This window comes from Marmota flaviventris, chromosome 7 (assembly GCF_047511675.1).
Source record: "Marmota flaviventris isolate mMarFla1 chromosome 7, mMarFla1.hap1, whole genome shotgun sequence".
NCBI classification, from domain to species: Eukaryota; Metazoa; Chordata; class Mammalia; order Rodentia; family Sciuridae; genus Marmota; species Marmota flaviventris.
Window position 1 is genome coordinate 127344607 of NC_092504.1, and position 243793 is coordinate 127588399.

General features: G+C 40.1%; 1 protein-coding gene across 1 annotated transcript; it reads left to right on the forward strand.

Annotated features, from left to right (window-relative positions):
* The first annotated feature begins 28340 nt into the window (after positions 1–28340).
* On the forward strand, positions 28341–243393 carry Rnf150 (ring finger protein 150). Its single transcript, XM_027926708.2, has 7 exons — positions 28341–28851; positions 159406–159656; positions 169412–169483; positions 170943–171025; positions 189652–189748; positions 195566–195776; positions 235002–243393. The coding sequence occupies exons 1-7, from the start codon at positions 28365–28367 to the stop codon at positions 235118–235120; spliced, it is 1320 nt and encodes a 439-aa protein (XP_027782509.1). The 5' UTR covers positions 28341–28364; the 3' UTR covers positions 235121–243393.
* Positions 243394–243793: the final 400 nt, after the last annotated feature.

Here is a 243793-nt window from a genome sequence, read left to right on the forward strand (position 1 = left end):
CAGCTGGGAGCAGAGAAGCAGCTGCTGATCAGCTGACTCTAGAGGGAAGAATAAAAGCCTATTGTTGTATGCCACTGAGATGTTTTGTGATTCTTTTCTAGAGAGTGTTATTGTTACAAAATCTAATTCTGCTGTTAATCTTATATGCAGTTATTAATATACAGTGGATATAGCGTTATACAGTCTGTATTAAAGAGCATATGATAAAAGTACAATTTAAATATTTTAACTTACCCTAAGTGGAGTTAGATGCTCACAGAAAAGAGGCACAGTTCCCCCTGGAGATTAGCTCTATAAGGAGTGTCGGGATATGTCTAAAACCTGAAGAAAATCCTTGGCTCCAAAATGAGTTAAATATTTAAATAGCATGGAATTTAATACCTACAAAATGAAACTTTATCAAGTATTCAACAGAAATTCTGTTCAGTTCTTTTCATAATTATATGCAAACTTTCTAATGTGGGACACAGATACCCTAATACTACATTTTCCTGAAGAAGACTCAAAAATCAGTTGTGCTCAGAGTTCTTACAGTAGCCTGCAAGGAAACCAAGACTAATTAAGGGAATAGATTTAACCCATTTTGTGCTCTTGTGAACAAGTGGTGAGAATCCTCAATTTCTCTCTCTAAATCACGGTCTCTCTCTCTCTCTCTCTCTCTCACACACACACACACACGTACATATACACATACCAAACAGGCTTTACTGAATCACAGATGAAGAGAATCCACTATAAATTTCAATCCTTAACACAAGAAGGACAGTCTGACAATCTTTACCAAGAAACTTCACCCCGCCCCCGCCCACTAGTGGAAAGTCCAGCGTCAAGTCTTGTTAGGCTACTTGCTGGATGGACCTCTTCTCTGACCATGCCAATGGGCTGGAGGGAAGAAGTCTTCCACTGCTAATCCATCTTCCCAAGAGCTGGGCCATGCCGCCTGATATTGGATGCCAGTTCTTCTTGCTTCCTGAACAGACTCTGATATGACCACATTTGTTATGTTTTAGATATGAGGTGTCCCCCGAAAGCTCATGCAATTCAGAGGTGACATCATTATACTATGAGAGTTATAACCTAACCAGTGGATTAATCCATTGATATGGATTAACTGGATGATAGCTGTAGGCAGGTAGGGTATGGCTGGTGGGGGTAGGCCTCTGCGGGCATGGCTTATATTTTGTCTTCCCTGGTAAACAGATCTCTCGATCTCTCTCTCTCTCATTCCTGGTGCCATGTCCTGAGCTGCTTTCCTCCACCACCACACCCTTCTTTCTTAACTTTCTGCCTCACCTCAGACCCAGAGCTTTGGAATCAGCCAAGCATGAACTGAACCTATGAAACTCTGAGCCATAATAAACTTTTCTTCCTCTAAATTGTTTTTGTTGGGTCTTTTGGTTGCAAACGATGAAAAGACTGACTAAAACAGTCTTGAAATTCCATTTTTGCATTTTTGTCTCTTCCAGAAGACTGTGGCTTCTCTGAAGGATTCTCCTTTATTCATTCATCGCTGTGTCCTCAGCTTCTAGCACATGCTTGACACATAAGTGTTCTGGACTGAACCTTGGCCTTGGTGCCTCACCTTAGATACAACTATATTCATCCAGTTGGAGGTAAAGTGGAAACTGTCCTTGTGACACCCCACTCATAGCAATTTGGTTCTTCTGAGAGTGTTTGATTGTTCTCTGGAACACTCTGAAGCCAAGTGACACATGAAGTGGTTTTCCATTGGCTTTCTCTGGCCATTTTCAAAATGAGATTGTTCACTGACTGCTTCAGTATTCCTGAATGCGAGCCCACCCAAGACTACTACTGTAACGAACGTGCAATTTTGGAAATCAAAACATGGCCCTTCTTTGGAAAAATCATCCATCAGTCATTTTGATGGCTTTAATGACAGACTTTCCATTGCAGAGACAAGGAAACATTCTGATAGATTTTACTTTCCTAAGCAGAAAAGGAACTATCTCACACTAGAAATAACAAGAGTAAATTAAGAGAGTTATTTTTATTATTTTTTCAAACTGCTTTATAAAAATCTATTTTGACAGCTCTGATAATCTAAAGGCAACCTTCAGCTATTCAAGCATTACGTGGTGATTCATGTCACTAAAAAACCATCTTCAAGGGCCTCAAGATGTGGAATCAATGTCATCAGTATGATAAAGTTTCTCAAAATAATGGAGAAATTACAGGCTACTTGGTCCAAATCATATTCATTAATATGTTGCTTGTCATCTGACTTATAACTGTTACAAATATTTATAATAGGATATATTGTTTAACACAATGACGCCTGAAAGGGCTCATTAACTTTAAATTTGATTCAGTATCTCCATTTCTTTTCACTTGCAGACTCATGATTCTATGCTTCGGTAATATTAGCTTAATTATATGAGCAGTGAACCATCCCTAAATCTAAAGTCATGTTTAGTTTAGTGCAAGATAAATATTAATGTTGGGATTCTTATTTCTGAAATGCTTTTCTGGACGAATTCATCCATTTCCTTTATTATTCTTCATGGTATTTCTAGGCTATTGCACACATTAGAAATTGTAGAGTCATAATTGAGGGAGGTGAAGACCTTTGAAGTCACAGAGATTAGAAAAATGCTTTAAATGACTCATGACTATCACAGGCTAAATCATTTTTGTAAAGGTACCAGAACTATAATTACCTTTATAAATGTCAAAAAATGAGTGGCAAATAGCACAAAGAAATAAGAAAAGAACTAAAATGTAAAAATGAGTAGAATAATCAACAGAAAGTTAAATTTAACAGCTTACACTCAAACCTGATAGATCACTTAAAGGAAAATGAATCCATCCCAGATATTCTCCTTTAAAATCAAACATTTTTATTGTTTTTTCCTGCCTCTTAGAGTATGAATATTTGTTTTTCCTTCCTAAATGAGTTAGTCTGATTCCTTACTAAATTATGTCCATTAAAAATATTTATGAAGTGGTTACTTATTGATAAATTAACACATTTATGGTTGTATAATTTTTACAAGTTGACACCCACTTTTAGTTTACTTGGAAAGCTTCATCATTATTCTTCTTTGTGAAGATGTTTTATACAAAGTTACATAATTTTTGGATTTATTCAAATCTACAGGTGTGTCACCAGGGATAAGGTTCATCGGGATTCCAAACAGCATGCCCCATGCAATACAGATTCACAATTCAGTCAGTCATTTCCTTCCAACTTAAGGAAAATTTCTTTCCATTCTCAGTCTTATAGTCATTGATGTGTTTGGGCCAGAAAATCCACAATAGCTTTCAGAATTGTTTTTCCTTTTCTTAGTATATTAAAGTTGTAACTAGGCTATAGAAGAATAAGTTTTCAAATTTCGGCAAGTATCTGCATACCATGGAGGACAGGTGGAACCAGACTGCTGGCAAGCCCAGTAAGTCTGGTGTGGGATCTGATCATTTACATTTCTAACAGGGTGCCAGGTGACCCTGAAGCTGGTCTCTGGGGCTGCGCCTCTAGATCACAGGTGTAGCACATTTGTAAATAAGGGTATGCTATACAACCAAGGACTCTTGCAAAATTGTCACAATGTCACAGTCATTGCAGATTGTGACAGATGGAAGTAGTTAAAGAATTAAAAAACCAAACCAACAAACCGGTGTTTGACTGTGGCTGCAATGTTAATTGAACAAATCAGAAATAAAGAATTGAAGGAATGTTAAAACTTGGAATGGAACCAATGTTCAACCCAGTTATTCCACTCCTCAGCATATACCCAAAGGACTTAAAATCAGCATACTATAGTGACATAGACACGTCAATGTTTATAGCAGCTCACTTCACAATAGCTAGGCTATGGAACCAACCTAGATGCCCTTAAACATCTGAATGGATAAAGAAAATGTGGTACATATACAAGATAGAATATTACTCAGCCATAAAAAAATAATGCAATTATGGCATTTGCTGGTAAATGGGTAGAACTGGAGACTATTATTCTAAGTGAAATAAGCCAATCCCCAAAAGCCAAAATCTCAGTGTTCTTTCTGATATGTAGATGCTAACACACAATAAGGGGTGGGGAAGAGATTAGAAGTTCATTGGATTAAACAAAGGAGAGTCGAGGGAAGGGAAAGGGGTTGGAAATAGCAAAGAGAGTAGAATGAATTGGACATCACTTTCCTATGTTCACACGTGAATACACAACCAGTGTGACTCCACATAGTGTACAACCACAAAAATGGGAAATTATACTCCATGTATGTATAATATGTCAAAATACATTCTACTGTCATGTATAACGAAAAAGAACAAATTTTTTAAATATTCAAAAATTTTTGAAAGACTCCACAACATCAAGGGGTTTTAGGATTTCTTAAAGTTCCATGAGAGCCCCCCTTGGTGTCTGCCATGTTGTCACTTCCACATAGTCACCTTATTCTCCAGAACGCTTTCAAAGTTATTTTGATCTACTTTGACTTGTTATTTCTAGAGAGTCATTCTAGAAGGTTACATGTTTTGACTAGTCCTGCTCATCTTTTTATTTTCAAGGGATCCTCTGTTCTCCCCAATAGAGTACAACTTTGCTGAAGTGATCTGTAGTCAGGTCCCTATGAGTCATTCTGCCCTCATATTTTTTGGTCTCTTCTTAAAACCTTTGGAATAGAAAGTTTGAAAGTAAATTTTTAAATAAAAGGTAAAGAAAAGAAAAAGAAACATGGAATTTGAATAATTTTGCCTTTCTGCTCTCTTCCAGTACCAGTACCCAAAACACTGTTAATTACTATCTTAGAAAATAGAGAGTAGAAGATTATTTGTCCAGAGATAGAGACAAGAGCATAGAGCCAATGGATTAAATGCAACATGGGTCACAACATTAAAAACTAAAAATGAGCAAAATGTCCACTGAGCTGGTTTCCACCCACAGGCTCTGCTTCTTAAGGCAGCCCTCGACGGCCAGATAAAGTGGAGTGAGCACCCAGCCTTGCCCCAGAAGGGACATGTGCCATGCCAAGTTCATGGGCAGTACTAGTCACATGGCCTTAAATAAACTGCAAAGTGTAGGAGACCTGAGCAGATGGTGGAGATAGTCCACCAATACCTTCTCCTTTGGGTATGGTGAGTTAGCTCAAGGTGGATTTGTACCTTTGGGGAAGGAAGCACTGTGGTAAGGATAATAAAGCAGCTTTGTGACAATGATCCACTTTATGCTTTGAATGTAGCCCCTGCTGCTCTGCCACTGCAACCTATTTTTAAAATGGACATGTTTCTTTCTCTTCCTCTTCCCTGCTCCTTCCTAATCCTCCCACCTCCCTATTCTCAGGGGGAACAGGATTACCTTTCTTCCCCATCCTAGGCAGGGTTATCTGTCCTTGAGCACACACCCACCACAGGAATGAAGTAATCTAGACTTGGGGTTGGTACCAGAAGATCTCAGCAATGACTATCTCCCAAGTTAACGAGTGAATTACAACTCTGGACTGTACATGTGAAACGTAGCCTCCCTTTGAATCACCTCTTTAAACCCCCTTGTCCCCCTTGATGGGCAGTCTCTGGGACAGGAGTCCCCTGTGTTTCTCCTTTGCTAGCAAAGCAATAAAACGTCTTTCTTTTTCTCCAAACTGTGTACTTGTTATTGGTTGGACATCAGGGACAATGACCAAGCTTAAGGTAACAAGTATACATATCAATATCTATCTATGTGTCTATATCTGTATACACATACTCACATACACATATGCACATTCATTTTTACTTTACAAAAAAAATCTTTTATATTTGTAATGACCCTTTTTCCCAATTGCCAAAATATAGATGATGTGGAAAGAAAAAAAATGATCAGGAATTCATGGTGAAATAATTGGTGTCTCTCAATTCATTTTATTTTTGTCTCAATATTCTGTATATCTTTTGTTTGGCAAGGAAGAGAATGAGAATTACTTAACTATAAAAAAGAGCTCAGAGATGGAGTTTTAGTTAGTGTTTTGGTCACTGTGACCAAAAGAACTGATAAGAACAACTAGAGGAGGAAGTTTCAGAAGCCTCAGTCCATAGACAGCCCACTCCATAGCTCTGGGCCCAGGTGAAGTAGAATCAGAGCAGAAGGGCATGACAGGGGAAAGCAGCTCAGGACTTGGCACCAGGAAACAGAGCACCAAGAGCTCCACTACCAGGGACAAAGTCACACCCCCAGGGACGCACCTCCTCCAGCCACACCCTACCTGCCTACTGTTACAGTCCAGGTAATCCATATCCAAGGATTAAGCCATTGATTAGGTTTCACCTCTTATAACCTAATCATTTTACCCCTGAAAGTTCCTACATTGTCTCATACATGAGTTTTGGGGGATACTACTTTTCCAAACCACAACACATGGTTTTAAAGAAAATGAGGCTGAATTATATTTTAATGATAAGAGGGTACCACGTACAGACTTGGCATGTAAGCACTGATTTAGTTTTCACACCAATCCCTTAAAGGTGGGTTTATTGTCATACAGATATGAAAACTGAGGTTCAGTAATATGCAATATGATATGCAGTATCTTAAAGTCACAATGTGAAGGCAATAAGGCCACAGAGAAGATGCATTTGCAGTCCTAAATCCAATACTCTACATTAGTGCAGGGGTGGGAGTCTCACTTCTCTGTTAGTAGCCTGTGAAGAAGTCACTGTCTAGATGCAAAACAGAGTATCAGTATTTTAAATATTTTCAAAGACTTAAGCTCCACTGTGTACCATTGCACTAAGACAACACTAAGCAAAACAGTAGCATGGACAGTCAGAGGAAGGATTGTCTGCTGCCTGGACTTCTTATGTCTCTGCACCCAAAGAGCCCTGGATGACTCAGGATTCTTTTTCTCCTATTAGTATCTAAAGTCACCAAGTCATCTTCTAGGTTGGAAAGTCAACTCACAAAAGTTAGATACTATTTTCCAAATTGTATCCTTATATCTCAGTCCATTTTAATAGGTGCTACATGAAAATAAAAGTGGGTAATGAGAGGGGGTTATGGACTAAACTAAAGTAGGAGTCCGCACATTCTTAGTCCAAGGACCAAATCTGGACCAAAGCTGTTTTGATGGATTTTATGAGCTGCATACAAAACGCCTGTGGCTGCAAGTTTTTATATTTTTAAAAGGTTTGGAAGAAAATCAAAAGGAGAATATTATTCATGACATGAAAATTGTGAACTCCAAATTTTCGATGTCCATACATAAAATGTAGTTGGAACACAACCACCCCCATTGCTTACATGTTGTTCATAGTGGATTTTGGGGGCTTCAATGGAAAATTTGAATAGTTTCAACAGAGATCAGTAGTTTCAAAAGAGCCTAAAATATTTCCTTATCTGGCCCTCTACAGAAATGTATGGACCTCTGGTCAAAAAGGTTTGGAAACATCTGGTTCAACAAAGTAACACCAACTCTTCCCTCCCTGTTGAACTTCTGCCTCTCCATCTAAAATGCTCATGGGGCTTTGAAGCACCAAATGGGAGCTGAGGTTTGCAGCATTTTCCCAAAATAACCTGACAAAGGAACCCTTCTTTTTGCGGAATATTTTATGCTATATATATTTTGAAAAATACCAAGTCAGGAAATGCCATTTTGAAGCACAGGTCCTGAAAGAAGTGATGAAAACTAAACAAAAAGCAATGAAGAGATAATAGTGAAATTTCAGATGATCTGTGGATGAACTGGATAGATTGTCCAGGGTAACAAAAACAAACAAAAAATGGCTTGAGTTCTCAATATTTCTCATAATATACCCACAGGAAATATGGACAGTTCTTTCTTGGGAATATAACAAGAGAGAAAGATAGCTTTGAGGAAAGAATGCTATGTATAATAATAATAATAGGTAATTAAATAATCCCACATCTTGAGTATAAAAAAGAAGTAGTAATGATAAATAAGTGAAATGTCACAGAAAGATAAAAGGGCTATGTCAGTTCCAACAGAATGCAAATGTTAATGCTCAAACACTGAAGAGGAGCTTTCTGTGGCTATACTCCTGAAGCAGAGGGAAATAACTAAATATTACATAACAACGACAAACACCCATTTCTCTTGGAATTTTAAAATGGGATCAGCATGGTCTTTCTGGAAAAAGTAATAAATTCTCCTTTTGTGATATAATAGTGACCTCTAGTGGCCACCTTGTCTTAGTGCTTCATTTTTCCCAGCCTCTCCTGAAAGGAGAACATAGAAATGATATTCACATGTTTCCCAGATTTTATTTTATTTATTTCTTACATACATGACAATAGTGGAATGCATTACATTCATAATTATCCATTCACAGCACAATTTTTCGTAACTCTGTGTGTAAAGTATGTTCACACCAAATTATGCCATTATACATGAGCTCTCTCTTTTTTTTTTGCATTACAATTCTTAATATACCTTTATACAACAATTTATCATATCTCTGTTTGTATGTAAGGTATGTTGACACCAAATTCACATCTTCATACATGTATTTTGCATAATGATGACCATCTCCTTCCACCATCCTTGCTATCCCCCTTCCCCCTCCCTTTCCCTCCCACCCCTATTCCCTATCTAGAGGTAATTTTAGATGTCAGTCAAGCATTTATTATGATGTCAGCACAGTTCTGGGCATTATAAGGGGAGACAGAAAAGAACAAGTGAAGAGTCAGAAGCCCTGAGCCTTAAGGAAATATAATCTTCTAAGAGCTACTTGAGTGTGGGCAAGACCTTTTTTACCTACATGAGCCCTGGCCACTCCATAGCACCTCTGGGAGTAACAGTGACAGTGACGCTGTAGATAGAAGCCCTCTTTGTACCATAATGCACATTGCAAATAGGAGATGGTAATAGGTTATCATGTAGAGTTCCTGCCTTAACGTTTTTAAAACATACCCCCCCAAAGTCAAGACACATGGGATTGATATAGAAACAGACAATAGAGCAGATCAGCCCAATAAGAGAAATTTTAGCTTCCAAAAGCTAAAACACCAAGTGAATTCCAAGTGGACTGGGAAATAGAAGCGTAAAGTTCCCCTTCACTGTGGTGACTTTACCAAGGCAGGCATGGCGGGCTGCGACGGTCTTCCCAGGTCACTCTCCCGTGTTCTGTGAATCCCTAGTCACTAGGTCATCATGATTCTCCTCCCCTTCTCTGTGACTGAATTTGGTCAGGTTTATATGACCCAACCCAAGTCAGTGGGATCTGAATCTGTCTTGGGGGCAGCAGTGTGGATGGCCACAAATAGGAATGGTTATTCTTACTATTTAAAAAAACATAAAGGAAGCAACATACACCCAATTTTTTAACGTGTGTTCTTGCCTTTTCATGAAACACCTGAAACTTCTGCTGCTGACTGCTGACACTCTGAAGGGGGCAGAGTAAAGAGATGGAAAGCACCTGGATCTTGATAACAGGTTTGCCCTGTGGACGGAACCAGCCATAGAACTGCCTGCCTCTGGACTTTGTGCTATATAAGATACTCAGTCCACTGATTTTCAAGCTATTTTTAATTGGGGATTCTATTACTCGCAGCTGCAAGCATCCTCATATTTTCAACAAAACATGTTGCCATTCTCTAAGGCCTCTTTACTTTGGAATGCCTGGATCTTGATGGATTTCTTTTTCTTTTCTTTTTTTTTTTTTGGATTGCAATTCTTATTACACATATATACCACAATTTTTCATATCTCTGTTTGTATATAAAGTATGTTGACACCCAATTCGTGTTTTCATACATATACTTTGGATAATGATGTCCATCACATTCCACCATCCTTGCTATTCCCCTGCCCCCTCCCTTTCCCTCCCACCCCTCTGCCCTATCTAGAATCGATCTAATCCTCCCATGCTCTCCCTCCCTACCCCACTATGAGTCAACCTCCTTATATCAGAGAAAACATTCGGCATTTTTTGGGGGGGATTGGCTAACTTCACTTAGCATTATATTCTCCAATGCCATCGCCATCCATTTACCTGCAAATACCATGATTTTATCCTCTTTTGTTGCTGAGTAAAAGGATTTCTTTCTTTTAATCATCTACAAAAAAATATATGGATACTGCATACCAACATAGAGCAGCAGAAACTTAGGCAATAGAGGAATGTTTATGAAGGAGGATGTATTGGTCATTTATCTGAGTTTGATGAAGGGTAACATCACTCTGCATTTTTTTTTTTTTGGATAACTGACAGGTTCTATCTCCTGACCCTGCATGTCATGCAAGGAGATAGTCACCTCTACCCACCTTTACAATCACTATAGAATTAAATGTGATGCTGTTCTTAAATCTCAAATTGTTGTTGGATAATGGTGGCCCTCTTTTCATCATCTCTACACGTTACATACTTTCAACCTTCAAATCTTTCTGAGACTCACCTTGTCATGACAAGCTTTCTCCAAATTAGATTCAGCTGTTAATTTATGGCCCCTTTACCCTCAGATCTATGGTCTGCATTTTAAGTACAGCTGCTTGTTTTCAGATATGGTACACGGTGACACAGTCTCTCTCTCTCCAAATATGTACTGGGATTGAAAGGAGGTCAACTGAAGTAGAGACTTTGTGAGTATGTGTGTTCTCTGACTCTTCTCAACCCTTCTCAGCTACCCAATATTTAGCCTACTGATCTAAACACAGTCATTATCCAATATACAAGACAGGCAGAACAGCTTGCTGAACAACCCTACTGACATCATGTCATGATTTGCAGGCAAACTAAGGAAGGACAGGATGACCTCCCTTTTTATTATGCAGGCTTTTCAAGTTCCTCTTTAGCTTTATAAAAGCCAGTTCCTCTCCCCAGAGGGGGAGTATTTGGCTACTTATGTGGGAAGGACGTAAGTTGAAATTTGGCCAAAGAACTGATAGCACTATCAACCGGACACAGAGTCTTTCTGCTTTATGTCAACTATCAAGAAGAGATCCCCTGTCACATACTCTCTGGACATTGTTGAAATGACTCACTGAAGAAGAGACTTGCTGAGTGCCTTTTACCTTCCTGGAACCATTCTAAGTGCTTTCATATGTAGTACTAATTAAATACAGCAAACTGACGAGGTAGGGATAGCGATCCTCTGTTTTACACATGAGGAAAGTGCCACGTTTGACCCTGGCAGTCTGACTCCAAAGCCTGCTGCCCTAACCGTGTACTGCTGCTGGTGCCTGCTCATGGCTGCACGCCTTCCCTAATTCACTACTGCAGATGGCCTTTCCTTTTCACCTGTCTGTCCAAATTTCCTCTTCCAAGGCTCAGGGCTTCAATATATGAATTTAGTGGAAGGGACACAATTCAATACTGTATTAATCCCCTTTCCCACCAGTTTCTCCAAAAAGTACTTGGACATCTTCAATGACTGTATATGTAAGGCTTGAAAACCTTTCTCAGTTTGAGGAAGGAACAGAAGAACACAATTATGTATATTGTAAGCAAAGTGTACAATTATGATGTTGTAAATGTTTCTTAGGGATATGCTTTCCAAAAACACTGCCTACAATTGTTTTCGTAGGCTAATTTAATATTCTAATCACAAAATGTTACATATATATGACACATGACATTTATCTAACAAAAAATATAGGTTGAACTTCCTGATTTTTATTCCCTAGAAGTGATTAGCATGTGTCAAATATCTGGGGCAGGAAATAATTAAGAATGAGTCCAAAGAAGTAAATAAAAGGGTTGGAAAAATCTAATTGTGTAATTCGTATTGAGAGCCATTACTCACTTCAATGAAATTATAAACAATGACTCCATGGAAATTTTCATATTTTTAATAAAAACAAATGATAATAAAATAATAGAAACAAGTAAATATATGAATGTGTTTTATGATTTGTAATACATTACATTATAGCAACAAAATCATGTCATAGGCCAAAAAGAAATTCAAACATTCTAGATTCACTTTTTCAAGAGGATAGAATATTCCCTTCCAGCACTAATTACTTAGCTATACTCATCTCAAAACTCAAAATTTTTGAAAGGAATGCTGATGTTCTCTTTTTATGTAACTAGACAAAATTCTTGCATGAGTGTTAAGTCCACCATCAGATAGATATACAAGCAATATATCTGTGATCTTAAGTGGATTCCATCCTGGCAATGTCTCACCCACTGAAGAATCCCTGGGGCAGAACATCATTTCCTAATAAAATTTCACAGCTCAAACCTTCATATATTTCTAATGATTCATTGTAGAATTTTCAAAATCAATTGAGAGGAATTAACAGATTGCTTAGACACATAACAAACAAACAAAAAGTGGCAGACCTACATCATGAATTTCTCTAAGAATTAAATATGCCCCAACAATAGATATCTGTTAAATCAATTAAAATAGCTTTTCCATCTGAATGAAATTTGAAACTGGCATAGAAAACAAATTGTCTGAAGAATTATATCATGGGAACACATTTGCCTTCCTTGGGGAATTTTAAATTTGTAAGTACAAATGTTATAAAGATTAAGAACATCATTTCCTTGCCCATAAAATCCCCAAACCCTGGTAAACAAGAAGCCAAACAATGAAAATAATAAACTTCCATAATGTCAGGAATTATTCTACTCTAAGGTAAAATGTTAAACTAGATAATATTTGTTTCTTCTGAATTCCAATATTTTTTTCTATTTTATGATTCTTCCAGTTTACTATTGACCTTCCTAGAACAGCATATTTTAAAGAACAGCATGTAATAATTGTTTAATCGTCTTTTTAAAAAAAGAATTCCTATAGCTCTCAGTGTTGACTTAAATTACTTTTATATTATTACTTAAATATATTGAATCATGCGTTTATTCTTATAATGCTTATACAACCAAGAAAACCAAACTTATTTGCAGATCAAATGATGCCAAAAGTTAATTTAATATACCTAATTTATTATCTCACTCCAGAGTTCTTTATTGGGTATATACTGCATTCCAGGAGCTAATGCAGATTCTAGCTTCACCGTTGAAAAGAATGTGTAGGAAAGTCCCTGCTCTCTTGGAATTCACATTCTATGGAGAGGGAGCAAGAGAGATTCAGAGACAGAGAGGGAGGGAAAGGGGTGGAAGTGGGAAGGAAGGAGAATGCACATAACATCCAGATCTTAGAACAACAGCACAGTATGCTGAATGGAAACGAGCAGGAGGAAAAGAGTCGGGAATGTAAGAAGGGAGAGAGTGCATCATTTTCAGCTGAGTGATGGGGGGAAGCAAGCATTTGACAAAAAATTTGAAGGAGATGAGGGGTGAGCCATGAAGATAACTTGGAGAATCACATTCAGCTGGAACAGCCGGAAAGGAGATCTAGGGTCAGAACAAATATGGCCTCTCCAAGGAACAGCAGGGAGACCCTTGTGGCTGGGGTGGAGAGACCAAGATGATGTTACAGGGAGAACAGGAGGGAGATGTAGGGATGTTAAGTGCAGAACCAGCTCATGGAGGTCAGCCACTTTTTAAACATTGGCTCTAGGCTGAGAGACATGGAGGAGACTGAACAAACGAGTGGCTTCATCTCATTTGTGTTTCATCAGGATAATTTGGACGGCCATGTAATAGATGCCAGGGTAGAACCAAGGACCAGGAAGGAATCTGTTACAATAATCCAGGTGGCCCATGGTGGTGGGTCAGGCCACAGTGGAAGCAGTGAAGCTGGTAAGAAGTGGTCAGAATGTGGTGCATTTGCTGAGATCGTGGACACAAGGAGAAGCAAAGTGAGGAGTCAGAGATGACACCAGGGTTTTCACTCTGAACCCCTGAAAGGAAGACGGGGCTATTAACTGATGATGCTTTGCTGAAACTGAAAGGTTACTTACATGGTAAGGAGCACTGGGACGCAGTCCTTTTGAGTTCTGTAATATAAAGATTCACCATTTTGTCTATGGGAACTGCTGCAAAACTTTATTGATAAAAGGTGCTGTGAATTAATTTGACCTCCTCTCTAGTGTGAATCTGAAATGTTCTCCAAAGGCTCATGTGTTAAAGGATTGATCCCCTGAACAACTACATAGGATTAAATAGCATGAAGGCAATTGGAAATATGGATCCAAAGTAAGGGTCCTGAAACTGTCTCGGGGTGCTGTTGCATGAAGACCCATCACCCTCAGTCAGTACCAAACATGCTTATATGTAATTTTAAGACAATCTTGGAGACAAAAAGAAAATTTAAATTTCAGGAATAGTTTAATATCCTAGGGAACATTTTCTTGATTAAATGAATGTCTGTTTCCTGCAGACATTTTTCCTCATCAGGAAAGTAGGGTCAAACCCTCTATTATTTAGTTTCAAAACATGATGTAAATTAGCAAATGGCTTAGTCAACAGGACCAGCTTTTTTCTGATTCCTGAAACATTTATCCCTGCCTAAGTAATACAAAGTAGCCTAAGTAATACAAAGTAGTAGATCCAATTATTGATTAGAACATATTTTCTATTCCTGTGTCTTAGAAATTTCTGATTCAACTGGTAGAGTTATCTTCTCCCTTCTGGTATAACAGGGACAGAGACCAGTGAGAAGTCAGTTATGTCCCAGTGAAAAGTAGGCAGAGGCAAGTGGGCTGCTGAACAGTTGTGAACCCCAGTCCCCACCGGAGGCAGCTGTGTTTGACACTATATCTGTCCTGACATAATGATACCCTGAGACATAACTTGACTCCATGTATTCTTGACAAGATATAATAGTCGGGAACCTGAACCATCGTAGAACTTGAGCATTGGATCTTCCAGGAGATACAGTCACCCAAGTAGGTCCTGACAGGCCTCTATCCTGAGCTAATAAATGAGCCGTGCAATTGATCCCATGTCTGTCTTCTTTTCTTGTCTCCACACCCAAAAATGAGATTTTCCTTTTTCTTTTTGTAATACCCAATTTTAAAGATTACTCAGTGTAGTATAGCCATGCCAAATAAGGCAAGAATTAAAGTAGGCTATAAATCATTGTCTAATCCACAGAAGTTATTCTGTGATAAAATAGATAACCACATTGTTCTTATGAACGCACACCCTCACTCCCTTATAGCTGGAAATGATCTATGTGTATTTTAGTCTCATAGCCTGTTGGGCTTCTTTTTAAAAAATCTGTCTTTGTAATAGTGTTATACTTCTTTATTTCTGGTTTCATATTTAACTTGGCTTCACAATAGTCTATAATTTGCTGGTGTTTTAGTTTTAATCTTACTCATGTTAAATGAGAATATTTCCTAGTCAATTTGTATGCATTTTTTTCATGGGTCAGTATTTATTTTCTTTCTGTTGCCTTAGTGTTTATTTATTTATTTAATTTCTATAGTTGTATTTGCCACTAAAAAGCTTATAGAATATAGAACTTAGACAATTTAGAAAGTTAGCCAATTCTAAGCACTGACTATTGAAACTGAGGTAATATAATCATGATCTACTAGTATTTTTTAAATGTTCATGTTTCATTTTTTCCCGGGTTATCCAAATGATTCTCATCTGACCTCACATTTGAGACTCCTGAATTGCTTTTAAGACTGCCATTATCAGAGCCCCACTCAGGCCTGTTGAATTTAAAACTCTGCAAGTATTATACAAGGAAAAACAATAGCAACAACAAAAATAAATAAAAAGCTTTCCCCAGTGATTCTAACATGTACCCTGGTTAGGAAGTTTTTTTAATTTGACTCTGAAGCTGGAGATCTGGGCCTAAATGAAGTACTTCAGGGCTCCTGCTTCCTGCTACCATCAACAAATCTGAGGATGTGAAATGAGAATTGAGAATTAAGGGTGCCATGACTAGAAACCTGAAAACTACCTAGATGTTCTCACTTAGTCTAGTCATATACCTATATCTAAATTAATGTTTTGCAAAACTCTCAAGGTGACTCCTATAGTAAGCAAGAGAGAAAGATACAATTTTTCACAAACATATACCTGTGTGCACATCTGATTATATATTTGTTTTCTTATGGTGAGGATCTAATAGTATAGCCTGGCCAGTGAGTCACTTTAACAACACAGGAATCATTCCCATTATAACTCTTTACACACTTAAGTTTCTCATTTAATGTCTGAGAATTTGGTGTGATTACAGAAGTGGTACTAAGTGGTAGCAGAACAGCAAATATTTACTGCTACTTGGCAGGAGGAAGTCACCACCCTATGAACTTTGAAATGGTGAATTTAAGCCTATTTTATAGATATTCTTATCATTTCCATTTTATATATTCAATAGAAATGCCTCTGTTGCATTATTAGTCAGTGCTCTCCTTTGAATTTTATAAGGGGCTAGTGTCAAAATAACCATTTAAATATGACGGTACTTTTTGCAAAAAAATGTTGAGACCTTGATTATTATACTATGATATCACAATGACTGTTGGTAAATATATTGAAATAAGTTATAAGTAAGAAAACATACACCTGAAGGCAAATTTGTTTTTATTCCTTTATGAAATAAATAAATAAAATCCCTCTTATGTTTCATTTTATGCCTAATTAGGACATGCTGATCAAATTCAGCACTCAAGAACAATAATTAATACATTCTTGTACTATTTAATCATATTTTTTTCTATTCCTTTTACTTGATTTCATGTTTTTTTCTTTTTTACTTGGCATTGGACTACTTTATATTATGATTGACTTTGTAATATGTATTACAAATAATATATACTAATTGTGTTTCCGGAATAGGTAGAATACAAATGTGAAGTAAATGTCTTAAATGACCAGATTGTATTTCAGTCTAGACCTTGAAATTGGACTTTGTCACTGATGAGCCCAGTTTGGAATTAAATGTTTATTAATGCTTTCAGGAGCAGGAATGCTCTTATACACCAGAAAATTTAAGGCCTGCACAGACTCATTTAATGAGGTTGAAGATTTACCTTTTAAGAAGTTCACTTTAATTGCTGTGTGAAGACTCCTGGATGGGCAAGCCCACAATCCATTTGGAAGACTATGGTATTTATCTAGATGGGAAGGTTGGTGGACTGGCATAAGGAGGTAGTGAAACCACGGAGAAGAAGATCAATTTGAGATTTATTAAGAAGGCTGATAGATCTGCTATTTGGGAGTGTGACTGGGACCTGTGAGGGAAAGAGGAATTGAGAACTCCTAGTTTGAGAATCTGAGGGGCAGTGGTACCATATACTATATTAGGAAGGCTGGGATGAGAAGTTCCATGTTTGACATATTAATTTTGTGATACTCACAAATCATCAATATCAATGTACAAAATAGGCAGTTAGATAAGTGAGTCTGAGGCTCAAAGAAAATAAATTCAGGAGTCATCAGTTGAAAGATGATACGTAAAACTGGGAGAGATCACCTAAACAGAATATAAAAGGAAGTTAAGAGATTACAGCAATTCTTAGGTGCACATCTGTAAGGAGCCCCAACATTGCATGTTAACCTGAGGCGTCAAAAGAATAGTGATAAGGAAAACAAGGGAAAATGGTGTTTCAAACAGAAGGCCACAGTCAACAGAAGGCCAGTCAACCTAGTCCAGTGCTGGTGAGAGGTAAGACAGGTGAGAAAAGAGTTGTTTCCATTGGATTTGACAAAACTGTTCATTGGCTACCAGAGAAGTTTCCATAAAAGGTCTGGGTATGTCATTAGTTCATTTTCTGTTGTTCTAACAAAATACCTGAAATGGGGTAATTTATAAAGAATAATAGTTTGTTTGACTCATGATTCTGGAGCCTGGAAAGTCTAAGACATGATGCCAGCATCTGCTCTGCATCCACTTGGGAGTCTGCTCTGCATCTGGAGAGGACCTTCTTGCTGCATCATAACATGGTGGAGGGCATTACTTAGCAAGACGAAGCAAACATTCCAGTTCAGTTCTCTCTTCCTCCTCTCATAAAGTCACTAATGTCATTGCAGGGGTTCCCACCCTCATGACCTCATCTAATCCTAAATTACCTCCAAAGGCATTATTTCCAATTACATACAAATTTAGGGATTGAGTTTCCTACATATTCAAATCACAGTGGGGCAGAATACAGAATATGGTGGGAGAGAGGATGGAAGAGAAGGACAACTACTCTGCCAAACACTGTTGAAGAGTTTTGCTGTCATCATGGAGAGGAATGGAGGGTGTAGCTGAGAAGCAGGACTGGGTTTCTGGCACTGCTAGAACTGGTTGGTGTGTTGCTGGGATTACTTCAATTAACAAGGGGTGATTAATGATGTGGGAGAGGGACGGAGTAACTATAGGAGAAAAGTTCCTAAGAAGGCAAGAAGGGACGAGGGTCCAAGCAAGAGCTGGAGAGTTGGTCTTGATAGGCTAGCAGGTACTTTCCCCATTTGAACAGTGAGGAAGAATAAATTGGGGTGAAAGTAGACTAGATTTTAGGTCAAATGGTGGGAAAATGGGAAATTCAATTTGAAAGGCTTTCCTTTTTTTAAAATTAATTTATTTATTCTAATTTGTTATACATGACAGCAGAATGCATTTCAATTCATGGTACACACATAGAACACAAATTTTCATTTATCTGTGACTCTACACAAAGTAGAGTCACACCATTCATGTCCTCATACATGTACTTATGGTAATGATGTCCGTCTCATTCCACTGTCTTTCCTACCCCCAAGTCCCCTCCTTTTCACTCCCTCCCCTTTGCCCCACCTAAAGTTCCTCCATTCCTCCATGCTCCCCACCACCCTCATTGTGGGTCAGCACCAACATATCAGAGAAAACATTTGGCCTGGAAGGCTTTCTTTTATAAATAAAATTTGATGCGATATGTAAGTTTAGGGAAGGAAAACAGTTTACATGCACGCTATGGGGAAGTGGTAGCAACAAGTGTGAAATATGCAAAGGGGTGTGGGAGAGAGAACCTACCAGAGAAACACAGTAGGGTTTCCTGGAGATGCCAACGTGACACTTATGTCATGATCTGCTCAGTAGTGCCATCCTCGATAACATAACTTTTTATTTCTATTATTACAAACACTGGATAAAGGGGAGCCTCTTTCACTTTTGCCACCCCGATGCTCTCCACCTGACTGGTATGCTAGTGTCTGTAAGGTCCTTGCTTAGCATCTGGACAGCCATCTTAAGTGACAGCCATCATTTTTAAAAAAATTTCACTTTCCTGTCCAAGGGAGTTTCTGAGAAAGACTCCCCACACCCTCATACCAACCCCACCTTTAACCGCCTGCGTTAGGACCCACCCGGCTCTAATACCTGAGCCTGCTCCATGAAAGTCCCAAACCCCAAGCCTGTTTTGCCTCTCTCTGTCTCTGGAGAGTGGCCTTTATTTGTCATCTCTGACAAATACACTCTTGTGTGTATCTCTGCCTGGTCTCTGTCTTCATTCCTCACTCGCCCGTCTCCAGGTTCCTCACTTTCCTTTCAGTGTCATCTTTCTCACAGTTTATTCTTAACCCATCCAAAGTCAAATGCTTTTCCAGAGAGAGAGGAGACCTGTTCCTGTGTCAGTGGTGTTGGTGGCAAGTGTCCTCAATCAGAAATTCCAGGTGAGTTCTCCATATCCACTTGGAATCACCAAGAGGGCCAAGCCTAATCATAATCACGGATGAAAGGACCTGTCCTTACCTTTGTCGCCACAATGCAATAACAAGAAACCAAACAGAGAAGTGTATTTGACATGATCAAGAGAATCACTAAATGCACAGATTGTCAGAGTTGGAGAGAGCTGAGGACATCATCAATGCCAATACCTCCGTTTTACAGGACAGAAACTGGAGCAGAAAGGGACTGTCTGGGCTTTCACATTAGTTATCTGTAGCACCCAGGCAAGCATTCCATCTAGATAACCTCTGTGAAAACCAGCACAGGGCGGGGCTGAAGGGAAATAATAAATGTTATTTTCTATCCCCTGTTCCTCCCCAGTGACCTTACCATGTGGCCAGTCAATGGAAATGTATTAACGCTGTCGTCTTGTGACCAGCTCTGTGTGATTACAGCTCAGTGGATGTTTAGGAATTAGTACCAAGAGTAAAGTATGCCAAAATGAGTGATTAGTCATGCTGCAGCCTTGACCTAAATAGCAAATGAGGCACAGAGCTGGGATTAAAACTCAGGACACCTGTGCTTTTCAGTCCTAAGGCCATCTCGTCTCCCTGGATGTGCTCCATGGCTGTTCACCTGCTCTGTGGGAATGGGCTTCCTTGTAAAAAGGGAAGCCATGTGGAAGGGCATCTTTCTGAAGAGCCAAACTGAAAGGGCAGGAAGCGGACCCAGTTTCTCTCTCTCCTTTGGTAATTTTGACAAAGTGTAGTTTGAAGACCCTTGCTCTACCAGCTGCCATGGAGGGTCCGTGTGCAATGCTCTGAATGTCCTGGCTTGAAGACACCGCCCTCCCCTACCCCAGCTTTCCGGTGAGAAAGGACAAGATGATCTTAAAAACAGTAGTAGAAGAAAAACAGCTCCTTGTGCCCAACAAGGAGCAATGGTTTAGAACAACAACAAAAAATGAATAACCATGTGAAAAAAATAATAATAAAAAAGAAAAAGGAAACAGATGTATCTTGGTGAAGAGTGTTTTGTTGGTTTTGGCTCAAGTCCCAAATGAGTGTTTCTAAGCTGACTTTCCCTATCTGGCCTCTCAGACAGGAGATTGCTTGGATGGGTTGTGGTTAAGGATAAGAGTGAAAAAAGTCCAAATTAAATGTCAAAATTGTATTGAAGACTGAAATTTTTAAAAAAATCATTTGATCATTCCAAGGAGCACAAGAAGAAAAAAAAAAGGTTATTTTTAGCATCAAATTCTATTGTTCTGAAAATTGAGAAGTTAGTCAAGGAACAAAGAGCAAAGAAATGAGTATCCTTAGTTTCAAGCGCACTCTCCCAAAATACTTTTCCAAAACCTCCCATTTCCATCTACGATACTTGCAACAGAAGTTGAAAAGGGCTTTTGGACCCGGATGTTCTTATGCTCTGCCTGTATGGCTAGTGCGTGGCCTCCTAGGAGCAATGCAGCCCACCCTCAAGAGCAAGAAGAGCGGACTGTGAAAGAAAACTGGAGGCAAAAATAACAGTCCTGAACTGAGCAAATGAGTATTAGCCAGAGGCAAAATAAATAAATTAATAAAGAAAGAAAGTGAAGTTACAAATAAGAGTCAAGTTAACACAAGAGTGAATAATATCTAAGACAAAGAGAACACCAATACAAGGGTAGAGCCCTTAAAACTGTAGCCCGGAGCCAGACTTCAGTAACAAAATCCCCACTTTAGGACTTACCAGCTGTTCAACCTCAGGCAAGTTACTCCACTTCTTTGAGTTTCTGTTTCCTCATTTGTGTAATGGGAATAATGATACCAGTCATCCTGAGAAATAATAAGAGAGGCTCTGCCAAGTGCTGGGAACAAATAGTGCCTATATATATATATATATATATATATATATATATATATATATATATATATATATATATATATCTCAAGTGCTCAACAATGTAGCTTGTTGTTACAATTTGTTATTCAACCCATTTATGGATGCCTACTATGGGCCAGACCCTGCAGCAAATGCTCGGACTACAAGTGCAAGTAGGAAATCCTCCCTGCACCAGCTTTGTAGACCTCAATCCGGTTATTTATGCTAAATGTGATGCACAATCAACCTGGCTCAATCATTACTATATTTTTTTCCATTTCTATACAGAATTAATGTTCTCCCTGAATTATTCTCATGGGTGTGTTTTTAAATTACCACACCTTACCTTCCCAACTCACTTGGATGATCTCATCTGCCTCTAACACTAGATTCAAAATCCTTGATGGGAGAGATTCTATGCTATTCTTTTGCACCTCCAGCTCAGAGCTTATTACCGAGGAGACAACCATCTACAGATGGTCCAACCTACACTGGTTTGAGTTTTGCATCACATTACAGTGATGCAAAAGCAATGTGCATTGAGTAGAAATTGCACTTTGAATTATGAATTCTGACCTTTTCCTTGGCTGGTGATATGCAGTTTGATAATCTCTCATGATGCTGGGCAGTGGCAGTGAGCCGATGACCACGAAGAGAACAAGGCATACTCCATGGTGGGCTGCATCGCTGAGCTACCAGTTTCACTGGATTAGGTATATTAAATGTGTTTCAATTTCTGATATTGTCACTTTATAATGGAGTTATTGGGACTGATCCCATTGTAAGTCAAGAACATAAATTTAAAAATTGACTTTCTTTACTGTTTGGAGGCACAGCAGTTTTAGACTCTGGTTTCCTCCTGCATTTCTGGTCTTGACCCCTCCAGAGTCCTAGAGGTCTCTCTCATTCTTCTTTGTGCCCAAAAAACATACATTGCCTTTCGTGTCTCTCAATATTCTTGGGAAGGGTGTAATCCTACCAGTTTTAAAGAAAAAATTGTAGCTCAGTATAGTTAAATTTTGCCTGTGTGGCAGAGCTGAGATTCTAATCCTGGACTGTCTTGTGCCAAAGTTGCCATGCTACCACCGCCACACAAACTTCTCTTCAAACAAATGTGGAAGACTGAGGAGAGGAAAAATTTTCCTAGGTCAGGACACATGAAACAAAGTATCACAGCATATGATCCCATAGGAAATAGCTTTTAAAAATAATAATGCCAGCCTTTACACATAAGGGTCCATGAATGCCATATAATATTTTGAAGTCCCCCTCCTTCACAGTTATGCTTCCTCCCTTTTCATCATGGAGTTAGATATTTAGGCGCATACAGTGACAAAAGGACATATGCAGAAGAATTATTGAACAGGTATCAACTTTTTTTTTAATTTTTTATTGTTGGTTGTTCAAAAAACATTACATAGTTCTTGATATATCATATTTCACACTTTGATTCAAGTGGGTTATGAGCTCCCATTTTTACCCCATATACAGATTGCAGAATCACATCAGTTACACATCCATTGATTTACATATTGCCATACTAGTGTCTGTTGTGTTCTGCTGCCTTTCCTATCCTCTACTATCCCCCCTCCCCTCCCCTCCCCTCTTCTCTCTCTGCCCCCTCTACTAACATTCATTTGTCCCCCTTGTATTATTTTTCCCTTTCCCCTCACTTCCTCTTGTATGTACTTTTGTATAACTCTGAGGGTCTCCTTCCATTTCCATGCAATTTCCCTTCTCTCTCCCTTTCCCTCCCACCTCTCATCCCTGTTTAATGTTAATCTTCTTCTCATGCTCTTCGACCCTACTCTGTTCTTAGTTACTCTCCTTATATCAAAGAAGACATTTGGCATTTGTTTTTTAGGGATTGGCTAGCTTCACTTAGCATAATCTGCTCTAATGCCATCCATTTCCCTGTAAATTCTATGATTTTGCCATTTTTTAATGCAGAGTAATACTCCATTGTGTATAAATGCCACATTTTTTTAATCCATTCATCTATTGAAGGGCATCTAGGTTGGTTCCACAGTCTTGCTATTGTGAATTGTGCTGCTATGAGGTATCAACTTTTTAAAAATGCAGTCAATCAATCAGTGTAAATGATAATTACGGTATGCATTAAACCCTGTATGTTAAATCATCTGTGCATAAGAATTCTACTAAAGCATAAAAATTTGTATGTAAGCGTAGGAGGAATGGTGTTGTCGAATGCTACTATACACTTCTTAGAAGTCAAAGGTCAGATTCCCTTTGAATAAGCTCTGCACATTAATGGTGAGATAAAAAAGCAGTGTCAAGGTTGAGAGCCTCTTAGGGAAAGCCCAATCAGCTAGCACCCAGAGAACCGGGGCACTACCACTCTCTGCACTGGCTGCTCTGTTTCTGACTCAGACACAAACATGTTGCATGTGTTTAAGTCAAATCTGCTCCTACCCTGTCTAAAACAAGATCATCTCCCTACATCAAAGAACCCTGTGGAAACTACTAATTCTATTTGGCCTAGGCCGCTTGACTGGTGGAGAAAATCCTCCCACAGGCCAGGATTCGTTGCTGAGCTGTCCTCTGAGAATATTTCAAAAGCTGTTTGTGGGAGCTCACTTTACCCTGGTGCCTGGTGATGCCAACTTTTGAAAAAGTGATTTGGTAATCCTATATGGTAAAACACATAACTTGAAAAGTCTTCAAGTGCTTTGATCTAGTAATCTCCCTTCTCACACACAATGCTGAGGCAAATTGCATCTAATTGCCATTTTGGATACCTCTGGGCACCTTGAACTCTACCTCTCCAAAACTCTTGATTCTTATCCCAACCAGTTCTGCTTGCAATCTTCCTCATCTTGGAAAATGACAACCCCATCTTGCCAGTTGCTTTTCTTTCATACTCCACATCAAAGGTACCAGGGAAAAATACCGTTTGTTCCACCTTCAAAATGCACTGAGGAGATAATCACATCTCAACAGGTTCATTGCCACCTCCCTGTCATAGTCACTAGTTTCCATTTCCAAAATTGTTATAGTTCATTAACTGTCTTCCTTGCTTCCATACTTGCTCCAACAACTGTCAGAATAAACCGTTTAAAACACATCATATACTTGCAAAAGTAGGAACTCAAACATCTTCAAGGGATTCTCCTATCACCCAAAATACAATCCAAAGCATTCTCACTTTGACTGCCACATATGATCTGCCCTCCCATCTCTTCCGATCTCATCTCCTTTACTCTCTGTTTCTTTCACTGTTCTCGAGCCTCAGTGGCTGGGGTTCTAGCTCAGTGGTAGAGTGCTTGCCTGGCATGTGTGAGGCTCTGGGTTTGATTCTCAGCACCATGTATAAATAAATAAAAATAAAGTTCCATTGACAACTAAAAGAAATTTTATTTGTATATAAACAATCTTGCCCTCAGGGACCTTGTTCTTCTGATTTCCTCTTCCTGGTACAGCTGGTCTCCCAAACATTGTTATGAATTCCACTTCTTTCAGGATTCTATTAAAACATCATCTCATCAGAGCAACTGACCCTGATATAAAGTAGCACCTTATGCAAAATAAACTACCTATCTTACAGGTGCTCTACTGCCTTTTCCTCATAGCACCTGTTATTGCTTGTCATTATAGAAACTCTCAAACATTTCTGTTTTCTCTGGCTCCAGAATGTCAATTCCACAGAGCAAGAACTTTATCTTTTTCCATTCCCAATTGTAAATTTAGTGCCTGGACCACTAACTAATGTATCAAAATGCTCAGTAAAAATTATGATATGAAGCTGGGGCTGTGGCTCAGTGGTAGAGCGCTCTCCTGGCATCTGTGAGGCACTGGGTTCAATCCTCAGCACCACACCAAAATAAAGTATTGTGTCCACCTATAACTAAAAAATAAAAAAAAAAATTGTGATATGAAGAAATACAGAGGTGTTTTCTCTATAAGAATGTCATATATATGGCAGCAGATGTGATAAGGGATCTATGTTTTCCCCAAACACCAGCTCAGTAGGTGAAATATGCCACTGAAAATGTGCATAATTGTGCTGGAGAAGAATCATTAGCACAAAGTTGGAAGCATATTAATGTCCCTCCTCCAGAAAAAATGAACTTTGACTTTTTAACATCATGAACTGAGTTCCCAAGTTTTCTGAAGTGTGGCCAGAGAAAACAAAGATTTTATAGTAGACTTTCTTTCTCATTTTTTTTCCTGAACCATGTAAGAGCAAGTTGCAGATAGAACACCTTGTAACAACTAAATACTTCAGTGGGCATATCCCTACAAGGACCTTCTCCACAAAACTTCATGGTAAATATTCAAATCAGGAAATCACCCCAGGTGAAATATACTACCCAATCTACAGCCTTTATTCATTTTTTGCCAAGTGTTTAGTTTTCATTTCCAGTGCAGAAGAGGATCCAGGAACATTTGTTGCATTTAATCGTCAAGTCTTGTGTCTTCATCTTGGATCAGTTAGTTCTTCTTTCTTCTTTCTCTTTCATAAGAGTTTTAGAGAGGATAGACCTTTCATTTTGAAGGTGAGTATTTAGAAAGCAAGATTTCTGATCATTGCTTCGAGAGTCTGAATGGAGAGAGATTTGTTATATGTGTTCGTGTGTGTGTGTGTGTGTGTATGTGTATATATATATATATATATATATATATATATATTTAAAATTTTTTTAGTTGTCAATGGACTCTATTTTATTTATTTATATGTGGTCCTGAGAATCAAACCTAGTGCCTCACACATGCCAGGCAAGTGCTGTACCACTGAGCCACAACACAACCTGACACATATATTTTTTTAAAAAGTAATTCCATGCTCATTTTTAATCCAATCCCATACCTCACAGTTTCTTATAGTTTTTTTTTTCAATATTTACAAATTCCTTCTCCAACAGTAAGAAGCTGGCTCCCATTTTCCTTATGAGAGTACTTATGCTTCTGCCTTCCTGACTGCCTATCTTCAGTCCCTAACTTCTCTAAGGGAAAGGGCACAGAAGGAGAGTCATACATTCTTCATGACACAGATTCTCCAAGTTTTGTGGCTAGAGGAAAACTGCTAAAAGATAGGTCTGGGGAATCACCGTGGTTTGCATTTTTTGCAGAATCTACCTGGGGGTTTGGAGCCAATGTACTCCTCCCTCAGATCTCTGGTGGTTCAGAAACCAGCAGCCAGGCATCTCCACTTTGCCTCCTTGGGCATTAGGCACTATAAAAAGCACTGTCCCAATTGCCTAGAAGCCTATTTTCTAAAACGAATAAGCTAGGAACACATACAAATCCAGCACATCAAATACCATAGAGACAGATTCTTCTAAGTAGTTCTTGTGCCTGCTTCTAATTTGGGTATAGCTGGGGCTCTCTGCTCTCCCCTAACAGCCACCAGCTGTTTGTACTGCTGCCCAAAAAAGAAGTTTTGCTGGTGGACATTCATTAACAGAGAGCTGTACAGGTATTCAGGTCCTGGGGAAATGGTGGACTTTTTGCTTTTTGATATGAATTGGGTCCTGGTTCTGTGAGTGATAGGGGGGAAATACCTGTGATTGAGAACCACCACACAAATATTTTTCAACACTTTATATTTTCGGTTTCTTAAACCAAGGAAACCATAGGTGAGAAAGGATAACAACCAAGCACTTAATTGGTAAGTAATTATTCTGTGCCACAGTTTTAAGATTACTCTAGGGAAACCGTATTCTCTGCTGAGTAGTTGTGATCTACATGCTCAACTGGAGAGCACTTGCTAAACAGTAACCCAAACAAATCTCCCTTGCCTATTGATGTTGTGAGTGCTCTGATGCCAGTCATGACAACCAAAATAAATACAGAGAGAAATGGCTCATCCAGTCTCTTTTCCTCCAGAGTTAGACAATGTCCATTTTATAAGGGGGGAAAATGTCACGTGTTTGTTTCCAGATGGGAGAAAAGAAGCCTGCCTATTCCTATACCCACCCTAACAGAGTGGTCCCTAGACCAGCAGCATTAGATCATCTGGGAACTCCTTAGAAATGTGTGTTCTGGGGCCCAACCAAGGCCTACTACACCAGAAACTTCACAAGGCCCATTAGTCTGTTTTAAAACTAAAGTTTAATAGACAATGTTCTAGATATTTCAGGAGCAGTGTTAAAAGACCTTGAGACTAACAAGATTTAGACTTTGGTCCCGGGTCCGGTACTTAGGAAGCTCACCGTAGTTCTTCCAGCAAATGAAAAGGTTGTTTACAAGAGGCACATTTTGCTATATTTAAGGCACAGGAAGTTGTTTCTGTACTTATAGGTCAAGGGGTCGCTTCCCCTTTTGCCCCCACCTGGATTATGTCGCAAACTGACGGTGAATTTGAGACCCGGCAGGGGTCGCTGCTGTCCATGGAGAGAGACTGAGGGAGCGTGTCAAGTGAAGCCCAGAAGCTTTGACATCACACTAAGCTCCTCCTTGCACGCACACATTATACACACACACAAACATATACAGACACTCATACACACACACACACGGACCGCGTAACTCCTCTCTTCCCACTCTCTCCCATTCTCCCTGAGCCGACCCCTCCCGCTGCAAGCGTGTGTCCCGGCACAGCCATCAGCCAGGCCAGGAGCGCACGCAGCTGCCCCAGCGAACCGGCGCGCAGTGGGGGCGGCCGCCAGGGCTGCGGCCGGACCCGCTCACCCCGGCGCTCGGCTGCGGCTGCTGGGACACCCCGCCTGCGAACGGCCGCGCCCGCCCCCGCCGGAGCCGGAGCGGGCAGAGCTGCCACCCGGCACGCTCCTGGGCCCCCTGCCACCCCATGAGAGAAGAAGCCGGCCGAAGGAGCAGGACGCTTGGCAGCTGGACTCCTCCGCAAGCCGGAGCGCCCCCTCCTTTCTCACCCCCAGCGCGCCGGAGAAGCAAGATGCAACCGCCGCTCTTCGGCTAAGAGGCGAAGGGGCCGGCGCCACCCGCTCGCCCGGAATCTGGTCCCCGAGGCGGCTGCGCGTCCCAGCCGCGGCCCCACGGGCCCGGGAGTGAGCAGTAGCAGCAGCAGCTGGAGAAGCGGCCGGCCCGGGGTTGGCCCGGGCTGGGGAGGAGGGACGGGGCGGGAGGAGGGCGCGGGGGGCGGGGAGGGGGCCCCGGCGGATAAAGATGGCAATGTCTCTCATCCAAGCGTGCCGCAGTCTGGCTCTCTCAACATGGCTGCTTTCCTTTTGTTTCGTGCATCTGCTCTGCCTGGACTTCACCGTGGCCGAGAAGGAGGAATGGTATACCGCCTTCGTGAACATCACCTACGCCGAGCCCGCGCCGGACCCCGGGGCCGGGGCTGCGGGCGGCGGCGGCGGCGCCGAGCTGCACACGGAGAAGACAGAGTGCGGGCGCTACGGGGAGCACTCGCCCAAGCAGGACGCCCGCGGGGAGGTGGTCATGGCCAGCTCGGCCCACGATCGCCTGGCTTGCGACCCCAACACCAAGTTCGCCGCGCCGACCCACGGCAAGAACTGGATAGCCCTCATCCCCAAGGGCAACTGCACGTACAGGGATAAGATCCGGAACGCGTTCCTGCAGAACGCCTCCGCTGTGGTTATCTTCAACGCGGGCTCCAACACCAACGAGACCATCACCATGCCCCACGCAGGTGAGTTGCCCCGGCGGGTGCTGGGCGGGTGCGGGGGAGGGGAGACAGAGGACCGAGGCGCCGAGAAAGATCCAGCTTCTGCAGCCCAGCTCCTTTCTGGAAAGTCCGTGCTGCGCGGAAGACGCATCTCGGTTCCCCGGACCTATTAAGTTTTGCCCCGCGTCACTTTGGGGGCGGGGGATTACAAAGAGTAGAGGATGCACTATATTAGGCAAATATCAAAGAGCTTGACATAGCGCCGCTCGGACGCGGCTTTGTTGAGGTGGGCTAACTTTTCTGAGAAGACTTTGGAAGGCGGGCTTTGGAAGACAGGGTTCGGATATTGGTCTTGGTTAGTGGCCGGTTCTGCACCTGTTGGGAGCCGGTGTATCTGATAACTCGCTCTGCACTCGGGTGTGTGCATCAGGTGCTCCCCTGATGCATGTGTCTGTGTATCAGGAGGTGGGTAGAGTTACCTGCTAGCAGCTTGCCACTGCAAACTTGCTTCTTCTGCAAGTTAGGTTTCCGCTCTTCGTGGGAGATTAACAGTCCCCCCTCCCTCACTGGTTTTACGCACGTCATAAATAATATTGAAAGTAACTGAGCTCTGCCAGGCTGTCATCCTGAGAAACTGACAGGCACGCACATTGGTGAATAAAAACAATCCTCAGCAAGCCAAGAAGAGCATCGTGGCCATGAAGTTATAACTGCTTTTCCAGTGTTCCATTACCCGTTGCCTGATTGGAAATTTAAATATGTTCAAAATTTTCTTTCTGGCAAGAATAAGGCGATTTCAGGGTGGGGAAAAAAGTAAGCTTTTCTGGTGATCTTAAGTACCAGAACTAGAAATATACCCCAAAGTTCAACTTGATGACACTTGTTTCTGACATGTGCAATGCTTCCCTGATAGGAAAAAAAAAAAATTAAAAGCTCTATTTTTCAGGATTGTTAGCATAAGCCACTAGGTTTAGCAGAGGAGCCTCCTTGAGTGAAGGGTACTGCTTGTATCTGTGTGCCTGAGAAGTAGACCTCCTTCCTTAGAGGGGCTCCTGGCCTGAGGCTGTGGCATACAGTGGAAGGCAAGAGGGACAGAAGTGGCAGATGTGTTTTCTGACCAGAGTAGCCTAATCAAAAATATTTTCTTTTGGAGCCAGATTAAAAAAAGCAAAAAACACTGAAATGGAACACCAAACTTTGGCTACATTCATGGAGGTGTTCTCTTTGGGGACAAGTTTCCATTCCAAGAGCTCATGTCTCCTATTAGTGAAATATATCATGGATTTGCCTCTGGTAATCAACACCAGCTGTTGTAGTCAAGGAAATTTGTCAACCTTAACACAAGTAGGTGGGGAGGGGAAATGTTAGAGACTTAGGAAACACAGGCCAGAAAAAGCGCAGTGCTGTGTTAGTTACCAACAGGAGGGAGGCCAGTTACCTTAGAAAAGTTAGGATACAGTACTTTAGAAATATTCTTTATATTTCCTTGAGTTAAACAGTTTTCTAGGAGAAAAAAGATTATTCTCTGACCCTAATCAGAGGAGTGCTGCTTAAATTTGATGTCCAAAGATGTTAGGACTCTGGAAGAACACTTTAAGTCATGTAAAGTATCTTTAAATAAACATTTAGTTTAATGTAGAAGATCCAGAGGGTGGGAAGAAAGGTATGAAGGAAAGGTTTTCTTGGTTTCTTAAACTCCAAGAGAATTGTTAACTGACTTTACAGGATTCTTTAAATATGTCCTTGTGCATAAGCATGAAATTTTAAACTCAGCTTCTTTGAGCACAAAGTAAGGCATCATTTGTTCCTTTCTAAAAAGGTTTTCCAGGACTGGCAACACACTGGATCAATTAATGGATGGCCTGTTCTTAAAGAAAGCACTAAGCTGATTTTCCATACAAGTGAGACTTGATTAAGGCAAGGTGGGAGTAAAAGGTATACTAATAGTAAAGTTGTAGACCAAAAAAAAAAAAAAAAAAAAAGATAAAGGAGATTCTTTACTATCTAATAGTTTCCTGTTTCCAAAAATGTGTTAATGCTTTGAGAATAGCCACAAAGCTCCATCTTATCTTTTGACATTTTGCCACATTAGCCAGAGGTTGCACTGATTTCTACTAAAGTCTTAGTATAAGGAAATACGTGACAGGGTAGCATGGTAAACCCGTTGTTCACACTCATATTCCTCTGTCTGAATCTCAAAACAGCCAGCACTGGTCTGGCGGTCAATGCCTTATACTTGGTTCCAGAACTTAAAAGTCGTTACTTTTTCTAGTAACATTGGAGTCAGAGTTCTAAATTCATGTTAGGAAATTATACATTTTAGATGCCAATCAAATATTCTTATTTTGTGAATTTGGAATGCTATGTATCAGAGATCCTTATAGGGGTAGACTTTTTAATTCAGTCCTCAAAAAGTTAAAAAAAATTCAAAATCTGATGTTATATCTCCTCTTCTTTAGGTCCTTTATTTAATTTTATTTTTTTATTAGTTACACATGACAGTACAATGATCTTGACAATTCATACATTTGAATCAAATGGGGTATAAGTTCTCATTTTTTCTGATTGTACAGGTTGCAGAAACACATTGGTCATACAGTTTTATATATATATATATATATATATATATATACACACATACATATATATATATATATATATGTATATATGTATGTATATACATACATACATACATACATGGGCTGGGGATCTAGCTTAGTTGGTAGAGTGCTTGACTAGCATGCACAAGGCCCTGGGTTCAATTCCTGGCACCACCAAAAAAAAAAAAAAAAAGTGAAAGGAAGGAAGAAGTAAGTTAGTTCTAAAAAAGAAATAGGTCTTTTATTTTTTTTAACTTAGTAGCTTTTGGTGAAAAAAGGATTTGGAGTTATGCAGACCATCTTTGAATATCTAGGCATTCTGTGTGATAGGACACTAACACAACCAGTATCTTGAAATTCAATTAAAAAGACTTTTTTTTTCCTTTTTTCTTTTATAAGCCCTTCCTTTTTGATTTTTTTTCTTTTCCCAAATAAATGATTTTGAGTTTCTGCCACTTCTGCAATTGTGCTTTCTCATTCACAAAAATGCAGAGTCTCCTAGGATAGACTAGTCTGTTTTACTTTATAAGAAGTTACTTTGCCCAGTATAACAGCTTTATTGAGATGTGATTTACATACTAAACAGGTCACTTACTTAAAACATACAACTCAATGTATTTTAGTATAGTGATGGAGTTACACAATATCATGTTAATTCCGTAAAGAAACCCTTAATAGCTGTGGGCTGTTACTCCCATTCTTCCCCAACTCCAGCGCTAGGAAAACACTGATCTGCTTTCCATCTTTCTATTTACCTCGTCTGTTCATTTTATGTGAATGGAATCAGGTCTGTGGACTGCTGTGCCTGACTTCTTTCTTACAGCAGTGTTTCCAGTGTCCAACAAGGCTGTAGCATGTGTCCTGTCATGACTTCATTCCTTTGTGCTGACAAATAGTACTCTATACTATGGATGCTCCGTACTTACCTGTTCATCAATTGATGGATATTTAGGTGGTTTCTTTTGTTGTTGTTGGTTTGTTTAACTAATGCTACTGTGAATATTTATGCATAAATTTTCGTGTGCCTCTTCTCTGGGGTATATTCTGAGTAAACTTTTTGGGTCATATGGTAGTTTATGGTTTAGCCTTTTAAGGAAACACCAGACTCTTTTCTGAAGAGACCGAGCCTTTTTTCCATTCCTACTAGCAGTGCATGAGGGTTCCAGTTTCTCCACATCCTCATAGGATTTGTTATTACCCATCTTTTTCATTTTGTCCATTTAAGTGGATGTGAAATTGTACCTTCATTGTGGTTTTAATTTGAATTTCCCTGATGACTAATAGGTACTTTAAAAATATACTCTCTCTCTCTCTCTCTCTCTTTTTTTCTTTATACTGGGGATTGAGTCCAGGGGTGCTTAACCACTGAACCACATCCCCAGCCCTTTTATTTAGAGACAAATTCTTGCTCAGTTGCTGAGGCTGGCTTTGAACTTGCAATCCTCCTTCCTCAGCTTCCCAAGTCGCTGGAAGAATGTACTCAATTCATGTTCTCCTTCTCATTTTGCTTCCTTTCCTCTTTTTATCAGCCAGTCTTTGTTCATTTCTGGATTTTCAAGTCATATACTTTTTGTCCTTCCGAAGAGAGAGTGATGAATAGAGAAAACTGCCTCTCCCTGATGTGGGAGCAGTGGCCCAAAAACTTATATGCCCCCTATCAAGAATTGTGAGGGGCCACATCTGTAGTAGAAGAGTAACCTGGGGGCTAGAGCAAAAAGGGGCTCTGGAATGCAGCCCTCCCCCCATGGTGAGAGCCCTGGAAGTGAACATGGAGGTGCTGGTGAAGAGTGGGAGCTGGTCTGATGCCTGCCTGCAAACCTTTTTTCCATATGCTCTGAGGGAAGTGATAGCAGAAATTTCTAGAAACCATTTACAGGAGCCATTAACCAGGAGAGCAGCCTCTGAGCGACCCACTTGGGTTTGTGTCCTGACTCTGCTACTCTCTTTGTATATCTTTGAGTAAGTTTTCCACTTCTTAGGGCTTGAGTTTCCTCATTTGTGACACAAAGATAGTAGCATCTACCTCAGTTGCTTGTTCTGTGAATTAAATGGGTTAACACACACTGGGCTCATACCTTAGCTGACACATAGCAGCCAACATTAACCCTCCTGAGCCCTGAACTCAGTGACACACAGTGACATTCAGGTACCCTAGGCTGGACCATAATACCCCTAGGACGCACTGAGACCCTGGAAGCCTTGGGAACATTCTCTTTATTTACGTTTTCATGCTTTAGAGGTCCAGACAGTCAGGCCCATTTTGGTTTGTGGCCTCAGTGACTTGAGAGATGCATTCCAGCTCTCTCTAAAGATTGGTGGGCATCTTCTAACCTCCTTTGCATGCGTGCTAACTCTTGGCCTGAACTGCAGTGTTGTCACAGCATAGACATGCGTGATCCACAAGGTAAATGTGTGTGGCATTGCTCTCGAGTTGCCAGGTCCTGTAAGTGGTGATTTTTCTCTTTTTCATTTTTTAAAAGAGTGTGCTTGCTAGCTTTCTTTCTGCTATTTACAAGTACATATTTAAGAGGGAGTTAAGCCTCTAGCTGTCTGGGAAGAACTTTTGAGAGGCTGAGTTTCTAATATCAACTTGGGGATGAGCAGAGAGAGCAGGTGGCTACAGAAATGATTTAGAGACAAGCTTGTCCTTGGAAAGCGGGAGCTCAGGATGGAGTTGATCCATGTGTTCTAGATTTCTCCAAGGGTGGAAGGGAACTAATTGACTGACAAAGGCTCTTTTCCTGTGCTGGTGGGTACCAATGGTTTAATTCCCATCCTGCCCAGGGGCCAGGGGTTTGGGACCCCAGCTTTATGGAGTCATACTGGGATCAGTGAGGAGAAGATGTCATTAAAAACAGGCCTGCTTCTGCAAAGTGTTTAAAAGTGAAAGAGATTACTTTGGCTAAGCATTCTTTAGCATTCAGATTGAAACTGACCCAGAACATTGTAGAGTTGCTGATCCCAGGATTCCCAGACAGGGTTCCAGTGGATGATGTCTGAAGGGCCTCCCCAAGCCTGAAAATATAGTATTCTCTATCATTTTGGGTATTTAAGAAAAATATTTCAAACCTGCAATCCCAGCTACTCAGGAGGCTGAGAAAGGAGGATTGCAAGTGTGAGATTAACTTGGACAATTTTGTAAGACCCAGACTCAAAATAAATTTGTAGCCAGGCATGGTGGCACATACTTGTATTCCCAGCGGCCCAGGAACCTGAGGCAGGAGGATTGCTAATTCAAAGTAAGCCTCAGCAAATTAGTGAGGTCCTAAGCAAATTAACGAGCCCCCGATCTCAAAATAAAAAATAAAAAATGGGCCGGGGATGTGGCTCATTGGTTAAGTGCCTTGGGTTCAATCCCTGGGACCAAATAAATAAATAAATAAATTTGTAAAAAGGGGCTGCAGATGTAGCTCCACAGTAGAGCACTTGCCTAGTATGCTCAAGGCCCTGGGTTCAATCCCCAGTATTGAAAATGAACACACACACACACACACACACACACACACACACACGTATATTTATTTATTTATATACCAGGAGTCTTAGTTCCCACTTCATTTTTCTCCTCTGATGCAATACAGAAACTATATCATTAATGCTTTAGTCTCAATCATCCCAACCCAATCTCTCTCTCTCCACTTATTATATATCTATATGTGTATTTATTTATTTTTCACTAAACCATGACTCTTCACCTCGCTCTCTACTTATGGGCAGCTATCCAGTAGCCAGGAATTCCAGCCTCTGTTATTAAAAGCCACAATTCATTGTGTTAAATAACACTCTTGGCAGTGTAATTAATATGGCCTAGGCATTTCACGACACCGAATGGCTTGTTTACATATTTTTGGTCATAGAAATAAGTATCTGGGGGGATTTGGAAAGAATTCTACCTTCTCTTTCCTAATCTTTAGCATAGTAAGAACTTGATCTTTATCTCTCCTTGTGTTTTTTCTTCTTAAAAATCCCCTGGATTCTCAAAAAAAAGGAAGTGATTTTATGATCATGAAATCTGGGAAGTTCTAGAAAGAACCTGGAGCTTTTTATTTATAGCCCCTTCTTATAGTTTTCAGAAAGGAGTGATTATGCTTTGGATGTAAAGTTCATTTGTTTAGAAACCTATGTCTGCTTTTTGAAATGAAGGAACTTGATCATCACTGTTGTCTTTCTGAACATGAAACTTGGTTTTCCAAAGAATTTCGTATTTTGACAGCTCTTAAGTTGAGTTTATCCCTAGAAGAGACACTTTATCTGGTGTATACTCTAAATAGGATCTCATGTATTGCCGAGTGACTGAAGTGATGCTGGCAATCTGTGCATTTGATCATGTAAATTGAGAGATGCTAAATTTGAATTAGAATGAAGTTCACATTCAATTCAGAGTATCTCTGCTCTTGAGGGTTTTGTTGGTAATATAATACCCCCCCACCCCGAAACGAGATGGTGTTGTGCTGGGCAGTGTTGCTCTAAGTCACAGCTATGATAGGTATAATATAACATTTACTCTTAAACTTTGAGTGATTAATCACTTGGTGGTTTAATTTGTGGCAGGATAAATGTGCTTTGTCTTTGAAAGCCTAAATGTTAATGATCATGATTATATCTAGCTCTTACTTTTTCTGTAATAAAGCAGGAAAATTACATTTATCTCACTGTTTCAAATTTGTGGTTATAAACTGATTCCTATAAGTAACCTTTGCCTTTTTGCTTTGCCTGTTCCATCACACATGGTGGTATTTAAAGACACTTTTCCACTGGAAGCAAGCATCATTTGTCAGAAAATTAAAACTTACATGTTGGATATTTTCATATTCAATGTGTGAATGTATATTTCATAGTAAAAGATTTTTATAAAAAAATTTTTTTTAGATGTTAATGAACCTTTATTTTATTCATTTATTTATATGTGGTGCTGAGAATCAAATGCAATGCCTCATACATGCTAGGCAAGTGCTCTACCACTGAGCCACAACCCCAGCCCCATAGTAACAGATTTTTTAAAAAAGATCTTAGAAATAACTTGGTACTAAATGTATGGCTCATTCACATCTTATCCAGGCAGAAATAGTAGGTGAGAAGGCTGTAAGAAAATGCTTTGTATCCTAACCAGTAGAGCCTGACATCTCTCCACCATGAACTACTTTTGTCTTCACAGTCCACGTATGCACTAGTGGCGAGGTGAAGACTCTAGGAGTTTTTGTAGGTATTGTCAGTGGGCACGTGCAAATGCCTTTTCTCCCCTGTTATGGTTTGGACACAAGTTGTCCCTTAATGGCTTAATGCTGGAATATTCAGAGGTGAGATAATTGGATTGTGAGAGCCCTCCCCTACTTAGTCCATTTCAGTCTGAAGGCACTCACTGGGTGGTTCAGTGCATGCAGGTGGGGCATGGCTGGAGGAGGTGGGTTCACCATCCCTGGGGCCCCTTTCCCTGGCTGCCACAGCTGAGCAGCTTTCCTCTGACCCACCCTTCTCCCCTGAGTGCTGCTTCACCTTGGGCCCAGAGTAATGGATTCAGCCCACCTTCAACTGAGCCTCTGGAACCATGAGCCAAAATAAACTTTCCCTCTTCTATGTTGTTCTTGTTGGGTATTTTGGTCACAGTAATGAACAGCTGACTCACACATTCCCCTTAACTTTTTCTTTTTTCTGGACCTCACGTTCTTCAGAAGCTATTCATCTGGCTATTCTGTAGCTGTGAGCTGACTAAATCTACATCAGAAATGTAACTCCAGATGGCCCAAAGAATAGTGGAAGAGAAAAGATGTTTTCCCTTCATTTATCAGGAAAATGCCTGGAATGTTCTTCCTCCTGGACATTCACAGGGCTGGCTGCCCCTTCAACTCTCTCCCTCATGTGACCCCATCACTGGGGCTTGGCCACTCTGTTGAAATCAGCAGCAACATCCCCTTCCCCTCATCCACGCACACTCTACCCCTCTCCCTGCTCAGTTTTACTTACCATTAACATGGTGATTTTATCTCGTCCTGCCAGAACATAAGCTCCACAAGATCAGGGTTTTTAGGCATTTTTGTTCATGGTTAACTTCCCCATTCCTAGAAGAGTTCAGTAAATATCGTTAAATTATCTGGAGACCCAGAAAGATGAACTGTGTTAATATTTGTTCCTCTCTATTTCATTACAAGTATAGTTCCATGATGTCAAGCATTTTTTCCTTAGTTTTTGGCTCATATAAATGAAGTCAGAAAGATTTTTTATTTGAGTTCTCTTTCCAAATATGCATCTATTTTGTAGAATGAGGCATAAAGCAGGTGCCTGATTTAGTCCTTGGTCTAAAGAAAAGACATTCTGTAACCAGTTGAAGAACATTGGGTTTTAAAACATTGGTAATCAGATAGCATTCTGTGTGTGCGTCTGTTGTCCCAAAGCTTTTAAAAATACATAAACATATACATTGATTTTTATTTTGAATGAAAGACGTGTCAAATAGAAAATTTTAAAAATGTAGACCACTTAAAAGGTAGTAGAAAATAATAAAAACTCGGCATAACCAGGAATAGGAGTATAGTAGAGTGCGTGATGCAGCCCTGGGTTCAATCTCTAGCACACACACACACATACAAAAAATAGCATAACTACTCCCTTATTCTATTTACTTATATACTTCATTATATTGTATTGACTTTTACCAGATTGGGAATGTATTGCATACAAGTTTTGTAGCATTTTAAAATGTAATGGTCCATTTTGAAATTTCCTTATTGCTTCCATGAAATTTCAGTGCTGTTTCCTCTTTTCTCTTATACAAACAGTGCTTCAGTAAACATCCTGATGGAGCTAAACATGGGTGGGTACCCATGATTACCTTCTTAGGTCAAGTTCCAGAACATGGGATTAGTCAAAGGCTATTTGTGTGCAGCTATAGAGAAGGGTGTTTGTTTGTTTCGCTTTTTTTTTTTTTTAATAGCCTGTTAGTGAAGTCTTTGGATGAACGTTCACAGACTGACCTGGTGCTCCTTTGGAGAAGAGTATCTTGTCAGTTACTAGTGGTAGCAACTGTCCTGCTGCCGCTTGGTCCTGTCTCAGCTTCCCAGCATCATTTTGCCACAAGCTAGACCAGTTTGGCAGCTAAGCCAAGACATACAAGGTGAGGACTTAGAGGTGAAGAGGCCCCAGTGATAGAACCGTCAGCACCTTGACTGGTGAAAGCCTGTTCTTCCCTTACACACTTGTGCCTGGGGTATGTTGAATGCAGATTGAAGCAGCAGTTGGGAAACTCATTTCAGCTGTTGTTTTAGGCAGCTTTTTCTCTACTGTGACTAAAAGACCAGACGAGAACAATTTTAGGAGAGGAAAGGTTTATTTGAGAGTTCACAGTTTCAGAAGTCTCAGTTCATAGACAGCTGGCTCCATTCCTTGGGGCTCAAGCTGAGGCAGAACTTCATGGTGAAAGAGTGTGGCAGAGGGAAGTGGCTCACATGGTGATCAGAAGCAGAGAGAGACAAAGAGAGAGGGGGAGAGAGAGAGAGAGAGAGAGAGAGAGAGAGAGAGAGAGAGAGAGAGACACCACACACACACACACACTCACTCCACTGACTGGATACAAACTATATACCCCAAAGGCATGCACCCAATGACCCACTTCCTCCTTTGTTAATTATTTAGGGAATTGGAGTTTTTTTTTTTTCCTTTGAAAGAATCAAAGTCCTCCAGGGAGGAAATAAAAAAGAAATAATACTTCAAAAAACATTTCCTAAGGATTGTAATGCTAAAAGATCTCACGCACTATGGCATCGCTTTAACCATGGATGAGAGATCACTAATACCCGGATCCAGGGAACCAGCAAGAAGAAAACAAGTGGAAACAGCTAGGTATGGGAAAGGATGCGTATCGCCACAACATAGTCAAAAGGTACAAAAATGAATGCAAGATGACTTGACATCTTATTTAAATCAGGGGATATTTTATTTATATGATAAACTTCTTTTTTTGATTGTAGTCTTTCAGTCTTAAGTGGTCACCCTGAGTTATTTGTAACAAGTAGGAAGACCTTCTGTTTCACTCATTGTGGTTGTCATTACCCAGTTTGGGAGGCAGAATAGGTTATTGGTGAAGGATGGGCTCTGGGACATGACCATTCCGGATGTGGACAGGGTATGGCCTCTTTCCTAGGGACATGTTAGCTACACAGGGCTGGAAGTAGAAGTTTGAAGTCTTTTAGCTGGTGAAGATGAGTTTCCACTATTCTAGGAAGTGAAGAGCCACCAGGAACTATAAGTCTTGCTTGTAGTGAGGGTCCGGAAGCTCAGGAAGCAAGTGTTTAACTGAAGCCTTGAAGTCCTCACCTGTGAACTGAGCCTGGTGTTTTCCATCGGAGCTGTTGGAATTGTTACACTGTCTAATGCAGTAAAGGGGCAACTCTGAGCGTTTAATTAATATGGACCATGATCACTGTCCAAAGAAACATATTCCGAATCTGATCACATCCTACCATGGATATCACCATCAATGAGTCTGGGCTATCAAGATCTCTTGCCAGGACTGCTGCGGTGACCCTCCACTAATGTCAGTTCCATTCCTGCCTTTACCATGCCAGCAGACAGTGGACTTTTGAAAATAGACACCAAAGGCAGTCACTCCTTTGCTCAAATCTTCTAGAGACTTCTCATCCTATGTGGAACCAAGTCAGAGATCTTCCCTTGCACCCAGGGCCCTGCCTGATTTGGCTCCTGCCACCTGTCCAGCTTCTTTTCCTCTATCACTTCTTTACCGGTTCCTCCCCAGCTCCTCTTATCTTCTCGTTGGTCCTCAAACACTCCGAGCATGGTCCTACCTCAGGATCTTTGCAAAACCTTTTCCCCAGATTTTTAAAGGAAATTATTTAAAGATCTCTTCATGCTGCTGAAATATTTGAGAATGACTCCCAAACAAGAATGTCTAGCAGCCTCGTATCTGTTTCCCTCATATTTAAACAATTCATGAACTTTTAAATTTAGCTTGTTATTTTCTCACAGTATATCTGCTAGCAAAGTATAGTTTGGCAGCATTAGAGAATCCTGGGAGTTTATTGCTCAGGTGAGCAGGGACTGTACCCGTCACCAACCTCCGTTTTTGCAGGTTCTTCCCAGATCACTTCTTCATGTCCCCAACTTTGCCCAGTTTCAGTCTGCTCCTCATTCTCAATTTGCTCTTATTTTTCTTTTCATACCTTGGAATTAGATTTCATCCATTATATACTCCATTATGCTCTGTCTCTCCTATGAAAATATAAACTCCATGCAGGTAAAGGTAAAATTATCTTGTCAGCATCTGTTTTCCTAGGGCCTGGCAAGGAAAGGCATGCAGTAAGTAGCTACTGAAAATATGAACGACTGACAAACTGTGTGCTGTCCATAATTCTCAGGGCACTGCTCACTTACGGGATGAAATGACGACTTATGACTTTATATTATATGTGTTTTATTTGCCTCATAGGGAGGCAAAATTTAATTTGCATTATTGGAAACTTGGTTTCATGACCTGTGCATAGCAGAGCTGTTCTTACTGGGACTATGCTAAGGAACTTGTGTACTCTCTAATTTGGATTTAACTTCTGATATCTCTTGTTCCACCCTTTCCATCTGCTGACAGTAGACAACTAGGGAAGGATGGTGCCTTAGACCCTTTATCTTTTGGCTTCCTTTTGGGTGGTGGGAGGCCTGGGCCAGGAAGCTGGTCCTTATTTCCAAGGGTGTCCTATTTCATGTGGTATTTTTGAAAAGACCCGGAAGCCTGCTTCTTAGTGCCTGCAAGCAATGCTTCTCTGTTCCAAGGAGCTTTGCTCTGGAGGTCTTCAAGGGGATTATTTTATAGATAATGGAATACAAATGTCTTTCAGCCGTTATCAAACACAGAAGGAAATGTGAAAAAAGTAGTTGGGCAGTACCTTGTGGTTGAGCTTCCTGCCATTTGGGCATCTGGTAAACCTGATGCTTCAAGAGGCCATGATTGCCCCCAGAAGAAGCTCTGGGGTGGATGGTAAACACTGCCTGTATGTGGTGTGTATGCTAATCTGTCATTGTATATAAACACTGCTTCATTCCAGAAGAATTTAAAGGCAATGGGACAGGAAGAAGGATGTCAGGATTCTTTCAGATGAAGGAAACAGCAAATGACAAATGACCAGCAAGATATGTCAGTTGTGACCTTTTGGACAATGAGAGAACTATGAGAGAAAGCTCAAGTTTTCTGCTTAAATCAGAGTAAGAAAAGTGGCAATAGTGAAAGCAATTTTTTGGGGGAGGGGGTGTTAAAGTTATTGAAGTTCTAGAATGACTTTAATCTGTGTATTTGCATTTCTCTGTGTTTAGCTCAATAAAACTATATACACAGATGGCTGGAAGCATTTAAGGAATATCCTTGTCATTTAATAGTTCATTTCTGTAGATGATACCATATATGGTATCCTTACTTCGATCTTCCCTTTTATAAATACACGTATTATGTGAAACTCTTCTGTCTTACTGGATTTGATTCTCCTCCTGTCACTCCTGCTAGACTGCCAGCTTCCTGGATGGAGATGTTTTGTGCACCCAGCCCCTGTACACAAATAACTAGCATGGGTTTCTTGAATGAGTCCCCATCTGTGGTGATATTAGTTAATTGTTCTAATTAATTGCAACCTGTATTGATGTCCTTCACCTGGTGGGAGTCACCTGGCTTTCACACCAAGTGCTGAGAGGAAGTCATCAACATCTGTGAGGCTCCGCTGGCAACAGGAGGCCCACGGAGGAGAGGCAGATGTCTCCCAGGGCTCTGCTCAGAGAAGGCACCACGTGAGGCTGATCCCAATCCAGGTTTTACAGATTAAAAAGCCACCAGTCTTTTTCATCTTCTTGACCTTGGTGATTCCCTTGCAGACCTCTCTACCCAATTAAAACTCTGTCCTTTTAAATCAGAAAGCCATCCTTTTAGTAGAACTAAATGACTTTTATAATTTGGCTTCCTACCTTCTGAGTCAGCTAATCAACTTTCTTCTATTGAGACGCTATATTAAGTAGTAGTTTATTACTCATAAAAAGCCTTTTGTGTTTAAGTTTATTAACTTAGTCATAGTGTGAAAAATGCGTTATATTATAAGTAAGAGAAAAAAGGCCGTTTTCTTTAGTGAAGCTAGTTAGGATTCATTTTGACCACAGCACAACCGTGAGCCGGCTCCACATTTTTATATTTAGTCTTAAGGAAGTTGGCACATAATTACTACAAGTACAGTTTGTGAATTCCAGAATGAGTGGTATTTTGGTATTAAAATGAAATTTGTGAGTGGGTTAAGGTATTGGAACAGTGCATACCGTCATTGTTAGGTTAAAGCAAGCCCAGTTCATTGACTCATGCAAATATATTTGGCTGATTTCCCTGTTTAAAATTTATCACACTTATCTACTAGAACAACTTAAGAAAACAGAAAAAACACACAGCTCACACTTTGAACCTTGATGGATGGTAACTGAAATGGGGCATCACTTTGCAAAAGGAATGATAGCCCAGAAATAAGCTATCACCTTGCCTGGGTGGTTTGGTGACCACCAGAAATGTGTTGTCAGGCAGAAAAGTGATTGGGGGGCTCAGTATCACTGAGCATTCATTGTATTGACTTGTGCTTCTGGGTAAGTATCAGTCCCAAATTTCATCCATCTTTTCCAAAACATAGGGATTTTGGTGCAGAGGACATGTATCCTTCTGAAGATAGAACCATCTATGTAGAATTTGATGTTGCTTAAAATGAGAAGAACCCATGATACTGGGAACCTAGGATCATCTAAAAGTTGTGTTCAGTTGCCAAGGTTACAGAGCAGCAGGGATCAAATGCAGGTGGGTGTGGACATAGTCCTCTGCATGTCCCAAAGACTGTTATCTAAGAAACCCTCTGAGTTTTAAATTCATGCCATGCCTTGGCACTGATGAACTGAGGGCCATGTAGCAGCCCTGGCACTAGGGACCGGAACCTGGGTAGCTCTGACAAAGGCTTGATGTGAGATGGCCAGATGCTTCTGCAGGAGCCTCTCTGTCAGCAGCCTCTCCTTGGGGGACAGATGGGCCATTCTAACAGCCATGGAGCTCTGCTTCTCACACACTCTACCTTGCCTTCCCTTGGGAGACCTCACCGCTGAAGAAAGCTCTCTCAATTTTTTTTTTTTTAATAAGCCAAGGTATCCTTTCTACAAATCACAGCTTCTGGTTCTGGGCTTGTGTATTAATTTCACACCTTACTCAGAGGAACTGGGCGAATCTTGTTGGACTGAATGCACATTAGCAAGAGGTGATGCTTATTTTGGATGCATGGCTGGGCACTGCACCAGGTATTTCCATAATGCTCATCTCACAAACTTGCCCAAAGTCGCATGGATAAAAGCAAAACTGGGATTGGAATCCAGAGCCATGTAAATTTCAACTGTATTATTAGGTGTGTAGAGGTTTTAAAAGTTTAATTACTACTAATTTGTATGTTTCAGTATATTTTTTAAGGGCAAAAACCTCCTTAAATTTAATAAGCTAAGTGGAAATATTGTTTCCCATAAAAATTAGGTAACTTAATAATTTGCAGATATTAGATTTATTGTATATTTGCATGCGTTTTTTTTTTTTTTTTTTTTTTTTTGTTGTTGTTTTGTTTTGTTTTGTTTTGTATAGGGGATTGAACTTGGGGTGTTTAACACTGAGCAACATCCCCGGCCCTTTTATATTTTTTTATTTTGAGACAGGGTCTTGCTGAGTTGCTTAGGGCCTTGCTAAGTTGTGGAGGCTGGCTTTGAACGTGATATCCTCCTGCCTCAGCCTACCTAGCTGCTAGGATTTTACAGGTGTGCACCACCACACTTGGATTTGTGGTTCTTTATGTTGCACAAGAAACTTTTTATTGAATTATAAGGTATGAACTCTTATGGATTTAATTATTCTGTAAGTCAAATCCTTCCCTCTGGGTGTATGATAATACATTTGGTATATTATAATCTTTGTCTGTACACTTTGATTTAAAGAATTGTTACAGTTTTCATAGAGTTATTTATTCCCGTCAGTCAAAAATGATGATGTTCTTAGAGAACTGAGTCAGGCTCCTGCTTGCTTATGCTGTTAAAATAAAAGGGTCTGTGCAAATTTATACCACTGTTAATTTTAGTTTTATAAATAAATTCTTCTCTTTACATAACTTCTACTGTGATTTTCTTTGTAGATTACTATTAACACATGCAAACCAATATTTAATTTCATCTTTCAAGGTCGAAATAAAAACAGTGACACTATTACTGTCATTCAAAGAAGTGTCTATACAGCATATAAAGTTAAAATTCTGAATTTTAATTCAGCTTGGATAACGGCTGATTCATGTAACCCCAGAACAGTTTTACATGCTCATTAAATTGCTGCAGACTTGATTTTAAATAAGATTCTGTTTAATTGCATTTGTGATTCCTCATGCTCAGTAATTCATTTGTCTATTTTTAGTGTTCCCTTTCGTTGCTTATTTTAATATAAATTCTAGCACTTGTACTTATAAAAATTTTTGTTAGAAAGCACTGGTATTTCATAAATTTTTCCCCCTCTGAAGCCATCTATGCCTTATCCACAGATCTTCTCAGCGGCAGTGGTCAGAAAGCCCCTTGCAATGTGAAGGTCAAAGGACTCATGATTTCTTTTTCTGTCAGTAGCATCAAAATTCCCCATGTATTAGTTCTAGTATTTTAAAATTAATCACAAAATAGATTTACTAATGGGAAAAGATTTTAAACATCATCATGTTTAACCATTTTATTTTCTTAATTAACAAGTATAAACTAATCCTTTTTTTCTGTCAAGGAAAAGCACAAGGCCCCCAAATTTATTGCCTTACTCCAGACCACACAAGAGAGGTGAAGAGGTACCGTTGGAGGAGAACTCACTAGGAGTTGACTGTTGACTATGCAAAGTTTCAAGGCCACTCCTATGGCTCAGTGTTTTTACCTTCTGCACCATTGACATTTTCTGCCTAATGATCCCTTTCCCCATATATATAGATTTTGTGAGGGCTGGTGGTGTCCAGTACTTTCTGATTGTAAAAATTAATGTTTAGCTTCTCAGCCTTTTTTTTTTTTTTGTACCAGTGATTAAATACCCTAGAGGTGCTTAACCACTGAGCTACATCCTCAGCCCTTTTTATTTTCTGTTGAGACAGGGTCTCATTAGGTTGCTAAGGGTCTTGCTAAGTTTCTGAGGCTGTTCTTGAACTTGCAATCCTCCTGCTTCAGCCTCCCAAGTCATTGGGATTACAGGCATGGGCCACCATGCCAGGGTAGCTGTTCAGTTTATTGGGCTCAAGGCATCTCACTGATCATGAGTAGTATGAGTGATCAAATGCCTCAAGACCAATTGCATGCAGAGTGTTCTTTCTACTCTTTGGTTTTCTTCTATCCTAGTCCTTGGTCTTAGGTCCTTTGGTAAACTTACCTCCAATATTTTACTCTCTAGCTCAGTAAGATTGTAGCAAGCCTCTTGCTGCTGCTGTTTGGTTACTGTGTTTGGAGACCTGAATTAGCAAAGTGTCTGAGCCAAAAAACAGCAGCAGGTGATGAGCATGGCTTGTATTTTTTCCAGGATCTTGGCCCACTATATGTTCTCTTATTGTCTTAAATACTGTTTGATTTTTTAAAAATTCATCTTCTATTGCTATTAGTGGGAAGGCTATTCTGATAATAGGATGCTGCATCAAAGGTGGATGAAGAAGTCTGCCTATTTATTTTTTCTTTTCCAGTTCTGTTCCTAGAATTGTCCTATTATCTGCCACAAGTAGTTGTGCCTTCAAGATGCATCTTAAATGTCATCTTTCTAAAGAATTCCCTTATGATCCATCAAAATATGAACTCTTCCATAGTCGTTCTCTGATAACTTTTTTTGTCTGTGTTTTAAAGCATTGATCATATTTTACCATGAATCTTATGTTCACAAACAATGTTCTTTGCCCATTAAATTAAAAGTGACTCAGTGGAGGATAATTCCTTATTCCTTGATTCCTTTACACCTCCTGGTACAAAGAACAGGACACTATAAAGAGCAAATGCTCAGAAAATGCTCATAGAATTCAAGTGATGAAGAATCTTAGCTGTGTGTGTAGAACAGGTAGTGGGTTCCAAGTTTGGAACTTAAATTTACACCATACAAAATATTGGTGCCATGGCAACAAAGAGATCATGGTAATGTTACCATACTATCTGGAAGTAAATTGGGTTGGGGGTAAAGAGCAAAACAACCTAATCAGTTACTTATTTCTTCCTAATTTTATTTCATGAAAGTATCATCATCACGGTCATTCAGTCACTATGAGGTATCTCTCATTGTGCCATGAGCTCTTACATAGATTATCTCAATCATCTCAGAAACCTGGAGTTAGGATTGTTATTCTAACTTTAAGCAATATGCTCAAATCTTCAGACTTAGTTTATTGGGGGAATTGGGACTCAAGCCTCAGTGGAGCTTGAGAGCTGGAGTTACAATGCTTAAGGGTGCAAATTATGAGACGGAACCCTGTCTTCATGCTGCAATTAACTATTAAAAAGAAGACAAGTCAGTAAAGTCCTTTCCAATGTTTATTTAGTTTGTATGTCAGTCCACGGAATCTTGGGGACATCTCAATATACAGGGCCTCTCGTTTAGCTTTTCAATGGAATTAAATATGGTACTTAATAAATTTCATTGAAGTACCACTGGCTTTAAGATGTAACAGTGTTGTATGTGTGTAGAAAAATGGTGTCACCACTTTGACATGCCTTTTATTGATGGTGAGAAGCATCCTGATTTCAGAGATTTGTTAAAAATGTTTTATTTGTTCTTTTTAGTTATACATGACATTAGAATGTATTTTGACATATGATACATACATGGAGTATAACTTCCCATTCTTGTGGTTGTACATGATGTGGAGTTACACTGGTCATGTATTCATAATGAACACAGGAAAGTAATTTCTGATTCATTCTACGTCTTGCTAGAATGATTATTTAAAAATCTTCTTAGAATTGATAAAATATAATTTGTCCTTCATTTTGGGATTGTTTTGAGATAGAGTATGTAAAGCACTTACTATACAATCTGGCACATAGAAAATGTTAAATAAATTATTATTAAATATAGAACTATAAGATATTGATAAAGCACTGATATGTAATCCAAGAAGTTCTGTAGCTGACAGAGTAGAGAAATGGAACACACCAAAATAGGATACAACACTGAACTGGAAAATTTTTCAACAAAACAATGAAAAGAATGTTGGTACCAAGTAGATTATGTGAGAATTAACCCTTCCAGTCGGAAGAGCTGTGAAGAGGGTGGTGCCCCCTCTAGTTGTGTTCAAGTGTGCACCTCTGGGTGGGAAGCAGTCAGGGGTGCTGCAGAAATGTGAGCTATGTTTGGAGACAGTGTGTGCACACAATTCCTCCCTGAATAATACACAGAGGATTTGGGAACTGCAGAGTCTCACTGTGAGATGATCAGTAGGAAGCAGGAACTGGAGCCAGTTGATACAGAGGGAACCTTTGGGTCATAATAAGAAATGTAATGCAGGTGCTGGGATTTGTCAGACAACCAGAATATCTGAAAGAACAGAACTGGAAAATTCTCTACCTTTGCTTCACTAAAACATTTTAATGATTTAAGAAGATAAATATGTATCATGTATCCCATTTGGATGGTTGAAATATTAGCTCATTAAAAGGGTAAGATCCATATGGAAAGGAAGCTAATGTACTGTATAGATAAAATCCACTCTCCAGAGCCTTATAGCAGGGAAAAATTCTTAGCAGTTGATGGAGCAGACCTCATATCTGAATGTATCACTACTGTCACCTGAGCACCTTTATGTATAAAAGGAAAGGAAATTTATCATTTATCAAGAATTAAGTGGGTCAGATCATTATTTAGATAGGCTGTGCGGTTAGAGCCAGACTAGACCCAGACTATAAGCCACAGATCCTGACCCTGCTTCATAATACATGGAACAAGCCACCCATCCTTCCTGCTTTTCAGTTTCCTGGTGTGTAAAATGCAAATAATAAATATAGTAGGACTTGTTTCATGGAGTTATTGTGAGAGGTAATTGTAAGATCAATAGAATATCTATTCTTTTTGTTGTTGTTGTTCTTTTCAGAGATATGGCAGTAGTGTATTTTGACATATTAAAGATATATGGAGTATGACTTCCCATTCTTGTCTCTGAAACTGCACAGCACATTCACTCTGGTCTTGATGTGGAGTTCCACTGGTTGTATATTCATATATGAATATAGGATAGTTGTGTCCGATTCATTCTACTGTGTTTCCTATTCCTACCCCTCCATTCTCTCCATTCCCCTTTGTCTAATCCAATGAACTTCTCTTCTTCCCTCCCTCCCTTATTGTGTGTTAGCATCTGCATATCAGAGAGTATTATTGTGTTTTTTACGCTCAGTTTGGCCATTGGCCTTATAATCTCTTAACCTTTAATATATTTTAGGTAAAATAATAGATGGCAAATCTCATGCCCTGGGGTTTCATTTAACGTAACGGTCTGTATTTGACAGAGTGGCTTCCTCTAACTGGCATCCTTTGGTTCTTGTGGTAGCATTTCACATTTGGAAAAGATACTGTTATCTCATCTTACAGATGAAGTGGAAACTCACAGAGTGTGTCTTAGCTTTGCTAAATTGACAAGGACTCAAACTCAGTGTCTTCTCACTTTTAATTCAGAAGGGTGATTTATTATGGGCACATCTTTACGTAGTGGCTGTTAATTGAATCCTAACTCTACAAAGAGAGCCTGACACCACATTTTTCCTAAAGCAAGTTGCCCTCTAACAGGGAAGAAGAGTATAGTAGGTGTGTGACATTATTATTGAGAACAACCCTGGGCGTTTCAGTGGCCTCGAGATTTGTGAGAGCCTCTATAGACATGGTGACATTTGAAAATAAATCAAGTTGTGAGAGAAGTAGAAGATGGGCACACTCTGGGAAAAGTGTGATTGTTGAAGGACATTGAGTGGGCCGAAGTGAAGTGACAAGTGAGTGGGTTACATGGCGAGGTGGGACTGAAAAACAGGTGGAGCTGGGAAGGTGTGAGGAGGCTGGGCATTTTCTTCTAGGTGACAGGAACCAGTGCAGGTGTTCATGCAAGCACATTCAGAGGTCTGTTTTGGACAACAGTTGTACTAGGTATACTGAAGAGGGTGCTTAGAGGACACTGGAATTAGTGTGTACTCATCAGGAGTCTGATCGCAATAGTCCACAGACTTCAGAAATAATTTCTAGGAATCTGTACTTGAATATGAGAATGGACAGGAGAAATAGTTGGCATTTTTGAAATGGGTGAATGATAGAAGATGACTTTGTAATAATGGGATACAAGCACATAGAAGTTTGGAAGGTAGATGTGGGTTTATTGTTGGGCATTTGAATTTGCAGTTCTGGGGCTGCACGTGCAGATGTTGGTCTTGACACTGAAACTGTGAGAATGAAGGCGGCCAATCCAGGAGGAGGTGCAAGTTGAGGAAGGAGATCTGGGGGAAGAAATGGCATTTTGGGAATGGCAGCAGAAATGAACTTTTCAGAGGAGAGCTGAAATTACGGAAACCAAGGAATGAGAGAATTCTGGGGAAAAGGTGTCTTATGGGTGCCCAGGGCTGCCAAGAGGTTGAGGCTCTCAGACGTGACATGTAATGAGGTGTAGTCCAGAGTTGCTTAATGACAGGGATACACTCTGAGAAATGTGTCACTGGGTGATTCCACCATGGTGTGAACATCACTGAGTGTATTAATCCCATCTGGATGGGAGGGTGTGCTCTACACCTGGGCTATGTAGCATGTTGTTCTTGGTCTCTAAGACTGCACAGCACGTTACTATTCTGAATACTGGAGGCAGTTGTAACACAGTAGTATGTATTTCTGTATCTAAATATATATATAAAAATCAAAAAGGTACTAAAATTAAGATGTAAAAGATAAAAAACATGGTACCCTTCCATGAGGCATTTACCATGAATGGAGTGCAGAATTAGAAGTTGCTTTGGGTGAATCGGGAGTGAGTGGCACATGAATGTGAGGGCCTGGGGTATGACAGCACACTGCTGGGGACTTCCTATACACTGTTGACTGAGGCTACACAAAATTTATAAAATTATTTCTTTCTTCCATAATAAAGTAACCATTGCTTACTGTGCCTTTTTTACTTTTAAGCTTTCAAACTTTTTTGACTCTTGTAACAAATGTGGCTTAAAATTTAAACACATTGTACAGCCACCAAAATGTATTTTAGTTCTTTGTATTTTTTCTCTGTAGGCCCTCTTCTGTTTATTTTTTTATTTTAACTTTTAAAACCTTTTTTGTTAAAAACTAAAACACAGACACATTAGCTTATGCCTACACAGGGTCAGGATCACCAACATCATTGTCTTCTACCTCTCTGACTTGTCCCACTGGAGGGTCTTTGGGGGCATTAACACTATGGAGGTGTTATTTCCTGTGATAACAGTACCCTCTTCTGGAACCACCTCCTGAAGGACCTGCCTGTGGCTATATTAACAGTACATATGTACATATGTGTGCATGTATGTATACATATGTGTGCATGTATGTATACATGTGTGTGCATGTATGTATACATGTGTGTGATGCATGTATGTTTATGTTGTACTCTGATGATTAAAAGGATAGTGTAGTAAAAATATAAACCAGCGATATAGTCATTTATCATTGTTGAGAGTTAGGTGCTGTAAATAACCATATGTGCCGTGGCTCTGTACCACTGGCAGTACAGTATTTTGTTTATGAGAGCATCACCACAAGCAAGCGGGGAATGTGTTACATTGCAACTGCTGTGACTTCACTAAGCAACAGGGATACTTTTGGCTCCATGATAATCTTATGGAAACACTGTCTTATATGGGGGTCCGCCACTGACCAAAATGTTGATATTGAGTATATGAATGTATGTGGATTAAATAATGGCAAAAGACCCCTCCATTTATCATGCTGGCCTTTCATTTGGAAGTGCTCAGTAGCTTTGTCTAAAGGTGAATAATAAAGTAAGTTAAATAGACCAATCTGGAGAAATCCTTTAATTCACAAAACTTTCACCACAGGCTTATTGCTGCTTATCTGTGGGTATGGATTTGGTACGATCATTGCTAAATCTGACAGTTAGCTCTTTAGAATGGCTGGTTGTACAGAATATATAGAACTCAAACCTTCTAAATATAACTTAAATTAACAGGCATATAGGATTGAGATGATGAAGATGAGGGCAAAGCCTCATATTAATATTTGGGTGCTACATCAAATCATAGTGAGGATAAACAATGTCTGGAGGCTACAAGTAAGAGGTAGGGGTGTGTGAGAGAAGGAGACAGAGAGACATATCACTGAGATAGTACTTGATATCTCTTTAGGCCTTACTACAATGATTTCAACTTAGACATCCTTTCCAAACTTGCAAAGATATAAACCAATGCTTTAGAATCTCCATTTTTTTTTGAATGATCATCTTTGTTTATATCATTGCAAATACTGGCCTGGCAGTTAACATTATTTTGGGGAAAAGGAAAGTTGACAATTTGGGCTCTTTTTCTGACTGCAACCAATTTGGACTTGGAACATTGAGTGGAATTGTCAGTTGCTGTTGCCACACAGGATGTCATTTGTTAAAGGCTTCAGAGAGGGGGAAGCAATATCTTGCACATCTTTCGGTAGAAAGATATTTAAAAGTGAAATCTAGGCATTAGAGCCTTACACTCTTTCACTTAACCCTTTTCTCTCCTTGACCCTCCAGTGAGACAAGACAGGGAGGTGGAAGACAGTGACTTTGGTGATCCTGACCCTGTGTAGGCCTAGGCTAATGTGTGTCTATGTTTTAGTTTTTAACAAAAAAGTTTTAAATTTTGAAAAATAAATAAACAGAAAAGGGCCTATAGAGAAATGACAAAGAACTAAAATATATTTAGAAAGCAAATATATCACAGCTATTGGTTGCCAGTTGCTACTCAGCTCTGACTGCCATTGGCATTAGTGGACGTGATTCAAAATGGACAAAAGACACAGGTTTCTGCATAAGAATTTTGCCAGAGCAGGTGGGAAGGTGCTCTGGTGGTTCTTCTTGGTACCCGTGTCATAGGGAGGAGCAGAAGCCTTGGATCTTTGCAGCTGACCTCTGACCTGCACTGAAGACCTCAGTCATCTCTTGTTGCTTTCACACCGTGGTAGAATGTTCTCTACTGGGCCTGGGGCGGAGCCGATTAGGTGATGTGCACAGACTGAGGAAACATGACCTTTACTCCCTCCCTGTGGGCCCCCAAACCTTGTCACCTCTTTCTTGTCCTTGCATTAGAACACACCATCTCCAGGAAGCATTTCCTACCACAGTGCAGCCTGGTCTAATATGGGTATACTCAGAACGGAACTAAAACTGACACTCCCCTGCCCCCTGCCCCCACCCAGCTTCATTGCCTTTTCCTTTAATAAAAATTCAGTGGCTGTTCCCAGACCTTTGTGCTTGAAATTTTCTGTAAATAGAATAATCCTAAGACCCAAAGGGCCAGAATTGACATCTCCAACTTACACATTAGAGTTCCTGAGATTACCTACAAATAGATCAGCTCAATTACATTTCCACCCGGGTCATTAGCCTTTTATAGTATTGTTTTTCTAACCGCAGTTCAAGAAATAAATTCAAGGAATTATATAACACTTTAAAAAAATGAAGTAGAGAAAATATTACAGTTCATTGGGTGTGATACAGGTAGCTATTGTTTTGTAAAACTTTGGTTTTACTACATACCCACATGCATGTGTATGAAGTCACGATGGATTTCAAAGCCATGGTCTTAGATGATAATATCCCAGCGATTCACTGTAGTATATTCCCTATTCTGTAAAAATGCCCACAGGGACAAGCACTATGACCAAGAGTAACCTCCCTAGCTACCCAGCGGGTAGGGAGCAGGCTGATACCTGTTGCTGCCAGAATGTTGGCTAACAGAAGCTATTTTTAGCTTTTATTTTTATTTCTTATTCATTATTTCTATTTCTAGCACATAGGAGCTATCCTTGTAGGACAGGGCTTGTCGGTTAAGACGGAGGCTCTTCATAGCTCAGAAGATAAGTCTTGGCTGTCCTAAGTCAGGAAGAGGGATCACACTTTGACCTCAGTTGTGCAGGGCGAGCCTCTTATAGTTTTTATTGGATGCAGGGGTAGTGGGTTCACCTAGGAGGAGGTTCCTCTGTGTGAGTTAGCATATGGGATACACACTCTCTGGAACAATAGGAGGACAATGGATGGAGCCTGCCCAGTCCAGGGCCAGGCTGTGCCTTCATGTCCAGACTCCAGTGGACGGTGAGACATAGGTGTTGTTATCTGTGTCTTCATTTTGACTGTGTCTGAGAAATGGAAGTAGATGAGGATAGCACATAGTCTGGACATGAGAAAGAAAGGCTTGTGGAACCCATGACCACCCAGGGCACCCCAGGTTCCGTGTGACTCATTGGTGAAGAACCAACATGGTTGCATTGGTACCATCTACAGTTGTTTTCTTTTTTCTTTTACTTATTTGGTTATTTATGTGGCTCAAGACAACTGCTTAGTAGACCACACATGGTTCATTCCATGGTATGAGTTTAAATCTTGGCCATAGCTACCCACATTCCTAAGTTAAGAGGCTCTTCCTTGTGAAGTACCAGCAGGCCTCTGAGGCACACCCACTGACTCACCTATCATTGCAGTCACTGTGCTGATGCCCAGGAAAGCAGGGCCACCTGTACTGTGATTTCTGGATGGGTTATTCTTGTCTGTGAACACTTATTAGGAATTTTGCAACTACAGGGTGAACAGGAGATGATTTGCTTCTGTTTTAATATGAGAACAGCAAACCTGTGGCTGCTCAGAAGCATCTCCAGGGAGGTGAGAGGAGGCTGTTGGAGTATTTATGCTAAAAGGTGAAATGTTAATGACCTTTCAGAAAGGAAAGCAATATCAGGGAGGGAGCGTTTATCTAATATATGGGATGTTGTTTTTCTCTCTTATTCCTTGATTTCCTTATTCTAGTTTTTTTAGAAGGACGATCTAAGCAGTGAAAGTCTAATCATTATTTTTTTTCTTCTTGCTACCGACATTGGTATAGTGTGGAGAAATGATTTGAAGAGAAGACTAAAACATGTTTGTTTTTTTTTTAATATGCCTTATGAGGATGCACTTGAAAGTTGATCAAAAACATGTCTACTTCTCTAACATGTATTTTTGTGCAGTATCTTCCACACCTGATGTTGAGTAAATGTCAAAAAGAGAAAGGACACCATGAGCTTGTGTCCCTGTATTGACTTTGTGTTACAAGGAATCGGTCTACAGAATGAAGGCCTGAACGTTCCTGATGCCATTATTTATTTAATAGCAGATACACAGCGTTACAATCTGATATATTGGGTATTATTGTCGCATTGGATTTGGTGGGGAAAAAGGTATATTGTTCCCTTCCACTAGTGAAAGGATTTCAGAATTCTACCTCCGAGTAGAGATGCAAATCTCTCACCTTGTTCTTCCAAGAAAAAATTATAGATTTTATTCTTTCTGGAAATTACTTTCTGCTAAGAAAATCTGGAAAGAACTTGAAAATGTGAATAAAGACTAGAACATAACTAACACACTATAGAGTTACGTAAATAACATTTGGGTAAAGAAGTAAAATTCAGGTATCAGGTAGGTTTTAGTAGTCCCAAGAGGTCTAGATTATATTGATTTTGATCTTTATTCTGTAAAAGCTTAAAATACTTCTCTAAGATCTTATTTTGGCACTGAGGATTGAACCCAGGGGTGCTTTACCACTGATCTACATCCCCAGCCCTTTTTATGTCTTATCTGGGGACAGGGTCTTAGCTGAATCTGAGTTTGGACTCGAATTTATGATCTTCCTGCCACAGCCTCCCATGTCACTGGGGATTTACAGGTGTGCATATTGACTCTTCTCTGAGAATTTTCGGAGCTTCCCGAGGGTCTTGTATTTTTGTGTTTACCATGAGACCTTGTTGATGCCTCTTGCATTCTGTATTGATCCAAACCTGGTTAGGTTCCAGATGAAGGCATGTATGCACTCCAGTACAAATGCCCTGCTTACACACATGTACACAAGATCTCTCTCTCTCTCTCTCTCTCTCTCTCTCTCTCTCTCTCTCTCACACACACACACACACACACTCACACACACACACACACACAAGCAGTCAGGTTCTAGTGAACAGAACTTTGCTGAAAACCTGAGGGGGGTCCCATCATATAATGTTGAGCTCAATATTGCATCTAAGATAACATCTTGTTCTTAAAAGATTTTTTTAATTAAACTTTAGGGATGTGGGTGGCACATCCTGCTCCTTGTCATCGTGTCAGATCACTCCCTAGTATAACCCTCTGTTCAAACCGCCATCTCTTTTGATTTTTTCCATCTGCTTCCATGAAATAGATACTGCCCCTGAACTTAAAAAAAATCTCTACTAGCCTTTCTGCTTTCTCCTGTGGTTTCTCAACACACTTCCCAGGAGTCCCATTTCCTTCATTTGGATGAGACATGTGGTTGGAGGACAGTTCCCATGGTGACATGAATAAGAATTTGACCACTGGTCACCAGAGCTCCTCTTGGTCCTTATTGTGTGCAGAGTCAGCCTCCCATTTCCCTGAGCTCCTCTCTCCTCTGTCTTCCACCGCCACCAGCTGCAGAACCACACATCTGTCCTGCTCTGTTGCAGAGAAGTGTCCCCCTGCTTCTCGGAGGCTTTGGAAGCAGGGGGTGCTGTATTCTGGAGTTCTTTCCTTTCCTGCCCTAACCAAAGGCATTAACCTCTTTTAGAATAATTCCAATGCCAGCTCTTGGGAAAGTAATTTATTTACCTTTTTGTTATCAGCAGTAACATAAAATGTGATCATACAAAATCACATTGAAATTATAAATAATAAATTTTCACGTTAATTTTAATAGACCTGTAGAAGAAGGTAAGGAGATGGGACAGGAAACACTCAGTAAAAGTTTTCCACTAGAGTTACGTCATTCAGAATGGATTTTCAAGGGAAGCTGAAAGAGCTCCGTGCTTGTGATTGTTTCAGACAACTGGTAAAATAATTAGATGTGCTGTTAAGACATTCTGTATTGATGGAGGTGAGTAGGTCAGAAGTCCAATAAAACTTTTTGATGTTTCTAACCTTGATTTTCAAGTCCACCCAGTCCTTATGCAATGAGGAAGGAAATCACAAATCAAACTGCTCCCTGGTGCTGTGAGAGTGGTGGTGCAGCAAAATGTTTAGTAACTAGAGCTTCAGAGAAAGACACACCTGAGTTGATTATTGTTGCTTTTATTACTAGGGCAGCAGTGAGGAATGGAGACTGGGCATGCACCCTGGCACCAGGGTGTGGGTGTGGGAAAAGGCCTTAGAGGTTATGTGTGCCTGCTGCTCCCATCGGAAAGATAAGGGAACTAAGACTCTGGAAGGTAAATGTATTTGTTGAAGGTCACTTCTCTAGATGGTGGCACAGCCACTGTGAGGACCTGTCTTCTGACTCTTACTGTGCACAGTGCCTCCATGCTGGACATTGCAGTGTCCTGGTGGGGCTTGTGTGCACACACTGTCCTAGGACTGTCTGGCTGCAAGGACAGCTGCAGAGTGTAGGCCTGGCCTGCAGGATAGCTGGTGCTGCCTCTGCTGAGCACTTGATTAGCACAAGCAGCCTGCGGCCTGACACAAAGTCAATGCTCCTCTGGAAAGACCTAGAACATTATTCTTTGGGGGGGGGGGACTGTGATCCCAGACAGGAAATTGACTGCAGTATTCTGGTGACTTAGTATTTAGAATATATGCTAATGCTAATCGGAGTTATTTCTAGTGGCAAAACGTTTATATATACATGATTTTTCTCCCTATCTATGAAGGATTTTTGTGAGGGATGAAGGTGTCTGACAAGACTGGTACAATTAGAGAAAATATGAAGTTTACCGGCAACTCTTCTCTAAATGGGGATATATATATATATATATATATATATATATATATATATATATATATATAATCAAAGTTAAAATGATGGAAAAACTGACAAAGATGTTTTTGTGGCATATATTAGAAAATATTTGGCATTTTAAACTTACAAATAGAAACAAAAATCAGCAAGAAATTACAAATATCTTAATAAAAAAATCACATAAAATTATCAAAACAAGTAGTTCATAAAAGGACAATAAATGGTTCAAAAATAAAAGGGAAAAAATTTCTCCTCATTATTAATCAAAGTTGTATTAACTAAACCATTGTATCATTTTTATATAAAATTGGCAAAGATTAAGAAAAAAAGTACCAACCCAGTAGTGGGTGGAGCTAGGGACACTGGATTCTCTTTCATGAGATCTAAACTGCTATCAAATTTAAGGCCTATCACTACTTAACATTTTTATTTATTTATAGACATCAGGGATTAAAACCAGAGTGCTTAACCACTAAGCCACATCCCCAGCCCTTTTTTAAAATTTAGTTTTCTTTTGAGACAAGGTCTCACTAGGTTGCTTAAAGTCTCACTAAATTGCTGAAGCTGGCTTTGAACCTGTGATCCTCCGGTCTCAGTCTCCCAAGCTGGTGGGATTATAGGCATGTGTCCACCACACCCAGCTTTATGTATTATTAAGAAAGAAAAAAGCCACCAATTAAACAGATATGATGCTGTCCTATTATTTAAAACTTATGTTATAGTTGTGAGCTGTTCTTTATACTCATTTAGATATAGTCTTTAGTCTGTGACCACTCCTGAATGTTTATACACAGAAAATATCAGCAAAGTAAATTGGTTAAAGTAGCATTTTTCTAAGACCTTTTCAGGAAATCTAGCATTCCTGAATCACTTTTCAACATGTCATCAACATCCACGTATTTGGATGCCACTTGTTCCCTCGCCAGCTTTGAGGATGCAAGTCACATGGAGAGATCTGCTTAGGTGTCCAGAAATTTTTTCCCAAGTCACTGACACCCATTCTGTGAGATGCTGACACTTCCTTGATCTTAAAGAAGATCTCAAATGTTTCTAGATGAAAGTCAGCAGTAAAAAGAAGAAGAAGAAAGTAAGCAGTTACAACCCTTTCTGAAAATGGCTGCTGAATAGTATTCTGGCTGGAGCATTGCAGGGTGGCAGAGACAACCATGTCACAACTGTCACCTGGCCAATCATGATTATCAAATGCTATAGATTAGGAGGATTCTGATTTCAGAGATGTTAGCTGCAAAAATAACGCAGCAGTGCAATGTGGAATTTGCTGTTATGGAAACATACAATACCATGGTCTTCTTCCCACTGGACAGTGGGTACCCTAAAATCCTTTGCCATGTGCACACTTTGGGTCCAAAAAGTAAGACTCTGGGACTTATTCTCATGTGGTTCTAGAGAATGAGAATCTTACCAAGATGTCTTTTTGCTTTTAAAAGTCAGAACTTTGAAGAAGCTCGAGACGCCCATAGATGGAGAGTCAGCTAAACATTCTTTTAGCATGCAGCTGCTGTTGGTCATCCCTCTGTCCCAGAATGCGATGAACTTGAGGAGAACAATGTGTCCACACATAAAGAGTAAAGAGTGTTAAGAGTAAAGAGTGAGTGGTGAAACAGTCTTTACCGGTACTTAAGTTCTTAGTATTTTGAGTGTTTTATATTACATATAAAATTAGAATAAAAGAACAATACTATTTTCTTTTCAGTGTGTCCAAGCATTCAGCAGAAAGTGTGTCAGGTGTCTTGCCATCACATTTAGAGAAGACCGTCACAGGTTTTGCATGCTGTCTTCCGCTGAATGGAAGGACAGGTTTAAGAGCTCTCAGAAGCACAGGAAGTGCCCTTGTGCAGCAGATCAGGGAGCAGAACATGAAGTGTCTATTTGCTTAACAACTTTTGAAAATCTGATATATCCTAAGCACTGTGATATGTGGCATGAACCTTTAGGGCATTTAAAGAAGGTGAGGGAGATGCATCAGCGAATGCCACAGTAGTTCTAAAGGACAGAATTCGTTTAAGTTTGGGACTCCAGGGAGACTTTCTGGAGGAGGTAGCATTTGAGTTAGAACAAGACTAGGAAAGCATTGGGAATGCTGTTGAACTGCCTGAACAGTAAGAGGAATCTACTTACACAAGCCCTGTGTTCCTTAAGTATTGTTTTTTTTTTAAAAAGTTGAACTTATGAAAGTATAGCACACACGTGTATAAAAGGGCACAAATCATTAATGAACAGCCTCTTGGATTTTGAAATTAGTAAAAACACCTAAATTTAAGAAACAATGCACCAGCTAAACTTATTAGCACCCCACCAGCCAACTTTCAGTTATAATCCCCCCAAGGATAACTAACCACTGTCTCGGCTTCAAATTCCATAGATTGGATTTGCCTGGTTTTTGCACTATATATAAACCGAATCCTACAGAATGCCCTTCATCGCCTGACATCTTTCACTCAACATTGGGCTTCTGAGCTTCCTTCATGTGGTTGATGCAGTTTCGAACTTCACTTTGTTACAGAATTACCTTTCAAGGGCATAACAATGAATTAATTGTATTTGTTACCAAAACATCTACTTCAGATTGTTTCAGCTTTGGCATATATAAAGTTTGCAAAATAGATGGAAGGACAGCTAAAAGGAATTAATTTTTCTGAGCTGCAAAGCAAGTAGAGGCACTCAGCAAACAGTTGATCCGTTCCCAGGGAGTTCCTGGCACTGAACTCGGCTCTGGCAGTACTGAGATGCACACAAGAAGGTCCGTTGTTGGATGGAACTCATTCTATTTGGAGAGATGGTTCTGCAGGTTATGGTCTGCTTTGGTAAATAATGTGTCAGTATTCCAGCTGCCGTCTCTGATAATGCACATGAAGAGTCTAATTGTACCATCGTTTTCCAGTTCTTGAGAGCTTGACTGTATTTAAATGGAGCCCCAAAGATTTTAAGGCCCGGAAAGAGCTTTAGAGAACATTAAGTCCCACATAAAGATCTTTTAACTCTGGTTATCAAGTCATTGTTATCAAACAAAGGAATTTTGTAGTCATTTAGGGATACGAGAAATCCAACACCCACGATCCTTGAAGTTTCTTGGAATTTCAGCCAAGTATTCTGAGTACTTTCTCTAGTTGGCTGATCAGGACTTGGAGGGCCCTTGTCTGTGTAAGGGAATATGCAGTCTTGTAAGTCACTCGGTTGCCTTGCCCAGAATAAAAATAAAAGGAGTATTTGATCCCAGCAAATCTGAATGCCATCTTTTCTAAAGTGAGCAACTGTGGCAAGACTTTAAAGTATTGGTGATGGTATCTTTATTGTTCCATTTGTTGCATGGCTGCTGGCAGCTTAGCAAAATGAAATCTGTAGACCCCTGATGCTCATCCTAGGTACATTTAACATGTAGCTGAAAAACGTCTTGTTAAAATGGGTATAATTCATTGTTTTAGAAATTAAAAATTATCCCTAGCATTCAAAAAATGCACACAGATATGAAGGCACACCACTCCTTTTATTAACAAACCAAACAGGAAGGGAAGCACATTGACTTAAGAAGTCAACGTGGCCACTAAGTTTCTCCTCCACCCACTAACGGGCATATTATCTATGTGCAATATGAATGCCTGTACTCTTCTCTAAAAGCGTGCATCTCCTATATGTATATCTACAGGGACCTTTTTTAAAATTACAAAATATATCATGTTTGCATAAAAGTTCATATAACATATATATGAAGTTTAAAGAATAAAGATAAACAGCTACCAATAAAAAATATTTCCAATACTCAGTATACTAATTAGGTTATAAATAAAGAGCATCTATTAGCAGCCCTGGGTATCTGTTCATATTTGTAGCCCTCTCTCATAAAAGCAGCCACTATCTTCACATTTTTGTATCTTTCTTTGCTGTTTGGATCTTATGTATGCAACTCTCAGTAAAAAAGAAAAAAAAATGTCATTCATTTGGGCGCAGTGGCACACTCCTATAATCCCAGCAGCTCACAAGTTCAAAGCAACTTAGCGAGACCTTAAGCAAGTTGAGATCCTGTCTCTAAATAAAATATAAAAAAAGGGCTGGAGATGTGGCTCAGTGGTTCAATCCTGAGTTCAATCCTTGGTATATAAAAAAAAAAATGCATTCATATGGACACTTATTTCTATTTTAATTGTTTGGTACACTTCATAAAAAATGTGTATACATACCAACTCTCTATAATCTTGGTGTACAGATTTTATGCAACTAAACTGGTTAGCTTGACATAGGTGGAATCATTTTGTATGTGACTTTCCTCTTAGCATTGAGCTTTTTGTGATTTTACTATTTTCAAGTGTGTCAGATATCCCATTCTTTGAATATGCCACATTGTTCTCATCCATTTTATCAGTTCTTTGGTTGGAAGACATTTGGCTTGTTTCCATAGTCTTTTCTTTAGTTGAGGCTTGTGCTCCATGTGGGGGATGGTCTGGGTAAGGAGTGAGTTTCCTACCCTTACTGAGAAGCAGCTGGTCCCTTCCTCCAAGCAGGACATCTCCTGTCTCTGCCTTGCCCTGGTTCTCCTGGGCAGTCAGTGCAGGCTCGTGGAAGAGAGCTTACTGCTGAGTGCACAAGTTCAGCATTGGCGGCTCCACATGTTCCAGACTGAAATGCCAGCCCACGTTTTGTTCCAACTGTTTCTTAGAATGGTAGCTGATCTATTCTTCTCTCCTTGTGTGGTGGCTGTGTGCTCCAGGTGGGCCCATCCAAACTTCCCCTCTCTGCCTCCCTGGAATTCATTCTCTTTGCTTACTCTTTGCTCTCAGCTCTCGGCTCTGTGAAAGGGTCTAGAAAATTTACATATTGTGGTTCTTCCTCAATGTTAAAGGAGAGCAGCAATCTTTCCATCTTTCTAAATCATAGGCAGAAGAGAAGCTCCATTTTCTAGTGTTTCAGTTCTATTTCTTTTTTCATATATAAGGTACATATTTTAGTCTATCTGGATTTTCACATCTATTTACCAACCTTTGACTTATTATTTCTTCTTACATCTCAGACTTTCTGGTGTTATTTTGCATCTTTTTGAAGTTTCCTTTGATGTTTCTTTAAGGAGAGTCTGTGGGCAAATGTCTTTTCCCATCTGGTACAGGAATGGGTGATCAAAACATTTTTCTATTTATCTATGTACAATATGAATACCTGTACTCTTCTCAAAACAAAAACAAAAACAAAACCCCAGTTATTTGGCCCTTTAAAAATGCAGTGTGACCTGATGGGAAGAAAAGTGGGATTTGGGATTAGAAGGCCAGTGTTGCCACTGATTCCCTTCAGCTCCATTAGGGCCCAGAATTTTGGTCTATAGAATGAAAATATATTCTCTGCTCTGCCTGCTCCTTGAGGTGCTGTAAGAAAAAATAATAAGATAATCTATCTCTCTGAATATAGTCATAAATCAACAAATACTCCATTAATGTATGCTTTTGTTTTTAACCAATGATGTGGAGATAAACATTTTAGGTGCCCAGTGCCAGCTATTCCAGACAGAAATGGAATAAAATTGTGACAGGAACAGCAATAAAAAAAAAAAAAAACTTGATAAATACAGATTTCACCAAGATGTTGCGTTTATTTCCCTTTTGCTTAATTCCCACAAAATAAAATATCAGATCTGAGAGTTTTTGTGATCATACTAGTCTTGGTGTAAGTCAGTGTAACAGGGGCTGGGAGGTAGCTCAATGGTAAAGCACTTGCCTAGCATGATCAAGGCCTGTGTTCAGGCTCCAGCCTTGCAAAAAAAAGGAAGGAAGAGAAGTAGGAAGGAAGGAAAGGAAGTAAGAAAAGTCAGCATAGTGAATAACAACTCAGTATTGGAAGGAAGAAAGGAAGGGAGGGAGGGAGGAAGGAAAAGTTCAGTATAGTGAGTAACAGCTCAGTATGCCTGAGATTGTAGTCAGATGTGTTGACCTTGAATACCGTGTGTGTTTGTGCATGTGTGCACGTGTATGTATGTGTATGTGTTCGGCACCTTCAGTCTGGGTAGGGATTCCTTCTCAGCATATTCTTTCATTTCCTTTGTATGTTGGTAGCTTGCTTCATACAGGACTGTGGGTCAGTCCTACAGGACATCTGAGAAATTGAATGTATTTACCTCCATGTCACATCATCACTAAGTCTCAGGCTGGAAAGGAATGTGGAGCATCCTAGTTACTAATTTGCACACCTACCCTGACTCCATACTTGGCCTTCCTCCTGTGTGCCTGCCCAGTGGCTATCTAATTTGGGTTTAATGTCTACCAGTGCAAAGAAAGCTGCAGTATCGTTTTTGGAGACAGAGAAATCTATTTAATTTTGTGATTGTTTCTTTTCTAAATATCTCCCTTTAATTGTCACCCACAGTTTCTTTTTAGTCCTGCCATGGGACCCCATCAACAAGGCTCATCCATCCCCATGGAGATGATAAAGAAATATATTGTGAAGATATGAATATATGAAGATAAATATTGTATTGTCGTTTAATCCTTTTTTAATCTGAGAGGAAAAAAATCTCAAGCTCCTGCAGATCCTTACAAAACCCGTTTTAAGGGTTTATCACTTTCTGTGTAAATCAAATGCATGCAGCAGAGGCTTTAACACATTAGCTCATTTAATGCTCACATCAATCTTAGTGGGGTATTATGGTCGCCCCCCACTTAACAGATGAGGAAACTGGACCCCGCTGTGTTTTCCTGAGGAAACTGCTTCAGGCCACATTACTAGTAAGGAATGCAGCTGGGATTTGATCCATGTTCTCTCTGACTTGGAAAATCAGACCTAACAGACCATCACTGGCCACTGGTTTTGCTTCCTTTGCATTTCAGAGGGCCTCCAGACTGCAGGATACCTCACTGGACATTGTCTCCCTGAAGACCAATCTTCCAAGAGGCTCACTCAGCAAGAGAACTCAACTGAGTGTTTTGGAGATTTTCTTAGCAGTCATTGGATATATTTACAGCTGACACCTCGGTTTCCCCCCTTTTATCTCAGTGGATTATGGAGCATTATTGTGGGGGGAGTTTCTTCCCTAGGAAAACATTGCATTAGCCTAGAAGGTGACAGCTGTGGACATGTAGGCATGTTTTCCTGGGGACCAGTGTGGATGCCTAGGAAAGCTGTATATATTCACACTGCCCCTCGCCCTTTCTCTCCTCCCTACCTCTACTTGTCCTGTTTCATGTTGGGAGTGTGTGTGTGTGCGTGTGTGTGTGTGTGTGTGTGTTAAGGGAAAAGGAAAGTGTTTCTCCACCTTTTATTTCTGAGGTGATATTTCAGCAATTCTTGGCAACCTCAGAGCTGCCAGAATTCACAGGTAACTAACATAAAGCAACATCAACAGGAAAGGTGTAGTTGAATTTCCCATTTAATGGCTTGCTTTTTTTCTGTTTCACTTTCTTTTTTATGCAGATCCTCCCAAGCAAATTTCTCCTAAGGTTTCACCAGCAATGAAAAGGAAAGAAAAAATACTAGTTGAAGTTGTCAGACAAAAGTTCTAACATTAACCATACAAACAGATACTTTCAAACCCAGTTTCTCCTCTGAGTTGCCAACCACCTGCCTTAAATGCCAATCATGATGAGAACCTAGTAGTTTCATCTTTTTTCTCTTTTCCTTTCACGAGATGAGAAGAAGAAATCAGGGGGTTGGCTTGCTCCTGAGTTTGGGGACCAGTGTAAGCCAGTGGAGCAGAGGTTAGGAACAGGTTCTGTGCAGTGAATGCCAATGTGCAGCAGGCCCCTTGTGAACATTAGGTAACATATTTGATGCTAACAGCCCACGGGTTGTAGTCTTTGATAAGCCAGTTTACCCAGCAAATGGAAGTTCAGAAAGTTGAAGTCATTTGTGCACACTTACACAGCTGGTAAGGGACAGAGCTTAAGTGCAGAGCTGCTCTGGTGGATGTGGGGGCCTGCCCTTCCATGAAGGCACACTGCTCCCTGCAGGGCAGGCATATGTCACCAAGTGCAGGGACACTGCCCACCACCACAGGGACTCACTAGAGTAGCCCTGAATCACCCGCCTGAGGAATTCAGAAAATCCTGTAGGCATCTCATTTTTCCTGTTGATAAACCATATCTGTGGAGCAGTGGTCATAAAAGGTGTCACTCCCATTGTTATGCAAAGCAGACAAACTTGGTGTGTTCTGCTTTGCACATTGTTCTAGCCCAGCTCGTTTTCTGTGGCATGGAGAACTTTTTCCCTAATAAGGGTCACTGAGCCACATTAAAAATTAATCAGGAGCATTTTGAAAGAAAAATAGTGCATTGTGTGTGTTTTAAAGAGATATAAAAGTGTGGCTAGTTTTTAAAATAAGAACAGGAGTATAAAACACGACTAATTAGCTACAGTGCAACCAGTATGTCAAGGCAGCTGTGATTTCAGAGTGTTGAAAGTTGAAGGAGAGGGAAAAAGAGAGAGGGGGAGAAAAGAGGAGGGAAGGAGAAGTTAAATTTTTAAGGTGAAAATACATAATTAGCTTCTTAGAGTAGGATGAAGGAGAGAGTGGGTGAGGAGGGAGAGGGAAGGAGGGCAGAGCACCACTGGGTGTGATCCTGTGACCCCAGCCATGCAGGAGGCTGAGGCAGGAGGACCACAGTGCTGGGCCAGCCTGGGCAACTTAGCGAGACCCTCCCACCACATAAAAAATATTAAAAACAAAACAAACAAACAAACAAAACTGTGCCCATATTGAGAAATGAGAGAAGGGGGGGGGAGAGAGAGTGTAATGGAAAGGCTTTCTAAAGTGCACACTCCTTGGCCATGAGCCATGTCCTGTTCTGCTGGGCTGTTGCAAAAAGTAAAAGATATCTATTTTATGTCAAATAAATCGTGGTCATTTATTTTGCCTCACCAGGATGGAGAACATAATTTCAACTTCTCTTCAGTATCTGAAGGATTTGTTCTGTGTTTTACTGAGACATCTGAAGGGGTGCATTGATAGATGAAGTATAGCAGTTTAAGTGTATATATATATATATATATATATATATATATATATATATATATATAATCAGTTTATATGTATTTACTTACAAAAAAGTGATATTATTTGTGTATAGTTCATCAATAGTACCGATTAAGTTAATAGCAATACATCACTTTTATATATAAACACCCCTACTGGCTAAAAAAAATTAATGAAAAAAAAAAACTAAAGACTATAATAGAAATTAAGTCGAATATCATTTATTACTTAACAGGAATGGCCCAGTAAGGAGATGTTGTGATGAGGGATTTGAGCTATATGTACACTATTTAAGTAAAGAAGGGAAGCTACTGGAAACTTTTAGAAATCAACACTTACAGTATGAGATGTTAGCACACCTTCATCCAAAATGAGCAGGTCAAACAAAATACATTTGAAGGAGGTAGACAATGTGGAGGACATCTTGGCTCCAAATCTATATAGAAAGAGGCTGGTGTGGATAAGGGAGGCTTCATTCAGAGGCCACTTGCGGTGGTCATAGCAGGGGGAACCTTTCCTGCTGCTTGTAAGGGTTCCAGCCCTGTATGATTAAGGCCCACCCATTTGACCTTTGTTACCTCCTCACAGGCTCTGTCTCCAAATACTGTCACATCAGAAGTCACAGCTTCACATGTGAATTAGAGGGTGGGGGTGGGTGCAGTTCGGTTCACAGGGAATAAATACAGAAGTGAGGATTGACAGGCAAGATGAGGGAAGGACTGCATAGCAGAGGGAGGAGGGTGCAGAACAGAGGCCTGGGAGGGAGGCGTGGGAGGGGGCGCTGTGCTAACATTTTCTGCCTCATGACTGTAGATGCCCTGCAAGGCGTCAGTGGTTGGCCCACCTATTTCTAGTTTCCCTTTCTTTTCTTGGTACGTTCTGCTTTGCACTTAAAACCATCCCCCGATGCAGACCATACATAGGTCTTTGTCCATCTTTTCACCTGAGTTTTAACCTTGGTTTCCAGCTGCCTGGAGGAAATGTCCTCAACCACTGCATTAAATTTCTGGAGTCTAGAACTTGAAGTTATCACCTCCAGACAACTGGCTGCCACATGTGTTGTCTTGCTTGCCACTGGCACCTAAAATATTAGAGCGTGTGTGTGTGTTCTCCTGTCTTTTTAAAATAAACATATATATGTATGTGTGTGTGTATAATTAGAATTATACATAATAGTGCAATTCTTATGCACACTATATATCCATATTATTTGGTCACTCCTGTCTTTCAAACCTTGTTAGCATCAAGATGTACTGATTCTTCCCATTAAATATATCTTCTTTCCTTCTCTTTCTTCTTCTTCTACTGAAATGGCATTAGGCCAGTGCAATGTCATTGTTTTTTAAAGTGGTTTGTTCTTATTGTTAACTTATCACCTCTGATGTCTTGAACCCCAATTACAAAATCACTCTGCTTGAGAATCTAGCACAATTTCCCATCACACCTCTTAGCTTGGTCTTATGGGAATTCTAACACTTGTCTCACCAAGGTGTCTGTTCCCTCTTACTTTTGCCACATAACCAGCTGCCCCAGAACTTAAGGGACATAGAACGACCATTTGTCTGCTCGTAGATTCTGTGAATCAGGAATCTGGATTGAGCATCTGTGCTAACCATTGCTTTGTATGTCCATTTCCTGGGATCTCAAAGGAGAGGACTCTAAAGCTAGGGATGTGTGACTGGGGCCATCTGATGACATCTTTGTATATACATGTCTAACAACTGATTCTGGCACTATCTGCACACCTCCTTATGGCCTCTCCATGTGGTAACCACTGGACTGGTTTGAAATTCCTCACAGCATGGGAGCTAGGCTCCAGAGGGAGAATCATGAGAAAGCAGGGCATTTAGGATCAGAAGTTACAGAGTGTCACATCTACCATATTGTGTTGGCAGAGGAAGTGGCAAAGGTCTGCCCGGTCAGAGTCAAGGAGAAGGGCTATAAACCCAACTTCTTCAAGTTAAGAGTGTCCAGGCTACAGTTGAAAAAACAACATGGGTGATGGAGACACTGTGATAACAGATTAGTCCAACAATCTACCATGTTGTCCTGCCCAAATTCTGCCAAAGCAAATCTTTATTTCAACCAGTTGTTTCACATCTCTGCTCTCCAGGCTCATTCCCAGGCCCACGCTCTGACTCATGCTACCCCTGTTCTAGAATTGTCTGTGAGCCTCTTCTCTGTTGATCAGAAGCCTTGGAGTCCTTCAGGACTAACTCACTCCACAGATTGCCAACAACAGACTTGGTGGGAAAAGCAAAACTGTATCTCTGTTAATTTTGAGGTCTTCTTTGTCTCCATAGTTGGCATAATTTCAGAGGAGGCTATTTAAGTCAAAATAGACACTGACTTTATTTTCAAAATGTTGTATCTCTGGATTTTAGCTTTGTGGGAAGTCAATCTGCTTGCTCTTTGTTTGCAAGCGTAAAACTCTTCATTTTGTTTCCTGGGGAAAAGTGGTATCGTGGAATTTTTTTTTTTTTAATTTTTCACAATATACAGCTTGAGCAGATATTTCAGAATATATAATATTGCCATAAACACAGATGAAGGATAATAATCTTCCCAATTATTTAGGAGAGAGCAATAGTACTTCAGGTCACGGATATATCCACTAAGCTGAAATTGTCATTTAAATGGTGAACACTTAGGAGTGATAAGCTGGCATTTTATTTGGGATTCATGCCCAGGAATGAAATGGGTGTATTGTATTTGAATTTGCATCTGCTTAAATTTCATCATCATGATTCAAATTAGAGGCAGTCTTAACTATGCTACTTTAAACTACTTAGTAAGAAATAGAAATTAGATCCATATGTGCATAGGTAGGAATGGGAGTGTTATAAAATCTGTCAACTTGATTTTTCTCCATTTCCAAAGGCATAATTTTAGTCTTTGCTTAGTCTTATTTATGCATATTTTAGTAAATCTTCATTCAGTTGTCTTTATAGCTTTCTTGGATGCCCAGGAAAGAATCTAAGGTATGTGAGGGATCTGAACTGTGGAACTCCGTGCCCATGTGTGTGAAGTGAGTTACCTCTCGTTCTGTCACCCCAGGAGAACAGACTTCACAAACAGCTCTGTGCCCATTCTTGAGGTCTCTGTGTCTTTGTGGAAGAAAGAAGGGGACAATGTAGACATATACTAGGACTTTCCTCCTGTGACTCTGGTTTCCCAGGATCAGGTCCTCACCTTCTCCTCACACCCTCGCATGTCTTTTTATGATGCTGGGTCTCAGTTTGGTTCAACATCTCTTGTGACTCAGCTTTATAACTTCCAAAAAAGGTAGAGCCAGAATTTCTCCTTAAAACTTACACCACCAACGTGTAAATCAAACCTATTTATAGTTATGAGCTAGCATAGAAAAGAAAGAAGAGAAGAACAAGAGGGGAAAAAAGAGTTTAATTTAAGATCAAGATTGTTGTGTTGAGCTCAAAGAAGTTTCAGTGTGAGTCATTTGATTCATTTTTTGAATATGGGCATTGATGATGTTTTTCATGCTCATGGAAAAAAGGCGCTATCTAAGGATCTCAGTTCCTAGTTATACAAACTCAAAAGAAATGGCCATTTTGAGAAGTCACTCTATGGTTTGAGTGGGGACATTTTGTAGCCTGTCATTTGACTTACCATCTTTTACCAACTATTTGGATAGCAATTAGGCGTATACCTTATTTGTGAACAATCTAATACGTGTGTATAGAGGGTCTAAAGGGGTTTGGAAAAATGAAGAAAGGTTCGTATTATTATTTCTTTTCCAATTAATTGTCATACCATTGCTTTAAATGTGGCAGCCCTTTGCCTAAAGGTTAAAAAAAAATACAGAGCATGAAATTTGTAAATACAGCCAACATTCTACTTAAAACTAAGTTTATTGTATATTTTTTGACTTTCCAATCTCTTGCTTTATCAAGACACATTTTTAAAATTTCTTGCATAAAATTTGACAAAAAGAGCTAAAAAGTGAGGATCTGAAGAGTGTGCTAAGGGCTCACAGGATCATTCAGCTCAGGAAACGAGGAGCAGCACAATTAGGAAAGCCAGGCATGGTGTACATGACCCTTGGACAGGAACTGAGTGGAATCCCTTGGTGACCCTGCACGTTGAGCCTGGCCGTCATTGTTTCCAGGAAACGTGGCCCATGTTGTGTACTGGGCCGGAATTACGGAATGATCCCTCAGTTATGATGCACGTTGCCTGTAGGCGTATTTTTTTTAATCCTTGAGGGAATTTGGTCAATAATATGTAAACTACATTGGATTATTTTAGTTCCTTTTCTCTAAAGAGTTCAGAAGAGTGGAGGAACTGGGAGCTCCAGTTGACACCACCGTGGTGTCCCTAACCTGTGTGTTGTAACTAGGAATGAACCCAGATGGCAAAACCAAAGCATGCTTTCGGGAAGCAAACTGCATGTGCTTTCTTGGTCCAGAACATAATTATAGCTTGAGAGTGAAACAGTATTGAGTGCACAGTGACCTTAGAGTTCCAGGAACCTGAGGGCACAAGTGAACAATTTACAGTTTTAAATATTCTCTTTTCTTTCTTTCTTTCTTTTTTTTTTTTTTAAAGAAAGACTCTCCACAGGGAGTAGAAAACTATAAGTTTTGCTGTTGCTTTGATCTGGAGTTGTGCTGTATGCAAACACTACTGAAGGAATTAGTTTGAATGGTTCTTTGAACACACATGAATATTGTCTATCTTAAAAAGATTCATTGTTTTTATACCTATCTTACTGTTTAAGTCTAGGTAGATAGATGCACACACGTTGAAGAAGAGCTCAGTATTACTCTGTTCTGAACGACCTTGGGCTGGGGTGTGGCTTAGTGGTACAGCAAGTGTTTAGCAGGATCAAGGCCCTGGGTACCATCCTTGGCACCAAAAATAAGAACTAAAAATAATAATAAAAAAAATCTTGAACCTTGCAGACTTCTGTTTTGTCTTTTCTTGTATATTTACATTCTTTTCAGTGTTAGGGCTTCTTTTTATTTATTTTTTTTTCCAATAGATTTTGGAAGATAACAGTGTAACTCATTCAATAGGGAAATTTCACGAATCTAGAGTTTCCAAATATGAAACACAGAAGATCTGTCCCATGGTGAGATTGTGCAGTGCTGTCCTCTTATGTGCCCCGTCAAAGCCATGATCTTCAGCTGTTTCCATTGTGGACACGGAAGGTCCTGCCGCCTCATTTCTTTCCTTCTCTCTCTCAACTAAGCATAAGAAGTCCCCTCTTGAGCTCTCTTCCCTCCGAGTGCTTGCCGGGGAAGTTAAGCTCTGAGATGACATGGGGAGAGAGAGAAAAAATTACCTCGCTTAGAAAAGCAGCTCAAGTAACACCTAAAGGTCATTATTTCAATAACTGATTGGGCCGTGTGCAAAACATGAGGCTGTCTTGTCTCAGGATGTGCCTCGTCCTTTTCTAGAACTGAAGATGGTATCGCAGTCATGGCTGCCAGCATCTGATGGTGTCTGGGTCTGTACTCGTGGGGCCAACAGCGTGAAAGACTCTAGACAGAGCCACAGATGGACCCCTGGGGAAGGGAGTGCTTGCCTTAGAGTGGCCATTTGTTCAAGGGTCACATTTTAGAAATAAACTGCTGATCCTCTATAGGGACAATGGCATTGGGCCTGTGTCCAACAAACAGGCCACTCTATCCCTAGCCTGCTGCTCTTGTGGTAGCTCCTGCTGCCTTCACAGAGCTTCCTGAAGCCCATCTCCTCTCTTGTCCCTGTGCGTCTGGGCTGCTTCCCCTGTAGGATACATGGACTCCGCCATCTTAGTTACCTCCAATTACTGTCAGCCTGTCCTAAGGATTAACGCTAAAGCCCTCCATACAGTGAAGCGTAAGTTATAACTGCTGACACGATTTCCCCCTGCCCTTTCTCTCACAACTCTAATTAATATCCTCAGAGATTCATGTACAGACAGAAAAGGTGTGTGTGGGGGGGTTCAATTTTAGTCAAGCAGTTGAGTATTTCACAAGCTAGAACTTTTCCTAGATGTTCTTAAAAGAGGACAGATCTGAGATAAGTAGGGAATAAAAAATGAAGCTAATTAAGAAATTAGAAGACATGCTTCCAGCAGTCACAGTGCTGCATTTTGACAATGAAAAAGGAAGATCTAAATTGATTCCAGTGCCTGGTACTGGATCGGGGGTGGGGGTGGCAGGATGCAACTTCAGACTTGATGATGAACCCGGGGTTTTGCCTTATACTTGTCTTTCATAGCAAGAACGAAAAGTAAACAAAGCAGTCATCAATTAAATGAGCAGTCGGTGGTACAGGGAGTAGGGGAAGACAGATTTCAGAGATTACACAGAGAAGCAGTGGGATTTCAGGACATTATGGTGGGATTTGCAGCTAAGTCTTCCTGTCACAGTGGACTAACCTGACTTCTGTGGAAGAAGCTTTCCCATCCCCACACTGGGGAGAAGTGGATTGTTTAAAATATTATCTAAGTGTGACTGTTTGAATTAAGTTTTTTTTTGTCCCCTAGTTTTCAGCACAATGACCACTTGAGAGGGGCATCTGTTGGTTTTAAGCAATGGTTGTGGAGTCCTGACTGGCTTTTCTGTGTAACTCATACTCATGGAACAGGGCTGCCAATCATTGCCCTTTTCATTGCCATTTACTTGGAAGAGAACTGGAGGTCAGGGAGACTGGCAGTTTGTCCAACCTCTCACAGCTCTCTGACTCCAGGGCCTGAAGTTCTGATACACTGTTCTGATACTTGCACCAGGTAAGTGCCTCTGTGTGACAGCGTTGTCAGGAGGTGTTATTGGCCCCATTTTACAAACTGAGTAGACTGAGGCTCAGAGCAGATGCAGGGCCAGCAAGTAATAGTGTTTTAAAGTCAGATCTCTCTGACCCCCTTGCATAGCTCTCCCTCAGCCACTGTGGTGCTCAACAGATGTTGACCTAGTAACAGCAGAGGCAGCTGCAGCTGCATGGACTTCCATGGTACTGTGTGTGGAGCACTAATCTGAACACTTCACATACATTAACTCCCATGTGGTAAGGACTGTCTGCCTTTCATATCCGGTTCCATATCCCTGGATTTAACCAACCATGGATCCAAAATATTTGAAGTAAAATTGCATCTGTAATGAATGAGTACAGAATTTGTCTTATAATTATTCCCTAAGCAATACAGTTTTACAACTATCCACACAGCATTTACATCATATTAGGTATTATATGTAATCTAGAGACCTTTTAAAGGGTATGGGAGGATGTGGACTGGTTATATGCAAGCGCTACCCATTTTATCTAAGGGACTTGAGCACACGTGGATTGGGGTGCTCTCGGGGGTTCTGAAACAAACATCTGAGGACACCAACGGATGATTATATGCCTGTCATTCCCATTACTTTTCAGAATAGAAAATAGAAGCTCAGAGTTTAAATAACTTTGCATAAGGTCACATGACTCTTCCAGGCAAAACTGGAATTTTAGGCCCAGGCAGTCCTAGTCTGTCCATGGATCACTATGTATTATCCTCAGAAAAATGAAAATGAAAACAAAAATATAAAAGAAGCCTAGGACTTTCTTAGATGTTTTCGTGGGCTAATATTGTTCAGAATAAAACAGCACTTAATTTGATCTTTGCAAATCTGGTAGGATTTGTTGAATGCAAGTAGCTGGGTTTGGGAAAGCAGAAAGCCAACTTTCTTAGCCAAGACTGGACCTCTCCAAGCAATCTTCACACTAAGGATGCAGCTGAGTACTCCTTATCACATTTTCCAGCGAATGGGGCACATCCATTAACAAACTGCCTCCATTAGAACTGGACAGAACTGAGACAAGGAAACCACATTAAATACCATTATCTCACCCAAAGCCAGTACTGAGTTTTACTGAGCTCTTTTGCATGTGAAATGGAAAAAAGACTTTTTATGAACCTATCTTTAAGCCTAATATTTCTTCTTAAAACAGCTAGAATCTCCTGCGATTCTGAAAGCAAGCCTAGTACTTGAGTAATATGGGCTACAGTGAAATCTCAGTTCCTTTTGCAGGAAAGATGCATTTAAAATGCAGCCTCTCCCCTCCCCCAGTACAGCTTTTCAAAACCCCACAATGTCTTCTGAGATCTTAACAGTGAGGAGGATACAGAAAGGACTCCGGTTTGGGTTTGTTCTATGCATTGAAGTCCCTGTTGGTCTAGGACTAACCTGTCACTCTTCACAGTGCACCATCCGCCCAGGGAACAGTCAGGCACAAGCACCTTGTGGTTGCACTGGGTCTCACTGTGGAAAAGGATAAATTCCCAGAGCATCAGTTTATGCCACTTGTACTGCCTCTTCTGTTTCAGAGTATGATGAAATTTTATTAAAAAAAAAGAGAGAGAGAAGACTGTTGATTCCCTTGAGAATCCGATTTCAAGAAAAAAAATGATTCATTTCTTTTCCTGATCAAAATCTCAGACACTGATGCAGACAACAGCTGCTGGGTTTTTGTTTGTTTTGTTTTAGAGCTGCTGTTAGAAAACATCCAGGACTTTATAATTAGGAAACAACTTCACGGTTAGGGAAACAACTTAGATTCTGATCAAAGAAGCAGGACAAAGCTCCAAGCAAAGGGCATCGGTGGCCAGTCCTCTCGGGCCTCGGAGGTGGCCTGCAGTCTGCCCTCTGCATGGCGCCAGGCCAGTGCAAGCAGAATCTCTACAAGTGCAGAATTCTGGTATGTGGAGGGATGACAGCCTGGCTGCTCACTTACCCCAGGACAGGAAACATAAGGAAAAGAGCCTGGAATCGTCCTCACTAAACAGTGGAGACTCTTGTTTTCTTGGGTCTCGTTCTTACTTCCACTGCCAGGAGGGGTCCCTTTCAGCTCCCCATTCTTTTATTATATTTGCAAAAGAATTGTTTAGCATGTTTTTTAATTCGCATACAGTCATCTTCACTTCTTTCTCTGCATCAGCCTGTGGGTTTTGATAAGAGCCACCGTGCCATCATCAAGATCCAGAATCCTTTCGTCACCCCCAAATTCTCTTGTGAGGCCCCTTTGTAGTCTCATCCTCCAGCTAACTCCATCCTACCCTGGATGTGCTCTCGGTCCCTGTTGTTTTGCCTTCTCCTGGGATGTCATAGAGAGGGGATCATATGGTGTGTAACCTTTTCCTTCTGGCTCCTTAGCAGAAGGCATTTGCGGTTCTTCTGCGTTGTGCGTATCCAGAGTTCACCACAGATGGTATTCCTCTGCATGTGCCCTTGATTATGCGTTCACTCAGCTGAAGACATTTGGGTCCATTCCATTTTGGGGTGATTGCAAATAAATCTACTGTAATCATTTATGTATAGGGTTTTGCATGGACATGTTTTCATGTATTTGGGGTCCCCTCTTGGTTTGGATATGATTCCTTGATTTCTGTCACCCTTTTTTGCCTTTTGTCCCTTAGATTAATGAAAAGGAAGTGCAGTGAGTACAGCCAGGATGACACAGGCTCAGACCAGGTGACTTTTCTTAGGGTCAACACCTGCTGACTCTCAAGCTAAACCCTTAGACTTAAATTTGGGGGTTTGAGAAGCAAGCATTACATTTCCTTTACCATCAGGTGATGGAATCAGAGATTTCCATCCTTCAGGAGCATCTTGACCTTGGGAGGACTGAAAATTACTAGCATATGAATGTACGAAATATTTTAAAATAAGGAAATAAAATTATTTCATATTTACAATCTGAAATCTTCTTATAAATGATATCTGTGTATATGGGCAATTCGTTTTTATTGAGAGACTACAATTTAAGTTCTCAAAAAGGCCAGCACATCAATCTGATAGAGGTTTCAAAGCTTATGGTATAGGGATCCTCAGGAAGGAAACATCCTAATCTATCCATAAGCAGGTGCTGGGATTTAACAGATGAACACCTGCAGGTGGAAGAATAGACAAAGAAAAGCAAAAACCCAGTTTGAAGCCAGGACAGAAAAATGCACACAGAGAAGGTGGGGAGCCAGGCCCCCACTGACTGGTCAAATCAAATCCGATTTGTGCTTATTTCAGTCTGTGGCCTAATCGTATTCTCCAGGTCAAGGAAGAGATAACAGGCCACTGTTTTAAGAGAAAATGAAAAGGAAAGCTGAACATGACTGATTTAGTTGCTTGCTATTTTTAAAAAAGCAATTTTAATGCAAAAATGAGAAGTTGGCCTGACTAAAGGGTTGTACAGAGGAGAAATGTGTTTGGAGCAGATGACAAATGGCACAGGTCATTAGAGCAAAGCATGCAAAGTCTGAAAGGATCTGGAAATTATTCAGCTTGGGCATTTCAACTTTTCATTTAGAAAATATTTTTATACACTTTTAGAAAACTTTAGGGAAGTCTTTAAAGAGTAATTCCTACTTGCAGTGGTATTAGAGCTATATCGTCTTCTAGTGGATGTCATGTCCTGATTATTTTATTTTAATTGATACATAATAATTGTACATGTTTATGGGACCTATTCTTTGTATTTCAGTACCCATATACCATGTGTAATGATAAAATCAGGGTAATTAGGTGATCCATCACTTCAAATATTTACCAGTCCTCTGATTACAAGGAGCATTAAAGTCCTTTTTCTAGCTGTTTTGAAATATATGATAAATTATTAACAGTGTCACCCTACTGTGCTTTCAAGTGCTAGATCTTATTCCTCCTGTCCATCCGTGATCCTGTACCCCTTAATCACCCTCTCTGCACTTCTCCCACCCTGCTTCTCTCCAACCTCTGGTAACTACCCTTCTGTTCTCTGCTTCTATGAAATCCCCATGTGCCGCTTCTGCATCTGAGTGAACATTTGTCTTTCTGGGCCTGGTGTTTTTCACTTCATATAATGTTCTCCAGGCTCTTCCATGATAGCACGACAAGAATTCATTGTATTTTAGGAATGGAGAATTTTCCATTGTGTTTACAGATCACATTTTCCTTTTATCCATTCATCCTCATACATTTTTATCAAAACACTCAGCCGAATAATTTCATCATTTCTCTGTCAGAGCTAAAAATTGTTTTAAAAGAAAATATTCTTATGCTAGAGATTTTTCCATCAAGCCTCACTTAGTAAAAATTAAGAAGGAATGACAAAGCAAACTTTTTCAAGTATAAGGAATGGAATAACTTGAAACACCCATCAGAAAAAATTTAAAGTCCTTTATTATTATTATTATTATTATTATTATTATTATTATTTTGTGGTGCTGGGGATTGAACCCAAGGCCTTGTGCATGCAAGGCAAGCATTCTACCAACTGAGCTATATTCCCAGCTCCCTTAAAGTCCTATTTTAATTTTAATTAGATGCATTTCAAAATCATATAGAAAAGCCATAAATTATGACAAATATAAAAACTGTAGTAGAGGAAAAGTAAAACTAAAGAGATTTTTCTATTTAATTTACCATAAAGGAGCAAAATAGAGGAAAATAGAGTCATATTTTTTTGTTTTTTGTTTTTTTGCATTACAGTTCTTTGAATCTTTAATCAATAAATTGGGATTAGAGGATATAATTCCAATTAGTAAACATAACAGTGGATATTAGCCATACCCTCAAATTTTTAGCTTCCTAGTGCTTAATTTTGAGAGTGACCTCAAGGTGGACTTCCCAGGTTGGCCGACTTTGGGATAGCTCAGAAGTCAGCAGAGTCTGGCTCGCTCTGAGGGCCACATCTGGCCCACTGTTTGTTCTCATTAATAAAGTTTTATTGGTATATGGCCACACCCATTGCTTCGTCTGCTTTCACGTGTAGTGCCTGGTTGGATAGTGGTGACAGATAATATGCCCTAGTGTCTGCCCTCTGACTCTCAAGACAGAGCCTGCCCATTTGCTGTGAAATCCACACGTTCCCATTTTGGTGGCCTTGGTCTAGATTAAGTTCCAGGAGCCAAGGCCCTGATTCCATCCAAAAAGACTGAATCACACTAACAAAACTCTTAGGACCCTATATTTAAAACAAAAGAGCTACACTTTGATATTTTACAGCCAGAAATTTCGCTGCCAAGGGAAACAGAATAGGTATTACTCTAGTTAGTGGTTTCCATTCACTAAACAAATGGTGTTTCGGAGGTTGTTTGGATAGGAGAACGCAAGGGGTTAACTGGAGAAGGCCAGTCTTGGTCTCCTTGCCTTGCCAGTTCGCTCTCAGCATGGGGAGCATTCCCTTGGCAGCTGGTGTCTGGGAAGGTCTGGTGGTGGGAGGCACTGATGCCAGGTAGGAGACTGGGTGTGTTTCTCCCTTTCTGCTTTGGGTGGCATCTCTGGGGCAGCTGTCCTTATCTTCTTTAGTCTAGATCCCATGGCATAGCCTGTACCTACTCTCTCCTTTAATTCCTCTGGTCCTCCAGTGGGGGAAGTACCTCAAACTGGTACTAATCTCTAGGTTGCCTCAAACTCTTCTCTTTGGATTTTCCACCCAGTGAATCAATTTTTTTGTTGTTGAGAAATAATTGGAGTGGTTTTTCCCATGTGACCTAGACTGATAAGTGGCATCAAGCCCTCTTGATGTCCAAAGTAATTCTGGAGTGCCCTTCCATCTTCTTGCTCTCAGAATTCCCCTTTCCCCAGCTGCATGGCATGTCTGTCCTCTCACTGTCACTAGCTTCAGTGATGTTACACAACTGGCAAAGCCAGGCTTGTGTGCCAGTCATTGTGAATGTGGTGCCAAAGCTCAATTCTCTCGTCATGGGCTATTGCTTAATATCAGTCACTTCTAAGGTTAATATATTTTCTTCACCATGTATTCTTGTTTAAAGAGTTCTCAATATGCAAGATCAGTAGTTATCTTACACTGTGTTCGGGCCCCCATGTCATTAGCTACACCTTCCTCCATTGCCTTCAAACTACTACTACTGTATTCTTCTATTTGTCCTAAAGTCCAGGAAGAGGAGAGTCTCAGGAATGATCCTCCATTTCAGGAATCTTCTCGTTGCCTGGCTGCTGGCCGAGTGCTGCAGCCACCAGATCTGTAAGTCCCCCCCCCCATCCATTTCTAGAACCCTGACCCTACTCTCCCTTAGCCTGAGCAATCCTGTTTCCCTGGATATCTTAGCTAAGACTTTTTCCCCCATTATCGTCACTCTCCTTTATAGCCAGGATTACAGAGCTGGCCAGGCACAAGAACAAGAGTCACATGGAATTTCAATGTAAAACTTTACACTTCCCTGCCATTTCCTCCTTGGTTTACTCACTGAACATAATATTTTAGTTGGTCTCTTTGATCAATTTAGCACTCTAGGGGATAAATTTGAAAAACAGTAATGAGAAGTATTGTGAGTAATTGGTAATAATGAATTACACTGTCCTTTTTCTTTCTAGAGTCCCTTCTGCCCACATTATCTCATTTTGTTTTGATCCTCCATGAAGTGGGTGGGGAACACTATTGCTGTTATAAAGGTTAAGAAGTGGAAGCACAAGAATCTCAAATGGGAAGGGTTGGTCTTCAGGCATTTGGCCCCAGGGACAAGGTCTGTATCTAGACCTTTATTGCAGGTTGGATTCCGAGTATGGGCAGCCCTTTTACCAGACCTGGTGAACATTGCACATGAACATCAGTACCGTGAACCACACGATGCCCGGATTCTGTTTCTGGGGAGTAGAGATGTGGAACCCCTGTGTTATGTTTCCTCTAGGGATGGCTTACCTACAAAGTGTAGTGATTTAGAAGGATAAAGAACAATTGTTTTAAATAGGGAAGCCCTTTTGCTTTGGGTTTGACTCTTACAGGTGATCCGATCAATGCAAGGAGGAGCCAGACGAAATATAGTGCACTTCTATTTGTAGATTTTAGCAGTGCATCAAGTAAAAGGGAGACTGAGAACTGAAATTACTTTGAACAAGGATGGGAAATTAAATAGGTACTTTACACCTGTCTGTCTATATTATAATTCATGATTTAAAAATGTTTAAATAGGATATGGGGGTGTAGTCAGCCGTGTAAAATTCTTACTTAGCATGCATGAGGCCCTGGGTTTGAACCCCAGTGCTGCAAAAATAAATAAACAAATAAATAAATAAAATGTATGATCCAAAACGATTTTAAAATGCAATTATATATGTAATTACCTCATTATATGCTTCTTGATGGTGTGAGGATGTTTATACTGTCACATCACTTGATATTATAGTTAGAATGTTCCACAAAAACAAAGTGGGGGAGATAAGATAAATTTTAAATTCACACGTCAGTCTTCCTTTCCTTTTAGTTCCACTGAAAGCACACATGCCCACACCGCAGAATACCACAGAAATGGAAATTAGGAGATACTCAGTGTGCCATTCTTATCATGTGGCCACCTGTAATAACTCTGTAGAGACCTTCAGCCACAATTGAGGTTCATGAAGATTCAGTTTCTGTTTTTCAGAAGTGGCCAGTGAGTAGCACAAAATATCATCCTTTCATAATACCTGTCCCTTCATAAGGTCAAGCAAACCATCCCATCGGTTTCTGAGATACTTCGTGTGGATGTGGCTGGGAAAGGCGCTCAGTTCTAGTGCCCCGAGACCACCTAGCCCCTTGTGGGCTCTCTCAGCAATGGCAGCTGCATCACCTCTCAGCTTGTTAACAGCATAAAGTCTCAGGCCTAGAACCTACTGAATCTGCCTTTGAGCCAAGCATGGTGGTGCACACCTGGAATCCCAGTGGCTCAGAAGAATGAGGCAGGAGGATCGTAAGTTCAAAGCCAGTCTCAGCAACCTAGTGAGACCCTGTCTCTAAATTTATATATATTATGTAAAGGGAGGAGGGCTGGGGATGTCACTGATTAAGTTCCTCTGGGTTCAATCACTGGTACCAAAGACAAACAAACAAACAAACAACAACAAAAAACCCAGAACCTTCTTTTGAGAAAATCCCCCGGCAGGAAACAATATTGACCAAATTATATTGTTATATCATGTGTATGCACAGATATATAATGGCAAATCCCACTGTTGTGTACAATACATTATTAAAAAATAAAATGACAAAAAAAGAAACAAAAAATCACTAAGGAAATAAAGGAATAGGGAAAGAATCTAGAGTTAAGTGAAACAGGTCCACAGTTCAGGAAACCCCTCTGAGGTGCAATCTGAACCCATCTTATTTGTTCAATTCACAGCAGAGCCCTGACCCTTCCCACATTGTAACAAGTGCTGCCTAGAAAGGACATAAAGGGGAACAGGAAGGGACATAGAGGAGCAGTTGGACATGACAGTCTATCTCTTAACAATCCCAACAAATTGGAAATACAACAGAAGGTTATGTAGGAGGAAGACTCAAACTTTTCCTCCTGTTCATCAAAGGGAGGCAAAGACTGTGGAAAGAGTTCAACACAGCTGGGCACAGTGACACATGCCTGTAACCCAGCAGCTTAGAAGGCTGAGGCAGGAGGATTGCAAATTCAAGGCCAGCCTCAGTGACTTAGCAAGAGCCTCAGAAACTTGAGACCCTGTCTCAAAATCAGAAATAAAAAGGGCTGGGAGTATGACTCAGTGGTAAAGTGCCCCTGGTTAAATCCCTTGTAACACACACACACACACACACACACACACACACACAAGAATTAAGTTGGGCATTACGTGATACCCCATAAATACATACCACTTTTATGCTTTTACTTATCAATTAAAAAAAAAATTTAAAGTCCTCAAGGGTAAATAAATGAAACTGGGAACACTGACTAATTTTCTTATTCTCTTTTAAAAAGACCACAAAATTTACTAGACATAACTGGGGACGGACACACACACACACACACACACACACACACTGTATAATTGTTTGCCCAATCTCACTGTTGAAACTTGCTATATAATTTGAGTGATAGATGCCAATTTAGTACTAAGAAGAGTGTATCTTGTCCCTTCCCAAATTACATAAAAAGATATTTAATATATGAATTTTTCTACAGAGACACTTAAGTTTTACCTGTATTCTTAGGTTATATCAGCACTCTAATATTATGCTTCATCTCTGGGCTTTTTAAGAGACGTTGCCAATCTTAGCATAAAAGACTTTAATAAGAAAAAATCACCTCTGTGAACTTAAAAATGGAAACCTAAGCAAGGAGTTCTGAGACTACCTTTTAGTAATTCAATCAAGTCCTTTAGCAAATAAATGTATAATTACGTGGTAAATTGATTGATTAAAAAGCACAGTCTAGATAGAACATTAGCAACAAAGAATTTTTTTCTTTAACAGTGGGCCATTGTATGCTCTGAATGAATCAACCAAGGTATCTTTGAATGTGAGCAAGACAAGTTGCTCAGTGCTTAGCTTGGGTCTTTCTTGCTCTTGCACATTGGTCTGGCTTTTCTGCTCTGTTGGCATACACAGCCACAGCCTGGACTCAGTAGATCCAAGAAACAGCCCAGCGACTCATTCATTGCAAGAGCTAATAAAGCCAATCTATTTGGAGTCCACTAACCCAGCAGTGGAGATGCTTTGGCTCATCTGATCTGCAGCTTCTCTGTTATTCTTGAAGAAAATGTTGACTTAAGAGTGCTAATAACCTAAGGATGATTTACATATTTTTAGAAAGGGTAATTTTTAGATAATATTAATTACTCCATACGCATTATTTTTAGATAGGATAAACAAGTTGGTATTCAAGCAACAGGTTGTTTTATCTTTTATTAAAGCAATAAAAATATTAAAGCAATTCCACATACAGATTCCACATATATATACATGAAGCAATCCTTGATGTATATGCAAGTAATTAACCTGAAGTTCTTTAAAAATGTAGGCATACTGTGGGTATGCATTATTAATAATTCAGACTTTACACTAATTTACATGGAGGTCAATAAATATTCTACATTTTTTATATTTTGTGGTTTATATATTTTGTGTTTGGAAGAAAAATCTGCTTTGAAAAACTTGTAAAACTACTGTTGGGCAGAGTTGATATCACAGGTTGTTTTTTTTTTTTAGTTTCACAAATCTCCATAGAACAACACTTACCAAGGTGCTATAGTTCTGTGCTTAGAAAAATTCAGAATGTATATGCTTGATGTAAATTTTTTGGTATGAATTCTCGACATAGATAACTGGTTCAGTATCAAGACATATTTGGAGCTGTGTTCAAAATATTTTAGAAGTGTGAACAAACTGAAGAATTACATGACAGAGGCATTGGCATCTCTTTTTCCGATTAGGCCTCAGGGTCTGAATTTCTATTTCCTTTTTTACTGAAAGTCGGTGACACTTTTGACACCGTCTCCACAGAAAGAAAACTCTGGCACTGCTCAAAAAATAAACTGACTTTTTAGACCATGGAGATATGGGTTTCTGAAGATAAAGCATAACTGTCCAAAGTTAAAATTACTGAGGAATGGGTTAATTTCTTTGCACATCCACTGAACAAATAATGGATTTTAGCAATTGCACCCTGTGTCACTGTTCTTGCATCCAGAGGCGAAGGGTCAGAAGGAGGAAGACATTAACAGTAGGAGGAAGAAGTTCATGCCGATTCATCCCTCTGCAAATTGAACACCCTTGGATCCGATGAATAAAATCACAGTGAGAGGGAAGGGTTAGAAGGCATTGAGAATGAAAGGTCTGGGGAGATGAAACCACCCACGCAGAGAGAATGCCTGCAGTTTGGCATCTCATCGTGAACAGCTTCAGCAGAGAGGCCTTTTCTGAGATGGCTGTATGAGGATCTGAGATTCCAGCCTGTTTCAACATCAGAGGAGCTGGGTATGCTAATTCCACATCCCCTGTATGTGAGGCATCATATGCATGCTGGATGATTTCAAGTGGTAAGAAGGAGGTCAACTAATTTGAGGGCCTGGATGTTTGATAGACCTGGAGAGGTCAGTATCGACATAGGAGCCCAGTGGTCTGGAGGACATTGAGGTCAGTTTTTACAATTTTTGACCACACAGGCAAAGATATTATCATTATTAAATTGTTGAGTCCAGTGTATCTGCAAAGAGTGAATTATAATGAATTTCTTAACTTGTATATCACCAATTTATTGTCTTTTTAAATCCCTTTTAACATTTTTAATGTTTTTAAATTTTAGCCTCTTAATATTTACAAAAACTGTATGTATATATCATGTACAATATGATGGTTTGAAATACATATATGTACACACACATATATAAACATGTGTATACATACATAGTGTGAATTGACTAATATAGCTAGTTAACATATTCAGTACATTACCACTCCTTAGATGGTAGTAAACCAGGACAGAAAGGTTCATTGCTGAGACTAGAGAACCAAGTTGACCTGGAGACACTGAGCCTTCTGATGTGCACGGAACTGAATTGTCAGCCTATTGACCTTGCAGCTTATAAAGCCACATCACATGCCAGACCCTTAGCCTTGCCTTTAATTCAACCAACAATGCTTCAGGACACTAACCACCCCACCTTTATTGATCTACTTCTTTATGGCTTCTACTCATGGTCATTGTTACTGTTTGGTCTTTTTGTGTTATTGGGTTTTTAATATGAGCATATTATATAATTATATATTATATAATGTCAGTATTTTTTTTTAGTTTTTAATGAAAGAAAGCCAAGCCATGTACCAGGCATTCTATCCATAACCCTTGGCCTCAGAGCATTCACAGCTGTAAGCCAAAGGGGAAACATACTTATAGGCCATACTGGTGAAGCTTTTCCTAGTGCCTACCATATATCAGACATAGTAGTATGAAAATTGTTATTTAGTCCACAAGGTTCAAATCCAGCCCCTGCCACTTCTTAGCTATGTGGCCTTGGTGTTAGGGGTTATAAAATGAGGAGATTAATAGAATTTTACTCATAGGGATGTTGCAGTTCATAGGACTAGTTAAGGTAGGCTAAGTGCTTAGAATAGTGGTGAATACACAGCAAGTGTTCAATATATATTTCATGATTATTGAGTAGAGCTTTAAAAGTAAGATGAAAAAATAAGGAAATGTCAAACTTTTTTGATTCAATCAGGGAGTCTGGGATTGTTTATTTTTTCTTTGATCGAATCTGTTTATTAGTTGTTTACGACGTTTTGCAATTGATTCATTATGAAATGGTTCTTAGAGTTCAATAAGTAGAAGAGCCTAAGGCCAAGGCTTTGGACTAGACAAAGGGTCTGACTTTTGGATACTTAACTATTGTGTTTATAAGCCCCTAACCATCATCAATACCTGTGAGCACATATACACACATGCTGAACTGTGAGTGTGGGAATTCCTGCAGAGGGGTCTTTTATCCAGAGTTTAGCATGACAGTTTATCCAGAGTTATGTTTTGAGGGATCTGTTTATTATACACATAATACCAGGTTTTTTCAGATCCTTTTGAAGAGCTAAAATAAAACAATGTCCACCCTAAACAAACACCTTCCCATGTGGCTAGTCTGTATCACAATCTTTCCAAAAAGCAATTTGCTTGTATTTTTATTAAGAACCTTAAAAGGGACTTATACACCTTGTCCTACAAGTTTAACTTTTGAGACACTAGTATAAGGAAGTAGTAACTTTAGCACAAAGACATGTATGTCTGTACTTGTTTATTAAAAAAGTATATATTTTCACAAAGCTAAATAAATAGCTGTAAGAACATAGGGGAAGATGAGTAAATAAAACTTAGATGCTTCAGTATGATAGTTCGACTTGAAATCCATATCCTTTGGGGAAGCAATTTCCAAATTTTGAAATTTGGTTTAATTATCCCAATTAAGGTAGATAGCATCTATTTAATTCAGATCTTTTTTGTGAGTAGGTGGAATATGCTATAAATAAATTACTTTCCTAATGACTCATTTAATATAATGTTTGTATATGAAAGCTTATGAATACTTATGAGTCATTAAAATTGTTTTTAAAAGATTTTCAAACAATAAACATAACGTTATAGGAAATGTTGTATGAAATAAACAGAATACAAAATTGTCTTTAAGGTAGAATCTCAAGGATCTAAAGACGCCCAGGAACTGGAGGGGCTGGCCGGCTGCCACCCTGTTAGAGGTGCCCCTGAATAGTGATGTCTGAGGGAGGTTTCTCTCGAGACACATCCTTCACACGCACTGTGCACACTTGTTTTCTTGTGCATGCACACATATATTTGTGTATAAGTGTGTGTATTTTCCACATTGTAAAGAAACTTGAAATAATTCTATACAAAGACTTGAAAAACTTATCATTTGATAACATTTGAGAAGTGGATTTGAATATAGTTTTTTTAACTTGCATATTATTTATTACCCTTGGCACAGTAGATAGCATTTTCTCGTTTCATTTTAATAAGTTTGCTTTTCTGCTCTAGCATAAAAGTGAGCCTTCCATTCTTCGAACCTTAAGAAACCAAAAGTTAACAGCTACAGATTGTTTCAGGAGGATAGTGTACTTTTAATAACTCTGCTTTAAATTCCACCTTTCATTAACTTATCAGATTTATTTCCTTCCTTTAAATATTTTAATAGGTTTCAAAGTCTATGTAGTTTGGGGAGGCAGTTGTGAATTTTGACTTACTTATATCCATTGAGGTAGATTCTGCTTAATTCATATCTTTTTGTAGGTAGGTAGAATATGCTATAATTAATTTGCTCATGGCTCATGAATAAAATATTTCCAATGTTGTATTTTTATGGGCATATTATTTCTTAGGTGTTATATGTAGTTGCCACCATGATCTCTAGGCAGAGTGAGCCTAAATTTTCCAGGCTTCCTTTGAAGCATCTGTAAGAATTTATTGACATTATTCTTTGACAGGCTATAATTGAGTTTCTCTAAGACAAGTCAGATTTTTATAGTGAATTTGATGGTACTTTATCACTTTGTGGATTGTGTTCATTTCTTCCGTCTTTTTAGAGATACAGTGTTACATTTTGTGTGTGTGTGTGTGTGTGTGTGTGTGTGTACCATGCTGGAATTAAATAATGCATATTGCTTGTCTCATTATTTTTAAGATTTTTTTTCTGTTGTTCCCGTATAAAATTTTCAGGTGAATTGCCTGAACCTTCTATTTTATAGTGAAAGCTAAAATTCTTACTAGTTAATTCAAGAGTAACTTTTAAGAGTGTTAGAAAAATTTACTGCCCCAAATAGGGAGCTGCCATTGGGGTTAACTATAAAGAGAAATGTTGGGAATTGGGCCGGAGGATAAAACCATTGAACTTCTGATGAAAGCCACGTCCTAATAGATGTTATGTGTGAAACAAAAGCAGATCAGCAAGAGGATGCCCCACTGAAAAACTGATTAGAGAGGGTAAACACTTTCTTTAAACCTAGTATGTGTAGACTTTGTGGAAAATAGATACATATGGGACAAGAAATCAAAGGATGATAGAATCAAAGGCAGGCGGACAAAGGAGACTTGCCACATTGACTGTGTTGTTGGTGACCAACCAGATCCCATCAGAAAAGGGACCTCTGAGAAGAAACAGGAACTGCAGGAAACACTGTCGGGCAGATGTCTGGAGAAGGGTGATGCGTTTAAAGCAGAGAGTAGAAGAAGAAATCATAGGATGCAGGTAGGGCAAAATGTTCCCCGTTTCCCTGAAAACACTGTAAAGAGACTTAGAGTGAGATGACTGTCCTCTCCGGGTCATTAAACATGACATTGTTTGGTTGTCTAAAACCTATCAGTTAACTCAGAGGAGGCCGTTAACACACTCATCGGGCCAGCCACTCATTCAACACACGTCTACCATGTTTCAGCTGGACCCTCAAAGCCCAGCAGGGGCCTTCAGGACACTGGCAGTCTAGCTGTGTTGGGTCAAGGGACAACCAGGGCAGGTGGGAGGAAGTCACTGTGAACATGCATCCAGTCCAAGCACCCTGTTGAAGCTCTCAGCTGCACCATCTTGTTTAATACTCATAGTCACCCTATAAAGTAGTTTTTAGTGTTTCCCTCTTTGAGGAAATTGAGGCACAGGACAGTTCACTATGTCACTGGAAGTGGCATTGCTAGTAATGAGTGGCAGCCAGATTGCAACAGGGGACAGTCAGACTTCAGACCTGCACCCTTCACACCACTACATGAAACAATCCTGATGTAACAAGAAATAATCCTGACGTAATGGGCTTCTGTGCAGCTCTTCAACATCATGCTACTGATTGTGTGTTAACCAAAATGTTCAGTGTGTTTTGTAGATAAAGCAAATTAAAAGTCAAAGATATGCCTATTCTCTATTTTAAAAAGCTACTAAGATACTCACAGCATTTGTCCCTGGGTGCTGAGATTAAGGGTGAGGGTTTCTTTCTCTCTTCCTTTCTCCTTTCCTCTCTCCTCCTCAGATTTTTTCCCTCTTTCCACCCCTTTGCCTTCTTCCTTTGTGTGTTTTCCAAATATTTACAATGAATGTGCTAATTTAAAAATAAGACCCATGTTATTAAAGGTTTCCTTTAAAGAACAGATTTTCTGTATATGGGAAAATGAAGCCAATATCGAGTCATCTTTATAGGAATGTATTCATTTAGTGTATCAAGATCAGAACACAGCTTGTTTACACACATTTTCTTGGTACTATGTACTTTTAATTTGGTGAATAGATTTGCCTCTTTAGGTAGCTCACAGCATCCCAGCCACCGGAGCTCCCATTTGTTAGCTCCAAAACTAATTTCAATTAGTTTAATTGAATAGTTAATCGTTTAATAAAGTTTCAGTTTTATTAAGGGGTAATGGTGGTATGTTTGATTAGGAGAAAATCACTTCGAGATATTATGTCCCAAATAGCGAAGCTCAGTCTTTACACCAACTTTCAGAGCAGAAGGACTTCGCTGGTGTGGTGTGGCTTTTGTCCTGTTAGTGGGGCAGGACATCAGGGCATTGATCTCTCGCTTAGGCTTCCTGTGTGTGAAGCAGCAGATGCCAGAACACAGAGGCCCAGCAAAGGGATTGCCACTGTGTGTGAAAGGGACAAGGGGACATTGGGAAATCAAGGAAGTCAGCTGGGAGGCTAGTGGGCAGGTCAGCAGGAACCGGTCCTTCAGAAGAGTGAGGGTGAAGGGCTGCTGCGGCTAGCGGGGACCCTGCTGCAGGACTTGAGGGCCCTTTCTGTGCTTCAAAGGACGACAGAGACATTAACCAAGTAGACTGGTTTTGCAGGTCCTTTTAAATATTAAAGCCCAGCTTAGAACACAAATAAAGCATGATGCTCTTAATTACTTTAATGAGAGTTATTTGCTTTATGGATTTTCAAAAAACAAATTGAATACTGACCAACTTCTTTTGATTTCCCAGCATGTTACTGGACTGCTTACCCTCCAGAATTATCATGATGAATCTGAAAAATGAGTCATCGCCGCATTCTAAATACAAATAGAATGCTTTTCCAAATAGAGTCTCCTTTTTCATCATCTGTCCCATTATTATCTCTGACCAGTGACTGTAATTAATTAGTCTGCCTAACCCTAACCCTAAGCTGAATGATTAGAAACACCCCATCTGGGGACTCTGAAACCTTGAGAGCCAACTCTGTAGCATTTTAAAATTAACTTTGGTTAGTCAACTTTGGATCTCAGAGCATCTCACTGGACATTCTTGACAGTTGTCTATGGTCATTGTCAAAGAAAAAAATATTATAAAGAGGCCAAGAGGCCTTAGTGGGCCATGATACTCCAACCTAGTCCTGAGAACTGGGATGCTTATGGGAAAGTGAGGGAGATAAAACGAGTGATTTTTTTTCCTTCTTCATATCTTCTACTATTAAGGGAAGAATTAGGGATTAGCTGTAGGGGAGGAAAAGAATACAAATATTATATTTCTTATTTTCAAATGTGCTACAAAAGCTTCAGAAAGAGGAAAAAGGAGAGGAGGAACAACGTAAGACACACTTTAAAGTGTAAAAAGACCTTGATGATCCAGCGAAGATTGTCAGTGCTGAATATTTAGCCCTCTCTCTCTCAGCAGCCCACACCCCATCCACCCACTTCCTTCTATTTTAAGGGCTGGGGCAGGTGTTTAGGCATTTTGAAATTTATGTTAACAATAAGTAGCTGCTTTCACAGGTATATGTTTACATCTTGTTTTTCAAAAATGCAAATATATGAAAATCACAATTTCTTTACTTGCTTTATAGAAAGATTACCGTCTTTATCAAGGGCTTCATAATAGGATATTTTGAAATACAAATATACTATACTGCCTTTAAAATATGATTCAGTAAAAATAGTTATACAAAATTTAGGATCAATGATTGTCCCCTTGATTTAAAAGAGGAATCCCTACATTTTTATGAACTGCCTTGGCCTAGTTGAGGTCCCCGGTTCCTGGCCCATAGGCCTTTAGTAAATGGTAACATGAGATGGATCGTGTTTTCTCAAAATCCACATCTGTGCTTGGGGTATATGGGCAAAATAGTTTCTGAAGTCTGAATTCTTGAGTTATTTGAATAATAGGTGTGTTTTCCTGTCTATCTGGATTTTTAAAAATCACTTGTGGAAAACCATCAGATATCATATCTTCAAATATGGTCTTCCTTTTGTTCTATCAGTTTTCACTTTTGAGACTAGCATTAGATATTTATTAGACCTCATTCTCTATCCTCCATATCTTAACTCTTTTGCATCTTTTCTGTCTCCGTGGCTCCGTGTTACATCTGGGTAGTTTCTTCTGGGCCGTCATGTTGTTTATTAACTCTGTCTAAAACTGTATTTCAATGCTTGCTTAATCCTTTGGGTTTATGTGCTCAACTTTACCCTTCGGATTTCTTACATGAGCAGTTCTAACTATGTTTAAGAATTGATATCTTATGATCCTTTAATATTTCTTAAGGGCCATCAAAAAGAAGACAAAAAAATTATTCATTTATTATTAGGATAAAATTTATTCTGTCTTAAAGCTATCACATCATTTCTTTGGATCCTTTCATCCACTTTGCTTTTCTATGATTCATTTCTTTCTTTCTTTTGGGCGGTGCTAGGGATTGAACTCAGGGCTTTGTGCATATGAGGCAAGCACTCTACTAACTGAGCTATACCCCCAGCTCTCTATGATTTATTTCTAAAAATTATTTTAGAAATTCCATCATTATGGAAGCACACCATTACACTTTCCAAACCACTTTTTCTTTTTTATTAGAGCTTTATGGTCACACATCGTTGCTGGGTTCATCCTGGCAAACTCCAAACCACTTTTTATTACCAACTGCTGAACTAAATACTGTAGCCAAAGTTGTTTCTCTTTTATTGTACTCTTCAGAAACAATGACATTGAGATTTCTTTTTTTTTGCTGTGAATTTTAAAGTAATGACATATTACAAAATGCTGCAGATTTTGTAAACTCAGTTTTGTTCTTTATTATCAGGTTTGCTTTAGCAGTTTGCTCTGTGTGATTCATGGTTCCAATTGACTACATGCACTCACCTTATCCTCTTATTACATTAGTGCCTAATACAGTTCAGAGCTATGCCTTGTTCACATTTCTCAGTATTGGATAATTCTTGTTTATTAGATTTACAGTACCGCACATTCACTATCATGTCTCTCCTGGGCAGTCTGTCCAGAGAGAGAGCGTTGCTACTTCTATCTTTACCATAAGCATATTAACTCTGTACAGGGAAGAAGATACCTCAATCTTCAGTTTTATTCCATTTAAAAAGCCAATTTCTGGGTGTATTCAGACCCTATGAGGTTATAGAGCCATTTTAGAACCAAAGTGTGACTTGGTATAAATCACTCCAGGCTGAGTGTCTTTGCTTGTGCATCCAAAATTTCCCCAGTTCCCTTATAATTGTGTTATAATCTGTTTGTGTTCATTTTAATAGGTAAGGTAAAGGGAGATAAAAATGTGTATGATTTTGGCCCATTCTTCTTACTCTTTTGAATTTATTCTGAGGAACTAGTTCAACAGCATTAAAAATACAGGTGTGGATAGCCATAGTGGCACATGCCTGTAATCCCAGTGACTTGGGAGGCTGAGACAAGAGTATCAGGAATTCAAAGCCAGCCTCGGCAATTTATTGGGGGCCCTAAGCAACTCAGTGAGACGCTGTCTCAAAATTTTAAAAAATTTTAAAAAATGGGGCTGGGTTGTGGCTCAATGGTAGAGCACTTGCCTAAGATGTGAGAGGCACTGGGTTCAATCCCCAGCACCACATATAAATAGATTAAAATATAAAGGCCTATCAACAACTAAAAAAAAAAATATTTAAAACAAACAAATAAAATGGCTGAGATGTGACTCAGTGGTTAAAGGCCTTTGGGCATAATCCCTGGTGCCAAATAAATAAATAAATAAAAATTAAAATATTGAAAATAGGATCCAAAAAATAGACATTGTTTAATGTCATATTTTTATTAAATTATGAGGCACTGATCTGAAAGACTGTTATTCAGACAGGTCATAATGGTGACGGTAGAAACCTAGGGGCAGTGTTTGATATGTGAATGAACACAGTAGATAATGGCATTTCATATACACAGTGATGATAACTTGACAGAGCAATAGACGTATGGACATAGATCAGACGGGAAAGTACAGAAACAAAAAGAGTTGTGTTTGCTTTGGGAATTAAAGGTAATTTTATTCATTTGAAATATTTCCCTTAAATGTTGTTAGGTGTTTTTTGTTGTTGTTGTTTTTTACAGCAAAGGTGAGACTTGAAGGAGCCAGGGGATGAAGGAGTGGATGAATGTAGGACCTCTCGATCGCCTCCCAGCCAGGTCGTTGTAGAGTTCCTATCCTTCCTGGTGAGAGGGAGGTTTGGGGCACATTTTAAACCTAGCCTTGGGAGACAGAGAGCATGCATTTTGAAGGGGCAGCTCCAGTAGAGGAAAGGAAGCTGGGCCATTTCTCATTTGGGTTTTGTGGTTGCTGCAGGTTTCTTCTCTTCCCATGCCCACCCACTGGGCCTCCTCTCGCCTTGACCACCTCAGTGAGGTCTTCCCTCACCTCCCAATGAGCCTTCTTTCCCCGTTACCTCCAATTCAAATATGATCTCCTGTCCTCTTTTAAACCTCTCTGAACACTCACTTATCTGAGGAAACCCTGCAGTGTGGTGTCCCCCTGCCCTGTCTCCTAATCCCCCATCTCACCCTGCTCCCTTGTTTAGGGACCCGTCTGGGTGTGTCGGAGTTTTGGTGCACATCCTGGGTTGGCTGAGTACAGACTGATCCTGAGTCCTCGTCCTCATTTTATTGACAAAGGTGAATGTCACCTCCGGGGCCACGTGTTAAAGGTTTAGTTCCCAGGGTGGTACTATTGGGAGATGCTGTGGACCTGTAGAAAGTAAGGGCTGTGGGAGACCCTTCCAACACTGGGGGCATGCCCTCACAAGGGATCGTGAGACCCTGGTCCTCTCTTTTTATTCTCTTGGCTTCCTGGCCATGAAGTAAACAGTTTCTCCTGCCATGTGCTTCCTGCTATTGCTACTTGGTACACTTACCAGAACCCCCAAACCACGGGTCCACCTGATCTTGGACTGGAACCTCTAGAATTGCAAGTTAAATAAAGCTTTTATCTTTATAAGTTAAATATCTCAGGTATTTTGTTACAGTAATACAGATCTGTATCACTTAGGTATCTTGTTTCCATCTCCTTGCCTATTTGCACAGCCCTCAGAGTACTTCCATTGTGTTTCAGGAAATACAGTCAATTGACTCAGAAACATTGATAATTTAAAGTTGGCAGATGCCAACTGCTTATTTTCTATGGAAAACTGACCATGAAAATGGCAACTTTTTTGGAGCACATCCTGTGTGGTCATAAATAAGTTAAATACTTTTTGTTAATTCTTCATTCCTAATTATAGCCTTATTAGGTAGCTGTGCCTATTATCATCCCATTTTTACAGTTAGACACCTAGGAATAATGAGGTTAAGCAAGGAAAGGAAGTCTTTGAGAGGGAATCCCAGACTCCAAAATGAGCCATCAGATGGTAAAACTCACCACAGCTAGAGGGGAAGGGATAGTTGAAAGACATTATATTTCATTTCAGTATTTCATAACTTAGGAGATTGCATATAAGCATCTGAATTTTCTTAAAAAAACAGACATGTCTGGCTACAATATGCTAGAGCCAAGCAGAATCTGTTCCTTTAGAGTGGGTGAACTCACTCCTGGCATGGCACAGTTGGCTCATGCCCCCTCATAATTTTTGTACTATTTAATACTTAAAGGTTTTCCTGCAAATGTGAAATCTTGCTTATCTGAGAGGTTTTGATTGTTCACATAAAATTTACAATATGGAGCATGATAGGGAAAATTTAGTATAAAATCCTCAAGTGGTTCAAGTACTTGAAGTTAATTGGTTTCTGTGAAAGGATTGGTTGAACATGAAAACTCTAGTTTGTGTGAAACAGAGAAACAAATGCAGATTTCTTCAACAAAGGAAGATTTTTTAGGTGTGCTTAAAATACCCAAGAAAACTCACTAGGAGAGACCTCCTCCTTCCACAGAGTTGTGTTGGCTATTTCCTCCCCACTCACAGGCAGTTCTTATGGCCCATCCCTAGAGCTGCGTGCCCTTGGTCTTCTGGTGGTCTTTGTTCCTCAGGGGTCCTCCATGCATAAGACTATATTTGTACTTTCTCTCTAGAACCTCTCTGAATGGAGACCTTTTGCTTTCCTGTGCTCATTGCAGCAGCAGTTAGCTTACTGGGCAGCTGCTGCTGTCAGTCATCCTGCCTCACATACTCTCACATACTCTCAGCCAGGATATGGTGTGTTATATTATAGCAAGCAGTGTTTTTACCAGTTCCATTCAAAACTTTGTTTTCCCTGAAACTTAAAATGGGGCTTTATATGATGTGAATGGAAGTGTATATAAAAGCCAAGGTAGGGTGCAGAGTAGATGTCTAAGGACTTCATAGCAAGTGCACACACCCCTGTGTGCCCACTCTGCCGTGATCCTGATCCAGGACACTGCAGTAGCTTGCAATTCTAGAGCTTCCAGTCCCCACCTGTCTTTCTCTAGAAGCATACTATCATTTTCTTACTTTTCTTCTAGATAATTGTTTTATCATCAATAGGGTCTGCCTGGGTAATTCTTCATTTTGGGTGACAGCTATGACCACTTTTCAGTGGTGAGAGAAAAAAAAAAACACTATATTCTAAAAACATCTATATTCTGTAGAAATATATGATGCATTAAATATATTGATGAAAAAACAATATGTAATTTTAAAAGAAGGAGTAATGGAAAAAGAGCACCTATACAAGGATGGATGAGCCTCTTTTCAGAGCTGGCCTGCACATAGTTCTTCTGCTTTGTGATCCATGAAAAATTGTATGTGTGTGATTCAAGAACATAGTATATAAAGAAGTGGCTGGAATCCATTTTACCCTGACTTAATTGGATTTCTGTGGAGGGAGAGCCTTTAGAAATATGTATTTGCCCTCTATTTTCTTGTTTTTAAGGTAAAATGATTTATAACCAATATTTCCTGATATATTGCTTGAATTTATTTATTTATGATGAATAGTTTGTCCTGTGACTCACCATCTGTGCATGCGTCTGTCTTTGATCAGTTCTGGGAACATTTGCAGTCACACATGACCAGATTCTTCATCTGAACCAGCCTCTGCCTTCCTTGGCTACAGATGGAAATCTTGCTCACCATGGAGGACTGTGCGGGTGCAGGAAGGGGTCTGAATTCCTTCAGTAGGAGAGGGTGAAGGCAATGATGGGTTCCTTCTGAATACCGTCACATCTTAACGTCTGTAAAAACTAGCATTTAAAGCCAATTCCTTGCACGTGTTTTTCTAACTTTTTTCAGATGTAGGCAAGCTGTGAAATGTTAAGGCAGAAAATACACACACACACACACACACACACACACACTGTACTCCCATGAGCCTGAGATGATCTGGACTGGATTCAAAACAGACTTTTTTTTTTCTTTTGGTAGGTGGGAGAATGATTTTTCTTTCTTTCTTCTTCTTCTTCTTCTTTTTTTTTTTAAATTGGTGTGTAAAGTAAATGTTAAGCCTAAAAAGTGATGTCATCCCCAAGTGTACTCCAAATAAAACTGGAACATGCAAGATATCTCCTTTTATCCTAATATCTACTTCTAAGTAATGACAAAAATACTTCCTCTTACCTGGGCCGGCATTGGGAAGCCACAAGAGGCTCTCTGGCAGTAATTCCTTAAATATTGGGATAAATATGAGAAAACTGAGCATGATGCATTGCCTTTTGATTTGAATTACTGTTCAACTGACAAAAAACCAAAATAAAATAAGTGGTCATGGGAACCCAACAGCACAGATGTTTTGAAGCTGGGAAAGCCGTCAGCAGTTTGGGAATTCTTCATGCGCCATGTTTCCAAGGACGGGCAGCCACTGACTCATAAGCGGGAGCTTCAATTTTGGCCCTGGTGGGTGTCAGTAAATAACAGTTGTATGAAAGCAAAGTCTACTCTGCAACTTCCTCCCAGACTTGTGGTCGTGTGTTTCCTAGAATGCTCCAAGAACAAGTTTACATAACTGGTCCCAAGCTTTGGCAACTGAAAGGTGAACTCCAGTCCAGTCGTGGAGGTGACTAACAGAGAAGAATGCATTCTATTTAAAGAGGAGTGTCAGTGTCTGTTTAGATAGGAGAAGGAAAGGGCCAACGGTTGGTAGAAATGTAGCTCCCCCAGGCCCCATCCACAGAGAGGCGAACTTCATCAGCTGTCCATCAGGCCAAGCTTGTATTTGACAACACTTTGCCTGTTGCGCAGAGTCCCAACTTTGAACCACAGTTTCAACATTCCTGCCTTTATAAAAGGTTCTAATTTCTGTTCATCTTCTCTATTTTCCCCCTTTCTGTGGCTTTCTTATTAAGTCATTTTTTTCCTTTACATTTATTATTCATTTCAATTCTGGCTCATTTGTAGACACCTTGACTGAAAAGTGTGTCATATGTGGATTTCAATTTCTTATAGATTGTATTGTAAATATATTAATGCTTAAAAATGAAAGGAACCCTTTACTGAGAATGTTTTGGTCCAAAAGTGATTAGAGTCACTGATTAGAATGTGTTTGCAAATGAAAAATGCTTTGAACCTGCATAGGTGGCTATAGCAGCATAATTTCTTAAAATCTGGGACCTGACCATAAATGTTCACATCCCAGGATCCAAAGCAGGGAGCTCAGAATGGAACGGGAACCTGGTAAGTGTTCACTGTTCAGCCTAATCCAGGTTTGGGGGAATCCATGGAAATGATTTTGGCAGTGCTGATCACACTTTTCTGAAATACCTGTCCACACTGGAGAGCAAAAGGGCTGTGTGGCCCCTCTTTAGCAGGTTGTCTCTGTAAAGTTACATATTTTGATTTCAAATTGTGGCATACTACTCCAGTTCATAAATTTTAGAAGTTTCAATATAATTTAATGTTTCTGAGTGTGGCTTTACAGTCCTGGAACCAATACTTTGTACCCAAAGTACAAGTTCCTTCCTCTCAGAAGTTTTCTTATCTATAAAATGGAAATACCTCAGAGAATCATTATGAGAATTAAAGGAGATAATACATGTAAAATACTGAGCTCAGATCTGGAACATGTTGATTTCTCCATAAAAAATAACTAAAACTAAATACATTCCTATATCAAATTTTCAAATATTTTTCACTTCCCAAATTAAACAAATATGAAGGTAAACTGATGTTCCAGTAAGGTGTGCCATGTTTTTCACAGTTTTGAATTCTAAACCTTCCCAGGTGTTCACTCTAGCTGTGTGTGTGTGTGTGTGTGTATGGGGTGTTTTCTTTTCTACACAATATTTCACAACTTGTCTTTATATGAAAAAATGACCCACAAACCTGAGTAAGGGATACTCTTTAAATGTGAGGTTTTAGGTATGTTAAATTTGAACTAATTGAGGGAGTACCTGGCTTCTTATCTAAGTCTTGATGGCTTTAGCTTTCTTTGATCTTCTGCAACTGCAAGAAAAAAGGATATTTTATGCAGCTACAACAAAGTATTATTTGCATGTTTTCTAGTCCAAGATACTTTTTCCACCATTTTCTTTTTCAACTACCAACTAATCGTGTTATGTAAATATTTAGCATAGAAGATTAAGAGAATAAGAATGCTTAGAGAACTTTTATGCATTCATTTTTATATATGTTTACTTTAAATTGATAATTTCTTCACCATCACCAGGATTTTGATGTAGACTCAAGACCACCAATTTGAACCTTTGATTACTGCTCATCTAGACAATTTTCTGCCAAGAAATGGCACTAAACTGCTCCTGGGCTACTAAGGGTCAAGATCATGATAGTTGCTTGAGGGTTGTCATTTAACTAAAAGATTCACATTTGAAGATCAATGAGATGTTCTGACAATATTCTATGTATGTGCACTCCCTTTTTTCAAAAGGTGGCCTCTCTGATGTATTTGACATGCAATACTCAACACACATGCGTCCTTTAAAAACATCTGCATTGCCTTCCTGTTTGTGTTTAATTGACATAAAGAAAAAAGAAAATCTTGAGATATATTAAGAGAACATCTTCACTTCAACAGAACTACAAACCCTATAAGGATTTTGCTATGGTTTGAGTCTTCCAAAGTTCATGTGCTAGAAACTTAATCCCTAATGCAACAGTGTTGGGACCTTTAAGAGGTGATTATGTTATAGAGACAAACCCTCAAGAAGAGATTAATGCTGTTATGGCCTCCTTATATAGAATGTGATCAGTGTCCTTACTTCTGTCATGCCCCTTTTCTCTTGTCTTTCCACCTTCCGCCATGGGATGACACAGAAAGAAGGCCCTCAGCAGAAGTGGGCCCCTTGGCTTTGGCCTTCTCAACCTCCAGAACCTTAAGAAATAAATCTTTATCCTTTATCAATTACCTAGTTTCAGGTACTTGTTATAGTTGCATAAAACAGAATAAGACCCAATGTTAGGAGTGTTAAATGAGACTATATATATATATACACACACACACACACACACACACACACACTTCATAAATATTAGTTGTTCTGAATTCTCTCTGATACTTCCAGATAACCATAACATTGTTTGGCATGCATTAGAAGTGGGGAGATGATTTATCTGGGGTCCAAAATCTGGGTTGTGATCCTTTAATCCCTAGTATTGTTTTTACCTCTGTATATACCTGATATGGCAAACTCTTTGGCTCTCTTCCATAATGTGGAGGGATTGATAACAAGTCAAGCCATTGAATTACTTGAATTCAAATATTGTCTGCTCATTGATTCAATCACTAGCCATCCCTGCCAAACTGACTTTCCTTAATTTCACATCTGTACCCATGGTTATCTAACAATACAAGAGGATAGAAATCCAAAGCTGGTCTTAAATGCCACATGTATAAGAAGAAAACATTTATGTATTTTTAGTCTCCCTATGTAGAGCTTCTCTGGACAAGACGTTAAGACTCGCTCATCATGTGAATTTGGGCATGTGGAAATTTGGGCTTTCTCTTAACTACCATTACTCAGCCTTTTGGAACAAGTGTTTTGCCCAGTCATTGTGCAGGAATGAATGTTTTATGAACTCTTACTCAAAGAAATAGTGGCCCACTCCCATATTAATAGTTACACTCCTTCCAGAAACCCTTCTTTGCCATCACCTATGTATAGACTGGCATCTTGCCTTCATCAGAAGAATCCAGAGGTCGGTCATGGCTGACCCCTCTCCTTCACAAGCACACCACATTTTTTATGAGTTAATAACTGCTCTCTCCTCTTAACTAATTACCTGCCTATCTCTTGGGAAGAGTTCCAGGTTTCCTTTGCCAGTATGTCTGTGTTAATTATTTGTAGGCTCACTACCCACAGAGAAATTATATTTGAATTTTTTTCTGCATACTAACATTCAGATTATGTTTTCCAATAAAAATAAGTCAAAGAATTTCCAATGATGACTTGGTCATGGAAACAAATTTTAAATCCACAGAATAGTTGTAAATGGCTCTACCAAGTTTTCCCTGAAATATTTAATGCTTCTTTCAGCTTATGGGAAAAAGTATGTTGAAGGCAGGGCTCAAGGACTTCAGAAACTTCCCTGAGGGTGAGATATATATATATATATGCATGCACTTTTGTGGATATAAGGAAGATGGTCACTGCCAGTCCTAGCACCGCCCCCCCCCCCCCCCCCCCCCGCAATGCCCCAAGTGCTTACACAGATGGAAGAGGAGAGAGTGGAATGAATATATGAATATCAGAAAATGAAGTAGAATAACTATAAGGGAGACAAGAATCACTACCTTCAATACAAATTGATTTTTTAATGTTCAATTTATAAATTATGGTATGTATTTTTCTGTTTGGTATTGGGGCAATTGCTAGTATCTTTTGTTTCCTAAGCTTTTAGAATTTGGCTTTCTTAGGACATAGTATAAAATAATTATGCATTACAGTAATGTAGCTAAATTGCATTTTTTTAAAGACTAATCTCATTTTGTATAGGAAAACGCTTCAAGGAAGGAAAACCAACTTGAATTAAACTAATTGAAATTTTAGAATGGAGCCAGTTTTTGAGAGAACTTTGGGAATTGTTTGTTCCTTCATAATTAGGTCACAGGCATTGATGGTGAGATAGATCTGGAGGTGTTGATTTGCCCTTTACTTAATGAGTTTGTTGAAGTTAAATTTTGTTTGTCTTGAGCAATTGCATTCTTTAGATAAAAGTGTCTGGCTTTTTATGCAAGATTGACAATCTCCAAATGCAAAATGTTGCATGAACACTCTAAGTAAACCGAATCTGATTTCGTGATGGGATTTACTGATTTATTTCTCAGCTGCCAGAAAATGCCCAACAAATTCATATTTAATTTTTACTAGTGTCTTCATATTCTTGAATTATTAATTTTCATTGAGAAAGTAGCTTTAATTCTAGTTTTAGTCCTACGGAGACCTGAGATTATGAAGCATTTTCTGAAAACAAGAAAGATCTTATATTTTCATCAGGATCTTTCATTTCCTAAAATAAGATGTATTCACCCAATAATTGATACTTTTTAATTTATTTTTCTGGTACCAGGTATTTAACCCAGGAGCACTTACCCACTGAGCCATATCCCCAGACCTTTTCTATATTTTATTTAGAGTTAGGATCTCCCTGAGTTGCTTAGGGTCTCATCAAGTTCCTGAGGCTGGCTTTAAACTCATGATCCTCCAGTCTCAGTCTCCCAAGCCTCTGGGATTATAGGCGGGTACCATATGCTTGGCAGCAACTGGTTTTTTAGGTATAGTTCATGTGGCTCTACAGATGGTCCAAGGTTTAATCTCATTCATATATTACTTATGCCATTCATTTTTTAAATATAAAAATGTGGGGCTGGGGTTGTGGCTAAGTGGGAGAGCGCTTGCTTAGCATGTGTGAAGCACTGGGTTCAATTCTAAGCACCACATATAAATAAATAAAATAAAGGTCATGGACAACTAGAAAGTATTTAAAAAAATAAAAATATAGAAATGTGCTTGAAAACATTAATCAATTCTTATATATTTTCTTATATTACATTTGGTTCTAAGTAAGTATCTATTGACATCTCATCATGTATGATAATATGCTTTTCATTAATTCTTCCCAGTAGCAAAGAAAAATAACGTAATATGTAGGGTTTTTGTTTGTTTGTTTGTTTTTTCTAAATCTAATTTTTATTCCAGTATAAATTTCCATGATACCATATGGTTCCCACTATTTCTATAGAAAAATGCAGAGTTCTGCAGTGATTTACAAGAAAAGCAATATTTAATATGGCAGACCTCTGTATTAAAAGAGAAGACAACTGTGCTATAATATAAAGTTTTACAATTTTTTTGCAATTCATCTATATAGAGCATAGTTAAATTGTTTGTTTTGTTTTTGTTTTTAATGACAGCCCACAGAAGGAAAGTTCTGCTCCTGGTCTGAGATTTTCAAATTCTACTTTATCGAGTCTTAGATTTGGCCAGATGTAACTCTGTGTGAGAAGTACATATTTTTTTTTTCCCCTGTAATTTGGGTGTAAGTGTGGATGCTGTTTCAGGGTGATTTGGCTTCTCCTCTCTCTTCTTTTGTTTGTGGAGTACTGATTTTTCCCCACAAGGAGTCCTCCTCAGCCTCTTGCCTTTTCTTCCTGCTCTTGGGGTGTTCATTCCACCCTCTGTGATCTCCAAATCCTGCATTTATATTTCATTGTTGCTTTTGCCATGGTGTATTATGATTTGTCTGTTTAAATAAGGCATTGATAGCACTTGCTTGTATTTATATTATAGCATTTAACACAGGAGGTTGTAACAGTTTGAATATCTTTCCTCTCACTAGGCTTTGAGCTTCTCAAGGATAGAAAACACGTTTAGTTTGTGTGTGTGTGTGTGTGTGTGTGTGTGTGTGTGTTGCTGAGATGGAGCCTAACGACTTATGCATCCTAGACCACTGCTCTACCACAGAGCTACATCCACAGCCAACACATTCAAATTTTTAGCTGTAGGCTTAGGTGCTCAATTAATTGGCATGGTATTTTTTTTTAAATGAATGACTATTCATAGTAACAGCCAACATTTACTACACAGGTTAGTAGATACTTTGGATAACAGTGACCAAAAAATGAGTGTGAACACTTAAACGTTTTCTCAGCCAGGCTGATGCTGATACTGATACTGATGCTGTTTTGAGGAGCACATTATTAAGTCAATAAAGAGTGAACAAAATCTACCATGAATGCCATAATATTGAAGTAGGCTTGAGTTCTGTAAAACAGTGTTTTCTATAGACATTTCTAAATTAATGCTACATATGTAAATGTATATGTTATGTCTCCATCTACGGGCTCTTCTTGTTGCACATGGGGTTTCTGTATTTGTTATAGTAAATTCTGTGTCTTATAGAGGCCACCAATGTGCTATTTAACACTATGTGTAGAGGATCAGACTCCTCAGTTTGCCCAGGAGTACCCCAGTGTTGGTCCATTGTTAACGGCTTCCCTTTAACTCTCAGAATTGCTGTGATTTGGACAAGATGGTCTCCCTAACTATAGGCAGATATGTGTATTACATTTGTTTTATCTTGACCCATAGAAACTATGCAAAAAAAGTGTTAGAAGCACATTTATTTCCATCTATAAATTCTTCATCTTCATGAATATTGTTATAAACTTGATTTCAGTTCTCTTTCTGGTTGTGTGCAAAGTGGTACACATTTTACTTGATCATTTCTAACCATTAAAAAATGACTCCTTGATCAAATGTGTATGTGTTGTGTTCCTGTGTGTACTCCATAGTTATAGTTAAGTTAAAAAATAACCCATTCTGGGATTGCTCACATTTAGTTAGTCCTTACTTTCCTTCTTCATTTTTCTCTGGAGTAGCTTGAAAGTCATCAGGTCTCATTATTGCCTGATTTTGCTCTACAAAATTCTGTGTGTGTGTGTGTGTGTGTGTGTGCACAGATTTTAGGAATTATTACGGCCAGACAGGGTGGTGCACGCCTGTAATCTATCAGCTCTTCCTCCTCTGGTGTCAAGGGGGCTCTCACTTGAGGTCCTCTGCCTGTTGTGAGGAAAGGGGTCCTCCACTGTTCACAGTTCTGCTTCCAAGACCATCATCTCTGCCTCTTCTGGTGTCTCTTCCATCTCTCCTTGATGCCCTGGATGAAGTTCTTTGGCCAGGGTTGGAAGCTATTTAAGTGTTACCACCCACAGTCATGTTCTGAAGAGGGTCCCAGGGTGCAGTGTTCCCCCAGCTGTCCCTAGCACTCTCCAGAGATTGAGGGCACTCCTTGTCACCCCTGTGTTTACAAGTCTTATTCTGGGACCTCAAAACCAGTCAAGCGTTCTCTTCACCTGGAGCCCTATGAGGCCTCACTCACAGACAGGCCCAGGTGTGATGCACCTGATGTCCTAAATTTCTCAGAAAATGTAGGGAAGCAGACCAGGGTCTTTCTTCTCAGCATGTATTATGATTGCTTTCTGTATAGTTTAAATTTCATGAACTGTAAGTACTACAGCTTAATGAATAAAAACTCACTTATATTTTAACATGTTCGCATATTGACTACATGTCAACTGTTTGTATTTTGACATAGATTTACTAGATGTGTTGTTAACGGCTTCCCTTTAACTCTCAGAATTGCTGTGATTTGGACAAGATGATCTCCCTACCTATAGGCAGATATGTGTATTACATTTGTTTTATCTTGACCCATAGAAACTATGCAAAAAAAGTGTTAGAAGCACATTTATTTCCATCTCTAAATTCTTCATATTCATGAATATTGTTATAAACTTGATTTCAGTTCTCTTTCTGGTTGTGCGCAAAGTGGTACACATTTTACTTGATCAGTAGATGGGAATTTAAGTGTTTCCCCAAGCATGTTAAGTCTGCCCATACATGTGTGTAGATGGTTCTTCATTAACTGACCTGCATTGCTAATCCTCCATTGATTGTCTTTTTTTTTTTTGTAGTATTGTACAAATGGCATGAATTTGGCCACTGCCAACTTTCCCAGGAAAAATGAAATCTTTTACAGCTGGAAATAATTTAGTCCTTGGCATGGAGTTCTTTAGCCCTCTATCTTGGGAAAAATGCTTTTTTAATCCAATGGTTTATTGCAAAAATTATTCAGGCTTCTGTTTACATGATGAAAAGGCAAAATAAATGATATTATTTTATTGGGAAACTGGGACTAAAATGCCTTCAAAGCAACTTGGAAATTCCAAATCTTCTTGAGCTATTTGTTTTCTCTCTGAAGAAAATGCAGATTTAATGTTCCCATCAGATTATGTTTGTGTTTTCTGTCTTCCTCCAATTTTTCTTGATGAGATTTATTTCTTTTCTTGTTACTAGTGTATCCTCACACTATAAGAACGTTTCCCCAGCAAACGTCACACATTGGCTTCTTAACCACTTTATGAATTATGATGTATTGACTTAAAGCAAGGTAATTTAATCACACTGGCTGTTTGATACACAGTGAGTTTATGGGTGCTACATTTTATGCTTTCTAAAAAGCAAAAGAAAACTTAGTGGGGGAGATGCAGAGCAAAAGCAATTTCACTTGCTTAAAAAAAGAAAGGAAAAAAAATACATACCTTTAGTGGAAATTCACATTTTTTAGAAGAAATAAATTATTATGTCCATTAGAGTCAATAAAGGCAGTCTGCCAGTCTGCAATTTCTTCTGTAATCAACCATGATATGTTTCTCTTCTTATGCCATGAGAAGGGATAACATGAAAGAAATAAATGCTAGTGAGTTTGTGGTAAATACTGGGTCAAGGCCAGGAGAATGGGAGGGTAAAGCTTGAACGTCAGATTGTTGAAAAATAGGATCCTGTTGGAAAACTCAAACCAACAGTCAAAAACTTGTAGCAACTTTGAATAAAGGACCTTTTAGAGTAAGATAAGTAAATTACAGTTAAACTGTGTTTCTTTTGAACTGTACCCTGCCGTTTGATATGAGGGTATTATTTTGAATAATTTTTCAATTAAATTGAATCCAGTATAAGCAAGCATTATCAATAATTTTCAGATAAATCTATATACCAACATTTCTCACAAATGCATTACAGTGGAGTTTTTCCTTAACAAAGCAGGAATATCAAGTTGTAGTTAATTCACTATAGAGATTCACTAACCAACTAATGGTTTTACCTGCCCAAACCTATGGAAGCCCTGACATAACCTTAGCATCACTTACCAATTATTTCCCAAAGTGCAGGCAAGTCTTTCTCAAAAAGTTTCAGAAACATTGCCTACAGAACAAAATTCAACTTCTAAATGGGAAGTTGCATTCTGAAATTGTTCTCGAGATCTGCTGAAGAGCAATGTGTACATTCAGTTGACACGACTGAATTGCATGCTTAAAAATGGTCTTGATGGTAAATTTCATGTGACATGTTTTTTACCATAATGAAAAAAAAAAAAAAACAACCCAAAATCCAAATTCTAATAGTAGCATTAGAGGGCAGTGGTGACTGTCTTTCCAGCCTCATCTTTTGCTTATTCATTCAACACATCTTTTCAAGTACCTCTTACATGCCAGAAGCTCAGCAATGATCGAGATAAACACAGCCCCGTGTGCAAAATTTAAAACAAAATATCGCTAGAGTGGAAAGGGCTGCTATATTTGTTCTTGTTCCTTATGCTTGTGCTGTAGATATTCTTAGCAATCTCAACACATACCTCACATTTATGTACTTTTAAAGCTCTGTTTATGATACTCTCTCAGTCCTAAATGCCTGCCTGGCTTCTGATTCTGCCTCCTCCTCATTTTTTTCTAAACCCATCACCAGTCCTTTGGTCTCTTTAAGACTCCATTCCAACCTAGCCTGAGAGATGAAGCTCCTGTTGTCTTGCGTCATTCTTTATCTCCCCACCCACCAGCCTGACCTGGTGTTGGAGAGAGCATTTTTCAGGTACTAAAAACCATTTGTTAAATTGAAGTGACACCATTAAAGTAGCTTGAATGTCTTTTCCTAGTATATACCAGATACATTGTTTTAATCTTAAGATGTACTATCTTACATTTTTTGGCTGTAACGTTTCAGTTACACACTACCAAATGTCACATATAGGTTGTCATGAGTATTGTGTGGCCTCAGGCTCACATGCTTCTGAAGGAGTTGAGTGAGCACAGGGACATACTCCTAAGTAGAGGAATTAATGAGAATCACCACCTCATTCTGCCGTATCCTGGTCACCAAAAGTCTCTTGAAGCAATAGTAACATTTGCTGCACATTAGATTTTTTTTTCACTTGGGACATTAGAGCACAGAAAATTTCCCCATTGATATTAAACACATTATGCACATCATTGATCGTCTTCTCATAAACATTGTATGCATTCTTGGGCTGTAATGAGGAGTCCTGTGTCCATGACATGGACGTCTGGTAAGGGGACCAGCTAGCAGTGGCAGAGGGGAGCTTGGGTTTGAAGCCCTTGGCCATCTGTCTCACACCTCATGGACTTGTAACCTTCTGATGAGTGTCACTTCCTCCTTTCTCAGAGCCAGAACAAACAGCTCATTGTGAGTAAATTTTTTTTCAGTATGATCCTTGGTTCTTCACCCAGCTTTGGAAGGAAGAGGACTTTAGAACTTCCAAGTCATTACACATGTGGAGGCTTTGGCTTTCCAAGTTAAATTGTAGTGGGTCTGTGAAAGAGAGATACTTTGAAGCAGGGTGTGTCTAGTCCTAGCAACTTGGGAGGCAGAAACAGGAGGCTGGAAACCAGCCTCAATGACAGAATGCGAGCCAGTCTCAAAATGAGGGAAAATGATACTTTCATGATACCTGAAGAGTTGTTTGGGTCAGATGAAAAGCAAGTAGCCCTGCCTTTGGGAGCTACAGGATCATCCCCACCTGTAGTGCTTTACAATTAACAAATAAAAGTTGTATATATTATGTTGCACTACTCGATGTTATGATGTACCACGATACATGAGGTGAACACATCCCTCACCTCACTCAGTTACCTTTGTGTGTGGTCAGAACATTTACCACCCGCAGCCACTGCAAAATCCAGGTACATGAATTTCAGGTGAACTGTAATCTGGAACTATATACATTAGATATCTGGAACTTGATCCTCCTGCCTAAAACTTTGTACCCTTTGACCAACATCTCCCCATTTCCCTCTCCCCTGGCAGCCACCATTCTACTCTCTTCTATGAGTTTACTTTTTTAAGTTCTGCATACAAGTGGAATCATGTCATTCCATATCTGGGGCAGTTAGCATAATGCCCACCAGCTTCACCCATGTTGTTGCCAGTGACAGAATTTCTTTTAAGACCGAATAATATTCCTCTGTATTAGCGCGTGCGCGCACACACACACACATATCAATTTTCACGTTATCTTTTTCCATTCATATGGCAATGGATATTCAGGTTGATTCCCTATTTTGGCTACTGTGAATGATGCTTGCACTGTAAAACAGGACCATCAATTTCCCTTGGACGTACTGATTTCCTTTCTGTTGGATACATCATGTGGTAGCTTTTTAAAAAAATTTTTGAAGAACGTCACCAAGTTCTCAGCAATGGCTGTACTAGTTCCCTCTCGCAAAGAGTTTGCAAGGATGCCCTTCCTCATGTCTGCCAGGACTTCAGTGTGAGGTGATATCTCATTGTAGTTTAATTTGAATTTCTCTGACGATTAGTGATGATGAGTTTTCATATACCTGTTGACCATATGTATGTCTTATTTTGAGAGATCTCTGTAGTTTCTTTGCCCATTATTCAATCAGGTTGTTTTGTTTTCTTGCTATTGAGGTATTTGAATCTTTATATATGTAGACATTGGCTATTGTGAATAATGCTTTCACTGAAATATTGTGCAAGCATTATTCCCAATATGCTTTATCAGATGTATGGTTTGCAATATAGTTCCCCATCCTGTAGATTGTCTTGTCACTCTGTGATTGTTTCTTTAGCTGTGCTTTTTAGTTTGATGTAACACCATTTTTCTGTCTTCTCTTTGTTGTTTGGGCCTTTATGCTCATATCCAAAAATTCTTTGCTGAGACCAATGTCCTAGAGATTCTTCCTGTTTTCTTCTAGTAGTTGAGCAGTTTTAGTTCCTGTGTTTAAGTCTTTAATTCATATGAGTTGATTTTTGTGTATGGTATGACATAAAAGCATAGTTTCATTCTTCTGTGTGTAGATATCCAGTTTACCCAGAACCATTCATTGAAGGGACTGTCTTTTCACCCTTGTGTGATGCTGACACCTTTGTCCAAGATCAATTGACTGTAAATGTGTGGATTGATTCCTGGGCAGGAGCCACAGGATTTGAATGGGGTTTTGATAACTATGATGGCTTCTTAGACTGGCTAATAGGACTGTTTTTGAAAAAAGCAAATTTATTTTTAACTGTGTTAATACACATAACATGAAATTTACCATCTTTACAATTTTTAAGTGGACAGTTCAAGAGTATATAACATTCACATTGCTGTGCACCAGACTCTAGAACTGTTTGCTCTTGTAAAACTGAAATGCTGTGCTCATTAAACAACAGCTCCCCATCCTCTATCCCCCACCACCGGCAACCACCATATGACATTTTATGTCTGTGAATTTGACAGATATCCCAAAGAAGAAGAATCATACCATACTTATCTCTTTGTGTCTGGCTTTCTTCATTTAGTTTAATATCCTCCGGGTTCATCCATTTTATAACAACATGTGACAAGATTTCCTTCCTTTTTAAGAATGGATAATGTTCCTTTGCGTGCATATGCCACCTTTTTTAAATTTATTCACTTATTGATGGATACTTTGTGATTAATTTCATATCTCAGCTATTGTGAATAATGCCACACTGTACAGTGTGTTCACTTCTTTTTAGTGTGTATACAGATGTCAGATGACTAGACCATGTGAAAATTCTTTTTTGAATGTTTTGAGGAACTGGGGTACCGTTTTTCATAATGGCTAGCCTGATTTGCCTTCCCACCAACCGTCACAAGGATTCAAATTTCTTCACATCCTTGTTATTTTCTGATTTTTTTAAATAGTAGCCATCCTAGCATGTTAGGGATGATACCATGTGGATTGGGTTTGCTTTTCCCTAATAACTAGTGAAATTGACCAGTAGGACTGGCTTTGACATTTGATGCCACAATTTGTAAAGAGTTTTCTTCGATTGACCTGTTGGGCACAACCAGTCTTTTCTCCTGCTCAAATAGATACTGAATGTGAGATCTCATTCTGTGACAAAGTTATCCACATTCCACAAAATCAATAACAGGAGGGTGGGCTTCAACTTTCCTGCAATCTAAAGCTTTGATAAGAACCTTAGCATATCCCTCCTGTTTACTATGTACGTATACAAAATGTTAAAGGGCACTTGATTTCAGTGTCTGTCCCATGAATGGAACAGGGAGTTGGAGTGCAGGAAGGCTGTTTAGCCATTAGCCTGGCACACCTGGTCCTGAGTTTGTGACGGAGGATGTCTGGCTTGTATTGTGCCATCCTTCCCATGGCTTTTGATAAAATATAAGCAATCCCAGTAAGGAGGATGTGAAAGTTACTTGGAATTGCATGGTGGTAGAGTCTGTTCCTATAAATTATCAAGGAATGACGTACTAAGTAAGCAGGGTGGAACCCAGGAGAAATGTTTCCTTTTTTTTTCCTTCTTCTAGGAAATGTGCACATTCTGTGGTTTCTACAGAACCTTTCATTGCAGGGAATATCAGTGTGTTCACAAGTTATATTTAGCCAGCTTCTGCATTAAAATGCAGTCAGATCTTGGGTGACTGCAAGAATAGCTATGAAAAATATCTGGGGCATCCATTATGAGAAATAAATATTTCCTGAGCACTGAGAAACTAATAATTGTCAGTAATTATAGCTTATTTTAATGGTGTTTGTTTGGGTAAATATACATGCTGTTTTTTATTGGTCATTTCTGAATCTTTTCTAAATTAGTACTGTCGTATCAAAGAAAGCCCAATAGAGTTGGTTGCCATTTAGCACATGAATTTTACTGGCGAGGTTCATTTTTAAACTTGAAATAATATTTTTTACTATTGGAAAACTTATGAAATAAAGTGAAATGTCAAGATTACCTTTGGGGGTTGTATAGTGTTCTAAATTTAAGAAGCACTTCATTTTTTTTTTAACCATAATTCCAACACCACTCAGAACTTCAAATAATCTACAGTTGTTACTTGAAAATCAACTGTAAAGTTACAATCAATATTTAATTTTAAAGAAGGATACTAAAGAGCACGATAGTGCATTAATGCTTCCTTTTTATTTTGTTTACTTTGTTTTTTGAGTATTCTCCACTGACAGTAAAATTCATACTCCATTTGTCTAACGAGCCATGAAGCTGGAATTTCCTAAGAGCCTGTCTGTAATGATTATGGCAAAATTCCAGAATTTTCCAGTGGGGAACAGGCTTTTATTTTTTTTTTAAACTGTCAGGCTGTTGGCAAAAGAAAGCACTCTAGTTAAATGACTAAGCAAATGGTTTATGAGACAAGCTCCAGTCCTTCAAGGAGGAACCATAAGCCATGGCTGGCTAAGTGACCCAACGCCATTTGTGGCCAAGCATATCAAACATTAATCACCAAGGATTCTGACTAATTCCAGCCACTCTGCTCTTAATGAATGTCAAATGTGAGCCCATCCCCCTTTTTTTCACATGACATGACTGACATCTGAATGGAGCGGTTGTCTAGGGCTCTCCACAGTAATATGATTAATTCTACAGAGGGGGATTTTGGAACCAGATTGTTCCAGCACCGTGTATGCAAAGTGAGATTGCAACAGTGTCTCTGTCGGTAGCAGAGCCGTCTCAGCCCTGAGATCCATCATCAGTCACATTCCAGCTTCAAGTTCCTGTCTGATTTATTCTGCACTAGATATACATCTTAATCAAGCAGGATTGGAAATAAACATATTCCAAGCTTATTTAACTATCTCATGGTCTCGAAGAACACTAGAGTAGTGAAGATGGGAAATCAATGTGTAGCCCAAATGTCCATGAAGAGACTGGTTAAATACAGTGGAATATATCCACATTGTCTGCACAAAGCAGAGAAGCAATGTGAGGAGCACGCTTTTCTGCTCCTCCTCCCTTCAGGGATCAAGGCTGATGGAGGCCTTGCCAACCTTATTGTACAGCTTCTGAGGTTGCTGTACACGTCAGTGTTCATTCAGCAGGTAGGAAAAGAGGGAGGCTAATGACGTGAGAGGGATTTGGAGGCCATGCCGGGATATGGCATGTGTTCCCCTGACAAGAACTTAATCAAATGACCATATTTAATTGCAAGAGAGGCTGGGAAACAAAGTCTGACTGTCTGCCAAGAGGAGTAGGAAGCATGTTTAGACCCCAGCTCTCCAGTCCGGCTACAGAGGTGATGGGAACTGGGTATAGGAGGAACATGAGCCAGGAGTGAGACTTTTCATCAAATAGTGTGTGTGTGTGTATGTGCGTGTGTATGTGTGTGTGTGTGTCTGTGTGTGTGTGTAATCTGAACAATATGACTATACCACAGATTCAAAAAAATCACCTTTTTTAGAAAAAATGAAACCAATATCCTAATTCTTAGTCATGTATTCCAGAAAATTTTGTCATTTATCATCACTTATAACCATGCCCTATTCCTTTTGAAACAAACTGGCTCCAGATCAAGGAAAGCTTCTCCAGGACCCACATGCACTATGCTTGGGGGATTCCTTTCCTTTTCGGTTGCCTCTGACTCCTACTGATGAGACCCACTGAAGAGGAATGCCTGCACAATCAGCCAACAAGAAGAAGCCTGGCTTTGCCTGTCTTTAGCTGGAGGAAAGCTTCTGCCCAGGCCCCTGGAGGAATCCTTGCAAGGAAACACCCCAGATCTGATGTAGGGAGCCACAGGCACAGCACCTCAGAGCCTCAGAGGGCCACACCTGAAACCTAGATGCATGACTCCTCACTCCCCCTGCTCAGGCTTCTTCAGAGCGTTGTATTACTTATTACTGAAAGAGCTGAACTTCTTAGCCTACAGACAAGACTCTTCTCTGACCTTGGCCTGTATTTCCATCTTGCCAGTACCTTTCATCTTGCCAATTCCTTTGATGTTTCCCTGTGATGGAAACCAAAGTTCCTTGAACTGATGTCCCCTTTGCATAGTTTTCAGAGTGGCACTAGAAGATATACTATAGACAAAAAGTACTATGTATATTAGTCGGTTTTTTTCACTGTGACCAAAATAACCTGACAATAATTTACAGGATGAGGTTTGTTTGGGGCTCACAGTTTCAAAGCTCAGTCCATGGTTGGCCAGCTCCATTGCTCTGGGCCTAGATAAAGCAGAACCTCATGGGAGAAGGGCATGGTGGAGGAAAGCCACTGAACTCATGGTGCAAGGAAGCAGAAAGAGCAAGTTAGGCACCAGGGACAAAACATAAACCCACAGTCATGCCCCCAGTGACCTGTTTGCTCCAGCCACACCCTACCTGCCTGCAGTTACCACCCAATGGACAATAGTTCTTTCAAATGATTAATTCAGTCAATGGATTTATTCACCGATTAGGTTACAGTTCTCATAAACAAATCATTTCAGTTCTGAAAATTCTTGCATGAACACAAGAGCTTTTCTGTTTGCAGAGGGTAACAGGTTTGACACCTCATATCCAAAGCATATCTCTATATGAGCAACTATATTTGTGAAATATTATACAGCATCCAAATTACTCCTTGATAATATATATGTAGTGAAGGCTGTGAGGAGCTCTGTAGCTCAGGATTTTGTCTAATTTCATTCTTTCTTGTATTTACCAAACTCAACTGAATGCAGAAAAATGTATTTCATGCCCCACTGAAATGCTCTGGGATGCACTGATGTGCAGAAGCCAAGTTGTTGTGAGCTCCCAAGTGGTCCAGTATAAGTGACACTAGACACAAGGAGCCATAGAGCCCTTGACTTGTGCCTCACACTGTATTCTACAATATTGCTGGAGGATTTCTTGAGGTCCTTTTCTGAATGTTTTATACAGGATAAATCATCCCCTCCCCTGTACATTCACAATGTATCTTTTTTTGTAATGTATCATGACTATTTCCCCTTGAAAACTGCTATGTTCATTCTGGGGTTCCAGTTTCTAGAATGGTGCCTGATGTGTAATGATGATATTGTCTTTTATTTGTCCCCTTCTCTGATAGGTTTGGGCTGCTATTATAAAAATATATATATAAATGAGGGAGCTTGAACAACAAGTTGTTTCTTACAGTTTTCTTGGGAAGTTTCTTGGGAAGTCCAAGATCAAGATGCCAGCTAATTTGGTCATTGACCAGGGCCCTCTTTCTTGTTCTTAGACACAGACTTCTTGCTGGGTACTCACAGTGCAGACAAAGAGAAAGGAAGCAAGCTCTTCCCTTTCTCTTCTTATAGGAGCACCCACCCCATTTATGAGGACTCCACCCCCATGACTTAATTATCTCTTAAAGACCCTACGTCCAGATATCACATTGGAGATTAGGGTTTCAACATATGAGTTTTGTAAGGACACATTAAATTCACAGCAGCCTTTTACCCCCTTTTTGTGTGTTTTAAAAATAGAAAAAAATTACACTTTTTAATTTTACCCTTAAAATTTTAGCATGCACATCAGAATTAAAGTATAAAGCTTATAAGCTATTCTTAGAAGAAACTCAGAGCACTTTAATTCAGATCATCCCCATTCATAGTGTTATTTTGTAGGTATACATTTTTGTATCTTCCAAATCAGTGGTGACATTGTTATTATTATACCTATTTTTAAAATTTTTTAAATATTTTGTCAGTGGTGAGGATTGGATCCAGAACCTGCATGCTGAGCACCTGCTCTGCCACTGAGCCACACCTCCAGCCAGTTAGACTTATTTTAAATAATTGGTGTTTGTTTAAACTGTAAACCCAGACTCACCAGTTCCTTTATTTACTGTTCTTCCTCACATGTCATTTCTTTCTTCAGCTTTGAGTTTGTTTCTTCCTAAACAGTATCATTCAGTACTCTCTTTTTTTATTTTTTTTGTTTTATCAAGGATCTGTAAATCTTTGCACCAAAATGCTCTTATTTCAACACAATTCTCAAATGATGGTTGTTTAGTTCTGTAATTATAGACTATCCCCTTCTAGTTTAATAATCCTCTCTTTAAATTAGGTCTAAGTCACTATTTAACACATTTATGGAGGTTTAGGGTTTTTTTCTTAAATTGAATGACAATATTCACTATTTCAGATACAGTTTGGTTGGTTGGTTTCATCTGCCTGGTCTTCTTTCCCTGGTCTTTTTTCCTTTTCTCATATTTTTGCTGACTCCTTTTAGAACTTCAGTAATGTAGGTATACTTATTTTTATAGGCTATGATATTTTTATATCAGAATTTCTTGAGGAGGTCTTATGGTGCTGTTTGCCAGTTACTTTGTGCCCAGGATGCACGGTTTTCTCATTTGGTTTCTAATTTTGACTCATGAACTTGTATTTGGAGGTATGTAACCAAGGAGAGTCTTGTGTGCTCCAGGATGAAGGGCTATCTCCCGAGAAGTTTTGTGTTTGCACCTGCTTTCCAGAAGTTACTGGAACATATCTGCATTTATACCATTATTTAAATTAAAAAAAACACACATTGAATCTCTAATCAGTACATTATAATTATACAAAATAGTGAGGTTTATTGTGATATATCCATAAGGGCACATAACGTCAATTTCTAACATATTAGTTTAAACTTGACCCCAAGGGTAAGTGGGAAGAGACCCAGAGGTATGAATTTTAAGAGGAGATATGTTTTTCCTATTCAGAGGCCATACTGAGATCATTAAGCTTCTCCTTCTGTCTGCTCTTGTGACAGAGGAAAGTATTTTTCCTGATTTGTGTTTTACTAAGGGAATACCATTTGGGGGTCTTATTGCTGGAGATGGCCATGAACTCCAGCTCATCTTGAGCATCTGTTGGTCTCATTTCTAATGTGGAAGCCAAGCCCCTCCATTGCCAGGACCAAGCCCTTGGCAACAGGAGTACCACCATTTCTGTCCCCTGTCCAGGTTTAATTTTCTCTTTAGCTCTTCCTCTAGAATTTTCCTTACCTTTCTATAATCTTAGCCTTGTGTTTCAAAGACTACTTGTTATATTTTAACAAGCATTCGTTAGGGTTTTGTAGGAGGAGGATTTCAAGCTACTTATTCTTCTATAGTCTGAGTTTTAATTTGTGCTAAATGAGTAGACAAATGTATAGATAAGATGGAGGAACATTCCAGAAGGCAAAGAGTAAACAAATTGCAAAAAGCAGGAAAGCACAGTGGTAGTTTGCTATAGTTTGGTACTTCCAGAGACGTGCTGTCTGGCCTGGCATCCGATATATACACTTATACAGCTGTTGAGCAGATGTGGATGATGAATCAAGACATCATGAAGTTGTAAAATACACACTGGATTTTGAAGACTTAGTCTAAAAAGAATGTAAAATATCTCAGTAATTTTTACAATTGATTATATATCAAGGTGATATTTTGGGTATGTGGGGTAAAATAAAATATATTAAAATTAACTTAAATATCTTTTTTATGTTAGAAAATTTTAAATTTTTGTTTGTGGATCATCTGTTTCTATTGCCCAGCAATGGAGTACATTACAGTTGCACAGGTCAAATACAGGTCAGATATATGAATGAAGGAAGGTAGATGGTGTCCTCAAGTTGTCTCTCTTTGTCCCCAGACTTGGCATATGATGTATTCCGCAATACCTATAGGCACTTCCCATTCATAATCTCACATCTATGGGAGTGTGATTAAGCAAAGAGAATAGAACTTACTTTGCTGCAGTGTGGCAAATTTAGATGGAAAGGGGTTCCACTAAGGGTTTTGACCGTCCTTTGAGTAGAATAGCATACATACTTACTGTAATACTATTCCAGAAAATTTTGTCAGACTTTTCATGATGTAGAAAAGTTTTTGACATGATATATGACGAAAAGCACTCCAGGAAAGGAATCTCAAAAATGCAGTAAAAACGTTCTCAACTTGATGTTGGCTTTTATCTAGGATTTTAGCCCAGTCTGCTGTCCTATGTCATCCTTCATTCATTCATCACTTGGATATAAAGAATGAAAAAGAGGGAGATAGAATGAGGAAAGTGTCATTTATGTGAAGGATCTGTTTCTTCCTTGGACTTTTAAACTTGCTGGGTAACCAGGTGGAATTTGTTCTTTGGATTGAGAGATGAGTTATATCTGGCCAAGTCAGCCAACCAGGCAAACCATCTCTGAAGGCATCGCCCTACTCCTATCTGTATGTAGCCAGGAGCAGGACATCTCTGAGGGTGCTTTGCCTTTGTCACTCTATACCTTCCTCAATAGCTCTCTAACAAAGTCCACATATTCTTTTTCTAAATGGGAGGTGGATGAGGGAAACAGCACATTCACTGAAAGATCTCGGGCTTCCCGGGAGCATTTCTCTGACCAGCAAAGCAAACCCCAGTGCAAAGGGATCATAGGCCTTTCATCTAAACTGTGGACCTACTGACTGTCCCGGGGACCATTTCTGCTTATGTGAAGAAGCACCCCTTATTTCTTCATATGGGCACAGTGTCTTGCACATTTACTGGGCCTGTGATCCTTGTTGCCTCTGAAGCCACGGTCCCAGCGTTCTGCTCAGAATGGAGCCTGAGCTATGGTACAAACTCTCTGTGTTCACTGGCTGCAGGTGCCTGTGGGCAAGCAGCTCAGCTAGGATCTCATGTTTTCCCTTTTGAGTCTTGCACACCGCAAGTTTATCTCATTGAGAATTTTGAAGTGGGGCACTAGCGACAGAGGGACTTTGGCATGGGGCATTACCCATCGCTTGACATCCACATGTTGAGCTTCTACCTGTAACAGTGGGACACATCTGTTCCCCCACGGGCCTATGTTGGGGAGATGGGCATGTGGACCACATGATTAAAACATGTGGAAATGGAAAACACAACTGCTTTGAAGTGGAATTATCTCTAACTTTTATCAGATGTCCTCCTGATCCAATCCATGTGTGTCATGTTCCAGTTCACAGGCAAGAAATTGTTTGAATACCTCTATTGTGAGCCCGGAGAACAAAAGGTCCCAACAGCTGAATGCAGGGGCCTTTGGATGCACTAAGATTAAGGCCTTCAGCCTCTGTTACCTCTGACCACTCAGATTTCTGATGCCACTCAGAAGTGTTTGAGGCCGACCAACAGTGCTTTGCTGGAGCATGCAGCCCAGAGAGGACAAGGAAGTGTCATTGTTTGTGTGACACAGCCGACAGAGTAGCTTTCCTTGACCAAATTACTCAGGCTCCCCTGAGCTCTTTTTCAACGAGGCCTCGATTTTTGGATTTCCATGCCCATCTGCATAGTTGGTTTTGCCAAGGACCCTGCTCAATTGATTTAGCCAGAATCCCACCTTACGTCCTGTTCTCTGAGCAATTTCCCATCCCATCGGTCCCCTTTCTGCTCCTTGGCTATAAATTCCCACTGTTTTCAGCCCAGTTCTCTGCTGAGGTCTCTTTCCCTTTCTTGTGGTGGTGCTAAGTACAATCTGTCTTTACCACTTTACTATCAAGCTCTGGATTCCTTGGATGCAGATTCACCACAGTGTTTATTTTTGCATCCAATGTAAAAGGTCAAGTCCAGCCGGGAGCTCATCCTCAGCCTTCTTGGATCTTACTCAGTAATGTAACCAAATAAGCTTCTATTCCAAACACACTTGCTCCAGCTTTAGTCTGAATCTGTCAGACTGAGCTGAGGAGGTAGGACTGTTTAGAAGGATGGGGGTAAAAATGCCTATCACTGTAAGTCCCCTGGGCAGTAGGAAGAGACCTTACAAATAGGTCAAACAAAGGAATGGTATTTTCTAAAGCCAAACCACTTTGGAAGGTGCCTCTGGGAGAATTTGAAAAATTCCTTGAGCAGACCCAGCTCCATGGATACAGCTACTAGCAGAGATTCATCTGGATTCTAGTGTCCATTTGCCCCTGTAGCCTAGTTTCCTTACAAAAGTTAATAGCACCTGTACCTTTCTTAGGGGGAATGGGATCACATCTGCATGTAAATTACCCACATGTACCTCTCACTTTATAGGGAGGGGCTAAGGGGAAGAAGAGGAAAATATCTTTAAATATTTCCAGTAACCAGAAATTCCATGAAAGTATACTAGATAATGGTATACCAGGCAAAACCATCTCTGAAGGCATCGCCCTACTCCCATCTGTATGTAGCCAGGAGCAGGACATCTCTAAGCCAAACACAATTAGAAATACTTACAAAATGCATGTATGAGAGATCTGAAGGAGGTTTTCTTGTTTGTTTGTTTGTTTGTTTTGTCATTGGCCAATAAAGCCTAATAAAATGAAAACAAACCTACAAACCAAAAAAATCTCCAGTGGCCAAGGAACTGAGAAAAGGGTGCTCTGTAGATTAACTGAGTAATTGGGATGCCGGAGAAACACCAACTACCAAAGAATTAAGGAGGGTGATGCCAGGCAGGTTGTAGAGTGTACAAACTAGCAGTTTCTATTGTACTTCATGGGAGACTCAGGAGTTTGCCAGGCTAATTTTGACTTTCAAGCTGCATCTAGAGTCTAGCCATAAAATGCTATTGTGCTCTGTTTTCAAGCTGTCTTCTCTGCAAGTTTGAGAGGGTTTATCAGAGGACCAAAGAAATCACCTTACTGCTGGAACTGTCTACAATTAAATACCTGTTGTTCAGAAAACCACTCGAATCGATTAGCTTTAAAGACACATGAAACAGACATTTCCTCTCAGCAGACTTGGAAATGGGGAAAGGTTTTCGTATGCATTTCCAGACGGTAGATATTTAAATCTCAGTTTAGTTCTCAAACATATGCTGGGGGGTTGGCAGTGGAGGACAGGGAGTGTGATGGTATGATAATGAAAATTTAGCACATATTTCTAATCCTTTAGACAGCTCAATTAAGCAGTCACTTTAACACTTTGAGAAACACTGATCCAAGCTAAGATACATTGCGTTTAATAAATGGGCAAGTTCATGAAATCCAGGAAAGGGTGGCTGGATGCTGCTCCAGATGCAAAACCATGCTCTCATGACAGAAGTGACCACTGTCCCAGCACAGTGACTACTGCCATGGGCAAAAAAGAAAATCACTAAGAGGTCAAAGGTCAAATCTTTTGGGAAAGCTCATAACACAATCACCTGTGCCCACAAGGTTCTCTAGGGATATGTCCTTGGACAAAACTGTTGTCCACAAGAATGTCTTCAGAGACCCTGCTCTAGTAAACTCATGGTCAAGGTCATGTTCAAGGAGAGTTGTAAAGCAGGCAAGAACAAGTGGTTCTTCTGAAGCCTCAGTTTTACATGTTTTAGTTTCAGTCATTTAAAAAAATCTCTGACCCAGGAGTGGGTCACTATATTTTGCTCTGGGATTTTTTTTTAAACCATAAAATTTTTATTAAAATAAATATTTGATTGTGGAATTGTTTATATTCTCCATCTAATAAAAACTAAATATAGACTTTAACTCTGAGAGACTACCAAGAAGCACGACAGTATTACTCTAAAAAATATATATATATTTTTTCATACCTATATAAAATAGTTTCAGATCAATTCCATAGAATTAGAAAGGTTTCAACCACACATATCTGAAATTGTTTTCTTGGTGAGCATAAGGCATTTGACATTTGATGTGGATCTTTTCATTCCAGATCTCGATTTTAATTACATTCTGAGGTTCAAGAATGTTTGTCTTTTTGTAAACAAGATTACAATGCTAATGTGGTTTTATGGATAAAATAATTACATTTCAGGAAATCCTGAACTTGTTTTATTCATTGCAGTGCACTTGGAAAGTTCTTGGGGTAAAGTTCATTTTTATACATTTCATTGCTATAATGTTGCCTTCAAAGACTTTTTCTGTAACTCCATAGATAATTAGGAGGACAACCCAGCTGTGCTGTGTAACTGGGACAACTCCCAGGAAAAGAGCCAGGCTGAGGTTTTTGTGAATTTATTACCCTTTCCTCTTTACTTCCTCAGATCAAAAAGTTAGAGGTCAATTTTCAGTCCATTCCCCTCCCCCCTTTTTGAAATTATATAAAAATATACCTGCAGAAATCTGGGAAAGTGACTGGTGACATTTTTTCCCCAAATCCTTTTGTGACCACACTTTTGAGCAGAGGGCTCATTCTGAGCCCGCTTGTCTCTGCTGCCTGTGTCTGGAAGCCACCTGTTGGAATCAGTCAGAGAAGGTGACAGGGGAGGGCCTGCAGGCAGAAGGCTTGGGGTAGCAAGACCTCAGAGCAAGGCAGGTAGGGCTTGGTGTCACCTACACTTCATGATACAGAGAATGTGCAGGGGCTGGAGGGAGGCGAAGGCACAGCTTAGAGGGCTCCAAGTGCCTCGCTAGGCACTCAAGCTCCGTTCAGCAGGCATCAGAAACACTGATGGCTCAAAAAGCAGGGAGGGTAGTCTCTTTAGACCCTGCATGATGCAGTCAGAGGGTAAAATGAGAGGGGTTCTATCCAAGTAGGAGCATCTTGCATATCCAGGCACAAGAGGAAGGATCCTTTCCAAGCCACACGGTTGGCAGTGGACATGGGAAGAAAAGGTTTGGATTCAAGATTCAGAAGGTAGAACATGTTAGGCAACTTAGACCAGTCACATGCTTGGAGGACTTAAGTCCTTGCTCTCCATCTCTGTGCTGTGTAGCTTTGGATGCTCTCTTCCTATATTTGATCTGGCTTTCTATAAATAGTCAGGAAGCTGTAATACCCATGTCAAATGAGATAGCCCATGCATATTGCTCAGTGACAAAAGGCAGTCTGAAAAGGCTACATAGTGTATGATTCCAATTATGTGACCATTCTGAAAAAGGCAAACTCTGGAGAAAGTGAGAAGATGAGAGGTTTCTCAGGATTTAGGGGGAGGAAGGGATGAGGAGGCAGAGCACAGAGGATTTTTAGGGCAGTGACACTGTTCTGTGTAATACTGCAACAGTGGCCACATGTCATTATGCATGTGTCAAACGCTATGGAATATACAACACCAAGAGTGAATCGAAACGTGAATGACAGATTCACTGACAGTGATGTGCCAGTGCAGGTTCACTGACTAGCACATATACCACACTGGCATGGGATGTGGCAAGGTTTATGTGTTTGGCGGGGGGAGGAGGGGGTTGCAGAGGGGAGAGTACCTAGGGCTCTCTGTTAGTGTTCAAGGAGGGTGAAGTGAAGAATTCAGGGAGTTTCTCTCTTGGCTGAGGATCAGAGAGAGGTTAACTAGCAAAAAGGAAAACTTCATCAGAGGCTGGAGTGAAGATATAAAACAAAATTGTTATGTAAGCATAAGGAGAGCAGAGAGAAGCCTCTCTTGAGAATGCAGTTTGTGTTAACTCAAGAGACTTTGAATATGAGCTCCATGACCTTAGACAAGTTACTTAATCTATAAGGACCTCAGTTTCCTTGTTTGGATATGAAACACCTTTTTCTGAAAATCTGTTTTATTAAGAGGGTATTCAGACATACAATAGAGGAAGAATAATAATACCCCATATTCCCATCATGCTCCATCAACAAATATCAAAATAGTACAAATCCTGTCATCTATGTGCCACATACTTTTGTGATATAGAAAAGCAATGAAATTTCTTATTATCCATTCCAGTCATCATGTAATCTCACATGTAAATATTTTGATATTGGTCTCTGGCAAAAATGGGTAGTTTTTAAACCATATAACCACCATGACTTTATCATAGGTACTAAAACTTAGCATCCTCTGACAAGTAGTATCCTCTGAGTGATTCATACTCATTTGTCCATTTTCCCAGTGGAGTTTGATAGGTGGATTGTTTTCCTTTGGGATTCAGAGAGGGCCTGTGTTTGCACTTGGCTTCCTAGGTCTCTTAGGAAGACTCCATGAGGTAAGGAATATGAGTGTACCTTGCCCAGGTTCTGGCACATCACAGCGACTCCAGAGGACTTCCCTTTCTTACCCTTCCCCCTCTGGGTGGTGTGTTGGCCACACAAGGTGGGGTAGAGCATCTGAGGTCTGCTGGTGCATGGCTCCTTGATCTTGCCCTTGGTGGGTAGAGTTGTCTGGATGCAGGAGTCTGCTGGCCAGCATTGATGGAACACAAAGCCTCCCATATTCAGAGCTGCGGCTGATGCCAAGACACTAGGTAATAATTGTCCTGTGGATCTGGGTAACAGGCATCTTTAATGGCATTAACTCACTTGTTCCTCACAATAACCCTAGGAGTATGTCGTTCCACTCCCCTTATTTCAGAGATAAGGAAACCAAAGTACAGATAAATTAAGGAACTTCCCCGAAGTTATACAGCTTGTGGGGATGTTGGAGCTGGGTCTCAAAGCAAAACAAAACAAAAAGTCATTAGAGGCCATTTATATGCCTGAGCACTGCTCTATACTGTCTACTCTAAATCAAATTAAAAATGTAACTCAGAACACAAATAAAAGGGCCCTACAGGGCCTAGAGGCAAGGGAGGTCAAATGGCCTGAATTGTCAAAGGAGGGGGTTTGACCAAGTCACTCAAGAAAACAGGAGCTGCCAAAGCAGGTTCTCCAAGAGTTATGAAGATGAATTTTCCAGAACTGGGAGAGGAAAAGTGGGAGCAAGATGCCTGCTTGGGGTGGATGGCAGTTCTGGGACCTGCAACAGTGTTGCAAGGGACATACTAAGAGCTGGAATGTGGTAGGGACAGACAGCCAGATGGACAGAGCTGGACTGAGAGGACAGCAGGTAAGAAGGGGCTGCAAAGGACCACAGGAAGGAGCAAGAGCAGGCAAGGTGCAGACTCCCCTCTCCCCACCCTTACTCCTAAGAACATTGGCATCAGGTTTTGACTGAGAGACAAGCGTTCTACTTCTGGAATTATCATTTAAAAACAAATATGCAGGGGTTTTTGTTTTTTCTTGTTTGTCCCTGGGAGTTGGTTGGTTGGTTCAGCTCACCAAAGCATTTGTGCTATCAAAACCTCTTGTTTCCGAAAGCCTCACTTCCTTCGGGAGAAACTCAGTGATTCTCTCAAGTCCAGTGTGACACCTGGATTCTGAATTCATTGGCATGTCTGTGTCCTCTGTGTTGCTAATCAACAACTCCAGGATTCACCACGGTTGTTCAGAGTAGCTCAGAGTCTGAAGCTTTCACTGTGAATTAAGAAGATTCCAGCTGGCGGAGGTGGTACACGCCTATAATCCCAGCGGCTTGGGAGGCTGAGATAGAGTTCAAAGCCAGCCTCAGCAATGGTGAGGCACTAAGCAACTCAGCGAGACCGTGTCTCTAAATAAAATACAAAATTGGACTGGGGACGTGACTCAGTGGTCAGGTACCCCTGAGTTCAATCCCTGGTACCAAAAAAAAAAAAAATGATTCCAAATCTCGGATTTCATCATGACATCTTTCATATGTTGTTAGAAACCTTTGTTCTTGTAAATATAACCTTAATGTGCTCCTAATGACCAGGACTTTTATTATTTTTAAAATTTTTCTTGGAGCTTCTATAATAGTGCTTATTCATGAGGAATTCCTCAGTTAGAAGATGCAGTGAGTTATTTGTGAACATAAACACTAGCAGTTTACATGTCCCCACACGGCCGGCTTTAAACATCACTGGTGTGCCTGTGACAATCAGCTTTGAGAGGTTTTCCTTTCTTTAATAAAGAAGCAATAACATCTTTAGCCTATAAAAAGAAAAAAAAACAATTAACAGTATTTTTGTAAATGTGTGTATATGGAGTCTCTGATTTTCAGGTGAGTCTATATTTCACCAAGTTGATGTATACCCCCACACACACACATGCACACACACGCACACACAACACACATGAACATACAAACTCAAAATACCTTAATAGTGCAAAGTGGGATTTGCCGATCTGTTTATCTCCTCTTAACCAGCTGTTACATTTAGGGTCAGGGAAACTGAGTTCTTGCAACTTCACAGCCAACTCCGTCTGACTGTGGCCCAGCAAGGTCAGTCGCCTCCCGCTGCACCTGCCCAGGACCTGGAATCCGCCTTGGCTTGCAGGCTGCCTGCGGCACCTCTCCAAGACAGCAGCTGCCTGAGGAGCTGTCAGAAGCTCTTTGTAGGGCCCATGTTATGATTTGAATTGTGGCTCTCTGAAAGAAAAGATTCTTTATTTCACAATAATTTCGATATGATTGGCTGCGATTAGTGAAAAAGTGATTTCTAAAGGGTGGCTGTATTCAAAAAAAGAACTAGGAGGAACCAGAACGCAGCTAAAGCCTCAGCTCAGTGTAATATCAAAAGGCTTCTTTGTTCTTCAGGTACATCCCTTGATAAGCTTCCAAAATTCCTTTCACTCTTAAGGAGATTTTTGCACACATGAATCTGAATCTTGTTCTAATATGTCCTAATACAGAATTTTGTAATCATTGAGTGAATGAAAGTCACCTGTAGTCTCATTTATGATGGCTGGTCTGCTTCTTGTGACTTAGAAATTTGCGTTGAATGCAGTGGGGAATGAATTGGGAAAGGAAAGGTAAGGAATGTTTATTAAATATCTTGGCACTGTTCCAGTTCTTTTTACATAATGATTCCATTTCATCCTTACAGCCATATGGACAATGTGCTGTTACCCAAGTCCATGTCACATGTGATAAAAAACGACAGAGCTAAAATGAGAATCAAATCTTCTTGATTTCAATGTCTATTTTTAGTTACACTGGAGACTTGTCCAGATAGGAGGTACATCTGAGAGAGGATATAATAGAATTTGGTCTTCCCAAGATAAGTAAATAGCACTGCTGTTCTGACAGCTGTGTTTTCATGGTAAGGGGGGACCACCAAGAGGCAGGGTCTGGAATGGGCAGACCTTTCATCCATCACCAGGGAAGAAAGTTTCTGATGAACTTCATCAGTGGCTACCCACACAATGGACCATGGTGACATGGTTTTAATAAAAATCCACATCGTTTTCTCCTTTTCTTTTGAATTTGTCAGGATGAGATAGAAATGACATCAAGTTCATGACTTTCAGAATTATGGTAGAAAGAAAAAGTACAATTGCTTGCTTTCCAGCAACTATTTATATTTCAGTATTACAACAAATTCTTTGAAGTTTAAGGCTTTTGTTGCTGGGGAGAAGAGAATAATTCCAGAATTTTGTTTAATGTTATAATAACAGTGACTAGGGATGCCAGTGGCTCGTATAAACAATGTTTTTTAAGTGTGCTGAGATAAAAAATATTGCATTGTTAGGCATATTGTAATAGATGTCTTTTATGTAATCAGTGCTGCTCTTTAGAGAACCTCGCTTTGGTCTTCCTTAAGCCACACCCCTCCACTGAAGGCAAGGGAGGGGCCCACACAGAGCCCACTCACTTTCTTCCCATCAGGCCCATGCTCTAGTGCTCAGGATCCCATAATCAGCCATGCCAGGCTTAGGCAGCCCTCTTCCCTGGGGCCATCTTCTGGAGGGTACCGTGCTGTCTCTGTGTACTCCTCTAGGCCCAAAGGGCAGCTCTGCATGGCAGGAGCAGGAGCTTCCGGTAACCTTCAGTGCTCCCAGGAGCGGGTCATCCCTACATGCTCATGAGGCCCCTCCAAAGATCTGGGGTGAAAGAGAAGGGAAGCCCCGTGACACCACAGTCTGAAACTCCAGGAAGGCTGAGAGTTCTAAATGGGAGCCTGTCTTCTAAATCTTTTTGAGGGTAGGAGGATAGAACTTACTTTGTTACCTTAATGTATAATCTGTAAATATTCACACATGTGAATGGAGTCCCCAGTCTCGCTTGCAGACCTGAAAATGTGTGACCTGAGCCATGTAAGACTCAATGCAAGATAAATGCAAACCTTTGGCACAAGTTGGTCTTTAGATTCAACCTAAGTAGACCAAAACCCTGCTATTAATAGCACAAGGCTTGCCAACCACAAACTCAACCTGTAAAATGCCAGTTCCCCTGTGTTAAAAATGTAAATATCTTTCTATCCCCTGAGGCAGTTACTACTTTAAAAATGATGTTTGGAAAACCTCTGGCAGCTTCACAATTTCATAATAAAAGCAGATTATACCTCATTCATTCGCTGCAGTCAGACCAAATATTTTCATGCCAGTCTTTAAGCCACTTTTTGAATCTTAGCCTAATGGCTCATGGCCTTGCTGTTGGAGCACTACAAAACTGTCAACAACCAGGGCGTGGTGGCAAGATTCTGTGGTCCCAGTCACTCGGGAGACGGAGGCAGGAGGATCGCTTGAGACCAGGAGTTCCAGGGCAGCGTGAGCAATGTAGTGAGTCTCTGTCTCAAGAAAGAGAAGGTGGGAGGTAGGAAGGGAAAGAAAGAGAAATGAAAAGAAACTCTCCACAGTAGTCCCATAGTCCCCTTGTCAGTGAGGATATGTTCCTTTGAGACCTGGGTAGATGCCTGGAACATGGTCAGTATTGAATACCGCATATGTTGTGTTTTCACCTACACATACATACTTATGAAAAGTTGAATTTATAAAATAGGTGCACTATGAGATTTATCAGTAATAATCAATAAAATGATTATAATGATATCTAATAGTAAATGTGAGATTTGTGAATTGCTTATTTCTTAAATTATCCATTTAATATTGTTGAACCTCAGTTGACTGCAGTGAGTTGAAATGGCAGAAAACAATAAGCATGGATAAGGGGTATTCTACTGTGTTGAATTGAAGCATTTCAGAGCGGTTCAGAGGACAACCTTCTGGAACATAAACACATCAAGTGACACAAATCAGAGGCACCCTATGATATCCCTCCTTGCTTCTGTTCAGTACAAGGTCACCAATATCCATGGACCCTGGAAGGGCTGAGCACCACTCAAAGGTATAGAGGGGCAGGGATGCCCACCTTTGAACGCTTGCAATCTGGAATGGGGTGGACGGACCCCAACAACATAGCCATGATCCAATCAGATACCGTGGGTATGAGTTGGGGATAGGGAGAGAGGGAGAGGCAACGGGTGTCTGTCAGGATTAATATTTCCTTCTCCTTCATCTGGAGAAAAAATTAATGGAAGGTATGAACTAGTAAAACTTTGAAAGACAAATAAGATTATCATGGGTAGAAAAATCATAACTAATATTGCGTGAGTCCATTCTAATTGCCTCTCACTGTTGTGTGGACTGTCTCATTGAGCTTCCCAGCACAGCACCCCCATGGGTAGATAAGTATCATCCACCCCCTCTCCCAGGGTACCTATGAACAGGATAAGCCATAGGAGGCCTGCTAACTAATTTGTCCACCTGAAACATGGGGAGGGTTGCACAATTCACTCAGAGTCATGCAAATAAGAGGGTGGAGCTGGGGTGAACACAGGAGTCTTGACTCCAGAGCTGTGCTTTAAATCACAACACTCCAGAAGGAAAGGTATTCCTCACAGAGGAGGAGGGGTATGCTGGACATGGAAGAGCATGAAAGATCCTAGTGAAGTCACTTAGGTTTAACTGTGGTAGTAGGTATTAGGTAACATTTCCCCCAAGTGAGTAGATACACAGTATCACACCAGTCACAAGAGAGACACATCCTAGACAACCTGCTTAGTATCAGTCTTATTTTATAAATTCCAGCCATTCTTGGTGGATATGGTGTGGTAACTTAGGTAATTTTAATTTCTCTCTTAATTAATTATGGCAGTTCTCTCAAATTGATACCTAGATATAAAATCCCAATTAAAACCCAAGCAGTTCACACATATTTACATAGTGCAATGGTCTGGATCTGAAATGTTTCCCGGAAAACTCATGTGTTGAAGGCTTGGTTTGCCATGCAGCAGTGTTTGGAGATGGTGTTTTAGGAAATGATTGGATCTTTTTTTTTTCTTCTTCTTCTTTTTTTTTTTGTTATAGTACCAGAGATTGAACTCAGGGGCACACAACAACTGAGTCATATCTCCAGCCCTTCTTTGTATTTTATTTAGAGACAGGATTTCCCTGAGTTGCTTAGCGCCTTGCCATTACTGAGGCTGGCTTTGAACTCATGATCCTTCTGCCTCAGCCTCCTGAGCTGCTGAGATTACAGGCGTGCACTCCCACACCGGCAAATGATTGGATCTTGAGGACTGTGACCTCATCGGTGGATCAACACCGATGCATCAATAGTTTGATGGGATTATTGGAGGGTGGTGGGGATCTATAAGAGGCAGGCCTAGTTGGAGGAAGTAGATCAGGAGGAGCATGCTCTAGAAGGGTATATCTTGTCACAATTTTTATTCACAGTTTTTATTGGGTAGGGTTTTCACTTAGAACCTTCATTTGAACAAATGAAAATGTGTTCGTGCTCACAAATATATGGAGACCTCTTCATGAACAGACCTGAATTGCAGACCTGAATGGAGATGATGATACTGTCTCTTGATGGGATCAGTAAGATGCAAACATGGGAAGGTTGGGAAGTGTGAAATGGGCATATTGTAATGAATGGCAATTCTCAATACTGTTACACACAACTCACACCCCTAGTTCTGTAGCTGACACACCAAGAACTGGAACATCAAACATTCTAAGTACCAAGATAGAGTCATTTTAGTCCACCTCTACAAAGACTTGTAAGAGAGAAAAGATTTGTAACTGATTCAGTATGCAAGTATGCAAATTATGTGACCTAAGTCTGTAACATTAGCAGCTGTCAGTCATTTACCCATCTACCTTTTCAAACTTAAGGAGCTTCCCAAGTTCTTAGGACTTTGTGTCTTAAAAAAAAAAAAAAATGGAACACATAGTAATAGGAAGCCACTTTTCCCTTTAAGTTCAAGAAATCCCTAATTTTATAACTTAATCTCTTGGAGGCAAACTGGTATATTGGAAAGATGGGATTTAGAGTTAGCCAGCCATGAGTTGAATACCGACTCTTCTAAAACCTCCAGTTGTAACCCTCTGGCAGCTTAATGAGAAAAGTCTTCTCACATTCCCAGCTAAGTCTTTCCTTGTATTATGTTTTCTAAGTCCTAGAAAGAAAGAGAGGTATATGAATAAAGTTATCTTTGCAGCTCAATTTAAACTCGTGTGGAACACTTACTCCGTGGAAAGATAGGGAAGAGTGAGGTGGGGGGTTGCAGTGAGGAGCAACTCATTTGCTGATCCTATTATACCTACAAATGGGAAACACACCAATTTCTGGATCTGTCTTTGGTCAAATAAAATCTTTGGTCTTTATTTTGGTGAAATATTTGGAAAATCATTTCAATATCTCATTTTGGTTTTGAAAGTAACAAATTTAAATACATGAGGAACAAATCAGACTGCCTCTCAAGTGCCCAAGATGATTGGGACCGCTAAGGTTGTCAAAAATCAGCCCAAACATGAAACAATCTGATTATGGACTCAGCAAAAAATTTAAAGGTTACCACTCACCTTATGTTAGAAAAAAAGGTAAGTTTCAGAGATATTTAATAACTAGACTAAAGATACACACCTGTTATTACAGAACCAAAACATGACTCCAGGTCTCCAAAACCCCAACAAGACCTTTTACTTTCCAAGGAGGAAGATTTTAACAGATTCTTTACAGAAGATTGTCTCCAGAACAACTTGAATGTTCAATAAATTGCTTTTATACTGAAATAAGGATAAGAGCAAAGTGATTTCCATCTCTTTCTGTATTTCAGATGTGAGAATATGAATCATGGGAGCTAGACTACAAAAAGAAGGGATGAGGATTTATTAGTACCTCAATGCCTTTCTAACCTTTGGAATTCAATATTTTATGTGGAAAGCCAAAAGATAATAACATGAAAAACAAGCAAAGACTAGAAACTTTGAAATGTCTATTAGGAGTCAGAACTGTTTTTCTCCATTAGAGAATAACTTTCTCAGACATCTATAGTTTTCTTAGAAATATCTATGTCAGACCAATAAATACTGTAATACTGTATTTACCAACACATTGCATTATTTAATATGCAATGTTTAAATATTGGAAAATACAGTAAACTCAAGTTATAAACATTTTGAATGAAAGAAAAGAAATATCTTAAATTTGATTTGTTTGGCATGTTTTTTTATTGGTTATTCAAAACATTACAAAATTCTTGACATATCATATTTCATACATTCGATTCAAGTGGATTATGAACTCCCATTTTTACCCCAAATACAGATTGCAGAATCATATCGATTACACATCCACATTTTTACATAATGCCATATTAGTAACTGTTTGGCATGTTTTAAACTCTTAAGTACAATTTAGAAACTTAAATATATAGATTTAGGAGAACTGAAATTTGGAAAGAGGGATCTATTGAACTCCCCAGATCTTCTTAATATTTAGGGAAAATGTGTTATTTTAATAATCTGTTGGGTGTGGATGATCATGACAGCTGGGAATCCAGCGCCCCTTCTTTATCAGGGCACCTCCTTGTCCCTGTAAAAAAGATACAGATATGGACAGAGCCACATGCTCAGATTTCCAAATGTCAAATAAAACAAGCATCTATTACTTAATCAGCCATTTCAATGTCATCCTGTATCACTGAGAGTATCAAATTAAAAGGGAGTGTGCGTTTGCTGGGGTTTCACCTGTATTCCCTTCCATTGCTCCTTGTCACTAGATGTTTCTTTCCCAGAGAATGTGTGGGTCAATTTTTACCCTGTTACACATAAGGGAGGGTTGATTAGTTTCTAGAAGCCTACATAATGGACAGCAGAACTGCTCAATCTGAGACAGAGGAAAAAACAAACAAATAGTGGATACGTGTGTGTGTGTGTGTGTGTGTGTGTGTAATTTACTTCTTAATTTTTATTCTAGTCTTTAAAGACATAAATTAAAATTATAACAAATTCCAAGAGTAAAGTGCTATTATAAAAAAATTAGTTCTGGCCACTCAAAAAATTTGAGCTCTAATTAAAGTAAAATGTGTTCCCTGTCATGGTACATGGTGAATTCAATATTTAAGATGTGTTGACTCACACCTATTTTGGTGTGGTCCCATTTCTCATAGATTTTGTCTGCAGTTCATGAAAAATGTTCCAAGTCTTTGCACAGTACTTAGATTCTTAAACCATCTTTAGAAAGTCTACTTATTCTAGAAATTTAGCACCTGAGAAAGTATTTCCTCTCTCAGCAGGCCTAATTGCAGCATCAGTCATTTCTGGTTTTTCTCCAGTCTCTTGGCGTCTTTCCTGACTCTTCTACAGACTCCTTGTCCTCTACTTAGTGCTACATGTGGAATTCCTCAGCACTTGGTCTGAAGCCACTTTCTCTTTATGCTGCCTGCCTGTTTCTTCTCATCTGTAGCCATGCGTCAGGAAGTACCATACACGTTATGACAGCATTCAAATGTACTTCCCCCCTCTCAAACTTCTCCCGAGGCCCATCCATTCTACTTGGATTTCTCAACCTCACCATAGACATAGCACATCTCTAACCTTCACCTCTGAATTTAGATTTCATCCATGTCCTCCAACTCAAAGAATGGCTCCACCATCTTTCCAGGGCAGAAATGGTGGAGCATTCTCAACACCTACCCCTTCCTCCTCCATCCCTTAGGTCCCAATTATTGACCACTGTTTTTGCCTCCTAATCTACCCACTTTTGCCCAATACTCTCCCAACAAATTATGTTCTTTCTTGGTACAGATCTTTTGATCATTCTCTTTGTTAAAACAAAAATTTCTCACTTGAAATTTCTTTTTTGTAAATGTCTGTTGTAGTCATTGACTTATCAGTCCATTCAGGCCTGGATGGAGACAAGTAGAGAGTAGGAATTTGAAACTCTACTATCAGCTATCAGGTTGAGAGCAATTTCTTGTGGCAATGAGAATTAATGGATGTATTACAAAGGCAATAACTTCTGAAGTCCACCTGTCTTAAAGAGAACTCAGAAAAATAATCTAACAGGGGCAATTTTATAGTTACAAAATACAGGAAAGGTCATGATCATGTATAGAATTGATGCCCCAAGCACCATTGATCAGAAACCTGTCTCTACTCACTCAGGTGTCCTCTGTCCTAATAGTGTTCTCACCAGTGACTCCATTTTTAGAACATTTTCAGACACAATTCTATCAGTGACATCTGAATAAGATAATGTAGAGAAATTATTGACTTGACTTTCAAGTTCAAGGGATTATAATTGTCTGCCCCCTCATTTTCCTTGTACTTTCCACCCCCTCCTCTGCTGAGAAATCTCCTACCCATTCTCCAGAACTCAGCTTTGGTGTCAATTCCCCTAGAAAGTCTTTCCTGACCCCTGGCCCTACAGCAGCCTCCAATTTTGAAAATTCCTGGGGAATTTCAATTCTTTCCTTTTTATTAATTACCTCAGTTAATAACCCCACATTTTTTGGTGGAGAATTTTTTGAATTAGTCTCCGTCTCTCCCCCAGACTTTAAGCCCCATGAAAGCAGGATCCATGCCTTTTTTAAATTTGTTTGTTCATCCTGGTAGCCCCCAAACCCAACTAGGCACATGGTAAATGCTCAGTACTTCTTGTTTGGTGCATGAACTGCACCCGCATAGAGCCACTGCAGCAGGTACGATGAGAAGCTGAATTTAGAATTCTGATTGGCTTCCCAGCCCGACTCCTGCCACTCAGGAGAAAAGCTCTCGAGTCCTGTCTTGATGCCAGGGTCTTCCTCTACCTCCAGGCCATTCTGAAATCTGAGCAGCTGATAGTATCCCAATGCCAAGAGCCTGTCCCTAGAAAGATGGGGGTGAGGAAGAACTCGAAATGGGGAACAGGATGGAGACAGTGCTGGACCAAAGTGGGGATAGACCCCTTAGCTCCACCCCTGCCGTCCTCCTCAGGCTTCTCCTCTCTGTGGTCCAGGGCACAGTTCCATCTTACATCCATCTCTGCCCAGCAGATGGGCACAGGAGTCTGTGGCCTTCCTCCCTCTCCCTTAGACTTCCAGGGTTATGAGAAGAACTGACAGGGTGTGTGTCAGTGTTAGCGGGTGGAATGGGAAACATGTTACCAAGGTAGAAAAGGGCAGTGGGGAAAGTGGGAGAATGAGAGAATAGAATCCATTCACCTTCTTTCTCTCACTTTCTCTCCTCTGAGCCATGCACTCACTCCAAGGACTTTAGCAGGCGGTTTGTCCTGGTGGTTTCCAAAGGTTGTAGTTCAGTGTATGTGGCCTGAAGGGACTCTGCTAGGTCCCTCTTCTGCATCTCCTCAGGGAGGTGCAGTGTGCTTTCCTGGGGTGGAAATGGAGCCTGAAGCCTAGAACCTGTTGTAGGATGACTGTGCATGAGGTATTTACTCCCTGCAGATGGTAAACCTGCCTCTGTTCATTCTTTCAGCAGGTAGGTATCTTTTAAGCAAGCGTCTACTGTGTGTCAAATAATGCTGCAGATGCTGTACAGCAAATACTAGAGTAAATTTTTCCTCTTTTGGAGTGTAGAGAGAGTTCCTTGAATACCTTAAATGCAAGAGAACACCTAGAGGACACCTTTGAGATCACTGAACCTGAATTTACTGTTGAAAAAAAGTAGCTCTGGATAGAAGGTTAGGTGCTGGGGCGGCACCCCTGGAGCTAGAACAAGGCGCGGTCTCTTGCTCAGCCTTGCCTCTGAGTTGGTCCCCACTGGTCCACATCTGGCTTGCTGATAAGCTACAGGTCCCGTTCAAATCATGGTCTTCTTCCATGGTGCACACAGCAGCCCTGAGTAAAAGGTTTAGCAGTTTGTCAGTGGGATTAAACCAAACAGTATTTTTCCAGTGCAAGCCCAGGAAGGAAATGCTTTCTTTGACCCTAGCAGCATATTGAGTAACTCACAGGGGGAGCGTTTTCATAAGACAGAAATAGTGAGTGTTTATGTAACCACATCACTTTGACCCGAGCTCTTAATCATTCCTTGTGGCATAGCTTAAGATACTGAGGAGAGGAAGGAGCTGGGGGAGGCAGTGGATTAAGGGCTGACGTCATAGCTCTGTTCTTAGAATGAGAGACTGTTGATAGAGCTGTGATAGGAGTCAAATAACATGTCCTGGTGTGGGCTTAACCAAGTACAATCAAGATTGTGCTACATGCGACTGGTTCAAAGAAAACCCCAGTTTAAAAACATTTTTTGTTACTCAGAATTACAGCTCTTTAATGCAGATTATATAATAATCTGTAATGAAATTGTTTGCTTTCTCTAATCAGAACTGAGATGCTGTGTTTCCCCAACCTAACACGGGAACTCATACCATGAGAGAATTTCAGGTCCAATTTCAGAGAACAATATAAGAGTTGGAGATAGATGCACTGTAGATATATATACATACACATCAATCATATCAAACACTTTGTTTCACATATTATTCACTAGTGTGAACATAAAAGTTTGAAAGTAAGAATTTTTGTTTTGAAGAAAATCAATATCTATTTATTTGCAGAGAAAGATTCAAATATAATTGTACTATTTAATCAAGCAACTATTTTTTTAAACATATTTTGTTGTAGATGGATACAATATCTTTATTTATTCATTTTTTTAAATGTGGTGCTGAGGATCAAACCCAGTGCCTTGAACATGTGAGGCAAATAATCTACCACTGAGCTATAGCCCCAGCCCTCAATCAATCATTTTTTAAATTACTGACATTTTTCTCTCAAAGATGTCTGATTGTTTCTTTCTATTTTGTGGATTTATTTATTTTTTATTTGTTCTTTTTAGATATACATGACAGGAGAGTGTATTTTGAAATATTATACATACATGGAGTATTACTTCCCATTCTTGTGGTTGTATATTTTGTGGATTTAAATGCCACAGAAAAACTTTAAAATATTGCTTTTGGAAAATATATTTGATAATATTAAAAATATTAATGGGATAAGGAGGGAAAATGAGAAGAAATATGGAATGCATTTAGCAAAATCATGTTATAATCATATGAAAAGGTACAAAAGGGAATTTCAAAAAATATGTAAATTTTACCTTGAAATATGAAAATATGTATGAATAAGGTTTTTTTTCTACAAAAAATGAAAAATATTAGTGGGATTTTGAAAACTTTATTTTAGATAATTTTCATGATAGTAAAGATTCCATGACTGTCATAGCTGTTGCCTTTAGGTTGCCTTTAATAGCCTGCAAGTTATTGGAAAATACTACTTTCTACTTCTATGCTTCATCAACTAGCAAATAATAATTTATGATGATATCCCACTGTTCAGTTTCCAAAATATCATATAAAAGAGTCCAGTGCAAATAAGGACATTGAGATAAAACTTTCTTTTACCTAGAAATAAAATAGATGAATACACATTTAGAAGCAGGTTGACTTCAAGTCAATAGCAAAATCCTGGGATAGACCTATTAGAAAGATATATAGGTGGTTTTATTTAGTTGTGAATGAATTAGGGGGGACAAGAAGCACAGAGACTGAGATGAATATTCTCAGAAGATGTTATGAGCACATCCTAACAGAATCTCTTCTGTTACATAGTCATTTGCAAGAAATTAAAAGTATTAAAGTGAGAGAATTAAAAAAATTAAGTATATAATATTTTATTGCAAACCCCTTCAAATATTAAATTGAAAAGAGAAGCAACAGCCCTTCCACATACTGCTGCTTTGTTAGGATAAGGTGTCAGGTGTCAATAGCCCAAGTAAACCTGGTCTTTCTTTTAGGTGTTGGATCAGCTTATCAGAACAGTCCCATCCAGATGCCCCATCCTGGATCATTACAAAGAATGATTCCAGTGCAATGTGTGTTGTAGCTGTTGACCACCCCTCTTCCTTTTACTGGCAACAGGAACTGGCATAGTTTTGTCTGTTTGTGAGATCCAATACCTCTTCAGTTTCCTTTCCAAGAATGCCAAGGTTACTGAAAGGTGGAGTTTCAAGAAGTGACTTCTCAGAGTAGCGCCTGTGTCCCCTTCCCCACCCTGAGCCTGCTGGTAAACAGGTTCTGAGCAGCAGTGGGGTGGCAGCAGTCTGTGCTATGAGGCTCTGAGATCTAAAGTAGATCTCCTCTCAGGGACTGAGGACTCCTAGGTTACAGGCTGCTATTTATCTCTCACAAATATGAAGCTGCACTATTTTTGGAAGCTCACTTGGCTACTGGCAGTGGCACATTTTGTTGGCTACGTGTCATGGATCCTGGAACCCTTGAGCTGGAAGGAACTAAGAGATTCTTGAGACAAATCCTGCTGATCATCTGTGCTCACACAGGCAGGGGCAGCAGCTCAGGAACTGGGACCCTGGACGACTCCTGCTCGTTCTTTCACTCTTACTTAGGGGTGCACCGAGTGCTATTGTGTTGCAGGTGCTCCTATGCAAGCCAGGCATCCTAAATCCCAATGGAGCTCAGCTCACGCCTGGCTGGAGGACCACCCTCCTCCACAAGAGGCCATGGTGCACCAGAATTCGTCCAGAATTAGTCTGGTAGCTGGACATTCAAGATCTAACTACCAGCAGGGTTGGTTCTGGTTCCTAGTTCCTGGCCCAGAGGCTCACTGTGTCCACACAGAGTGTGTCCTCTATGCAGGGGCTTTGCTGCTGTGTCTGTTCTTCTTCTTATTAGGTCACTAGTCCTATCGGATTAGACCCCCATTGGTATGACCTCAGTTAATCTAATTACTACTTTAACCATTCATCTCCAAATAGTCTACCTGAAGCAATTTTAGTTAAAGGCTCTCAGAGAACTTTGTTAATTTGTGTTCCTAAATAGAAGTTAAGGCATGCAAATTTATCAGGAGTCCCTGAAAGTACTGAGTCACCACACAACACATGAGAGTCATTTTTTAATAGGTTATATATAAATATGATGTGGGATTTAAAGAAAATACAGTGAAAAGGATGTCTCCCTCTTGTTCCTTCCTTCTAACTGTATTTTTATACCAACAATCCATGCATTAACAAGCAATCTGCATGGAAACTTTCTTTTTATGTGAATATAATAGCATATTATATGCTAGACATTTCGTTTTGTTCACTTAATAATAAATTATGACAGTTATTCAATATCAGTGCATATATATATATGACAATAATATTTTGTTAGTTTGTTTTACAAATCTCTGAAATACTTTATTGTGGGTATGCTATAATTTTCTAAACAATCTGCTATTGATGGCCTCTTAGATTGTATTTCTAAATTTAAAGTTATGTTTCTATTAAATATACAAAGGATTGTAGATTGATTGAACATAAACTCCCAGGCTGGGAGTATAGCTCAGTGGTGGAGTGCTTGCTTAGCAAGCCTGAGGCTCTGGGTTCTGCCCTAGCCCCACCCCCACATAAATCTTTTAACATAAGCTCCCATCCAGATGGTTCCTGTGAAAACCGAGGGCCAAGGGATGACAACTCTGAGCAGATCACGCGCCCTGCCCTTTACTCTAGTGAACCTCACTGGTGAAACACATCACCCCTTCGTGTGCCAGTCTTCAGGGAATGCATAAATCCTTCCTTCATTTTTTTTCATTGCCTAGATTTTCTTCCTTTCAGACTTCACTTTTGGTCTGGATGCCTTTTAAATGTGGTTTTTGTTGTGTGGCCAACCACCACAATAAGGTCACTGTTCAATATTAGCCTCTGGCTTGGTTTGTTAGTGCTGGTTAATATGCAGTGGTTATAAATAACCACCTGATCAGTTTTCCTCTTGCCTTCAGCCCGTGCCCACTGTCCAGTAGGTGTGCAAGTGGCCTGGTGCTCCAGCAGCCTGTCCTGTCCTGTCCTGTCATATCCTTTGTGCCCTTGCTTTCCAAACAACCAAGTCACTCCTAGTTTGGGGGGATCTGGCTGCACCTTTAACACTCTACACTCTTAAAAATCTTGCAGGCGGCTGGGGGTGTGGCCCATGATAGATGACTTGCCTAGCACAAGGGAAGTCCTGGGCTTAGTCCCCAGCACCATTAAAAAACAGAAAAGAAGAAAAACTTGCAGGATCGGGCTGGGCTGTTTTGCAGCAATAATACCCTGGATTTCCATTCCAGACATGGTTAATCTGCTGGCTCTTGTTTCTGTGCTGCCTGAGAGCACTTCTATTGGAGGGACCAGAAGCACGCATGTCTCCGTGTGGCTGGTGAAGGTCTGCAGAGAGCAGGATGGGAGTAAGAATTATTTGGAAAGCTTACACACTTGTCAGATGCTGGCAGCTATTTTTAGGCCCTGCAAAGTATCCCTGTCATGCCAACTACTCCCATACATGCAGCTTTGTATCAAAATGGACTGGGCCGCCATCTTCCTGGGGCAGTGTCTACCATGAGTGTTACTGCCTTACTTAGAATTCTTGTCCCAAGATCACAGACACCTGTAATCCCAGTGGCTCAGGAAGCAGAGGCAGGAGGATCTCAAGTTCAAAGCCAGCCTCAGCAAAAACAAGTCTCTAAGCAACCCAATGAGACCCTGTCTCTAAATAAAATACAAAATAAGGCTGGGGGTGTGGCTCAGTGGTCAAGTGCCCCTGAGTTCAATCCCCAGGACCCCCCCACCAAAAAAAAAAATCTCTCCCATGGCTGAACACCCACCAAGACACTGGGAGTTTCTTTTCTTTTTTTTTTTATGGGGAGGGAGGGGAGAAAGAAGATAATTCTCAACATTGATGAGAAATGGCTTAAACATTTATTGAAATCAGTTCTTAACTGAAGTTGATCTATTCAAGCACCATGCAAACTTTGAAGGACATCACAAACCATCTTCAATCTGCAGGCCACATAAACAAAGTCCCTAAAGAACTGGGAAAATTAGGGGCCTACACTATACTAGGGACCCATGCATGAGCCTGGGAGGCCTCCTTCAGGAACAAATCTACTACTGCCTTCACCATGGTAAGCACAATAATAGTTGCCAAAGATGTCCCGTGAATGTCATCTTACATGGCAAAAGACATATCCCATGATTCAGGATATGAGATGGGGAAACTGTTCCATTATTCAGGGTAATTAGAAGGATCCTTCTAAATAGAAGGCAGGAGGGTCAGAGAGAGAGAGAAAGTGATATGAGGAAGGCCGGGGTGTCGCAGCTGCAAGCCAAGGAATGTGGACTGTCTGTAGAAGCCAGAAAGCCAAAGAAGCCATCTCTCCTAGCCCTGCCAACACGTGGATTTCATCCAGCAACACCTGTTGTATACTTCTGGTCTTTAAAACTGTAAGATAATAAATTATTGTTGTTGAAAGCCACTGCATTTGTGATAATTTGTTGCAGCAATGTTAGGAAATGAGTAGTTTCACCAAGACTGATTTTGATACCTTGAAGGAGGATGTGTCTCTCCCCATCCTCTCCACCCTCCATGGATCCCAGCGAGAAGAACTGATGCCATTGCTTTTGGCCACCTGTTGCTCTGTACCAAGGTCCCTCAGTGGATCCCTGTGCTGGAGGGAGATGCTGCCCTGTCTTGGCAGATCTCAGTTGGCTTCTTCTGCACCAGTCCCAACAGCCTCAGGGCCCTTGCTATGCTAACAAACCCAACCCTTTCCCCTGACAAGAAGTAGACTGTCTCTTCTTGTAGGACTGTCATCTTCTTAGTTGTCTCTGGGGTAGAAGGGGAGGAGAATTTCTCATTACCATGCTCAGACCAACCTTCCAAATATTTCTAGAGGTGCCTTCCTTTCAGGGAGGACTAGGGTCAGACACAGGAGTGCCCTGTCGCTCCCAGAGTTAAAGGTGAGTTAACTTAAAGCGTTTGAACCAGGACTCTTCCTTCAGGTTCTTTGATCTTGTCTGTGGCTCCTCTTCAGCTCACAGCAGGAGGAGCAACAAAGCCCAGCTGACCACATTAGAGCCTCCTGTGGATGTCCAGCCGCTCTCCTACCCCAGGTTCTGCTTTGACTTCCTTTTCCTTCTCCATCCCTGCTAAATTCTTCATCTATTAAAGTTCCAGTGTTCTCAGATGGAAATGTTCAAGGTTGAGGACACAGTACAGAAAAATAGACCAACTATGCTGAAGTTTTAAGTAAAGAGAATTCAAGCTGGAACAGAGCTGCACATGCTTTGGTGATAGGGAATCCAAGAAATTGAAGACTTTTCCAGATATTATCAATAAAGTCTTTTCCTCTTGGGAGAAAGTCGGGTTTACTGTATAGTATGTATTTTCAGAAGACATTTTGTATTATTTTAAGAACTTCAGTTCTTAAACGACACCACTAGGATTTAGGCTATTTAAAGATAAGATTATTAATGTGATTTCATGCTTTCTGTATTTTTGTATAATTATTCTATCACTACACTGGGGGAAATCAATCTTGCTTTTCTCTACTCTCTAAATTTATCCTTTAGTTAATATTATTTCCATATAAATTATTGTTCTAGAATTTCAGTTAGAATACACTTATTTGGTTCAGATTTGGAAAGATGCCGTATCAGTTGCTCGGCAACCCAATGTGTAACTATCTTTGCCTTAATTAGAATCTTATTTAAGGTTGAAATCTTGACATTCAGAGTTGCGTATTTCTAGTAAGGAAATGAAGTTTTGTGTTTATAATTTATTGGCATACTTTTGAGCCTCCAGAAATTAATATTTGCCCATGACTCTAAGTGAAAGTTATTAGTTTGGTTAGGAAAGCTGTCATTTTATCTCATTTCAGGGTAGCTTGCAAAAGAGAAAACAAGTGGTAATTTCTAGAATAAGTAAAGGGAAATGATAAGCACCAGACAGTGACTACTGTGCTTTGACTGGAACGCGATGTTTGGCAAGGCTGCAGTGGGTGTCACAAGACGCTTAGCTCCAAGGTCTATAGAATGCTGTCTGTGGACCCATATAAGAAAGTGGATACAGATGATAAAATTACAATGCATTTGGAAGGGTCATCTGAGCATGGGGTGCAGCTCAGTATACAACATGAGGCCCTGGGTGTGGTCCCCAGCTTCACAGGGGGTAAAAAAACAGGGATGACTGAAATAGGCTACCTATAGTTTGGAACATTCAAGTAGATCCCCAAAACCAGCAAGAACATTTTCCCCGGCTCTTTGGTTTCAGGCCTCACTCAAATTATAACACGTATAGGTTTGTAATTTCAGCAGCGTATCTAGGGCAGGTCTCTCACTGAACAAGAACTGGAAATGCTCATCATTTCTGTGTTCAGTAACCTGTGACTGAGTGCATCTTTATAGAACCAGTTTCAATTTAAGCATGTACCTATAATTTGCTTCAAGTACTATCATCTTCAAAGCCAGACTGTGAATAAATAATAAGTCCTAAAGATTTGTGTTTCATGTGGTTAAAAACAAAACAAAACAAAATAAGGACTGGGATTTGGCACTTCATTTTACACATTTAGTTGTTATAATATTGCACAATAAACACTTAAGGGCTAGAACTATTGATGTGAATATTTAAATGATCTCTGCCAGGAAGCTTAGTTAGTGCAAATGACAACACCCATCTGTAAGATCATAATTTACCTGTTAGCAATAATTTTTTTCTATCATTGTGAACGTTTTAAAAAAACTACTTAATAGGCTGCCTCCCACCCTTTTTTTGTCTTGAATAATTTTCCAGGCCTTCATTTTCTCTTTTTGCCAAATATGGAAGTTGAACTTGACAGATGCTCCCTGACTGGTTCCCAGAAGTAGTACTCTCCATTCTGCAGCAGTCTTTCAAATGGCTCTGTGCACATCTGAAATCTCTTCCATCATCAGCTTAATATTGCTACTTTCTTTGGATGAATAGGAGCTAAAAAAAAAAATCCATCTCCATGGCAACAGTAATAAGGTCCTGCCTTTAGATTCCACTAGATCCACATTACCTTGATATAAAGGCCTCAACCCTATTTTCCTACATTGATGATATATCCAATTAGGGTTTAAGCACAGAATAACTCTGAAAACATCACTGATAGTAGCACACGTGCCCTTTAGAGCCTACAGGCCCCCTTAGAAGCAAGCAGGTCTTAGCTATGATGAGGCTAAACCACCACAGTTCAACAAATCGTTTTCTGGAGGGGCAACCAGAATGCTTCAAATAAGGACACTCTTGATAGTTTTTCCTGAATATCTGCAGTAGAAAGAGTGTCCTCAATCAATATTTGAAGTACATGAGAATCTGAAGGATGATGGTATTGGCAGTACTCTTTCACTGTTATTTAAGATGTATTTGCAAACTATTAATGGAAGTCAGTTTAAAGTTGATTCAGAGGGTGAAATTTCCCCACCACTTGATTACCAGCTAAAATAAGCCCCCAGACGATAGCTGCATTTCAGGCTTCAAGGCAATCAGTCCATATGAAAGCTGAAGAATAGTGGGTTTCAGAAAGGAAATGCTCCAGTCAAAAAGACAAATGAAATTAATTTGTTGAGGAATACAGAAAAAGTGTTTGATGAATATGTGGCAGAGATATAATTGCAGGGGTGGGGAATAGCTGTGGAAATATTGAAATCCAGGCAAATGAAAAATGAGGCAATTGTGGTGAGCCGTTCCTATAGACCGTGGCCGCCATTAGAAGATGGCGCCGGCTTCCACTGTGGCCTGTGATAAACAACTCCTTTTTTGGAGAGTTGGCACGTAATCCCTTATCACCCTATGAGAAAGCTCCACGTGGCAGCTTTGCATTGGGGCTTGGGATGCTTTATTAAGGCTGGGAGGGCATCCGGGAGAGAGAAGAAGAGGAGAAGAAGAAAGAAGAAGAAATATCAAGGGCCTGAATAAACTGCTGAAAGAAGATTCCTGAGTTGCGTCTTCCTTGCGGGCAAGGGGTCGCGACAAGTGGTGCTGAGACCCGGGAACCAGAACTTTCAGCAGTCAGGGGTGGTGCACCAGTTAGTCCCAGATTTAATGATTCCAGGAATGCCTCCCGCATCATTGGCGAATATTTGGCCGGAAATTGGTCCATGGCAGCGGAAGACATGATCCAGTCTCAACTAACCCAGATAGCTGTCTTGAACAGTACCCGTGTCGAACCAGTGACTTTGGGTCGATTCACCGATTGGATATCTTCTGCCTTTTCCTTCTTCAAAGAGTGGGTGGGGGTAGACATTTTTGGGGCAATGTGTTGCTTCGGTGTTGTACTTTGTTTGTGGCTTCTCTGTCGCCTTAAAGCTCGCCATGCGCAAGAGAAAGCTATGATTGTACAGGCTCTTGCGGCCTTAGAAAATGGCATTTCTCCACAAATCTGGCTTGCACATCTTAAACAGTGATTTTCTGGGCATGGCCATTGCACCCCAAGTTAATTTCACATTGCACTGGGATTGGCGTGCCCTCTTTCCTATGCTCTCCCAGTGCTGAATAGCCCTTGCACTCTGCAGGTCTTGTTACCATTGCACGCAGATGGGTTTCAGGACTGGTCTTTCTTCTCGGCTACAGACTCTTTACCTTCCTCTGGGGCTTAGGGATTGTGTTGCCAACTTAAATTTTGTCATCATTACCAGGCTACCTGTGTTATCCTACTTCTCATCGTCGTCACGATGCAGGATGCGAGGCAAGGCACTGCACTTGAGTGATCCCTCAACGGACCTCAAGGAAAGCATGTCCTATTGCATGCGGGTTTGACGTCCACGCCCCACCCTACGAAAAAAGGCGTCGGCTGATATGGGATCAGGTCTGGGGAAGGCGCCTCCTTAGGACTGAACCATACATTGCAGCCACTTCTGCACAGTGGGATAGGACCTCTACTTTCGCCTGCATTGTTTTATAAAACAGAAGGGGGAACTGTGGTGAGCCGTTCCTATAGACCGTGGCCGCCATTAGAAGATGGCGCCGGCTTCCACTGTGGCCTGTGATAAACAACTCCTTTTTTGGAGAGTTGGCACGTAATCCCTTATCACCCTATGAGAAAGCTCCACGTGGCAGCTTTGCATTGGGGCTTGGGATGCTTTATTAAGGCTGGGAGGGCATCCGGGAGAGAGAAGAAGAGGAGAAGAAGAAAGAAGAAGAAATATCAAGGGCCTGAATAAACTGCTGAAAGAAGATTCCTGAGTTGCGTCTTCCTTGTGGGCAAGGGGTCGCGACAGGCAATTATTAACTCCAGGAAAAACAAACAACAGGTATATAATTTTAATGTACCACCTGACCCTACAATGAACAATATTTACATCAAATGACTATTCATCCATCCAGGGAGGGATTAAAAGGGAAGTAGGGATGATAGGCATGTGTATGAGTTAAGTCCTCCTCTACCATGGTGGGGGTCTCAATACAAAATGTCTAAAGTTAAGAAACCAAGAAATGTTAGTTTAACATATTATTTAGAAATATGGAAGGAAATGTGTGGGAAACGGTCAAGAAGAATTGGTGGTAGGTACATGTGAGAACTGCTAATATAAACTTAAGACCTATGAAAAAAAACCAAAAGTTGATTTCTGTTGCTAAGAGTAACATAAATTATATTGGAGAGTGGGCCTGACCAGATAGGCCTCCTTTTCTTTCTCTGTTAAGATGAAGAAGTAAATGTTAGAGAAGATGAGGAAGCTCCCCTTCAGGACCTAGTCACTGAGTTCTGTTATTCCATTTAGGTTCCAGAAATCTGACTCGGGCAGAGCATTTATTTCATAGTTCAGGCGGAGCAAGTTTTGTAGGTCTTTTAAGAAGGTAACCCTATTTCTGTAATTTACCTTAATATCAGTAATTTATTCATATAAAGGAACCGTGATGTTCCCTGAGAACATGTTATATGCCTTTAGTTTTTAGTTTGGCTTCAATATTATTACTGAACCTGTGATATTCCCTCTAAAATGTCAACTCCTTAAGACAACCTGGGTGTTCTTTTCTTGTAATAATATTTTTATGCAATAATGATCGTACCCACTAGGCTACAAATAGTACATGTTCATAATATGACTGAACAATGTTACTCAATAGAAATATAATGTGAGCCACATATTTAATTTTAAATTTTCCAGTAACCACATTTGAAAAAAAAAAAGCTGACCATATTAAACTTAATATATTTTGTGTAACTGAGTATATCCAAAATTCATTTCAGTATCTCCTCATACAAATCTGTACTGTTGTAAATATCTTCATATGAAATATTGAGATATATTTTCATGTTAGGTCTTCAAAGTCCAGTGTATGTCTTCACCACATCTCAATTTAAATGCCAGTTTTTCATCAGAAATACTTGATCTGTATTCATATTTTATAAAATTTGTGGTTGAAAAAGTGGTTTCTCATGCCCAAGTTGTTTCGAATATGTTTTAAAAGTTTTCCGATTCTTAAACCAGGTAATGGTTTTAAATTACATTAATTAAAGTTTAATCCCTCAGTCCTCCTCCATTCATTTCTAGTACTTAATAGCAGCAGGAGGCTAATGACTATTGTATTAGAGAGCAAGCCCTATAGAATATTTGATAAGCTCAGTAATTTCTGTAAATGCTATCTGCTCAATAAGTATATAATAAAAAAATCAGTCTCTTCTAAGGAAAGAAGGCTGGACTCTCCAGCGGATAGGCAGTTTGGATGGTGGTTTTCAGAAACTATATGTGACTTATAGTCATCATCCAAGCAACTGGACTTAGAAGATATACCACAGTGAATTTTGCCTTTATGTATAGACATAAAATAGCAGTTTAAAAAAATAAATAAATACATAGAAGGAAGATCAATAGAATAGAGGAAGGAAGCAGGGAGTGGGAAGAGGGGAAGAAAAATAGAAATAGTGGGGATTGAAATGGAGCAAATAATATTACATGTATGTATGAATATGTCAAAATGAATTCCACTATTATTCATAACTATAATATACTAATAGAAACATTTAAGTATCTCAAAAGAAGAAAGTATGAATAAAGGATTCTAGAGCAACTTCTACTGAATAATTTTTTTAAAATTTTAAAAAGTAGAGTGTAGAATTGTTGTGTCTGTATTGGGTGGCTTTTTTTTTTCTGTTTGTAAACCAGTTACAAATTAAAACATGGTATTTAGGAAGCAGAGTGTATTGCTGAAGCATGAGCCAATCGAGCTAGTATTTAGGACATCAGAGAACTATGAAGAAAAAAATAGAGAGACAATTTTTTTCCCAGTCTTAGCTTTGATTTCCCCATAAACAAGATCTAGACAGAGATTTCATGCCAGGCCATTTATTTGAGAGAGAGTTCCAGGAAACACCTGTTTCAATACGGAGAAATACAGCAGGGAAGGAAAGATGTCAGCAAAGGATGTGTCATGGAGCAAGTCGCTGTGATTAGTGATGCTTAATCCCACTTGGGAACTTGGGAAATGGTGTAGAGAATGTGCTGCCCTTACACCAGCCCAGGGAGCAGGACTGAGATATCAGTGCACCCACTTCCTCAGTCATTAGTTTAGGGGTGCTCCCAATTCCTTCTCTCTCCTCACCCACCGGCAGAATGAGATCTGGTGATCAAGGAAGGCCTGTTAGGCAGAGAAATCCAGTGCCAGAACTGGAAATTCAGGAAAACATGCACTAAAATACATGGGCTACGGGTTACAGGAGAGCAAGGGGCCAAATCTATTATAGACCATCTCTAATGTATAGTGTAGAATGTATTGAACAAAAGACAGGAAGGTGTGTTTCAGATATTTTAAACTGTTTCTAAATATGTATTCGACTGCCTAAGTCGTCTTCCCACACTAGGCCTGAAATCCTGTCAAAATGCGCCAATTCCCCTGCTCTGAGAACTACTGATGGAGAAAATAAAGACCAGTGAGACTTACAGACTTTTCAAGTACCTATTAGTCTAAAAAGCTTTTCATACCAATGTTCATCACAGCTAGTCCCTACAATTTACATATCAGAACAAAGGATATGCAACATTTTCTGCTTCTTTGGAACTTGACCTCTGGTCTTTGGGAAATCTATTTTTCATCCACCAAGGTTTATCATCAAGTTCTATCCCACTTTTGCTACATTTGCTCTGATTATTAATAGTTAGTTTTTAAACTGAATTAATATTACTTGTTGAATTCATAATCCATGTTATTTTACCATAGGGGAAAAAAAAAACATGGGGATTCCCAGCTTTTAGAAACCAAAAGAGTAAACCTCAATTGGCCTTAAAAAAGGGATTTTCCAATGTGAACTTTTAATGAAGGGATTTCTGACTTCTAATTTTCAAAGACTAATGCAGATAACTGGTTGAATGCTGAAAGGAAACACAGAGATGAATCAAATAATGGGACATTTAATAAATATGTATTAAATTGGGAATTCCAGATCACTTCTGCCAAGCAAATAAGCAAAAATTTTGAGAAGAAATACTTCATGTGTTTTCCTATTCTAGCCAATGGTATGGGATCATACATCATAAACATCTAGAAGTTCATTTGATCCAAGACACTGGGATTGCTTTTAACTGTAACTATAGGTTCCTGCCATGGATTACCAAAAATAATCTAATTGTGAATAGTTATGATTTTCGTCAGTAGTTCGAAGAAAGACAAAACACAAATGCATATTTTCCTTTATTTGACTGCTTCAGACTAAAAATTATGCAATTGTCATTTCTTAACACCATGAGAAATTAATATGGACTAGGCCAGTAATTGCTACCTACCTCATTTTTTTTTACCTTGAAGATTAATTTTCTATTCTTCAGCCTTAGAGTTTCCTTTCCTTGACCAGTGTGAATAGGACATTAACCACTTAATGTTGCAGAAATGACATGTTGGTCAGCTTTTCATAATTGTCACAAAAGACCTCAGATAATCAACTTATAAAGAAAGAGAGTTTGATTTTGCTTAGTTTGGGAAGTCTCCATCCATGGAAGTCAGACTGCATTTGAACCTGTGTCAGACACCATATCATGGCAGGGGCTCATGGTGGAGCAAACTGCTCACCTCATGGAAGATGGGGAGCAAAAAAAAAAGGTGGGGTGACAGGAGTCCCAATATCTCCTTCAAGGGCATGCATCAGTGACCTCACTTCTTCCCACTAGTTTGCAGCTCTTAAAGGTTCCACTACCTCCCAATAGGCCACAGGCTGGCAACCAGGACATCAACACAAAAGTCCTTGGGGGGACCTTTATCCAACCATAGCAAGGCAACTTGCCAGCCTTGGGCTTCCAGGTCCCACCTGTTTTTTGGAGGGCTCCCTGCAGGACTCAAGTGCTCTCAGTTGTTCAAAAGCTCATCCTTGTTTCTGGACACCAGTGGAAACAAAGTTTAATGTGCTCCTCTCCACCCTGCCTCTTTTGGTCTAAATTCAGGTTTTGTGGTATTATAAATATTTATTTGATAAATTATGTCTGTGAAGGTAACAATCATTAATATTTACTAAGCATGTATGTTTGACGTTCTTTGTGTGCATTCTTCCATTTAATTCTAACTCAATTCTTTGGACTAGGTTTGTTTACTATTAGAGTTCTGAAAGAAATCATCCTGAAACTCAAAGGTTATGAAAGCTCTAATAAATCTTCCAATGCCCCTTAGCTAGAAGTTATAGAAAATGATTCTTTTAAACTTTATTTATGAGATTTATCAGGAAGAGAAAAATTGCTAAGGAATTTTAGTTTTTCATAGTCTCCTATCCCATGATTCCATGAATCTGCTGCTTAATAAGATTTACATTTGTTCAAACAAAAATTATCATTAATAGCATTTTATATATATAAAAACAAAAGGTTCTTAAAACATGATTATTTTGCTCTAATAAAAACAGACACCTGATTAACTAAAACTGAGCTCTTTTAAAATCAATTTAGTATTTTATAGTTTGTTTTATTTCAGCCTGGACTCTATTGTATCATTTTTAACTGTTTAAAGTTGTCACAAAAACTAGAAGTAAATTATTTTTGAGTCTGACTTACTGAAAATGTTCCAAGAAAATGCCACAGATGGGGCCATAAATATCATATTTTATATTCATCACTCCTATTACAGTTCACACAAATTCATAGAAAATTCTACACACTGTACAGTGGGAACATAAATGAATTTTTTGCAAAAGCATGAGTCATTTATCATGCCAAGAGTAGCTGAGGAATTGACATCAGTGTGTTAATTAAGTTACTAGACCATTCCAAGGGAAAATAAAATTGGCTATTGTTAGCATCTTCTTTCAAGATCTTTTGGCCTCATAAAAGTTAGTTGTTATGACAGATCTCCACTGAGAGGATCTGGTGTGTAATTAAAATGCATTTCAGTAAGAGGCGGTGTTTGACATATTTCAGGTTGCAGCAGAGAATTTAAAAGTATGCATTAGCCAGTATTTACACAAAAACCCAGTGAAAGCTTTCTATTTTCTATTTGGTTTGTACAGCAGTTCATCAATTTGGTTCTTAAGAGATGAATTTTCAAACTCCTAAATTAGTCTTATGAATTTAAGATTTTAATTCCCTGGAAATAATTTTTATTGCCCAAACTAAGAGTGTTTTAGGAAACATCCTTTGCTCTAGTCAACTTTTTCATGGCTCTGACAAAGAATAGTTTTAGAGGAGGAAAAGTTTATTTGGGACTCATCGCTTGGGAGGTCTCAGTCCACAGATGGCTGACTTCATTCCTTGGGTCCTGAGGTGAGGCAGAACATGTTGGAAGGTGTGGAGGAAGAAAGAAGCACAGAAACCAAAAAGCAACCAAGAAGCAAAGAAACTAAGCTCAGCTCACCAGGGACAAAATATATACCCCAAAGGCATGTCCTTAGTGACCTACTTCCTCAAGCCACACCTTACCTCCCTATAGTTACCATCCAATTAATCCATGCAAGTGCATAAATCCATCAATGAGGTTAAGGCTATCATAACCCAGGCATTTCACCTCTATATTTTCTTGCATTGTCTCACACATGAGCTTTCGGGAGACACCTCATATCTAATCATAACATCCTTCCTATCCCTAAGATGTGTGATAATGCATGGATTTCATGAAAGATGTATGATTTGGGGTGGCAGCCACTTCTCCTTGGGTTAGGAAGCTTTAGAACATACATGGAGCCACACAGAAGGAGAAGCCATTCATAGTCCACGATGCCTGTAGAATCGTGTGTGCCAGGTAGATGACAATATATCTTACACAATATCGACATTCTTTTCCAAAATATATGGAAACATTAATGGAGAATTCTGTTATGAATTCAAACAAATTGGAGTAAAATTAACTTAAGAGACCACCTTAAAAATTACATGAAAACATGATGAGATTCAGAAACTCTGGTTTGGAATTACAAAGACCTAGATTCTCAGAATTTGGGGTTTTGTCACTACCTGGTTATATAATATGGGCATGAATGGCAGAAAGCTCAATCCAACGTACCTTTAGAAAATAACTACAAATCCCAAAGCTGAACTGACTCAGGTGTGGCTTGATCAAGGCTCAGCTCATATCCCCAGGATGTTTCTTCCCTGACTAATAGTTCTCTTCTTTGGTGAAGCTCCCTTCTTAGACTTTGATGCTAAAATAACTCCCAAAGTTTAGCCTCACAGATGCTCCTATTTAAAACTACTGGGAGAAGAGGGATTTGCTTTTCTCATAACTCAAAATTTCTGCATGCCCTGCCTGCACCTGAGCCAGTCACTCCCTGGATTCGACCACCATCACAGAGGGGTTTGTACTACATTGTAAGCAGAGGAAGGAGGTGTGGTTGCTGCAGATTATGTATTTGGCAGTGGAAAGACAAGAGTAATGGTAATAATAAAAGTTAACATCTATTTAGTGGTTTTTATATGGCTGCCCCTGTGCCAAGTGATTCACTGTAGATTACCTCATTTCATATAGGACAGGATATTTCCCGCTGGTGGGTATTTCTTCCTCAAATACTCCTGTGGTTAAGATCACTAATTGAGAATGTGGGTGGGAAGGGATTGGAGCAGTTCCTGGGGAGACATAAAGATGTGAGGTCATCCTTTGGACAAAGGGAGAGGGGGCTCAGAATAGAGTAGGACAGGGCAATATTCAGTGTTCACTTGAGGATAAGGATCATAAAGTTCAAGTGGAAACAGATGGTTCGTGAGATTTTTCTTCTAGCTATGTTCACATGATGAAGCAGAAGCACAGAAAAGGCAAAATTTATAGGGCAGGTTCTATGGAGAAATGAAAGAGCAAGAAGCTAAGAGTATTTTTAATAGAGTTTGAAAGTATGAATCATGTGATATCCGCTGGTAGGAGAAGGGTGAAGGCAGGAGAAGGTGGATGGAAAGAAAGGGGGCGGTTAATGAGCAAAGAGAGCCGGAAGGAGAGGAAGTGGCATTTGGAAATCCATGTCTTTGAAATCAGGATTTCATCATTGATGCAGTTTCTAGTGGTAACAAGGTCCAAGACAAGACAGCAGGAACATGTGTCTGAAGGGGACAGGCAGGAAAGGTTAATGGAGGAGGAGGGTGAAAATTGGCAGGCCAGAGCTCCAGGTGGGTTATCACTGTGAGCACTGGAGTCCTACTCTGAGGAGGATGGTTATTAAACTAGCAGCTGAAGGGGAGGTAGAGGGGACAAGCAAGAGGCTGACAGGTGGCAGCCAGGAGATGGGGAACAGGGTTATAAATCCAGCAGAGGGAGTCTCACAGGATAAGTGGTATTTGAAGGTAGATATGATGAGGCGAGGAGTCATGGTCTGCAAGTAGCAAGATGGTGCCCCACCAAACCTCCTTCTGGCTCTGAAGTCTGTGGAGTGTGGTTTAAAAATTTAAAAAATAAAATGTTTAAGAAATCTGAGTCTCCCCTTAACCATAATTCAGAGAAAGCAGTGTCCTCCTAGAGCATCCAGCTCCATCAAAACTAGGAAGTGAATCATCAGGGAGGTGAGGGGACCATTCCAGAAGACACTGAGGCTGTTAGGGAATTTGTGGACCAGAGACATAAATTTCTAAGAATCGCAGAGGAAGGATTTTGGAGCAGGAAGTCAGGTTGGATTAGATGGTGCACAGAGCAGCCAGAGCCATAGGATCTGGGTGACAATTTATGACCTGGGCAGCCTGAACTTCAGCAGGGGCCTCAGGTGAAAAGGTAACTGGGACTTATTCCTGAGGCAGCTGAACAATCGTAATGTTTCAGGGAGCCTAAGGAAGGAGCAGTCATTAGTTATAGCTTGGTGCTTATTTATTTATCATCCATGCTTATTTATGTCTCTTCTCCATCCCCTGGAGCAACAGAGCTGTCAGACAGACTTGGCTTTGTCTCAGTAAACAGGACCCAAGCAGAGTAGCTGGTTCTTCCAGGGAAACCACAGCTTGTAGGCGAGTTAAAGTGACAACCCAGGAGTACCACCATCATTAATGACAGTGCAAAATGAGTAGGTATCACCTGAGGAGGAATGATTTTTAAAATGAGCCACAGATATTAAGTAAGGGGATATTCTACACAAGAGAAGGCAGAAGTCGTGAAAAGGAACCAATGAGGAATATTTAGTATCAAAAATACTTTTCAATACTATTCAGCCATGAAAAGGAATAAATTGCTTATTGGGGCTTGCGTGGATGTTAAAGGCATTATGCTAGTTGAAAAAAAAAGGGTTACATGCTATTTGTATTTACAGAACATTCTAGAAATGAAAAATCTTAAAGATGGAGGATGTATAAGTGGTCATCAGAGGTTAGGGGAGGGAAAGGGGAGAGGGGGGGAATTCTTTTGTGGTGATACAATATATCAGTATATTAATTGTGTGTGTTCTACACATGTGATAAAATATCACAGAATTACAGTCAAAGACATTTTAATCATCCATACATGCAGTATCTGGTGAAATCCAAGTAAGTTCTGTAACTGTTAATTGTGTCAATTTCCCATTTTGATAATGCACTATAATTATATCAGCTGACACCACCAAAGGAAGTTGGGAGATGAGGTGGCATAAGGATCTCTGTGCACTCTTTCTGCCACTTCTTGTTAGTCTATCATTACTTCCAAACTGATTTTTCTTTCTTAAAGTGAGGGGAAAACAATAAGAACTATGTAAGACAAAAAAAAAAAAAGAGTGATAGCAATACGTTAATAAGAAATCATAGGGGAGGAAAAATACAGGAGGTAATGTTTAAAAAGTATGAGATCATATGTTTAGAATTAAAGATAAAAATGAAATATCTTAGGTTGAAAATGTTCATGTATTACCAAAATAGCTAATGAGTACTCACAACAGACATCATGACACTTAACGAACGTTAAAGACTATTCTGAAGTAAAGCTCCAGGTTATTGGGGAAGAACAGATCACTCCCAAAGAGCGAGAGTCCTGATGACATCACACCTCTCCATAGCAGCAACACCGGGCATATGCAACCATCGGGGAATATGCTTGCCGTTAACTATACCAACTCAAAGTACACCCAGCAGCAGCTGACCCAGCTTGAGAGAAAGAATGACCAGACAGAAGAGGAGAGAGATGGAGAATCTGAACGCAGTCAGCAAGCTCAGCCAGCAGAGCTGGGCAACAGAGAGATTAAGCATCAAGAGACTACATTCCTTAACCATAATGCAACAACAAAAAGCGATTACAAGCGAATAACTGAAAAATCACGTTTGGAAGCCAAATACATATTATTAAATAGCCAGCCTTTAGTTTAAAAATGACTGTTTCTATAGAAAATTTTCCATCAGATAGCTTTCTTCAAACAGGGCTCATGTTTATCAGTTTATTCTTGGATATTTTACGACTTCTGCTGTTACGTATGGGCCGTTTTTTCCATTACATTGGCTGGTCAGGTATTACTGGGGTATGGAAGGCTCTTCATTTCCATCTGTTCATCTTGAACCTCGCATTTCACTAAGCAGTCTCCTGATCTTAGCAGCACTGACAAGCGCTGACCCCAGGCGATGACAGTTTGCGCTCTTTCTTTCCAAGACTCGCCACACTCGTTTGTCCCTTGCTCCAGCTCTGACTTCTGCTTTCACTGTTGGCACATCTCATCTTATTCATGATTCCTGCTGGAAAACCTCTAATGTCTTTCTCCCTTGCAATGTAATGTGTCTGAATGATACTCTTTATCACATTAAGGAAATGTCTCCTCTGATTAAGAATCAGGAACGGGTGCCATCCTCAGCAGATGGCTTCCTTCTTTAAGATGCTGGCTGTCCCGCCTCTTTCCAACTGAAGTCACTTAGAAAAGCAGGTGGAATTTGAGGAGCAAATATTCAGTCCTCTTCCAGATAAGAACCTGGATTGGAAAACATCACTTCTGCTCACGTCTTGGTGTCCAAATATTAATCACATAGCCAATTCTAGCTGCAAGGGAGCCTACAGATTAACACTTTTTTTCTGGACAGCCTGTTCCTAGCTAAAGCAGTAATGCTACAGGGGAAAGGCAGAGTAAAGACTGGAACATAACAAGCTACACAACATAATCATGTGCTTTATTCCTTTAACTTGTGAATGTCCTAAAAATTCAATATATTTTCTGACTTTAAGTCATCCTCACAGCCAGGTCTGGTGCCACACCCTAATGACGTGAGAGGCTCAGGCAGGAGGAATCTCAAGTTTGAGGCTAGCCTCAGCAATTTAGCAAGGCCTTAAGCAATTTCGCAAGACCCTGTCTCAAAATAAACAATGAAAAGGGCTGGGGTTTGGCTCAATGGCTAAGCACCCCTGGGTTCAATTCTTCCCCCCCAAATAATCATCCTCATATTCCCAGAATAAAGCCCTTTTAGGAATGAAAATTGTTTTATTGGATTAAAACTTGTTTTATTGGAAACAGAATTATTGGATTCTGTTTGGGAGTGCTTTATTTAGGATTTTTGCATCTTTGTATAATAAAAATACATTTGTGGGTGCAAAAAGTAGCAATAACACTGTGTATACTTACATGGTACTTTGCAGGTTTTAAAATCATTTCACATACATTTTTTTGGCTTGAGAATATGTCATCATCAGAAGCTAACTAAAACACAGTTGATGTGAAGTGTGTAAACAGAAAATATCTACAAATAGAACTCTACAAGCTTTTTTTCTTTTTTTAACAATTGCCCAAATCCTAAAGAGCCATCAGTGAGACAGAAGAAAGTTCTGATTATGGGGGAGAGAAGGATGCAGGGGATGGAAGAAAGAGATTTGATCCCATGAACACAGGGAGCCACGTTCACATCCTCCAAGGTGCACAGGGAAGAACATCTAGCACTCTGCTGGTGTTCTGGACATTTTTCATTGTTTAAAAAACCTGGCTTGAATATACAAATAAAGGCTTTCTTGTCATTGAACATTCTTTGGCTTTGGATTCCTTAACTATGCTTACCAAATTAGATTATGGCAGCCGAACACTCTCGTGGGTGAAAGAAGCACTTCAAAACCCAAGATTCCCTTCTTGGCCTGGCACCCAGGTGATATGTGTCCTGTCCACACTTTCTCCCCTAGGACTGAGAGCTTTTACAGCACACACAGTAATTACATAACAGCAATTACCACTCAGAAGGATGAAGTACCTTTGGGAGACAAATAGATGGCAAGCTTGATGGAACTTTTTGAACAAAAAGAGGTGCTCAGATGTCACCGTAAATATAGAATTTCCCAAATAACTAGGACTCTTTTGTACATTTGAAAGGTACAAAATATGCTCTCAGTTAACTTCTCTCCCCTGAACTTTAGAGCCTCTGGTATGTCATAGATGCATACTACATAGCTACTGAGGGCAACATTATCCTTGAGATTTCTCTCCCCCACCCCACCTGGCCCTGGTTCACTCCTTTCCTGCTCACACACACCCACGGGTGCAAATACACTGCAGAAACTGGAACATTCTGCTGAATTCTCCCTGACTCTGTAGCTACATATTCTAAAATGAAGCAAAGGTCAGGAATTGAGAGCTCACATCAATGAACATGTCTCATTTGGGAAAATTAGTTCCTGGAGTAGATTTTTGCTCTGAAATGTATGCATCAGTCAGAATGGTAGCTCATCCAAAGCTACTTAACATGTACTGATTTTCTTTCTCTCTCTCTTCCTTTCTTTCTTTTGGAGCCCTAAATTCCTAAACTATTAATAAAATTCACACTTATTTCAATAATAACTTTTACCTTGCATGGTACACAGTCTAAAGAATACTACCCCTGAATCACATCTATTTTTACCATCATCAGGCTTGGGAATTAATTATGAATGTTAAAAATGAATAAGGTTGAAGTCCAGATGAACAGACGTGCCCTGCTGTCATCTGCAGTTTGTCTTTCCCAGTGGCTGGAAAATTCACAACATTGGTACAGACAACCCTAGAGATGTCACTAAGCCCTTGAGTTTAAAACAGATGCTTTAAATAGTTCATTATACTTTCCTCTACCGCAAGAGAAAATGTTTTCTCGGATCTCTGAGAATGGATCATAAGTAATTGAAAGCTTTGTGGAGATCCAGAAGTTGATTGCCAGTTTTTAGAGTGCTGAACTGGGGTTTCAAATATACCATCCAGTTCCAGAAACCAATTCTTAACTGTTAGACTCTGTGGTCTCTGAAGTGTAAGTACAAATGGGAAAATTCTAGAGTGGGAGCAGGGGAAGTGGTGAGGAGTGTTTGGGCCACCGGAGAGGAAATGAGTTGAAAGCTGTAAAACTGAAGGCCTGGTGCAGGTTCAGCAGGTCAGCCTCACAGGAAAAAGCCAAGTGTAAAATATGCCCGAATTAGAAGAATTAGGGTGGAAAGAAATCACATCCCAATGCTCCTGTTTTCCACCTATGCATGAGAATTCAGTAAACAGTGTGTTGCTATATTAGATAAATATTTGAATAGAATCTTGGGTGGAGGCAAACTTTTTTTTAATTTGTTCTTTTTAGATGTACATGACAGTATAGTGTATTTGGACATATCACACATACATGGAGTATAACTTTCCCTTCTTGTGGTTGTACACGATGTGGATTTTCACTGGTCGTTTGAACATAGGAAAGTTATGTCTGATTCATTCTGCTGTCTTTCCTATTTCATCCCTCTTCCCTTCCCTTCACTCCCCTTTATCTAATCCAGTGAACTTCTATCCCCCCCCCATTATTGTGTGCTAGCATCTGCATATCAGAGAGAACAGTCAGCCTTTGGTTTGGGGGGATTAGCTTATTTCACTTAGCTGAATAATCTCCAGTTCCATCCATTTACCAGCAAATTGGAGGCAAATTTTCTAAGTAGAATATCAAAATTGGAAGCCACTAAGCAATCTATTTATGAAATTTATTGAAAAATATAAAACTTTTGTGTACCATAATTAATCCCCAAACACCCATCCTCAAAATATAATTGAATTCTAGAGAGCCTTAAATAAACATGCCTAAAGAATATAAATAAGGAAATCAATGGAAAATTATGATCCTACTGTTGCTTAAATGTCTCTAAAATAAAGGCAGCACCAGGATGAACCAAGCCAGATTAGTGCAAGACACAAAGAAGATCATGTTTCTGTAAAGACAAAACCTGCCAGTAGCCTTAATCCCTCACCAAACCCCAGACCACACTCAGCCATTAGCCAAAGTAAACACTAAAGCAGAAGGAGCCGCAGAATCCTCAGTAAATTCTGCAAAGTTGGAATTCAAGCTGTGAGTTTGAGTCATTCTCGGAAACAATGTCCAAACCCAAACACTCTGTGGCTTTATGATTTTGCAATTGTACCAATGTAAAGTTCGTAGGAATTTTTTAGATATGTAATTGATGTAGCATGCAAGATACCTTTGTGTGCAGTTTTTTTTTTTTTTGGTAATGATATATTAAGTATTTCATAATCACAAATCAGTGGTTCTAACCTAGTTTGCTTTTAGAATGTTTGTTCAGCCTGAGTGAAATATCATCGTGGAATGTAGGTTTGAAAACCTGCATAAAGAACCAGATACAATGAAAGGCCTAAGTGGCTTCTAAGAGGCTTGCAACACCCTGAGCCAACATAGTCTGGTTTCATCTGCCTGGCTGACCTCAGCATGTGCATAGGCCAGCTTTTAGTAGGGTTTAATTTTGTCCTGAATTTGCAGCATTCTAATTGCATATTAGTTCCCTTTAATTTGTAGTCGCCTCAAGTAATGGATTGCCCCAAATGGAGTGGAGCTTACATCTTTCTGGTGGATTTAAATTAGGGTGATTCTTGGGAACCTATCTGGTAAAACTGACATTCTCTTCTATATATTATCTGCCACAATGACAGGTTGGGTTGGGTCCTTTGAATCTGGTGTCTTTTCCTGCTTAAATCCACCCTCCCACATAGAGATCCCAGAACTCCTCGCCAAAGAGCTGCCCCTTACACTGTCATGAAGCATGGGGACAATGACCCACATAACTCAGACTCAGTTACTTCAAATTGTCCAAATAATAGGAGCAATGTTGTAGGTGTATTGGATAAAAATGTTTTTAAAAAATTCGAGACTGTTTTTTTCTTTGCTTGGGATGAGGTTGCACAGCTGTGTCCAGTGAATTAGGTTAAAATAAGCAGAAAATCGCTATGAGCCAATATTTTATGTTGGCAGATCATATCAGAGGTCTTTAAGAAATTTGGGTTTGGGGTTGAGCAGGTACTCACAAAGGAAGAAAATTGCTTCGGGAACTTTTGTTTTGTTGTTTTGTTATGGTTTAGGTGTTGTTGTTTATTGTTGTTTTGGGTTGGGTTGGGTTGGTGCAAGGGCTGTACCACTGAGCGGCACCTACAGTCCCTGGAAACGGTACACGGAGATCTGTGCGTGGGTAATCCCAGCGTCTGTGCAGGGGAAAGGAACAGAGCACTCAGGATGGTGGCATAACACTGGACATGTCACCCTTTGCCATGGGGTGTAAAGTGCCCTTTGCCCTCCTCAGGAGATCTGGAGAGCGCATCACATAACTTTAAACCAGGCTGGAAGGAAAGGGTCCACCTGTACCAGACCCAGGGTCAACATCTCAGAGTGGAAAAGATGGCCTGATTATGGCCTCACTGGTACCAAATCATGATTTCAACTTAAATTCTTTTTTCGTGTGTACGACAGCCGCGTCTCTAGGTAGCTGAAGAAAGAGAATATGACTCAGTTTCCAGCTGTTAGGTGTTCCCAGCCCCGCCAAGAACGCTTAAAAGCAGTGTCCCCTTGGGTTTGCATGGTACTTCATCCAGATGTTTCCACCTCACCCCAACTGCTGCTTTCTTCCCCCTCTCTACCCAGGTGTCGAAGACATCGTGGCCATTATGATTCCTGAGCCAAAGGGGAAGGAGATCGTGAGCCTGCTGGAAAGGAACGTCACTGTGACCATGTACATCACCATTGGGACCCGGAACTTGCAGAAATATGTGAGCCGCACTTCGGTTGTGTTCGTCTCCATCTCCTTCATTGTCCTGATGATCATTTCCCTCGCATGGCTGGTCTTTTATTATATCCAGAGGTTTCGATATGCAAATGCCAGGGACAGGAACCAGGTGAGTAGCCCACATTTTTTTAAATAATAGTAACTTTCACAAATTCTTGCAAAAGCAATCGACATTACTGTATAAACTTTGAAAGATCACAGAAAAGTACCAAGACAAAAACAAAATTATATGTTATACCTCCACTCAGCATAAACATAATCCATATGTCCTATATCGTTTTCAGATATTTTTCAAAAAGACATATTTTGATGTTTTTCTGGTATTGTTATGTAAAATAGAGATAATTGTCTCAAATCCTGCTGCTCATTTTTTGGATAATAATTTAACTGGCCAGAGAATAAATGGTGAATGAGGTCATGAACAATGATATGTTAATAGGCAAATAACACATAGGCTTATGTATTTTAAAAAAATTATAACACATTTAACTCTGTACCCTTCTCTCTCATTTCATCTTGGAAATTATCTCAGAGGTGAATTTGTATTGACAGACCATGCTGCCTTCTCATTTCTGATGACTACATAGTGTTTCAAAGTCTGCATTTTTCACATTTATTTAGCCAGGTCCCATTAATAGACATTTTTTTCTCTTACCAAAAAAAAAAAATGTAAACATGATGCTAACCACATTTGTGAGTGTATTTATAAAGTAAATCCTAGAAGTTTAGTGATTAGACCAAGGGTTTGAGTAGCTCTAGCCAAGATTTGGATAAAGACCAAGATAATAGATTTTGTTTTCTATATCATCATATCACACAGTTGTCCCCGTTCAGATGATAAGTCATGTGGTTACCATATGTTTGAGTGAAGGAGAGGAATCAAGGATGCAATTAGGTCAACTCTTGGGGCATTGACTGGAAGGGAAAAGACAGAAGAAATTAAGATCCAGAGTGTCGGAGAGCCAAGAAACTGAGTTTGACAATGTTAAATTTAGAAGTCTACTGGATGTCGAAGCAGGGATTCCCGGTAGGATTTTCTTTTTCATTTTGCAGATCTGGGATGGAACCCAGGGCCTCACACATGCTAGGCAAGTGAGCTACCTCTGAGCTCCATCACCAACCCTGCCAGATAGGTTTTTTAATATACAGGCAGGAGAGAAGAAGGAGCAAGAGATGGGAACATGGGAGTCATCTGTCAATAGATGCCCTTCAAATTGTCAGGCAGGTGGAGCTCACCTGGAAGGGGTGTGTATACCAAGAGAAGAGGTCTGAAGCCAGAAGCTGAGATACTCAAATATGGCCTTACCTCCTCCCCAGTCTATCTCCATGGATTATATAATTCTACATATTTATTTGATTTTCTTCCTAGTTCTTACCACTATCCAAATGCTTCCTACCTGAAACCTCCTGGCTTCACACCTACCTTCTGAGGGCACAGAGGCTCACTGAGGGAGGAGGCTGGTTTGCAGAGACCTGGCACAGCCTGCCTCCATCAGATCCATGGCTCCCTGTTCAGCATACCTACCCTGAAGCACCCTCTGCACTCCCAATGCTTGTTCAGCCCATTCTCTTCTCTTGAGTCCAGCCTCCTTTGGGTGCTTGCTCTGTCAGATGACCTGGGGTATGACTGTTCCAGGCCCTCTACACAGAGCCCAGGAGATGGATGGCTCCTATTCCCCACTGCTGCACAAGCCCTGTGACAGCTGAGAGCCTGTGGAAGCATCTCATGTGGCTGACCATGCAGGTCTGTTTTGAACACACATAGGGCCTTTCAGAACCAGTTTCCTAATGTCATGTTCCAGCCCAGTGAAATCTCATCTCTGTCCAAGCCCACAGTACTCTGTTTCATAATCAGAAATAAAAAGGTGACACCCCCAGGCAGCAAAGGAGAGTCTGGAATATTATAAAGGTTGGGATTTCAGGAGCTAAGAACACTTAAAAGTGTGAAGGTTTGCATATAACTGTGGTTTTGGTGTAAAGTAGAATCAAACTCTTGCATAGGACAAGGTCATGGGCAAGAGGACAATGGGGTCTAGTAAGTGAGCAGGGCCCTGTGTAGTTAGGAATTCATCTGGCACTTAAGGGTGGGAACAGGAGCCAAGCAGGACAGAGCAAAGCAAGGCAGGGCAGGAGAGGAAGGCTGGGGAATGGTGCTGAGGGATGGGACTCATTGGGTCACACTTTCACCTGTCAAAGGAGCAGGGCATGAGTACAGCCTCCAGGATTATATGAGAAGAGAAGTTGGTTCCTTCTACTTTTAAGCTAAGGAAAGCCTCCATAATGATTATGGAAAACATTTTACTGGCCGGGCACAGTGGCACATGCTTATTATCCCAGCAGCTCGGGAGACTGAGGCAGGAGGATTGTGAGTTTAAAGCCACCTTCAGCAAAAGTGAGGCACTAAGGAACTCAGTGAGACCCTGTCTCTAAATAAAATGCCAAAAAATAGGGCTGGGGATGTGGCTCAGTGGTCGAGTGCCCTTGAGTTCAATCCCTGGAACCCTCCAAAAGAAGAAAACATTTTACTAGCCATTTAACCCATGTCCTGGTGACTTAAATACCATGACAGATCTCTCTTTCTCTCCTTACATATCCTCTGGATGTCCCTTGTGAGTGGTTTAAGGAAATATCCCACTGATGCACCAGTGTGGGCTTCTACAGTAAATAATCTGGAATGCTCTCAGGTGAGCCCTGAGAACCCACGTTCTCCAAATGGCTGTGGATGGGAAACAGAATTGAGAGGCAAAAGTCACCCACTTGTAATTCTGCTCTTGTTGAGAATGCTCACTGAAGTCTCAGGGTATAGATTTAGAACTTAAAGGGACAATGACTTTGATAAATCATTTTTAACAAGGACACATAACCAGGTTAGTGATTTCAAGTCAAAATGACTTCTATCAGATCAAGGCACCTCAATAGCATTGGGACACAGAGAAGACTTAGCCCATGAGGAGGCTTCTTGGAGGATGCCAGGGTTCGTGTTCATTCTACCCACCTAATGACCTACATCTAGCAACCTGTTCTTGAATTTGGAGGTATGTTATAGTGTGGATGTGAGGTGTCCCACAAAAATCTCCTGTATTAGTGCAAGAGTGTGAAAGGGTGCGTGTTCCCTATGGCCCCTTTTCCTTTCCTCTCTCTGCTTCTTGACGCCATCACAAGCTGAGCACCTCCCCTCCTCTGAGATCTTCCCTTATGATGCGCCGCCTCACCTTGGACACGGAGCAATGGAGTTGGCCATCCGTGGACTGAGACCACTGAAACCATAAGCCCCCAGTAAACTTTTCCTCCTCTAAGTTATCGTTGGGTGTTTTGGTCACAGTGATGCAAAAGCTGACTGAAGAAAGGGAGGCCGGATTCTCAGCAGATTCCCTGATCCTGAACACCAGAGTATACTACAATCCCAGATGCATACCAGGAAGTTGATGAGGCATGCACATCTCTTTCCCCGAATGTCTTATTCCTCCTGCCCTTCACTTATTCCTGTCCTGCTTATGAAAACCCTACAGAATGGCAAAGTGAAGCCAGCAAGCAGTGTTCCTCCGTGGCCATAAAAGCCTATCTTCTGTTTTTCATGCCAGGGATCGAACCCAGGGAGCTTAACTACTGAGCCTCATCCCCAGCCCTTTTTTATATTTTATTTACAATCAGGATCTCACTAAGTTGCTGAGGCTAGCTTTGAACTCGTGATTCCTGCCTCAGCCTACAAGCCACTGGGATTACTGGAGTGCACCACTATGCCCAGCTAAGCCTCTCTTCTTACCATGATCTAGAATATTGTCTCACTATCATCTCAGACACAAGGACTTAGTCTGTGCCATGAAAACCACACAACTCCCAAACATGGTAGCTATTTCAAATTCAGGCGTATTATTAGATCAACTAAGTGGGGCTCTTTTTTGATTTTCCTAGACAATATTGCCTTTGAAGGTGATCCAAGGAAACCAGACCTGTTTTGATCTGTTTTTTTGTTTTTTGTTTTTAATGTGAGGCCTGGTAATGATATGGAGCAAAGTTTTCTTGGAGGATTTCTCTCTCCCAGGGGGACACCTTTGCATGGCTCATGTCCCTGTGATCTCTTTTGCACATATTGGTGAAGTTACCTTGGAACAAAAGAAGTGATGGAATTTAAAACAAACTAAAAATTCACAGGAAAAGAGAAAGAAAAGGAATATGCCAAGTATCAACCACCAAGGGAGATTTGAGGCAGAGAAGCATCTCCTAAAGAATAAAAACTAAAATTATCCTTGAGAGTGCTCTAGAAGAACGTGCCAAGCCCTCAGGGGGAAGGACACATGCTGAATCCCGGAAGCATTTAGTGAGCCTTCTCCTCTGCTACAGCTCACACAGAAGAGGCTTAACCTCACATTGGGAGCACACTTGACAGCTCCAAGCCATCGTTCTGTGAGACCATCATAGCCATTGATCATCTAGTTCTATGTCATGGAAACTGATGAGACTTCGGTCACCTTAGCCAGTCCTGGAGGATCGTTGTTATGTAGGAGAGCTATGAGGAAAAGGTCTGTGTCACATGACCACATGAACTCCAAGATGACCAGGACCCAATCCATTTTGGTTTTTTTTTTTTTTTTTTGATAGTGGCCTCCCTTCACCTAGAATATAAGAACATTTCATTGTTTTTCCCCTTGGTGATGGTGATGATGATGGTTAACATAAGCATAAAATACAGTTGTTGGGGCAAATATGACACCAAGTCATCCCATCATATGAGATGGGGGAGGGTCAGCTCAGTTTTGATGCCGTCCTATGGATGAAAAGGTGCGGTGAATCCCCTCCCCCATCATAGGGCCTGTGTGACACTGATAGGAGCATCACCAGTTTCATGAATGAAAAGTTTAATGTGATGTGGGAACCTTCGAAACTGGTGACCCAAGACCCAAAGGAAATTGTTTTTTTTTTTTTTTCATTCCTCCATACAATGAAGAATGAGCAGCCATGGAGAAAGATGGCTGAACAAAAGGCCGGAATGCACAGTGGAGCGGTCAGTGGGGAGTGTTCAGATCCTCTGTGGATCTTCTGTGCACACTCCTTCCTCCCAGGTATAGGACAGGACACTCTGGAGTGAGGGCCTTCAAGGGAAACTGAGAGTGGCACCCCACCACCCCAGGTTTCATGGCTTCCTTCAGGAGAGGGTTCTAGCTTCTATGACTCACCTTGGAGATGGAAATCTGTTTTCTTCCACTCATTTCTAGAAATTGGAGGGCAGGAGGACAGAAAGAGACTTTGTCCTGAGGCTGCTTCTGGGGCCTCCAGTTTCCTTTAGTTCAAGGTACTGAGCAAGCCACTGGGGTATCATTTTCAGAGTCCCAGAACTGTATTTTGGTTCCGGATTTTTTTTTTTTAAATAACCTTCATTGAATTTCTAACAGAGCAGATGAAGAGGAAACTGTCTTCCTTTTTAGTTTCTTAAACATTTGGAAGATCACTAATTTATGTGTCTTGAGTTGAACTGGGGTTTGTCATTGTTTTTCATCCTCACTGGTACTTATGGAGGACTTTTTCTGTTAATGTGTGATTCTGCTTTTGTTTTCCATAAAGCATTTTATCTTCACCATTGTCGAGAAACCAATAACCTTGGAAAATATTTTCTTGTACCTGATTAGATCAAATTAATAGCTACATCTGGTTACCAAGATGCCTAGTCCTGACCATTGTTAGTAAAAAGTGTGATTTGGATTTGGTTGGGTTGGAGAACAACCATACATCCCCATCCAAAACAAAGCGCTGACCCAAACCTTTAGCGGTCCCTCATTCCCCTGAGGTGGTCCCTAACTCTTCCATTCTGCATTTCTGAAAATCACAAAGGAAAGCTTCTGTTTATGACTGACTTCAGGTTTTATGTCTAGATTCTCTGCTTGGGCCCTGGGCAAGACTCAGTTTGAGCAGGGCCTGTCGTTTTCTTCCTCCTTTATTCTTGGCACAGTTAAAAAAAATCCCCCAAAAGAAGAGGTCAACAACAAAAGCAACAACTACTTTATCTGGGTCGTTTCATTAAGAATATTTATGTTTGCATTTATTATCTCTTTAATCTGCATTTTGGAAATCCAACACTAGTGTGAAAATTGTTGGAAGTAGAACTTTCTTTTAAATGTTCAAAACTTGTTTTAAATGTTGAAAGTGGGACTTTTTTCCTACATATAATTTTAATGTCACTTAGGAAGAATTGAGACATACTGACAATATTTGGCTACATGCAAATGCATGTGGCATTTTTGAAAACTTTATGGGGCTTCTCCTCTAATTTTGCTATTCCAGAACGCTTTCAAAAAATAAATAAATAAACAATGCTACCTAGCCCCATGATCATGTATTTCTCAGAAGCTGATTTTCTTGCAGCTGGGTATTCCCCCAGCGACAGGACAAACATTTATAGCCTCCATGAGTCTGGAGAATTCCATCTTTCTGCTCCTCAAAGGAGGCAAATGCGTGCCATCTACCCATAACCTATGGAATGAGGCTTGATTCCAGGACCTTCAAGGAGCATGAAAGGGAAAAGACACCGTTGTACCCTTTTTTACAATGGTTAAGGAAAATATGTCTTCCTGCCTTTGTGAATCATGTGATTTTTTTCAGGACTCCCAAAGAGAAACACCTTGTAGAAACATTGAAGAGAACCTCATGACTTTCTCTTTTGCGCTAGTCTCTAAGTCTTAGCTCTACTGACTTGGGAAGCCTGTCTCCTAAAGGACTTTATTCTTCATTAAGCACCTTAACCTCTCTTGGACTCAGTCATACAAATGCCACTAATGGAATTCATCTTTCTAATTCCACAACCATTAACTTCCCTGTTAGCCATAAGCCTTGATACATTAATTTTAGCTTACTCTACATTTCCGGAATGGACTTACCTCTTTGGGTGGTAGTGGTGATTCCTCTCCTTCCTCTTCCTCCCATTCCTTGAAATTAAATTATGTGTTCACATTTAAGAAGCCATCTTTCATTTGCTAAAGAATTGTTCTAAATGAAAATTAAATTTTGAAAACATCATTTCTAGTTCACCTGCTTTAAACATACTTTGGCTTCAGTTGAGTATAAATCTATGACCCTGTTTGAAAACACTGTTTTTTGCTTAATTACTCTGCTCATCCTTTGAAAACAAAAACAATTTAAGTAATTGAATTGGGTACAAACATTATAGAATACCAATTAAACAGTTGCAAAAATATCTGAGTTCTTGGCTTAAAAGCGATCAACATTTGTTTACTTAGGGCCCAGATTTCTTGGTGTTAATGTAGTATTCTGTAGGTTTGTGACATTTTCTCCCAGTGACCAGGAACACTTTCTCAGTGCTTTTCATCCACGGCCCAGATTGCAATAGTTGGCACCTACTAGTTGAGACAAGCTGGGTTTGCTGGGGCTAGAAATTCAGCTTTGCTTATGTACAACTCAAATCACTATAGTTTATCTGTAAATTTTTTCATGAACTGGCTAAATTTCTCAGGTTGTTTTCCATGCTTAAAAAAAACCTATTGGCTTAATATTTTATTCAATCATATTTTATGGAATTTCTACTAGATGATAAGCTACAGAGGACAAAAATGTCTGCATTATTTTTCCCCACTACCAATTTTCTAAAACCCAAACCTGTGCTTGGCACAGAATAAAAGATCAAAAATACATGTTAAATAATCAAGTGCTGCTGATTGAAGGCAGCTTTATTCTATGAGCTGGGGACATGGTAAAAAGCAAGAATATACACAGAGCTCCTGTTGAAGAGCTTACTTGAGGGAAATATAACAGAGATTGATCATAAAAACAAATATCAAATACCCAATGTGACAGTACTGCAAAGCAGAGGTGTGTCGAAAATGTGCAATGAGGGTCTAGAGTAGAGGGATCTTGCTGGGGGATCCCTGAAGAATGACCTAAGATGTAAGGATGACTAAGTAGTAACCAGAGGATAAGGAGAAGAATAGGCCACGTGTTTACTTTCCCCTCAGTTACTTTCTCTCTCTCTCACTCTCATGTCTACCTTTAGTAATTATCATTGCAGACTCTTCCTAAGTTTTCCAGCTACCTTAGTGTGCTGGCTACTCATGGACTTTTGCGTAAATCTCAAGTGTGTCTAGCCCTCCTTTTAGGAAACAGCCAAAACTTTGTCTTCCATTAAAAATGCCAGTGTTATTTTAGAAACCAAGGATGAAAATCAAAGAGAAACTGAATTAAAAAGAACATCACCTTTTCTGCTTATTCACTTTGCTGTGTGCTAAGGAAGTGCCTTATGATATGTACTTTAAATAGACTTTAATTGGTTGGTCATTAGGTTGGATGGTTCGTTGCTTGGATGGATGGGTGGGTGGGTGAACGGGCGGATGGATGACTGATTAACTGGCCAGCTGGATGTTGGTTGATTGGCTAACTAATTGGATGATTAGCTGACTAGAAGTCAGATGTTTTTTGGTTGGCTAACTGGCTGGTTGATTGATTGGATGGTTGTTTAGTGAATAAAAGTGAATGAAGGTGGTAGATTAGCTGTGATGTTAAAGTCAGACCCGATTTTATTCAGTTTCAAACTTTCTCTGTCTCTAAAATATTGAAAAATTTGCCCACGCTCTGTAAGTCTTCATTCTTTATTAAAAAAAAAAAAAGTTCTTTTCTTACAGGCTATAGTAAGGATTAAGGCAACATTACTTATAAAGTTTTAGCAAAGTACCTAGGATATACTAAGCATTCACCAATATCGGTTCACTGTTTTTAAGAGAAGAAGTGGCCTAGGACGTAGCTCAGTGGCAGAGGGCTTACCCTGCAAGCATAAAGCCCTGGGTTCAATCCCCAAAACCACAAAAAATAAATAAGAGAGAAAGAAAGAAGTTTGAGTGTTTAAACGATGACATTGTTAATTTTAATCATTCAAATATGTTTCACTGCTACAAATATTCATATATTATAAAGCAGAAGTACATATACCCAAGATGGATTGAAAGCATGTAGAAAACTAATGGCACACTAACTAGCGATTTTCTTCCTTGACAGATTAAAATTGAATTCTCCTCCCCCACTCTTCCATTGCCCTCTTATTACATTATTACAGGGCTCATTAGGAAAGTAATTACTCTGTTAAAAAAAGGGGGGCTTGGGAGCTGGGGTTGTGGCTCAGTGGCAGAGTGCTTGCCTAGCATGTGTAAGGCACTGGGTTTGATTCTCAGCACCACATATAAATAAATGAATAAAATAAAAGTCCAAATCAAGGTCTAAAAAAATATTTAAAAATAAAAAAATTTTAAAGGGGCATAATACATTCTTTCTTCACATGGATGGTAGTGGTTTACCCAGATCTTTGCTTTGTAATTATTTGCTAACCTGAACATTGTTTTTTTATGTATTTTTAATATATACTCTCACACCCATACATAAGGGAAGTAAAATTGACATGAAAATTTGACGGAATAGGATCAAACAGATTGAATTTAAACCTAGGTTAGGTCTGCATGAGCAAATGGAAGGGAATATTAAACAGTATCCCTGATAGTAAAAAATAGGAGATGAAGTTTATTCTAAACTCTCTAGATTGTCTCTGTGTTACAGACTGAGTAGTTTAGGGTGGCAAATACTGAATACTTTTTGTCTTGCAAACTGCACTGAAGTTACTCAAGAGCAGGCTCTTCCTGCATCATTTGCTTTGTGTCTAACACAAGGTGGAACCAGATTCTCTTTCACAGACCTGGTCAGCACAGCCTCTCTGCACAGATGCCACTGTGCCATCTCTTCCAGCCATCATTGTTAACATTCATGCCAGGTGTGCATGATTTCAGAGACAGCGGTCCTGATTTATTAAATGCCATCATAAATAAAGTCAAGAATTACACATCTCCATTACTAACAAGTAGCTTTTGGTGTTTTCAGCGCCGACTGGGAGATGCAGCAAAGAAAGCCATCAGCAAGCTCCAGGTCAGGACCATCAAGAAGGGTGACAAGGTAACAGCCTCTTTTCTTTTTGGTGGGGAACTATTCAAAGCAGTTGCTCTCCTTTGGTTTTCTGACAGAGTAGAAGAGAGTGAAGGATGGAAAAGGGAAATACGTGCTTAAAGTCGTCCTGTAAGCATCTGATACGTGCCCTTTTTTTAGTCTGAAGGATAGATGTGCTATTAGTATTATATGCTATTAAATATTATTTAAAGCAGTTTATGAAATGCATTCAGTAGGACAAAAAAACCCATTTGCTACAGAATATGAGAAATGGAAAAGTAAGTGTATAAGAAAATGGATAAAGCCAGGATGACATTACTGCACAAATGCATTACCTGAAACAGGTAATGGAAATGGATACTAAATAAGGTCGGGGCTTTCCAGCAACCAGTGCAAAGAAGGAAACAAAATTCAATATTCAAATGATATTTGACTGCAGTGTCCCACAAGATAAAAAAAACAAAAGAGTTATTCCCAGTATTTTGACCTGAAAAAGTTTGTCCAGTAATCCTCGCAGGGAAGATAAAGCTATGTGCAGAGCTCTGTTCTACACTCATGTCTAGAGTCTAAACACAAAAAGTATATCAGTTCCTATGAAATTTAGTATTCAGGACACCCCAATATCATTGTAACAGTCTCCTTCACTGTAGAATCATGGAATAAAGCCAGAAGCAATCATAGCATCATAAGAAAGGACAGGAAAAAGTACAGTCCAGGCTTGCAGGCCTTTAAAGTTCTCTTTGATCTCCCAGGAGATGTTTAGATCAATGGATTACAACACAGTTCGAAGGACTGGGGCTCCTTGGAGCATTGTAAGGGATCCACAATTCCACATGTGTAGCAGCTATTGACTGTAGTCTGAAGGATTGATGTGCTATTACTATTATATGCTATTACTTTTTAACTCTCTGAAAACACTATTGGGTGCATTAAGATAAATTCTTTCAAAAGCATTCCTAAATTTGAAGTCCATTTTGATCATTCCTTTTTCCTCTTCAATCAGAGAATAATAAAAGTCCAAGGGCTATGACATAGTAATAAATTTTTGAGGTATTAAAAGAAATTTATGTACTTGAAAAAAATTAAAAACATTCTTTTGTGTTTCTGTTTAGTTTATGTATTAGATTACAGAGGAATAGGTGGATTAAATATCATTCAGATAGTTCTCCATAAATGTTATTTGTTATCCTCAAGATTCTGATATGTCACCTCTCCTTGTAATTGATAGCATTATTAGTAAAAGTACATGAGGAAATGGTTTTCCTCACTAAAGCACTTGCAGTGGCACCTCGAAATACAAAGTGGGGTTGGAAAGAATGCCAACTACACCGATAGCCAGTAAATTATTGATGAAGAAAACTAGCAAAGGCTGTTGAAAGCCTGGCTCCAGACAAGCTGTCCTTTGGTTTATTTGGTATTTACTCACGAAGCCAGGAGGGTGGTCTCATCTGCACTGCTCCTGTTGCAGGAAACAGAGCCGGATTTTGACAACTGTGCAGTTTGTATTGAAGGATACAAGCCCAACGACGTGGTCAGGATCCTGCCCTGCCGGTGAGTGACTGGCTGCCTGCCCTGGATGGCTGGTGTGTGGAGAGTGCCTGCTGGCCACCCTGGCTTGGACCTGCCGGCCTTGCTGGGCAATGTCATGGGCCTCCGTGTTGCCAGCTGCATGTGGCAAGCATGCCTTCTTTTCTGGTAACCTTAGTCCTTATAAAGGCTTTGGCTTACTGGGCACAGTGGCACATACCTGTAATACCAGCAGGTTGGGAGACTGAGGCAGGAGGATTGTGAGTTCAAAGCCAGACTTACCAAAAGCAAGGTGTTAAGCAACTCAGTGAGAACCTGTCTCTAAACTAAAATATTTTTTTAAAGGACTGGGTATGTGACCCAGTGGTTAAGGCCCCCTGGGTTCAATCCTCAGTACAATCAATCAATCAATCAGTCAATCAATCAATAAAGGCTTTGGTTCATGGAATTATATATATTTTCCTGATCCCCTTTGCATCAAAAGGAGGATAGCCTTATGATCTGGACCCTCTTGATACAGAACCTGCTGATGTGAATCCAGATATGAGTTTTCTTGAAAAAAAGAAAAAGCAGCTCTCTCTTGCTCAGAATCAGTTCTGCTAATTTAATTAAAATAATTCTTGAAAAATGTTTTGTGGAAGATCATAAAGGCTCAGCCATCAGAATATAGTCAGGAGTAAGTACAAAGCCAAAAGCAGATTCCATTTCTCTTCATTTTTTTTTAACTAACAGAAAGTGAACATGACAATCAAATTTTCCCCAAATTTTGAAATTTAGAAGAAGAAGCAGGCATGTAGAGCTGGGAACGCTCCCCAGGCAATCCTCACGTAACCCTCCTCATCCCTCTGCCTAATTGAAATTCACTGTGAAGGTGTTGGAATTCTTTTTAAATTGTTAAAATCCAATCAGTTTAAATACTCTAATTAAATCAAGAAATTTAAGGTTTCATAAAAGCCATCCTCCTTAATTGAAAATCCTTTTTAGTATTTTTGTATCAGTGCAAGCATCCTAAAAATAAAAATGGAATTATGCTTTGATGAGGAATTCTTCACTTAAAAGGAATGACTTTAATTCTTAGTGAGTTTTAAAGTAAATAACATAGAAAAACACACCACAAAGATATTCATCAATCCATTTGTTCTTGAAACAATGCAAATTTTAAGAGCTATTTATTGGAAATACAAAAGAAAGAAAATATGGCTTTAGAGGATTTGGTCAAATAATCTCAAAATAACACAAAAGGACTGGATACCCCAACTGATGCAGAAACTCCCAAAGGGAATAGATGTTTCTCAAAATGTTCTTAGGCAAACTGATCATTACACAAATGGGCATTAGGAAAATCCATCCAGAGCCCCAGGTTTTGTTTATAGATGCCCGTCTGCCTGTGGGACAAAATCATAAACAGGGACACATGGAAGCTTGGTAGTTCCTCTGTCTGAGGTTGCTCCATGTAATTCTTTCTACACGCTACACCTCATGTCTACTGGATGACTTCCAGGAACAAGGGCAAAGAATGACACTGAACTATGGAAAACCTCCCAGGGTGACGTCTTTCATCTCTGCGGCATTTTATTAAGGATTTGTAAAGCCCTGTGGTTATAAGTAAGTCCAGTGCTTGTCTTGACTTTCCTACTAGGAGACTGCTTAGAGCCCTATGAAGGTACTACTAATAAAAAATAACCCAAGCCAGTTAAACAGCTGCTTTTTTCCTGAGAATCCTAAGAACTTTACAATTGTAATTAAGAAAATCTGTGTTAAAAATTATATGTATGCATATATTGCATTGCTTTAGTTATACAGTCATACAGCATAAAATAATATATTCATTTAGAGCTCCATCATGCATGAATTTCATGTTCCTCTCTGCAATTGCTGGAGGCTACATAATAGCCAACACAGAGTTGTACCACAATTTAATTTACTATACCCAGTTTGGGAACATTTCACTGGTTTCAGTTTCTAATTATGACAAATTACATTGCTTTAATGGTATTTAGATTTTTATGTTGTTCCAGACCTCCTTTTATAGTGTAATTTTTTTGGAAATATTCATCAAGAAAAAGTAACATTTAATATTTTCCATAAAGAAAAAGGACTTCAGGAAATTTCAGTTTATTCCCACTGGCGCTTTCCCTAGGAATATTAGTTTCTCCTACATTCTTTTCCTTTTCAGTTTGGCTTTAGGCTCCTCCTTTTTACCTGGTTCTTTGGTTCTCAGCTCATTCCTTAATTCTTTTTGCTTCAAGTTCCTTAGCACTCATCTATTTTTTTTTTATTTCCTTATTGAGCATCCTTCTTTAAATAACAAAACACACCTCATTACCAAACACAAGTTATAGTTAATTACTGTTTGAGCTTCACTAGTCACACATACGTATTCTTTAAATAGCTCGTGCATTTCTTTCCATGCTGATATTCAAATCAAAATATTTTTATGCCTGTTGCTGGTTCCTGCCAGACGGTTTTCACTAATGGATGTTATCAAACAAATGTGGAGACATTTGGTTTTTGCTAGATAATTTCCTCTGGGGTGTTATTAAACCTTTGCTCCCATGAACACCAAGGTCTCCCTTTCCTATTATTTCCAGGCTGACTCATCCACAGCATTCTTTGCATCTCTTTGGAGTAAAAAATGGTTTCCAAACAATGTCTCAGTGTATCCAGTCCTTTCTCTCAAATTTTGTCTGTAGCCTCATAACCCTTGACATGCTGGGTGCATCTCATTTAGGATGTTTTTCCAAATCACCCAGGTTCACACTTTTGCACAGCATTTTCCAACTCATTCTCTTATCTCTTTCCAAGACCCCTGTACAAATGATGATAGTTAGTCAATGCCCTCCCCTCCTCATTTGTGGTCTTGGTGGTTATTAAAGTTACACTGTGCACATGCAAACCCGTGGCTCCTTCCTGCTGACTCTTCCTTCTTTCAGTCCCTCTCTAGCACTCAAAGAGGAGTCTCCTTGGGCTGAAGTTGTGGCTCAGCAGTAGTGCGCTCACCTAGCACATGCGAGGCCCTGGATTCCATCCTCAGCACCACATAAAAGTAAATAGATAAAATAAAGGTATTGTATCCAACTAAACTAAAAAATAAATATTAAAAAATACAAAAAGAGGAGGTGCCTTGGTGTAAGCTTGGACATGCATGCACAGTGTAAGGCACAGATCCACAGCAGGACACCGAGTATGTCTGGTGGCATGGGTCTAACTTGTGTGCTTTGGATTTGATCCTAACACACTGCTAAGGCATTTTCCAAGAAACTTTGGTTTGCTCCATCATTAAGCTTTTGCTAGATTTTAAGGCTAGATTTTTTTTTGTGATGGGTTAATATCCATGATTATGTTTTTAACAATATTTTATTGAAGCTTTGTTGTCTTCCTTTGTCTGGAGAATAAGTTGGGCTCTCTGTTCCTTCCATGGCTTTTATCTTATTGTATTCCCACTGTTCTTCAATAATTATTCATTTCTATTTATCCAATTGCAAACACACAGTGTCTGAAAAAGAATGTGAATTCCTTGGGCAGACCAAAAGTTCATGTTTGCCATGTTTTAAAAAAACCAAAGCAATATTTGCATTTCTTTCCAACAATCTACAAAATGTTTTTTCCAATCTCTAATTTATCATATATCATATCACTCATTTGTGCAAATATTAGTTTCTACTACATTCTTTCACTTTGATCTGGAATAATCTCCTCCACAATTGAAGAAATACTTAAAAGCTACCTAGTAATAAGCAGATCTTTATGAAAAACTTTGTAGCAACTAAATGCTTCCTTTGGAACAACAAATATTTTATAGCAGCTGTATTTCAGGAGTAGTAGAAAGTACCAGAAATGAAAAGATAAATGGCATAGTTCATGCTCTAAAGGAAATAGTCTAATGGGAAAAAAATTTCAATAAGTAATCAGAATACAGAATGATATGTGCAACTATAATAAAAAATTATAGAAAATTTGCAAAATGAATAAAATAATTGAATATCTGCCTAACTCCCTCATGCAGATAACTACTGCTAACATTTTTGCATATCTCTTTCCTTTTGTTTCTTGTGCCTATTTGTGCAAGGTCAAGATATTATTGTCAACATCATTTAATATCCTTTTCTTTTCCCTTATTGTTGAGAGAATTCACTAGAAATAGTCCTAGATTATCTGTGCCCTGTTTTGACCTTTTTTTTTTTTTTACCTCTGAAGCTGCAGCCAGACCCAATCAAGCTCTTCCTTACATAAACCAACCCAATAGCCTAGAATGTCAGTACTTCTGCAGAAACCTTTCTTGAAAGTCTTTTCATGGCCCAGCCAGACTTTTCCACGGAGGGAAAACAGGAACTTGTCCTGGCCCCCTTGAGCTTACCTAATAATCCACTGATGAGCTGTTCACAGTTCACCTTTCCACCTCACTATAGAAGACAGAGAACAGTGTCTCATGGTTGATGCTATCATTGGCTGATGTGTCCTGCAGAGGCACCGTGTCTTGCTGGGTTGTTATCAGCAGTGTTGGATGACAAGTAAAATCCTCTCAAACAGAATTTATTATCTTGTGCAGATGGTCCCCAATTCTCACCTTGTTCACAACCTCTGACCTCTAGTTACTTTTTCTAAATAGTGCTTCCTGGCTGGTACTCCAAGAAGCGGCACTGGCAGTGCTGCATGGAATTGAAAGAGGTCTTGATAGCAGGACACATAGAGATGGTTGAATAAAGTAAAGAACTAATAACACCTATCCTGAAACCTTCTAGTCAGAAAGTGCACCCCTGATGTTTAACATCCAAACATTGAAGCTGATTTCCAACAGCATGGAGATGCCATCCTTGGCCATGCCTGCTCTGACAGTGAAGTCAGCAGCTCCCCAGGCCCAGGGTTTATTGGACTCCTTGCTCTTCACAATGGGATCTGAGGTGTGCCTGAGCAAGATCCTCTGTTAAAGCACGTAACTCTGGTGTAGATTTCTGGGCTTGGAAAATATATATGACGAATTTTACTTTTTTGACCATTTTCAGGTATGTAGTTCAAGGTAAAGTAGATTCCCATTGCTGTGCCCCATCTCCAGAACATCTTCTTGGTCCCCAACAGAAACACTGAACTCACTAAACAATGACTCTTCATTCCCCAAGTATGAATTTTGTGTGTATGTGTGTGTGTTTTGTTTTTAATTTCAATTTGAATTTTACTAAAAAGAAACTGGAACTGATATTTGGATTTAGGACCCAATAAAGTTGGTTGACTAAATTGAATTTTATATACCCCAAATCTGATAAAGAATAATAATTTTATGTCTATTATTATTATTATTATTGTTATTGCTATTATTGCAATATCAAGAGTAAGTGTTGCTATGATCATTGTTCTCATTATCATTCATACTATTACATTACATCATTACTAACATTGTTACCACCATCACATCTGTCCTGACCTTCTGCAGTCACCTCTCACTAAACTTCCTGCTTGTGTCTTGCCCCTTCATTATTCATTCAGATGAGTCTATTTTTAATTGTCAGATTAAAATCTAGATTAGCTAGACCTCAGGAATTTTTTTTGGCAAGTATATCAAAACTGTGACTAGGAAAAAAATTATTCTTTGGGAAAATTAATTGAAATGTAATCCAGTCCTTATGTTTTTCTAAAATGTACTTTTATAAATTCATAAGAACCTAAAAACAAGCACTGTCGTATTAGCTCCCCAGAGAAGTGATCTGGTCCATCTCCAAAGCTTTTGCCAGCAGTCACTGTGGAAGCAGTCTCAGGGCACTTGCTGTGCCTTGACTTCTGCATGGGGACCCACCAGAGCACTTCTCCTGTAGAATAACTTTTTCCCAACCAAGGGAAATGTTCTTATTTTGTAGATACTGAATTGTGACACTATCCAGATTTTTTTTTTTGTGTGTGTGTGTGGTGCTGGGGATCAAACCCACAGACTTGTGCATGTGAGGCAAGCACTCTATCAACTGATCTATATCCCAGCCCATATCCAGATTTCTTGTGTTGATAGAGAGCTAAGAGCCAGATTTATATCTTACTCATACCCAAAAGGCATTTTTACCCTCATTTCTGATTCCATTTTTGATCTCCATTTTCATTTTTCATTCTTGTTTGACACTTACAGTGTCTTCTTGGATATCTGCACCTTCTAAGTTACCTAGAGACCTTTCTAGAATAAATGTGTCCCATGTCTTTAAAACCTGAAGCAACGTCATTTTAAATCCACATACCATACCAAGTATGTTTTTTGTCAGTGTCACAAATTCCTGAGATAATCAATTTATAAAGAAAAAAAGGCTGATTTTAGCTTACATTTCTGGAGATTTTAGTCCCTACTCTGATGGTTTCGTGCTTCTGGGCCCATGATGAGACAGCACATAGGGTGGTGAGACAGCACATAGTGTGGCAACACATGGCAAAACCACTCACCTCTCGGCCAAGTTGCAAGGTAGAGGCTGGGATGCCATTGTCCCATTCAGGGGCACAGCCCTGGAGTCCTAAGACCTCCCACTAGAGCCCACCAGTTAGTTTCCTTCACCTCCATTAGTGCCAGGTTGGGGACCACGCTTTAACGGACGGGCCACCTTAGGGTAACATTTAAATCCAAACTGTAGCACCCCTGTACCATAATTCATCTGCTTTTGTTTGAATGTTTAAGCTATTCCCCATACACACTTCTTGTTGCTGTTTATCAATCAGGCTGTGCTAAATAGCTTTGTGTGTAAATCTTAGTTCACAAATTCACATTATTTCCTTCTTTCTAAGTGATGATTCACATTGACTGTTATATTCTGCAAAGTTGTTTCCAGTCAGTTAGAGATAAGCACACTCTAAGCAAAGACAACAGTGGGAACCTGGAGCTGCTGGAGTGTAAGACCCATGTCAGAAATGAAGGGAAGCAGCCCGGGTTGTGCAGAACTGAATCAAAAGACATGAGCACATTTAATTTATTTATTTACTTATTTTTTGTGGTGCTGGGGATGGTACAGGGCCTTCTCCCTCCCAAGCAAGCACTCTCCCACTAAGCACCCCCACCCCCAGCCTAACATGACCATGTTTTAAATTCAAAAAATAAAAATAAAGATGTAGTGCCCAGCTGCAGGGCCTGGATGGTGGCCAAGTGCTGGGGATCCTTGTGGTTAGTGAGTCACAGCCAGCACTCTGGCTCTAGAGTGGAGTGTGGCTCCAGGGGATGTAGCTGGAGTCCGAAGACCAGTTAGGAGACTATTTCATGTATTTGTGTTGGTATGTGGTGACGTGGATCTATTTATTCCAGAGACCCAGGAATAAGCCACCACAGAATGGATGTCCATTCCTCAGGCTGGTGACTGATGGCTGCATCTGAATTTCTTTCCATTTAAAACATGGTCATGTTAGGCTGGGATGGTAGCTTAGTGGCATGCCTGGCGTATGGGAGGCCCTGCACCATCCCAAGCATCACACACACAAAAAAGTAAATATGATAAATAAAATAAAACATGGTCCTGTCTTTTCATTCAGATTTCAAATAGCAAAAAGTCCAGTAGCTTCTACACTATCACTCAAAAATCATAGCACAAGGAGCAGATTTCAGCAACTAAAACAGATTTTTTTTAATCATACACAAACAAAACAAATTATATAAACAACAACAAGAACACTTGACCAGCTTTGGCTTATCTTCAGAAACCTTCGTTTAGAGAGTTTTCCAGACCTCAAGACTCCCACCACTGGGTCATGTAGACAGAGCTCTAGTTTGGACAGACAGTTGTTGAATTCTCTGTGTAAAACTGTTACCCTTCCTTTCTCTTCTCTCCTTTTAGAAATGTGGCTAAATTTCTCTATCAGTTCTCTTTATTTTCTTCATTAAATGTGAGGCTACACTTTTATAAACATTAGAACACTGACTAACAGCATCATTAGTGTTAAAAGAAATGACATGGAGATTTAAACACATTGATATTCCAAGCTAAAAATTAAAAAATGGAATAAATGGTTCCTGTTAAAGTACAACACAGAGTAATAGTGAAGGGACTATGAAACTTTTGTGCTGGATACATGGTGTGTGTCTGTAATCCCAATTTAGAAGGCTGAGGCTAGAGGATCGCAAGTTCAAACCCAGCCTCAGCAACTAGGAAGGCGCTAAGCAACTCAGAGAGACTCTGTCTCTAGATAAAATATTTTTTTAAAGGACTAGAGATGTAGCTCAGTAGTTAAGTGCTTCTGGTTTAAATTCCTGGTACCAAATTATTTAAAAAAAAAATGAAGCTTGTATGTGTTAACTGGGGGAATAGATGTCCTAACTTTTGAAGAAAGTCCTAATTACATTGCAATGGCTAAGTTAGACTGAACCTAAAAGGTCAGGTCTGGAGACTTGGACAAGGAATTTTTTGAGGGCTGCTGAAAAGTCACTGTCTGTATTTGGTGTTCTAGTTTCAATGGCTTCTTCAAAGGTCTGTTACACACATCCCATGTGTCTGCAGTTGACAAGATGCTCATAAATCATCTAACTAGTCAGACTGTCAGCTGCTTCTCTTTCTCAGTTGATGTGACTGACTGATAAGGGTTTTAACACAGATCTACTTATTAATTGACCTCTCAAATACTTTATTCCATTAGCTCCTGTCCCCAAGGACAGGTGGTATTTTCCCCTCCCAGAGAAGCAGCTTGGGAGACATCTAGTGTAGAGAAATGGGTAAATAGTAGAAGGAGCCCTAAATAAAGCTTTCTGAACATGCAAGTATACAAAGGCTCAAAGATGAGTTGGCTGCCAGAAGTCCCCCCTTAGAATCAAATTAGTGAGATTTACTGAGCTAGTGTGGCTGAGAACATGGCATCCACTTCAAAAATGCCTTTGGAGAATTTGCTTGTCCTTAATGGATACTTCCAAACAAGCCCACCTGGACAGTTCAAAACCTCCCCTGCTTTTCTTAAGAGTCTTGTGGTTGTTGAGTCATGAATCCTTAATGGCAACCAAAGGCAAAATCAAAGTTGGAATGATATTCACTTATGAACTTCCCTTTAGAGGGGAGGAGGGGCTCTCATGGGTGCATCCTGCCCAGCACACGATCATAGCAAACAACATAATACGATAAAGTATAGATCATGATATATCCATGAATACTATGTTAGTATTTGAAAATTCAAAGAATCCCAATCAAGTTTTACTGAACCCTCACAAATAGACACTCACCCCTTAAGAGATTTAAACCTAGAGATCAGTCTGATTTTAAGATGAGTAAAGTGAACTGAATGTCTCTGTGGACAGAAAATGCCAAGGTCTTTGTAAGTAAAAGAATTTTATAAAATGCTGTAATGTGATCAGGATTTGGATTACAAGCCCTCTAACTGGTGAAGTGGAAAACAAAGAGCACTTTCTAGCCAGAAAGTGCCTGTCCTGATTTTACCCAGCATGCCTGTTAGGTATGCTCGATTAGAAACAGGTTTCTTCCGAGTTCCTTTCTTTCTTTCTTTCTTTCTTTTTTTGAAAAGAATGATTATCATTGGCTGTATTCATCATCTTCAACTTACTCTTTTATTCCCATGTTATGCAAATTAGGTTTGGGGGCATTCTATTTAAAGCTGTCTGTTTATATATGCGATGTTTCTAAAAATAGCTTTCAAGGTTCCATTCCTAATTGTGGAAATTTTTGAAAACAGAGAGAAGCATAAAGAAGTTAACCAAGATAATAATCTCTATTCAAAAAGATAATTATTGGTAAATTTAGTTTGTATAAAGCATATATTAACACCATATGTGTATATTTTTAAACATTGTAGAGTCATTAATACCGTTTTTATTCTACTATCTCAGTTTACATTAAAAAGTAAGCATTTTTCCATGACTTTAAAATTATTTTAAGATAATTTCATCATTGTATAATAATGATGATGGGAGTGTATTGAACTTCACACTCTTATTTTTCAGCATTTAACTTGCTACCAGTTTTTTTTTTTTTTTAATCACTATGACCTTAGTTTTGTTTTGTTTCTGAACTTAACCCTAGAATGCATCCTTAAAAGTGAATCTTTATACTGGATCAAAAGTGATTTTGAAGGATCTGGAGAAGTTTAGCCAATTGCTGTTGATAAAGATGGTAATGATTGACAGCTCACTAGCAGTATGAGCAGTGCTTACATTAGTGCTCCTCCAGGGCCACGAAATTGCACATTTCTAAAGTATCTTGCCATCTGATAGTCAAATATTAGCATAGTTTTAATTCCCATATCTTTAATTTTTTCTGGACTATTACTTCTATTATAAGCTCTTTATATAACATGATATCTGATGTAAATTATCATTGAATATGTTTCCTAATATAAATATGTCAAAATTAGAGGGGTATGGTATATTCTAGAATTTACAAACTGTGATTAGATATTAAGTAGTTTTAACATTTTAGTTTTTATTTTGGGTAAATGCTGCTTGGGATTTTTTGTTTGTTTGTTTTCATACTGGGGACATGCACTCTACCACTGAACTACATCCCAGCCCCTTTTAAAATTTTGATACGGAGTCTCATTAAGTTGCTCATACTGGCCTTGAACTTGCAATCCTCCTCCCTCAGCTTCCTGAGTCACTAGGATTAAGTCTTGCACCACCTTAGCCAGCTTTTTTTTTAATGATATATTTTGATTAGCAGAATGAAGTAGTTTTGTTATAAAATTGATGAATTCTTATATTTGTGTTTTTATCTCTCCTTATTTTAATAATTCCCTATCAAGGAATAATCTAGTTTATTGGTTTAACTACATTTTTAAATTTATCAAAAAATTTATGCTGATATATCTCAATGGTGGTTGTTAATAAAAAAATTTTCTTTTTTTAATTTATCCTTTTGAGAACATAGTTTCACATTCTTGGCTAAATAAAAAGCCATCCAGTGGTGGAAATTTAGAATGGCACAACCACTTTGGAAATTTGTTTGACAGTTTCTGGCAAAATTAAATGCACACTATTCTGTAACATGACTGTTTAATTCTTGGATACCTACTCAAGAAAAATAAATGAACACGTTCACAGAAAAATTTGAATAGGAGTGGCCATATCATGTCTATTCACAGCAATCAGAAAATGAAAATATCCTAGTAATTACAGGAAAAAAAATCTTCAAACAAATTGGATTACATCTAATCCATGGAATACTACTCAGTCACAAAAGGGAACAATCGATCAATGTCCATCAGGTACAGGTGAATCTGAAACAAACAAACAAAAAAACCCTCACATTATTTTGAGCAAAAGAAGCCAGGAACAAAAGGATGATTTTTATGATTCCATTTATATGAAATTCAGTAACAAACAAAATTAGCCTGTGCTGACAGAAGCCAGAGTGGTGGCCACATGGCAGGAGAGGGTACAGACTGGCCAGGATCAAGGAGGGTCTCTGGGGTGATGGAGAGGTGTGCCTCTTCATATGATGGTATGTACATAAATATGTTCACACCTAAGTAGCCCCAAGCTTGCTTACAATTTATACATTCAATGCATATCATACCTTCATTTACAGTAATGGAGGGCAAAAGGACCAAAGAAGCCGTAGAATTTTAAAGAAAATAACAGTTGACTTTATACTTTAGTCAAAATGGCATAACATTGAAGTTCAAAGTTTGCTGATGGTGTTTTCTATCCATTTTTCTTCCGTTACTTCAGATTTTTACGTGCACTACTTACGTAGCTATCATTTAATTAAGGGATTAAAGGAAGGAAACATGAAAGAAGATGGCAATGCAGGAAGACCAAGTTATCTGACCTGTTTGTTTCTGCTGTCTTTGAGCAGAGCAAAGGCCGGCTTAGGAAAGAGATCTTGCGCTGCAGTTTCCTGGTTAAATATGGCATTCTGACTTCAAATGTCCTGATCCTCAGTCATATCCATCAAGTAGACACACAGGATGATGCCAACCAGCTTCACGGGCCCAGCCAAGCGATATAATTAGACCAGGGCCAAGTTCTAAGTACAGAGCCTCACTCTGCAGAACCCCAAGGAGTGAGACTCCCTGTGAAGTGAGTCCCTCATAACTTGCATTCCCAAAATATGGACAACCTCCCCTGTAGTTCAAACAGAAATTGAGTTTAGTGCCAAGACATTCTGATACAGTTCATTTTAGTTTTGTCAGGTTTTCTTTTCATGCTATTTAAGCCCCATACAATGGAGAGCTTGGTGAAATAAATGGTTGGTCATTATAACATTTTAACTGTGACAATCATTCTACAGTTGACAAAGCACATTTACATATAATATCTGATCTGTATCTCAACAGCCTGTGATGTAGGTCGGGCAAGTACCACCATAGCTTCTGGATTTTATCAAGATAATATCCTAACTCGGCAGAGGGTAGGGGGTGGAGGGTGTCTCAGGGCCCAGAGCCAAGCCAGGTGTCCTCACAGTGGGACAGTGCATGTGACACCTTGCCTTCCCTCATCCCTGCTCTGTGTGGCAGCACTGCTAAACCCATATCTCCCTGGGGCTGTAGTTTTGGCTCAAATTCTTAGACATCCCCAAGTGACTCTAAGCCAAATGTCCAAACACCCCAAGAAAACCAAATCAAGATTTTGTCTGCAAATTGTCCAGTTTCGCTTTCCAAGCTTATTATCATGGGCCTGAAGCAGAGCAGCCTTTTTTCATAGGACAGTGGTTGTGAGGTGCACAGGAATTTATTTACTGCCTTCTCTATCTCTGCCCTCTACCCTCCCACTCCATCACATGAAATTGCCATCAGATTAACTTGCCAAAACAAAGTAATTATGTTTAGTCCAGAATATGGTTAGTACTGGTTCTGGGTACCTACCCTCTTGTCCCCTTTTTTTCTTTTAAATGAGTCTGCATAAACCAAAACAGGAGAATCAGGAGAACAGGTTTCTCATAATTGGCCCAACCATTTCCCATCAAGCCCAAGACCAATAACAGCATAATGCCCATGGTAAGCACTGGGCCAGGGATGGCGTTGATGGTAGGAGGGCAGGTGCCCGCTTACCTGTCCTGATCTACACCAAGTATCAAGTGGTGACTGCAGCCTCCTCGTTACAGGGCTTTCCCTATAGGAGACATGGAAAGGTGAAATGGGACAGAAGGAAGTGATGTGGTGGTAGTCAGCCCATCTTCACAGGGAACGAGGCCCATCATCATTCTCCTCATGGCTCAGACCTCCTCCCTGCTTGGTCCATCTCAGAAGGCTAATGTGGACACCTATTTTCCAACTTTATTTTCTGCTTTATGCATTTCAGCCAATTTGAATTTCCCACACCTGCCATGATGTTGCTTCTTTACCTTGACTCCTGAAATTCCTTCTCCCTGACATGTTCTCCTCCTATCATCCCACTTCCAAGTTCTTTCCATCCTTTGCATTATGTAAAAAGCCATATGACATCACACAACTTCTTAATTTCCTCACAAAGTAATAGCTCCTTTCCCTGAATCCCAAGGTGGTTTCACTTGCACCTGTTAATGACCTGTCACTTTGTGTGTTGCACCTACATGACTCAAAATAACTAACATCACTCTAATCCTTGGAACCCTTACCAAACAAATACTTAATCCTTACATCCACCCTAGTAGGTATTTTATTAGTCAGGATAGGCAAGGTTTCACTGCAGTAACAAAATCTGCCCATGGCTTAACATGACAGAGACTTCCTGTGCTCCATATCTGTCATGTATCAGTGGAGAGTCTGCTCACCACAGCTGGACTGATGATGCAGTCACTCATAACTTTCATTATAACCTGCAAGTTATAATGCTAACTGACAGAGCAATTGCTAATTGACAGAGCAATCATTAAGTGCCACATCCCAAAGTAAAACTGATTATTTTCTTTGTAGCTTATCGGATAGAATTACTTACATGACTACAGCTGCCACTAGGAGAACCTGTGGTCTTTCTGGGTACCTAAAAGAGGGAGAGCTGGCATATTGGAAGAACAGTATTGAGGGCCTCAGATGGATGCTATTATTATCTTCATCTTATAAATGAGGAAACTGAAGCTCAGAGAGGTCAAGCACTTGAAGCTGGAGGACAGAAGTTCATTGTAAAAAATAAAAGTATGAATGCTTTCATCTACCCTCTTACCCATAACTCATGGCAAGAAGACCCAAGGAATACAGAATCGGTAAAAGCACTGACTTTATAACAAGGTTAGGACTGGGTTTGAGTCCTCTCTCCTACAGCTTACCAACTCTTTAGGGAACTTTCTTTAATGAACTTGAACTTCCTCCTCCATAAAACTAGTCTAATAATTTTCAGCTCAAAGGCTGGTTGTGAATCAGTTCTGTATGTCACATGCCTGGTACATGATAGGGACACAGGAGGTGGCAGACACTGTCGGTGGGGTTTTTCCATTTAAAACTCACCCTGGTTTCATTGACAACTTTGCATATAAGACACAGAGGCTCTGAAGGAACATTGCAGCTACCCATCAATGCTCTGGGTATCTGTTTTAAATAGTCGATGTTGCCTGGCAGTATGGGATTCTCAGGTACCTGAGTGACTCACATTCTTTAATAAGCTTTCATTAAGGAGAATGAAACAGCTTGCGTTGGTACCAACACCCACAGAATCCTAATCTCAGCTGCAGGGTGGCAGGGTCGAAGAAACCAATAAAAGTGGATGAGATTGAACAAACACAAAGACCTCTTCCTTCTCTGGGCAGAGAAGAAATGTCACTTCATAGGGGAGGGAATCACACAACTAGGTGAAAGAACAACAGAGAACCAGAATCAATAGATGTGGAGATTAGTTTAGCTTGGTTTGTCATATTGCTAAAAATGTAGGCACTTGTTATTTGTAATCATCTCAGCATCATCCTGTAATCGTGAGCATCCTCACTTGCACTTGTAGGCGTTGAACTCTTTCTTCTTTCTTTTCCTTTTTGGGGGGCAGGGGGATTGGGGATTGAACCCAGGGGCACTTTACCACTGAGTCATATTCCCAGCCCTTTTTATTTATTTTTTTGAGACAGAGTCTCTCTAAGTTGCTGAGGCTCTTGCTAAGTCACCGAGGCTGGCCTTGAATTTGCAATCCTCCTGCCTCAGCCTTCCAAGCTGCTGGGTTACAGGCATGTGTCACTGTGCCCAGCTGTGTTGAACTCTTTCCACAGTATTTGCCTCCCTTTGATGAACAGGAGGAAAAGTTTGAGTCTTCCTCCTACATAACCTTCTGTTATATTTCCAATTTGTTAGGACTGTTAAGAGATAGACTGTCATGACCTATTTCTCCTCTATGTGTCCTTCCTGTTCCCCTTTATGTCCTTTCTAGGCAGCACTTGTTAAAATGTGGGAACGGTCAGGGCTCTGCTGTGAATTGAACAAATAAAATGTGTTCAGATTGCACCTTACAGGTGTTTCCTGAACTGTTGACCTGTTTCATTTAACTCTAGATTCTTTTTCTATTCCTTTAGTGACTTTTTCTTTCCATTTAGAAGGGGAAAACTATTTCACAACCCTAATTATGAAGATATAGTTTACATATTAGGTGACTGGCACAAGAAATATGGTGCTAGAAATTAATAAATATTTGTTAATCGTACCATGACTGCCCTATATGTCTTTTTTCTTTTTTTCTCTTAGTTCATAATTTTTAAAATTGTAGTTATTTGCTTTCTATGTTAAAATGGTTCTACTGAAGTATGGAAATCATAGTAATCATAATTTCTGAAATTAAGGTGCAGTAGAGTGCTATTAATAAGATGAATGATGGCTGAATATGGAGGAGTACCAAGAATTGTGTTTAAGCTTTGTGGGCAGTGTTTTCTACCCACCCCCAACTACCACCACCACCACAGTCATTCACTTGCAAACTCGAAACCTACAAGATGAAATTTCACCATGAGATACTGAGTCTTAGAGAGCTAAGGTGAATTGCCTAAGACTGAAAATAACAAAATAACAGTGAACCCAGGATTATAAACTTTCCTTGGTCTTTTCATTTTAGTTGACAAGGCTTTAGTTGACAAGTCTGGGGGGCTGTGCCTTGTAGGGAGAGGCCTTGTCTTATTCATCCCTGTACCCAGCTCCTGGCACAGAACAGAACGGAACAAGAGGGTGACATAGCTGGGGCTCTATTTTAGGAAGATAAATCTGGCAACAACGAGTGGGATGAAGAGAACAGGAAAGTCCTGGCAGCTCAGAGAGCAGCTAAGATGCTCCTGCAGTAATACAGGGAGAAAGATGATGCAATGGTGAATGAGGGAGCCACGGAGGAGAGCAGAGAAGCCGTGAATGGGCGAAGACGGGAAGAGTGCACAGATGAAAGCTGATGAGCCAGCAGAGGCTGGGAGAGGGCGGGTCCTTGAATGAGTAGATATCCACTCGCGTGGCAAATGTGCCCTGAGCATCAGCTGCGTACCAGAAACTAATGGAGATGCCAGGATACAAGAGGGAATCAAACAAATGTGGACTTTGCTCTTGTTGACCTTGTATACTAACTGGAGGATGTCTCGGGATTCTCCAGGAAAACTGAACAGTGGGAGAGAGAGAGCGCCCAATATATAGAGAGGTGTTTCCAGAAATTGACTTGCATGGGGAAAAGGGCTGTTAGGTCTGAAGTCTGCAGAGCAGGCCTAGGGCTGCAAATTCTTGGGCCAGGAGCAGATGCTATAGTCTCGCAGGATTTCTTTTCAGGGAAAACTTTGCTTTGCTCTGAAAACCTTTCAAATGATTGGATAAGGCCCACCCAGATTGCTGAGGATAATCTCCTTTCCTTAAAGTCAACCAACTATAGATACTATCCACATCTGCAAAACACCTTCACAGCAACACCTGGATTAGTATTGACTGAACAGCTGGGTACAATAGCACTGAGAGTTGGCACAGGAATACCAGCCATCACAGAGGAGAGAAAGCTGATGTGCAGAAATCACCAGGGGCCCTCGAGAATAAATGCAGGCCAAAATGTTAAAGCCCTAATGGTTGGTGCTGTCACCATCCTTATTCCTGCACTTGTGCAGAAAACAGATGAGTCATCTGCCTCCCAGGAATGTTCAAATGGGACCAGGATGTCTGACCTTTTCCCCAAGAGCACCACCAGTTGGTGAGCAAGTTTCAATTAGGCCCTTGTTTCCTGAGTAATCATGGAACCTTAACCTAGGGAGGTCAGCCTTGCTTCCTGGGGTACAGGGAGTGGTTTCATCCCCAGGTACCAGTCACCCTTCTCCTTGTGGCCCTGTTCCCCTACCCACCCACCCACTCCCACACACCCACCCCCACACATAGTGGCCTGGCTGCCTTCCAGTGCCCAGCTCGGGGCTGTGTCACTTCCTCAGGAAAATCTTCTCTGAACTTGGATAAATCTCACACTTTAAGCCCCACCTCCAAACCTTCTGACCTTCGAAAGTGGTATTATTTTCACCAAGTAGTCTATTCAAATACTATTTTATTCATATCTGCCATTCCCGTTGTTCTGAGGAAAGGACCTAAGTCACTGTTGTGCTGATTCATGGTACTGAGCCCAGTTCTTGGCATATACTACCTGCTAAATAAACAAATGAATAAAGGAAAGAATGAATGAGATATATGCTTTCTAAGCAGTTGATCTGCAGGGCATTCTGGACAATGATCTGGAAATAGAACAGCACAGCCTGTTGCTCCTCTGCTTTTCTAGTTCCCAGTCTGATCCCACCCTGTGTACCCCTCATCCTGTCCTCAGCACTTGAGTTCTTATGGATTTCTATCTAAACCCTGGCATTTCCAAGACTCTTCTCTAATATGGGGGTACTTTTTAAGCATTTGAACCCAAAGCCTCTTAATACAAAGCAAATTAGTTTTTTTTCAGAACTGTTAGAACAGAAGAAGATGAAAATGAGAGAACAGAATGGAAGGATTCAAGAATAGAGCTCTATGCAGCAGACAGATGCAGGCCCGGATGGAATGTCCTAGAAAGCTCTCCTACTGAAAACTGGCAATGTTCTCTCTCCTTGCTTCAGGCAGGAAATTCTGACTGCTTTTATGCATGGTATGGAGTCTTGTGAGTTAGAAGCTCCTGATATCTGTGTGTGGGATTTTGTGAGTCGAGTTGAGAGAAAGTTCTGTTAGGAAACCCTCCTCATGCCCACCTTCTGCCATCATATGAAGGCCCCAACTGGCACATAAGATTGGCCACCTGGTGGAGCACACCAAGGTGCAGCCAGCCACAGGCACCCCCAGGGGAACCACAGAGCCCCTCACGCTGTCTCCTGACCTGACAGCAGCCATGACAACGAGGAAGTCATTTGTGTTATTAAATGCTCCCAGGAGCTCTTACGCCCTTTATGTTTGACCCAAATATTCATGAAAGTCAGCCTCTACTTTGCAGTAGTCTTCTGACTGTGGGAAATGGAATTTGGATTTTTTTTTTTAAAAATAGCCTCTACCAAGTCATCCTGCAGGGTCTATTCAGGTTTCGCCACTTGTGTTCTTACCATTAAACGTTCCTTGTATTGAGGAAGAGAGAAATCCCTCAGTTTCTACATTCTCTATACTGTCTGAAACGTGGAAGAGTCCATTGCAAATCAGATAGGTCAATCCCGGGATCCACACAGATTTTGGACAGGATATAGTGGGAAACCCAGTGGTCCAGGAACTAGGTGACTGAGTTTCGAGTCTTGGACCTGCCACCCATCCAGCAATTGAGGGACCTTGGGCAGGCTGCTGGTCTATAGTGGAACAGGTAGTCTCTGCTGCCACCACCGCTCTAAGATGTATGGTTCTCATTGCAGGCATCTTTTCCACAAGTCCTGTGTTGACCCCTGGCTTCTAGACCATCGCACCTGCCCCATGTGCAAGATGAACATTCTTAAAGCCCTAGGGATCCCGGTAAGCACAGCACAGCCTACACCATCGTAATGTCTGTCTTTCTGCTTTACCCCCAGAGCAGTGAGAAAGCTTCTTACCTGGATTTTCTATGTCCTCTCAGTCACATAGCAATGATGTCATCCAATGAGGCCCCAAGAGAACTCCATGTTTGAAAACATTTCTCCTGTCACTTTTTCTCAATCTGAGGACATCACCCATTCCACCACATCCATTGAATTTATCCATGAGTCAAGATGCCACTGGTGCAGCTCACAGGCGTCTTTTTGGAGGGCAGCTGGGACACCAGCAGAGGTATGCTGGGCCACTGCACATTGACCACCTCTGTGGTCATCACCCCAGCCTAGACATCAAAGAGATCTGCATGCCACACTTTCAGGTGTTGCCCCATGGTCACCTACTTTTGGGAGGCAACAAGTCCCTTCCAGCTAAGGGAGGGCAGGACAGCGGCCGAGAACCAGGCTCCAGACCTCTGTTAACCCAGATCTCTGCAGAGAGCTTGGGCAAACAGGAAAGCAGAGCCAGAGACACTTAAGTTTTGCACTATTATTAAGCTGCTTCCCTCAGTCACGTGTTTTCAAAAGCTCTCTCCAATGCAAGGAGAACCCGCCAGCTGGCTTGATGCTCCAGTGAAAGACTTTCCTGGGACAGTATCAAGTGAACCCCACAAGTGGTGGCTGGTGAGGCACCAGCTGCTGTGTGTTATCCCCTCTAAGCAGAAGAGGGTAGGAAATGAGCCAGTCTCAGAGATGTGCAAAAACATAAGGCACTGTCTAAAAGAAGCCGCACAAACACGCAGAGCCAGCCACCCGCATCCCGCTGTATTTGCTGCAACCTGCCTGTTTGTCATGTCTCACTACTAATGGCAGAGAACAAAGAGAATGTTCACAGTCACAAGATGCCACTGAAAAAGCAAGGCATCAGATCACATATCAAAGTCTTCCTTAATGCCAAAGGGCTAATTAGGAACTTCAGAGTGACTGTTAGAGAAGACACCCCGATGTATTCTGGGGACATGCACTGGCTGGGTTTCTCACCCTGCATCAGCTGCCCCGTGCCAGCTGTGTGCTGGTTTTCACGATCAATACACAAAACACAAATCAACTCACGTGGCTGGAGCTTTGAGCTAGATTTCAAAGGCAATGCATTAAATTTTCAGATCAGAGTTGCTAATGCGTAGTGCATTCAAGGTGAAAATCAATTACAGAGAATGTGAAATGTTAGTGAAAACCCAACATCACTACCAAAAACTGGTGACTTAAAAAAAATCAAACCCAGTTTTGGCAGTTTTCACATCTCTAGCTGTGACCAGTTGTTTGATGGAAGGGGAAATGTGCATATGTGTGTGCTTGCATGTGCCTGTGTGTCCTTGGTGTCTGAAGTCTTCAGAATCCTCACAATTAAAGGACACAGTTGCATCCTTTCATCTGGTTCCTATTGTTCAGGATATTTTTCAAGATTGTGTTTGTCCTACCACTCCTTGTGACAATCCTCTGAGTTAAATTCTGTACTAAATAATATTTGGCTTCAAATATAACTCCCACATGGGTACAGTTTCTCCAGAAGGTACTTGTAAAGAAGTTATGAATTATCACTCTTACTGTTGCTCAAGCAGAATTATTAAGTGGCCTTTGGGCTCATTTCCAAATGTAATAACATTTTAATTTTTAGCAATTGAGCATATTCTGGCCATGGTTTGAGGCCTGACACTTGTCTGGATAGGATTTTGCTTAGCATACTCGATTCCCAGAAAAAGAAACATCAGTAGCATCTTTTGGATTTTGCCAAGGAATTTTAAAGGCCACCCAAATAAGAACATGAGATACATCCGAGCCTGCCCCACAGAACAGAACATCCTCCATGAAGAAGGCCCGTGGTGTGTGCAACTCTGATGAAGCACCAAGACACATGGTTAGCCTCCCTGTCTCCGGGGCTCTTCCGTTTTTTGTCCTAGAGAATGATAAAGTCAGAATCCAGCAGGAATTTGGGGTTTCATTTCATTCTGCCCTACCCTTGGGGAACAGTATGCCTAAAATATACCAATGATATGACTTCTGTTCATTCTAATAGCTTCCCGTATCATTGGATATGCGCACAGCCTTAATTAGAAAATACTTCCTGTGCTAACTAAAACCGTTTTTATGCAACTTATAGACACTGTCTTATAATTTTCCTGTATCTTCATACACCATTTCTTCTGTAAGGAAAATTGGATAGAGCCTGTCACACTCTGATAATTGACATCTGTTAATCCAACTCTGTATCCCTAATATATGCTAAGAGCTCAATAAATGTGTAGAACTGTAACCCTCCAGAGTATTGCGGGCTGGCAGTGCATGACCTGTATTTGTGAATTACATCCTGTTTCCCCTTGAAACGATGTCAACTCACAAACAACTTGGTTGTAATTCTGATTCATAAGATTGTCCAGATCCATATGGAATCTTATTTTTGTTTGTGGTTTTCATTTTTGTTGGTTTTGATTGAGTGTTCATTCGGCTGCCTATGCTATAAGGCAAATAAATATAAGTTGAAAACCAAGAGCTGGGACATTTAATTTTCATCATTGAATTCTCTACATTGGACCACAGAATGAGAGCACACCTCAGTGATCTGAACGTCCCATCTCGATGAGTGCCTTTTCCCATCATATTTTGCCAAAAGAAATATAAGAATGAACTGAAAACAGGAGAAAGTTTGTGTGGGTTTTTTTGTTTGTTTGTTTGGTACCAGGAATTGCACCCAGGGGTGATTTACCACTGAGCTCCATCCCCAGCCCTTTTTATTTTTTATTTTGAGATAAGGTTTTGCTAAATTGCCCAGGCTAGCCTCGAACTTGCCATCTTCCTGCCTCGGCCTCCAGGGTCACTGGGATTTCAGGTGTACCCACCACACCTGGGCAGAAGTCCCTTACTATCAGAAGTGTTGTCTACCTTAGAGTGCTTAGTTCTCTTTGCAGCCCAGTGAGGGGCAGGTCTGTCTTTATAGGAAAACAGTTCTAAGGTCCCATAGAACTGGGCGGGGTCTTTTATATGCCAGCATACACACCCTTATCTCTGTGATCCTGATATGAATAGTGTGATAACTACCACTGAGCAGAACATCCTCTGTAACCACAAGTTTACACACCAGGTTTGTCAGCAGTTAAGCCTTTGAAGAGTTTTCCCCGTGCTGACCTGAATTTCAACGCTTAAACAGTGTTCAATTGCAGATAGCATTGGATTTCTCTTGGAAACATTCTGATTGAGACTTTTCTTAGAAGGGTACAAATTTGGTTTCTTTTTAACACAACACATTATTCTGTGTGATGAACCATGGAAAGTGGATTAAAACTGGTAGGCTCTGGAAAGATGGTCTATTAAATGTTATGTCCAAGCCAGATTATGCATGCCTGCCACCACTGAGTCTCACTCAACTAATCAGCTTTTTCTCTTCTTCTGTCTCCTCTATTGAGGATCTAGCACCTCTCTTACTGGCCTACAAAATAAAAGCAAAGAAATGCGCAGCATGGAAATTAAGAAATAAACGAAATCAAAGAACAGTATCAACAACCAGAATCAGTGTTTCAAAAAGCACGTCAGTTGCTGTTACATGGGATTGCTTTCAGCACTTCATGGTTGAATGAACACCCAGCACCATGTCCCCCTAATGAAATCCTTTCCACCCCAGGACCCCACACACAGTTACTTTTGTTTAATGAACATCGTTAAATAGCATACCTTTTCTTTCACATAGAACTTTACAGTTCTCAAAAGTATTTTCTCAAATTGTCCCTTGATTAATCTTGGGCAGATACTAATGTGCCCAAGTTTTCAGAGCAGAAATCTGAGATTCAAATAAAATGTTCAAATCAACATTTATTGAGCAACTGATAATTATCAATGGTACTATATGGAAGCTTGAAATGCAAGATCAGTATGACATGGCTGCTTCTCTTTACCCCGCTTGTAGACTAGCAGAAGGCAGACATACTAGCAAATGACCATCCATAGTGGGAAGAGTGTCAAGGAAGTGCTCCAAGATCACTCAGAACAACTCCCTGGGAAGGAACATGCTTCCAAAAAGGTGGCATTGGCCTGAGACTTAAAGTGTGGTTAGGAATTTGCCAGACATCATGTGAGACCTGGGATGGGAATGGGAGGGTGACTGTGGCAAATGTCATCCTGAGCAGAGGGACAGTGTAAACTGAAGCCCTGAGACAGGGGATGTATGGTGCTCCCTCGCCAAAGGCTAAGGGTGAGGTAGAAGAGTAGGTGGGATCCAGCTGCAGAGCATCTGTTTCAGCAAGCTAAGGAGCTGGTGATCCACTCCCTGGGAGAAGAGAAGAATCATACCTGTGTTTCCTTTGGGAAAAAAAAAATGTCATGATAAGAGAATGAGACTGAAGGGAACTGAAGAGACCCAAAGGAGATGATTGGGGATGGGGAGGCATGTTCATAAACACACCTGCTTGTGTCCAATTTCAAAGCCAGTAAATATAGTAAATTCGATGGTCATTCTGTAAGTTGATTTTTGACAAATTGAGTTTTAATGAATGACTCACTTCCAATAGATACAGAGAGAGAAAAAGGAAGAATAGAAGAAAGGAATAAGGTAACTGTGAGGAGTTTGTGGGATGATGGAGACTTCCAGCTGATCACTGGAAACACAGGGGTGTCCCTGAAGACACATCCTTACACGGCCATGGAGGGAAAGCTTGGGCAAGGGTCCAGCACTTGGATCTGCTCTGTGCTCCCCATGAGTCCATGAGTTGTAGGTTTTGCCTTTTAAGGCTCTTTGAATACAGTGTTATCATTGTGAGGCTAATTCAGTGTCAACCCCAAATTCTTTTCACATTCTATAAACACTGGGAGTGGAAAGACATGTCATCATCATCCTTGAAGACAAAGGTGAAGTTCAGACCAAAGCTATTCTAATATTACTGAAGACCCTATCTTTTCACCACCACCTTTAAAAAAAATAATTTTCATAAGTTCCGGTAAAGACACAACAACTGAAAGTAATTTTAAAAGCTTTTTGTGGAAGAGGGAAATATATTCTTTATTACTTCAAAAAGCAGAACTAAGATCAGAGTGAGACTTGAAAAGAGTAAGATTTTGCCCAATAACAGAGATGCCCAATGATGGTACCCAACACAACCTGCCTACCAAGGCAGAGAGCAACTTTTGCTATTCAAAGGGAGAAGTCAATGTTTTTAGGGAGGAGAAATACTGTAATGAAAGTGTGATGGAATAAGATGGTCTCACCCTGGCTTTTTGATTCTAAGATTTAATTTAAAGGATTTGACTAATAATGTATGTTCAGTTCCATGTGAAGTTTAGGATGTTTTTCTATAGTTGATTTTTGCTTGTATTTGTGTGTACATATATCTTTAAGGAACAATTCAAAATGAGTCAAATTCTGTCCCATTCACACTTGAGTATTAGTATATTTGTAAACAGTGAAGGAATCTTTGGGGATAATTATCTATTCTATGTGGGATGTGCACATTGTATAAAGGCTCTTCTATCACCATAAATAAATATATGTATTCTCCATAACTAATTCTTTAAAAGTAGAGATCTTGATATTCCTGGAATTAAAACTTTATAGACCAACATGTAAGAGGAAACTTTGAAAATGAATTTTGGAAGATCTTTTCATGCTCATGTTAAGATCTTCTCATGTTAATGCAAATGTAGACTGTTTTCAAAAAAATTAGCTTAAGAAAACAGTACAAAAAATGTTAATACTTCTTTGAGTCAAAATATTTAGGGTATATAATAGCATCTCTAAATTGATGACACACTCTAAGAATAGATCCTTCCCTCCCTCCCTCAGCCCAATGCTGACTGCATGGACGACCTACCCACTGACTTCGAGGGCTCTCTGGGAGGTCCACCAACCAACCAGATCACAGGCGCAAGCGACACAACAGTGAACGAAAGTTCAGTCACCTTAGACCCTGCTGTCCGGACTGTGGGAGCCCTGCAGGTGGTCCAGGATGCAGACCCCACGCCCCAGGAGGGAGAAGCCATCTTCACCACCAACAGTAAGTTCTGCTGTGCTTAAAGGTGCTGTTACCAATCCCAAGTGGCTCATTGCCTCATGGGATTGGAAGAAGATAGCTATTCCCAAGAAAAAAAGTATAAACTGAATGAGTATATCATTGCCAGTCTCAACAGCCATGCCTATTGGACCCTAAGAAGTCCAGATCTTTCCAGAGCCAGCAGGGCAGACAGCACACCTGGCCCTGCACACCCACACTCACACCAGCGGCACACACCACAGCACCACACGTTCTCCAAGTCCAGAGGCAAGTAGGGAATAGGTCTTGTCTCTGAGGGTGGACAGCAGGTGAGAGAAGCAGCCCCATGGTGTGCCCAGGAAGACTGGATAGGACACAGTCCTGCCCACTTGTGAACGTGAGGTGCACATATGTGCACACTTGAGCTCCATGAGTGTGCCTGTAGCTGTATGAGCTAATTTGGACCATGAGCAGAAGGTCATTTTACCCATTGCTGTAGGACTCAGATATATAGGGTACCTATTTTATTTTTATTTTTATTTAAGGGACTGGTCTTTCTAAGTTTTCCAGGCTGGTCCCAAACACCTGGACACGAGAGATCCTCCTCGTCAGCCTCCCGGACAGCCAGGGTGTCACCATGTCCAGCTTGAGTACCCCTTGAGATGGGCATTTTTGCAGCATAGCCTAAAGTCCTGAACCTGGTGCCCTGCATGTTTAAATATCTTCGCCTCATCTCCTGCATAGATGGTCACTGGATTCTGTTCTGTCTCAGTGCCCAAATATCTGTATGGGCATCAAAGATCAAAACTAAAATCTAAAGTATCTACTATTTAGTCTAATGTAGCAGAGATAAAAGCTTAGGAGTTCTAAGAAAATCAGCATGCAAATTAACTGAGGTTTAACATTAAAAGAGTAGGTGGATGTTACAATTTTTAAACAAAGCATATTTTTCTTGATAGAAGTAATTTATTCGCTATAGAAAATTTGGAAATAGATAAAAGCAAATTGAAACATCTTGGTGTATTTCCTTTTACATCATCCTCTTTTTAAAAAAAAAATTATGCTAAACTGTAAAGATATGCATTTTTCTGATGAAGAAAGAAAAAAAATCATCCTGTTGAAAGATTGAAAGATAAAGAATAAAAAAAGAATGAAAACTCAGTCAAGACACCACCACCTAGCAATAGTGGCTTTTAATATTGTGGCCATTTCCTGGTCATCTTTGGTGATAAGAGTTGAGATGATGTTACAGAATTTGCATTTTGAGTATGGTAACCTTAGCATTTCACGAAGCTTTCACCCAAGGTAACTTGAAGAGGGATTTGGTGGGAAATATCTTCCAGGTAAGGTTTATTTGTTTGGGATAAATAAGAGTTTTAACTTCAAAATCTAAACTTTTGGAAACTTTTTTTTCTAAAACAATTTTACTTTTTATGTTTGTATCCTTGATCATTAAAATCTGGAATGTATTTCAGGACATTTTAGTTTCGACTAACTCAGTAATCACATGTAGCCAGTGGCTACCATACCGGAGAACATAGATCAGGAATTTCTGAAAATGAAGAACCTGAAAGATTATTTGACTTTTACCAGGATAAAGTTGTAAATTTTTAACAAAAGAAAACAATGGCCCAGAGGGGTAAATGGCTGACCCAGGTCAAAGAGTAAGTTCAATTTTCAGTGGATCAGGTGGTTTCGTTAAACCATTTATCAGACATCTTCTTCAATCATGATTCATAACCACTGATGATCTTAGTGAAGAATATTGGAAGGCCTGATAGAATTATTCTAGCAGTTCAAAAATATATAAAGCAAGAATATATTTAAGCCCATAAAAGACAAAAAAATGGATCATTATCCTTACAAAGAATGATTATATGATTTTCAAGAGACAGTTTGTCCTCTGTGAGATTCCTTATTTTGAAAGTGGCTTCGTACTTCCTGTGTTTTAGCAAAGCCCAGATGGCAAATGAAAAAGCATTTTAATTTAATGTGGGTTAAATGACATTTAAAGTGAAATAGATGTAAATACACTGTGGGTAAAATACATCAAAAAATGAAATAGACTGTGTCCATGTAATTCACAATCCCTAAACTACTTTGTGCAAAGTATTTGAGTCAGGGCGTTTGGGTGACAGCAGACTTTTGGTAAATAACTTGAGGTCAAAGCGTTCAACCTAGGCTTGAAGCACATATTAAAAATGCCAGGCAATTTCAAAGGAAGGTATTAGCAAAAGTGAGATGAAGAGTTGGGAGCAACAAGATCACATCTAGTTTGAAGATTGATTGCAAATAGCAATGTGGCTAGAAAGATCCATTTCTGAGCACAGAAATGGAATTTTTCTCACAAAATATTTTCCTAGACCATATATGTCTGATTAATTTTATTTATTGGGCTTTCACAGAATTTTATGGCCATAACCATTAACAAAATGGCTGTAGACTCTTTAAGGGGAAAATTCTCTACAGATTTTTAAATTGCCTGGTGTCTTCATCAAGTAAGTATTTAATCAATAAATGAGCAAACACAAATATATCACTACATAAATGAAAAGATCCAAGTTCTAATCAACATTAGTGTAATCAACTCTCTAAGTATTTCTAAAAATAATGTAGATGGAGACATAAATATAAATGAAGATACAATATAGCTATAAACCACCAATAAACAGGTTGGACTTGACTTTTCTCCAAATTCTCTTTTCCCTCCTCACATCCCCACAGATCCAGGAAATTACAGAAAAGAAAGAAATAATAGCAGCTAATAAATACATGGTCCCAAATACATACCAAGCACCTTTTAAGCCTGTTTATCTGTTAGTTCACAACCACCTACAAGGTAAATATCATCTGTATCCTCACTTGACTGATGCAGAAAGGGAGGCACAGATCAAAGTGGCCAACCCGAGGTTGTTAGCTGGTGACAGGTGGAGCTGGAATTCAAACAGGGCTGCTGGCTCCAGGGCTGTATGTACTCAGATAATGAAAAGGGGGCGTCTAACACAGTTGCCTACACACTCCTCACTTTGTTGACTTATTTATTTCCTGCTTTCTCAAAGATCTCTGAAAAGATCAATAATTTGCTTAGCTCCTCCACCTTCATTCCTATCTCTTTTCTCCCTTTCCTGGCAAATCGTGCTGATTGCAGCTGATCCAAAGCATGTCAAGACGTTCTAGCGCTCCTGGGGGCAGGTGTAGAGCAGACTGGCTTTAGAGTGAACACCTAGAAAAGGAAACAAGAAAAGCATTTATAGCACCAAGGAAATCCAAGCTTGATGCAAGTCTGACTCTGGGAGAGAGACATTCTTTACCATGTACATCCAGTGCTGCCAAAGGTCCTCCTGTTGCAACCTCACAGGGCAGGTCCCCATGGCAGTCTTGCTCCTCCACCTTAGTGCAAGGAGTCGTGTGCATGGATGTCCTTATGCCACTCGCCAGTCTCATCTGCAGGCCTGCTAGTGCCACTGCACGCCGCCATCTCCCTCCCCAGGCTTCAGCTGCGGGCTCTTGTGTTTTCTTCCACAGGGAAAAAAAGTTTCTAAGGAGCAAAGGGAAACACACCTAAACAAACAGCCCTGTGTGTTTAGAGATCTCAGGGAGGAGCCAGAGAAAGACACTGAAGAAGAAGACTTCATCACTCCTTCCCAACACAGCACCACTTGGCATCTGCTCAGGAGGGCCTGAACTCTTCCCTTTATCTGTCAAAGAGCTTGTTAACTCCACCTTCCATGCCTTGACTTCCTTATTGAATCACCATGAGTCCTATGGGATTTCCTACAAGTCATTACCCTCTTGCCATCCTCCCACCTCACCCTGGAAGGAACCAACAGTCAGCCTAAAGAGTAGAGGGGGTAGAGATGGACAGAATGGAGAAATCAGAAATCTACCCCAGGGCATTCTGAGAAGCCCTTGGCATGACACCTGTGGCCAGAAGAGATCTGGTGTCCAAACTTTACAAAAAGAAGCAACACTCACCAATTAGTGTGGATTCTCATAAAACTTGGCCAATGGAAATGAAAGATAGTTTGGGTTTCCTCTGGAAACGTCTTTGCTAACTTCCTATCATCTCTGATCCTTGGGGAAAGAACAGTGCATCTAACATCTAATGTGATTAACACACATGATTTGTGGAGTCTCAAATCACATCTTTATTCTTGCCACACAAATGCTTAATGTGTATGGAGTAGGTGGAATGTTCCCTGCCCCTTGATGCAAATCCCAACAGTCCTAGGAATCTTCTGTTAACCCTTAGGTAACTGACAGTTCTCAGAGTCCCTTTACGGACCAAACACAGATACAGAGTGTTTTGTTTCATTTTGTTCTGCTGTTTGGTTTGGTTTTGCTGTTTTTTGCTTTCCCACCAGGCCCTTTCTCCTGTAATTCCACAGATCTATGAGGTTTATGTGCAAGACCTTCTGCAGTCCCCACCAGCCCAAATGGCTGCTGCCTCCTAAGGTTCCCTCCCACCTCCAGGAGCTCCTTTTACCTGGAGTCCACATCGAGCCTCGTCCAGCTCACTCTCCCACATGGCCACATTGGTACACTCACATGCCACCTGCCCTGACCACACACTGGGGGCCAGCAGTGGCCATCTCCAACATCCAACCTCACATTGCAGACAAGAGGGACCCCGGAGTCCATACTCTGTTCTATCTTTTCTGAAGTTTGGCTGAAACATGCTTCAAAGTCCTGTGCAGCAGCCCCTCACAGGCTTAGGGCTGGGCGGTTCCCTTCCCACCCCTTTAGCTAGAGGAATGGATTTGCTTGATGACACTTTGTCCATAGATCATCTCTATACTATCCTCCAGCCCTCCTCTTCTTTGCTGTCTTTTGTATTGTCTCTAAATGAATGATGGGGTCAAGAATCATAGGACAGCTTCCCTTCGTGTCCATTGTACATCCAGAAAGATGTACAGGCAGCAGAAGGGTAGGTACAGCAGTACAGACTGCCTCCTGCTTCTTGGATCTCCACAACTCTTCAGGAGAAACTGAGGCAGGCAGAATCCCAGAGAGCACAAAAGAATTATTTCCTGAATATTTTCATCATCTTCACCTGAGGACCTCAGTACACTAAATATCACACTAAATTACAGTCCGTTTTAAAAGACCCTAGAGACCTGCCCTTTTGGAGGAGATTTTACATATATATTCACATACTTTTCAAAATGTACTCATGAGACAAAAATAATAGCTAAGGCAGGATGATATTGTAGCATTGAAAAGAAAAAAAAAAGTCACTTTCATGCCAGATCTAACAGCTATCACCGCAACCACCCAGGACTCTCCAGGGACAAACACTTCAAACTAATTATGGAAAAAACTTCCAAAGTGTTCATACAGACACTTGTGCTTGGCCCATGGAGTGATTCACTTTCTGCGATTCAGGGAACTCAATAAAAGCTCCCTGGGGATTCTCCACTCCTAAGGACATATGGTCTTCATATCAGACCAGAAATGACATTTGCTCATAGGTTTTAAGTTTATTTAGGGAACAGCTGATGAAGAAGCATTAGGAATATATATATATATATATATATATATATATATATATATATATATATATTCAAAAGTTGTAAGTGCTCCTCGAGTTACTCTGACCTCAACTTCAGCATGAAAACCAGAAAGAATGTGCGTTCAGGATTTTTCCAGGAAACTCTGAATTTGAACCTCTGAGAGTCAAAACAGCTGAGAGAAAGAGAGAGAGTGGGATGAACATCACATTGCCCTTCAGATCTGCAATTATACTTTGCTGCATTTGCAAAACAGGTTTGCAAAGGTTTTATGTGACTATAAAAAATATGGGTGCATTCAGAAATAAACATATCTAGATGAAGCATTCCTGTGTTTACGAGGGAGCGGCAAGAGTGAGTTGCCACATCTGCTTTTCTGACTTGCATTAAAGCCAGAAATGGCAAAGTATCTGCCCTTGACTATGGATAAATATGCTGGCTGGAACCAGCCACGAGAGTGATTTCCCCTGGTGCTCATAAGATTCACATTAGCCCTGGAAAGATGATTGCTTTGATTTGTGAGCATATTCCATTGTGGCAGACAAAGGAATCAGCCAGCCCTTTTAAGAGCTTAGACCCCACTGCCATCTCCCCTTCAGGAAATAGCTAAGCCACAGTGGACGATCTCTATTCAAAATGAAGCATTTGCAGATTGTGACAATGCTCCCAACAATCGTCTCCATGTCTCCCCATGTGCCAGGCCCCTGCAGCAACATCACCGCCTTGTCTCTGAGTCCTCCAGCTCTCCAGCTCAATGGCAGCCTCAGCAGAGGGTCAGCTGTTCTGAAGAGCAAAGATCTTTGCAATCAGCAATGCCTCTGTCATCCAGCCTGCAGGCACAGCTATCCAATGTACAATCCACAGGGTTTTCAGTGATAACATTCCTCCTTGATTAAAAACACCTGCCAATCCAAGAAAGCCCACCCAGGGCCAGACTCGCAGGGCTTTCCTGTCTGGTGTGTCAGGTCCCTCTGACAGGGAGGATTGAAGACCTGCAGATTCACAAACAGCGTGTGAGAGAATTAATCAATCTCAACTGTAGATACATTGCCGCCTTGCAGCCCTCAGACTGGATCTGATACACACCATCCACCCGGAAGAAGCTTGTCTTTCCCAAAATGAAATGACTCCGCCTGCAGCTTGACTCTGTTCCTTGCTGTGAGTTGGTCTCAGATGCTCCTGCTACTCCTTGACAATGCCGTCTCCAATTTGATGAATTGCTCACAATGCGGTCTTGGTTTTGATAAGTGTCGAGGCTCAACAGCTGTTCCCAGAGTGAGCTGGAAAAAGGAGCAAACATTGACACGCTGCAGGTGGAGCTCCCCAGCCAGGCCACAGCAACAGACGGCAGCAGGAAGCACAAGTGGCAGCCAGCACTTCTGCAGTTTTTGAGCAGCATCGGGTGTCCGTAGGATGACATTCCTTTTTGCATTTCAGTTCTAAAAGCAAATTGCAAGGAAGTTTCATCGTTCAAAGATCAAGAAATCAGAGACAGCTGAAATGGCTTTTGGTTGAACTAAGGACTGGCTTTGGCAGTTCAGAATCTGAGAGTCACAGTATCACAGAAACCCAGTGATTCAGGAAAAAAAAAAACAAAAACAAAGCAAAGCTATCAGAACACTGCTGGATCTCCTTGAAGTGTGATGTCATAGTGGGGCCATGACTAGAAAAGGCAGGAAGTGGGGGCCTTGGGCTTGCTGTGGCCTCCAATGATCAGTGTCACCTTGGGCAAGTCATTTACCCCCTTTGCTTGTCTATTAGCCAATTGAACTAGCCATGATTTCCAAGATCCTCCCCATAACTCTGTGATTAAAGATAGAATCCCTGTCTTGGCAGGGTTCTAAGTAGGAAAGGCTCAAGATCTTGCATCCTCATTTAGTACTCTTAGGACTAAAGACATCTATAATTAGATAAATGTAGATATGTTAAACATATCTATATTTAGGATTTTTGCATATTTATAATGCTTTGTATTTTTACAGTAAATACCATATATATTCTCAGGGAAGTAGAAAAAAATTTAAAAATCATTGTAACATCATTTGGAATCTTCATTTTGTAAGTAGACATAAGTACAACATTCAGAGTTGTTGGTCCCAGGTCAGAGGAAAAAAAAACCTCTCATCTGACCCCAGTTCCAGGGTGGTCTGTGCTATGTGAATCTATTTGTGTTTCAGTAATTTTATAGAAAACTAGTGTTAATCACCCAGGAATAGCTTTGGGTCATGCAAGTATTTTAAGGCCTTATTTTACTTGTCATCAAAATATTTCAGCTCCAGGCATTTTAATAAGGATTTAGTTTAATTGGTTAACAAGATAGATGCTAAAGAGTAAGTTTATTTCTTGCTTTGTCATTGTGAAATATAAAGCAGAAAAAAAAATGTTTTGTAAAGAACGATTAATTTAATCATGAATGTCAAGCCATTATTGAAACAGCAAAAATAAGAAATCTGAATATCATCTTTCAAGGACTCAAGGCTTACTCTCCCCTGACAGAAAGAAATACCTTTAATTTTCTTTCCAAAATCTCAGAACGTAATTCACCCATAACATCTTGTTCTGTCTTCATAACATTCTCCAACAGTAGAAAAAACAGTAATTTCCATCACAAAAGGGAAAATCAAAGCAGAGAAGCTAAATCCAGTTTCCTACTCTAGCCTAAGAGTCTTTCCAAGACTGGACCATGTGGCTTAACTGGTTTCCTGGGGGAAAAATGCCAGAAAAGCTTTCTTGTCTCCAGCTAATACAGAAGAGTTGAAAACCTAATTAAAACATGACCATGTGGGGTGATTTAAGATGCAAGGGCATCAGGACTGGTTTTCTTGTCAAAGGAACCATCTAGCATGCAATCAGGATTTCTGGCTGTGTGGCAGGTTCACCTCTGCTACCTACCCAAATTCTACCCAAGGATTGACAAAAGGTATAAACCTACATGGACACTAAGATCTGGGAAAAGATGACAATAGATAAAGTGACAACAAATTTAGGATGGAGAATGAGTAGAAATTTGCTTGGAAAGTGGAGCAAGCTGAACTCTACAGACCTCCTAAGGGAGAAGAAGGGGGTCAGGGGCAAACGTATCACACTCAGCACAGAAGAGCCCAGGAGAAAGGGTAGCAGCTGTGAAGCCGGGTATGCTCCAATCCTGGCTGGAGTGGGGTTTAGAAAAAGGATGTGGAAAAGACTGTGAAGACCATCAGGCCCCACTGAACCACCTGGTAGTTGTAGTGCTATGTTGAGGTCCCTCTCCAGGTGCAAGCCACCCATGCGCCACAAAACTTAGTTCATTGGTCAAAATGGAGAGCAGGGGTCGATGTGCAGTCATGGAAGATTACTAAATATATATATAGAGAGAGAAAGAGAGAACCATAAAACTACTAAATAGAAGGAGGGAGAAAGAAAGAGAGAGAACCTTGCAAATAATGAAAAAGACACTCCACAGAAACCAAGATAATCCACAACACAGAATTCTCTAGACTTCAAATTCTATCACTACAAAGTTATGAGACAAGAACGCATCCATGAAAAAGAAGCAGATGCCGTGAGACATGGAAAGTCTCCAGAGAAGGAGAAAGAACTCCTGAAAAAAATACAGTGTAATTGAAAAATGGCCATAGAATGATTAAAAGATAAAAAGATAGAATACTGTTTGTCTGGTTAAACCATGTTCTCAGTGTGAAGTAAACATTGGGGAAAAAAACGTCTGACTTAAAATTAAATTTAAAAGTAAGGAAAAGCAAAAAAAAACAAAAAAAGCTCTGTTGGCATGCCACTGAAGAATTAATCCACGAATTTGACACACATCTTGTATTAGCTTCCTCTGCAAAAATGTGCTTTTTTTTTTTTTTTTAAACAGCCTTGCTTGGCTCCATTCACTTCAGAAAAACATATACCAAATTTTTAAGTATTTCCTTTTCACAGGCTACATTTGTATTCTACTTACCATATATTCATATATTGGTTTATTGTATAAGTTGGTGACTTCCATTTTTACAGTGAAATTCCTTCCTAGTGCTCAATCCAGTAACTTGAGGGTACCTGATATTCCGTCCATTCTCAGTAGTAAGATCATCTCCAAGCCCTGTTCCTTCTGCCTTGTGTCTCTCCAGCACCCGTTCCCTCGACACCACTGTAAAGCCCACCTTACCATCTCTTCCCTTGGTTTTTGCTCCTGCCGCAACTTCCCTCTCCCTGCCTCTGCTGCCCTCCTCCAGGCTGTCCTCATCCAAGGAAATCTGATTTTGCCACTGTTTTGCTCAGAGCAGTTTTATCAGCTGTGGTTTAAAATTTCCAGCTGGCCAGTCTTACCAGATCATTATGCTTTGGCCCCTGCATGTCTCTCCCTGATTTTCTACCTCCCCTGTCTGGCCCTGTCCTCTGTCCACTTTTCTGAGCCACTTGTGGTTCCAGACACATGGTCCCTCATGCTTCTTCCTCCACCTGCCAATCTCTGTGTGTCCTTCAATCACATCCCATCTGCCGGAGTCTCAGAGAGGTCTTCTCTGTTAATCCAAGCAGAACCTCCTACCATTATCTCTGTTACAACTTTTTGAGAAATTAGCTGTCACCTCCCCTGAACGTAGAGGTCCTCAATGGGTTTGGACTGGACATTTCATCTCTGTTTTCAAAACATGCAGTTAGATTCAATAAACATTAGTTGGATAAATGAATGAATAAGGTGAATTTCAAGGGACACTACAATAGTGGTAGTTGAAAGGTGGAAGAGATTGTATTATAATATGTATTTGTACTTTGATAATGAAAAGGGTAAATAGGTCTTCCAAGGATACTCAAGCTGAGCCAAGCCTCCCTACAGCCATTCCCCCTGGGATGACACTGTGACCCTGTCCCCATGTGACAGGGGACCATAATGTTAAGCTGGTCCCCCGTCACGAGGAAGGAGGGAGACTAATGCCTTGTAGAAATGAACTAGTGATTTATTATTTATCATTATTGATATTGTACTACACAGCAGAAATTGAATTGAAAGCGGTGAAAAGAGATGAAGTATCAGAAACAGCAGCAAAGGGAGAGTGTTCCAGACAGACTCAATGCCTAACTGCACATAAATTTCTGCAAAAGCCCTGGCAGTGCCATAAAACCAAATATCCAGAAGCCAATACAGGCTCATAGGATGCTTTTTATTTTTGTTCTGTGCCGTCAGCAAAAGTTTCATCTTAATCCATGAGAAATGAAGATGATACTGAGAGATAATTCAGGGCTGGGAAAATCAGGCAGACTTGAGTTCCAATCCCAGGCTGGCCACTGACTTGCCAGCTCGAGCCCAACTCTCTTAACATCTCTGGGCTCCAGTTTCCTCATCGTTAAAATCATCAACATCAAATCTACCTCACAGGTTCATTGTGAAAATGAAATGAGTCACTGAGTGTAAAGTTTCTGGCTCAGTAAATCATAAATGTCACTTCTGTTCCCACCCCACACACCACCTCCCCATGAGAATGTATATTGGGCAGGCATGTCCCAAGTATCTATTTGTGCAACTGAAATTTTTTTGATATAAAAATGCCTGCAGGGGCTGGGGTTGTGGCTCAGTGGTAGAGTGCTCACCTTGCAAATGTAGGACCCTGGGTTCAATCCTCAGCACCACATAAAAATAAATAAGTGAAATAAAGGTATTGTGTCCAACTACAACTAAAATATAAATATAAACAAAATGCCTGCAAAGTATCTCTGTCAAATAGGTTCCAAAGGACATTTCCAAGACCTTATAGATATAGGGTAAATCTTAAACCATCTGCTTGTGGGAACAAAAGCTGACCTCACCTTGCTCTTTTTCCATTACCAGAATTACATTAGTGCCTGGGCCAGAACTGCCTACTTGCTTGGCGTTATTTATCTTTTTTCACTAATTGATCATTTGAGAACAACTGAGTTATTAACTGCAATCTTTATGACGATGATCTCATATAAAATAATGACTGTCCTTAGAGCACCATTTACAGAGAAACCGCTCAGGAGGATATCTGCATCATCATGAATCAGCCCATCAATCACCCAGCAACCCATTAGAGTCGATTCCTAGAGAGTCAGAATCACACCCTTTCTACACACAGCTCTGCATTGGCTATATGGGTTGAATAACCCTCATCTGAAATGCTTGGGACCATAAGTGTCCTGGATTTCTGATTTTTTTTCAGACTGGGAGATGCCATTTGCATATATATAATGAGATATCATGGGGAAGGGACCCAAATCTGAATATGAAATCCATTTATGTTTCACATGCTTTCCACATATAGCCTGAGGTACTAATATACAGTGCTTTTAGTATGCTTGCATTTTGATAACTCATCACATGAGGACGGGTTGGAATTGTCTCCTTGTGGCATCACGTGGGGTGATGAGAAGATTTCAGACTTTGCAGCAGTTTGGACTTCGTGTATTTGTGGCCTAGTGATGTTCCACTTGTATTCAACAGACAGTGGCCCAACCAATAAGCTGAGGTGGTGTTTTGAGCTTAGTGACCTACAGACAACTAATTTATGGATAAACGAGTATTATCTCAGATTTGCTCAGCCTTAATTTTGCATGTGTTTCTAAAGTTGAACTTCAGGCTACAACTTGGAGCGTAAACTTGTAAATATGGACTTATACACATTTCCAAGTTTGCTCCAGACCCCCACCCCCCGCCCCGCACCACACACACACAGAAAACCACTGGGAGACCTTTTAAAATACAGAAATGCCTAACTCACTGGCTTCTTCTGTCATGGTCCTCACTGCAGTTCTTCCTCCCCTTGGGGTAAAAATTTACAAGGATGACTGCTGGAGAGAAGAAAATGTCTGTGGTTAAGTAGTTTAGCCAACCTCTCCTCCCCACATCTGCCTAGAGCCCAGCTGGGTCGTTCTCGCCTGAGACACCCTCTACTTGGTCCTGATAAGTCTGCAAATGCCAGGGTGATTGAAAACCATCCTTCCTTGCTCCAGAGGCCTCCCAAAGAGTACACACCAGGACCCCACAGTGAGAATCAAGCCAGGTTCCCCATGCACACACTGGCCCACCTACCCACTCAGGCACGCGTGTGCACATGAGCACACTCGCCCCCCACCTCACTTACGCTCTCAGCTCATCACCCGAAATCACTAGGCATTAGCTATCTAGGAATTTCCAGGGATGATTCCAGGCAGAGTTGGTAAATGGGTACCACATGTGACTCCCCTGCTGGCAGATGTATTGTTTGGTTCTCAGAATGCTTCTGATGAAGTTCCGATAGAAGCCATCATTTAAATACAGCAAGATTTTGCATACAAACCTGAATTTCAATTTGGGAAAGTTGTAAGACACAGTTCTGGGCCTCGTTTGCCTGTAGTGACACTTGACTCCAAAACATGCCCTCTGCAGTTCACTGCCGCTTTGCAACCCTGAATTTTATGGAGAGTTGCAGGGCAATGGAAGATCAATGTTTTGAGTTTTCCTAGTAAGTCTCACAGAAATATTTTTAAAAATAAAGAAACTGTTGGCAAAATCGTACAGTAAAACAGTGTGTGCCTATTAACCAATAGCATACCCTCAGCCCTGTCCCTGGCAACTCATGTTCACAGCAAGGAGGAACAATTAGTAGATTTATAGACCAAAATTCCATCGAAATTTTTTTTTATCAAACACATCATTCATTTCTATACATAAAGACTTATGCCTTAATCAGAACTGTATTGGCTGCACTTAAACTCCTACTGTGCAATACGAATGCTGGAGTGAGATTTTTAAGAAAAAGAAATATTATAATAATACTGTCAGTGCTATTTAAATAAGGAGTTAATTAGAAAATTGGATTTAGAAATTAAGCTTTATACAGGAACGTAGTATATTAAAAAGCATGTTAAAGTGGAATAAAATGTATGCAGTAGGATACATAAATATGCACATACATAGCACATGTATGCACGCTTATCTGGAAATGTGAACACACCTATCTATGCACAAAACATGCATGCATATATACATGTGTTTGCATGTGCATCTTATGCATGGCTTGCTCATCTTCCTAAGCAGTACTTATACAGACATAGGTAATTGTGTGCGTATCTAACATACATAGATGCTGCACATACATATTACTTACTACCATCAACTATGTCATAGTAGTTTGCAAAGACAATTGGAATTTCTAGTCATGACTCTGGAAATGAAACTAGTTCCAATTTATCTTACCAGAGAGAGAACAGCCCCCAAAACAAATTTGAGTATCACTTGTTTCTTCAGTAGGCTTAATATCTGCAAAAACCCTAAGAATAAGACACCCCCAATTTTAGATACAGTGTATTTCTAGCATCAGATCTTAGGATTGAGCAACACTTTTGCAGCTTAATAAAATTATAGGTGATCATCCATACTGAGCCAGAGTACTTTACCTGGTGAAGCATCAGACAACATCAAATGGTAAAGGCACTGGAAGGTGAAGTGTGGGTCCTTGTTGGACAAGAGAGAAGAATTGACATTTCCTGCCCCTTATCTGTAGCTCTGAAAAAAATATGAAAGTTTTTGGTGGTAAAGCTATGTCAAGGCTCAGCCTCACCACTGGCCACCTGTGTGACTTTGGGCAAATAGCTCAACCTCTCTGTACCTCTGCTTCATCAACTGAAAAATGAAGGTAAAAAAAAGATACTTCATGGATTAAATGTAATACAGATTCCTTAGAAAGGTGCCTGGCTTACAATATGCATTTAAAAAAAAAGTTTGCCATTGTTATTATTGTATAGTGGAAAAGGTAGATGGGATTCATACATATTAGGTATACACCACGTGCCAAGAATCTATCAAAGAGTTTTACATATTTTATTTAACCTTTATAATTATGAACATTCTTTTACAAATAAGAAATTGAATTGGAGAGCAGCCTGGGACCCACGTGAAAGATCACACAGGGACTAAGTGGCAGAGCTGGGATGAGGATTCTTTTGTCACTCTCTACAAAGCCCAGGTTCTTTCTAGTACCCCAGAGTTTCTCAAGTGTGGTCTGAGCACCCACCTGGCCTATAATTAGAATCCAGCTCACTGGGCCTCCCTGATCTACTAAACAGCAGTTTCCAGGAGTGGACTGAGAATTGTCGTTGTTGTCAGGTTTCCTTACTTAGTCAGTTTCTCACTACTATAATGAAACACCTGAGGCAGCCTAGCCAAGAAAAGAGGTTGATTTTGCTCACATGTAGGATCCTGAGAGTTCAAACAGCATGGTTTAGACTCTGGCAAGGACCCCGTTGGCAGCCTTACCTCATGGCAGATGGCAGGAGCATGGCTTAGAGGAAGAGCTCACATCTCTAAACAGAGAGCCAGAGAGTGGGGTTTCACAATTTTGCCCAAGGACACACCCCCCCCCAGTTGACCTAAGGGCTTCCCACTAGACCCCACCTCTTAAAGGCTTCACACCACCCCCAATACTACCACCCTGGGGACGAAGCTTCCCATACATGAATCTTTGGGCAACAAACAATCTCATGCCCTAACACTTCCTAAGAAGTACTTACCCACTGAGCCCCAGTGCAAGCCCTTTTTTGTAGTTCATTTAGAGACAAGGTCTTGCTGAGTTGCTTAGGGGCTCACTAAGTTTCTGAGACTGACTTTGAACTCGAGATCCTCCTGCCTCAGCCTCTGGAACCTCTGGGATTCCTAAGCAGTTCTTTTTAAACTAGAGTCTGAAAACGCATGCCCCTACCCCAGAGGGCTAGTGTTCTGCACACGGAGAACAGAACCCAGGACAACTCACAAAATCTAAGTGTTCTCTTGTCCCTACAGTTCATTTAATTTTTTTTATATTTACCAGGATACTTATTTTAATCAGGGGCATCAGAGCTAGAACATTCTGTTCAAGCAAACCAACTTCTCCTATTTCTTGTTGACTTGGCTTTGAGAACTTCCCAAATGGACACGTTAGACCCACATTATGTTCTCTGTCTGTGGTTGGATTCCTCATAATGGACCCATGATATCTATCCAGGCATGCAATAAAGGTGACCAGTGGCTCCTTGAAACATGGATCCAAATCCCAAAAGAATAAGGATAGAACGTAAAAGCAGGTGTTCGTTTTTTCCATGCTTGACTTGTGATATTGACAGAAGTTTCATCACAGGAGCCAAAATTGCACATGGGGCAAAACGGCACTGCCTCATTTCTATAATAATCACTTCTTTGCAAGTGAGACGTTGTGGACCTGACGTGTGGCCCAAATGTAACAGTGCAGATGTCCACGTACATTCTGAGCATGAGCAGTAACTCCCAAATTATCTACTAGAAAAAAAAGGAAACACTTTTCTATGAAGAAAATACTTTAAACATCTGAAATACTAAAATAACTCCTTGAACCTGTACAGTGAAAGATGATTGAAAGAATTAAAATTGGTTTTCTCAGATATATAACTTACCGAGGAAGTAATTCTTTGGTATCATAAAATTAAATACTTAAAAGAAAAAAATAAGACAACAACGTTACAGTTTAGACTCCTGGAAGCCAAGAACTGCAACATAGTACTAGTTAATTTGTAACTGCTAAACAGCATTATCTTCCACCAAAGAGATATGGTAGAAAATATACACTGAGAGTTTGATACTTGGAAGGGATTAATAATGGTAGAAACTATTTATTTGTTTTTATCTTTCTGTCTTGATGGACAATCACGGTTATAGAACCATGAAACCATGACTTAATCTCATAATACGTATAGATACTTTGTAGGGTGTGTGTGTGTGTGTGTGTGTGTGTGAGAGAGAGAGAGAGAGAGAGAGAGAGACTTGGAGTGGAACCCAGGAGCACTCTACCACTGAGCTTTATCCCCAGGCCTTTTTATTTTGTATTTTGAGACTCACTAAGTTGCTGAGTCTGGCCCTGTACTTGCCATCCTCCTGCCTCAGCCTTCTGAGTTGCTGGGATTACAGGGAGAGCCAACAGGCCCCGCTCTAGCTAATTTTTTGCAGAGTCAGAAATGTTTTTGTCTTCCAAAGCATATGTTGGGATTTTGACTCTAATCAGTGCATACCCATGCTTAGGATATGCTCACCCTCTATTGCCAGAGTGGACTCTGTGTCTAATGTGCCCCCTCCCCTTGAACAGCCCCTTCCTCTAAAACTGGAGCTGTAAAATGAAAAGCCACACTCTCCCTCTAAAACTGAGATTACAGCGAAAGTTTTGAGGGGAAAATGTTCAAACAGTCTCTTGCTGGCTGGGCCCATGAACTTCTATAGGATATTTTGTCTTAGGGGCAGTGGAAGAAAACCAGACAACCGGTCTGCGTCTCCAGTCGGCTAATGAACAGGATCACAAAGGTGTGGGTCTCAACGGCCCTGGATTCTTTCTGCCAGGCTTGTAGATTCCCAGGGGGTCAGGGAGTCTAGTTTCCACAGAAGTTCCCTGAATTGAGGATGCTCCCTTGGTATCCATGGAGACTCAGGAAGCTCAGAACCAGATGGACAAATTATATGTGATTTGGGATCTATGGCTTTTTAACCACTCTGCACCATATTTATTGTTATTGACAAAGCATCCCACATCTCAGGAAATGCTAGCAATGGTCTAAGGCAGCTAGACTTCTGCAATTAAGCAATGTGAAATATTTGCAAGCAGTAAAAAAGAAAAACTCAAAGACCCTATGGTAAGACCTAGTCACAGTTAAGTACCTGAACCTTAGGACGTGGCCCATAGTTTCGGCTGCTGGTTTTTCAAAAGGAACAAGCTGCAAACGGGCATTGATTGAGCACTACTGGGAAACATTGGCAAGACCACAAGCTCAGCATGCAGCAATCAAAGGGCAAGACAGAGCTTTATCCCGGACAAATATTTAGAATAATCTGGCCTAAATATTTCTGGGGTTAAAAAAGGAAGGAGGAAATCACTATAAACATCAGTAATCATTCCAAAGAGCAGCAGCATGATACTTTTTGAAAAATCAGAATCAGGATCAACATGGGCCACTTCCTGAAATGACTTTTTGTTACGGGAAGGTCATAAGACATGTGAATATGGAAGAAAAGAAGAAATTATAAAACACTCAGCAAATATCTAGAACACTGTGCTGGAAGTTAATCTGGAAGTCTCTTTCACAATAGGCAAAGACATTTTGCCAAAGATGTCAATGATTTAGTATATTTATGAGTGCCTATTTTGAGATAGGATGAAATTTCCCCTCTTCTGAAGGAATTCAGATTCTAACAGATGTAAAACAGATGTGGACAAAATAGAAGTTTCTTGGCCAAGTTCTGTTTCTTAAAAATTGGTCTCTTTCGCCAGATCTGCCAAAGGCTTTGTCTGCATGAGGGATTTGTGTAGCCCTGGTTTAAAAAGGAGAAATCGCAGATTGGCCACTCTCCTGCTAGTGGAGGAAATGATAAGACCTTAGCCCTAACATTAAATTCCAGGAGCTCCCAATGTGCTCATGCAGGGGATTTGGGCTCTTGAACACATACTGGAAAATATTCGGATGAAACGTCTCTTTCTTAGTTTTCCAGATGCTGGAAAACTACTAGTTTTTGAGTCCTTTCTCCCAATTCTGTGTTTGTCACGTGCTTATCATGACAGCCCAGCTATAAATGGCACCTTTGCAAATTCTCACTTCTTTACTTTTAAGCTTAACAAGCTGAACAACCAATACACTCAACCCCCACTGTGCCGGTGACAAAGATAGGATTCCACACCCGTGGTGGCTTTTCTCAGGCAGGTGCTGAGCATGATTCTGAAATGATTAAGGAGAAACCAAAATATAAAAAAAAATCACAAAAGCAAAGCCAGAAAATGGTCTCAGAAAGTTCCTTGCAAGGTGGAAGAGTTGAAAAGAGCAGGAATCAGCTTCCTGGCCTGTACACATAAATGAAACCCTGTGGCTTACTGTGTGGTTTGGCTCTTTCTACAGACTGGCCTTGATGCCTTGGAATGATGTGTTCTATATAGTAGAAATCAGAAGAGTATAAGTCCCCCTCCCCAGGGTTTTAGCCCTCATTAATCACCACGTTTTTTTCAAATTTTCCCACTTAGTTATTTAATATGTTCAAGTATTATTAGGGTTACATTTCTTTTTTGTAAGCATTGGGGGATGGAGTCTTGAGATTGTCTGCATAAAATAATTTCCTACTTTCTGCTCTAATGAGGAGGAAAAAAAATCCAGTGTTGGAATATTTACATAATGAAAATAAAGCAGTGCTGTTAATGAGGTGTCCAGAGTTGTGGATTCCATGTATTCTTCAGAGAAAGGAAGGATCATGGGGCAGAGCCACTCCTAGACCTTGAACCTTAGGGTGCACTCTTCCAGCTGCAGAAATCCCCAGTGGGAAGGAACCTACCAGGTAAGGAGACCAGCCACCCTGGCCCACTCAGTAGACCCAGCTCACATGATGCAAACTGCCATCTTGTGGAAGGCGTGAGTTGGCCGCAACCCTTCCTTCATTTGAGTTTTTTATGGCAAAAGACTTTCAAAAAACCCAGTACCATCATCATCCCTCATCTCCACAGGTCCCACAACATGGCTTTCAACCAACTGTGGATGGAAAATACTTGGCAAAGAAAAGTGCATCTCACTCAAGAGGCACATATTTTTTTTTCTTGTTATTAGTCCCTAAACAATTCAGGATAGTAATTTTCTAGCATTTACATTATATCAGATAATAAGGAATTGAGAGATGATTCATAGTGTACCAGAGGGGGTGCTCAGATTATATACAAACTCTACACCATTTTAGCTGAGGGAACTAGGTGTCCTTGGAGAGTCAAGGAACCACACCCAATGAATAAGAAATGACTCTATTTGTACATAATTGCAGTGTAGTAAAAAGGTAAGGTTAGGCTCTTTAAAAAAAAAAACTAATAAATATGTGTGGAAAGTGCTCAGCACAGAGTCTAGTGAGGTGCTGGTCCTTCCTTCCCCCTTCCTGTTGAACCGCCTTAAGAAGAGGCATTTGGCCGAGTTAATTTTAGCTACCACATGCTCATTTTGTTTTGTTTTGGCTTTCCAGGAAGTAAAGATCAGATTAGCAAAGGAAATGAAGATCAGATTAGTGAAGTAAATGAAGTGGTTTAACAAACGGTCTCAACAAAGACTCATTACACTATTAATTAGTCATCTGCCTCTGGAGCTTGCTATCCTGCAGGCTCAGGGACCAGGGACCAGGGAACGGATGGGATTGGAAGGGACCACCTGAGTGGTCCTTGTTCCAATTACTGTCATTGGCAGCCCTGGGGACCTCTGCAGACCCCTAGGACTTCATGGAGGTCCCCAAAGCCCACCAAAGAAGGGCAGAAGAGCTGGGTTCATTTCTTAATTGTGCCACTTGGTTCCTCCAGAGACTTCGAGAGGGACTTAGCCTTTCCAAGAGTGAGGCAGCCGACTGGAAAGCAGTCTCAAATATGTGAAAGGCCACCATAAAGTAAAGTAAAAACGACAGATGATGATGATAAAATAAAAGTAGATGTGGTTGTGTAAAAGCGCATTACAATAGTTCTGGGCCAAATCTGAGCCATTTTCTCCTGGTAACTCACCTGCTCCTCCCACCTGCATTGTCCCCTGCCATACGTGTGGGATACAGTAATAGATGCAGCCATCTGACCAGCTATTATAATTAATCTTGAGGGACCGGTGATTTTAAATGGTAGTTTCCACCTCTTCATTTCTTTTATTAATTTGACATTTATTTTCTGGAAAGCCAAAACAAACAATAGCATCTGGGAGCTGCTTTATTAAACTCTTCAAAATGTCCCTTCCCAGGAGAAGCAAGTGATTTTATATATTTAGCTCCGAAAACAAGGAAAAGAGAGGGACACTTACGTTCATAGAGAACCTGTCAAAAGACACAATGTATTAGTCTACTTGGGCTGCTATGACAAATGATACCATAGACTGGGTGTCTTTGACTGCAGCTAATCATTTCTCATCATCTGGAGGCTGTGGACTCCAAGGTCAGAGTGGCAGTGTGGTCTGAGTCCTGGCTTGCAGCTTTCTTCTTCCTTGTTATGTTCAGACATAATGAAGAGTGAGCACACACGTGCGCCAATCTTTTATATTTCCCTTAAGGATACTGATCTCATCATGGGGGCCCCACTCTCAGCACCTCATCAAAACCTAATCACCTCCCAGTGGCCACACCCCTCAGTACCATCACATTGAGGAGTAGGGTTTCAGCATATGAGTTAGGAAGACATGCACATAATACATACACCACAACAATAACACACATGCCAGGGGAAGTGATTACAACAATTTAAATGTGAATAACTTAAGTATCTGGAAAAAGACAAATAAAATATAGCATATTCTTAGATGGACACGCTGGTTAATAGCAGTTTGCAGAGATTAAATATATGATTAAATCTAAAAAACAAGATTAAAAGAAAAACATGTTTCATAATAGCATAAGCGGGCTTTCATTAATACAAAAAAATCAATACACAAAACAGACCCAACTTGTTCATGGATTTATTATCTCCACAAATAGAAGCACACACATTTGTACACATCATTTGTATAAAATGTACTATGGGGATTCCTATCAAATCAGAGCAGTGATTGCTTCGCTGGGGAGATTTCAATCTAGAAGGTACAAAAAGAACTAATATGGGGTTTTTGTTTTTCATTTTGCATTACTAAAAAAGACAGGTTTAAATATAATAGGATTCATCCAGTGAGTATTTATGCAGAGCCTTGTGATTCAGGCCTTCTTCCTGTACTAGGGAGTCTTAGAGACATAGGCAGTCCCTCAACTCACAGGGGTTACATTCTATCTACAGGACAGAGCTGAGAATTTAATGTGGAGATATACCTATAGATAATCAGAATAAAATAATGCCAGATAAGGGGCTAGAGGGTCACCAGGGGCTGTTAGGTCAGACATCCAAGAAGGTCCTGCCCAAGGAAGTGACGTTGAGCAATGGCCTGAATGTCAGTGAGCAGCTGCAATATTAAGAGAGACATGTCATTGTCACTCACTCTACCCCCTGTCCACTGCACTTTGGAGCACTTGTAATATCTAGCTTCTCCCTTTAAAAAAGTCTGCTTCAGAGTACCATGAGATTTTTAAAGATGTACCAAATTCAGACGAAGTATTTAAGGGATTGCTCTTTTGAACCAGTCATTGGAGTGAGAGAGGAATGTGTCTGGGAAAACATCCCATAACGTGCTGACGTAGTTTTATATCTGGAAAACAACCAAAAGTTAATCTTTTTTGTTTTAAATGCCAATGCTTAAGTTTAATAGAGTCTTCCTGACACGTGGAGATTCAGAAAAGGTAGCAGTGATTTCCAAGGACAAGAGGGGCAAGAACACAGGTATCAAACCTTCCCACAGAAGGCAGTTTGAAAGGGTTTGAAAAGGTGCACCAGAAGGGAAAATATTCAGTTATGAAAATCTTAAGTTAAAAGAGTCGTTTAGGGACTGAGAAGGCCTCACCTTGACCCTGACGTGGTAAAGCTGGACCTTGGGCCCCCGTAAAATGGTGGGTCCCTTGTCTATCTCCTCACTCTTGGTGGGCAGGCCAGCCGTGACCAACCACATAGCCCACAGCTCCAGCTAGAGGACAAACGTCGATTATAAATTCCATATTTGCTTCTAAACACAAAGAGCTGGAAGTTACAGTCTTGGAGCTGGAAGAATGGGTCGAGTTATGTTATGTCGTGCATGACTGGACCATTGCTCCTACATTGTATGTTTTAGTTATTATCCATTAGGTTTTCCAGGAAGGCATGTAAACACATCCACCTCAGTGAATTTCAGTCGCTTATTGTTGGAACATCAACCCGTGCACTAGGTCAAAACCTCAGACCTCATTTCTGTAATGAAGACTTGAGTCTATCAGCTTTTGAGAACTTGTTCACACTCCTTCTCCAAGACCTTCGTCCCACTGCGTCCCCCAGTACACTAGGTGTGACCTGCTTTCAAACCAACCAAAGGAGAATCACACAGTATTTATTGAAGGAGGGGAAGGCAACCAGGGATTCCTCTAAATAAATGACCTGCAGCCTTAAAACTCTTGAAACAGGCTTTTCAGCATGCTTTCTGGAGGAAGCAGATGGTCAAAATGGTGAGAAATGACAGCTATATTCAAAACCCTAAATAGACTTTGGTAGCTGAACAGGTTGATGTAAAATGATGCCTGTTTATGAAAAGCCAAATGTGCTTATGTTGATCTCCAGTTTAGCGCTGAGCTATCAGCCTTATAATTTGTTTATGGACTTCCTGGAGACTGTATATTGCACAGATTTCTCTATTGAAAACATTTCTTTCTCTTTGAGAATGCTTGTCTAAGGGGCTGGGGTTGGGCTCGGGCTCAGTGGCAGAGTGCTTGCCTAGCATGCGTGAGGCACTGAGTTCAATCCTTAGCACCACATACAAAAAAATAAGCAAATAAAGTAAAGGCATGCTGTCCATGTACAACTACAAAAAAAAATTTTTTTTAAAGAAAAGAGAGTGCTTGTCTAAGAAAGTATGTCCTCACCTCTGTCCTCTCCTCCCAGCTCCTCCCAGAGCAATGCACAGGATTGCTTTCTTTGCTACGTTCTGCAACTTGACCTTTAAACTAGACCTTGTGTTTCCCTCAGAGCTCTGTTCTCTAGTTTCTTCTGGCTCTCCTGCTACACTATCTTGTAACAGGGTGACACTTGTAAAAGCGATAGGGATAAGGCTGTCACATGACAAATGATCTCTTTATGAGATGTTGATGCATTGACCCACATCCAACAACACCAAAGAAATAGAACATTACGGAAACAGTGGGATAGTGGCCAGAAAAAGGAAAGGCGTCCCTGGTCCACAGCACACCAGCAGGAAAAGAAGGCAGCCAGAAGTCAGAACAGGGAAAACATAAAGCAGGTCTCAGTCCCTATCAGATGCAATACTAGATACATATGTGCACAGCATAGGCCAGACGTAATGGGCAGTACTCTGTGTGCGGTGTATATTTACAAAATCTCATTTCAGACCACAAAAAAAAAATATTATTGCCAGTACTTCACTGATAAGGAAGTTCATTTTTCAGCACTTTACATAAATAAACACTTCTTGAGAACCAGCATAATGTCATCCATATAAGTTAAATAAAGTTCTGAAAGTGCAGCCTGGCATTCAAATCCCTCCACAGTCTGAGTAGAACCTTTCTAATCCCATTGCCTATATCAAGTAAGACCAATGAAGACAGTGGAGATCAACAAAGTGAAAGTTGGTAAAAATAAATAAATAAATAAGGAAATCAGCCCCTACCTTGCACCATACCTAAAAATTAACCTGAAATAGGCCATACATTTCAATGTAAAAACTAACACTGTAAAACTTTTAGTTTTTACAAAGCAGGGAGCCATTGGAGAAAACTCTTAAATCAAAACTTCTTTCTGGGCAGAGAAAAAAAAAAACAGTGTGTTCAATTTTTTGGACTCTTGGGGAACTGTCTGTGGAACTGGTTTCTATCTTGCCTGAATCTAAGGGTAGACAGGAACAGGGAGAGATTGGGAGCGACTAATAAGAGGTAATTAACCAGACTTGGTTGAGCACCATAGTCTCAAAAATGAACACTGAACACTGAACACTCGCCGGCAGCCGGTGGGGCTCTGTTAGTATAGTTTCTACAGCACCCAGAAAAGCCATAGTGATGCAGACACCAGGGGGAGCTCCTGAGCAAAACTGGTAAACCTCTTCATTATGTTACATGCACAAGCCCAGAAAGGACACACCTCAGAGAAAGGTTAGAAATCACCAGAATTTGTAGCTAAACATATTGGCAACTATCTGTACCTGTATGAGACCAGTCTGCAAAGACTAGCCCAGACCGCTCATATTTCAAAGGTTGAAGTCCCAATAGTACTTAACAGGCATTCAAAGAAATAAGGAAGCATGTTCTGGTTATAGGAACAAATGAACTCTCCAGAAACCAACCCTAAAGAAATGAAGATACATGAATTTTCAAACAAAGAATTCAAAGTAACGGTCCTAAAGATGTTCAGTTAATCAAAGGAAATAACATACAGATACCTAAACAAAATCAGGAAAATGATGCCTGAATAACATAGGAGTAACAACAAAGAGAAGATATGAAGAACCAAACAACTCTGTAATCGAAAAATATAATATTTGAATTCAAAATTTTACTAGAGCAGGCATGAGTAAGCAGAAGGAGAAACAATTAGTGAACTTAAGGGACAGTTCACTTGAAATTGAGTCAGAGAAGACAAAAGATAAAAGAATGAAGAAAAAACTAAAGAAAACTCAAAGGACTTATGGGACACCATCAAGTGGGAGTTCTGGATGGAGGTGAAACAGAGAACTTATTTGAAGTTGAAAACGGCTGAAATCTAAAGAAAGAAATGTATGTTAAAATCCAAGAAACTCAATGGACTCTAAATGTGATGACTCCAAAGAGGCTCACAAGACACATTATAAATCAAATTGTTAGAAGTCAAAGACAAAGGGAAATATTAAAAGCAGAAAGAGAAAAATGACCCTTCACATACAAGGGAGCTCTCAGATTATCACCAACTCTCAGCAGAAACCTTAAAGGGCACAAGGAAGTGGAATGATATGTTCAAAGTACTAAAAGAAAAAAAAAGACCACTAATCAACAATACTGTATCCTGCAAAACTATCCAACAAAATTGAAGACTTCCCAAATTATTTTTTTTAAAAAGCTAAAGGAATTCATCATCATTATAGGTCTGTCTTATAAGAAATGCCAAGGAATTCATTTTAGTTGAAACAAAAGAATATTAGATAACAACATAAGCATATGAAAGCATAAAGCTCTCTGGCTAAAATAAATACCTAGACAAATAGAGACTTCTATAATACTACAATAAATTATTTTAATATAGAATCTAAAAGATGAAAGATAAAAATGTTAATGGATACATAATATAGAAGAATATAATTTGTGCCCGGTGCTTATGGCACTTGCCTATAATCTTAACAACTCAGAAGCCTGAGGCAAGAGGATCACAAATTCAAGGCCAGCCTCAGCAATTTAGCAAGGCCCTAAGCAACTTAGACCGTATCTCAAAATACAAAATTCAAAAAGGGCTGGGAATGTATCTCAGTGGTAAAGCACTTCTGGATATAATCTCCAGTCCTCCCCCACCCCCCAAAAAAGATATGATTTGTAACACCAGTAACTTAAAGCATGTAATACATGTAAAAGATTAGCGTTCTTATATTGTGGTTGAAGTTATCAGTTTAAAGAAGATTCTTGTAGCTATAACATGTTTTATATAAACCCTAGAATACAAAAGACAACACCTATAGAGGTAGCAGAAGAACATGAGAAAGGAATCAAAGTAAGTCACTACAAATAAAATGTAAAAATCAAAAGAAGAAGAGAGAGATAAAGTAGTTATAACAGAAAATAATATGATGGAAAATAGAGTTTCCATTGGAGTAATCATTTTAAATGAAAATGGATTAAACCTCCAATCAAAAGACTTAATGAATAAAAAACAAAATCCAACTACGTGCAGGCTGCAAAAGATTCATTTTGGACTTAGGACACATTTGAGTTAAACAGAAAGGGAAAAAAAAAGATATTCCATGCCAATGCTTACTAAACAGACATCAGGGTATCCAAACATATCAACTTTAAGTCAAGAATTATCAGGTGAGACAATAAATAGTCACTATATGATAAAAGATTCAATTCTCCAGGAAGGTGTAGTAATTGTATATTCACTAACATGAGAATACACATATATGCAAAGTAAACGTGTACGGAATTGAAGGGAGAGCCGGGTGGATGGCACACACCTGTAATCCCAGCGGCTTGTAAGCCTGAGGTAGGAAGATCACAAGTTCAAAGCCAGCCTCGGCAAAAACAAGGTGCTAAGCAACTCAGTGAGACCCTGTCTCTAAATAAAATACAAAATAGGGCTGAGGATGTGGCTCAGTGGAAGAGTGCCCTGAGTTCAGTCCCTGGTGTCTCCCCACCACCAAAAAAAAAGAATTGAATTGAAAAAATATTCATATAATATTTGTATAAATTCAGTAATTTACTTTCAAAAAAAAAAAAAAGAAACACCAGATAGAGGCAGTACATCCTGTGCAGGAGCATGTGGTGAATCAAAATTATTCACCTCATGGTGGCAAGGAAAGAAGAGAGTCTGTGTCTCACTATCCCTTTAGCTCAAGGTGGGGTCAGAAAGCAGAGAGTGGCGGGGGTAAGGGACCACAGGGAAGATGCATTTTTCCAGAGCATGCCCCCAGTGACCCACTCCCTCCAGTCACACCCCACCTGCCCCCACTACCACCCGTCAGTGTTCAAACTAGGATGGACTAATTTGGTTACAGTTCTCATAATCTAATCATTTCACCTCTGAATATTCCTACATTAACAGGAGCTTCTGGGAGACACCTCATATCCAAACCATAAAACATAACAAAGATTAAGGCAGAAATAAGTGCAGTAGAGGATGGGAGAACAAAAGAAACAAATCTACAAAAATTCTGATTATTATTATAGATCCACTACATTGACAAAGCATTAGCTAGACTAAAAAGAGAAAAGACTCAAATAACTGAAGTTGTAAATTAGATGGGAAACATAATAACTAGTATCACAGAAATTTTAAAAAAATATATATTAGAAAAGACTATACCAATGAGTTTGATAACCTAGAAGAAATGGATAAATTCATATACACATGCAACCTAAAGAGATAAAATCATGAAGAATTAGGAGACATGAACAGATCTATGGCTAGTAAGAAAACTGAATCAGTAATCAAAAGTCTCCCAACAAAGAAAAACCCAGGACCATATGGCTTTGCTAGGGAATTCTACCAAGCATTTTAAGATTAATGCCTGTTGTTTTCAAAGTCTTCCAAACAATACAAGAGGAAAGTACACTTCCAAACCAATTTTATGAGGTCAGCATTACCCTGATACCAAAGCCAAAGATACTGCAAGAAAAGAATACTAAGATCAATTCCCTTGATAAATATTCAGTCAAAAATCCCCAACAAAATACTATTAAATCAAATTTAGCCATACATTAAAATATTATACACCATGACCATGTGGAATAGACAGTAAATATGCAAATGGTCAACAGGCATATGAACAGATGCCCAAGATTGATCATTATGCTGATCAGAACCACAATGAAATATCTCCTCATACCTGTTAGGATGGCCATTGTTTAAAAAAAAAAAACAGAAAGGTAATTAATATTGGTTAGGATGTACAGAAATTGGAATCCTTGTGCACTGTTGGTGGAAATGTTAAATGGTACAGCTACTGTGGGGGAAAAATATGGAGATTGCTCAAAAAAATTAATTGGAAAATTAATATAGTAATTTCCATATAGTAATCCCACTTCTGTGTGTATATCCAAAAAAAATTGAAATCATGTTCTCAAAGAAATGCCATGTGTTCACCGATACTCATGGAAGCATTATTCATATTAGCCAAGAGGTGGAAGCCACTTAAATGTCTGTTGATGGGTGAATGGATAGAGAAAATGTGGTATATATATCCATTTTCAAATTATTTAGTCCTAAAAATGAAATGAATCCTGCCATGTGCTATAGCATATTAAAGTTCTAGAAAATACTTTAATCTAGAGCCATGGTTCTCCACCGGGTGGGGAAGAGTGAGTTTGCCTCCCAGGCAAGTCTATGAAGATGATTTTGGTTGTCACCACTGAGGAGACACCCTACAATTCCCAGGACATGCCCTACAACAAAGAATTATCCAGCCCCAAATGTCAATCATACTACTGAAAAATCCTGATAAAGATTTATTTAAAAAAAAAAAAAAACATATCAAATGTTACCTGAGACCAAGGAGAAAGAGAGTGGCCTGAGAAAACTCTTGGAAGAAATAGAAATGTTCAAAATTTTTTCAAAAAGAAATGAGGACATTAATGTGGTTGCACAAGTATATACACTTGCTGCTTCCATCAAAGTTCACCAAAGCATGCACCTAAATAGGTGTGACTTATTGCAGTTAAATTGTGCTTCAATATAATTGACTTGCACAATTATAGAGATTTGAAATTTCCAACTTAGAAAATATAAACACCTTTGGAAGAATGGAGGAGGAGAGGATGTTGCCCAGAGCTCAGTATCCTTTACCCACCATTCTGATGTTGCTGGAGCTGCTGTTGCTTCTGCTCAGGAAATCGCCAGCCCTGCCTTAGAGTAGGAACCCAGAAACTCCTCCTTCTGATTCTGGAGTCACAGTGACCTGCCTGAACTGGAAGTAAAATAGCTTCCCTGTTCCTTCTGCCTTCTAATTTCCTTGGCAGAAACTACGAGAAAGCTGGCCAGGGAGTCTGGAAAATGTAGCCTTCTAGTCCCCAGTGAAACAGAAGAGAACACAGGACAGAAAGGGGGCAAAGTACCTGGACATCTGGGCTACATCTGGCCCATAGCTTATCAGTCTTCGCAATGTAAGCTACAGCCAATTGAAATGATCCACATGCCCTGAAAATTGGCTCTGATGACTCCTACATGCTGGTTCTCCTGAAAGGAATGCCATTTTGCCTTATCACCTTACTTACTAGTGCTAATCAGATCCTCGCTGTTGGTCTACACATAACCCACTTCATGAATTCTCTTGATTACCCAGTTGGAGGTGAAACTTCTCTCACCTTCACATTTTATTTATACCTTTTTTATGATATGTTACCATGTATTAAATTTACATAGATGTATGTCTGCTCAACAGTGCTTTGTGCCTAGTAGTGTTCAATAAATACCAGTTGAATAAATGGGGAATTAAAGAAATGGATGGTCGAACAAATGAGATCTACAGATAATTTTATATAGTTATAAAAGTGGATAAATCTGCATGATCTCTGCCTATGTGTTTATATCTCTTTCCCTTTGCATTCCAGTCTTCTGTGCAAGAGTCTCCCGTCTGTCACATACCATGCTTAATGCCTTAGAAAGTTGTCTACAGGTGATACAAATGGGGGGGGGGGGTTGAAGTAGCTACTGACAACATAAATGTTCACTATATTTTGCTTCCTGCCCTGTAAAATTGAATGTAAAACTAATGCAGAAATCACATTTCCTCTTCTTTTGGCATGGAGTAGGGAATGAATCAATGAATGAACTACCAAGAAAATCAGTAAAGAGTGTGAGCAATTGCAGAAAATCTTTCTCCTGCTGGGTGAAGTGTCGCAGAAAAAGAAAACCAATGGGGAAAAGATCAAAGCAAAGTGAAATCTTAACTATGTGATCTGATTTAATACATGGCTTCAAGGGAATTCTCCTTCACCAAGCCCAAACAAAAACAATGCTTTAAACCTCCCCATATGAAAGGTAGGAAAGCATATTCCTGATGTGGGCTCATTGGGTGTGTGTATTTGCAGTTATGGAGCAGGAATTTCAAAGGCAAAATGGCCAGTTATGTCTAAACAATTCTAGGAATCCCTTGGCCAAGTGAACGAATTTGTACCATAAGCCAGGAATGCATGGTTCCCAAAGGCAGCCTAGCATTTGTTTGTGAGAATGGTTTGGCTAAAGAGAAATCTGGCAGTTGGGCTATTCCAGATCAGAACAGATGTCAGTAGTGTTGGCTCGGGTTGAGATCCTGCTCCTGCCACTTTCTATATGTTCCACTTTGGACAAGTTGACTTCACACATAACATGTGAGGCAAGCACCCATGGGGTAATTGCATACCTCCTTCAGAGAGTTGTTGCAAGACCTAGTCTCTATCATCACAGAGCACAGGGGCTGGCACTCAGGAAGGAGCCGGTGCATTCCGGCCATGACTGTTCATATCAGAAGGGAAAGCAGCCCCCAGGCCTGTTGTTCTCCCAGCAGAGGTTACTCATCAATAGGAAAATTTAAACCAAATTGAAAGTAGTTTATCTTCTCAGAAATTCTCATTAAGCCAAAGCAAGCAAGGAACACATTTTCTTATTGAAAATATGCTGCAGTTAAAGTCTAATTAACTTTTCTAGTAAGATGAAGACAGAGAATGTACAGGCACTGCTCCAGCCTGAATCAGGCAGCCCCACCTCCTGAGATGAGATGGAAAGATTGCAAGGTTACAGTTCAGCCAGCCTGGCTGAAAGTGTCTCCTCTCAAGTGCTCTTGTGTAATGCGGCGTTGATTGGAAATGATGTCCTATTTTCAAGAAGATCAGCATCAGTTGCAGTGGACAGAAAGATGCTGTTTTTTTTTTCTTTGAAACCTTACTTTTCAAGTGCATGAAGGACAATAAGCTTTGATGGGATATTGAGCACCTTCCAGGATGAACACACACCAAACCTTCTGGAGCATCCAGTCACCACGGTATTATTTTTCTCTCAAAACAGAGAACACTCACTTATTCCCAAGGCAGTATTTGTGAATTCCTAACAGAGGAGAACTTATTCCAATCTGCAATTACTCTATGCTTCTTTCGTAAGCCAGGCAGCACAGTAAAGGTTAAACCTCATCCTGGGAAGGATAATTCTCTGCTATAGCTTTGAACAGTCACCATGAAGAAACAAGTACAAAAAGAGTGACTTCATGTGACAATGTGATGACTATTATGTCAAGTTCATGGTACACCTAGCCAGTGAAATGTAAACCAAAATATGCATTTTTAAAAATAAATAGACCCAGGTGGTCTGCTGCTTACAGTTCAGTTGTCCAAGCAAGCATATTCTCTTCACTCCAAACCCTTTTGGGGCTCTTTGAAAATCTGGAGAAAGACACCAGAAAAATGCCTATATGTATGTAGCCACAAAAGTGTTTGTATGATTTTAAATGCCCGGATGCCCCACTAATCTCTAGGTTAAGAATCATAACTCAAATACAGTTTAGAATAATCTAAATTGTCACATTTGTAGACTCTGGAGTCAATCAGAGGTGGGTATGAATTTTGGCTCCAACTTTAATTGCCAGGTAACCTGGGGAATTTTTAACCTTGTTCAGTTTGGATTTTCTCTCTGAAAACAGAAATAGTCATACTTTCCACGGACATGGTTAATTATGAATATTAAATTAGAGAATTTTGATTGTAGTGTATTGAAGTGTATATCATGGTCCTGGCATGTACTAAGTACTCAGAAACTCAGTAACTATTAAAATTGTTACTAGCTATTTTAAAAAGTACAATAAAAGCAGTTTTTAAAAAATCAGGCCTGGGCTGGGGTTATGGCTCTCAGTGACAGAGTGCTTGCCTAGGACCGGTGAGGCCCTGGGTTCCATCCTCAGCACCACATGAAAACAAACAAAAACAAATAAATACAGGTTAAATTCTAAAATAATAATAATAATAATCAAGCCCTGCACAATCAGAGAGCGACTTCAATTCAGTTTTAATTCTACAAACACTTATACCAAGGGCCTCTTATTTAGGGAAGAACATGGTAGGTCTTTGAAACTGCCTGAACCAGGGAGCTAGGAGAGACAAACCAGATATGCCCAACTGTCTTAGTCTGTTTCTGCTACTATAACACAGTGTCACAGGCTGAGAAAATCATACTAGAAACGTCTTTAGCCTCAGATCTGGAGCCTGGGAAGCCCACGACTGGAGGGACACATCTGTCAAGGACTTTCTTCTTGCTGCATCTTATTAAGATGGCATTGGAACGCCAAGGAGCTTTCCCATGACACAGAGAAAATTGAACTGAACTTGCCCTTTTTATGAGGAACCTGCTCCCACAATAATGGCATTAATCCATTGACCAAGGCAGAGCCCTCGTGGCCTAATCAAAGGTCCTGCCTCTCAACACTGAATTCAATTTCAACATGTTTTTTTGTTTGTTTGTTTGTTTTTTAGTTGTCAATGAATATTTATATGTGGTGCTGAGAATCGAACACAGTGCCTTACACATGCTAGGCAAGTTCTCTACCACTGGACTATGACCCCAGCACCTCCACGTGAGTTTTGGAGAGGACATTCAAACCATAATATCAGTCCTGCACAGGGAGGCTCTTTGGATCTTAGATTCTCAGTTGGACAGAACTTTAACAGTTACTTGGGTTTCTGTTAGCAGAGAATTACAACAACCCCCAGTAGAACCAGAGCTTCAGCCTATTTCACAAAAGGAAACCTGTGACTCCTTAGGCAACATTTTATGTATTCAGGAGGAAAGATTTCAATAAACCAAATACCTTGATAATGTGTGGACTAAAGTGGAATTAATAAATCCCACCACGAAGGATTTTTTGGTTGACCAGAGTAAGGTTATTGATAGATTTTACTCAGAAACAAATGTGGAAATCTATTAAAGCAGTAGCTACAGGTCAACAAATACGTCATGAAGTTTCATTTTAAATAGAGAATTTCCTGCTCCATCTAATCAAATGTTCCAAAACATGGTGATAAAGAGATTTGAGACTGAAATGAGATGACTTGGGATCAGTCTTTAAGGCCACCCCAGCTAACTCATTAGCCCAGGATCTCATTTCCTTGCATATGAATTTAACCTATGAAGGAGGTAAAAATTAAAAGGCGTATGTTTAAGATAAAAGAAGAAAATAAAATGACACAATACTTTTCTTCTTTTTCTCTTACCACCCTGATCCCTGCCAGTCTTCCTGGAGTTTACCTCCTCCACTCTCCTCTGCCGTCCCGATATATGTGAGATTTCCAACGTATCTACACAGGCCAGGCAAGTAATGTGTGAACCAATGCCGTGGGCTGTTGATGGTGGTGGCAATCCAGACCCACATGCCTCGGCCTCCATAGAGCAGCAGTCATTCAGCTGCCATCTGGCAATCAGGTGTATGTTGCCACAGCTTCCTTTTTCCAAGATAAATTAAATGTAAATTTGTATTTTAAAATATCCTGACTTTTAAATATTGGTGACTAATTCGTGTTTAAAAAAAAAACACATTATGAAGGTCAAAGAAAACATCAGACAGCACCAGTCTGAGACTTTGGCTGTAAGTTTTAGGGTTCCTGAGAGACCTCCCCCCAGAGTTATCTTCCCACTCTACGATCTCTTCCTAGAGAGCATCATCTGTGTCCATGGTTTAAAATACCTTCTCTGTACTGCAGTCTCCCAAATTTGTTAATGGTACGGCCTCCCCTGTAAACTGCAGACTTCTCTGTCTAGCTGCCACCTCCACGTCTCCCCTGGTGTCTCAGAAGCATCCTACACTCAAGCACATGCAAAGCTAAACTCTGGATCTATCTCTAGCAAGTGTTCTCCTCCAGTTTCTCTCGCTCCATAAATGGTTCCTGTGTCGCTCAAGAAACATAATTATTTTCTACTTTCTACTCTGTTGCTACCATTGTCCAGCCCATAGCTTTTCTAACATTCAAAATTATCCTTCATTCTGTGCCCTTACAGCCAGCCCTATTGCCACAACAAGCCACCGTGTTCATTTGTTTTTTCTGTTTTCACTTAGCAGCATAAATGAGCTCTTAAAATATTAAGCAGGTCAGATCACTCCCTGTTTAAAAATCTCTCAATGTCTTTACAATGAAAAAAAAAACAGAGAAGAAGGTATATTAAATAGATGCTGCACTACTGGATCAAATGGAATAAAAGTATTTTTCATCTGTGAAATAAGAATACTAATGCCTACATTAAAGGGCTGTACTAAATGAAAGCAAATATTATTTTTGCATTAGTTTTATATTATTTTTTACAGGGAAGGAGGAAAAATGTAATGAACTGACAATCTCCAATGAGTACCACCAACAGAGAACCTTCTAAATGTTTAAGTGACAGAGTTTTCATTCATATTATCGTGGCTTCAAATTAAAAGCATCTATCTTGATTAAAGAATAAAAGGTTGTTTTTAGAAATTATGGAACAAACCAAGTTCAATGAAAAACATTGGATATATTAAAGAATAACTTCAAATGTCTTCAAATCATTTTTAAAAGAAGATTTTTAAATGGGAAATAATTAGAGAATGAAGTTGGAACAATTTACAACATACAAATATTTTTGCAAATCTATCTTTTTGTTGATTTCAGTTCACTTTTTCTTAAGCTGTGCAGGACAATTTTAATTTCTAAAGTAGCACCATGAATTTAGCAGCCCATAGTTATAGCAAACCCTATGGCCTCCTCCCTTTTTTTCCAATTTGCACCTTCCCATTTAGAAAACACCAAGGTGAGAAGGAATCCATGAAATCTGCTGAGGCTGGTGGCTGCAGAGCCGGGAGTGAAGGTGAGAAGCTGCCACTGCCCGTAGCAATGAGCTCTGTGTCTATAGAACTGCTGTAAGTGAGCTGCTCATCTGTGTTTCCATTTTACTAGATCCAATATGGAAGTCGTAAAATCACTCCATCATAATAAGCTCTTGGGCTGATTTCCAGTTTAATGTTAACCTGGAAAGTTTGCCTTCTTGTAAGTTAAACTGGTTGATGAGCCATGGAGAAGGAGGAGAAAGAGAAGGAAGAGGAGGAAGGAGAGGAGAGAAAGGGGTGGGGAGGGTGGAGAGATGTGACAGATGGCTTTCTGTTATTATAGGTAAATACTGGAGGTAAATCAATTTATGAAGAAGAAATGTTTATTTTGGCTCAATTTTGCAGGTTTCAGTCCATGGCCATTGGCCCCATTGCTTTAGATCTGTCATGGCGCAGTGTGTCACGGCAGCAATGTGTAGCAGAGATGGCCTAGTCACCTCATGGCTGATGTAAAATTGAGAGAAAGAGACCCAGATCCCACTATCCACTTTGAGGGCAGCCCCCAAATGAACTAAGGCCTTGCCCACTAGGCCCCACTTCTTAAAGCTTCCACCACCTTCCACTAGCACCAAGCTTGGGACCAAGACCTTAACATGTGGGCCTTGGGGACATTCCAGATCCAAACCATAGCAAGGGAGGAGAGAAGAAATGAAGGCTACCCTCCCTGCAGAGTTCAGTCCTCGTTTTTATGAAGATTCAAGATTTAAGAAGATTTTAGTTTGTATTATATCTGTAACTATCAAATTCTCCTGTTAGTGTGTACTTACACACATTAATACAGTAAGCAGGCCTTTGTTTTGATTTAAAAAAAAAGCTTTTAATAAAAATAACAACTTGAAAAATTGTAAAAAAGAGAAATATTTAACAACTTTGTTTCTTATAGTAATTCTATTCAATAATTACTTATTAAGAATCCACCACATATGAGACACTGGACTAGAATGGCATCAACACACACATATGTAAACAGCAACTAGAAAAAAACTCTGTACATACAGTTCCAAATTCTCCTTTTCTAGACAATTAAATTTCAGTCCTATAGGAGAAAAGTGACTTTCATGAAGAAACACATGTAATTACTAATGGCTGGGTAGAAGATGGTCTAGAGTTAAGATAGGTTCCCAGTTCTCATAAATATATACAGATATATATATATATATATATATATATATATATATATATATATACACACACACACAGATATATACGCTTGAAATTCTATTTTTGAGAACCAGAAACCTATATATATTTGAGAACAAAATATATACATATGTATATATGTATTTACATATATATATATATGTATGTATTTATATTTTTCTCATTATGACCCTTAAGAAGAACATTAAATTAAAAAAGTGCATAAAACACACAAAACTACTTCCAGTCTCTGCTGAAACCTCTCAAAAACCTCGTAAAGGGGTTTTATTTTTTTAAGACAGAGACCAACATGGACAGGGAAATGAAGAACAATAACAAAGTCTGGGAGACTGGACAAAAGGGATGAGCAGCCAATGACACAGTAGAGCCGAGAAACGGAGCAAGCCTCTATGTCTGGCCGTGTAGGTTGTGACATGCCCCTCCAGGGCCACTGCTCACAGGCAGCAGAGGGAAGGCGCGCTCTGGAGCAGCCCAGGGCATGCCCTCCACCTCGGCCACCCAGCCACCGTGTGCTGAGATTACTGGGATAGCAGCCAGCCGTGGGGAAGGAGAACCCTCCCAATTTGCACCAGGAATTCCCCAAAGGTCGGAGATTGAAAGCACCATTTGGCTCTGAAGACAAAGAATAAAGATGAAAGATTTGTATATTAAAATATATATGGCTGGGTGTGGAGGCTCCGCCTTTAATACCAGCACCTCCAGAGGCTGAGACAGGAGGATAGAAACTTCAAATCAGCCTCAGCAACAACAAGGTGCTAAGCGACTCAGTGAGACCCTGTCTGTAACTAAGATGCAAAATAGGGCTAGGGATGTGCCTCAGTGGTCGAGTGCCCCTGAGTTCAATCCCTGGTATTCCCATCCCAGTATGAGTGTGTGTGTGTGTGTGAATGTGCATATACACAAAAAGATGAAGAAACAAAGATTAAACTCCCTACAGTGTATAGTCCTCATTTTTATCTCTAGGAATAAGATTTTAGTTTTCTTTTGGTCAAATTATATTGTTATATTGTGTGCATGTACAGATATACAACAACAAATCCCATCATTATGTACAACTATAATGCACTAATAAAAAATGTGAGAAAAAAAGATTCCAGTTTTCATTATTCTGTGCTTGTGAGTGCATGTGTCCGGCCTAGAAAGTATTTCGTTGTGAATTGTGAAGCAAACAGCTTCACTTTTTTCTAAATGACTCAATGTATTTGTAGACTGCCACCATTTTCAAATACTAAATCCTTTAACTCTAAGAAGCTAAAGCTGCTTCCAAAGTTATACTCTAGCTGTTCATCTTATTATGTCCCTGGGAGCTTCGTGCACTTAGGGGTCTTGGAAAAATATCAGAGCTTAGTCTTTGGGTTGGTATTCCCCTGTGAAACACTCCATTTCTCTAAAACTGAGTCTTCAGGCCATAACTCTTTGTTAGGTCTCTTTATTAGTCTGCTTTTAAAGCATCTTAGGAATTCACTGCCGTTCATGAAACTCATATATTTTCCTTAACTGGGCCTCAACATGGAAAAAAATATCAGTGGTTATCAAAGCAAACATATTAAAACTACCATCATTCTTTAGCACTTAGACATTTTTGTTGGTCTTTTAATTGCATGTTTCTTCTGCAGGGCAGCAGAATGTACAAAACCTTCTGGGTTTAAAGCTGCCTCTGTGCAGCCCAGCTCTGCAGCCTCCCCCATGCACACTCCCAGCTTGACTCTGCATTCCAGTCATACATACTTAAATACCCGGAGCTCCCCGTCACCTCCAGCCATCCCTGCTTGCTACTACTATTGCTTAAAAAATTACTCCATTTTATTCATCCCACCAAAATGCAGATTATTTTGGGGGACTCAGTTTAGGCAATGTACCCTGTGGGACACCTTCTTCAACCAGACATGTGGTTATGTAGCGCTCTCGCCTGCTCCTGCAGCATCTGGTACGTCTTCCATCCGAGTGCTTGACACACCATGTTGCAATTGTCATGTTGCAATTGTCTGCCTGCCAACCAGAGAATAGGTTCCTTGAAGACAGGGATTGTCTTGCTCTCACATTCCTACCATCTAGCACCTTCTTTAGCTTGTCATAGGGACTCAATAAATGTCTGAGTGAATGCATGAGATGCGTCCATTGCAGAATATTAGGAGGTAGGACTTCAAAATAAATTTTTAAAGAAAATGAATGTAACTACCCAAACTAGAGACAACTCACATTAGCATTTTTGGTTTCCTTGCTTCTAGTGAATGTTCTCCATCATCCCTACTGCGTTTAGAGCTTTGAGTACTTCTGTTTTCACTTAACACTACAGTGTTGTACTGAAAATACTGTTAAGCATTTACACATGTAACTGCAAATTCTTTGGAAACTTCACTTTAATGGTTGTAAGAAGAACATTGTCCTTTAGAAGTAACATAGATTGTTCAGATATTTTCTGTTATTGGATTTTGAGATATCTTTTTTTGCTATTATAAAAAATGCTTAAGTGAATATTTTTTGCATCTTCATTTATTTTTTTATAATACATTCTAGACATGAAATCTCCAGGTTAAATTTCACAATTCTAACCAGGCAGTCTGGCAGAAGGATGGAATGGAATGGTGGTTACTAGAGGCTCAGATGGGCAGGAAAGAAGGGGGATTGGGAAGAAGTTCAATAAGGGGCAGCAGAAAGCAGAATGGAGGAATTATTTCTCATTTTTCTGTACCACAGTAGGATAAATATTGGCTAAAATGATCTATGATATGTTTCAAAGTGACTCTTCTAGTCATTTAATGATTCATATTTGAAGAGATGGAAATGCTCATTGCCTTGATGTGATTAATATACATTGTATACACATATTCAGTTACCATAATGTACCGCATAAAATGTACAAATATGCCTCAAATAATAAAGAAAATTCCACAGTTCTATATCAGTGTACCAACGTACCTATGAATGTACTCATCAATGTAAAACCATCTTTCTAAAGAGTGAAGGTTACATAGGCAAAAAGGAGCTCATCATTTTTACCTTTGATTTATTTGTCATTTATATGACACTTTTCTGTGAATGTAACCTTTGAGTATTTTTTCTGTTGTACCCTTTTCCTAATGAACTTAAAGCTTTGTATCATTAAGAATACAATCCTTTGAGAAATTTTTTGCCAACCAGTCTGACATATGCCTTTGGATTTTATTTTATATGTTCGTAACATTTTTAAAAATGTATGCACATTTGTCGATCTTTTCTTTTGCAAATTATTCAATTACTTTTCTTTCCCTGGCAGATGCAGTCGATATATATTTTCCTACTTAGAAATAGGCTCAGATGATTGGTTTCCTTCCAACCTTACTAAGTTTGGGTTGCTGTCATTATTTAAATTTTTGACCCATTTAGAATTTATTTGGGGGCGTAGTGTGAGATGCGAGTGTTTAAGGAATGATCACTATTCCCCTTGGACTCCAAAGAAATGTTTTTAAAGCAATTCTGTTCACATAAGCAGCATGCAGAGGCAGAGCTCAGTGCTCACCATGGACTTTGCTTGTTCTCGTAGGTGAGCAGGAGCCGGCTGGAAGCAGCGACTCTGACATCTCCTTGATTATGGCAATGGAGGTGGGACTGTCTGATGTAGAACTTTCCACCGACCAAGACTGCGAAGAGGTGAAATCTTGAAATGGCGAACATAGAAAAGAGGAGGTAGTAGGACCTAAGGGGATGAGTGCTCCGATATTTGGACCGGGCACACACCTTCAGACACTCGGCAACCCCAGGACGCTCTGCTCCGTCCAAGAATGATAACGAAAGCAATACCCAAAGTCTCCTTAATCAGGATGCTGTTGCATCTCCAGGACAGTTTTTGTCCTTGATTGACAGTGTGGAAGTTGAAGGCTGATTCTTCCCTCCCGTGTCCTTGTAGGCGTACACTTCAAAAGCTCCTAAAGTAGACAACGAAAGGAAACCTTTAGGGTTTCTTAGTTTTAATTCAATTTTTCCAAGTCTTATTGTCCTTGTTTTTCAAAGATTGATTTCTTTGGTGATTTCTTTGTAAAGACTGGGTGTAGTTTACATCTACTCGGTGTTTTGTTTTGTTTGTTTGTTTGTTTCCTTTGATTCACTCCAGCTCTCATGAAGAGTCCGGTTTGGAAGCACCAGTTCCTGTTAGGACTGGTTGATATTACATCCCTGAGACTTCTGGTCTCGACCTCTCAGCATGAACTGTGCATGGCTTTGAGAAGTGCCTCAGCACCCGAAAACAGCAGGAGGCCAGCTTTCTTAAGAATCTAAATTATTTTAAGTGGGTCTTGAAAATCCCAGCTGCCAGAGACTCCCAACACTAAGTTCTAACTCTGCTGAAGTCTCTGCTCTCTATTTTAGGGAAGATCACAGTGGCCTCCACTTTCTGGGTTCTGCCAAGGGCCACATGAGAAAGGGGCTCCATGGAGGTACACCCAGGTGTTTAGGGTCTTTGGCTAAAATTCTGAAATCAGAAGTCCCCTCCAAGGTATAAATGCCAATCTTTGGCAGCTGCTTATGAGACTGCAGACCTAAATTGAAAACCCAAGATCACGCATTCTTTCCATTGAAACCAAAATACCCATTGTGCTGATTTCCCCAAGGTTAGAGCAAGTAGTCAGCTCCTTAGGTGGGTTCTGCAGGGGATGGAAGCTTTAGAAAAAACTCAATCCTCTTTAAGCCCAGTGGTAAATACAGTGGGGGGCTGCAGTAGACTGTACCTTACTGCCTATACCCTTCTGTTAACCTCACCAGACCATGTGCAAGGATTGAGGTGAATCCTCAGTAGATAACCTTCCCAGGGGTCCCCTGAGAGTGTGCAGATACCAAGTAAGGAATGAGGTGTCACTTGATAAATCATTTGAACCAAAAAAGTACTGCATAGGAATTTGCTAAATCAAGCTAATCCTGATTAAGAAAGACAAATAAAAGGGAGAAAAGAAAGGGGTATCCAATGAGTTCTAAAATCCACCTGTGTTTTTAAAATGTTTGCTTCTTTTTTTTTTTTTGTAACTATGATGGAAATGTGCTATTTTTCCAGTGGGTAATTTTGTAACGTATTCAGACTATCCATAATGCAGAGATGACAGGCAGTGACCTGTGTCCCCAGACAATCAGATGGGCCACCTTATCATCTCTAAGCAACTGACAATGTCCATGCTGCTGCTTAGACTAGCTACAAAGGAGAGCTTTTTCTCACTGAGCTGTATTTTCATATTTGATGAGAGCTTTTACACCTCATTGTGCTACCACTCACTGAAACACAGAGCGTGGTCCTGCTGTCCACCCTCGCGTCGGCTTCAGTGTGGAGTGCAGGTGGAGGAATACCTGCTCTCCTTTTTCCACCACCTTTAATGATTTTCCATCTGGTGGTTTCTAAGTAGGCAGCAAGCAGGAAAAATGATGCCCACCTTCAGGCAGGCATATGTCCCTATATTTTATTTAACCCAACACTTCCTGTTATAAAAGCCAGCCTCTAGGGGTAGGGAAAACAGACAGGAAGAAATGAGGAGAGCGCCAACTCAGGGAACAGGAGTCCTTGACCAGCTACCCCCTTGTGAGGCCCTGGCTACTCCACCTGTTGAGTGAAGAGTGTTGCAGGATAATTCCCAAAGCTCCTTCTAGCTTTCGGATCCCATTGAGCACTTGGCCAGTGGGATCCATTTTTTGCAGGTAGCCATGTCTTTTAGCAAGCAGGCTTTATAGCTAGGGAAGACATAGTGACTTGTCACATGTAATAACAGTCTTTGAGATTGGGTACTCCTGTGTGGCTGAGAAAAAGATATAAATGATATGAGTTTTAAAACCAAGTAGAAGTTGGTTTGTTCTGCCTTGTTCCGGAACTATTGTTAGTCACATAGTTCTCAATCTCTGGATACCTTTGAAGCCTCATTCTCCCTGTGGAATTCCTAATCTCAGTGATGTTTATTTTTCTTTTTCGACCTACATCACCTGTTCTTCTTTCAGTAAGCTGTGCCCACAAAACTTTTGTATTAACTTAAATATAGAGGAATTAGGGTGGGTCAACAACGATAGGAATATTACTGTATTCTATACCCAGAGAGAAAATGCCCTTGGCCTGTATAGAGCTCTGATAAGTATTTTATCTTCTTACCAATGATCAGGTAAATCAAAATTTGGTTGCATATGCAATTCTTGGCTACAGCCACCCCTACAGAATACTGAGTGGATGATATGGGAACCCAGAAGCCCATCCAAGGCCTGTAGGTCCAACCTCTAAGAGATTCTGCTACAAACACCCCAAGCCTGTGAGATTTTTCCAATTACCAGAAGGTTTTGAAGGGCTTTCCCTGTGGCCTTGGTAATTTAAAAACAAAAAATTTTAACCACAAAATTTGTCTTTCAAAAGAAATGACAAAAATCCTTCCTGGTAGCTTTCTTTACTTTCTCCCCCAAATAAGAGATTGACCTGGGGACCCAGTGGTCCTCACATGAGGGTCAACAGGGTACATGACACGTAATGCAATCTATATGTATATTTGCAGATGTGCGTTTTTCTGTAGAGAAGGTATAGACCAATATTATCCAGTAGAAATATGATGAAAGTCTATGACTTTAAATTTTCTACCAGCCACATTTCAAGAAGTAACACAAAACAGGTAAAGTCATTTTTATAATATGTTTTATTTGACTCAGTATTTTTGTTTACATGTAATTGGTGTAAAAAACATCAAGGAACTATGTCCCATTCTTTTTTTGTACTGAGTCTTCTAAATCCATTGTGTCTTTTGCTCTCACTGAACCATCTCAATTTGGACTAGACAAATGTCAAGCACTAATGGCCACTTGTCTAGTGGTGACCGATTAGGCAGCATAAGTCTAGAGCTCCTCCAGTATTCCTCCCTTAAAGAAGAGTAAAGTAAAAACCTTAGTTACCTCCAGGGAGAACCACATACCACCCAAGTTGCCTAATGAGAGGCCCAGAGATCCACAGATTTTGTAATGAATAAAGATTCAGCAGCCCTTTTTGAAATTTCTACTTGAATTTCTATCAACTATATCTGTTATCATTGACTGTCACTTCTCTGACCAGTTTTTTTTGTTTTTTTTTTTTAAGTCACACAAACCATGTGGATTTGGTGCTGAAAGAAATGCTATCCCTCACTTCTGTGACAAACCCTTAGGCTAAAAGGTGGTACTTAGGAGCCAAAGAGAATTTCAGACTGAAATCATCCAACTGTTCCTCATCCTCTAGTTCTTCTTCGTGGTTGACAGAAGGTCTGTACCCTCACCCTAAAGCTCCAGCTAGTATTCATGTATTTGGGAGGAAAGAGTGAAAAATTACATAGTAACTCTACATACAAGACTTTGTGTGGCCTTACTGAGAAAGAATCTTTGGGTCTTGTGACATTAGCCTGTGCTTGGTGGCTTGTGACCACCTCCGGCAGCCAGTTTTCCTCTCACCATCAGCATTCCCCATAACCCCAAGGCTGTGGGGAAGAAAACCTTGGCATTTGCTAAGAATAATTTAGAGTCGCCTTTAGGAACTGCTGCTTCTTGTGTGGCTCGTCCTTTTGGAAGAGCTGAGCCCTGATCATAAATATGGCATTTGAGTATTGATTGTTCACTAAGGTTTGATCAGCCTTGGAAGGTCAGCTGTAGTCACCCAGCCAAGGGGACAGGTAGAAAGATAAAAGCAGCAAAGACTCCGAGCTGATTTGATATCACATGGCAGGGGAGTCCTTGTGACTGTGACTGTGTTTCATAAGAGGTTTTCATTTGCTGTTAGCACTTCCTCATCCCAGTGGAACACGTGGGTGGGTGCTCACGGGTCTGGGTGTGATCATCTTCAAAGTCACAGTGCCCAGTGGCCATCTCAATTTCTTCCCTGACATCCCTGTGGCTACCATACTTTCAGGACCAAACATGATGACAGATACTCTAACATAGGATTCTTTCTCATTTCTGACTTTTGTTTGGGCAGAAGAATTTTTACAGAGCATAGGAAGTAAATGGCATGTGGTTGTCCATTGAATGCATCACCTTGACTGAATGCAGAGAAATCTCACAGAATCAAAACACTTTCAGAAAATCTGGGGTATGGAGTCCCTCCCATGTGCAGCAAGCACCCACCCCTCTGTGGTACTTGGGCCACTAAGGCTATGTCCAGGAGCATTTTTCTATTCTCTTACTTGTACTTCTTTATCTTTCCTTCTCTGTGTGTATGTGTTTGTACAACAAAACACACACAGGGTGTCTGTCTGTCTGTCTTTTCCCATATTCCCTTTCCTCCTCCTTTCTTTTTTCCCATGTTCCATTTTTTCTTATTTTCTTCTCTTGCAAGAAAAAAAAAAAAAAAAAACAATCCATGGCCACAGAGTTGCTCTTGTATTGTGATTACTTGTTACTCGTGCTGGAGTTTTTCTTCTTTTTATTGTGTGCTCATACCCGTGATTCTTACTTCTGATAGGAAAGCCAGGTCACTTTAGAGGCAAATTAAGTTCCTCCTGAAACCAGGGAGCCTCACCTTCATTTCTCATATCAATTTTGTCTCAAGCGCCAACCCTTACCTTTTTTTTCTTTTTTCATATTTTCTTGTCAGAAAAGTTTCCTAGGAAATGATGGAAAATTCCAGAATGCTGTCTACATCTGTGATCTTCCACCACTAGACTTTTTGACCTTCCTAGTTCACCATGTGCCCCTAGGGTCAGGATTGTTGTACTGTATCTGAGACCCACTCATGCTTTTTAAATTGAAGCACAACAGCTGCTCTTTATAAGTGATCAGAGGGCCACTTAAAACTCACAAAGAGGCCCAAAGAGACTATCCTCAAAAAGTGGGGTCTCTCTGGTTCCTTGTGCAGTGTCCAGTGTCTCAGAAGCCCCTGTCCATGCTGTTCCATGTCCAGGACTGATGAGCACAGCTAATGATGAAGCTCCAATGGGACCAGACCCGTCCGTACCCTGCAGGGAGGTAGGAGCAGGGACTGCCAAGAGCTGGTCAAAGCAGGGCTGGAAGCTTCTGCGATGAGAAATGCCCATCACCTGCACTAAGAGCTGCTCTGAGCTTTATGGGGTGAGGGGGGGGCTTAAGGAATTAAATATTCATGAGCTGAAACCCTCATAATTGTGAAAATTAAGACAGCCTGAAAAATAAGTGAATTCTGAGAAGTAGGTATGAGGGTCTCCTGAGATCTCATTACCATTTACCCCTCTCCTTTCCCTGCTTTCCTCCCACCTCACAACCCCAGACCCTTCGTCATGGGAATGGTAGTGTGGAGAGATCCTTAGCCAGTCGTCCCTTTTGAGCCTTTTAATGGCACTGAGTTACCATCCCAGAACTAAAGTGAGTCCAGATCCTGGTTGTGCACCCTTTAATTGCAAAACCCGCTTGTTCTACAAGACCCTCAAGAGGTCAGTTACATCTCCTTCCCTGCCTCCTGTGCTTCTTAATCAAGTGGCTTTTCCAGGAGCCCCTGTCATCAGAGCTGGTCTAATCCTGTGCTACTATTGATGTTTGCACTTACTCCAGGGCTGTTGGCTCTGAACACCTGATACGTATTCACTGATGATAACGATAAGGCAAGAGAATGCATCTCTTCAGAGGCTGCATTCTGAACACAGGAAGAGAGAAAATCCATGGTGTAGGGCACTCCACCGCCTGAGTGACCCAGCCATTCTGGGCAGAATGCCTGTGGGCTTGTCCTTCATACTCAAGGGAGGGACTTGGGGACACAGAGAAATGTGAGGACCATGTGTGCTATATAAACCAAAGACTGATCGCCATCCAAATGGACACATGTTTCTTCCATTGACTAAATTTTCTCCTAATGTTCTCACAAATAAAAGGGAGGGGGTGTTCATTGTTAAATGAAACTTTAGGGGATTTCTCTTGCAGGCTGTTGACTGACCTTCCTAAATCTAGAAATCTAAAATAAATGACTTGTGGCCTGAGTACCACACCATCTGGAAAATCTAATGTCTAGGCCCCTTTTTCTGCAAAACTTTCAGATAAATCTAGCGCTTTATTGAACTCAGAATATTGTTCTCTTTGAGAATGTGAAGATTTTAAATAGCCAAAGAATTTTCATGTATAAGAGCTAGCCTGTGGCAGTATATCCTGCTCTTTGAAGACAATAACAAACTGTTGCCCCGTACTGATCGTCAGCAGAGCAGCTAAGGAAGACGCGTGGACTTAAAAGTCTGAATTAGTGCTGGCCTCAGAGGTACCTACTGTTCTGTAGGATGATATTGCAAGGGGCAGGGTGCCCTCTGCTGGAACAATACTGCTACTCTTTCAGCAAATTAATTTGGCTTGGGTCACCATTCCTCCCACAATTTGTTATTTGCCTTCCATCACAGTTTTCTTCCTCATTAGTTGAACATTCAGTCTACGTTTATCAAAAGAGGAAAGAATGTCACAAACTCTGAAAAGTTAAAAGTTTGAGACCTCGTGGAAGATCTTCAGCCCTTTCTCCTGCAAAATGTCGACGTGGACTCTTGCTCTGTTTGCAGAGAAGACGCCTCTAGTTAGAACATGTGTCCGGAGCTCTGAGCAGAGGTCTGCCTGACCCGTAACTTACCAGCTCGCTTCTCGTGAAATCGCGAAGGAAGATCCATAAAAGACCTTCTTTCCTGTGAATGCAAGCGGTGTGAAATGCTGATGTGTTTGGTACATGTACATACTATATTTACTTCCTGCTTTCACATTAGTAATCTGAAATGGTTGTACCAGTTTATAATTAGAAAGATTCTGGGGTGGGAGAGGGTGGGGAGGGGCTGTTATTTTTATAGTGGGATGTCCCTTATATTTAGAAAACTTGAAGTCATTTTGTATTTGTGAAAATTACATTCCAGCCATTTCCTGTGGGAAAACAATTGAAAGGTACCATTCTTTCAAATGTTCATGAGCTGGGGGAAGATGATTCTCCTGAGCAGTACATGTGAGACACCCAGTTTTGTAGGCAGCACCCAGTTTTGTAGACAGCAGACCAGACCACAACCAGCAATTGCCAGTTTAAAAATGGGGGTGGTGGCATTCAACTCTTTTGAGCCCTTTGTATAGCACATCGTTATTTTCCACTGGGAGAAAGAAGCTACAAAGAATGATTTTTACAATTATGAACTAATCAGACATGACATCATAATCAATCTCCAGCACCTCCCTATTAGCAAGAGGGGAATCCACTGGTTTTATTTTTTCTTCTTAACACCATTTGCCCTGTTTTAAAGTGAACCGTGTTGCAGTTTGCATTTCACTAGGCTTCCAGAGGTCTTCAGTCCCATCTCATCTTTCCATAGTCAGATCAAGATCTTCCTTGATTTAGTTGCCATCTGAATCAAAAATCACACACACAAAAACAAAATACTCCCAGTGGCTTTTTCGTGGGGAGTTTTGAATTTGGACTCTGGTGAACTCCTAATTGATGAAGTAATGTGGTAGTGGATTATATAGCCATCTCACCCAAGCACTGTTTTCTGTACATAGTCATCTGCATATTCAGAGGGTGGTTAAGGCAGTACAGTTGTTTGTGTTTTATGTATAGATCTCCTTTCCTCTTCCCCTTCACAGGCACCTGCCCTACTCTTTTCAAAGCACTTTATCTCTTAATATACAAAGAAATTTGGAATTTTTTTTTAAAAAAAACCTGTCTTTGAAGGAATTGGTCTTCTATTAGAAGACAGATTTTTATTTTGCTTTATTCTATTCTCTGTGTGCTTGGAGAGCATCAACAGTTTGTGTCATGCTGGGCTAGTGAGGAGACAGTGAGGATGATAGTTGGTTGCAACCATACCACATGACTATTTTGTTATATAGAAGACTACAATGTAAATAAGTACAATCGTGTTCTTATGTACTGGTTAAAAAATATATATTGCAACTATCAAGGTTTTAACACAAGGGTTGTGAATTGCAGGAAATTTCACTGCAAAATTTTGTTTGGTTTTGTTTTTTAATAAAATGGAACCATATGCCTGTGTTGTGTCATCTGTATCCCCTGACACTGTCACCTGTCCTCAAGCTCCTGAAGCAGCACTATGGATTACAAAACATCTCTTTACTGCTGAATTCTCAGTATATCAAAAGACCAAAAACGATGACAATAACTGCATCATTTCTCTCAGGTAAGTCAAGTGCCAGGCACACACCTCCTCTGAGCTCTGCTCTTCTGGTTGAATTGATTGACAGCCTTTGAGCAATTCTGAATAAGAATGGCTGCTGGATTGAGGGGGTTGCAATTTGAGGACAACCGAGTGCTAATGGGCGTTACCGTCTCAGGTAGGTTTATATCCCTAAGCAGGGCTACACTGTGGGGACATCCGGTGGGTTGGCACAGCCACATCCTTTTTTATATCCACTTGTACATTTCTA

Coding starts and splice junctions, on each gene's coding strand:
- Rnf150 (XM_027926708.2), top strand. CDS start 28,365: ATGGCAATGTCTCTCATCCAAGCGTGCCGCAGTCTGGCTCTCTCAACA. Junction 28,852..159,405: donor CATCACCATGCCCCACGCAG/GTGAGTTGCCCC, acceptor CTCTCTACCCAG/GTGTCGAAGACATCGTGGCC. Junction 169,484..170,942: donor CCATCAAGAAGGGTGACAAG/GTAACAGCCTCT, acceptor CTCCTGTTGCAG/GAAACAGAGCCGGATTTTGA.